We start from the raw sequence: 288358 nt of genomic DNA on the forward strand, positions 1-288358 counted from the left end.
TTCCCACTGAAGGCGGTTATGACGCCGAACTGCAGTCAGGTCAAGACCCTGGTAAAGGACGACGAGCACACACATGAGCTTCCCTGAGACGGTTTCTGACAGTTTGTGCAGACATTTTTTGGTTGTATAAACAGTTTCATCAGACGATCCCGAAGGTGAAGAAGCCGGATGTGGAGGTCCTGCGATGGCGTGATTACACGTGGTCTGCGTTTGTGAGGCCGGTTGGACGTACTGCCAAAATTCTCAAAAATTACATTTGAGGCGGCTTATGGTACAGACATTAATATTCAATTCTCTTGTAACAGCTCTGGTGGACAGTCCTGCAGGAAGCATCCATGCTCCCTCGAAACTTGAGACATCTGTGGCATTGTGTTGTGACAAAACTGCACATTTTAGAGTGGCCTTTTATTGTCCCCAGCACAAGGTGCACCTATGTAATGATCATGCTGTTTAATTCATCTTCTTGATATGTCACACCTGTCAGCCCTAATGGATTATTTGGGCAAAGGAAAAATGCTCACTAACAGGGATGTAAACAAATGTGTGCACAAAATGTGAGAGAAATACGCTTCTTGTGTGTATGGAACATTTCTGGGATCTTTAACTTCAGCTCATGAAACATGGGACTAACGCTTCACATGTTGCGTTTATATTTTTGTTCAGTGTAGATGCATTTATGGCCCATTTTACCTGGGCCCTGTCAAAAACAAATGAGGGTGCGAATCTGACAAGGGGAGGAGTCATCTACAGGCAGAACAATGATGGCCACAACCTGAAGATCCGAAAATGATGGGAGAGCAGAGCAGCAGTGGGGGAGGAGACTTGCACAGTGGTAACCTTTTCAGCTGACTATGCTACGATGTCTAAAAATACCTTGAAAACTAAGCAGGGTAGCGGTGACTTTTCAGGTTTGACCAACCAATTTGTCTTTATTTCTTGTGACACCCAATACGTTTAAACGATGGATATGTAGGCTTTTGAGTTGGTTTTATTTTCATACAGAGGAGAAAGTGAAAGGGAGAAAAGAGGAATGTCTTACCAAAAATAACAAGGTCAGTTTGGGGTTTCATCTTCTGCATCTCAATATTATAGGTAGCTATTTCACAAAATGAATCAGTTGTATCATTCAGCAGTGTCATATTTAACGTTATTTCCTAAATTATTAGTCTCTTTCATTACCATCCATTCTAAAGACTAACTTAGCGAGCACACTCCTCGATTAGACTGCATCTTCTCAGCGGAAGGTTAACAACAGTGGTCATACTTCGTTTCTCGTCAACATCTTCAAATAATGGATGGACACGGGAGAAAATAGGCCACACGTTCGTATTTTGCATTGAATCGATTGTCTACATGGATTTCATAACTAACCTAGTTAGCTAACTACTTTGGGCAAGATAGGGTTTTAGTGTAGCTTGAGCCCTACCTAGGTCGAGCACACGACTAGCTGGCTAAAAGCGCGAGCCGTTTTCTGCGTATAACAGGTGCATCTCTCGCTCGAGCGCTGTTGTCTGCTTGGAATCATTTCCAAATCCTTTATTACACATCATTTATGACATATTTGCTACCAAAAACAATCCGTTCATGTTCGGAAATGCATTTTCACTGATAAAAGGTTGCGTTGCGATTGACGTTTTGCAAGTGTTTAGCTAGCTAACGTTATAACGTTGAAGTCTAAAACGGAAGCTAGCTAGTTAGCAATGTCTAGCTTGCGAATTGTCCACGCGAATCGGGGCAAGCAGGGCCCACCTTTGTAATGACAGATTCTTTTTATTTTGGTGTATCTGGACTATTTCGAGAATTCAATGTTAAATAATCTATTCAACATTACCTAATTTATTAGCTATGTTAGCTGTTTGCCAGTTCTGTGAATATAGGGTTATTGCTAGCTTTATGAATATGAACTTATTTAAGTAACGTTAGCTACTTCTTTTTAGCGCGCATATTTTGCATACCGGGGGGCTTTATTTATTTGACCTAGACTCGTTTAGCTAGCTAGATATTTAATTTAGGACTAGTTAGCTACATTGTCTCACCCTACAGCTAATCGTTTGGCTTTCAGACCTGGGATGTATTCATTACGGTAATTCTGTTGCCAAACGCTTCATAAACGGAAGCAAATGGAACGAAACGGGGAGGGACTTGCCCTAATTTGTCCAGTAGAATCTCTCGTTTTAGTTGAACGTTTTTCAACCGTTTGGATTCATGCTTACACGCCTGATCGGCTCAAGTAACTAGCTATATTGTCTTACAATTTGAATCGCATGACACTGCTGCTTGGATTTTATTTTCACCCCTTTTAAGGTAGCTTACATACCCCCTATGTCAAGGTCAACATTGATAAGCCTACTTACTACTAGCTAGCTAAATTACTTGCAACTAGCTAGCTGTTCAATGGTTGGGGTCTGATTGGTTAACTTCTTAGAGAGGGATTTGGAACATCCAGTCATCTGAGATTGCAAGGTAAACTTGTCTAGTGGAAATATGTAATATTCAGATCATGTGTTATCCAATGGCTGCTTTGGTGGATGTGGGATATGTCAATAAAATTTGCTCTTAATGCCACTGCATTTGAGGCCCAATTATTTTTTATTGTTTTAAATTATTCCCCACTATACAGGTCAAATAACAGGCAAATAATTGTAAAGGGGAATGAAGCATAGCATTTAATGTAAACTCTTCTTCCTTAATAGGAACTGTATGGAGCAGACGCGGTCTATATGGGGATGAACAGAGCTATACTATTCTGACTGCAAATATACAGTAGGTAGGAAATCATTGGCGTGGTAATAACATTTGCTTTACCGTACACAATTATTTGCGCAGCCCCAAGGCCTTATTCAAATTATATAAATAAAAAAGCTGTTTTTAGTTTGAACCCTTTGTTTTATGTTATTGTATGAGTGGGGAGGATCTATATTCACAGTTTGGTTGTGATTTAGGCGACTGACAAACCTTCTCAAGATTACAACTTTCCCTGATTGCAACTTTGCCAAACTTGAAATCTTCAAAGTATCAATTGTATAAAGCTTCCAGAGGACGTTCTTTCTTAGGCCTATATCATCAAGGCCTATTATTGGAGGATGTGTGTTACTCTATAGTGAAAGTGCTCCTTGGCATTTTGTTGAATTTAAAGCACCTGCTGTTTAACAGATGGCCTAATTTTGGCTAACTGAGGCTTCCAACTAGGGCCTATGTCAATGATCTATGTTCTCAGGAATGGCTGTTGAAAATAGGCTACGACTGAAAAGAGATGCACTTGTTTTAGGAGAACAGACAGACACAATAGACACATGAGTTAAAATCTACTCAAGTCTTTACAATTTGGTGTAACACGTCTGACTCCTTATGAAATTCACTGCTTTTGTGTTTGTTTTGATTGCATCCTATTCCTCCTTGCTATTGCACTGTAGTTACGTATGGCGCGAACAGCAACACATAAAATACTTTTCTTGCTTGTTTAGGAAATGGGCTTTGAAATCAATCCTTGGTTTGAACACATGATTGAATCATGTTCAGGAAATGGGAACATGATAGAATCTAGGCCACAGTGACTAGAGCGCTCGCTTTGATGCATACTGTGGCACAAAGAGCTTTTTGCATGTAGAGCATTGCAAGGTGTATTTGCTAAACAAAATATAAACACATTTATGTAAAAATGACAGGCGTGTTTTACTTGCTTGTGCTCTTACATTTTAAGTAAAGGGAAGTGAATTGGATGATTGAGTCAAACAGTCCATAATGTAGGCCTAGGCCTGTTTTTTTTACATTTTATTTGGAATTAAACAGCCTCTTCGAATGTAGGCCCTACCAGTTTGCCAGCTTGGCCTTGTCTCTTTCAAGGAGGCAGCTTTAGAAACCTATAGAAAGCATGACTCAACTGTGTTTCTATTCAGACTGCTCTGAGTCAGGGGCTCCTAGCAGAAGAGAGGAGAGAGCCTCATGCGGGGAGTGTATCAGGAGAGTGCAGACTAGAATCATCTCTGATGGTTTGATTGGGATCTGTAGCCTACTTCAGCATGTCTCAACATGGTTAAGGAGTAAGGCATCAGTGGGTCAAAAAAACAAGCCATCTACTGGTCAAACAAATGGTTAACAATCTTCCCAAGTTGAAAAGCAGATGACTGACAACTCAGTCTAATAGAGATTTAAGAACTTGCCAATTGCTTCAAATTATGCTTCATCAACAAATTCATCAACAAATGGGAAATATGTATCCTTGTAGCGGTACATTTTTGAGTAAGCCATGCATTTGAGATGGTGTTGTGTCTGCATCCAGCAAGGCAGATTAGATGCAGGACAGTGCCGATCAAAGGAACCCTGTGGATGGGGCTTAATTTAACTTTCCAGTTTACCCAGCTGGTGATCTAGTCATAACAATCCCATTCTATGGCAAAAACATTCTATGGCAAAAAAAGTGCTTGCTGCTGGCAATGGTCTACCTACCTCTGTAAAGATATCCATCTCTGGGCCTCCCGAGTGGTTCGATCCCAGGCTGTGTTGCAGCAATTGGCCCAGCGTCGTCCGGGATAGGGGAGCGTTTGGCTGGCCGTGATGTCCTTGTCCCATCGCAATCTAGCGACTCCTTGTGGCGGGCCGGGCGCATGCACGCTGACTTTGGTCTCCAGCTGTATGGTGTCTCCTCCGACACATTGGTGTGACTGGCTTCCGGTTTAAGCGAGCAGTGTGACAAGAAGCAGTGCGCCTTGGCAGGGTCGTGTTTTGGAGGATGCATGGCTCTCGAGCTTCACCTCCCGAGTCCGTAAGGGAGTTGCAGCGATGGGACAAGATTGTAACTACCAATTGGATATCACAGAATTGGGAAGAAAAAGGGGTAAAATAAAAATAAGATATCCATTTATACCTACCTCTGTAAAGATATCCATCTCTACTTACCTCTGTAAAGATATACATCCATCAAAAAGTGTAGAAGTAAGATATGGTGGCCGACTGAGATTAAAGGTATGATATATTGAATGAATAAAAGCACGAAAACGTTACACTTTTCATTCCATGCTCAAATGATCGGCTCTCATCTTTGACTGTAGACTGAATCACTATGAGTGAAGGCTCCCTTGGAAGCACTTAACCCTAATTTTAGATGATTTGCTGCCTTTGCATCTAAGTTGAGGTTCTGCCATCGATCGCATCTGATAGCGAAAGCAATGTGATGACAGCGTTTGGCCTCTGAGCAGCGTTGGCCGGGCTGGCGGAGCAGAGTCAACAGACCAGGGATCTCTTAATTTCTTCACAGAAACTGAATGATGTTGACAGGTGTTTTAAAAGGGTGGAGAAAATGCTTAGATGCATTGTATCCTAATCCTCATCAGTTTCCTTTTATGAAGGGACAATGAATATTGGATCTAAGCTATATATATATATATATATATATATATATATATATATATATATATATGTCTGTGGTGCTGAACTTTCTCCTTTAATTAGCAACCAGGCAATAACATCTGTCAGAGTTGTAAAGAGTAGGTATACTTTTCCCCAATAGGCCAAGTAAATGCTCTTTTATATGCAAATGTTCCTCCTAAAGATGGTCTGTTATAGTTCTGATGAGCTGACGTCACAGCCTAGCTTGCTTAGCATTAGGATTCTAGGCGATTGGCCGACCCTGGGCTGCCTGTCTTAGCACTACAGGATTGGGGTTGGCACAGTCGAGGCTCTAATTCCCACCCCCAGGGCACCTAATTAAAACTTACAACCAAGACAAATGACCTTTGACTCTGTCTGCCATCTCACGAGAACTGCTATTCTAAAAACTCCATGACATGCGAAGAGGAGATCAGTGGGAGATCAACATACCCTCTTAGCAAATGATTATGGCACTTGAAATGTTTCGATTTTCTCAGTCAGTATCGTAATACTACTTTTGCTTGGTCTTCTGTATTTTTTTCGCACTTGCTTGTACTTAATCTATTGTTTTAGATTCTGCTTGTTCATTTAGTCAGACCTCCCATTAGATTGCTAGTTCATCACTACTATGACAAAGGCAAAAACAAACTTGTACATATGTAAATATACTCGTAAATATGTTTTAGCTCTCAGTTTTGCCCCAGTCGTTTGTTTTGTTGTCATTGATCCATTCCCCCACTTCATGGGCCATTGCATTGAAATATTGTTGGCAAAAGTTACTTTCTCACTCTCTAAAAAATCTGTAAAACCCAACCCTGAATATCTGCTGAGAATCTTCTTTGTTATTATACAGTTGAAAAAGGTCACGCTCGCACAAGCATGAGAGGTCTTTTGGAGGCAAATAATGCTTGATGAGTTTATTAATTTAAAAAACGATCAGATTCTTACACGAGTTGATTCTCTTTCTTTGCAGTGGCTGACTAACATGGCTGACTAACTACCTGCCACGGACTCTTCATGGATAATAGAGGAAAACAACAAAGGAAACACAAAATAAAACCTCATTAATTATCAACAAAGACATTAAACATCCAGAAATAACAACCCACCATCGTTCCATCACTTTGACTTCCAGTACATGTGGCCTGAAATAGTCCTAAGAGAGGAGGTGGGGAACACATAGGCCTACCACTATGCACTGTAAACAGAGAGGCTGGGACTGTGGAGGTGTAGGAAGAACCAGGCCTCCAGGCAGAACTATCCCCCTGGTGCTGGGTGTCCTGGTGGCTCTGGTCCAGGGCACTGTACCTGGGAGACGGGAAGTGGAGGGCCTGGGGGAGATGGTGTTGGTGGACCTGGAAGCCTCCATGCACTCCTCTGTCCTCTCCGACTTGAATGCTGCAGCCTCTGTCACAGAGGGACCTTCCATGGGTATCCCAGAATCCCTGGCTGTGGTCAAAGAGGTGGCCCCCGTAAGCATCCCAGACTCTTCAGCGGTGGTGGGCCAAGGGTTCCAGTTGAGGATTCCACCCAGGTTGACGAATGGCAGTTGTAATGTTCAGGTAAGCACTCATGAGTAGGATGTTACTACCAAATAGGATTACTAAGACGTTTCTATTACATTACTAGAGGGGCTATTGTTATGTAGTAGGTAGTGTAGTGTTAGCACACAGGTAGGCAACACACTATCTAGGTAACACTTCCACACTTGATCCCAGGTGGCAGCAGCCGGGTCCAGGGGTTGCCAAGGTTTGATTATAGGGATTCTTCAGGATTTTGGCAATGAGGCCCTTTATCTATTTCGCCAGAGTCCGATGCACTTGTGGATAGCATTTTTATGTGCATGCGTGCAGTTTGAAGGAAGTTGCTACACGCTAACGCTAGTTAGCATTGGCTCGCGAAACTACCTCTAACTTCCTTCATATTGGACACAGAGACATAAAAATGGTATCCACGAGTTCATCTGACTCCGGGGAAGTAGATAAACAACATAAATGGTTAAATAAAGGAAAAAGGCCCTTCTTGAACATAGGATGAGACATTCGTACCAATTTACTAGAGAACCCTTAGATTTAAGTATAACTTTTGTATGACTGATGCCTTTTTTGTGAGAAGTCTAATGCTTTAATATTTAATAATTTCTGCATATTCGTTATGTGAATAGGCCCTTTTAATTTTATCTGGCTTGCCGTTCCAAATAAAATTGAATATTTTTTGTTCATATAATTTAAATAGCAGGTCACTAGGTGTAGGCAAAACCATAAGCAAATAGTTAAACTGTGATATGACTAAAGAGTTAATCAGGGGGATTTTTCCACAAATAGACAGGTATTTTCCTTTCCATGGTAGCAAGATCTTATCTATTTTTGCTAACTTTCTATAAAAATTTATTGGAGTGAGATCATTTCTTTCTTTTGGGATTTGTATACCGAGTATGTCCCACATCTACGTCAGACCATTTAATTGGTAAACTACATGGTAATGTAAAATTAGCATTTTTTTGTGATCCAATACGTAATATAGTACACTTATCATAATTTGGTTTTAATCCAGAGAGGATAGCAAAAGTATCTAGATCCTCTATGAGTCCGTGGAGAGACTCTAATTGTGGTTTTAAAAGAAAACATGAATCATCAGCGTACAATGACACATTCGTTTTTAAGCCACGGATTTCTAATCCCTTAATATTATTGTTGGATCTAATCTTAACAGCTAACATTTCGATGGCAATAATAAATAGATATGCCGATAGTGGACAATCTTGTTTTACTCCTCTAGATAGTTTAAAACTTTCTGAGATGTAGCCATTATTTACTATTTTACACCTAGGGTTACTATACATAACTTTAACCCATTTTATAAGAGATTCCCCAATATTGAAATATTCGAGGCATTTATATATAAATTCCAGTCGTACTTTATCAAAAGCCTTTTCGAAATCAGCTATGAAAACCAGGCCTGATGTCCCCGATATTTCATAGTATTCTATTGTTTCCAGTACTATTGTTTCCAGTTCCAGTATTCTATTGTTTCCAGTCTTATATTATCTCTAATGTATCATCCATGTTAAAAACGTGTCTGATTAGGATGAATAATATCTGACAATACTTTTTTAATTCTATGCGCCAAGCATTTTGCTAGGATTTTTGCATCACAACACTGAAGTGTAAGAGGTCTCCAATTTTTTAAATGGCCTGGATCTTTATATATACTACTTGGGTGCTGTTTCAGTAATACTGATATCAGACCTTCTTGTTGCGTGTCTGATAATCTACCATTTATATAAGATTGGTTAAAACATGCTAATAATGGTCCTTTGAGTATATCAAAAAAAGTTTTGTGTACTTCCACTGGTATGCCATCCAGCCCTGGAGTTTTCCCATCCTTAAAGGCCCCAATTGCATCAAGCAGTTCCTCCTCTGTAATTTGGCCTTCACATGAGTCTTTCTGTGCAGATGTTAATTTTACATTATTATTAGGGAAAAAATCTATACAATTAGTTTCAGTTACTGGAGATGGAGGAGCCTGAAACGAAAACATATCCTTAAAGTACTTTACTTCCTCTTTCAAAATATAATTTGGTGAATCATGCGTGACTCCATCATTTGTAACAAGTTTTAATACTTTTTTTTGGTAGCATTTCTATATTGAAGATTGAAAAATAATTTGGTGCATTTTTACCCATATTCCATCCAGTTCACTTTATTTTTATAATATATTACACTGGATCTTTCTTGAAGAAGTTCCTCCATTTCTTTTTGTTTTTCCTCTAACTTATTCTGTGCCTCTATGGTACCGTTTTTATTGCCATCTAACTGTACTGTTAGTCCTTCAATTTCCTCTGTTAATATGGACTCTTTTGATCTAAATTGCTTTTGTTTTATAGATGAGTACTGAATTGCATGGCCTCTAAAGGTACACTTAAAAGTGTCCCATACCATACGGGGATCTGCTGTACCTATGTTATGTCTGAAAAAGTAAGTTATAAATTCTTCTGTCCTAGTTCTAAACAATTTATCATCTAGTAGGCTTTGTTTCAATTTCCAATATCCTCGCCCACGTGGAACTTCTGTAAGAGTAAAATATATGCCAATTATGTGATGATCCGACCGCATTCTGTCCGCTATCAACACTTTTTAAACTTTTGGTGCCAGAGAGAATGGCAAAATAAAGTAGTCAAGACGACTAGCTTGATTAAGCCTCCGCCATGTATATCTCACTAGGTCAGGGTATTTAAGTCTCCATATATCCAATAATTCCAATATTTCCATGACATTCATGATTTCCTTAAGTGCCTGAGGGTGATAGTTTGTAGTGTGATTTCCTTTCCGGTCCATAGAGGTATTTAAGACCGTATTAAAATCTCCCACCATAATAATAGAGTCTAGTGTTGCTTGTAGAGTTGATCAATTCTTATATATATTTTCAAAGAAGCTTGGATCATCATTATTCGGACCGTATAGGTTAATAAGCCATATCTGTTTATTGTCCAATAACATATTTAAAATAATCCATCTACCTTGAGGATCTGTTTGGTCAAGTTGCACATTTGGATCAAAATTATTGTTAATTAAAACCATCACCCCTTTTGAATTTCTTTGCCCATGGGAGAAATATATTTTGCCCCCCCAGTTCTTTTTCCACAAAACTTCATCTAAAACTGTTGAATGGGTTTCCTGTAAACAATAGATATTATATTCCTTCTTTTTTAGCCAGGTAAATACTGATAGTCTTTTCTTATTATCTGCTAGGCCATTACAATTGTAACTGGCTATACTTATTTCACCACTTACCATAATGAGACACAACTTTCAATTATTTTTATCAAAGTATATGTTTGTAAACGTACCATTAAAAAGTAACATGATGATTGAGTGTCTATATACCTGTACCATGATATTTGCATTGCTACTAAGTAAACCTCCAATTGGTCCCTACTATTCCACCCGCTAAAAGCCCTCATCCCGAGTTGGGTTGTCATCCCAATGCCCGGCAGACCACCCTCGACCCCCTGTATCCCATAGCCCTGAACCGACTGGGATCCATCCTTTGAAAAGAGCACTCAGTGCCATTTACCGAATTGAAGTAGATCAATTGCCAAATGCATTTCCATCGCCCTCACCTCGATTTGTATTATAGTATATAGCTGTGGGTCATCCTCTATTGTCCCTAACATATTTTACTCCTTTGCAACAGTTGTGGAATACACACATACACCCACACACACTCAATCCTTACCCCCACACAACCATAAGCTCACTTTCTCAACAATTGTACCATCCCAGAGCCCAACTCAAGATAGGAGAGACGTTCTTTGTTGGGTTGAGTGACACTGATACGCTAGGCTCTATTTGTGTTCTGAGAAATTAGTTGGTTTCCCCAAGTGATCTGTTGAAGTCAGTTTGTCAGTGAGTCTTTTGTTCCATTAGCTGACATGTGCTTTGCCACAGTAGAGGAGGTTCATCAGGTTTTGATTTAGCTGACACTTCTCTGTGTGCTATTTTATTTATTTATTTTTTATTTCACCTTTATTTAACCAGGTATGCCAGTTGAGAACAAGTTCTCATTTACAACTGCGACCTGGCCAAGATAAAGCAAAGCAGTGCGACAAAAACAACAACACAGAGTTACACATAAACAAATGTACAGTAAATAACACTATATAGAAATATATGTACAGTGTGTGCAAATGTAGAAGATTAGGAGGGTAAGGCAATAAATAGGCCATAGAGACGAAATAATGACTATTTAGCATTAACACTGGAGTGATAGATGTGCAGATGATGATTTGCAAGTAGAGATACTGGGGTGCAAAAGAGCAATAAAATAAATAACAATATGGGGATGAGGTAGTTGGGTGTGCTATTTACAGATTGGCTGTTTACAGGTACAGTGATCGGTAAGCTGTTCTGACAGCTGATGCTTAAAGTTAGAGGGAGATATAAGTGTCCAACTTCAGTGATTTTTGCAATTCGTTCCAGTCATTCCAGTGCAGCAGAGCACTGGAAGGAAAGGCGGCCAAAGGAAGTGTTGGCTTTGGGGATGACCAGTGAAATATACCTGCTGGAGTGCGTGTTATGGGTGGGTGTTGATATGGTGACCAGTGATCTGAGATAAGGCGGGGCTTTACCTAGCAAAGACTTATAGATGACCTGGAGCCAGTGGGTTTGGCGACTAATATGTAGCGAGGGCCAGCCAACGAGAGCATACAAGTCGCAGTGGTGGGTACTATATGGGGCTTTGGTGACAAAACGGATGGCACTGTGATAGACTACATCCAGTTTTCCTGAGTAGAGTGTTGAAGTCTACTTTGTAAATGACATTGTCAAAGTCAAAGATCGGTAGGATAGTCAGTTTTACGAGGGTATGTTTGGCAGCATGAGTGAAGGAGGCTTTGTTGCGGAATAGGAAGCCGATTCTAGATTTAATTTAATTTAATTGGATTGGAGATGCTTAATGTGAGTCTGGAAGGAGAGTTTTCAGTCTAACCAGACACCTAGGTATTTGTAGTTGTCCACATATTCTAAGTCAGAACCGTCCAGAGTAGTGATGCTAGTCGGGTGGACGGGTGCAGGCAGCAATCGGTTGAAGAGCATGCATTTAGTTTTACTTGCATTTAAAAGCAGTTGGAGGCCACGGAAGGAGGCGAATGGCATTGGAGCTCGTTTGGAGATTTGTTAACACAGTGTCTAAATGTAGATGTATACAGAATGGTGTCATCTGCGTAGAGGTGGATCAGAGAATCACCAGCAGCAAGAGCGACATCATTGATATATACAGAGAAAAGAGTCGGCCCGAGGATTGAACCCTGTGGCACCCCCATAGAGACTGCCAGAGGTCCGGACAAAAGGCCCTCCGATTTGACACACTGAACTCTGTCTGAGAAGTAGTTGGTGAACCAGGCGAGGCAGTCATTTGAGAAACCAAGGCTATTGAGTCTGCCGATAAGAATGGTGTGATTGACAGAGTCGAAAGCCTTGGCCAGGTCGATAAAGATGGCTGCACAGTACTGTCTTTTATCGGTGGCGGTTATTATATCGTTTAGGACCTTGAGCGTGGCTGAGGTGCACCCATGACCATCTCGGAAACCAGATTGCATAGTGGAGAAGGTGCGGTGGGATTCGAAATGGTCGGTGATCTGTTTCTTAACTTGGCTTTCGAAGTTTTTCGAAAGGTAGGGCAGGATGGATATAGGTCTATAATAGTTTGAGTCTAGAGTGTATCCCCTTTGAAGAGGGGGATGACCGCGGCAGCTTTCCAATGATACAAAAGAGAGTTCGAACAGGCTAGTAATAGGGGTTGCAACAATTTCGGCGAATCATTTTAGAAAGAGAGGGACCAGATTGCCGAGCCCAGTTGATTTTTAGGGATCCAGATTTTGCAGTGCTTTCAAAACATTAGCTGTCTAGATTTGGGTGAAGGAGAAGAGGGGGGGGGGGGTTGGGCAAGTTGCTGCAGAGGGTGCAGAGCTGTTGGCCGGGCTAGGGGTAGCCAGGTGGAAAGCATGGTCACCAGTAGAAAAATGCTTATTGAAATTATCGATTATCGTAGATTTATCGGTGGTGACTGTGTTTCCTAGCCTCAGTGCAGAGGGCAGCTGGGAGGAGGTGCTCTTATTCTCCATGGACTTTACAGTGTCCCAAATCTTTTTTAAATTAGTGCTACCAGGATGCACATTTCTGTTTGAAAAAGCTAGCCTTAGCTTTCCTAACTGACTGTGTATATTGGTTCCTGACTTCCCTGAAAAGTTGTATATCGCGGGGACTATTCGATGCTAATGCAGAACGCCACTGGATATTTTTGTGCTGGTCAAGGGCAGTCAAGTCTGGTGTGAATCAAGGGCTATATCTGTTCTTAGTTCTACATTTTTTGAATGGGGCATGCTTATTTAAGATGGTGAGGAAAGCAATTTTAAAGAGCAACCAGGCGTCCTCTACTGACGGGATAAGGTCAATATCCTTACATTTACATTTACATTTAAGTCATTTAGCAGACGCTCTTATCCAGAGCGACTTACAAATTGGTGCATTCACCTTATGACATCCAGTGGAACAGCCACTTTACAATAGTGCATCTAAATCTTTTAAGGGGGGGGGGGCAGAAGGATTGCTTTATCCTAGGTATTCCTTGAAGAGGTGGGGTTTCAGGTGTCTCCGGAAGGTGGTGATTGACTCCGCTGTCCTGGCGTCGTGAGGGAGTTTGTTCCACCATTGGGGTGCCAGAGCAGCGAACAGTTTTGACTGGGCTGAGCGGGAACTGTACTTCCTCAGTGGTAGGGAGGCGAGCAGGCCAGAGGTGGATGAACGCAGTGCCCTTGTTTGGGTGTAGGGCCTGATCAGAGCCTGAAGGTACTGAGGTGCCGTTCCCCTCACAGCTCCGTAGGCAAGCACCATGGTCTTGTAGCGGATGCGAGCTTCAACTGGAAGCCAGTGGAGAGAGCGGAGGAGCGGGGTGACGTGAGAGAACTTGGGAAGGTTGAACACCAGACGGGCTGCGGCGTTCTGGATGAGTTGTAGGGGTTTGATGGCACAGGCAGGGAGCCCAGCCAACAGCGAGTTGCAGTAATCCAGACGGGAGATGACAAGTGCCTGGATTAGGACCTGCGCCGCTTCCTGTGTGAGGCAGGGTCGTACTCTGCGGATGTTGTAGAGCATGAACCTACAGGAACGGGCCACCGCCTTGATGTTAGTTGAGAACGACAGGGTGTTGTCCAGGATCACGCCAAGGTTCTTAGCGCTCTGGGAGGAGGACACAATGGAGTTGTCAACCGTGATGGCGAGATCATGGAACGGGCAGTCCTTCCCCGGGAGGAAGAGCAGCTCCGTCTTGCCGAGGTTCAGCTTGAGGTGGTGATCCGTCATCCACACTGATATGTCTGCCAGACATGCAGAGATGCGATTCGCCACCTGGTCATCAGAAGGGGGAAAGGAGAAGATTAATTGTGTGTCGTCTGCATAGCAATGATAGGAGAGACCATGTGAGGTTATGACAGAGCCAAGTGACTTGGTGTATAGCGAGAATAGGAGAGGGTCTAGAACAGAGCCCTGGGGGACACCAGTGGTGAGAGCGCGTGGTGAGGAGACAGATTCTCGCCACGCCACCTGGTAGGAGCGACCTGTCAGGTAGGACGCAATCCAAGCGTGGGCCGCGCCGGAGATGCCCAACTCGGAGAGGGTGGAGAGGAGGATCTGATGGTTCACAGTATCGAAGGCAGCCGATAGGTCTAGAAGGATGAGAGCAGAGGAGAGAGAGTTAGCTTTAGCAGTGCGGAGCGCCTCCGTGATACAGAGAAGAGCAGTCTCAGTTGAGTGACTAGTCTTGAAACCTGACTGATTTGGATCAAGAAGGTCATTCTGAGAGAGATAGCAGGAGAGCTGGCCAAGGACGGCACGTTCAAGAGTTTTGGAGAGAAAAGAAAGAAGGGATACTGGTCTGTAGTTGTTGACATCGGAGGGATCGAGTGTAGGTTTTTTCAGAAGGGGTGCAACTCTCGCTCTCTTGAAGACGGAAGGGACGTAGCCAGCGGTCAAGGATGAGTTGATGAGCGAGGTGAGGTAAGGGAGAAGGTCTCCGGAAATCGTCTGGAGAAGAGAGGAGGGGATAGGGTCAAGCGGGCAGGTTGTTGGGCGGCCGGCCGTCACAAGACGCGAGATTTCATCTGGAGAGAGGGGAGAAAGAGGTCAAAGCACAGGGTAGGGCAGTGTGAGCAGAACCAGCGGTGTCGTTTGACTTAGCAAACGAGGATCGGATGTCGTCGACCTTCTTTTCAAAATGGTTGACGAAGTCGTCTGCAGAGAGGGAGGAGGAGGGGGAGGGGGAGGAGGATTCAGGAGGGAGGAGAAGGTGGCAAAGAGCTTCCTAGGGTTAGAGGCAGATGCTTGGAATTTAGAGTGGTAGAAAGTGGCTTTAGCAGCAGAGACAGAAGAGGAAAATGTAGAGAGGAGGGAGTGAAAGGATGCCAGGTCCGCAGGGAGGCGAGTTTTCCTCCATTTCCGCTCGGCTGCCCGGAGCCCTGGGCAGCCGAGGGGACCCGGCTGCCTGCAGGCACCCGGCCCACCACAAGGAGTTGCTAGAGCCAAGTAAAGTCCCCATGGCCAAACCCTCCCCTAACCCGGACGACACTGGGCCAATTGTGCGCCGCCCTATCGGACTCCAGATCACAGCCGGTTGTGATACAGACCAGGATCGAACACAGGTCTGTAGTGACACCTCTAGCACTGCGATGCAGTGCCTTAGACCGATGTGCCACTCGGGAGGCCCTCGGTTTTGTCACTTCTGGTTGTTGAGGAGCTGTTGACAGTTCCTGCAGCATGTAGACCTAGTGCTTCTGCTGTTAAGGTGGAGGAAGGTGATTAAAAAGGCCTGCTTGTTGAAGTGTTTTAGGGAGCATTTGACAGTGATGAGGGGTTGTCGTTTGATCGCGGACCCATTATGGACGCAGGCAATGAGGCAGTGATCGCTGAGATCCTGGTTGAAGAGAGCAGAGGTGTATTGAGGGCAAGTTGGTCAGGATGATATCTAAGAGGGTGCCCATGGTTATGGGAGGGAGGAGATTCTTCCCAGTCATGTTGCAACATTAGTGAGGATTCACAGGAAGACTGACTCTGGGGTTTTCGGGGTGACAAAGCTGTGTCTTGTGATGAGAATCAGGAGCTGGCGGAAAAGCTAGATCCACCGGTTTTGTCACTTTTTTTTATTTCACCCCTTTTTTCTCCCCAGTTTCGATCTTGTCTCATCGCTGCATCTCCCCAACGGGCTCGGTAGGTTGAAGGTCAAGTCATGCATCCTCCGAAACATGTCCCACCAAACCGCACTTCTTAACAGCCGCCTGGTTAACCCATAAGCCAGGTGCACCAATGTGTTGGAGGAAACACCGTTCAACTGACGACCGAGGTCAGCCTGCAGGCACCCGGCCCACCACAAGGAGTTGCTAGAGCCAAGTAAAGTCCCCATGGCCAAACCCTCCCCTAACCCGGACGACACTGGGCCAATTGTGCGCCGCCCTATCGGACTCCAGATCACAGCCGGTTGTGATACAGACCAGGATCGAACACAGGTCTGTAGTGACACCTCTAGCACTGCGATGCAGTGCCTTAGACCGATGTGCCACTCGGGAGGCCCTCGGTTTTGTCACTTCTGGTTGTTGAGGAGCTGTTGACAGTTCCTGCAGCATGTAGACCTAGTGCTTCTGCTGTTAAGGTGGAGGAAGGTGAGGAGAATATGGCTAACGGTTCCATTTCAGTGAGTGCTTATGGCTAAAAAAGGTTTTACCTGAGTACAGAGCTGTGATTTCGATGGTTTTGTTTTGACTGGGTTCTGGATTTGAATGGCTTTCTTGAGGGTTTTTGTTGTCTGGTTGTGTAACCGTAGCTCTAGGGATTTATAGTGTACATATTTTGTCTCTTCAGTTAAGGAAGTTTTATGGAAAGAAAGAGAAGAAAAAAAATGTATAAATGTTTGGAAAGTTAAGGGAAATAGATATGGGTGATATGGGTTTCCATCCAATTGGCGACAGATTTTATTGCAAATATTCTAAAATATATATTTTTTGTTTCCACCAAACTGACTGAAGATACAAATCAGTATGTGATGATGTAGTGCACACAATGCACCTTTTTGTTTAAGTTTTCAGGTACCGAATAAAAATGTATAGTTCAATGTTTCCATCGAATTTTCAACTCTGCTGATAGTTTTGTTACAAAAACTTTTGCGTTAAATAGCAAATGCGCCTACTCTGGTCTTGGCACATGCACTCTAGCCAACAGCTCACAGATACGATGCACGTAGGCTGTGCAGGGAGGCTAGTCTACATGAGGAGATTATTATGGATAATATTTTTCTTTGTCAAACTGCAGTCAAGCATTGATCATCATGTCACCAGAATAAGACCCTCCATATTTATTGGAAAGGAGCATAGTTTAATCAGGATTTTTCTTTTTTAATTGCATTGGGCCTTGAAAGTGTCCTGATGGACTTCATATTGAAAATACAAACAAGATCTTTAGTTTTCTCCAGAGGCGATACCGTGAACATAGAGTGCATTCGGAAAGTATTCAGACCCCTTGACTTTTTCCACATTTTGTTATGCTACAGCCTTATTCTAAAATGTATTAAATAAATGTTTTTCCTCATCAATCTACACACAATACCCCATAATGACAAAGCGAAAAAAACAGGTTTTTAGATTTTTTAGCAAATATATAAAAATTAGGGATGCACCGATATGAAACTTTCGGCCGATACCAATATCCGATATTTTCCTTGCCAAAAAACCCAGTACCGATAACCAATATAACATTTTATTCTTAAACATTGTGTTCTTAAACGCCCTTAAACATTCTAGTACAGTTAAATATTTGAAACACACACACACACACACACACACACACACACACACACACACACACACACACACACACACACACACACACACACACACACACACACACACACACACACACACACACTGACCAAAAAGTTATTTTGTTGGCATTAGCAGTAAAACATAATCAAACCTATTTCATTCATTCACTTGCTTGCTTTGCTGTTTCATTGTTCATTTGTTCAGTTGTTTCATTCTCAACCAGGATTTCATCATACATGTCAAGCCGTGAAGTTTCAGCTCTGTCTATCCGTAGGGCCTCTCTTCCTCAGTACTCACTGTCACTGTGTCTGTTTCCATTTCACGTAAACCCTGTTTCTTGTCTGCATCGAAGTATCATTTCTTGTACCTAGCATCGAGCATGGTGTCGAAACAGTAAAGAGACTCAGAGAGATTGCCACCGACTCACTTGTTCACAGCCTCTAGTAGAGTACTTTACCAAGTTAACCCCATGGTCTGCGTCGGCAGTTTTGTTGAGCAGGCGTTTCAATGCCATGACAGAGGGTATCACGTCTGCTGCAGACGCAGTTGATGAGCTTATTTCTCGAGTCAGTTGTTCGAATGGAGCTAGGAGTGTGTTCATGTTTCCAAGTTTCAAACATGTTCTCAAATGCCATTGAAACGGCAGCAGCGGTATGAGAACCAGCACATTCTTAAGCATGCAACTGTTCTGTCACACTCAGCATGCTCATGGGGCTGGCATCGCTGGTCCAAATGTCAGTCGTGAATCTAATAGCAGTGACACCCATAGCAAGTAGCTCATGGATGTGCGTTTCAACAATACTTTGTAACTCCGGTAGGGCAACATCTGAAAAATAGTGCCTACTTGGTAGTGTGTATCGGGGCTCGAGGTGCTCGACCAGTCGGAGAAATCCAACATCATCCACGACAGAGAACGGTTGATTGTCAAGGGCAATGAATACTGCTCGAGAAGTTGTGGCTCGCGGGAGCATGGTGGTGCTTGAATGAACATCCTATATCTCAAATACAAATAGCACGACATTCCCACATGTAGCCCTGAATTGTTTTCAATGGTAGATTGCGACAGGGCAGGTAAATGTTGAACTGGAAAGCAGAAATGCGCTTAGAATTTACTGGCCCGACTACGGGCCATTGTTAATGTCAGACCCTGATTCTATGTTCCTCTACCTCATTTCCGTAATTGTTTGTGCCCAACTGCTTGATCACAATACCGTACTTATTCCAGTCTTCCTGTTTATGCTGAAATACCTTTGAGGAGTTTACCTTGCACATAAGAGCCAGCTCTCAACATCTCTTTGTAATTGGGAACAACTATTACAGCCGAACAGAAAATGGCCTTCAATCTGTGTGTGGATGGAGAATGGAGAGAACCAATACTTTTTGGGAAGCATTGTAGTCCAGCTCAATAAGCTTAACTTTACGTAGCCACAACCGCTTGATTATTTCCTATTTCCCCTTCTACTTCTCCCAGCTCGTATGGCTATTTTGAACCTTACTGCAAATATTTCTGTTTGATATTTAACATACCCTAGGCCAGATCATTCTGTTGCAGCAATTTGTTTCAGCCTTAGGCTTCTCAATAACTAGCCAAATATTTACATATTTGCAATGCCATGCATAATATTATGTCTGTGTGTTTTTCTCTCTCACTGTATCACTGCTGGTTGAGGTTTACTGTAGTGCAATTTGTTCAATAAGGAGTTTATGAATGGGATAAGATTAATATTGGCTCCTTGTATTATTGGGAATGATATCCTGTCACATCGTAATGTCTCAAAATGAAGGGGTATGACTCGGGCGGCTGTCATTTTGTGAATAGGTGGTAACTGAGCCGAGCTTCCAGCTCACTTCAACAAAAGGTTGGAAAAGACAGCAATACACAGATTAAATGATTGAATGGAAAAAGTAAGACTGGGTTTTCCATCTTCAGGGCTGTATGATAAACCCTTTCATAATAATACCCTTAAGATTACTGTACAGTTGGGTAAGTTTTTATTGGCAGAATCTGCCTTTTGTGTGAAACACCCTCTCTTTTCAGAGTTTTATCTATGAGCCATAACTTTCCCCCATGTCTAAAGCTTTCTTCTCTCCTATTGCAGTTAACTGAGGTGGGAAAGGACAGCTTACCCTCCTGGCTGCACTGGAACACTGGGAGCTGCATCCTACAAGGCCTAGCCCTGGAGCAGGACAAAGGTGTCCACCATATCTCCCGCTCTGAGATAAACAGTGGCCATAGCCTGGAGGCCTTCTCTATTGAGGTGCACCTAGAAGAGCGAGCCGACACTGAGCCGGCCCTGTTGGCCCTCCAGGCTGAGAGCAACAACCTCCAGTCCTTCATCTGCGGCAACGAGGAGCCCGTCACTGTCCTCACCATCATCTTGGATGCTGACCTCACCAAGATGGACGCCCAGCAGAGGGTAGGCCTGCTGGCCAGCATGAAGAAGTTTTCCGGTGTCCCTCTGGAGCACATGAAGGTGGTCCCCGTCGTCAACAACCGCCTGTTCGACATGTCCGCCTTCATGGCCGGGCCTGGAAATGCCAAAAAGGTGGTGGAGAATGGGGCCCTGTTGTCGTGGAAGCTTGGCTGTGCCCTTGACCAGTCCAACATTCCGAATATCAACAGCGTCCAATCACCTGCCAAAGACGGGTCCATGTCGTCCAAGTTAGGCTACCCAGTGGTGGGCTGGCACATCGTCAACAAGAAGCCCCACTTGGTGAAACGGCTCAGGAGGCAGCTGGGAAACACCCCCACTCCTGTGCCCTCCCTTCTCCCCCCAACCACTCATCCCGAGCCCCCTACTCGTATCATTCCCACCCCCACATCCCCTTCCATCTCCCTAGCCACTGACAGCTCTGTCCCCCCTGTCCGTGGCCCCTTGCCCTTGCCGGTGAAGCCCACTATCAGGCTAAGAGATCAGATAGCCCACACTCCTACTATAGGGGTTCCTCAGCCCACTAGGATCCTGGGCACCACCAGCACCATCCTTATACAGCCTACTATGACCCAGCCTGCTATTCCAGAGGCTACTGCTCTGCCCACCCCACCAAGCACCACTAGAAGGCCCAAGACTTCCACCACCAAGAAAACCAAGAAGCCCAAGATCTCCACTCCAGCGCCTAAGGAACTTACAACCACGACTAAGCCACCGAGACGCACCACCCATCTGTCTCTGGTTCCTGACTACAACAACGAGAAGCCCCAGCTACGCAATCCCATCGACGAGGTGAACGCCTGGGTCGGGACCTACTTTGAGGTGAAGATTCCTCCAGATACCTTCTTCGACAAAGAGGACGGCACCACAGACAAGCTGCGCCTGACTCTGAGGAAGAACCACAACGAGGCGGTGAGCGAGACCTCCTGGATCCAGTTCAACAGCACCATCCAGCTCCTTTACGGTCTCCCAGAGAAAGAACACATGGGCAAACATGAGTACTTCATGCTGGCCACCGACAAGGCAGGCATGAGCACCATAGACGCCTTTGAGGTCCATGTCAACCGTTTGTCAGTCAACGACAAACCCTCTGTCGTTTTTGCTGCCCGTTTCTACGGCGAACCCAATACACTGACCAACGACGTCCACAAGAAGATCCTCCTTACTAAGAAGTTGGCGTATGCACTGGGTGACCGGAACACCAGCACATTGACCCTGCGGAGCATCACTAAGGGCTCCATTGTGGTGGAGTGGACCAACAACAGCCTCCAGCAGAGCCCCTGTCCCAAGGACCAGATCACCGTCCTCAGCAGAAAGATCTCAGACCCCCAGGGCAGGCCAACTCTGGCCTTCTCCAATGCCATGGAGCCAGACTTCAAACCCATCAATATCTCCGTTCGCGGCACCAACAAGTGCCATGCCTACACGTTTGTGCCCCCAGGAGAGGTGATTATCCCTGTTCCCCCTCCAGCCACTCCTTCGCCTGGCACGGGTCGTAGCACCAGTGACGATGTCTACCTGCACACGGTTATCCCGGCTGTGGTGGTGGCGGCACTACTGCTGATCGCCGGCGTCATCGCAATGGTCTGCTACCGCAAGAAGCGCAAGGGCAAGATGAGCATTGAGGAGCAGGCCACCTTTATCAAGAAAGGGGTGCCCATTATCTTTGCAGATGAGCTAGACGACTCCAAGTCCCCCCCGTCCTCTAGTATTCCCCTAATCCTGCAGGAGGAGAAGCCGCCACTGCCCCCTCCGGAGTACCCCAACATGGCTGGCCCTCACAGTACCCTGCTTAACCAGGATCTCCTGGAGTACTCCATCTACCAGGATGAGGACCCCAATGCACCCCCCTATCAGCCCCCTCCACCCTTCACTGTCCCCATTGAGGGGAAAGGGTCCCGCCCCAAGAACATGACATCATACAGGTCGCCACCTCCCTACGTTCCTCCGTAACGCTCTCAAAAGCCTGGGCTTTGGGATGGATGAGAGCAGTTGTTTGTATGAAAACAATTTACGTAGGGATTTTACACACGTACTGCAGATTAAGATGGCTTCGACATGGACGGAGTAGGCGACCACACCTGTATACGTCTACTACTGGCACAGGAAAACTGTACAGAGACAATTTGAAACTCCAGCACTCTTTCTTTTGTTGTCCATCATAGTTGTGCTTTCGACTCTTGCTTAATAATCTTATTTTTAAATCTGTTCTTGCCAAGAATAATCATTTTTATCTTTGAAGATTTACTGTTTCTATTGTATAGAAAATAATGAAAATGCGGAAGAGACTGGAGGCTGCAGAGGCCTTTGGTTCAAATGTCACCATGACAACAGACTAGGAGGCTGTCATTCACAAAGTGAATCTTTATACAAATTACAGTGTATTGCTTTTATCTTTCTTTGGGCTAGATCTACTAAGATTCTGCAGCTGTTATTTTTAGAAGGGAGTTTAAGACAAAAAGGCAAACTAAAACCATGTTTTATTTACATCATAATCGTACATTTATATTATTCTCTTCATCTCTAGCCACGTTTCCACCCACAGATTTTCTCAGAGTAAAGTCAATCTGTATAAATAAAATAAAAAAATGGCAGCTGTGATCGAAACAGGTAGTTTCGGTACAATTTTATAAATCATATCAAAGTTAACTTGGAGTCACACAATGATATGGTGTGTGTGGTCCTCCATGCAGTTTATTAGGCTACAGATTAAATAATTTCTGACGAACTTCACAGGATGGTGAAAGTGCATGGTGATCTTGATGCTCTTTTCTAATAAATATTGAGGGTCTTATTCTGATGACAATGATGATCAATGCTTGACTGCCATTTGACAAAAATATTCTTGCTCTTCTCCATAATAATCCCATAATGTAGACTATCCAACCCGCACAGCATACCAGCATTGTATCTGTACGCATACTGTACCAAGGTACGTATGCTATTTAACAGTTTTCGGGACAAAATGTTTGGTGGAGTTCAAAATACGATGGAAACACATTGAACTTAAGCGAAAAAGTACATTTTGTGTGCACTTTCTACATCACGCACTGACTTTTATCCTCAACAAGTTCGTTTGGTGGAAAAACCCCACCGATGTGAAAATGCTCATGTTTCCTTAATGCCGATTTTGTTGTTGTTGATTTGCATGAAATCTATCTCCAATTGGATGGAAACTTAGCTTATGTTACCATTTGTTTCTCCTTGTAGGTTGTATCCCCTCTTGAAAATGACAGGTGTAAGACACCTAGTAAAACTAGCCCGTTGTGTCTTGCAGAACTAAACATTTGTAACTGGTAGCCTAAAAAGGACATGATTAAAAAAAAATGTTTTCTTTAACAAATCATGTGACTGAAATATTCTCTGCTATACAGGTACTTGATCAACAAGTAAACCATAGACTCATAGTGAGTGACCCACACTTGTTCTTAATGTAATGGGATTACAAAACAGGAGTAATAATTACATTATATTCAGTGTATTAACGTGCCGCTGATCTCGTCCCTGAAACGGAGAGTAGGCTAGCTGACTTTGATTATTGCGGGGTTGCCAAGGTAGTGACAAAGCAAAGCATGGCTGGTTTGGGCCCATAATGCTGAGATTCTGTGACTAGATAACAGAGAGAACTGACGGAAGTAAAGAATTAGGCTACTAGATTGATCAACTGTTTGTTGCTGTTGTTGATGCAAGTTTTGGGGACCAGTTCTCCCTTGGACCAGAGAGGTATACTACAAAGCAGGATGAATGAGTAGGGTAGCTGACTTTGATTTAAAAAAAAATATATATATATTATATAGATTTTCTGGTTCATTAAGAAAGCTAAACATAGACATGTGTTTTTGGTTGTTGAGTCATTTAGACCATGCCCATTTCAAGCTTATCTTTCCAAAAAATAAGTTATTTCAGAATATGTTAGTTGGCTAACTCATTGATCCTGCTTTGTAGTATTACACCCCCCCCCCCCCCCCCACCCCCGGTCTCTTTAATCACAATGAGAGACTAACCATTAAGTAAATGAAATAAGAAAATTGAGGGGGAACGAACTGTAATATCCCTGCCCTCTGCCTCTATGCTGCTGCACTGTATCGTTAGTGTTCTGCCTGCCTTTGTCATTATCAGTTGAGACAAGGCATGGGGACAAAGTATATGTACATAATGGTGTGCCTATGAAACTGAAGATCTCCAAAATGTTACTGTTTTATCAGTAGAGTTGGTTTGGGAGGGTGGGTGGAAATCATTTTATATTTTGTTTGTCTAGATTTATGATCACGCTTTCATAAAACAAAAACAACTTTAATAGTTTGTGGGGGAAGGGAGATACATTTTTTGACTTTTCCATCACTGAAAATATTGCATCCTGTAAAGAATACGATGTGGGATGAAAACATGTCACCATAAGGAACAATGGTTGAAAAAATCTAATGTTTTTACAGATTTTTTGATACAGTCTCAAATTTGTTTTATGAAAATATATTAATAAAGTATATTAATAAATATATTAATAAAGATGAACTACTATTTGTAAAGCCTCAAAGACACTGTATGTTCCCTTCTCTGTTCAGTCTTTTTCCTTGGTGAAAACTGAATTTGACCACCACTGGTTTTGAATTATCATCATTATCATTATCATTTCTTCTATTTAAAAAATATATTTTACTTTTATTTAACTAGGCAAGTCAGTTAAGAACAATTTCTTATTTACAATGACAGCCTATGAAAAGTGGGTTAACTGCCTTGTTCAGTGGCAGAACGGCAGATTTTTACCTTGTCAGCTCGGGGATTTAATCTAGCAACCTTTCGGTTACTGGCCCAATGTTCTAACCACTAGGCTACCTGCCGCCCCTATTTCAAGCTTTGTAAACATTTTTCTCACATTTCATATATTAATACTTCCATGAGATTGGGTTATTAGCTATGGTTAATGTCCATACGATGTACCATGTTTACAGTATGTGTACTTAGAGACAGTATGGAGACTGAGACATTAGCTAATGACGCATTTTACACGATCACAATATCTGATGTGAATCTTGCAGTTGAATGAATCAGCAACACATTTTCTCTTCACAAACTAGCTATCAGTATTTTAAATTGTGTCTCATTACTTTTCATAATCGTAAACATATGTGAATCTACAAATGCCATGAGTTCATTTTTGTTTTGGATGAAAATGCTTGTAATGGGCCTATTGCTGCACAACCATTTTAAAGACATGCTCCGGTACTTTGGCGACTAAGGAAGTATTTTTTTAAACTCTCGTTTTGGGCTCGATGTGTCTGTGCATTTCATACATGAAAAATCTATGAGCAGAATTACTGTTTTACACCAATTAGCAACAAAATCCCTAGTTTGAAAGCGACTGTTTTCTTGAAGCCGTGCAGTGCGATTTTCCCTACATTTCCCCCCACGGGGGCCAGCCTCCTATCAATTTAGAGTTCTAGCCACTGAACTTCAGCCCCTCGCATTTGAGGCCTGCCTAGTGTTATCCAATAAGGTTGCAGGTGGGCCCAACGGCTCAGTGCAGACAGCAGAGCGAGCAATAATGTCATGGTGCCCATATCTGCACATGACGTAGTACACCCTTTTCAGGGACCACTTTTGACTCGTGAATGCTACTTTCAAAAGTAATGGAAAATCTCTTTAAGGGACATGCAGTTGCATAAGCTACAAATGTGTATAATGAATGCAAATCAGAATCTTATTTAATCATACACATTGAACATGTGTGTCATTGTGGAGCTACTGTAAGCCAGAGGAGTTGTAGCCCTTCAAAAGGCCTATATTAAGCTTGCCCTACTTTGTCAAGGTTTTAATTAAAACTGCAGGTCTTTTGTACCTTTATCACTAAATGTCGTCCTCTTGTGAGAAACCATTGAGTGGTTGTGTCTACTCTGCATTATTCATGACGATGGTTTGGAAAGGTCTTTGTGTTTTACAAGCTCCACTTTTTAAGTGCAAGAGTGATAGATTAGGGCCAGTGTTAGGGCCAACCACTATCCAGCACTGCTACACAGGCAGGACCTTGTAAGGACTAAGTACACCACTTTTCTTCTGCCTTAAGAACTACTGAGAGATGGGCTTTTACTTACTGATGTTCCTGACTGATCTGGAATTCCTGATCGTTTGACCTTAGAAAATCCGCACTGCTGTTTCGCACACCTGTATCTAACAATCAAAGTTGACCGATAGCCTTTCTACCCATGATTTTCTTTTTTATTACAATCACATTCCTGATTATATGCCTGATTACTGTAGTATAAAAGCATTATTGAACATCCCAGTTCCTAGCTGGCTACTGCAAATTGGTTTCCACATACAAGCTCCACACATTTGTAGTAGAAATTACTGTATATTTTTGTAATGTAGATCTATTTAAATTCAGTGTAGAGAGGAGCCCGAAGTATAGTATACTATATTCAGTATATATTTTTTTAACAGCAGTGCTCCCACTACGTTTTCAGGTGGCCAGATTCTCCTCCAGTGCTTTTGGCTCCTACCTCTTTCCTGGGGTTATCTATTTATAACAATGACTAATCATTGCCTTAGGATTGTAACATTAGAGAGCTTTTGTTATGATGGCTTACTCTGGAAAGGTCAGAAGCAATTCTATTAGCGGTTGGTGACGCGTTGCAGACCCATACCTCACTGACAAACAGCCGTTTTTTGACAGAACATTTCCACATTTTCTCATCTGTCCTCTTCAAACACAATACAGTGCTTGAGAGCTATTCCTCTTCCCCCCCACCCTCAGAAAGCCACAGTTGGTAGAGTATATGACTCATAATTTGCTCCATGGTATGGGAGTCTTATGTGAAAATGTCTTATACTGTAGTGTGTATACTTAGAGTGAATCATATAACGATGCTCATGTTAAGTTGTCCAATTGGTGCAACATGTATCATATTAGTGTCCTGCCATCCAGGATCTCTATACCAGGCGATGTCAGAGGAAGGCCCTAAAAATTGTCAAAGATTCCAGCCACTCTAGTCATAGACTGTTCTCACTGCTACCGCACGGCAAGCGGTACCGGAGCGCCAAGTCTAGGTCCAAGAGGCTTCTAAACAGCTTCTACCCCCAAGCCATAAGACTCCTGAATATCTAGTCAAATGGCTACCCAGACTATTTGCATTTCCCCCTCCTCCCCCTCTTTACACCACTGCTACTCTCTGTTGTCGTCTATGCATAGTCACTTTAATAACTCTACCTACATGTACTGTACAGTTGAAGTCTGAAGTTTATATACACCTTAGCCAAATACATTTAAACTCAGTTTTTCAATTTTTTTTTACATTTAATCCTCATAAATCCTCATTTAATCCCCTGTTTTATGTCAAATAGGTCAAATAAAATGGCGCCGGAAGAAATGGCAGCAGTTTTACGGGCGCCCAACCCATTGTGCTATTATGCAGGTTTTTTCGCATTATTTGTAACTTATTTTGTACATAATGTTTCTACAACCGTATCTCACGGCAAAAAAGAGCTTCTGGATATCAGGACAGCGATCACTCACCTCGGATTAGATAAAGATTTTTACTTCAACAAGCAGGACGCACAAGATATTCTCCAAACACCTGACAAGGCCAACATCCCCATTATTTGCAAGAGGAAGAAACGCAGGTACAGGGGACACAGAGCGGGATGCCACGTGAGGACCCGCAGAAGGCAGGTAGGAAAGCTGCCGTTACCGTCAATATTACTCGCCAACGTGCAATCATTGGACAATAAATTAGACGAGGTACGATCACGAATATCCTACCAATGGGACATCAAAAACTGTTAATATCCTATGTTTCACGGAATCGTGGCTGAATGACGACATGGATATTCAGCTAGCGGGATATACGCTGCACCAGCAAGATAGAACAGCACACTCGGTAAGACGAGGGGGGGTGGTCTGCATATTTGTAAACAACAGCTGGTGCACAAAATCTGAGGAATGCTAGATTTTGCTTGCCTGAAGTAGAGTATATTGTGATAAATTGCAGGCCACACTACTTGCCTAGAGAGTTTTCAGCTATACTTTTCGTGGCTGTTTATTTACCACCACAGACAGATGCTGGCACTAAAACTGTACTCAGTCAGCTGTATAAGGAAATAAGCAAACAGGAAACCACCCAACCAGAGGCGGTGCTCCTAGTGGCCGGAGACTTTAATGCAGGGAAACTTAAATCAGTTCTACCAAATTTCTATCACCAATGTTTAATGTGCAACCAGAGGGAAAAAAATTCTAGATCACCTGTACTCCACACACAGAGACGTGTACAAAGCTCTCCCTCGCCCTCCATTTGGTAAATCCAACCACATTTCTATCCTCCTGATTCCTGCTTACAAGCAAAAATTAAAGCAGGAAGCACCAGTGACGGTCTATAAAAAAGTGGTCAGATAAAGCAGATGCTAAACTACAGGACTGTTTTGCTATCACAGACGGGAACATGTTCCGGGATTCTTCCGATGGCATTGAGGAGTATACCACATCAGTCACTGGCTTTATCAATAAGTGCATCGAGGACGTCGTCACCACAGTGACTGTACGCACATACCCCAACCAGAAGCCATGGATTACAGGAAACATTCGCACTGAGCTAAAGGGCAGAGCTGCCGTTTTCAAGGTGCGGGACCCTAACCCAGAAGCTTAGAAGAAATCCTGCTATGCCCTGCGACAAACCATCAAAAAGGCAAAATATCAATACAGGGCTAAGATTGAATCATACTTCACCGGCTCCGATGCTCGTCTTATGTGGCAGGGCTTGCAAACTATTACAGACTACAAAGGGAAGCACAGCCGCGAGCTGCCCAGTGACACAAGCCTACCAGACGAGCTAAATAATTGATATGCTCGCTTCGAGGCAAGCAACACTGAGGCATGCATGAGAGCATCAACTGTTCTGTAAGACCTTTAAACAGGTCAACATACACACGTCTGCGGGGCCAGACGGATTACCAGGACGTGTGCTCCGGGCATGTGCTGACCAACTGGCAGGTGTCTTCACTGACATTTTCAACATTGAGTCTGTAATACCAACATGTTTCAAGCAGACCACCATAGTCCCTGTGCCCAAGAACACTAAGGCAACCTGCCTAAATGACTACAGACCCGTAGCACTCACGTCCGTAGCCATGAAGTGCTTTGAAAGGCTGGTAATGGCTCACATCAACACCATTATACCAGAAACCCTAGACCCACTCCTATTTACATACCGCCCAAACAGTTCAACAGATGATGCAATCTCTATTGCGCTCCACACTGCCCTTTCCCACCTGGACAAAAGGAACACTCATGTGAGAATGTTGAATGACTGGAGTCAGGTTTGTAGGCCTCCTTGCTCGCACACTCTTTTTCAGTTCTACAAATTTTCTATAGGATTGAAGTCAGGGCTTTTGGATGGGTAATTTTCTTCCTCATGATGCCATACATTTTGTGAAGTGCACCAGTCCCTCCTGCAGCAAAGCACCACCACAACATGATGCTGCCACCCCCGTGCTTCACAGTTGGGATGGTGTTCTTCAGCTTGCAAGCATCCCACTTTTTCCTCCAAACATAACAATGGTCATTATGTTCAAACAGTTCTATTTTTGTTTCATCAGACCAGAGGAAAGTGCGATCTTTGTCCACATGTGCAGTTGCAAACCGTAGTCTGGCTTTTTTTATGGCGGTTTTGGAGCAGTGGCTTCTTCCTTGCTGAGTGGCCTTTCAGGTTATGTCGATATAGGACTCGTTTTACTGTGGATATAGATACTTTTGTACCTGTTTCCTACAGCATCTTCACAAGGTCCTTTGCTGTTGTTCTGGGATTGATTTGCACTTTTCGCACCAAAGTACGTTCATCTCTAGGAGACAGAACGCGTCTCCTTCCTAAACGGTATGACGGCTGCGTGGTCCCATGGTGTTTATACCTGCATACTATTGTTTGTACAGATGAACGTGGTACCTTCAGGCGTTTGGAAATTTGCACCCAAGGATGAACCAGACTTGTGGAGGTCTACAATTTGTTTTCTGAGGTCTTGGCTGAGTTCTTTTGATTTTCCTATGATGTCAAGCAAAGAGGCACTGAGTTTCAAGGTAGGCCTTGAAATACATCCGCAGAAATACCTCCAATTGACTCAAATTCTGTAATTTTGCCTATCAGAAGCTTCTAAAGCCATGATAGAATTTTCTGGAATTTTCCGAACTGTTTAAAGGCACAGTCAACATAGTATATGTAAACCTCTGACCCACTGGAATTGTGATACAGTGAATTATAAATTAAATAATCTGTCTGTAAACAATTGTTGGAAAAATTACTTGTGTCATGCACAAAGTAGATGTCCTAACCGACTTGCCAAAACTATAGTTTGTTTTAACAAGAAATTTATGGAGTGGTTGAAAAACGATTTTTAATGACTCCAACCTAAGTGTATGTAAACTTCCGACTTCAACTGTACATACTACCTCAACTAACCGGTGCCCCCTCACATTGACTCTGTATTGGTACCCTCTGTATATAGTCTCGCTATCGTTATTTTCCTGCTGCTCTTTAATTACTTTTTACTTTTATCTCTTATTCATATCTGGTTTTTTTAAACTGCATTATTGGTTAGGGGCTCGTAAGTTAGCATTCTGCACATGTGACAAAAAATGTATTTGATTTGATGATAGGAAAGGCAAGCAAGATTTTTTTTACAGTCTAATGTAGGGTTGCAAAGGGAGGGTATATTACCAGTAAACTACCAGAATGTTGGTATCTTTCAAGAATTGTATGTATTCTATCACAGGACATCAAGTGGCCCTTTTGGGTACTTCAGATTATCACAGGCGTCTGTAATTATCTCTGGTCTTATCACGTAAAATATATACAATTATTAAATAATATAATGTAAAAAATAGAATGCCAAAGCTGTAAAACATTATACTAAATATAAACCATCAACCTTGTGAGTGCCGTTGGTGTTTAATATGAGGGTTTCAGCATGAAATATACTTATACTTTTTTACACACTTTTATTTATTTGACAATGTCAATATGTATTTGATGTCAATGTTTTGATATCAAACTGGTGGCAGTTGTGAAAAAAGTAGTTGGACGAGTTGCAGAAGTAATTGAAATAATGAAGTAATTGAAATAATGCCGTTGTTGATTACATGCTTTTTTCATTAATTTGGCCATTTTTTCTTGAACCATATGGTCTGTCTACAGTCATGGCCAAAAGTTTTGAGAATGACACAAATATACATTTTCACAAAGTCTGCTGCCTCAGTTTGTATGATGGCAATTTGCACATACTCCAGAATCTTATGAAGAGTGATCAGATGAATTGCAATTAATTGCAAAGTCCCTCTTTGCCATGCAAATCCCCCAAAAACATTTCCACTGCATTTCAGCACTGCTACAAAAGGACCAGCTAACATCATGTCAGTGATTCTCTCGTTAACACAGGTGTGAGTGTTGACGAGGACAAGGCTGGAGATCACTCTGTCATGTTGATTGAGTTCGATTAACAGACTGGAAGCTTCAAAATGAGGTTGGTGGTTGGAATCATTGTTCTTCCTCTGTCAACCATGGTTACCTGCAAGGAAACACGTGCCGTCATCATTCCTTTGCACAAAAAGGGCCTTACAGGCAAGGATATTGCTGCCAGTAAGATTGCACCTAAATCAACCATTTATCGGATCATCAAGAACTTCAAGGAGAGTGGTTCAATTGTTGTGAAGAAGGCTTCAGGGCACCCTAGAAAGTCCAGCAAGCGCCAGGACCGTCTCCTAAAGTTGATTCAGCTGCGGGATCGGGGTACCACCAGGACAGAGCTTGCTCAGGAATGGCAGCAGGCAGGTGTGAGTGCATCTGCATGCACAGTGAGGCGAAAACTTTTGGAGGAGACAAGGTGAGCGCTACCATAAGTCCTGTGTCATGCCAACAGTAAAGCATCCTGAGACCATTCATGTGTGGGGTTGCTTCTCAGCCAAGGGAGTGGGCTCACTCACAATTTTGCCTAAGAACACAGGCATGAATAAAGAATGGTACCAGCACATCCTCCGAGAGCAACTTCTCCCAACCATCCAGGAACAGTTTGGTGACGAACAATGCCTTTTCCAGCATGATTGTAACGTCTCTCGTTGGTGGTAGAAATAGTAGACCAAAGAGCAGCGTGGAAAGTGTTCATGATTCTTTTATTCAAAAAACACTCAAACAAAATAACAAAAGGGAAAACGAAAGCGCACAGTTCGGTCAGGCTAAGACACTAAACAGAAAACAAGATCCCACAAACTCAGGTGGAAAAACAGGCTGCCTAAGTATGATCCCCAATCAGAGACAACGATAGACAGCTGCCTCTGATTGGGAACCACACTCCGCCAAAAACAGAGAAACAGAAATCATAGAATTTCCCACCCGAGTCACACCCTGACCTAACCAAACATAGAGAATAATAAGGATCTCTAAGGTCAGGGCGTGACAATGATGGAGCACCTTGCCATAAGGCAAAAGTGATAACTTAGTGGCTCGGGGAACAAAACATCGATATTTTGGGTCCATGGCCAGGAAACTCCCCAGACCTTAATCCCATTGACAACTTGTGGTCAATCCTCAAGAGGCAGGTGGACAAACAAAAACCCACAAATTCTGACAAACTCCAAGCATTGATTATGCAAGAATGGGCTGCCATCAGTCAGGATGTGGCCCAGAAGTTAATTGACAGCATGCCAGGGCGGATTGCAGAGGTCTTAAAAAAAAGGGTCAACACTGCAAATATTGACTCTGCAACTTCATGTAATTGTCTGTCACGCCCTGGCCTTAGTATTATTTGTTTTATTTATTATTTTAGTTAGGTCAGGGTGTGACATGGGGTATGTGTGTATTTTGGGGTATTATATGGTAGAGGGGGTGTTTGGTGTAGTTTATGGTTTGGTGTTGAGTGTATGTGTCTAGCTGTGTCTATGTTGGGTGTAGTTCTAGGAAAGTCTATGGTGGCCGGAATGGGTTCTCAATTAGAGACAGCTGATTTCGGTTGTCTCTAATTGGGAGCCATATTTAAGGCTGCCATAGGCTTTAGCTGTTTGTGGGTCATTGTTTGTGTATCTGTATAGTTCGACGTAAGTAGTTTGTGTGTGCACTTACGTTTGAAGTTTTCACGATCGTTTGTTGTTTTCGTTAGTGTTGTATAAGTGTGTAGTGTTCATCTTCGTCGTTGCTATTAAAAAAGAAGATGTATTCAAATCATGTTGCGCCTTGGTCCTCTCGTTCATGTCAACACGATCGTGACATTGTCATTAAAAGCCTTTGACACTTAAATGCTTGTAATTATACTTCAGTATTCCATAGTAACATCTGATAAAAATATCTAAAGACAATGAAGCAGCACACTTTGTGGAAATTTATATTTGTGTCATTCTCAAAACTTTTGGCATGACTGTACTATAAAACTCATTGACAATATGGACACAGATATAAACATTTTTTTATACATTATTCAAGTATAAATTACCAAATTTCCAAAAGATTGGCATAGATTTTCTGTTAATTACAAAAAGTACTGAAGATTCTTTGGTAAATTACCGGTAGCTTTGCAACCCTAATCTAGTGTACACTTGCAGTGAGTTATATATGATGCACTTATCCACTTGTTGAATCGATTATTCAAAAGTCCAGAGGACCATTATGAGTTTATATTTATGTTGGTCCTCTTCTTAGAACCCACAGACATCCACTTCCGTGTGTTATGTCCATGCAATACACATCAGGGGCCTGCAAGAGGGTCCAGCGTCACAAATAATTCAGATAGAAATGAATTGTGCAGAACACATATGATTATATGTCATGTAGAATAGGTAATAATCATGTCAGTTTTATAAAGTTAAATTTCTGTGTTATCTGCCACCTTCTGACCTTTTCACCTCACAGTTGAACTGATTTGATCAGAATGCCATTCAAAGTAAATTAACATGATACTTTTATGAAATTGCTTCATGGAATTACTTTTGGATAATATAATAATCTGTTCTTGTAGATCATGAATTAACAGTTTGTCAGACTGACTGTGCTGGAACTAGAGTGCACATTCAGTCCACATTCAGTCCGCAGTGGTGTGTTGGGAAATTGTGTCCCAAAAATATTTTTCATGCTCTGCCACCCCTACTTCATCCAAAATGCACCCATTAATAATGTACTGGGAATGAAGGTTAATGTATGTGATGAAATATGGATGAGTTTTATGAAAACCTATGCAGAGCTGACTTTTCAGTGGTCAATGCCTCTGATGCACGGGCTCTGAACCGGTTGGGCGGTTCCTGTTTTAGTCCCTTTTTACAGTTCTGTGCACAAAACTCACCATTTCAATCTGTCGCTGTACTGTGGCATTATTGTCACCAGTCACAAGACATGAGTTCATTCAGATTCTCCCTAAGTGAACGTACAACAGCCCGAAACCTGAAGATCCACTAACAATGTTTGTGTGTTGGGTTACATAACATGAGTTGAGCCAAAACACACTTTTTCAGACTAAATTGTGATTTCTCAGCTACATACCACTTGGGAAAGGAACCGTTATAACACTATATTACACACAGAACGTACTGTATGATACTTTAATGAACTTACAAGCCTATGAGCAATGAGTTTGAACAACAAAACACACAAACTCATTCAACCACAAATGGAACTACTATATAAGAATAGCTTTACATTTTTTTTAATTTTTATTTTTTTTTACAATCGCTAGAACCCATTTCTCAATACTTAGGTCACTTTTTCAAAACTCTTCACACAGTTCTAACCAACTTTCAGCTTGGCACAGCAGTTAATTTCACATCCAAAATGCACTAAAACTACCAAAACACTTCATACATGTCTCAAATCAACTCATTCTTCCATAACACTAGCAAAGGTTGTCACCCAACAAGCACACTTTGTCACTCATAAAACAATGACCTAAAAAACACTAACAAGAAGCATTACACAATGTTTTATTTTGCAAAATGTCTTTACAAAACAAGAATGACACCTCTCTACTGTTTAGAATTCACTGCAGTATATGTTACATGAATGAATAAGACATGATGCAATATGCTTCAATATGTATTATGTAATTTTTTGGGCATTGAGTGATCCCAAAATGCTATAATTTGTATATACACACCATCTACCGATACAGATACAGTAGCAATGCTAGTCAACCCTGTCTTCTGCATTTGGCCACAGGTTCTGTGACTGCACGGGAATGGTGAAATCCCATATTGTCCCATACAATTACAAACGTTGGCCGATTTCGTCTCACTGCAACCCTTTCCTCACCTGGCACAACCCTTCCATAGAGGTCATCCAGGAATGAAATGAGACGCTCGGTGTTGTATGGCCCAATTAGAGGTTTGTGTAACAGCAATCCATCAGAGGATATTGCTGCACACATTGTGATGTTGGCACGCCTCTGGCCCGGGACATCCACTGTGGCTTTTTTCCCAATCACATTCCTTCCTCGCCGCCGTGTTTTGGCCGAGTTGAAACCAGCCTCATCCACGAAGATGAATATGTGGGGTCTTTGCCTGGCTTCAATCTCCATAACGCTCTAAAATAAATCCACAAGACAACACAAGAGTTAGGCTATTACGGTAGTTTACATTATACCTGCCTCTGCCCTGTTTGGTTTTGTTCAAAACCAGTTCTGTTTTTTTATAGTCATCTTACCTGGACATATTGGTTTCTGAGTTGCTTGACTCGTTCAGAGTTCCTCTCAAAGCGGACAGTGTACAACTGCTTCATCCTGACTTGATGTTGTTTCAGGACTCTAGAAATAGTTATGCTTACATTGTGAATATTTCCAAATGTAACGTTGTCTGTCCCGAATCTCTGTTAGCTTTCTGACATTGTTACTGATGACCATATCAACGATTGCAGTTTCCTGCACAGCAGTGAAAATCAATTACAATTACACACAAGTGGGTTTGGAGGCTTTTCTCAATTTACTTCTGTAATGTGCAGTTCAGTCAGATTCCCTTGCAGAATGCACATCTTACCTGTTCTTTTAATGGAAATCTCTCACAACGGATGCCACTGTTGAGCGTTGCAAATTTGGCTGCACTCTCAGACCAGCCTCTCTCATTGATAGACCATATTTTATTACATGATCAATTATAGTAGCCCTAATCTCATCTGAGACTACAGCTCTTGATCTTCCTCTCAGTCTTCTTCCACCACGCATACGTACTCCTCTCCCTCTCCCTCTTCTTCTTCTTCTTCCTCTATCAGCCACTTCTCTATCTCTGGCTGGGTCCATGTTTACATTACAGTACAGCATTATTCCTAAGATGTCCCCTTTTGTATAGATGGTAATGAAATTGAAAGACTAACACCTGGGTAGGTGTTCAGCTACAATTGGAATCAGGTGTGGTTGGCCTAATTGTTTTGATAGTATTTCACTTTTTAGATTTGAAATATATTTCAATACGGTATTACTATAGAAATGTAGGTAATTGCTGTCTTGTTCAATTTTGTGTTATGTTAGGTTTTGAACTTAAGTTTAATGTGCAAATTGGCCTGTAGGTACATAGAGCTTTGGTGGTGGTTGTGTCTGAGTGAGAAAAGAATTCATGAAATTTGAAAGATATAGTCATTGAATGCATTTTGTGCCAAAGCAATAAAAAATGATCCGCAGTTTAGCCCACATAGACTGCTGTAAATATGTTGTTTGTTAGCTTCACCATTTCACCATAAGAGGTTTTTTTTTCAGGGTGGGATTAGCTGATGCAAAGCAAATCTATCTTTTCAAGTGTTCGGCTGATTCTCTGGAGCCACATGGTGCAACCAGGGCAAGCTCTCCCTGCGAGAGGCTGGGTAATTATGCCACTGTAATAATGCTCTCTCTCTCCCATTGACACAAATTATTCTAAAAAGACAATTATAGCTGATCTCATAATTAACATTGCTGGTAATGCATGGCGGCCTTTGTCTCAACGACACCCTATTCTCCATTTCGTGCACTACTTTTAAATAGGGTGTAATTTGGAACAGATTATATATCATTTGGAGCTCTATTTAATCAGTATCGCAAAAGTTCAGCATTACAGCATGATTGAAATTTAAAGGCAATGTTCCCGCGTTAGCCGGAGACTGCATTCACGGTAAACCCTGCATATGTTGGCTCAATCAGAAATGTACCTTTACATTTCTAGCACGCAATCTGTAACACTTTAGAGATACAAATTGAACAGAGCACTTGGTCTAGACCATGGGTTTTTGTTGACCTTTGCCCTCCTGATGTGAGAGATGGATGTATCAGTTCCTTGCCAATAAAAGCAGCGCACTACTTGGTGATGTGGTGCACTGACTCCTCTGTGAACCAGTTGAAGTATTCTGCCATGCTGATGCAGAGATTCTTACTTACCGGGTAAACAAAAGGTGTCTGGATTGGGGTATAGTGCAGTGTTTTAACTGGGGTACATTGGCTTTCATGTTTTTATTCCTTTAAGATATTGCGTAAGGTGTTTTGTATTAAGTGCACAGTCCTTTTTCTTCCACATAATGAATAATCTTGTCAGTTATGGTCATTAGACTTCTGCTGTAAAGTTCTGAACATTGCACAGTGTTGAATATCCCCCTTGAGGTTTTCTGCTTATGAGGCATTTTTATGGCACATATTTATTAGCCCATTAATCTGGAGAACTGATAACCTTCAGGTTATGTCAAGGGAAAACAAAAATAAAGAGAGCATGGAAAGAAGAAGAAGAAAAAGAAGATAATTAATAAAATAAATAATAAATTACATTTGATCATTGACCAACTTTAATCCCATTCAAAAAAAATTGTAGCAGATATTTAAATTCTCAAGACACTTTTCTGGAGACCATTAGTAGCTGCATATCAACTATCCACCCTTTTCCCAAAATGTGCATTTAAACACTTTCTTGCATGGATTTTACAATGGTGGATGGAAACTGCCAATGCTTACACCATTCATATGGTTTTAAACCCATGTGCACACTTCTAGAAAAGGGTGGAGACTCAGAACATAACCAGAAACAAGTTTTAGATTATCTATAGTGATTGAATCATATACCACATAGGCTTGAATGATAATCAATAGTGAACATAGTGCCATCTAGTGAAAAAGTCAGTTATTACATAAATACCTCGCTCACGCCTGTATATTATTACTGAAACTCACAAACCAAAAGATGGCAGTAACACACCTTTAAAAGAGAGTGGAGAGGATTGGCCAGCAGCATACCACCATCCACCCCACTGCTGGCTTGCAAGTAAGAGGCACCCTTTTCTATGGTCTAAAAAAAATATCCCAATGCCCCAGGGCAGTGATTGGGGATGTTGCCCTGTACTGTAGGGTGCCGTCTTTCAGATCGGATGTTAAACGGGTGTCCTGAATCTCTGTGGTCACTAAAGATTCCATGGCACTTATCCAGGCTATATCAAATAAAATTTATTTATAAAGCCCTGCTTACATCAGGTTGATATCTCAAAGTGCTGTACAGAAACCCAGCCTAAAACCCACAAAAACAAGCAATGCAGGTGTAGAAGCACGGTGGCTAGGAAAAACTCCCTAGAAAGGCCAGAACCTAGGAAGAAACCTAGAGAGGAACCAGGCTATGAGGGGTGGGCAGTCCTCTTCTGGCTGTGCCGGGTGGAGATTATAACAGAAACATGGCCAAGATGTTAAAATGTTCATAGATGACCAGCATGGTTAAATAATAATAATCACAGTGGTTGTCGAGGGTGCAACAGGTCAGCACCTCAGAAGTAAATGTAAGTTGGCTTTTCATAGCCGATCATTGAGAGTATCTCTACTGCTCCTGCTGTCTCTAGAGAGTTGAAAACAGCAGGTCTGGGACAGGTAGCACGTACGATGAACAGGTCAGGGTTCCATAGCCGCAGGCATAACAGTTGAAACTGGAGCAGCAGCACGGCCAGGTGGACTGGGGACAGCAAGGAGTCATCAGAACAGGTAGTCCTGAGGCATGGTCCTAGGGCTCAGGTCCTCCGAGAGAGAGAGAGAGAGAGAGAGAAAGAAAGAAAGAAAGAAAGAAAGAAAGAAAGAGAGAATTAGAGATCATTTTTAAATTCACACAGGACACCGGATAAGACAGGAGAAGTACTTCAGATATAACAGACTGACCCTAGCCCCCCGACACATAAACTACTGCAGCATAAATACTGGAGGCTGAGACACTGTGGCCCCATCCGACGATACGCCCGGACAGGGCCAAACAGGCAGGATATAACCCCACCCACTTTGCCAAAGCACAGCCCACACATCACTAAAAGGATATCTTCAAAGACCAACTTACCATCCTGAGACAAGGCCGAGTATAGCACACAAAGATCTCCGCCACGGCACAACCCAAGGGCGGCGCCAACCCAGACAGGAAGATCACGTCAGTGACTCAACCAACTCAAGTGACACACCCCTCCTAGGGACGGCATGGAAGAGCACCAGTAAGCCAGTGACTCAGCCCCTGTAATAGGGTTAGAGGCAGAGAATCCCAGTAGAGAGAGGGGAACCAGCCAGGCAGAGACAGCAAGGGCGGTTCGTTGCTCCAGTGCCTCTCCATTCACCTTCACACTCCTGGGCCAGACTACACTCAATCATAGGACCTACTGAAGCGATGAGTCTTCAATAAAGATTTCAAGGTTGAGACCGAGTCTGCGTCTCTCACATCGGTAGGCAGACCATTCCATAAAAATGCAGCTCTATAGGAGAAAGCCCTGCCTCCAGCTGTTTGCTTAGAAATTTTAGGGACAGTTACGAGGCCTGCGTCTTGTGACCGTAGAGTACGTGTAGAAGTGACAAAAGCATCGATACATTTTTCTGCATCATTTTTGGACAGAAAGTTTCTGATTTTTGCAATGTTACATAGATGGAACAGTCTTGATATGTTCGTCAAAAGAGAGATCAGGGTCCAGAGTAACGCCGAGGTCCTTCACAGTTTTATTTGAGACGACTGTACAACCATCAAGATTAATTGTCAGATTCAACGGAAGATCTCTTTGTTTATTGGGACCTAGAACAAGCATCTCTGTTTTGTCTGAGTTTAAAAGTAGAACATTTGCAGCCATCCTCTTCCTTATGTCTGAAACACAGGCTTCCAGCCAGGGCAATTTTGGGGCTTCACCATGTTTCATCAAAATGTACAGCTGTGTGTCATCCGCTTAGCAGTGAAAGTTAACATTATGTTTCCGAATGACATCACCAAGAGGTAAAATATATAGTGAAAACAATAGTGGTCCTAAAACGGAACCTTGAGGAACACCGAAATTTACAGTTGATTTGTCAGAGGACAAACCATCCACAGAGACAAACTGATCTCTTTCTGACAGATAAGATCTAAACCAGGCCAGAACTTGTCCATGTAGACCAATTTGAGTTTCCAATCTCTCCAAAAGAATGTGGTGATCGATGGTATCAATAGTAGCAATAAGGTCTAGGAGCACGAGGACAGATGCAGAGCCTCGGTCTGACGCCATTAAAGGTAATTTACCACCTGCACAAGTGCAGTCTCAGTGCTATGATGAGGTCTAAAACCAGACTGAAGCGTTTCGTATACATTGTTTGTCTTCAGGAAGGTAGTGAGTTGCTGCGCAACAGCTTTTTCAAAACTATTTGAGAGGAATGGGAGATTCGATATGGGCCGATAGTTTTTTATATTTTCTGGGTCAAGGTTTGGCTTTTTCAAGAGAGGCTTTATTACTGCCACTTTTAGTAAGTTTGGTACACCTCCGGTGGATAGAGAGACGTTTATTATGTTCAACATAGGAGGGCCAAGCACAGGAAGCAGCTCTTTCAGTAGTTTAGTTGGGATAGGGTCCAGTATGCAGCCTGAAGATTTAGAGGCCATGATTATTTTCATCATTGTGTCAAGAGATATAGTACTAAAACACTTGAGTGTCTCCCTTGATGCTAGGTCCTGGCAGAGTTGTGCAGACTCAGGACAACTGAGCTTTGGAGGAATATGCAGATTTAAAGAGGAGTCCGTAATTTGCTTTCTAATGATCATGATCTTTTCCTCAAAGAAGTTCATGGATTTATCACTGCTGAAGTGAAAGCCATCCTCTCTTGGGGAATGCTGCTTTTTAGTTAGCTTTGCGATAGTATAAAAAAAATGCATTTTCCTCAATTAAGTTGGAAAAATAGGATGATCGAGCAGCAGTGAGGGCTCTTTGATACTGCACGGTACTGTCTTTCCAAGCTAGTCGGAAGACTTCCAGTTTGGTGTGGCGCCATTTCCTTTCCAATTTTCTAGAAGCTTACTTCAGAGCTTGGGTATTTTCTGTATTCTTATGACAAATATTTTTTGTTTTTAGGGGTGCGACTGCATCTAGGGTATTTCCCAACGTTTAATTGAGTTCCTCAGTTAGGTGGTTAACCGATTTTTGTACTCTGACGTCCTTGAGTAGGCGGAGGGAGTCTGGAAGGGCATCTAGGAATCTTTGGGTTGTCCGAGAATTTATAGCACGACCTTTGATGATCCGTGGTAGGGGTCTGAGCAGATTATTTGTTGCGATTGCAAACGTAATAAAATGTTGGCCCGATAGTCCAGGATTTTGACGAAAAACATTAAGATCCACAACATTTATTCCACGGTACAAAACTAGGTCCAGAGTATGACTGTGGCAGTGAGTAGGTCCGGAGACATGTTGGGCAAACCCACTGAGTCAATGATGGCTCCGAAAGCCTTTTGGAGTGGGTCTGTGGACTTTTCCATGTGAATATTAAAGTCACCAAAAATTTGAATATTATCTGCCATGACTACAAGGTCCGATAGGAATTCAGGGAACTCAGTGAGGAACGCTGTATATGGCCCAAGAGGCCTGTAAACAGTAGCTATAACAAGTGATTGAGTAGGCTGCATATATTTAATGACTAGAAGCTCAAAAGACGAAAACTTTGTTTCTTTTGATAAATTGAAATTTGCCATCATAAATGTTAGCAACACCTCCGCCTTTGCGGGATATGGTCACTAGTGTAACCAGGAGGTGAGGCCTCATTTAACACAGTAAATTCATCAGGCTTAAGCTATGTTTCAGTCATGCCAATCACATCATGATTATGATCAGTGATTAGTTCATTGACTATAACTGCCTTGGAAGTGAGGGATCTAACATTAAGTAGCCCTATTTTGAGATGTGAGGTATCACAATCTCTTTCAATAATGGCAGGAATGGAGGAGGTCTTTATTCCAGTGAGATTACTAAGGCGAACACCGCCATGTTTAGTTTTGCCCAACCTAGGTCGAGGCACAGAAACGGTCTCAATGGGGATAGCTGAGCTGAATACACTGACTGTGCTAGTGGCAGACTCCACTAACCTGGCAGGCTGGCTAACAGCCTGCTGCCTGGCTTGCACCCTATATCATTGTGGAGCTAGGGGAGTTAGAGCCCTGTCTATGTTTGTAGATAAGATGAGAGCACCCCTCCAGCTAGGATGGAGTCCGTCACTCCTCAACAGGCCAGGCTTAGTCCTGTTTGTAGGTGAGTCCCAGAAAGAGGGCCAATTATCTACATATTCTATCTTTTGGGAGGGGCAGGAAACAGTTTTCAACCAGCGATTGAGTTGTGAGACTGCTGTAGAACTCATCACTCCCCCTAACTGGGAGGGGGCCAGAGACAATTACTCGATGCCGACACATCTAGCTGATTTACACGCTGAAGCTATGTTGCGCTTGGTGACCTCTGACTGTTTCATCCTAACATCGTTGGTGCCGACGTGGATAACACTCGCCAGTTTTAGCTTTAGCCAGCACCATCTTCAGAGTAGCCTTAACGTCGGTAGCCTTGTCCCCTGGTAAACAGTATGATCGGCCGTGATTGGGAGTCCCATTGTGCGGCGCACAATTGGCCCAGCGTCGTCCAGGTTTGGCCGGGGTAGGCCGTCATTGTAAATAAGAATTTGTTCTTAACTCACTTGCCTAGTTAAATAAAGATTACATTTAAAATGTTTATATCGTAAGAGTAGCGGTGTTAACCCCGGTGTCCTAGCTAATTTCCAAATCTGGCCTTCATGCCATCATGGCCACCTAATCATCCCCAGCTTACAATTGGCTCATTCATACCCTGCACCTATTCCCCAGGTCATTGTTGTAAATGAGAATGTGTTCTCAGTCAATTTGCCTGGTAAAATAAGGGTTACAAAATTAAAAGCCAAACAACACTGAACATAACCCAAAACAATTGTTTGTATGACAGTCAGTCATAAAATACAATACTTCAGAAATAACATCAGAACCAGACATGCCATAAAGTCACACTAAAATGGACAGCAGTAGGAACAGGGACATGTATTAATAATGTAGATGATAATTATCCTCTACGGGATTGGTGTCCGCGGGACATAGAAGTATCTGATATGGCCAGAACGCTTAAATTCGTAATAATCTAACGGCACTGTCCAATTTACAGTAGTTTTTACAGTGAAAGAATACCATGCTATTGTTTGAGGAGAGTGCACAATTATGAACTTGAAAATGTATTAATAAACCAATTAGGCACATTTGGACATTCTTGATACAACATTTTGAACAGATATGCAATGGTTCATTGGATCAGTTTAAACTTTGCACATACACTGCTGCCATCTAGTGGCCAACATCTAAATTGCGCCTGGGCTGGAATTATACGTTATGGCCTTTCACCTGCATTTCAAAGATGATGGTACAAAAAATATATATGTTTCTTTGTATTATCTTTTACCAGATCTAATGTGTTATATTCTCCTACATTAATTTCACATGTACACAATCTTCAATGTGTTTCCTTTCAAATGGTATCAAGAATATGCATATCCTTGCATCAGGTCCTGAGCTACAGGCAGGAACAGATCCTTACAAGTTTGACTGTCAATTTCATTCAAAACAATGTGGTTGCTGACTGTTTTGGAGACTTTATTTAATTGAAAAGTAACAGGGCTGTGTTACCTAGTGGGCCTTGGTGTTCAATGATGACATTTTGTTAGGATATCACTGTTATTTTACCATTCACCTCAAAACATGTGTGCCTGAAATTAACTATTTGTTAATAATAGCCTATAAGTAATGACATGATCCTCATTTAATTCAGCACACAATAACAAGTGTAAAGTCATCTCCGGGGTGACAGTAATAATTAGACAAATGTGATAAATTGGAACAACTGTGAGACTCCCTCTGTAATTCTGTTACTGATTTAGAAAGTTTAGGCTAATTGCATTTTCCCTTATTATCTCCTAAATTGGATTCATTCCAGAGACCGGAGAGAATATTTTTTTTGTCACTCATATATGAACAGTAAAGCTCCCATTCATATGAAAGGTTTGAATTATCTGTGGAATATTCTTGGAAGGGGGCTTGGATACGATAAGCAACGGGAAGACTGACTTCTCCCCCTGATTTATAAAGCATGAGCCGCATTCCGAATGATACAATACCTTATTGGAGGCCACGGCACGAGTTTGAAGCAACAGTGCAAACTGTCATGTGGAAAGTGTTTGGGGATATTTGCTTGAGAGTAGAACAGGGGGAGGAGAACCCCAATAAAAATGACACCTGTTTAACTATCTTTAACCTTTAGAAATCATGTCCAACAAATCATCACTATTGCAACGTGTTTACTGTCTATTTACTTTTTAGATCAATTAAACCACATTTATCCCTCTAACATCGACATATTTTAGTAAGGTTGTCCTGTGCGTCTCAAAACAAAATCCTGCACATTTTCCTCTAGCAATTTTACCGTATTGAGTTTAATCTGGAATTAGTTTATCTCAGCATTAGTTACTCAACACAAAAATATTGCCCATTTTCACCTACAGTATTGTACTGTGTAAAGGTCCACCCTCCTGTGCCATGTTTGCACAGTGCTTTCATGTGTGTCCTCTCTGTTTCCCGGTGCACTGATAACCAGATGGGTATGTGTGGGTCAGTGAGTGTTGGAGATGAGGCTTCGCCAGGCCCCTTCTGTTCTCTGTGTGGGGCCACTCAGGGGACCGCAACCCTGGGGAACAGGACTTTAGAAGCTGCATCAGAGGATGGATCACAGAGAACGATACACACAAGCACACATAAATATCATTACATAAGGATATGAATTATTGCTAAATTAGAAATGCTGTACGTAGATGATCAGTGGAAGAACTAAAGACAGAGTATGGTTAGCATATACAGAATTGTCACGGCCGTCGAATGAAGTAGACCAAAGCGCAGCGTGGTGAGCGTACACATTCCTTTCATTTAGGATGACGCCGACAAAAACAATAAACAATACAAAAACGACCGTGAAGCTTAAGGCTATCATGCCACAAACAAAGACAACTTCCCACCCTGAAAGGAGGGAAAAGGGATACCTAAGTATGGTTCCCAATCAGAGACAACGATAGACACCTGTCCCTGATTGAGAACCATACCCGGCCAAAACATAGAAATACAAAATCATAGAAAACAAAAACATAGAATGCCCACCCTAGTTACACCCTGACGAAACCAAATAGAGACATAAAAAGGCTCTCTAAGGTCAGGGCGTGACAAGAATAGAGAATATGAATGAAAACTGTACTCACTCTCGTTTTTTTCACAGATGATGTGGAAGATTGCTCCATTCCAATAATTTGTTATTTAAAATGTAAAAGGCACTCGCACATCTGAGCAATCGTTGTTGCAGGTGCATGGTAACAGTTTAATAACATGAGAGAAAAAATAAGAAACCCGCACGCTGCTCTTACTAGCAAGAGCAGTGTGCAAGGTTCTTCTATTTTCTCTCAATAATTTGAAATCATGGCATGAGGAATTTTTTGTAAAATCAGCTTCAGCTACATAGCACTGTAGTCCATTACCTCCATTGTGATTATACATAATTACTGTAGCCTTTGGGAAGAGTTCATTCAAATATAGAGTGACCTTCAGAGACAACTGCAAAATGAGTCACGCTGTTATCAATTACATTTGAGTCCACAACAGAAGATAATTATTTGAATTTGGAACAGCTGTCTGTCAATTTGACAGTACAGTACATTTCATGGCCAAATACAGACTGGTATTATAAGAGCACGTAACTCAATAAATCATGCAAGGCCTCAGTGTCCAAGAGCGAGACGTATGAAAATAAAAACAAAACGCTGGACTGGTGGTTTTCACTGGACATAATTGTTTCTATTTAAAAGGTGCTTTTATTGTCTGATTGTTAAGATACACCACTTCTTTTCTTCGTCAATGTCACATTGCTCTCATTTCTCCACAGCACTCACTTTCTAGTTCCATCTAACCTTTCATTCCTTTCCACTTCGAAAAGCGGTGACCTGTGTGGGTTGGGGAAATTCATTGTTTGTGCCATGCTCCTTGAAATCAAGGGCTTAGCTCTAATCATATTTCACAGCCAGCGCGCACTTATCTCTGTCACCTCTTGTTTAGACCACAGATGTGTCTGCCTTCACCTAAACACTGTTGGCTGTTCCCTCGCCATGGCCCGGTGTTATGTTTCGCTTTTAAAATACATTCTTTTTGCATTACATGTGCAGGCTCTGGCCATGTGAACATCTTTTGCAGCATATTCACAGAAACCGTCATGTCAACATGCAGCAGTCATTTCAAATCCAATTTTATTTGTCACATGCGTCGTAAAACACGGGTGCAGACTAACAGCGAAAGGCTTACTTACGGTTCCTTTTCTAACAATGCAGAGTTCAATATAAAGATTGAAAAAATATACTGAAATAGTGACACGAGGAATAAGTACACAGTGAATAACAAATAACAATAGAAAGAAAAAAATAGCATGGCTATATAAAGGGAGTACCAGTACTGAGTCGATGTGCAGTGGTACGAGGTAATTGAGGTAGCTATGTATATATAGGTAGGGGTAAAGTGACTAGGCAACAGGATAGATAATAGCCTGAGCTATAGCAGCTGCGTATGTGGAGCAGTGTGTGTGTGTGTGTGTGTGTGTGTGTGTGTGTGTGTGTGTGTGTGTGTGTGTGTGTGTGTGTGTGTGTGTGTGTGTGTGTGTGTGTGTGTGTGTGTGTGTGTGTGTGTGTGGTGTCAGTGTGTGTGTGTGTGTGTGTGTGTGTGTGGTGTCAGTGTGTGTGTGTGTGGTGTCTGTGTGTGTGTGTGTGTGTGTGTGTGTGTGTGTGTGTGTGTGTGTGTGTGTGTGTGTGTGTGTGTGTGTGTGTGTGTGTGTGTGTGTGTGTGTGTGTGTGTGTGTGTGTGTGTGTGTGTGTGTGTGTGGTGTCAGTATGCATGCGTGCGCATGTTATGTGTGCAGTGTTTGTGTATGTGTGTTTTGGGGTGTCGTAGTAAGTATGTCTATGTGTGTGGGTAGTGTGTGGGTAGAATCCAGCGTGTGTGCACAGAGTCAGTGGAAGACAGTCAGTTAAAAAAAAGTGTCAATGCAGGTTGTCCAGGTAGCCATTTGATTAGCTATTTAGCATTCTTGTTTAGCAGTCTTACGCCTTAGGGGGTAGAAGCTGTTCAGGGTCCTGTTGGTTCCAGACTTGGATGCACTGATACCGCTTGCTGTGTGGTAGCAGAGAGAACAGTCTATTTGTTGGGTGGCTGGAATCTTAGAAAACATTTTGGGCCTTCCTCTAACATTGCCTGGTATAGAGGTCCTGTATGGCAGGGAGCTCGACCCCAGTGATGTTCTGGGCCGTACTAAAAACACTCTGTAGCATCTTCTGGTCAGATGCCTTTCAGTTGCCATACCAAGCGGTGATGCATCCAGTCAACATGCTCTCAATGGTGCAATTGTAAAACTTTTTGAGTATCTGAGGGCCCATGTCAACTCTTCTTGCCTCCTGAGGGACAAGAGGCGCTGTCGTGCCCTCTTCACAACTGTTTGGGTGTGTGTGGATTAGGGCTGTTACGGTGACCATATTACCGCCACACCGGCGGTCACGAGTGATGACGGCAGTCAAATTCCAAGTAACCATTTAGGCACAATTATTTGGTTTCTCCAAGCTCTGATGCTGCTGATGGTCATTTGTATCCTACCAAACTTGCTAACTGCCGTAGCCAAATACAGTTAAACTCATTTTTTCATAATTCCTGACATTTAATCTGAGTAAAAATTCCCTGTTTTACGTCAGTTAGGATCACCACTTTATTTTAAGAATGTGAAATGTCAGAATAATAGTAGAGAGAATGATTTATTTCAGCTTTTATTTCTTTCATCACATTCCCAGTGGGTCAGAAATTTACATACACTCAATTAGTATTTGGTAGAATTGCCTTTAAATTGTTTCACTTGGGTCAAACTTTTCGGGTAGCCTTCCACAAGCTTCCCACAATAAGTTGGGAGAATTTTCGCCCATTCTTCCTGACAGAGCTGGTGTAACTGAGTCAGGTTTGTAGGCCTCCTTGCTCGCACACGCTCGCACACACAAAGTCAGGGCTTTGTAATGGCCACTCCAATACCTTGATTTTGTTGTCCTTTAGCCATTTTGCCACAACTTTGGAAGTATGCTTAGGGTCATTGTTCATTTGGAAGACCCATTTGCGACCAAGCTTGAACTTCCTGACTGATGTCTAGAGATGTTGCTTCAATATATCCAAATAATATTCCTTTCTCATGAAGTCATCTATTTTGTGAAGTGCCTTCCTGCAGCAAAGCAACCCAACAACATGATGCTGCCACCCCCGTGCTTCACGGTTGGGATGGTGTTCTTCGGCTTGCAAGTGTCCCACTTTTTCCTCCAAACATATAATGGCAAAATAGTTCTGGTTTTGTTTCATCAGACCAGAGGACATTTCTCCAAAAAGTACGATCTTTGTACTTATGTGCAGTTGCAAACCGTAGTCTGGCTTTTTTTGTGGCAGTTTTGGAGCAGTGGCTTCTTCCTTGCTGTGCGGCCTTTCAGGTTATCCTGTTGGGGATGGGGGCGCTGTTTAGACTATTTATGCTAATTTGGCTAATTTTTTAAACGGCTTCCCACAAAATCCTTGATCGTACAATATGCATATTATTATTATTATTGGATAGAAAACGGTCTATAGTTTCTATAGGAGTTGAAATTTTGTCTCTAAGTGGAACAGAGCCCATTCTACAGCAATTTCCCTGACATGGAGTCAGATTTGAGAAATGTTGGCCACTCTTCTGAAGTCATTTAAAAGGGCACTGTCGTTGCTATGACTATACGGACACTTCTTACGTCTTCCCCTGGATGCCTTTACGTGATGACGATTCCAACGGGGTCGATTGCGCGTTCACAGGCCCTACAAATGAAAAAACCCTGAAGCTAGTCATTCTTTGGGAGCTGCGTCATGAGCCTAGAGGACACCGACGCGCACCTGTTCCAAGCGTTAGTTTAGCCTGTTATATTTCTCCGGTCATCTTTTCACTCGTTATAGGAGTTAAAAACATCATAAGGTAGTTAATTTAAAGCGTTTTATAGCAATTTATATCCGTTTAGTGCGATTTTGGGACATTTATTTTTGCAACGATGTGAAAAGTTGGGCACGCTTTTCAGTTCATCCCGAACGCAGTTGACATTTCCACATGGCAAGAGGACAGCTTTCCACCAAAAGACGATTTCTCCCAAGAAAGGATCCTTTGCCCAAGATACTGATGGAAGAACAGCTCAAGGTAGGACATTTTTATTATGATAAATCGTGTTTCTGTCTAAACATTTTAGTGGCTTAGGACGCCATGTTTTTTGACGTAGCTTCGCTTGGCGCAAACTGTATTGAAAAGTAAGGATAAATTAAAAAATGTAATAACGCAATTGTATTAAGAATTAAATTGTCTATCAATCCCTGTCCACCCTATATTTTTTAGTCACGTTTATGAGTATTTATGTATAAGAGTAGATCACTGTCTAAGTGGCGCAAGGACATTTTCTGACCAGCTGAGCTACATTTCACATTGTCTAACCATGATTTTGGTGGCTAAATATAAACATTTTCGATCAAACTCTATATGGATTGTGTAATATGATGTTACAGGAGTGTCATCTGAAGAATTCTGAGAAGGTTAGTGAAAAAATTAATATATTTTTGGCGATGTTGACGTTATCGCCCACTTTGGCTAGAATCAATGCTGGGCTGCTATGTGCTATGTGCTATGCTAATATAACGATTTATTGTGTTTTCGCTGTAAGACACTTAGAAAATCTGAAATATTGTCTGTATTCACAGGATCTGTGTCTTTCGATTCGTGTATGCTGTGTATTTTTACGAAATGTTTGATGATTAGTAGTTAGGTAAACACGTTGTTCATTGTAATTATTCTAGTCCATTTGTGATGGTGGGTGGAATTGTAAACTATGCCATCTACCTGAAATATGCACTTTTTTCTAACAAAACCTATCCCATACCATAAATATGTTATCAGACTGTCATCTAATGAGTTTTTTTGTTGGTTAGGGGCTATAAATATCTTAGTTTAGCCGAATTGGTGATGGCTACTGGTGTTGGTGGACAAATAAAAGATGGTGGATTATGCTAATGTGTTTTTAGGTAATAGATGTACATCTTTACATATTGTGTCTTCCCTGTAAAACATTTTAAAAATCGGAAATGTTGACTGGATTCACAAGATCTGTGTCTTTCATTAGCTGTATTGGACTTTAATGTGTGAAAGTTAAATATTTTAAAAAAATATTTTTTTTGAATTTCGCGGCACTGGTTTTTCAGTGGGGGGGGGGGGGGGTGTGCCGCTAGCGCCACGCTGATCCTAGACAGGTTATGGCGATATAGGACTTGTTTTACTGTGGATATAGATACATCTGTACCTGTTTCCTCCAGCATCTTCACAAGGTCCTTTGCTGTTGTTCTGGGATTGATTTGCACTTTTCGCACCAAAGTACGTTCATCTCTAGGAGAAAGAACGCGTCTCCTTTCTGAACGGAATGACGGCTACATGGTCCCATGGTGTTTATACTTGTGTACTATTGTTTGTACAGATGAACGTGGTAACCTTCAGGCGTTTGGAAATTGCTCCCAAGGATGAACCAGACTTGTGGACGTCTAAAATGTTTTTTTTGCTGAGGTCTTGGCTGATTTCTTTGGATTTTCCCATGATGTCAAGCAAAGAGGCACTGAGTTTGAAGGTAGGCCTTGAAATACATCCACAGGTACACCTCCAATTGAATCAAATTATGTCAATTAGCCTATCAGAAGTTTCTAATGCCTTGACATAATTTTCTGGAATTTTCCAAGCTGTTTAAAGGCACAGTCAACTTAGTGTATGTACTTCTGACCCACTGGAATTGTGATACAGTGAATTATAAGTGAAATAATCTGTCTGTAAACAATTGTTGGAAAAATTACTTGTGTCATGCACAAGAGAAAATGTCCTAACCAATTTGTCAAAACTATAGTTTGTTAACAGTACATTTGTGGAGTGGTTGAAAAACAAGTTTTAATGACTCCAATCTAAGTCTATGTAAACTCAACTGTACATGTGAAATGAGTAATGTAAGATATGGAAACATTATTAAAGTGGAATTATTTAAATTGGTATTGTTTAAAGTGACTAGTGATCCGTTTATTAAGTTGTCCAGTGATTAGGTCTCAATACAGTATATATATGTGATATGAGTAATATAAGATGTGTAGACATTATAAAAGTGGCATTATTTAGAGTGGCATTGATTAAAGTGGCTAGTGATCCATTTATTCAAGTATCCAGTGATCGGGTATCAATGTGGGCAGCAGCCTCTCTGAGTTAGTGATTGCTGTTTAGCAGTCTGATGGCCTTGAGTTAGAAGCTGTTTCTCAATCTCTCGGTCCCAGCTTTGATGCACCTGTACTGACCTTGCCTTCTTGGTGATAGCGGTGTGAACAGGCAGTGGCTCGGATGGTTGTTGTCTTTGATGACCTTTTTGGCCTTCCTGTGACATCGGGTGCTGTAGGTGTCATGGAGGGCAGGTAGTTTGCTCCAAGTGATGCGTTGTGCAGACCGCACAACCCTTTGGAGAGCCTTGCAGTTGAGGGCGGTGCAGTTGCCGTACCAGGCGGTGATACAGCCCGACAGGATGCTCTCGATTGTGCATCTTTAAAAATTTTTGAGTGTTTTCGGTGACAAGACAAAATTCTTCAGCCTCGTGAGGTTGAAGAGGCGCTGTTGCACCTTCTTCACCATCCTGTCTGTGTGGGTGGACCATTTCAGTTTGTCTGTGATGTGTAAGCCGAGGAACTTAAAACTTTCCACCTTCTCCTCTACTGTCCCGTCAATGTGGATAGGGGGGTGCACCCTCTGCTGTTTCCTGAATTCCACGATCATCTCCTTTGTTTTGTTGATGTTGAGTGTGAGGTTGTTTTCCTGACAACACACTCCGAGTGCCCTCACCTCCTCCCTGTAGGCTGTCTCATCGTTGTTGGTAATCAAGCCTACCACTGTAGTGTCGTCTACAAACTTGATGATTGAGTTGGAGGCGTGCATGGCCACGCTGTCATGGGTGAACAGGGAGTACAGGAGAGGGTTGAGAAAGCACCCTTGTGGGGCCCCAGTGTTGAGGATCAGCGGGATGGAGATGTTGTTTCCTGCCCTCACCACCTGGGGGTGGTTCGTCAGAAAGTCCAGGACCCAGTCGCATAGGGCGGGATCGAGACCCAGGGTTGATCTTAATGACGAGTTTGGAGGGTACTATGATGTTAAATGCTGAGCTGTAATCGGTGAACAGCATTCTTACATATATTTATATTCCTCTTGTCCAGATGGGTTAGGGCAGTGTGCAGTGTCATCTGTGGACTTATTTGGGTGGTAAGCAAATTGGAGTGGGTCTAGGGTGTCAGGTAGGGTGGAGGTGATATGATCCTTGACTAGTCTCACAAAGCACTTCATGATGACGGAAATGAGTGCTACGGGGGCGACAGTCGTTTAGCTCAGTTACCTTAGCTTTCTTGGGAACAGGAACAATGTTGGCCCTCTTGGAGCATGTGGGAACAGTAGACTGGGATAGGGATTGATTGAATATCAGACCAGAGAATCTTGTTTCTCATGGTCTGAGAGGCTTTAGGTGCCTTTTGGCAAACTCAAGTGGGCTGTCATGTGCTTTTTACTGAGGAGTTGCTTCCGTCTGGCCACTCTACCATAAAAGCCTGATTGGTGGAGTGCTGCAGAGATGGTTGCCCTTCTGGAAGGTTCTCCCATCTCCAGCAAGGAACTCTAGAGCTCTGTCAGTGACCATTGGGTTCTTAGTCACCTCTCCCTGACCAAGGTCCTGCTCCCTTGATTGCTCAGTTTGGCTGGGCGGCGGAAAGATGGAGGCCACTGTGTTCTTGGGGACCTTCAAAGCTGCAGACATTTTTTGAAACTCATAGCAAAGGGTCTGAATACAAATATAATTAAGGTATTTCTATTTTAAATTTTTTAACAAATTTGCTCAGTTCAGAAGTGCTGCAATAATTAATTGATTAGAGAGGGTGGTGGGAGCCTTGCCCCGTGCAAATACTTATACTGTATATAGATGTTTCTTGTGTTATTGACTGTACGTTTGTTTATCCCATGTGAAACTCTGTGTTTGTGTCGCACTGCTTTGCTTTATCTTGACCAGGTCGCAGTTGTAAATGAGAACTTGTTCTCAACTGGCCTACCTGTTTAAGTAAAATGTTTTTATAAAAATGTCCTCAAGGGAGAAACAATGGGAACATTCAGGCTAATGTCAGCCAACAAATGATTGTTTACAGCAGGGATTCCCAACCACTAGGCCATGGACCGGCATGCCCTTTTTATAATGTATAGCCTGGTTGATGCACAGATCTGTGATACACACAAACAGGTCGGATAACCATTCTTTCCTCCGCAATATTCAAAACACAAACATTCAAGATGAATTTAGGGCCTAATAACATGTTTAAAACATGGGTGAGGCGTTGGTCCATATGGGTCGATCTGTGTTTACTTTAGTTTCACATGGGATAAACAAACGTACAGTCAATAACACAATAGAAACATCTATATACAGTGGGTGTGCAAAGGTAGTAAGATTAGGGAGGTAAGGCAATAAACAGGTCATAGTGGCAAAATAATTACAGTTTAGCTATCAAGGCACAAGGCGAGACCCAGATGCAGACACAGGAGGCAGATGGTGGGAGTCTTACAATATTTATTAATCCAAATGGGTAGGCAAAAGAATGATCGTGGACAGGCAAAAAGGCCAAAGTCCAGAAACAGGCAAGGGTCAAACCTGTTTTCCAGTTGTATGGTAAGATAATGTCTTTAGTCTGTTTCCATATCTGTGGATTTTTGCTATCATAATTGCTGTCAAGCCAACCCAATTTGTCATTAAAGAAGAGAAGGTGGCTTATTTCACAGCCAGTCACCGATAATGACTGTAACAAATCCTCTATTGGCTGACATTAGCCTGAATGTTCTCTTTATTTCTCTGTAGTACAGTAAAGGGAGTAAGACTCTATCCCTAAGACCAAGTCCTGCCTCTTCTGTTGGTAAGTTTATTTGCATCGTTTAATGGCATCTTTAAAGTGTTGTTTTTAACTAAGGGACAGAGAACTTTCACATCCAACACGAGTGATTGTAAGTAAGATGATGACAATGATGATAGCTACAAGTTCCTCTGACCTTGTTTCCTCAGACAGGTTTTAAGAAGTCTTCCTAAGTGTCTTGGTTTTGTTCCCTCCAAATTAGGCAAATATGACTCTGTGTATGCTACTTGAACACTGCTATTCATACATGTGTCATTTCACATCAGAAAAGGGGCGGGCCCAGGTTCACAAATGCATTCATGATCCAATTTCAGCAGAAATGTGCTGCCAGTGTACACTACTGCCTGATTGGCTTGGCAGAATTCATGCAGAAAGGAAATTAGGCAATCTCATGGAGGCATTATAATAACATAACACTTATGTTATTCTGCATACAGTACTTATTAGTGTGCTTGGTGAAAGTTATTGTTCCTCTTCAGCCCACTTTCTGCTCTTCCTATCTACTGTAAAAACATTTTAAACTATTATCACCACTTGAACTGTATTCTGTCCAAGGTTACATTCTATTTCCAGCTATGACTTTTCTTCTTGATACTACTTTTACATTTGATGTTAGAGACCTTTTAATACCCCAAAATCTCCCATAGACTCCTATTCAATTTCCTCAACATTTCAAACTGGCCATTGTTAAGTCTGCTGAGTCTATTTATAGTAATTTCAAATCTTTCTTTCACTATCCTAAATCCCCCAACTGCCCCAACTACTCTAAATACCCTAACTACTAATGAATGGAATTATATGAGAGTGTTAGAGCTGTCGCTTTCCTCATCCTCGGATGAGGTGAGGAGAGAAGGATCTTCAGACCAATATGCGGAGTCAGGGAAATATGCCATCTTTATTTATTAATAACGAAAACTGATGGCAACACGAAAACAAAACAAACACTTTCAAAATTTACAAAATAACAAAACGACGTTGACGCAACCTGAACATAAACTTACATAGACAAACGTAAACTCACGAACAGGAACGGACATCGAAACATACGAACAGCCAAACAGCTCCAAAAGTGAATACATCGAACACAAACGAAGACATCACAGGAGACAATCACCCACAAACAAACAGTGAGAATGCCCTACCTAAATATGACTCTTGATTAGAGGAAAATGCAAACCACCTGCCTCTAATCAAGAGCCATACCAGGCAAACCGAAACCAACATAGAAACAGATAACATAGACTGCCCACCCAAAACACATGCCCTGACCATCAACACATAAAAACTAACATAAATAGGTCAGGACTGTTACAGTACCCCCCCCCCAAGGTGCGAACGCCGGGCGCACCAGCACAAAGTCCAGGGGAGGGTCCGGGTGGGCAGTTGACCACGGTGGTGGTTCCGGTTCAGGACGCTGTCCCCGCACCACCATAGTCACTCCCCTCTTCTTTCTACCCCTTCCACTGACCACCCTAACACTACCTTCCCCTAAATAAACAGCTAGCACCGGAACAAGGGGCAGCACCGGGACAAGGGGTAGCACCGGGACAAGGGGCAGCACAAAAACAAGGGGCAGCACCAGGATAAGGACCAGCACCGGGACAAGGGGCAGCACCGGGACAAGGGGCAGCACCGGGACAAGGGGCAGCACCGGGACAAGGGGCAGCACCGGGACAAGGGGCAGCACCGGGACAAGGGGCAGCACCGGGACAAGGGGCAACACCGGGACAAGGGGCAGATCCCGGCTGAAGGACTCTGGCAGGTCCTGTTTGGACGGCTCTGGCAGGTCCATGCAGGCTGACGGCTCTCGACGCTCATGGCAGACTGACGGCTCTCGACGCTCATGGCAGGCTGACGGCTCTCGACGCTCATGGCAGGCTGACGGCTCTCGACGCTCATGGCAGGCTGACGGCTATCGACGCTCATGGCAGGCTGACGGCTCTCGACGCTCATGGCAGGCTGACGGCTCTGGCTGCTCATGGCTCTCTGACGGCTCTGGCTGCTCATGGCTCTCTGACGGCTCTGGCTGCTCATGGCTCTCTGACGGCTCTGGCTGCTCATGGCTCTCTGACGGCTCTGGCTGCTCATGGCTCTCTGACGGCTCTGGCTGCTCATGGCTCTCTGACGGCTCTGGCTGCTCATGGCTCGCTGGCGGCTCTGGCAGATCCTGTCTGGTTGGCGGCTCTGGCAGATCCTGTCTGGTTTGCGGCTCTGGCAGATCCTGTCTGGTTGGCGGCTCTGGCAGATCCTGTCTGGTTGGCGGCTCTGGCAGATCCTGTCTGGCGGGCGGCTCTAGCGGCTCCTGTCTGGCTGACGGCTCTAGCGGCTCCTGTCTGGCGGATGGCTCTGTAGGCTCATGGCAGACGGGCGGCTTTGCAGGCTCATGGCAGACGGGCGGCTTTGCAGGCTCCTGGCAGACGGATGGCTCAGATGGCGCTGGGGAGACGGATGGCTCAGATGGCGCTGGGGAGACGGATGGCTCAGATGGCGCTGGGGAGACGGATGGCTCAGATGGCGCTGGGGAGACGGATGGCTCTGGCCGGATACGGCGCACTGTAGACCTGGTGCGTGGTGCCGGAACTGGAGGCACCGGGCTAATGATAAGCACCTTCCTACTAGTGCGTGGAGCAGGGACAGGGCACACTGAACTCTCAAAACGTACTCTATACCTGGTGCGTGGTACCGGCACTGGTAGCACCTGGCTGAGGGCACGCACCTCAGGACTAGTACGGGGAGAAGTGACAGTGTGTACAGGACTTAGGAGACGCACAGGTGGCTTAGTGCGTGGGGCCGGAACTGGAGGCACCGAACTGGATACACGCACTATAGGGAGAGTGCGTGGAGGAGGAACAGGGCTCTGGAAATGCACTGGTAGCCTAGTGCATAATATAGGCACTGTAGGTACTAGGCTGGGGCGGGGAGGTGGCGCCGGAAATACCGGACCGTGCAGGCGTACTGGCTCTCTTGAGCATTGAGCCTGCCCAACCTTACCTGGTTGAATGCTCCCGGTCGCCCGCCCAGTACGGGGAGGTGGAATAACCCGCACCGGGCTGTGTAGGCGAACCGGGGAAACCATGCGTAAGGCAGGTGCCATGTATGCCGGCCCGAGGAGACGCACTGGAGACCAGACGCGTTGAGCCGGCCTCATGACACCTTGCTCAATGCCCAATCTAGCCCTACCAGTGCGGGGAGGTGGAATAACCCGCACCGGCCTATGCACACGTACAGGAGACACCGTGCGCTCTACTGCGTAACACGGTGTCTGCCCGTACTCCCGCTCTCCACGGTTAGCCTGGGAAGTGGGCGCAGGTCTCCTACCTGCCCTTGGCCCACTACCCTTTAGCCCCCCCCCCCAAGAAATTTTTTGGGAGTTACTCACGGGCTTTTCGGGCTTCCGTGCAAGATGAGTCCCCTCATAATTCCGGTTACGAGCTTGATTCTCCGGCTTCCATCCACGTCTCCTAGCTGCCTCCTCATACCAGCGCTCCTGGGCTGTGGCTGCCTCACTCTTCTCACGAGAGCAGCGATATTCTCCAGTTTGCGCCCAGGGTCCTCTACCAGACAGGATCTCCTCCCAAGTCCAAAAGTCCTTGTTGCTCCGTCGAGCATTCCCATACCGCTTGGTCACATTTTGTTGGTGGGTGATTCTGTTAGAGCTGTCGCTTTCCTCATCCTCGGATGAGGTGAGGAGAGAAGGATCTTCAGACCAATATGCGGAGTCAGGGAAATATGCCATCTTTATTTATTAATAACGAAAACTGATGGCAACACGAAAACAAAACAAACACTTTCAAAATTTACAAAATAACAAAACGACGTTGACGCAACCTGAACATAAACTTACATAGACAAACGTAAACTCACGAACAGGAACGGACATCGAAACATACGAACAGCCAAACAGCTCCAAAAGTGAATACATCGAACACAAACGAAGACATCACAGGAGACAATCACCCACAAACAAACAGTGAGAATGCCCTACCTAAATATGACTCTTGATTAGAGGAAAATGCAAACCACCTGCCTCTAATCAAGAGCCATACCAGGCAAACCGAAACCAACATAGAAACAGATAACATAGACTGCCCACCCAAAACACATGCCCTGACCATCAACACATAAAAACTAACATAAATAGGTCAGGACTGTTACAGAGAGAAACACTTTTAAATCGTCACATGCTCATTGTTTAAGCTAGAGACTCCATTTATCTTTCCAGAGCCTTAAAGAGTCTTAATATATATAACTAATTTGGAACAATTAACAGAATCGTTGAGGAATCGGATCGTGAAGTAAATGAATCAATAAAATCGTATCAATACCAAAACATAGTGTGTGTGAGTGCCAGTGAGTGAGAAATGGAGGGATTCAATTCAATGCTATGATAGCTCAACTGTGTAATTATCTGAACACAAATCGTTTTGGGAAAAAATTACTTGTTTAACAGGTTGTGGTGGGTCATTGGGGTGCTGCATGAACCGCACAGTCAGGTTCAGCAATCTTTATCTTCATGTGTAACTGGTAAAGGTTTGTTCTGTAACGTATGACTAACTTTCACTTTGTGTCAGGGCACAACATTGACAAGATGTGTGAGTCCGACAGCAGCTCAGATTTTTCAAGCTCAGACAGCTCGTCATCCACTGACAGTGAAAAAGAAAAAAAAGAAGAAAAAAAGAAGGGACAAAACAGGAAACAGCTGCAGAGGTATGTGCCATGACACTAAACAAATTTAGATAATTTATTCATTGATATCAAAGTACCCTAGATACTTTTTATATGTTTAATGGCAAGCTAGCACAACTATTTTTCTAGTATATTCAAGATACACTCATGAAAAAAGTTTAAAATTTAAAGTTCTCTCAATACTACTATAGAGCAGAAATTCAACCATATTTGCCCACCCATGGAAAGTCCCAAGGTCATGTCAGAAAGGCACGATGAATGTAAGGGGGACGCTAATGGCACCAGCAGTCCAGTCTATGATGGGATTGTGTCGCTGGAACCAAGAGAATCCCAATGCCACGGAAACTTGAGGAAACTTAATCAGCATGAATTGGATTGCCTCGCTGTGGTTCCCTAACACTTGTAGGTTGATTGGAGTGGTATTGTGAGCGCCCTTCCAGCACTCTAACGTCCATGGGAATGGAGAGGGGCTGAGTGGGGATGCCCAGCTCGGACGCCAGGGTAGCGTCCAAAAGTACGCGGAGAGAGGACGACTGGTTCCCCCACAGCAGGATGGCATGGAAAGGGGTGTGAGTAATTAGAGAGGAAAAGTTCTCCATAAGGCCCACCAGAGTACTCGCCCCTTCTTGATGAGCCTGGTTTTTTAATTGGCAGTTAGCTATGAAATGTCCCGTAGCTCCACAATATAGACAGCTCTGCGTGTGGAGTTGGCGTAACCTCTCACCCGGAGTCAATCTAGGCCTGCTGTCACGCCCTGACCTTAGTTCCTTGTTTATGTCTCTATTTTGGTTTGGTCAGGGCGTGAGTTGGGGTGGGCATTCTATGTTTTGTTCTATGTTTTGCTTTTCTATGTGTTTGGCCTGGTATGGTTCCCAATCAGAGGCAGCTGTCAATCGTTGTCTCTGATTGAGAACCATACTTAGGTAGCCTGTTCCCACCTGTGTTTGTGGGGAGTTGTTTTCTGTTTAGTGTTTTTTCACCTTTCAGGACTGTTTCGGTTATTCCCTTTTGTTATTTTTGTATTTAGTGTTCAGTGTCAATAAACAACATGAACACGTACCACGCTGCGCTTTGGTCCTCACCTTCTTCCACCAACAGCCGTTAAACCTGCCTAGGTGCCTGGACTCCGAAGGAGGCGAGTCGGCAGCCCTCGGTGATTCCCGAGAGAACTCGGGTGACGTCAGGTTCACTCGGATATGTAGACTTCGGTGGTCTCCGGGATTCTTCGGAGGAAAGTTGGGAATCGGCGAATGAGGGCAACAGGGCACAGATTCCCTCTCCCTCCTACGTTCTCAATGACGCCCATCAATCCGGATGGTCAAGGCTATGAGGGAGTCAAGGTCCATGGGCAGCTCCACACCTCTAGACTGAGGCAGATGGCCAGGCGAGTGCCCTCCCGGACATCAGCGTTATGATGTACGCTATCCCCGAGTGGTCCGAGGGGAACGAAGCTCGAAAATGAGGGAGCACTGGGTGAGAAAATCCCTGCAGGTTCCGGAATCTCCAGCGTAGCGCTCCGGACAGAGGAGGAAAGCAGGGTTCTCAGGACAATGGGGTAGGCTAGGAGATTACGGATGTGACCCGCTGCCCAGTGATGGAATCCGCGGAATTGCTCCAACAAAGTCTCGAACGCCTGGTCATTGTGTTTTGCCAGGGTTTGGAGTCTCTTCATAAGATATTGCAGTAACTCCTCGTGTCGTCCAATGGTGGCTCCTTGCAGGTTGACAACATTGTGGAGCTGGTCTGAGTCTGCTGGGTCGGTCATGGCCAGTTCGTACTATCACGTTTAAGGGAAGACCCAGATGCAGACAGTGTCAAAGTAACAGTGTATTAATAGGGGGCAGGCAAACGTCAGGGCAAGTGCAGGCATAGGTCAGTAATCCAGATCAGAGTCCAAAAGGTACAGAACGACAGGCAGGGTCAGGGCAGGCAGAGATCAATAATCCAGTTTGGTGGGGCAAAGGTACAGGACGGCAGGCAGGCTCAGGGTCAAGGCAGGCAGAACTATAGAAAAGACAGGAGCAAGGGGAAAAACACTGCTAGGCTTGATGAACAAATCGAACTGGCAACAGACAAACAGAGAACACAGGTATAAATACACAGAGGATGTGAGGGGAAATGGGAGACACCTGGTGGGGGGTGTAAACAAGCACAAAGACAGGTGAAACAAATCAGGATGTGACAAGCTCCCTTGTAAAAATTACTACATTTTACAACTAAGGTCATACGTCTTTTGAATTGTCAGCTATTTCAACAAAGCCTGCATACATGTCAATACATACTGTACCTACTGTTTATGTCAACACATATTCCTGTTAATTTACTAAAATCAGTTTGATGTGCAGCTTGCTCACTCCTGCACAGGCATGAGTTAGCTAGAATGAGTTAGCCTTGTTCTTTCATTGCTTGGCTTACCCTCCTGTCATAAAAAGTGCATTATGGGTAGATTTCTGAAACAAGGTCCAGATGCAGTAGAAAAATATGATGGATAATTTAAATTTGACTTTTAAAACACTAAAATAAATGTTTACTTTGGGGAAATTTCAACTGCTTTGGGGTTCTGTAAGTGATCAAAGTTGTTACTTTTGTGGATTTGTTAGCATGGAACCTTGTCTTTAAAGGCAAGTTTTAGGCATAATGCACATGGGCAGTTGTCACTAAGGCTAAAACGCACCAACCGGATGGTTGGCTGACTGCCCCTTACCCCGCACAGGATAGAGCAGACCAGAGTTAACCACAAAATCATTATATAAACACAGTTTTTCTAGCTTAAGCTTTATTTGAGTTATGGCAGAAGGAAATATATATGTGTATGTTTAGAATAAATGCTATTGTGTTCAGATTTCAGTTTTATATGTTGACAGCCAAAACCCTGGACAACATAGGAAAAAGGTACAAGAAGGTCCTGGCGATCAACAAAAAGAAGGGAAGCATACAGTATCCACTGCTTCCACAGTGACCCTCTGGCAGCGATCATGCTAGTGGCACCGGAGTTCCTTCGCTCACAACCAGCGTTTGACAGGCTCTAAAGAGATGCTCAACCAATATGCAAGAAGGATCACCTAAAAATGCGACAGCAGAGGTGAGCGATGCTATAAAAGAGAAGAGTCATTATGAACTGCTCCCTATCACTTATAAGTTCAAATAAACACTGACTATGCACACTCATTTACACGCACGCACACACACACACACACACACACACATACACACACACGCATATGCTAGGTAGAGATAATGTGAGAGAAAGTAAGAGTAAGTTAAAGTGTGTTCCCGCTGTAAAAAAAGTTGTACCATTTTTTTATTTGTCTGTTTTCTGAAATGAGGCGCATGGAACTGCTCCATAACCACCCCTATTAATTTGATTTTGCACGAATTTGTTACAGCCTGTTCTGGCTGTAAATTCGAAACAAAAATAAAAAAATATTGTAAGTGGTTGACGCTTGCTCCAGATGTGCAGTGGAGAGAGCCGTCTGTACACGTTCCACAGTTAAGTTTACATTAAGTTTACATTTACATTTACATTTACATTTAAGTCATTTAGCAGACGCTCTTATCCAGAGCGACTTACAAATTGGTGCATTCACCTTATGACATCCAGTGGAACAGCCACTTTACAATAGTGCATCTAAATCTTTTAAGGGGGGGGGGCAGAAGGATTGCTTTATCCTATCCTAGGTATTCCTTGAAGAGGTGGGGTTTCAGGTGTCTCCGGAAGGTGGTGATTGACTCCGCTGTCCTGGCGTCGTGAGGGAGTTTGTTCCACCATTGGGGTGCCAGAGCAGCGAACAGTTTTGACTGGGCTGAGCGGGAACTGTACTTCCTCAGTGGTAGGGAGGCGAGCAGGCCAGAGGTGGATGAACGCAGTGCCCTTGTTTGGGTGTAGGGCCTGATCAGAGCCTGAAGGTACTGAGGTGCCGTTCCCCTCACAGCTCCGTAGGCAAGCACCATGGTCTTGTAGCGGATGCGAGCTTCAACTGGAAGCCAGTGGAGAGAGCGGAGGAGCGGGGTGACGTGAGAGAACTTGGGAAAGTTGAACACCAGACGGGCTGCGGCGTTCTGGATGAGTTGTAGGGGTTTAATGGCACAGGCAGGGAGCCCAGCCAACAGCGAGTTGCAGTAATCCAGACGGGAGATGACAAGTGCCTCGATAAGGACCTGCGCCGCTTCCTGTGTGAGGCAGGGTCGTACTCTGCGGATGTTGTAGAGCATGAACCTACAGGAACGGGCCACCGCCTTGATGTTAGTTGAGAACGACAGGGTGTTGTCCAGGATCACGCCAAGGTTCTTAGCGCTATGGGAGGAGGACACAATGGAGTTGTCAACCGTGATGGCGAGATCATGGAACGGGCAGTCCTTCCCCGGGAGGAAGAGCAGCTCCGTCTTGCCGAGGTTCAGCTTGAGGTGGTGATCCGTCATCCACACTGATATGTCTGCCAGACATGCAGAGATGCGATTCGCCACCTGGTCATCAGAAGGGGGAAAGGAGAAGATTAATTGTGTGTCGTCTGCATAGCAATGATAGGAGAGACCATGTGAGGTTATGACAGAGCCAAGTGACTTGGTGTATAGCGAGAATAGGAGAGGGCCTAGAACAGAGCCCTGGGGGACACCAGTGGTGAGAGCGCGTGGTGAGGAGACAGATTCTCGCCACGCCACCTGGTAGGAGCGACATGTCAGGTAGGACGCAATCCAAGTTGCTTGTTCCTGCGTAGAATAATTGTATTTACAATATTTTTTCTTTATAACGACATTGTAATAACTAAACTTTTGATTTACCCTGCCAAATATTTCATAATATTGAAAATACATAGCAATTACACTTTAAGGTTAACACTGTTTTTCCTAGACTGAGATGGATTCCCATTGATCATAACTAAAATTACAGTACTGGTGTCTGCCATCATTGCCACATAGTATCTGCATAGTAGTTACTTGAGTAATTTACAATGTGTTTCACTTTACATTAAGTTGCTTGTTCCTGTGTATAATTATTGTAATTACAATACTTTTCTTTATAACAACATTATAATAACTGATATCGTGATATACCTGCCAAATGTTTAATAATATTTAAATTACATAGTAATTACACTTAAAAGTGCTGTAACAACATTCTTTCTAGATTGACATGGATTGCTATTGATCACAGCTAAATGTACTGTACTGGGTGTTTGCCATCGTTGTAACTGTAATAACATGAGTAATTCATGATGCGTATAACTATCATTAAGTTGCTTGTTCTTGTATAGAAACATTGTAGTTAAGACACTTTTCTTTATTACTAGTTACCTGTCAATTTTTTTTATCAATAATGTAACTTTACTCAAAATCAGTAACGTAATTAGATTACTTTGCCCTTAAGAGGCACAGGTTAGTAGCTGGCACAGCCACAAAGTTATAAAATCAGATTTTAAACCTAATCCTAACCTTCACCTTAAAGGTGCTACACTTATATTTCTCAGAATGTCTCCCCTACGTGGAAGCTAGGTAAATTGCAACAGCAAGACTCGCGCTTGAGCCTTTTCCTTTCGGTTTTAGTAGACTAGCCTCAATCAGCTGTAAAAACAATATTTACTCTAGATGTTTCCTCTAGATAACACAGCCACAAAGTCAAAACAGCTTTCCCATTTTGACAACAGATGCTTCTCCGGCGAGAGAAATTAATTGCGAATAGCACTGCCAATCACAACACTAACAGGTAAGTAGTACTGTGAAACACTATCATTCCACTATTACTGCAGATATATTATGGACATTTTCTGAAATTACAATGCACATTTTTTTTATCCTGCGTATTTATTTATTTATTATTATTTATTTGTTCAAACTTTTATTTAGACAGGGGGTCATCACTGAGACCAGGGTGTCACGGCCGTAAAAGAAGAGGACCAAGGTGCAGCGTGGTGAGCGTACATTTTCTTTTATTAATAAAACTGACACCAAACAATAAACACTACAAAAACAAAGCGTGAAGCTAAAGGCTATGTTCCCTAAACAAAGTCAACTTCCCACAAAGACAGGTGGAAAAAAGGGATACCTAAGTATGGTTCTCAATCAGAGATAACGAGAACCACACCCGGCCAAACACAAAGAAATAGAAAACATAGAAATAAAGAAACTAGAATGCCCACCCTAGTCACACCCTGGCCTAACCAAAATAGAGAATAAAAGCCTTTCTATGGCCAGGGCGTGACCCAGGGTGTCATTCTCAAGGGAGTCCTGTGAACTTAAAAATAACAACATCAACACAATACAATAAATACAACAAGAATAATCAAAACAAACACAATTATCACATATGATCTTCTTCAAAATGGATCTAAACTGTCCAATGGAGACCAGTAAGTCCAGCTTCAAGGTGGCCTGAAGGTTATTCCATGAGCTGGGGGCATAGAAATAAAAAGCATTTTTTCCAGCTCAGTGGAGACCCGTGGAACCTCCAGAACCAGCCAGTCCAGAGAGAGGGTCTGAAAATTGCTAGATCTCCAATTAATACGTGACCTGAGGTAGTGGGGGAGTCTCTGAAGAATTGCTTTATTTACAAAAAGTAGCCAGTGCTCGGCTCTTCTGGTAGGCAGACACTCCCAGCCATCAGAACTATACAAAATGGAGTGATGCGTATGAAAATTGTCCCAGTGTTAAAAAGCAGTGTTGAATGATAGCCTGAGTCTAAAAAAGTTTTTTTAACAGAGGCTGCCACATGCATGTATGTAAATTATATCACTATAATCAAGTACTGGGAGAAGCGTTGCTTGAACACTCTTCCTTCTACTTTCCAAATTGAGGCAGAATATATTAATATAAAAGAAACCAATCATAATTCTCAGCTTTTTTGTCAGTTTTTCAATGTGTGTTTAAAAAATGTCGGCTCCCTTTAATATGCAAATACACAGGTCCTTAGGGTCAATATTACGAGACCTAGAGAACAAGATCAGTAAGTGATTTTCGAATTGAGTCCAAGCATGTTCAAGGTCATGTATGGCCTGCTGTACTGAGGGGGCACAAGAGTTAATAACTCTATCTGTGTAGAGATGAATGTTCCAGGTTTTAACAGATAAACCAGTATTATTTATAGAAATAGTGAAGAGAACTGGGCCCAGAATCGACCCCTGTGGAACACCTTTCGTAATATTAAGGAAACTACTTTTGATACCAACAGTAAGCACACATTGTGTACTTTCCAATAGATAGTTCTTGAACCAATTGCAAGATACCTGATCTAGGCCTATTTCAGACAACCTTTGAACAAGTAAGTAATGGTCAACATTTTTGCTTGGATTCCGCAAGTGCTAGCTGCCTGTACTACAGATACCTGTCGTCATCGTGGGAAAGATTTATTGCTATCTTTTCGTAAAACAACTGGTTGAGGTAAATAGCCAACCTGGATACTAAGGAGATCCTGAGGGAAATTGACGAGTACCAACAGCTTTAGGTTATGGAGGAACAACACACTCCAACATGCAAATATCCGACTACCTCACAAATAACTTTAACCCGACAAAAAAAAGAAAAACAGATTAATCTACAGACACAGATGATTACCGTTGAAGTAGAGGCTAGTGTTCTGGCTGGAATCCATGCAACACTGGACAAGTTGTGTGAGGAGGTAGCAAGGCCGAAGAGGAGTTATGATAAGTGTACAATATTACATTATGGGTCTTTAGAAAATACAACTTTTACATTACCCTGCAGTTTACCTATAAAATTGGCTGATAGTGAAGTAGACATACTTGGTATTCATATCACAAAATATATAAATAAGCTCTCCACAATGAATTCTAAAGTAAACTTCTGAAAATAGACAAGATCCTGCATCCATGGAAAGGTAAAAATCTGTCTATTTATGGAAAAATTGCCCTGATTAACTCTTTGGTCATATCTTAGTTTACTCACTTACTTATGGCGCTGCCTACTCCTGACGATTAGTTTTTCAAATCATATGAGCAAAACATATTTTACTTTATCTGGGATGCGAAACCAGACAAAATAAAGCGTGCCTATCTATATAATGAATATGAATTGGGTGGGTTGAGATTATTAAATATAAAAGCACTAAATGTCTCTCTAAAAGTTACACTTACTGAAAAGTTTTACTTGAACCCTAAATGGTTCTCAAATAGATTACTAAGAAAATCTCATCCATTAAAAATCCTACAATGTGATTTTCTGGATTTTTCCCCTCATTTTTTCTGTCATAGTTGAAGTGTACCTATGATGAAAATTACAGGCCTCATCTTTTTAAGTGGGAGAACTTGCACAATTGGTGCCTGACCAAATACTTTTTTGCCCCACTGTAATTCACTGTATCCCAATTCAAGTGGGTCAGAAGTTTACATACACTAGGTTGACTGCGCCTTTAAACAGCTTGGAAAATTAAAGAAAATTATGTTATGCCTTTAGAAGCCTCTTATAGCCTAATTGACATAATTTGAGTCAATTGGAGGTGTACCTGTGGATGTATTTCAAGGCCTACCTTCAAACTCAGTGCCTCTTTGCTTGACATCATGGGAAAATCCAAAGAAATCAGCCAAGACCTCAGCAAAAAATTGTAGACTTCCACAAGTCTGGTTCATCTTTGGGAGCAATTTCCAAATGCCTGAAGGCACTATGTTCATCTGTACAAACAATAGTACGCAAGTATAAACACTATGGGACCATGCAGCCGTCATACTGCTCAGGAAGGAGACGCGTTCTGTCTTCTAAAGATGAATGAATTTTGGTGCGAAAAGTGCAAATCAATCCCAGAACAACAGCAAAGGACCTTGTGAAGATGCTGGAGGAAACAGGTACAAAATTATCTATATCCACAGTAAAACGAGTCCTATAACAACATAACCTGAAAGGCCGCTCAGCAAAAAGAAGCCACTGCTCCAAAACCGCCATAAAAAAGCCAGACTACGGTTTGCAACTGCATATGGGGACAAAGATTGTACTTTTTGGAGAAATGTCCTCTGGTCTGATGAAACAAAAATAGAACTGTTTGGTAATAATGACCATCGTTATGTTTGGAGGAAAAAGGGGGACGCTTGCAAGCCGAAGAACACCATCCAAACCGTGAAGCACGGGGGTGGCAGTATCATGTTGTGGGGTGCTTTGCAGCAGGAGGGACTGGTGCACTTCACAAAATAGATGGCATCATGTGGGAGGAAAATTATGTGGATATATTGAAGCAACATCTTAAGACATCAGTGAGGAAGTTCAAGCTTGGTCGCAAATGGGTCTTCCAAATGGACAATGACCACTTCCAAAGTTGTTGCAAAATAGCTTAAGGACAACAATGTCAAGGTATTGGAGTGGCCATCAGAAAGCCCTGACCTCGATCCTGTAGAAAATGTGTAGGCAGAACTGAAAAAGCGTGTGCGAGCAAGGAGGCCTACAAACCTGACTCAGTTACACCAGCTCTGTCAGGAGGAATGGGCCAAAATTCACCCAACTTATTGTGGGAAGGTTGTGGAAGGCTACCCGAAAAGTTTGACCCAAGTTAAACAATTTAAAGGCAATGCTACCAAATACTAATTGAATGTATGTAAACTTCTGACCCACTGAGAATGTGATGAAATAACTAAAAGCTGAAATAAATCATTATCTCTACTATTATTCTGACATTTCACATTCTTAAAATAAAGTGGTGATCCTAACTTTTTACTAGGATTAAATTTCAGGAATTGTGAAAAACTGAGTTTAAATGTATTTGACTAAGGTGTATGTAAACTTCCGACTTCAACTGTATTACAACAAATATTATGTTCAGGAATGGCTGAAAATGCATAGCATTCATCTAAAATTGACCCTATAAATAGTACAGTTTGAAGATCTGGAGAAACCGGGTCAGTCAATTACTAATTTACTAATACTCACAATCTGTGAATTCTATTTGATTAGATTGATTGAAATTGTACGTTAAACATCATAGCATAGTTGAACGATATTAGTTGCGTAGAAATCCGAAAAGGGTTGCCAGCAGAGATAGGTGGGATGGGCTGAGGGAAGCTGAGTTTTTGGGATGTGGAATTGAAGACAAGTGGGAGTGGAGTTGCTGTGCGGGAGATAGAATGATGGTCAAAGATAATACAAATAAAATAAAAAAGTCAAAATAAAACATAATAAAAAGTATGTTTGAATGACGCTGTGTTTTTACAGCTATTACCGGTTTGCCTGAGGCTGATGCTGTGTTTTTACAGCTATTACCGGTTTGCCTGAGGCTGATGCTGTGTTTTTACAGCTATTACCGGTTTGCCTGAGGCTGACGCTGTGTTTTTACAGCTATTACCGGTTTGCCTGAGGCTGACGCTGTGTTTTTACAGCTATTACCGGTTTGCCTGAGGCTGACGCTGTGTTTTTACAGCTATTACCGGTTTGCCTGAGGCTGACGCTGTGTTTTTACAGCTATTACCGGTTTGCCTGAGGCTGACGCTGTGTTTTTACAGCTATTACCGGTTTGCCTGAGGCTGACGCTGTGTTTTTACAGCTATTACCGGTTTGCCTGAGGCTGACGCAGTGTTTTTACAGCTATTACCGGTTTGCCTGAGGCTGATGCTGTGCAGGTGTTTGTACACATGCATATACACACACTCTCATTCAAATAAATTGATACAAGAACACACACATAAATGTAATTGTGCCAGACAAACACATACATTTGGTATTGCTGTTCTGATTTTAGTTGTCCTTGATGTCCTTTCTTTTTTCTTTTCTTTTTTGCAGTTTTTTTTGCATTGTTGTTTGCTGTTTTCTTCTGTCTTTTTATTTTTTCTCTTTAGTTCAGACACTTGGTTGTTGGTGCACTGGGGGTTCTTGGGGGTGGGGAATGAATAGAATTTTTTATTTCAATTTTTCTTCTTGGGGGGACTGTGGGAGGTGTCTCGAATGGTTGAGGGACAGCTATTGGGGAAATGTGGAGGGATCTTGGAGGGATCTTGGAGGGTTTGGGTTCACGTTTTTTGGCCTGGTGGGAGATCTGTCAACGTGCCTTTGAGCAGGGCATTGACCCTGGATGCTTCTGTGTGTCGCTCTGAATGGAAGTCTGTTGGATGACTGGTATGGTGTAGTTGTTGAGCGGCTTCACTGCAAGTATATTGTATGTTTCGGATATTCAATAAAAAAGAAAAGTATATATATATATATATTTTATATAGTAAGAGTCAACTGTATCAAACGCCTTCGACAGCTCAATACATAAGGCAGCACAATGATGTTTATGGTGTTAACAATATAGCACATCATCTAAGACAAGTGTATCCGCTGAAACAGTACTGTGTCCAGGTCTAAAACCAGATTGCTGCTCATTTAGAATACAATGAGAAGTTAACAAGTTCTAAGCTGAGAATTGGCCAGAGACAAAATCTTTGGCTCGACAAGATAGCTTTGAAATTGGATGGCAGTTATCCAAGTCAGAAGGATCTCCAACTTTGTGTAGGGGGAGGATTTATGCCATTTTCAAGATTTTAGGAATTACCCCAGAAACAATAGTCAAATTTAAATTGATAGGTTAATGATTCTGTAATAGGTTGGGGCAGAAAGCTGCAGCAAAAAGGATAAAGTGAGTCAGCCCAAGCGGATTTTTTTTTTTACATTGATTTTGAATAAGAGGCTCCTGAGTGGCGCAGCAGTCTGGCACTGCATCTCAGTGCTAGAGGCGTCACTCTAGCACTGAGACACCCTGGTTCGAATCCAGGCTGTATCACAACTGGCTGTGATTGGGAGTCCCATGGGGCAGTGCACAATTGGTTAAATAAAGGTTAACATTTATTTGTATTTTTTAAATAAGCCACATAGTACATCCTAGACATCAAATGGTTGAAATGAAAATAAGGGATGTGTATCTGAGAATATATCATTCTCTGCAACCTGGCTCGAGTTGAGTAAAGGACTCCCTCTGCTGGGATCAGAGTTTTCAGAAGCTGTTCTATCAAATACGTGGCCAACTAAGGAAAAGTGGTTATTAAAAGCACCACACATTTCCAAATGATCTGTTATGGGAGCAGAGGCTATCATAACCTGCTGGGGTAATGAGGACAATGAGTTTTGTTTCAGAGATTTGACTACATTCCAGAAGGCAGCTGGATTCCCAACATCCTCAGATAAACAGTTAAAAAAGTGTTGTATGTCAATTTAGCTTTTCTAAGGAGGGATAGACACCTATTTCTCAAGCATCTGCCCATTGCATCTGGCAGTCCGCCAGTCATTCGTAGAATCAGTTAGATTTAGGCAAGCTTATTTTCTCTCCAAAAGTTTCTCTAATAGTTAGTGCGTGAGCCAGTGATTAGCTCCATGCTTTACACTTCATTTACTAAATGGTGCATGCTTATCTGCAGTAGAGTAGAGCAAATAAGTAAATACTTTTTAGGGCCGGATCCAAGTCAGAGATATCTGACACATCCACACAATCCCAAATCAGACCAGAATTGTTGTACATTAATATTCCTATAATTTCTCTTTGTAATAATGCAAGGGTGAGATTTAGGTAGCTTTGCATCTCTTACGCAGGCAATGGGACAATGCTCACTGAACTCATTATCAAACATTCCATTGGCTGCATACAGTACTTTTGAGGGGTGTTTATCAAAATAATATTTAAAATGTTAGATTTTTCAGGGTGTTCAAAGTTGGGGCGGGTTGGTTCAGTTATCAGCGGAGTTAGATTTGGCTCAATATATTTCAGCCTATCAGAAACTGGAAATGAATCCAAATTAAGATTACCCAAAATTAATAATTCAGATTTAGCATAGTTAGATGGCAAGTCAGACAATCGGCTAAGAGCACATGTTGAGGCAGAGGGAGGGCGATAAATTCCCACATCTGCCAACTCTGTCAGATCTAAAGCATTATAACCAGTCAGAGACACATCAGTATCCGGCACAGAATGATTTAACCAAGTTTCAAATATTACCAGAAAATCCACAGTGGTTTGAGAGGCCAGAGTTATAATGAAGTCCATTTCGAGATCAAATTTCTGTCATTCACATGAATCAGTCGAATGTCGCAGCAGTGGGATTTCAGATCAGACTGAGTCTCTAATACAAGCTACTATGCTCATTTGGTAACCCCTCATTTGAAAATACCAGCTTGAATTGGTATAGATTCAAGATTGTCAAGAACTGTATCACAAGCGTTAAAACAAGAGTCAATGATGGTTTCCAGTTTTCCTGACTCATCCCAACAAACATCAACCTGCTTAGGAGGCATTAGAAGCTAGACAACATGTATAAAACTAATTGAACATTTATTGCAAGATACGTCAATGTTAGAGTTTACATAGCTGGCCATAAATGGATGTTATGTTTTACTTTAAGGGTTGGCTATGTAGGCTTCTTCAAACCCATTGCTTTCTACTACAGATAGTAATATGATTAGGTTATGTCTTCACATAAAACAAACAACAGAGTCTGTCAGATTTTCAGTCATTCCAATTCATTTAATACCCATTGATCTTCAAAAATAAGACTTGGAAATATGGAAATATAGATTAGCCTAACTGTTTTACCTGAGCATAACTCAGAAATGAACTAATTAACCTACTCTGTTGTTTTTGATTCATGATTATGATGTTGTTGTCATGGACGACTGATTAGGAATAATTGGGCTCATTGCTTTGAGTTGAAAAATAAATGCTGCTCTCGGAATGGCATGCTTTGAGCTCTACCGAAAAGTGTTATTTGCATGTGAGAAATGTATTCCATTTGGTGCATTTGCTATAGGCCTATTGTTTAAATTTCTGTAGCTGTTTGTTTTTTTCAACCTTTATTTATACAGGTTTTTCTCATTGAGATAACGTCTCTTTTCCAAGAGAGACCTGGTCCAATAGCAGCTGGGGGAACAACGTTTCAGATAAAACAGCTTACATACACTAACACAGCATCAAACAAAACTATAAACACACATACAGTACAACAAAAACATTTTACGTTAAAAACACGAAAGTCTTGACTAAAAAGAGCTGGCCTAAAAACAATTACACTCTTCTATGATATATACATTGATCAAGTGTTTAAACTCCAGTGTTTAAACTGTTTAAGTCTATCAAAAGTGTGTTTTGCTCTTTTCGCTTCCATTTGGTTCTCAAATGGTTAACGGTTTCTGTAATGAATAGGCTACACCTCTGGTTGATTGATAGGCAACTTAAACATCTTCAATTAACCATTACTAGGATAATGCATACTTTGAAATTATATTATGTGAGCTAAGTAAAAAATAATAATAATAATAATACGATTTTAATTTTAAAAAATTAAATCACCGTAATTTGGACTCTTTATGGACTTTTAACCACTTTAAAAAAAACGTAGAGTCGATTGACACACCGGTGCATCAATCTAAGTAACATAATAAAAAAATCCACTTCTGCATCTGTGGTGAAAGGCGGGAGAACTAGAGCGGTGTTTGTCAGACATCCCGAAAATCGGTCTTCTCACAAAAATATCTCCAGAGTCTGAACGGTTTGCCCTAAAATCTATTATGACCACTCTCATGAACATGATGGTGTCCTCCGTTTTACTCTACGACCCCCACAAGTGTCATGGGACTCGTCTCAAGATGGTACCGTTGATGTGCCAACTTCTGTTCGTAGCATCTTGAAACTTTTGGGCTACACACGAAATGTGTACAGGACTCCTCTCAAGGTAACCAGTAACACATTTTTTTTAAATGGAAGTATGAAGGTTGTTTTGTGCCTATACAAAATAAGGGGTTAAATAAAGTATACATATATATGTATATTTCCTGAACTTTCTTATATCTCCTAGATATAGGATGAACGCTATTTTATTAATACCTGAAGGGGTCCTAGAATTCTAAATCAAATATCTAAATGATCCATAGTATGACCATCTTTAAACAATTCCATATGTCAGCTTGGAACCCGTCCCCCAACAGCTTAGACTTCTAAAAATTAAAAATGTGTTTTAGCTTAAGGTATATTATGTCAGTTCAGTTGTCCTTTGGCACATTCTCATCAATGATAGAATGACAAACTCTACTGTGGAAAGTCTAAACATCAGAGGTATCGGATTCACATGGAATTGTTGTTTAATTCAAATGTTTGAATATGAAATTATTTGTGAAGAGATGAAATGTAATTTTAGCTTCCAAATGAGAGATTTGGGTTTTCATAAGTTTGCTCAACCAGTGGCCCGCCCCTGTGAAGAGACATGGGTTATAAACTTTTCAGACACACCCCTCTCCCTCCACTATATAAGCCATTGACGAAGATTTAACTTCCTGTTCCGAGGATATGAGGGTGATGATCCCATGTCAGAATGGTTCAGGTAATAACTACAGAACGAAACCAACCTCAGCATGAGCTTTGGTTGCGACTGGTATGAACTTATGAAATGGTATGAAATCTTATTCACTACAGAAATGATACCTCCTAGCCGTTGAGTTAGCAACAGCTGCTACAAACGCAGGTTAGGAAGGACAGTCAGAGTATCCCGTCTACTACACAAAGACGTTACTACAACGTATCCAGTGACCACCAGAGACATTCTTCAAAGGACAGAGGACTCGGTTTGGCAACACGGTCTTCCATCTACCACCAACCTACTGAAGCGCAGCTCAGAGTAAATATTTATTGTATTTTCCTTTTCCAAATGGGCGGTAATTTAGAATGCATAAGATGCTGTATTTACGATAGCACAGCTCGCCTCTGTTCCAGTCTCCCACTCTTTCATTCGAACCCAGCCCCTTTTCCTTTGTGTAACAAGCTGTCATATCTGTTCCGCCCGCAAGGGACGTTTTCCTTTATGACGGCAATTTGTAATCAAGTTATGATTTAATTGTGTATGTGTGATTCTGTGTGATTAGTTAGGTATTTAGTAAATAAATAATTAAACCCAATTTTGTATTGCTGATTCAACTTGTTAGCCAGGGTTTGTGAAGATAACCAAGAATTTACAACTTTCAGATGAGACTGAAATCAGGTGACGATTAATATTGACTGCTATTGATGTAAAATATTATTAGGTCTTTAAGAGTTTATTCGGAAGATAACAGCTCTATAAATATTATTTAGTGGTGCCCCTCCTCTCTAGTTAATTACATTTACATGATTAGTTCAATCAGGTAATATTGCTTACGGAGAATGTATTTTATAGAATAGCATGTCATAACCCTTAATCCGGCATAGCCAAAGACACGACAATACCAATGAATGTCATTGAGAAAACCAAAAGGAGTAAAACATGTTTTTTTGCAAACATCCTTTCTGAATTTCAAAGTTATCCTAAAAGCAATCATCTAGCTTTCCAAAACTATCTGTAATCCGATTACAATATTTTTGTTGGTAACGTAACGTATTACAGTTACCGTTTTTGTAATTTGTTATATATAACAGATTACATGTCATCCCTTAATCCCCAACCCTGCCTACAACTATGATCTGGCATTTTTATTGGAGAAGCAGTTTTTGTCTATCTTCATAATGTACTGTCTTACTGCTATTTCTGTCTCAAATGTGTTGTGATTTTAAAGGTTTATGTTTAACCTTTATTAACAAAGTTGGAAAATGTGTTGACATTAGGCTAGCTACATTAGTGAATGATAAAAGATGGAGAAATGCTAGCAAGCTAGCTTTACCACCCTGTGTTTTTACTAGCTAAAATAGTTTTTGCTTTGAATCTGAAATTGGGAATCGAATTTGAATAGTTTAAATATTAATCTCCTGTCTCCTTATTTCTCCTGGTTACTCTATTGTCTGCAAAGGTTGTTACATTGTAACTACAACGTCATTAAAATGTCACTTCACTTTACAGTAAGTTGCTTGCTCCTGGATAAGTGCATTGTGAATACATATCTATCCCTTGTAACATTGTAATTACAGAGTTGGTGGTTAAAGATTGTTACATTGGAAGTACAATTTGTTTTCCTCTCTCCTAATCTCTCCTCGTTAAGCTAATGTCTGCAAAGGTTGTTACATTGTAAATGTATAGTAATTATAAAGGTTATACCCTACAGGGTTTCACTTTACATTAAGTTGTTTGCTCCTGGGTAGGTAGATGATAATTACAAATATATTGTACCTAACTACATTGCTGTTAACACAGTTATTACTGTGTTAGTTGCATACTAATAGGGGAAACTTAATGTAAAGTGCTATCATTTTATTTAATCTCAGCCCACTTGAATCTCCCACGCGACTGTCTACAAAACGAGCTCTTAAGCAGATACAGCAGAAACTTCTCTATGTGTCTTTAGAGTTTGGAACAAAAAAAGGAACCTGATTTCAATTGTTTTGAAGTGGCAGGAATTGCCAGAATGCCACGTTGTTTTTAACGATTGCTGACTTGTCTTGAATTTCCAAGTACTGCCATCTCTTCAAGTCTGTCTGCCCACTTGTTATTGAGAGACAGTATTTTTTGAGGTGCAGATCTTTTTTTATTTATTTGTTCTTTCATATTTTTTTCCTTCATTTCCTTTGTTTATGTGTTGTTGTTTTTGTCGCACTGCTTTGCTTTATCTTGGCCAGGTCGCAGTTGTAAATGAGAACTTGTTCTCAACTGGCCTACCTGGTTAAATAAAGGTGAATTTATTTTTTATTTTTTATTTGCTCTCTGAGTTTGCTTCATTTGTTTTGGTTTGTTTTCTTTCTCAGTGGGGTCTGTCCCCTACTGATTTCCTCAACACATGTGACACAGGTAATTAATTTGGTGGAGAAGAGGCTTGTCTTAATTGGGCATAAGTGGGATTTGTTTTGGCTGCACGCGAGAGGAATAACAGACTATGCGTTTGAGAAGTAAAGACCATCTGCTCCCAAAGGAACCTGGGAGTTGCCAGACGCAGCTAACAACAGAAACTCTGTGCTGGGATTCTCCCACTCTCTCACACACATGCAGAAGATTCAGCAGCGGCAGCAGCATCATGCCCAATCATTTGTCATGTCATGTGTCTACATCCACAGGTGTAATCGACTCCAGGGGGTCCTACATGGTAATTAAACAGGTTTCCTTCATACATGTGTTTCTCAGGGGATGTAGCTATGATGCATTGTAATCAATAAATAATCGTGTACATTTTCAGGCGCAAACAAGACGTGGACAGTGTTTAGCTTTATTTTTGAACTTGGACAAATTGTTCTGCCTTATGACATTTTCAACATACAGCACATTGATGTTCGGAGAAGGGGTGGTGGTGAGACTGGAAAGGGAAGAGAGATGTTGGAAGAGAGAGAGAGATGATGATGAATAGAGGCAGAGATGGAGAGAGGCATAGAAAGAGAGAAACAGAAACACAGAGGGGTAGTGGAACACATGGGCCGGCTAGTGGGAATCCTTTCTCTTACTCTCTCCCAGGAACCCATCTCCTCTGCATGACAGCATAGCTCAGTGAGCCTGATAATGTGGCATTCACGGGGTGAAACACAAGACAAGCAGATTACATTTCCATCAGTTTACAGGAAGCCGTAAACAAAACACTGATTTAAAGTTCTCGGTCTTTCTGTTAGACACATGCAAGCACAAACACAAACTCATGCATGCAAATGCAAGCATGCACACACACGCACACGTGCACGCGCACACGCGCACACGCGCACGCGCGCACACACACACACACACACACACACACACACACACACACACACACACACACACACACACACACACACACACACACACACACACACACACACACACACACACACACACACAAACTAACAAAGAGTCACTAATAACAACCTAAATGAAACAGGTAGGGGTTTCTAAGGTGTTCTCAAATACACTATTGGGGGTGCCCACTAAAAGTAGCAAGCCATAAGTGCCCACTACATTTGCCCAAGAAATAAAAACCCATACCGACTTTTTTATATGGAGTAAAAAGAAAGTGGAGGAAACCAAATAGGGAGACAAAATAAAAGTATTTGTTTTCACAAATTTAACAGAACCTGGTGTGGGCCTTCCCAACGGGACTGCTTCCAGTCTATTCTCCTCAGACCCTGGATCCACACCCCGTCTCCTGGTTGGATTGAGTGAATAACCTTCTCCTGTAATTCCCCTGTTGGACACAAAATCTTGGACATACGGGTTTTGTTAACAAACAGTCTTCTCATGTGTTCTGTATCTTCAACTTCTATGTCTATCTGTTCTGGTCCCTAACTTTGGAATCGTGTCCGCCAAGTAAGTTGGGAACGCTTCTACCCATTTACTATAACTATTATATATATTTTTTTTTTAAGTAGTTCATTATCCAATAGGCCACAAAGTGTGTCCTAACCTGCTCTACCACCTGCTCCACTATCCCCCCTGTTGATACATGGCTCTGCCCATGTATCAATATTGCCGCATCTCTAAACAATGACTTAGGTAAGATTAGTAAATTATCCTTATGTCTGACATTATCTTGTAGGATCGCCCCTTTCATTTTCCACATGTCCAATTCTCCCTGGGGCGTTCGTTCTTGGCTATCCTGTAACAGTTCTCTGTCAAGTGTCTTATCTTCTTTAAGATTTATCTGTGCTGCTTTGTATGGTTTTAAATGCCTATGTGCTTGTCTGTGTAAATAGTAACCTTTCTCTCCTTTCTTATTTCGCAGGCACTTGTCAATGCTACTATTTCGGCCTGTTGTGCAGAATAATTTCTGGGCAATGGTTCAGTGTCTAACGCCTTAGTTTCTGAAACCAACTAAGCTTTCATTACACTTTTTTCTCCACTCAGTAACTGTTATCTACCCATTCTGTGTCACTTATATCTTCATGCTACTCCCCAACCATCAAGGTCTCAGCAGTGCGGGGAGGGCTTCTCCGTCTGCCCTTCCTTCTATCTGGCTGTCGCTCTTTCTTATAACAGTAAGTCAGTATCAAGTATGGGTTGTTTCTAAATATTGACTAAATGTCTCACTGTCACGCCCTGGCCTTAGTATTCTTTGTTTTCTTTATTATTTTAGTTAGGTCAGGGTGTGACATGGGGAATGTTTGTGTTTTGTCATTTTGGGTGGTTATATGGTAAAGGGGGTGTTGGGTGTAGTGTATGAGTTTGTGTTGAGTGAATGTTTTTAGGTATGTCTATGGTTGAGTGAATGTGTCTAGGTATGTCTATGGTTGCCTGAGTGGTTCTCAATCAGAGACAGATGTCTTTCATTTGTCTCTGATTGGGAGCCATATTTAAGGCAGCCATGGGCATCATGCATTTGTGGGTAATTGTCTATGTCTAAGTGTTTAGTGTCAGCACTTATGTTTGAATAGCTTCACGGTCGTCTGTTTTGTTGTTTTTGTATAGTGTTCGTTTCGTTTTCGTCTTCTTTGTTAAATAAAGAAGATGTACTTTCCACACGCTGCATTTTGGTCCTCACTCTCTCCCATTGACGATCGTGACACCCTGTCTGCACTCATGGATTTTAGAAAAATCAACCTGTCTATAGTATTAATCTCAAAGATTATTACATAGTTCATTAATAACCTCTTGGCGCACGGATCCCTTTAGCGGGATAATTTTCATCAACAACCGCTGAATTGCAGAGCGCCAAATTCAAAATAAATTAATATAGCAAAACACAGTTTAGCTTGTTGTTAATCCATCTGTCGTGTCAGATTTTGAAAATATGCTTTACAGCGAAAGCAATCCAAGCGTTTGTGTGAGTTTATCGATCACTAGACAAAACATTACAAACAGCTAGCAGCAATGTAGATTGGTCACGAAAGTCACAAAAGCAATAAAATTAATCGTTTCCCCATCCCCTTGTTTACACTCATGTATCTTTGAAATATCTTTGAAAAGTCCGTATGTCTATGGTAATAGTCCCTAAGATTATTACAGAGCTGTGTCAATTTGTCTGCATAATCCCCATCTCCTGCCCATGGTAAAACCAGTTCTCCTCCTTGCCCTGGAAACCAGGCGCTCACTGCTGCCCAGTCTTTCTCCACTATCTGTCGGACAGCCCTTTCCAATTCTCCTGTATTTAGTTTAAAACTCTCGGTCATTCCCTCCATATCTCTCCTAAACCCTTCTATTCCTGTTTTTGGATGTACTATTCCCTCAACACCGCTCTTGCTACATCTCTCTGAGTCCAGGGTCGATACACTTGTAAGGTATCCGATTGGTCAGCTTCGCCTGCTCTAGGATTAGGAAGCTCTATGAGAGGACACTGATCCTCTTCCCCATCTGATTGAACCTACCTCAGCCCTGGCTTATTATACGGTGCTAATCGCTTTTTAAGGTTAGACTCTCTTGGTTCTGGCTCTTCTTTCCTCTCCGTGGCTATGGCTTGCTCTCTCTGTTCGTGTTCATATCTTTCTCTCTCTCTCTCTCTCTCTCTCTCTCTCTCTCTCTCTCTCTCTCTCTCTCTCTCTCTCTCTCTCTCTCTCTCTCTCTCTCTCTCTCTCTCTCTCTCTGTCCCTTGTTCTCAATCTATCTTTCATTGTTTCTTCCTGAATATTTTGCTATCTCTCTCGAATCCTACTTGGCTCTTCCTTCTTTTCACTTGCCCTCTTATTATTACCTTCTACTCTTTTCCGGGCCTCTGACAGCCACACCCTGGCTGTATCCAAACCTTCTGCTTGTTGTCTCTGGATGTTATTACCACAGGTTTCATGCATCTGTTCTATTAGAACCTCCAGCTTGTCCACATATAGACACCCCGTAAACCTGTATTTCTTTCTCCATTTCTTTCTCCATTTCGGACCATAATACCCATTCCTCTTCTCTTCAGACTGCATATACCTCTCGTCCCTGGTTAATTCCGGGACCTCCTTTGAGGATTTACCACCCAGGTTTATTCAGTTACTGTTATGCTTATTCTCACAATCTATTTGTGTACTTACTCAATTACTACATTTATTTTCTAATATGTATTCTCACTTTCTATGGGTGTAACCTCCTTCATCCTGTTTGGAATAATCATATCTATTTTGCGCGCCTCCGGTAGATCTCGACTATCCTCTCCAAAATGTATTTCGACAGGGGATCTATATTCATAAAAAAGTATGTCCCTGACCTACTTTCTTATAATTTTCCAGCAGATGTCAACAGTCTTTAGAAAGTTGTTTGAGGCTTCTATTGTGGAAGGGGGTCGAATAAGAGCTGTTTCAACAAGTGGACTAGGTTGAGGCCAATGAGTTGTTTACTGCGCGGTCATGCGGGCGCGCCGTTCCTTCTTTTTCCCCTGTAATGAATACGCTATTGTCCGGTTGGAATATTATTGAAGATTTATTATAAAAAGACCCTAAGGATTGATTGTAAATATCGTTTGACATGTTTCTACAAACTGTAATGGAACTCTTTTGACTTTTCGTCTGGATTTTGCGCTCGCGCATTGTGCCTTTGGAATAGTGAAGTAAACGTGTCAACAAAACGGCGGTATTTGGACATAAATATAGACGTAATCGAACAAAACAAACATTTCTTGTGGAAGTGGAAGTCCTGGGAGTGCATTCTGACGAAGATCAGCAAAGGTAAGTGAAGATTTATAATGCTATTTCTGACTTTTGTTGACTCCACAACTTGGCGGGTAACTGTATGGCTTGCTTTGGTGGCTGAACGCTGTACTCAGATTATTGAATATTGTGCTTTTGCCGTAAATCTTTTTTGAAATCTGACACAGCGGTTGCATTAACTTCTTTGGTATATAGGGGGCAGCATTTTCACTTTTGGATAAATTACGTGCCCATAGTGAACTGCCTCCTACTCTGTCCCAGATGCTAATATATGCATATTAGTATTACTATTGGATGGAAAACACTCTGAAGTTTCTAAAACTGTTTGAATGATGTCTGTGAGTATAACAGAACTCATATGGCAGGCAAAAACCTACCTGGGAAAAAATCCAAATAGGAAGTGAGAATTCTGAGAGTGGTCGATGTTAAAGTCAACGCCTATTGAATTCCCTGTAATATATGGATCTGTTTGCACTTTCTACGCCTTCCACTAGATGTCAACAGTCAGTAGGACGTGGAATGAAGCTTATGCTGTGTTGTGGGACCGGATGGGAGGTGTTTGAGTCAGTGGTCTGGCAGAGTGCCAGTTCTTGGTCACGCACTTTCCTCATGATATCGTCATGCGTTCCATTACTTATAGAGACTGAAAAGAATGCTCCGGTTGGAACGTTATTGGATATAAATGATAACAACATCCTGAAGATTGATTCTCTACTAAGTTTGACCAGTTTATTCGACTTGTAATATAACTTTTTGAAGTTTTCGTCCAACGTTTGCCTGCATCTGCGCGAGCATTTGGACACGTGTAATACACGTGCTAGCAAAATTAGCTAATTGGACATAAGTAATGGACATTATCGAACAAAACTACGATTTATTGTGGAACTAGGATTCCTGGCACTGCATTCTAATGAAGATAATCAAAGGTAAGGGAATATTTATGATGTAATTTCATATTTCTGTTGACTCCAACATGGCGGGGAAATGTTGTTAAATTTGAGCGCCGTCTCAGATTATTGCATGGTGTGCTTTTTACGTAAAGTTTTTTTTTAAATCTGACAGAGCGGTTGCATTAAGAACAAGTGTATCTTTAACTATATGTAAAACATGTATCTTTCATCAAAGTTTATGATGAGTATTTCTGTTATTTGACGTGGCTCTCTGTAATTACTCCGGATATTTTGGAGGCATTTCTGAACATGGCGCCAATGTAAACCGAGATTTGTGGAAAAACATAAATGTATTGTGTAACATGATGTCATATAAGTGTCATCTGATGAAGATGTTCAAAGGTTAGTGATTAATTTTATCTCTATTTCTGCTTTTTGTTACTACTATATTTTGCTGGGAAAATGGCTGTGTTTTTCTGTGGCTATGTACTGAGCTAACATAATTGTTTGGTGTGCTTTCCCCGTAAATCCTTTTTGAAATCAGACATGTTGGCCGGATTCACAACATGTGTAGCTTTAATTTGGTGTCTTTCATGTGTGATTTCATGAAAGATTGATTTTTATAGTAATATATTTGAATTTGGCTCGCTACATTTTTTCTGGATTTTGGCCAACACACATATCCCAGAGAAGTTAAGAACAAGTTTATCTTTAATTCTATGTAAAACATGTATCTTTCATCAAAGTTTATGATGAGTATTTTTGTTATTTGATGTGGCTCTCTGCAATTTCTCCAGATATTTTGGAGGCATTTCTGAACATGGCGCCAATGTAAACTGAGGTTTTTGGATATAAATATGAACTTTATCGAACAAAACATACATGTATTGTGTAACATTGAGTCCTGGGAGTGTCATCTGATGAAGATCGTCAAAGGTTAGTGATTCATTTTATCTATATTCCTGCTTTTTGTGACAACTCTCTTTGGTTGGAAAATGACTGAATGCTTTCTGTGACTAGGCGCTGTCCTAATGTAACAGTATAACTTTAAACCGCCCCCTCGCCCCGACACGGGCGCGAACCAGGGACCCTCTGCACACATCGACAACAGTCACCCACGAAGCAGCGTTACCCATCGCTCCACAAAAGCCACGGCCCTTGCAAAGCAAGGGGCAACACTACTTAAGTCTCAGAGCAAGTGACGTAACTGATTGAAATGCTACTAGCGCGTACCCGCTAACTAGCTAGCCATTTCACATCCGTTACACTCACCCCCCTTTCAACCTCCTCCTTTTCCGCAGCAACCAGTGATCCGGGTCAACAGCATCCATCTAACAGTATAACTTTAAACCGTCCCCTCGCCCCGACACGGGCGCGAACCAGGGACCCTCTGCACACATCAACAACGGTTGCCCACTAAGCACGGTCGTTACCCATCGCTCCACAAAGGCCGAGGCCCTTGCAAAGCAAGGGGCAACACTACTTAAGTCTCAGAGCAAGTGACGTAACTGATTGAAATGCTACTAGCTCGTACCCGCTAACTAGCTAGCCATTTCACATCCGTTACACTAACATAATGATATGTTGTGCTTTAGCCGTAAAGCCTTTTTGAAATCGGACACTGTGGTTGGATTAACGAGATGTGTATCTTTAAAATGGTGTAAAATACTTGTATGTTTGAGGAATTTTAATTATGAGATTTCTGTTGTTTGAATTTGGCGCCCTGCAATTTCACTGGCTAGGCGTGAAAGGTGGGACGTTAGCGTCCCAAACGATCCCAGAGAGGTTAATTAATTTTAGAATAAGGTTGTAACGTAACAAAATGTGGAAAAAGTCAAGGGGTCTGAATACTTTACAAATGCACTGTATGTTGCATTAACTTCTCCAATTTAACCAAAAATAAAAGTAAAACAATAGGATTAAGCCAGTTTTATCAGATGAAACTATCTCCTTTAAATGTTGATATTTGTCAACCTAACCCAATTCTAAATGACTTTAGTAATGCAGTAAATAGCCTAAAGTTAAGGCTATCTTACAAAGGAATGTACTAGTTTATATTTAACATTAAAATGAATAACTCATCCATGGCCACATTTTGAGGTTACTGTAACTATTATTATGTAATCCTAGAAAACGTGTATGTTCAAGATTGCCTCCAAAGGTCACAAAGGTCGCAGGTCTGTGGAGAACTTCGAACAGCATTGATATCTTGCACTTGTAATGTAATCTCAACAACAATCCAGGTAATTTGGTTGTGCTATTAATGTAGATGAAGCACAGTGATAACACATCAAGTTGTTGTATAAATACAAAATATCTGACATTGTATTCCCATTTGAACTTTGTTGTGCTTTTAAATGGTTGAAAGTGCAGTAATGACACATTTAGAGTGTTAGCAGTTCATGTTATTCTTCAATAACACAGACCCCAAAGCAAATCAGGGGGAGAAAAATAGGTTTATTCAAATCATAGATGTTCTATAGATGTTATACTGAAAAGTAGACATTCATTCTTCCCTGTCCTCAGTTTTCTCCACAGAACAAAGCAACAGGGTGTAATTTATAACCCCTCACCATAGCCTGTGGTTGACCAATTAAAAGTCCTTGCAGTAAAATTGGGCAAATGGCCAAATAGAAGTATCCTGCCTCAGGCTCTAAGTACAGATGATTCAGACCAATGAAAACGTGGCACACGTAGCTATGAGTCCAGGACTGACATTCCTACACAGGTTCTAAACAGATGTTGAACTGAAAACAACTATTTCCATTGATAATTCCCTATTGACCGTTAGTACTCTCTGACATTTAGTCATCTCTTGACCTTTAGTCCTCTCTTGACCTTTAGACCTCTGCGTTGTGTATTTATCTTCGAAATATTCTTACAATGACAACTAAATAAGAGTGCATAAATATCACCTGTACCAGCATGAGTGAAACTAACGTCTGACAATGGAGGTGACAGGTGCAACATGTTCTGCCCAACGAGGATGGTCCCAATCAGTATGGGTCCACATCTAAACAGAACCAAGCGAATATTGACGAACACAAACACACACGTACTCACCCGTGCACACACACAAATAATGATTGTATAATCATTGTTTGATTGTATAAAAGATAACAAAATGATTTTATTTCATGTTGATAATTGGACAGACAACATCACAGCATACTTGCATGAATGTTTCAATATGAATGTTTTTTTTCCCCCACTCCATTGATAATTAAACACAATTTACTCTGTACAAAACTATATAAATCAAACATGCTTGCAGATGCAGAGGGGTCCATTTTAATAACAGATTAAAGCCATATTCTCTTGTGAATCAGGTAATTTCTTTAAAATTACTGAATAAACTGCAGAATGATGGTTAACATCATAGTCATTTTAAGAATGAATGTATCTTTTTTTGTTTTACATCAAATAGAAAACACAAACATTGGCACATGCAATGTGAACACTTTGTGCTGCTTTTCCCTTACCATCTAAAGCCAATCAAACATAGACTGGATATATTTTTTTGTTGTCATCCAAACACGAAAATACTCTCAGATATTTACAAAGAAATATAGATACATTGCCCGTCACTCTGACATAGTTATTTGTGTTAAAATGGCTGATTTGAGTTGATTTCATAAAACAAAATGCATGTGACGGCGCTTGCTAATTAAAGTTATTCAATCAAAATTCAACATAACGTTATCTCAGAAAAAATGAAAGATCAGGCACAAGGAACTCAGAAGAAACCTCACTTAACTTAAAAACAAACCATGAGCACTGCAAGAGAATATGACTTTAATGGATATTACAAAAAATATTTTGAAAACTGTTGAAATAAACTGTTCAGACATATGCTTTTCAGCGATTACTTAGTCCCACACCTGTATCACAGAGGTTGTTCACTCACTGTTAATGGAAAACCCTACAGAGAGGTTCCAGGGTCTGGTTCTAGAACAGAACAGAACAGAATGGACCAGGGCCCAGTTACCATCTTACAGCTGTGTTTGTATCTTCATCATTCATTACCTCCTCATGTCAAATATCTCCATCCCTCCGTTTTCCCTTTCCCCCTGCCATCCTCCTCTTCAGAAGACAAAAATGATAAAGGTTGACGCCAACCACAGTCCTGGAGTGCATAGGTAGGTAGTGTCCCTGTCCCGGTATACTCTTCCTGTGATCCCTAGTCTTGGTCATCATCACAGAGTAAGGACATGGAGCATTCCCTGGGAACCCATCAGATCCTGAGGTTGTTGTAACTCACATATGTTTTCTTCGTGGCTTGACCTGAGAAGCGAGGTAGGTCAAAGATTATAATGGCATCCAACAGCGCAACAAATTACAGTACAATAAGCAATGCACAAACATACACAGACATACACATAGTAAGATATTTACATGCATAATATATAAATACCCTCCAACTCTATCATACATTCATGCAAGTGAACGTACACTGTTCACAATCATTGCACAATAGCTGCCTGGTTTAGTGCATTGTGTCCCTTCAGCAACACGACTGAGTCAAACTCTGGTTTCTATTTTCAGATACCAACCAGCAACAAAAAAAACACACACACACCACACAAGTGGTCACCTAACAAACGCTAGGGCAGGTGATGTGATCCCAGTTTCTATATTGCCATGGAAACGGGCCAGACTGTTGCCGAGAATCAAGGTACTGTGCTTGACTCCACCGATGCAGTGTTATCGCTCATGCCTAGCGGAGAAGGTCGATGCACATTGCGCTTGTTAAAGCAGAGACATACTGTAGCTTTGTAAACTCCTCTTCTTAATGCTGTAAATGTTGCCATGGTGAACTCCCATGAGATGTGCAATTAGTCTTACCACCTCCTTACAGTATTATTTTGTAGTCTTGGTCATTGACTATGATGAATAAAACATGTGTAAATGTACAATATATTTTTGCAGTTAGCCCATGAGCAGGCTTAGCTGTATGTGTGTGCGGTTGGTATAAAAAAAAGCTTGTATTTTCAAGGAGAAAGCAATGATTTTGCTGTGTGTGTGTGTGTGTGTGTGTGTGTGTGTGTGTGTGTGTGTGTGTGTGTGTGTGTGTGTGTGTGTGTGTGTGTGTGTGTGTGTGTGTGTGTGTGTGTGTGTGTGTGTGTGTGTGTGTGTGTGTGTGGCACTCATGCATACTATGCATGTGTGTGATATGCTGTATGTAGATATCTACATATCTCTTTAACCTTCCAAAATATAGTGCAGTGTATTCAGCTCACTGGAAACTACTGACTTCTTCTCCATCTCTCTCAGCCTCTCTCTTCTCGGTCTCGGTTGGGTGATAATTCCCTTTTCATGGTATTGATTGGTCATCATACCAAAATTGACATAAAAATCTTAAATTCATTCACACTGCTAATAATCACTATGGGGACATCTCCAATATCTCAAAATTACAGGGCAAATACTCACATCTCTGCAAGGGATAATCATAGAGATATTAAGACTAATATCGATAGTGCTGTACTGTAGAATCATCAGAGCTCCTAATGCTCTTACTTAATAACTCTAAATCATTATGAGTCAGATCAGTCAGAGATGATCCCTCCTGAAAGGCACTATTTGGCGCTGTGACGGTTACAGGGGCTGACGGACAGTCTCCAGGGGCCAGGGAGCTGCAGTTCAAGTTTTGGGGGGCGGTCATGCGCATACATTTGCCATTAATAAATGTAATTTCCACTGCTGCTAAAATAGAAGGGCGATGGGAGGAGAGAGATGGGGCGAGGGGAGGGGAGGCGATAAGAAGCGGGTGCAGGGGAGAGAGAAGGTGAGAGACGCACAGAGCAGATGACACAGTGTACATTTGGGAGTGCCTCTCGGAGAGGAGCTCCGTCCGTGTTCCGCCAAGCCTTGCTTGGGATGTGCTGCAACGCCAGCTGTTGGCCCCCTACACAGTGTGTTCGCTCCACGAGCCACATGTGTCACTGGCAGGGAGACGACGTTACTCTCCTGACGCAAGCTGTCTCTCTCTCACTCACACAATTACACACATACACACACACACACACTCATTACACAGATGACAATGAACATCACAGTGCATTTGGAGGAATGTCCATGGAAAGCTGTCATATCAGAGCTGTAATTGAGAGAGGGGCACACCTGTGGATACCATGTGTGGTGTGTAAGGTTGCAAAATTCCCGGAGAGATTGAAGGATTCCCGGAATCAGGAGGGAAGAAGCGGGAATTTTGCAACCCTATTGGTGTGTACCATGTGATTGGTAGAGATATAGGACCAACGGGAACTGTGCTATTACCATGGTCTGTCAATCATTTCATCATTGATTTAGTGTAGAAAAATAAGACAAGCATGGAGCTCATTTAGGGGCAATATACACTGAGTGTACAACACTAGGAACACCTGGTCTTTCCATGACATAGACTGACCAGGTAAAAGCTATCATCCCGAATTGATGTCACACTTAAATCTGTGTAGACCAGTTAAATAAGGATTTTTAAGCCTTGAGAGAATTGAGACATGGCTTGTGTACGTGGGCCATTCAGCGAGTGAATGGGAAAGACAAAGGTTTTAAATGCCTTTGAACGAGTAGTGGTAGTAGGTGCCAGGAGCACTGGTTTAAGTGTGTCAATAGCTGCAACGCTGCTGGGTTTTTCAAACTCAACAGTTTCCCGTGTGTGTGAAGATTGGTCCACCACCCAAAGGACATCCAGCCAACTTGACGAATGTAGGCTGTTCTGAGGGCAAACGGAAGTGCAAATCAATATTATTTTATACTCAGTGTAAATGAGAGATTCATGGTTTACATTAATCCTGCCCATCACAGGTATAATATCAATATCTTAATCCTCACCAGTCAAGTTGGTGAGGATTATACCACACACTCTGCATTTCGACATTATGATATTATGATAATTAACACCATCAAGCTCACTTCACCACACAAACAGTGGTGTCAATGACACACAACTGGTGTTATAGTTCATCTTTCCTCATTACTAGTCTTCAACACAGACCTCCTGTGCTCTTAGCTCCCAGCTACACTAAAGCAAAAGGCCTATTAATGTCACTCTACAGGAAAGGCACTCATATTGGTTAAGCAGTCATATACGAATGGAATCGCATGCTCCCGTGTGCACTTCCTGAACTTTTGGATGAATTTATCTCTGTCTGATAGCATATTATCTAATTATCGGCACAGTGGGCTCTGCTATGTGATTGACTCATGGTGAGCAGGGATCTCACTCCTCTCGGTATGATGTCACAAATACCATGGGGTTACATGCAAACAGCAACTAGGAATATAAATATTTAAATTGTGCTGCTACTTAAACTACTGGAGATACTATGCAGCCACATGTGGTTGTTAAAGAATAAGTTCATTGCCATTTGCATGACTCACTCATGGGGTCGGTGGGCGGGTTTTCACACAGCTCAGATTTGGCCTCTCCGTTGGGCCTCTCGCTGGGCTTCACAGAGAGACGGGAGGACATGGTGGCGGCGGTGACCACAGCCTTGAAGCTCCTCTTCCTCTTCTGCACGTTAAGCTCCGGGTGGAAGATGATGACGTACACCTTGGGCATGTAGAGCATCCCGAGAGCTACAGAGGCACTGAGGTTCATAGAGATGGTGAGGGTAGTCGTCTGGATGTACAGCTGTGGAGGAGGGGAGGGGGAAAGTTGGGTGAGAGGGGGGTGAGAGAGAGAGAGAGAGAGAGAGAGGGAGAGGAGGGAAAAAGGGGGTGAGAGAGAGAGAGAGAAGCCACACTAGTTAGAATATAGTCTCATGCAGTAAAACCCCACATAACCCTTATCAAGCACTCACCCAGCCCTGTCTACAGGTTGGTCTTGATGTATGGATGAGGGAGAGAGGCAAGAGCGAAACCTATCATAGTCATACCACAGAGATGCCTGTAGGTGGCTTGATGGATAACCACTGACGAAAAATTGGCCTTACCTAGAGTAAAGCAAAAAGCACCACACATTTCCTTATTGTTAATTTCTCCATTGGTGGTTCTATGTTTGCGTTCTGATGCTGTGGGGGAAAAGATACCACTTGTACTCCCACCATTCGTACTCCTGTAGCATTTATGAGGCACTTACTATCCATAGTGTATGTAGCAGCAGTAACTGAGCAGTTGGCTGTGTCTTAATTGGCATGATTCACTCATTGCCTCTCCACTGCAGCACACACACACACACACACACACACGATAATATACGCACTATACATACACATGGATTTAGTACGGTAGATATGTGGTAGTGGTGGAGTAGGGGCCTGAGTGTGTTGTGAAATCTGTGAATGTATTGTAATGTTTTTAAAATTGTATAAACTGCCTTAATTTTGCTGGACCCCAGGAAGAGTAGCTACTGCTTTGGCAGCAGCTAATGGGAATCCATAATAAATACAAATACAAATACACTGCGATAGCTGATGTATATTGAGCTTTTTGGCTCAAAATAGTGGGTTCTATATGCCCTTATACGACTTCCTTCCTTCACCTTACTCTTTGGAGACCATTGACCAGAAAGAACTGAATTAGCTAATTTAACTCTATCTAGCACCTTCAGATTAGTCATTGGACTGGCATAGGTCTGACTGATGTATTTAAAGCTTCTTGACACTAGGGGGGCACCATTTCGACTTTGTAATATTTAGTTCCCAATATTAAACTGCCTCGTACTCAATTCTTGCTCGTACAATATGCATATTATTATTACTATTGGATAGAAAACACTCTCTAGTTTCTAAAACCGTTTGAATTATTTCTCTGAGTGAAACAGAACTCATTCTGCAGCACATTTCCTGTCATGGAGTGAGATTTCAGAAATCGAGGTCCCTGTTCTGAGGCCAGTTTATAAGTCCCCATGTAAGCCATCGGTACATTTAAAGTCCAATGCAGCTGTTTTTATCTCAATATCCAATACCTTCTAGGTAACAATTAAGTACTTTAATGTGATTGTTTTCAATAATAATTGTCAAAAAGAAACAAAAAAAGCTTCTTAGCAAAAAGCTATTTCTCATACAATAATTTTGCTAGGACTGTCTGGGAGTGGTCTGAATGAGGGGCCTAATTGGAGGCACCTACTGGTAACCTGAAAACTAGCTGTTATTGGCAGGGAGGAGGCAAACACTATTTGTTATTGGTCTATTAACTTATACTGCCTGGTTATGTCGCCAGGCAGTCCAAAACCCCACCCATGGAAAACCTGATATTTCAGGTGGTCTTTTCATAATTTTCACAATTTGACAGTATTATTCCAACCTCAGTGTGGAAATAAACTCAGCAAAAAAGAAACGTCCTCTCACTGTCAACTGCGTTTATTTTCAGCAAACTTAACATGTGTAAGTATATAAAAAGATTCAACAACTGGCCTCTCGGCTGGGGCAGTGGTCTAAGGCACTGCAACGCAGTGCTATCTGTGCCACCAGAGACTCTGGGTTTGAGCCCAGGCTCTGTCGCAGCCGGCCGTGACCGGGAGGTCCATGGGGTGACGCACAATTGGCCTTGCGTCATCCGGGTTAGGGAGGGTTTGGCCGGTAGGGATATCCTTGTCTCATTGCGCACTAGCGACTCCTGTGGCAGACCGGGCGCAGTGCACGCTGACCAGGTCGCTAGGTGTACAGTGTTTCCTCTGACACATTGGTGCGGCTGGCTTCCGGGTTGGATGCGCGCTGTGTTAAGAAGCAGTGTGGCTTGGTTGGGTTGTGTTTCGGAGGACGCATGGCTCTCGACCTTCGTCTCTCCCGAGCCCGTACAGGAGTTGTAGCGATGAGACAAGACAGTAACTACTAAAAATTGGATACCACAAAAAAGGGGGTAGAAAAATAAAAGATTCAACAACTGAGACATAAACTGAACAAGTTCCACAGACATGTGACTAACAGAAATGGAATAATGTGTCCCTGAACAAAGGGGGGTCAAAATCAAAACTAACAGTCAGAATCTGGTGTGGCCACCAGCTGCATTAAGTACTGTAGTGCATCTCTTCCTCATGGTCTGCACCAGATTTGCCAGTTCTTACTGTGAGATGTTACCCCACTCTTCCACCAAGGCACCTGCAAGTTCCCGGACATTTCTGGGTGGGAATGGCCCTCACCCTTTGATCCAACAGGTCCCAGACGTGCTCAATGTGATTCAGATCCGGGCTATTTGCTGGCCATGGCAGAACACTGACATTTCTGTCTTGCAGGAAATCATGCACAGAATGAGCAGTATGGCTGGTGGCATTGTCATGCTGGAAGGTCATGTCAGGATGAGCCTGCAGGAAGGGTACCACATGAGGGAGGAGGATGTCTTCCCTGTAACACAGGTGCTGTGATGCTGTGACACACCGCCCCAGACCATGATGGACCCTCCAACTCCAAATCGATCCCGCTCCAGAGTACAGGCCTCGGTGTAACGCTCCTTCGAGGATAAACGTGAATCCGACCATCACCCATGGTGAAACAAAACCGCGACTTGTCAGTGAAGAGCACTTTTTGCCAGTCCTGTCTGGTCCTGCGACGGTGGGTTTGTGCCCATAGGCGACGTTGTTGCCGGTGATGTCTGGTGAGGACCTGCCTACAGGCTTACAAGCCCTAAGTCCAGCCTCTCTCAGCCTATTGCGGACAGTCTGAGCACTGATGGAGGGATTGTGCGTTCCCGGTGTAACTCAGGCAGTTGTTGTTGCCATCCTGTACCTGTCCCGCAGGTGTGATATTCAGATGTATCAATCTTGTTACACGTTTTCTGCCACTGCGAGGACAATCAGTTGTCCGTCCTGTCTCCTTATAGCGCTGTCTTAGGCGTCTCACAGTACGGACATTGCAATTTATTGCCCTGGCCACATCTGCATTCCTCATGCCTCCTTGCAGCATGCCTAAGGCACGTTCACACAGATGAGCAGGGACCCTGGGCATCTTTCTTTTGGTGTTTATCAGAGTCAGTAGAAAAGCCTCTTCAGTGTCCTAAGTTTTCATAACTGTGACCTTAATTGCCTATCGTCTGTAAGCTGTTAGTGTCTTAACGACCGTTCCACGGGTGCATGTTCAATAATTGTTTATGGTTCATTGAACAAACATGGGAAACAGTGTTTAAACCCTTTACAATGAAGATCTGTGAAGTTATTTGGATTTTTACGAATTATTTTTGAAAGAAAGGGTCCTGAAAAACGGACGTTTATATATAAAACACAGAAAAATCATGATTTTGACTGCACTGCCCCTTTAAGAAGATTAAGCTACATAAACACATATTAGGCTTGCCTTTTTCAAGCAACAGTCAAAGACCAAAGACATGTACTGTAGTGGGTGGTTCAGGATTATTTCGCAAAATCATCACGTTGCTCATGTTTGTCAGAATTGTATAAAGTTTTTTAAACTTACGTAACACCATTTATACTTAAATTTTTAAACACTCTGGGCTATATCTTGGGTTTGTTCTGAATTATGTAACCCTATTCTTAAAAGGCAATCATCCTTCAATCAGCCATGTGGTTCACAGACCCACAAGAGGTCCTTCAAGAGTCTTAGATTAGGCTGAAAAACATTAGAGGGGGTATCTCTGTGTTTGAAGTCCACCAAAAGCTACTCAAAACTGAGCTATGACACTTGAGAGTGAAATGACACTCTTGTACCTTTTCTGACTACCTGTAGCAAAGAGGATACAGTTGTAAAGGTCTGCATGGTAGGACAACTCTGAATCGGTTGGAGAGAAAATGTCACCATTTGCATAGTGTTTTCCACAGTAAATAGCACCAGCCATAGTAATGCCTTGCACACAATCTACAGAGAGACATTTACATGCCAGTCATGCCATCTGATCTCCGCAACTCATTCAAATACCAATATCATCAACATGCCAATAGCTTCTAGTATTGCCTCTCCTCTTTTGCTCTCTCTCCCTCGTTCACACTGTTTATCTCTCTCTCCTCTCTCCTTTGCACACTCTCTCCCTCTCGATCTTTCCCCTTCCTCTCTCTCCCTCTCTCTATCTCTCTGCGGAGAAACATCAGAGCAAGAGATCTGGCTCACCATGCATTAATAACCATATGAATACCATGATGCTCATATCAAGCTCTTTTCAGCGCGTGCCTTTCCGCACCATTGTAAACAGAAGAGAATGGAATTCTGGATTGCTGTCAATTTACAGCGCGTGTGATTGGTTTTATAATATCTCATCACCAGAGGATCTCCACCCCTCGCTATGCTTCCATGTTTGGTATCCATAGCAGGACCACCACCATCACCACCATATAGCTTGGTCAAAGCTACTAAAACACTGCTAAAATAAGCTTGTAATGAGATTATCTACTGCAATGCTGACCATGTCAAAATAGATTTATTGACTATGTAAGAGACTACATTTTTATACTGTACAGTAGCCCACAAGAAGTTTAAGAGTCATACACACACAGACGCATGCATGCACATGCACAAACGAGCACACACGCACATACATGCACGCACGCACGCACGCACGCACGCGCACACACACACACAAGTCACGCACGCACACATTAACACAATTTTGGTCGTTAGCTGTCCTAGCTGCTGTCACACAGACAGGGTTTTTCAGAGTGCTTCAGTGGGAGCTTGACCCAAATTCGCATTCCCTCTCACCCACCACATGAATGTTTAGCTTGTCACAGAGCATTTATAATGAATTCCTGTTGCTTTAACATAAATAAATACATGAATTCAATTTCCCAACTGCTTGGCAACTCTCTATTTATAGCTGCAGTAACGATTTATTAAGATTCAGGAATCAAATGATTGAGCCTGAGTTTTACCATCTCAATCACGAGCATCGCCAAATGCCAACATCCAGATAACAGGGAACCAAACCACCAACCGCCTTCTATCTACCCAGACGAAAAACTGATGAAAGGTTTTTAGATAATTAAATCCACTAGGGATGTACTTACAGCCCAGGCAATTTTGTCTAGTATAAAATGTGGATTATAAATGCACACAGCGATAAAGACACCATTCAGAAAAGTGACAATTAGGATGCTCTCCTGCCCTGGTGGAGAAAGCCTTCAATAATGGATCTAGGGGATTTGCATTCTCCTCTCATCTACCTGCAAGTCTCTTGTTGTTTTGGGTGGCCTACTTTCCCAGCCTGGCTCAGCTTAGCCAGTTCAGGAAGAAGTGTTGTCTGCGTGCTGCTCTGGGGATCCGCGTCTCCCGAACTGCTTATGAATGGGCTTCTCATAAACTATCTAATTGGATGTCACTCACCTGCTGCAAATGTTCATGCCTGGGCTGGGCTGGTGTAGATGTACTCAGCTTATTATATCCTTTAAGGTTACCCTCTTGGCCTGGTGCTTTCTTGTTAAAAAGATATCCCCCCTTTCAGAAGACGTTCTCAATCTCTAACCACTAAAATAAGGATGAGGCTTAACTTAATGCCCCTGGTTCCCACAGTTCTCCTTCTGTTGATTGTAAAGCTTTGATGAGCATTGCATGTTGTTTGAGGTTCCATGTGTGGAATCCCAGGCAGACACAGTCAGTAGGCATCCAGAGTATCAATTCAGGAAGGCAGAGCGCCTTTAACAAAGAAAATGTCAAGTCTAACTCTTGTCAAATAAAGTTATTTGCTGAAATACAAGCGGATTGGGAGATGCAACTGCAGAAGATGCTATTTTTCCGCCCCCTTAAAAGTTAAAGGAGGAAATGCTTCTTGCCAGACATCTTTAACCCCGGGAAATCTAACTTGGCAGCTCGACTTTAAGAAGTTCAGATAAGCACAAGTGCCATCTTACAAGACTTTAAGTGTTTGTAAGACATGTGTTGAGGTATAAAAGCTTGGTTTAACACGAGTTTCCCTTTCCGGGTGTGGTTAACTCTTGTGGAAGTTTCTATACTTTCAGGGAAAAGTTTGGTTGTGTGATGTTTGATGTCAGAAGTCAACACAGAGTTCTTCACAAAGGTGGTTTTCACTTGGTCAAATGTAATGAATGATACACAGTTAGAGATTACTTAGAGATTCTTTAAACATTCTAATAAAATAGGTAAACCTGGAACCTGAAACCTGATCACTCCAGAATGTTTTACATTTTTGTAAAAAAACAGCTGACAATGACAGTAATACCCACATTTTCCAATGTTATTTGCGTCTTTGCTTTAATTAAACACAGGTACACATGCTTATTACAGAATTATTCACAATCCCTTACATGTACAGTGCATTCAGAAGGTATTCAGACACCTTGACTTTTTCCACATTTTGTTACATTTACAGACCTATTCTACATTTTTTTACTTATCAATCTACACACAATACCCTAAAATGACAAAGGGAATACAGGTTTTTATACATTTTTGCAAATGTATTAAAAATAAAAACAGAAATACCTTATTTACTTAAGTATTCAGACCGTTTTCTATGAGACTCGAAATTGAGCTCAAGTGCATCCTGTTTCCATTGATCATCCTTGAGATGTTTCTACAACTTTTTTGGAGTCCACTTGTGGTAAATTCAATTGATTAGACATGATTTTGAAAGGCACACACTTGTCTAAATAAGATCCCAGAGTTAACATTGAATGTCAGAGCAAAAACCAAGCTAGAGATCAAAGGAATTGTCCGAAGAGCTCCGAGACAGGATTGTGTCGAGTCACAGACCTGGGGAAGGGTACCAAACATTTATGCAGCATTGACGGTCTGCAAGAAGACAGTGGCCTCATTCATAAATTGAAAAAGTTTGGAACCACCAAGGTTCTTCCTAGAGCTGCCCGCCCGGCCAAACTGAGCAATGGGGAGAGAAAGGCCTGAAGGGCAACAATCTCTGCATCACTCCACCAGTCAGGCCTTTATGGGAGAGGGGCCAGACGAAAGCACCTCCTCAGTAAAAGTCACATGACAGCCCGCTTGGTTTGCCAAAAGCCACTTAAAGGACTCACCGACCGATGAGAAACAAGATTCTCTGATCTGATGAAACCAAGATTGAACACTTTGGCCTGAATGCCAAGCGTCTCGCTTGGAGAAAACCTGGCACCATCCCTACAGTGAAGCATGGTGGTGGCAGCATCATGCTGTGGGGTTGTTTTTCAGTGGCAGAGACTGGGGGACTAGTCAGGATCGAGGGAACGATGAGCAGAGTAAAGTACAGAGAGATCCTTGATGTAAACCTGCTCCAGAGTGCTCAGGACCTTAGCCTGTTTGGGCTTCAAGGGGCAGTATTTAGTAGCCAGATAAAAGGTGCCCATTTCAAACGGCCTCGTACTCAATTCTTGCTCGTACAATATGCATATTATTATTACTATTGGATAGAAAACACTCTCTAGTTTCTAAAACCGTTTGAATTATTTCTCTGAGTGAAACAGAACTCATTCTGCAGCACACTTCCTGACCAGGAAGTGGAAAGTCTGAAATCGAGGCTCTGTTCTTCTTCCTGCCTATAAATGGGCACGAGACCTATTAGTATACATGCCGTCATACACCTTCCCCTGGGTGTCAAGAGGCTGTGAGAGAAGAAATGAGGTGATTATCTTGGTCTGAGATGGAACACATCATCTTGGAATGACGTGTCCACCATTTTCGGTATTCTGAAGAGCGCGAGGTGGACAGTGGGATTGCCTTTTGTTTAGCTGCCGTTATAGGCGACTACTATCTCCGGCTTTGATTTTATTTGATACATGTCACCATATCATCGTAAAGTATGTTTTTTCAATATAGTTTCATCAGATTATTGAACATTTTTCGGGAGTTTTGCCGTGTTCCGTTCTCTTCCATTTGTTGACATGGAGAGCGTCGTGCCACTTGGCTAGTGTGCTTGCTAAATGAAGAGGGAAAGTTGCCGTTCTAAATCCAAACAACGATTGTTCTGGACAAAGGACACCTTGTCCAACATTCTGATGGAAGATCAGCAAAAGTAAGAAACATTTTATGATGCTATTTCATATATCTGTCGTAGATGTGAACTAGTCGTCGGCGCCCAAGTGTTTCTGGCTATTGTGGTAAGCTAATATAACGCTACATTTTCTTTTCGCTGTAAAACACTTAATAAATCGGAAATATTGTCTGGAATCACAAGATGCCTGTCTTTCATTTGCTGTACACTATGCATTTTTCAGAAATGTTTTATGATGAGTAATTAGGTATTTGACGTTGGTGTCTGTAATTATTATGGCTGCTTTCGGTGCAATTTCTGATTGTAGCTGCAATGTAAACTATGATTTATACCTGAAATATGCACATTTTTCTAACAAAACATATGCTATACAATAAATATGTTATCAGACTGTCATCTGATGAAGTTGTTTCTTGGTTAGTGGCTATTTATATCTTTATTTGGTCGAATTTGTGATAGCTACTGATGGAGTAAAAAACTGGTGGAGTAAAAAAAGTGGTGTCTTTTGCTAACGTGGTTAGCTAATAGATTTACATATTGTGTCTTCCCTGTAAAACATTTTAAAAATCGGACATGTTGGCTGGATTCACAAGATGTGTTCCTTTCATATGCTGTATTGGACTTGTTAATGTGTGAAAGTTAAATATTTAAAAATATATATCTTTTGAATTTCGCGCCCTGCACTTGAAGTGGCTGTTGTCATAAGTGTACCGACGCCGGGCTGCAGCCATAAGAAGTTAAACTGGGGCGAAGGTTCACCTTCCAACAGAATAATGACCCTAAGCACACAGCCAAAACAATGCAGGAGTGGCTTCTGTACAAGTCTCTGAATGTCCTTGAGTAGCCCATCCAAAGCCCTAACATCTCTGGAGAGGCCTGAAAATAGCTGTGCAGCGACGCTCCCCATCCAACCTGACAGAGCTTTAGAGGATCTACAGAGAAGAATGGGAGAAACTCCCCAAATACAGGTGTGCCAAGCTTGTAGCTTCATACCCAAGAAGACTCTAGGCTGTAATCGCTGCCAAAGGAGCTTCAACAAATTACTGAGTAAACGGTCATGTAAATGTCATATTTCTGTTAGAATTTTTATAAATTTGCAAACATTTCTTAAAACCTGTTTATGCTTAGTCATTATGGGGTATTGTGTGCAGATTGATGAAGAAAAAAACCAATTTCATCTATTTTAGAATAAGGTTGTAACCTAACGAACTGTGGAAAAAGTCAAGGGGCCTGAATACTTTCCAAATGCACTGTAGCTCTATTCCAACAGTACTGTTGGATTATTCCGCATTCCTAGTGAGTGGAAAGCAGAGGAACATTAAGGATTTGGAAGCTGGTGATTCTCACAGTCATTAGCCTGTATGCTGACTGACGAGTGGCTGACTGAGCGACAGCAGGTGTAGATGGGGGCAAAGACCGCTGTGTGATCTTTTGTTGCCGTGTGTACATGGCTTCACACAACATGGGTTTGGGTGTGGGGTAGACACAGGTGCGAAAAACAAGGGCAGGCATCGGAGAGGCGCGGAGCTGCGGAGAATTCAGTCAACACGCAATAGAACTTTGGCTGTGCGATCAAAGCAAGATACAATAACATAAGGTCAACTGGATATCTCAATCTTAGGCTCAATATTAGGAGTTGCCTGGTATCGTATCGCCGCCATGTTGCGACACATCTTTAGATAATCGGAGTCGCTGAATGTCCAAGATAAATCTAAATCAAACGGGGGCTTTTCAGTCGAAAGCAACAAGCGCAAGGTCATTTTGAGATAAGGAGCCTGGTCAAATACAGCAATCAGTCCCTGTCCGCAAAGCAAACACACACAGATATGTACATGCGCAGATGTACACACAAACACACACAAACACAAACACTTAAGGGGTAATGGAGGAGTCCCTGTAAACACCACTCCTCCCTATCTGCTGAAGGCCACAGGAGTGGGCCTAACAATAACCTCCCATCAAGAGGCTAGCACTTTCTTTGTGGCTTAGGAGTATGTAAGACGATAGCCAGTGTTCTGTAAGAGTTAACTGCATGAAGATAGACAAACACATCACAGGTTCTCTAGTCACTGGGCGTAACATAATGAACTCCTAATCGCTTCTGAGAGTGTAATTTATCTATGAAATCAGAGGCAAATTGACGAGGAAAATAATATTGGGATCTCTCTCTTCCCGTAGCCTAGCAGGAAGGATATTGAACGGTGCGGCTCTTTAAAAAGGTTAGGAGTAACACTTTCCTGTCGATGTCGATATTCTGTCAGTGGAAAACATCCACTCAGCTACATTATGTAGCCTGCCAAGCATCACACGCAGCTCATGAATAGCTCATGAATAGAGCAGATAAATGCGTCTGTATTCTGACCAATACTGTTCAGATAAGCAACGACTAGCACAGGGAGACAGGATTCTCAATCAACTCCAGTAGCTGCTGATGTCAAGTGCATTTCTAAAGTGCACCTTGTCAAGGAAGTGAGTGTCTTGAGTCAGACGACTTATCCCCTTTCTCTTCTCCTCCTCCTCCTATTCCACCTACTCCTCCACCTCCTCCTCCACCTCCTCTTCCTCCGCAGGATGAGGCATAATAGTGTTGAGCCCCAGGCGTGAGAGCTAAGATAATTACTACCCCTCTCTTTTCCATGCTCTCCTCAGGCATCTCACAGCATTCATCTTCTTAGAATGCCCCCCTCCCCCTTTACAATGCCTATTTACGTCTCCTGCGGTCCTTGTGTGTGTGTTTTTTTTTTGTGTACATCTAAGCCATATGAATTTGAAATCAAAAGAAAATGAGCCTTGAACACACACAGCCACTGTGTGTGTGCGTTTGCTTATGTGCGTGTCTGTTTTTGCATCTCTATGCGTGTGTCAGTGTCAGTGGGTGTGTTTGTATGAGACAAAACACAGGCTGGAAGGAGCGGAAGTAGCGCAGGCGGAGAGAGGGAGAGAGGGTTGACTCACCTTCTCTGCAGATTGGGCCGTGCCAAAGAAGATGGGAATGAAGGCCAGCCACACAATACATGTGGTGTACATGGTGAAGCCGATGGGCTTGGCCTCGTTGAAGTCCTCTGGCACGTCCCGGGTTTTGATGGCGTAGATGGTACATGTGACCATCAGAAGGATGCTGTAGCCCAGCGAACAGATCATCTGCAGGTCCGTGATGTCACACTTCAGCACGCCACGCGCCAGGTTGGGGTTCATGGTCTTTTGCTCGTCGTAGTCGATGATGATGTTGGGCGGGTCCACGGCGAACCAGATGAGCACGCCCAGCAGCTGCAGGCAGATGAGGGAGGAGGTGATAGCGATCTGGGAGGTGGGGCTGATGAAACGGGGGGCGGTCACCGTCTGCTTGCCTTGCTCAAAGATCCGGTAGATGCGGTTGGTCTTGGTGAGCAGTGCGGCGTAGCTGATGCACATCCCCAGGCCCAAGAAGATTCTCCGGAAGGAGCACACGCCCACGTCGGGCTTGGCGATCATCAGGAAGGTGATGATGTAGCACAGGAAGATGCCCGTCAGCAGCACATAGCTCAGCTCGCGGCCCGATGCCCGCACAATAGGTGTGTCGTTGTAGCGTACGAACGTTGCCATGACGAAGACGGTGGCGATGATGCCCAGCATGGCGAGGAAGACGGGAATGACTGCCCAGGGGGAGTGCCACTCCAGCTTGACGACGGGGATAGGTTGGCAGGTCGTCCGGTTTGGGTCGGGCCTCATGTCGTAGGAGCACAGGCGGCACAATGTCTCATCATATTGGTACTGGTAGCCATCACACAGCTCACAGTGCCAGCAGCATGGCATGCCCTTTACCCTCTTCTTCCTCTCACCTGTCTTACAGGGCAGACTGCACACAGAGATAGGGACATCCGGCTTCCCTTCTGGCCACTGCATCTCCTCGAGCTGAGAGAAAGAGAGAGGACACAGGCCACGGGGTGAGAGGGAGATAAGCAGTGGAGGTAGCACTTCAGATAAGAGGGCTAGTCGATAGGGATGAAGCGGTTTACAGCTACCTGACAGGCAAATGGGCCTGGACTTGGTGTGTGCATACAGGATGAGGTACATGTCTTGTGTCACACCATGTCTTACTGGCTAACTCGCTACTACTGCAGCAAGCACAATGCTCTAAATGACACTTAATATAACCTCCACTGAGTTGTTGCTGCGGAGAATACAATATCTCTTTCATCAATTATTTTAAGTATTTCCAATCATAAGAACGCTAAGAATAACAAAAATAAGCCAATATACGTTCAAGTAACATTGCAAAAATCAGACATTTTCTGTCCTAAAATGATGCAGAAAAATTAATCCATGCTTTTGTTATTTCTAGGTTAGACTACTGCAATGCTCTACTTTCCGGCTACCCGGATAAAGCACTAAATAAACTTCAGTTAGTGCTAAATACGGCTGTTAGAATCCTGACTAGAACCCCAAAATTTGATCATATTACTCCAGTGCTAGCCTCCCTACACTGGCTTCCTGTTAAGGCAAGGGCTGATTTCAAGGTTTTACTGTTAACCTACAAAGTGTTACATGGGCTTGCTCCTACGAATATTTCCGAGTTGGTCCTGCCGTACATACCTACACGTACGCTATGGTCACAAGACGTAGGCCTCCTAATTGCCCCTAGAATTTCTATGCAAACAGCTGGAGGCAGGGCTTTCTCCTATAGAGCTCATTTTGTATAGGATGGTCTTGCCTACCCATGTGAGAGACGCAGACTCGGCCTCAACTTTTAAGTCTTTATTGAAGACTCATCTCTTCAGTAGGTCCTATGATTGAGTGTAGTCTGGCCCAGGAGTGTGAAGGTGAACGGATAGGCTCTGGAGCAAAGAACCGCCCTTGCTGTCTCTGTCTGGCCGGTTCCCCTCTCTCCACTGTGATTCTCTGCCTCTAACCCTATTACAGGGGCCGAGTCACTGGCTTACTGGTGCTCTTTCATGCCATCCCTAGGAGGGGTGCGTCACTTGAGTGGGTTGAGTCACTGACGTGATCTTCCTGTCTGGGTCGGCGCCCCCCCTTGGGTTGTGCCGTGGCGGAGATCTTTGTGGGCTATACTCGGCCTTGTCTCAGGATGGTAAGTTGGTGGTTGAAGGTATCCCTCTAGTGGTGTGGGGGCTGTGCCTTGGCAAAGTGGGTGGGGTTATATCCTTCCTGTTTGGCCCTGTCCGGGGGTGTCATTGGATGGGGCCACAGTGTTTCCTGACCCCTCCTGTCTCAGCCTCCAGTATTTATGCTGCATTAGTTTATGTGTCGAGGTGCTAGGGTCAGTTTGTTATATCTGGAGTACTTGTCCTGTCTTATCCGGTGTCCTGTGTGAATTTAAGTATGCTCTCTCCAATTCTCTCTTTCTTTCTCTCTCTCTCGGAGGACCTGAGCCCTAGGACCATGCCTCAGGACGACCTGACATGATGACTCCTTGCTGTCCCCAGTCCACCTGGCCGTGCTGCTGCTCCAGTTTCAACTGTTCTGCCTGCGGCTATGGAACCCTGACCTGTTCACCGGACGTACTACCTGTCCCAGACCTGCGGTTTTCAACTCTCTAGAGACAGCAGGAGCAGTAGAGATACTCTCAATGATTGGCTATGAAAGCCAACTGACATTTACTCCTGAGGTGCTGCACCCTCGACAACTATTGTGATTATTATTATTTGACCATTCTGGTCATTTATGACCATTTGAACATCTTGGCCATGTTCTGTTATGATCTCCACCTGGCACAGCCAGAAGAGGACTGGCCACCCGTCATAGCCTGGTTCCTCTCTAGGTTTCTTCCTAGGTTTTGGCCTTTCTAGGGAGTTTTTCCTAGCCACCGTGCTGCTGCTCTACACCTGCATTGCTTGCTGTTTTGGGGTTTTAGGCTGGGTTTCTGTACAGCACTTTGGAATATCAGCTGATGTACGAAGGGCTATATAAATACATTTGATTTGAAGTGTCCTATTCCGTATTTAAGAGTAATTGATATCACCATGGAGACAGCACTTGCATTTTTATTAAATACAATTAAAAGAGAGAAGCAATGAAATGCCAGACAAATGCAGTATGCTATGTGATTAATAAAGAGTGCAGAAGCCAGAGAGGTATGAAAAATAGGATTAGTTTAGGAGAATCAGATTTACCACCTTAAAAATGTCAATTCTACAACAGTTTTAAAGGGGGAATTTCTCTTCAGAATCGATATTTTGTCACAAAGATGTGGAGTCGACTACAGAGATAATTTAGAGAAGGTTACTGAATTGCTTAAAAGATACTGAGCCTCAACACTCATGTGGATTTCTTTGACGACAATGTTAGTTTAACCTTAAAGTCAGACTTGAGGTTAAACCTTAAAGTCAGTACAAGTCATCTTATCATAATGACACCGGAGGGAATGGCTGCCGTTTTATTGGCTCAACCAACTGTGCTATTTTGTTCGTTTTTTCGCATTGCTTGTACATAATGTTGCTGCTACCGTCTCTTATGACCGAAAAGAGATTCTGGACATCAGACCAGCGGTTACTCACCTCGAACTGGATGAAGAATTTTTCTTTAATGAGGTGGACGGGAAGTATATACTCCAAACACCCGAACAGGCCCTCATCCCCGTCATTCGCTGGAGAAAGAAACTGAGATTTCGATGAAAGAGATCGGGGTGCCTTGTGAGGATCAGACGACGAGTGGCTAATCTGCCTTTGCAATCAGTCCTGTAAGCTAACGTTCAATCCCTGGAAAATAAATGGGACGAACTGAAAGCACGTATATCTTACCAACGGGACATTAAAAACTTTCATATCTTATGTTTCAACGAGTCGTGGCTGAACAACGACATCAATGACATACAGCTGGCGGGTTATACACGATCGGCAGGATAGAACAGCAGCCTCTGGTAACGGGGCGAAAGCCTATGCATATTTGTAAACACCAGCTGGTGCACGATATCTAAGGAAGTCTCGAGGTTTTTCTCACCTGCGGTAGAGTATCTCATGATAAGCGGTAGACCACACTATCTACCTAGAGAGTTTTCATCTGTATTTTTTTTATAGCTGTCTATATACAACCACAGACCGATGCTGGCACTAAAACTGCACTCAATGAGCTGTATTCCGCCATTAGAAAACAAGAAACCGCTAATCCAGAGGCGGCGCTCCTAGTAGCCGGGGACTTTAATGCAGGGAAGCTTAAATCACTTTTACCTATTTTCTATCAGCACGTCAAATGTGCAACCAGAGGGGGAAAAACTCTAGACCACCTTTACTCCACACACAGAGACGCGTACAAAGCTCTCCCTCGCCCTTCATTTGGCAAATCTGACCATAAATCCTGATTACCAGCAAAAATTAAAGCAGGAAGCACCAGTGACTCGGTCAATAAAAAATGTGGTCAGATGAAGCAGATGCTAAACTACAGGACTATTTTGATAGCACAGACTGGAATATGTTCACGGGATTCAATGGAGGACCGAGCACACCCCCATTGTCTTCCACCAGGGATGTAGTGGAGCAGGTGGAGAGCTTCACGTTCCTTGGCGTCCACATCACCAATAAACTAACATGGTCCAAGCACACCAAGACAGTCGTGAAGACTGAAAAGAGACTGAAAAGATTTGGCATGGGTCCTCAGATCCTCAAAAGATTTCACAGCTGCATCATCGAGAGCATCCTAACGGGCTGCATCACTGCCTGGTATGGCAACTGCTCGGCCTCCGACCACAAGGCACTACAGAGGGTAGTGCGAACGGCCCAGTACATCACTGGGGCCAAGCTTCCTGCCGTCCAGGACCTCTATACCAGGCAGTGTCAGAGGAAGGCCCTAAAAATTGTCAAAAGTCTCAGCCACCCTAGTCATAGACTGTTCTCTCTGCTACCGCACGGCAAGGAGTACGGGAGCGCCAAGTCTATGTCAAAGAGGCTTCTAAACAGCTTCTTCCCCCAAGCCATAAGACTCCTGAACATCTAATCAAATGGCTACCCAGACTATTTGCATTGCCCCCCCCCCCCTCTTCTACGATGCTGCTACTCTGTTATTATCTATGCATAGTCACTTTAATAACTCTACTAGCATGTACATATTACCTCAATTACCTCGACACCGGTGCCCCCTCACATTGACTCTGTACTGGTACCCCCTGTATATAGCACCGATATTGTTATTTTCTGCTCTGAAATTATTTGTTACTCTTATCTCTTACTTTTTGGGGGGTATTTTCTTAAAACGGCATTGTTGGTTGAGGGCTTGTAAGTAATCATTTGACTGTAAGGTCTACACCTGTTGTATTTGTATTCAAATACTTTTTGATTTGAAGTCATCTCGAAGAACTCTTCGTCATCCCACATCACAACTTGCAGAATTTCCCCCATCTCCTGGCTCCCAAAAACCAATGATTCTGTAAATTGCTCTGATAATAATCACATTAAAGTCTGTCCTGAGGTTTTAAGATGTTACACAACCAAAAACATTTCAGCTGTCTTAAAATCTACTCCTTTTGTCTGTACAATACCTTAGTGCGAGCCAAAACCTACGACAATCACAGTGTGTGAGCATTCCTGTACATGCTGCTCCCTCATGTCCTGCAGCTCACATGCACCTGTATGACAAATGTGTTGTCTCAACGCTGTCTCAGTGGATTATGATCCGCTATCAGTTATCTGTGCAGGGGCTGTGATTTGTTATGTGGACAACGTTACTCCCTGGAACAGTTCCTGATTAAACACTGACTCTCCGGCTGGAAACAGTAATGAGCCCAACACCACTGTTGCTATGGAGACCACAAAGCAAGATTTGTCACCTTGGACTGATACGGCTAATTCATTTTTTTTGGAAGGAGGGGTGGTTTGTTGGGTTTGTTGTTTGTCAGGGTGGATTTAAGTCACTTTTAGACACACATTTTGATGCAGCTCTTCATCAGAGATGACATTGTCAATATCATCTGTCTATTTCAGTAGACAGGTGTCAGTCTCTTCCCGCTTTAGACAACTTATCGTTGTCTTGCCAAAAAGCAACAGCTTCATTCTTAGGACTATAGGCTATTACCTTAATTTGATTTGACATTGCTCTTCCTAAACAAGTTTTGTACTAATTAGTGGCCAATCATTCACCGTTTTCTCAAGTGCCTCGTTTGCACTTACATTTCTCTGATAAAAAGGAAAAAGTCTCTGCACACTTTCAGTCTGATGCAAATTGCTTTAAATAGTAGCTGAGCTTTCAGCCAGTCGACCTTCATCAAAGCCTTCATCAAAGTATGCTCTGATGAAAGTCGACTGACTGAAAGCTTTGATACTATTTAAAGAAATGTGGATTTGACTGGAAATGTGCATCGACTTTTTCCTGTTTTGCCTTCTGCCTCCAGCACCTTCACAAATCTGCTTTGTTTATGTGGTAGATTCGGCCACTTACATTTTTCTAAAATGAATGAAATGTATCTCTACAGATCATAAATATAATAAAATAAGGCCATTATAAGTATTCTAATGATTCTTGGACCATGTATCCTTGGTCCAAGCCAAGATTACAGGCCTTAAACTTACCCTGAGTTGGAGTGTCTCCACCCACTGTCCGATGGGCCTGTACTCAGGAACACTGGAGTTGGTCATCTGAAACTGGAACAGGTCGTAGCGTCCCGGAGCGTCACCGTTTTTATTAAACATAACCGACGTGCCTGCACTACCTGCAGGAAGACAGAAGGAAGGAGCAAATTGAAAATTAATGTGTTCGTTTTTATATTGAGTACATATTTGTGCAAATAAATACATTACACATGCCCTTTTTATTTTAAGATTCAACCATTAAAGGCCTGTGGTTGGTCTTCATTGGGCCAACAGTACATACACCCCTGTGAGAGAAACATTGACCTTTAACCTAGTGTCCCTTGTTCTGTCGTTTACAAGCTATAAACGGTTCTGTGGACATCGAGGGCCACAGGGTGTGCTCATGTGCTAATGGCCTATTCATAATGACCATGACTCATATCCTGTCCCCATTAGAAGGCTAGCAAGTCAGCTAACTCCCTACTGACTGAGATGATTGCTCTGCTGTGAAAGAGTGTGTACTAAGGCAATCCAACACCACACCGCAGCCCTACATTTCACATCTGAGCACTTCAGCATCAGAGCTGTGTGATACATCATTAGGTCTATACGCAGCATCAATGAAGCAGTGTTCAGCTTTAGGTTATCCCATCTGTGCATTAGGAATATCATACGGTGCCCGTTCTTCAAGACGGATGCACATTTCCTCAGTTCAAAAGTAAACCATCTCAATTACACATGCTGAACAGGAGATGAAGCAAAGTAAGATAAATAGGTCAGCCAAAGCATCATACGGTCCCCATATGGTCGCAGTTTATAGCAAGGAGAGGACCGCAGGCTAATTAACTTACTGAAGGTCCTGGACACCTGCAACACAGTATTCGAGAAATGAAGTCTGTGGCCTGATTTGTGTGTGTGTGTGTGTATGTGTTTGTGAGTGTGTGTGTGCGTGTGTGTGTGTGTATGTGTTTGTGAGTGTATGTGTGTGTGTGTGTATAGTTTTGTAGGCTATCTATGTGCATGTGTATGTGTGTATGACCTCGCCATAATGAAGATGTGCGTGAGAACTTTCCGCAAAACCAACTAAGAAGAAATGTGTGGCCCTGCTTTTTTGATGTGACATGTACATATTACCTCAATTACCTCGACTAAACAGTGCCCCCACACATTGACTCTGTACCGGTACCCCCTGTATATGGCCTCGCTACTGTTATTTTACTGCTGCTCTTTAATTATTTGTTACTTTTATTTTAGATTTTTTTTACTTGACACATATTTTTCTTAAAACTGCATTGTTGGTTAAGGGCTTGTAAGTAAGCATTTCACTGTAAGTTCTACAGCTGTTATATGTCACATGCGCTGCATACAACATGCCTCGATGCCTCTCATCCTGCCATTGTAAGACGGACTATTACTTCGTCAGTTCAACAGTGAGTTAACCTTGGCAGTGCATATAATAACTCAAAGGCATAGTATACACCATTTCTAAAATCGTACGGGGACGGGGGGGGAACACGAATCAGATGTGGCATGGGAAATGACTGCAATAATAGTCCTGACTATAAAAAGTCTAAAAGGGGAATGACCAATAACACCTGTCCAAAATGGTTGTGGGGGACATGTTGCCTTTGTGTTTTGTGTAGGCCTTTGGCTTTGTTAGGTAGAGGCTGTACCCCAATTCTGAACACCATCCCTTTTAGTTTTTGTCAAGAGGGAATTTTAGTATCCTACACGGCAGTTTTTTTCAAGGACATTTGTCATTGAACATTCTACAAAAGAGCAAGGCCAAAGTCTCCCCTCTAGCAGCAAGAAACGAGATTATGGGGAGTAAAACCTCATTTAGATGCACCATACATACAGGAAGAGACCTAAAGTATACAGAAATCTCATGGGAGAACCGAATCTGCCACTCTATCAAAGTTTGTATGACCATCAAAGTCAACGAGTTGCTTTCGTTTTCTCCTTAAGTTTCCTGCGCATTAGTCACACAGAATATTAATGTGGCCATTTCCAAAGCTGTTGAAGATACTGAGTAGTGTAAGGTGTATTAGCAGAGCTCAAATGAGCTAATTCACTGAAACCACTCTGAATGTGTGTAGAATATTTCGCCGATAAGCAGTGGTTTGTGTCAAGGAAATGTATTGTCAGTTGTCATAAGCTAACATCAGCTGTCATAAATGTTTAGGACACCAATTGTGTCAGTATTATGTCATAATTATGTAGCCCTTAATAAGACAAAAGGCTCATGTAAAGTGTTACGCTACCCATAGTTGCACTAAACATACAGTACCAGTCAAAAGTTTGGAAACACCTACTCATTTGCATTCTCTCAACCAGTTTCATGAGGTAGTCACCTGGAATGCATTTTAATTAACATGTGTGCCTTGTTAAAAGTTAATTTGTGGAATTTCTTTCCTGCTTCAAGCATTTGAGCCAATCCGTTGTGTTGTGATAAGGTATTGGTGGTACACAGAAGATAGTCCTATTTGGTAAAAGACCAAGTCCATATTATGGCAAGAACAGCTCAAATAAGCAAAGAGAAACGGCAGTCCATCTCTGTTTTAAGGCATGAAGGTCAGTCAATCTGGAAAATTTCAAGAACTTTGACAGTTTCTTTAAGTGCAGCCTAAATAAATGCTTCACAGAGTTCAAGTAACAGACACATCTCAACGTCAACTTTTCAGAGGAGACTGCGTGAATTGCTGCAAAGAAACCACTACTAAAGGACACCAATGAGAAGAAGAGACTTGCTTGGGCCAAGAAACACGAGCAATGGACCTTTGAAATCTGTCCAAATTTGAGATTTTTGGTTCCAACCGCCATCTCTTTGTGAGACATAGAATAGCTGAACGGAGGATTTCCGCATGTGTGGTTCCCACCATGAAGCATGGAGGAGGACGTGTGATGGTGTTGGGGTGCTTTACTGGTGACACTGTCTGTGATTTATTTAGAATTCAAGGCACACTTAACCAGCATGGCTCCCACAGCATTCTGCAGCGATACACCATCCCATCCGGTTTGCGCTTCGTGGGACTATCATTTGTTTTTCAACATGACAATGACCCAACACGCCTCCAGGCTGTGTAAGGGCTATTTGACCAAGAAGGAGAGTGATGGAGTGCAGATGACCTGGCCTCAACATTCCCCTGACCTTAACCCAACTGAGATGGTTTGGGATGAGTTGGACCGCATATTGAAGGAAAAGCAGTGCTCAGCATATGTGGGAACTCCTTCAAGACTGTTTGAAAAGCATTCCTTATGAAGCTGGTTGAGAGATTGCCAAGAGTGTGCAAAAATGTAATAAAGGCAAAGGGTGACTACTTTGAAGAATCTCAAATATTTACATTTACATTTTAGTCATTTAGCAGACGCTCTTATCCAGAGCAGTAGAGTGCATACAGTAGAGTGCATACATTTTATTACATTTTTATTTATTTTTTTACATACTGAGACAAGGATATCCCTACCGGCCAAACCCTCCCTAACCCGGACGACGTTATGCCATCTGTGCGTCGCCCCACGGACCTCCCGGTTGCGGCCGGCTGCGACAGAGCCTGGGCGCGAACCCAGCCCAGCCTGGGCGCGAACCCAGAGACTCTGGTGGCGCAGCTAGCACTGCGATGCAGTGCCCTAGACCACTGCGCCACCCGGGAGGGTGTATATATATAAATATATATATATATAAATATATTTTGATTTGTTTAACATTTTTTGGATTACTACATGATTCCATGTGTGTTATTTCGTAGTTTTGATGTCTTTACTATTATTCTACAATATAGAAAACAGTAAAAATAACAAGAAACCCTTGAATGTAGGTGTGTTCAAACTTTTGACTTGTACTGTACAGTATACAGTAGTTGCAGTACGACAGAATCCGCTTTAGAATGAAATTGAAACAACAGAAAACACACACAGGGGTAGTAGTCAACAATCTGTCACGTTTGCTTCCAACAGACAGAGAATAGAGTTGACATACTGCATCTATTTGTTGACAAGGTGTTGACATAGTACACTGAGAGCAGTTGGTATGTCAGGACTACAAAACTGTCTTGTTCCACGCACATTGCAGTACAAAGAATCTCCCCCCACCCCACACACACACACAGTCAGTAAGCAAATAATTAAGCAGTGTGACTCTCCTTGCAGATAGGAAGCCATTACAAATTCCATTGTATTTTACGTTTCCTGTTATTTCCAAGGGAACAAAATGATCTGTGTAGACAGCTTTGTGAGAGATGAAAGATTCATACATTCGCATGGGGCTCTGAACTAAGACATGACAAAAGTGCATTGCTGCTGTACTGTGTCGAGCAGTGTGGGTGGACTGGGGGCTCTCTTTCCTTCACTCTCTTGAGCTCTGTCTCCAGCGCAGCAGGGAGAACAACAAAGACAACTCACACAGGCACGCACACACGGCCACACAAACATGTATATTCACATACTCTAACATATACACATGTGAACATGCTCGCGTGCAGGCGTACGTGCACACACACAGCCCAGCCAGGATACAGTAAATAGCACAGAGATTTGCTGTGATGTAAAGGACTTATGTAAAAATACTACAAGTACAACTTAAGTGCCTTTTTGTGGTATCTGTATTTTACTTTACTATTTATATTTTTGACACATTTTCAAATCAAATCAAATATTATTAGTCACATGTGCCAAATACAACAGGTGTAGACCTTAGAGTGAAATGCTTACTTACAAGCCCCTAACAAACAATGCAGTTTAAAAAATATGATAAGAAATAAAGGAACAAGTAATTAAAGAGCAGCAGTAAAATATCAATAGCCACGCTATATACAGGGGGTAGCGGTACAGAGTCAATGTGTGGGGGCACCGGTTAGTCAAGGTAATTGAGGTAATATGTACATGTAGGTAGAGTTATTCAAGTGACTATAAATAGATAATAACAGAGAGTAGCACTGGCGTAAAAGAGGGGGGGGCAATGTAAATAGTCTGGGTAGAAATTTGATTAGATGTTCAGGAGTCTTATGGTTTGGGGGAAGAAGCTGTTTAGAAGCCTCTTGGACTTAGACTTGGCGCACCGGTACAGCTTGCCGTGTGGTAGCAGAGAGAACAGTCTATGACTAGGGTGGCTGGAGTCTTTGACAATTTTTAGGGCCTTCCTCTGACACCGCCTGGTATAGAGGTCCTGGATGGCAGGAAGCTTGGCCCCAGTGTTGTACTGGGCCGTTCACATTACCCTCCGTAGTTCCTTGTAGTAGGAGGCCGAGCAGTTGCCATACCAGGTAGTGATGCAGCCCGTCAGGATGCTCTCCATGGTGCAGCTGTAGAACCTTTTGAAGATCTGAGGACCAATGCCAAATCTTTTCAGTCTTCTGAGGGGGAATACGTTTTGTCGTGCACTCTTCACGGCTGTCATGTTGCGCTTGGACCATGTTAGTTTGTTGGTGATGTGGACAAGCTCTCGACCTGCTCCACTGCAGCCCCGTCGATGAGAATGGGGGTGTGCTCGGTCCTCCTTTTCCTGTAGTCCACAATCATCTCCTTTGTCTTGATCACATTGAGGGAGAGGTTGTTGCCCTGGCACCACACAGCCAGGTCTCTGACCTCCCCCCTATAGACTGTCTAATCGTTGTCGGTGATCAGGCATACCACTGTTGTGTCATTGGTAAACGTAATGATGGTGTTGGAGTCGTGCCTGGCTGGGAAGTCATGAGTGAACAAGGAATACAGGAGGGGACTGAGCACGCACGCCTGAGGGGCCCCTGTATTGAGGGTCAGCGTGGCGGATGTATTGTTACCTACCCTTACCACCTGGGGGCTGCCCATCAGGAAGTCCGGGTTCCAGTTGCAGAGGGAGGTGTTTAGTCCCAGGGTCCTTATCTTATTGATGAGCTTTGAGGGCACTATGGTGTTGAACACTGAGCTGTAGTCAATGAATAGCATTCTCACATAGGTGCTCCTTTTGTCCAGGTGGGAAAGGGCAGTGTGGAGAGCATAAGAGAATGCATCATCTGTGGATCTGTTAGGGCGGAATGCAAATTGGGGTGGGTCTAGGATTTCTGGGATAATGGTGTTGATGTGAGCCATGACCAGTCTTTCAAAGCACTTCATGGCTACAGACGAGAGTGCTACGGGTCTGTAGTCATTTAGACAGGTTACCTTAGTGTTCTTGGGCACAGGGGACTATGGTGGTCTGCTTGAAACATGTTGGTATTACAGTCTCGGACAGGGAGAGGTTGAAAATGTCAGTGAAGACATGCCAACCAGTTGGTCAGCGCATGCTCGCAGTACACGTCCTGGTAATCCGTCTGGCCCTGCGACCTGTTTAAAGATCTTACTCACAACGGCTGCGGCGAGCGTGATCACACAATCGTCCTGAACAGCTGGTGCTCTCATGCATGTTTCAGTGTTATTTGTCTCGAAGCGAGCGTAGAATTAGATTAGCTCATCTGGTAAGCTCGTTTCACCGGGCATCTCTCGGCTGTGCTTTCCTTTGTAGTCTTGAATAGTTTGCAAGCCCTGCCACATCCAACGAGCGTCGGAGCCGGTGTAGTACGATTCGATCTTAATCCTGTATTGATGCTTTGCCTGTTTGATGGTTCGTCAGAGAGCATAGCGGGATTTCTTACACGCTTCAGGGTTAGAGTCCCGCTCCTTGAAAGTGGCAGCTCTAGTCTTTAGCTCAGTGCAGATGTTGCCTGGAATCCATGGCTTCTGGTTGGGGTACATACGGTCATTGTGGGGACGACATCATCAATGCACTTATTGATGAAGCCAATGACTGATGTGGTTTACTCCTCAAAGCCATCGGAAGAATCCCGGAACATATTTCAGTCTGTGCTTGCAAAACAGTCCTATAGCTTAGCATTTGCTTCATCTGAACACTTATTTTATTGCCCAAGTCACTGGTGCTTCCTGCTTTAATTTTTGCTTGTAATCAGGAATCAGGGGGATATAATTACAGTGCCTTGCAAAAGTATTCATCCCCCTTGGCGTTTTTCCTATTTTGTTGCATTACAACCTGTAATTTCAATGGATTTTTATTTGGATTTCATGTAATGGACATACACAAAATAGTCCACATTGGTGAAGTGAAATGAAAAAATAACAGAAAAGTGGTGCGTGCATATGTATTCACCCCCTTTGCTATGAAGTCCCTAAATAAGATCTGGTGCAAACAATTACCTTCAGAAGTCACATAATTAGTTAAATAAAGTCCACCTGTAAGCAATCTAAGTGTCACATGATCTGTCATATCTTTCCATAGGACCACTTTAAGCCGTACACTCCACAGAGCTGGGCATTACGGAAGAGTGGCCAGAAAAAAGTCATTGCTTCAATAAAAAAAATAAGCAATCACGGTTGGTGTTTGCCAAAAGGCATGTGGGAGACTCCCAAACATATGGAAGAAGATACTCTGGTCAGATGAGACTAAAATTGAGCTTTTTGTCCATCAAGGAAAACTCTATGTCTGGCGCAAACCCAACACCTCTCATCACCCCAAGATGGCAGGGACTGGGAAACTGGTCAGAATTTAAGGAATGATGGATGGCGCTAATTACAGGGAAATTTTTGAGGGAAACCTGTTTCAGTCTTCCAGAAATTTGAGACTGGTATGGAGGTTCACATTCCAGCAGGACAATGACCCTAAGTGTACTGCTAAAGCAACACTCGGATGGTTTAAGGGGAAACATTTAAATGTCTTGGAATGGCCTAGTAAAATCCCAGAACTCAATCCAATTGAGAATCTTAAAGATTGCTGTACAGCAGCAGAACCCATCCAACTTGAAGGAGCTGGAGCAGTTTTGCCTTGAAAAAATGGGCAAAAATCCCAGTGGCTAGATGTGCCAAGCTTATAGAGACATACCCCAAGAGACTTGAAGCTGCAATTGCTGCAAAACGTGGCTCTACAAAGTATGGACTTTGGGGGGGGGTGAATGCACGCTCAAGTTTTCATTTTTTTGCCTTTTTTCTTGTTTGTTTCACACCCCAAACATTTTTGCATCTTCAAAGTGGTAGGCATGTTGTGTAAATAAAATGATACAACCCCCCCCCAAAAAATCTATTTTAATTCCAGGTTAAGGCAACACAATAGGATAAATGCCAAGGGGGTGAATACTTTCGCAAGCCACTGTATGGTCAGATTTGCCAAATGGAGGTGGAGGGAGAGCTTTGTACGCGTCTCTGTGTGTGGAGTAAAGGTGGTTTAGAGTTTTTTTCACTCTAGTATTGTGATACCAGATATTATGCACCAGCTGTTGTTTACAAATATACATAATTCGCCACCCATTTTCTTACCAGACGCTGATACAGTGTATTACCAGCCAGCTGTATGTAGATAATGTCGTAGTTTTTCCACGACTTCTTGATGCATAAGATATTCGTTTTTAATGTCCCGTTGGTAATTTAATCTTCCTCATAGGTCGTCTATTTTATTTTCCAATGGTTGCACGTTAGCTAGTAGAACGGAAGGAAGTGGAAGTTTATTCAATCGCCTATGAATTCTCAGAAGGTAGCCTGACCTCCGCCCTCTTTTTCTCTGTCTTCTCTTCATGCAAATGACAGGGATTTGGGCCTGTTCCCAGTAAAACAGTGTGTCCCTCACGTCAGGCTCGTCGGGAACAGTGAATCAAAAAAAAGCTTCTGCCAGTTCTTGGTGAGTAATCGCTGTTCTGACGGTAGCAGCAACATTATGTACAAAATAAGTTTACAAAATAAGTTACAAACAACGCAAAAAAACGAACAAAAACACAGTTGGATAGGAACACGTAAACGTCAGCCATCATCTCCGGCGCCATGATACAAAAGTAAAGAAAATAATGTCATGTAATGTAAATACTACATTTATTTTCCCTGTCACCAAAAAGTACTCGTTACATTTCGAATGCCTAGGACATGAAAATGGTCCAATTCACACACATATCAAGAGAACATCCCTGGTCATCCGTACTGCCTCTGATCTGGCAGATTCACTAAACACAAATGCTTCGTTTTGAAATTATTTCTGAGTGTTGGAGTGTGCCCGTAAACTTGAAAAACAAAAAAATTGTGCCGTTTGGTTTGCTTAATACAAGGAATGTGAAATTATTTCTAGTTTTACTTTTGATACATATGTATATCTGAATAACTACATTTACTTTTGATACTTAAGTATATACTTTTACTCAAGAAGTATTTTACTGAGTGACTTTCACTTTTACTTAATTATGAATATTGGGTACTTTTTCCACCACTGGAGATTTGGCTGTCATTTGGCTGATACAGGAGTACTAATGTTGGCTTACAAGTAGAAAGGTTATTGAATACTGCATCAGTGGGGGTAAACAGAGTAAAGGCACATTTTGTGAGCTGAGCATTCCTCTGTGACAGTCTTATTGCAAGTGTATTTGTCACGCCCTGACCTTAGAGATCCTTTTTATTCTCTATTTTGGTTAGGTCAGGGTATGACTAGGGTGGATAGTCTAGTTTTTTCATTTCTATGTTGGTCTGCAACCCGTAACCTCCAGCGATGGTTCGCAGTCCGGAACCTCCAGCGACGGTTCGCAGTCCGGAGCCTCCAGTGAGGATCCATGGCCCGGAGCCTCCTGTGAGGATCCACGGTCCGGTTCCATCGGCGACGATCCACGGTCCGGAGCCTCCGGCGACGATCTACGGTCCGGAGTTCCCGGTGACGACCCACGGTCCGGAGCCTACGGCGACGATCCATAGTCCGGAGCTTCTGGCGACGGTCTACGGTCCGGAGTTCCCGGCGACGATCCACGGTCCGGAGATTCCGGCGACGATCCACAGTCCGGAGATTCCGGCGACAATCCCTGCACCAGAGTCGCCAACGAAGATGGCGGGGCCGCGAGCAGAGCCGGGTCTACGTCCCGCACCGGAGCCGCCACCGAGGCTAGATTCCCACCCGGACACTCCCCTATAGAGTCAGATTTTGCGGCCAGAGTCTGCACGTTTGGCGGGGCGGGGGGGGGGGGGGGGGGGATACTGTCACACCCTGACCTTAGAGATCCTTTTTATTCTCTATTTTGGTTAGGTAAGGGTGTGACTAGGGTAGGTAGTCTAGTTTTTTCATTTCTATGTTGGCCTGGTATGGTTCCCAATCAGAGGCAGCTGTCTATCGTTGTCTCTGATTGGGGATCATATTTAGGCAGCCTTTTCCCACTGGGTTTGTGTGGGATCTTGTCTATGTATAGTTGCCTGCGAGCACTACATCAGCTTCACGTATCGTTGATCCTTTATTGTTTTTGTGAGTTTCATTATTAAAGTTGTGGAACTCTACGCACGCTGCGCCTTGATCCATTAATTCAACCAACGATCGTGACAGTATTACAGGTAATATATATGTTCAGCAACAAATTACAGAAACAGCATATCTGCTTTTTTCTGATTGCTGTGAGAAGCACTTCAGGCTAAATATTGTACTTTTGTACATATGGAAAAAAAGTGCTATCAAGAACCGAAAAGGGTTCTTTGGCTGTCCCCATAGGAAAACCGTTGAAGAACTCTTTTTGATTCTAGGTAGAATCCTTTTGGTTCCAGGTAGGACCCTTTTGGGTTCCATGTAGAACCCTTTCCACTGAGGATTCTATATGGAAACCAAAATAATTCTACCTGGAACGAAAAAGGGTTCTACCTGGAACCAAAAAGAGTTCTCCTTGGGGACAGCCAAAGAACTCTTTTGGAACCCTTTTTTGTAAGAGTGAATGAATTGTGCGGACCCATTGACAAATAGCAAGGTAACTCGTAAGGAAGACTGGGGAACAAAGTAACACAGCATCAGTAGCAACAACAAAATGTTTTTCAGTGTGTTAATTAATGCTTGGTTAGTGTATCTACACACCTATGAATTTTTGCTTAAATCCATTGATACATTTTTTTTTACTGACAACAAATTGTTTTTCAGGCAGAATTCAGAATATTCTTGCTGCCTCTCTGTTTTTATTATTGACCTGTGGAACATTCCCCATGTATCTAATTATATATAATTTTTATCAGTAAGAAAGGGTATTTTGATTGGTATAGTTGATAAGACTTAGCCCCTTACCCAAAATTCCATTATGATATACAATGGCACTTCTTTACATCAAGTTTGCCAGTACAACTAAGATAATACCTTAGAAAAATTTAAAAAGGCAAATGTAGATAATACCTTTGAAAAATGAAAAATGTATTAAATGTATACATTTTGGCTACTCCATTTTTGGTCAATATGACATGCGTAAAATATCAAATTAATAACCTGTTGAGGATGGGGGCGCTGTTGAGACTATTTATGCTAATCGGGTAATTTTTGAAACGGCTTCCCACAAAATCCTTGATCGTACAATATGCATATTATTATTATTATTGGATAGAAAACAGTCTATAGTTTCTATAGGAGTTGAAATTTTGTCTCTAAGTGGAACAGAGCCCATTCTACAGCAATTTCCCTGACATGGAGTCAGATTTCAGAAATGTTGGCCACTGTTCTGGAGTCAGTTAAAAGGGCACTGTTATTGCTATGACTATACGGACACTGCTTACGTCTTCCCCTGGATGCCTTTACGTGATGACGATTTCAATGGGGTCGATTGCGCGTTCACAGGCACTACAAATGAAAAAACCCTGTAGCTAGCAAGTCTTTTCTTGGTGCGTAACGCGCGTGGAGGACACCGACCCGCTCTTGTTCCAAGCGTTAGTTTAGCCTGTTATATTTCTCCGGTCATCTTTTTACTCGTTATAGGAGTTAAAAACATCATAAGGTAGTTAATTTAAAGCGTTTTATAGCAATTTATATCCGTTTAGTGCGATTTTGGGACATTTATTTTTGAAACGCTGTGAATAGCTGGGCACGCTTTTCAGTTCATCCCGAACGCAGTTGGCATTTCCACATGGCAAGAGGACAGCTTTCCACCAAAAGACGATTACTCCCAAGAAAGGATCCTTTGCCCAAGATACTGATGGAAGAACAGCTCAAAGTAGGACATTTTTATTATGATAAATCGTGTTTCTGTCTAAACATTTTAGTGGCTTAGGACGCCATGTTTTTTGACGTAGCTTCGCTTGGCGCAAACTGTATTGAAAAGTAAGGATAAATTAAAAAATGTAATTCCGCAATTGTATTAAGAATTAAATTGTCTATCAATCCCTGTCCACCCTATATTTTTTAGTCACGTTTATGAGTATTTATGTATAAGAGTAGATCACTGTCTAAGTGGCGCAAGGACATTTTCTGACCAGCTGAGCTACATTTCACATTGTCTAACCATGATTTTGGTGGCTAAATATAAACATTTTCGATCAAACTCTATATGGATTGTGTAATATGATGTTACAGGAGTGTCATCTGAAGAATTCTGAGAAGGTTAGTGAAAAAATTAATATATTTTTGGCGATGTTGACGTTATCGCCCACTTTGGCTAGAATCAATGCTGGGCTGCTATGTGCTATGTGCTATGCTAATATAACGATTTATTGTGTTTTCGCTGTAAGACACTTAGAAAATCTGAAATATTGTCTGTATTCACAGGATCTGTGTCTTTCGATTCGTGTATGCTGTGTATTTTTACGAAATGTTTGATGATTAGTAAGTAGGTAAACACGTTGCTCATAGTAATTATTCTAGTCCATTTGTGACGGTGGGTGCAATTGTAACCTATGCCATCTACCTGAAATATGCACTTTTTTCTAACAAAACCTATCCCATACCATAAATATGTTATCAGACTGTCATCTGATGAGTTTTTTTCTTGGTTAGGGGCTATAAATATCTTAGTTTAGCCGAATTGGTGATAGCTACTGGTGTTGGTGGACAAATAAAAGATGGTGGATTATGCTAATGTGTTTTTAGGTAATAGATGTACATCTTTACATATTGTGTCTTCCCTGTAAAACATTTTAAAAATCGGACATGTTGACTGGATTCACAAGATCTGTGTCTTTCATTAGCTGTATTGGACTTTAATGTGTGAAAGTTAAATATTTAAAAAAAATATTTTTTTTGAATTTCCCGGCACTGGCTTTTCAGTGGGGGGGGGGGGGGGGGTGTGCCGCTAGCGGCACGCTCATCCTAGACAGGTTGTTGTCAATATAGTGCATTTTCATTCAAATATCAGTTTCAAATTATAAATACACCACTGGTCAAAAAGTTGTATTTCTTTTGTATGTAGAATAATAGTGAAGACATCAAAACTATGAAATAACACATATGGAATCACGTAGTAACAAAAAAAGTGTTAAACCAATCAAAATATATTTTATTTTTGTGATTCTTTAAATCGCCACGCTTTGCCTTGATGACATCTTTGCACACTCTTGGCATTCTCTCAACCAGCTTCATGAGGAAGTCACCTGGAATGCGTTTCAATTAACAGGTGTACCTTAAAAGTTAATTTGTGGACTTTATTTCCTTCTTAATGCATTTGAACCAATCAGTTGTATAGTGACAAGGTAGGGGGTATACAGAAGATAGCCCTATTTGGTAAAAGACCAAGTCCATATTATGTCAAAAAACAGCTCAAATAAGCAAAGAAAAACGACAGTCCATCATTACTTTAAGACATGAAGGTCAGTCAATACGGAAAATTTAAGAACTTTGAAAGTTTCTTCAAGTGCAGTGGCAATAACCATCAAGTGCTCTGATGAAACTGGCTCTCATGAGGACTGCCACAGGAATGGATAACCCAGATTTACCTCTGCTGCAGAGGATTAGTTCATTAGATTTACCAGCCTCAGAAATTGCAGCCCAAATAAATGCTTCACAGAGTTCAAGTAACAGACACATCTCAACTTTATGTGTTCAAAGGAGACCGCGTGAATCAGGCCTTCATGGTTGAATTGCTGCAAAGAAACCACTACTAAAGGACACCAATAATAAGAAGAGACTTCCTTGGGCCAAAAAACACGAGCAATGGACATTAGAACGGTGGAAATTTGGGATTTTTGGTTCCTTCCAGCAAGTCTTTGTGAGACTCGGTGTGGGTGAACAGATGATCTCCACATGAGTATTTCCCATCGTAAAGCATGAAGAAGGGGGGTGTTATGGTGATGGGGTGCTTTGCCGGTGACACTGTCTGTGATTTATTTAGAATTCAAGGCACACTTAACCAGCATGGCTACCACAGCATTCTGCAGCGATACGCCATCCCAATGACTCAACACACCTCCACGCTGTGTAAGGGCTATTTTACCAAGAAGGAGAGTGATGGAGTGCTGCATCAGATGACCTGGCCTCCATAATCTCCCGACCTCAACCAAATTGAGATGGTTTGGGATGAGTTGGACCACAGAGTGAAGGAAAAGCAGCCAACAAGTGCTCAGTATATATGGGAACTCCTTCATGACAGCTGGAAAAGCATTCCAGGTGAAGCTGGAAATCAAAATATAAGATATATTTTGATTTCTTTAACATTTTTTTGGTTACTACATGATTCTTTATGTGTTATTTCATAGTTTTGATGTCTTCACTATTATTCTATAATGTAGAAAATAGTAACAATCAAGAAAAACCCTTGCATGAGTAGGTGTTCTAAAACTTTGGACCGGTAGTGTATTATTAATTAACATTTTTACAGTGTTACATTTAACCCTGCCTTTAGGGTCAATTGTAACATTTCATTTCCGCCACTTTCAGTTGAATTTTAAATGACTGGTGTACTAGAAACGTATAGTTAGTGTAATGGTAGCTGAGATATATGCATGTTGTTTGTATGAAACAACTAAACCGAGAACACACCAGGTCTGATGCGTTTTTCCCTCCACTTTTCCCCAAAAATTGCAGAACGTCTCCAACACTGCTGCGGTCATTCTCAGTGGCAATATGTTGTTCAAAGTGATTGGAGAGCACGCAGTAAGGAGAGAAAGATCATATACTAAGGAAAAAATTACTGAAAATATTAGGATAGGTTGCTCATCCAATAGGATGAATCATTAAAGGAGCTTGGCTACACTTCATTCAGTTGCACCCCATTTAATAAGAGAGGACATGCGAAACTAGCACCTGTCATGATTCCTCGCACATATGCTGACTATCATGACACTTGCTGCCTACAGTTATCTTTCTATCTGATTAAAGAGATGAAGTCCAGACAGGCTAGGCCTATTTTAGGAAACTCTCTGAATGGAGATAGATAATTAGCGAACTCATACACGCACACCCACCCTCCTAAAAGGACCCATCAATCAAAGCCGCCTGGAGCACATCTCCCTTAGGCACATAAGGGAGCGAACGGAATATACACAATTGTTACCTGGAGGGAAATGGGAGAGGGTCATGCTTTTTCAATTTCAGTTAGGATGAGGGTGTAGTATATATTCCGCCAAAGTCGGCTCCTCTCCTTGTTCGGGCGGCGGTCGACGTCACCGGTTTTCTAGCCATCGCCGCTCCATTTTTCATTGACCCAATTGTTTTGTCTTGTTCCCTGCACACCTGGTTTACATTCCCCAATCACACTGCAAGTGTTTATTCCTCTGTTCCCCCTCATGTCTTCGTGTGATATTGTTTCTGTTACGTGTTATTTGTGACGCGCCAGACTGGTGTTCTTATATTCCGTGTTGTTCACAAGGTATGTTTATTTGGTAAACATAATGTTTGTGACTGTTTGCACGGTTTTGCACTTTTGCCAATTGGCTGGAAGTTTCGACGCGGTGGCATCCGTCTGTTGGTTTCTCCTGCCTCAATAAAGTGTGCGCCTGTTCACAACCCTCTGCTATCCTGCACCTGACTTCTTTACCAGTATGCATACCCGTGACAAGGGGAGTGTCATGTAATTTGCAATCGATTAAATGTCAAACTGCTTTGGGTTTGATAATTGTAACGTCCTGACCAGAGTTCTTATGTGTTTTGCTTGTTTAGTGTTGGTCAGGACGTGAGCTGGGTGGGAATTCTATGTTGTGTGTCTAGTTCGTCTGTTTCTGTGTCCAGACTAATATGGTTCTCAATCAGAGGCAGGTGTCAATCGTTGTCCCTGATTGAGAATCATATATAGGTGGCTTGTTTTGTGTTGGGGATTGTGGGTGGTTGTTTCCTGTCTCTGTGTTTGTGTTCTGCACCAGATAGGACTGTTATCGGTTTGCCACATTTTGTTATTTTGTTGTTTGTTAAGTGTTCACTGTTTATTAGTGTTATTAAATATGTTGAGCACTGGCTACGCTGCGTGTTGGTCCGATCCCTGCTACACTCTCTCTTCTAGTGAAGAGAGGGAAGGCTGCCGTTACAATAATTAGCTTATTATATCTCAATGTTTGAGATGCCCCTCATCACTGATTCTCTGCTATCAAGTCTGGTCTCAATCAAATGATCCTAACTATAGGCCTAGGCTATAAGAAGAGCAAATATCGGAGAAGCACAGGGCAAAGTTACATTTCTAAGAAAATGTACTTCCTTCCTGAGTTTTTGTGCTGCTGGGGTTGTGTATATAAAAAAACTAGCCACATATCTACAACGCAAAATCCATGTGTACGTGTGTGTATAGTGCGTATGTTATGATGTGTGTGTGTATGTATGAATGTGTCTGTGCCTATGTTTGTGTTTCTTCAGTCCCCGCTGTTCCATAAGGTGTATTTTTCTCTATGTAGTACTGTGTGCCTCCCATCGTCTGTTCTGGACTTGGGGACTGTGAAGAGACCTCTGGTGTTAAGGCTTGTGGGGTATGCATGTGTGTCCAAGCTGTGTGCTAGTCGTTTAAACAGACAGCTCGGTACCTTCAGCTTGTCAACACCTCTTACGAAAACAAGTAATGAGGAAGTCAATCACTCTTCCACGTTGAGCCATGAGAGACTGACATGCATGTCATTAATGTTAGCTCTCCGTGTACTTTTCAGGGCCAGCCGTGCAGCCCTGTTCTGAGCCAACTGCAATTTTCCCAAGTCCCTCTTCGGTGCACCTGACCACACGACTGAACAGTAGTCCAGGTGCAACAAAACCAGGCCTGCCTTGTTTATAGTTTATAGTGTTGTAAAGAAGTCAGAAAAACATTTTATTATGGACAGACTTCTCCCCATCTTATCTACTGTTGTATCAATATGTTTTGACCATGACAGTTTACATGACAGTGCACATTTGTGGCCTGCTGGAGGTCATTTTGCAGAGCGCTGGCAGTGCACCTCCTTGCACAAAGGCGGAGGTAGCGGTCCTGCTGCTGGGTTGTTGCCCTCCTACGGCCTCCTCCACGTCTCCTGATGTACTGGCCTGTCTCCTGGTAGCGCCTGCATGCTCTGGACACTACGCTGACAGATCCGGCAAACCTTTTTGCCACAGTTCGCATTGATGTGCCATCGTGGATGAACTGCACTACCTGAGCCACTTGTGTGGGTTGTAGACTCCGTCTCATGCTACCACTAGAGTGAGAGCACCGCCAGCATTCAAAAGTGACCAAAACATCAGCCAGGAAGCATAGGAACTGAGAAGTGGTCTGTGGTCACCACCTGCAGAATCACTCCTGTTTTGGGGGGTGTCTTGCTAATTGCCTCTAATTTCCACCTTTTGTCTATTCCATTTGCACAACAGCATGTGAAATTTATTGTCAATCAGTGTTGCTTCCTAAGTGGACAGTTTGATTTTACAGAAGCGTGATTGACTTGGAGTTATATTGTGTTGTTTAAGTGTTCCCTTTATTTTTTTGAACAGTGTATTAATTCATTTCTAACTTACACATCTCTCTGCCTTCTTCACTGTTCCCTTCTGGCCCAATTCACTCATCTTCGCTGGCAACTTCACTGGCCTATCTCTTCCCCCCCTCTCTAGCTCTTAACGAGTAGCCTACACTCTTAAGAAAAAAGGTGCTATCTAGAATCTAAAAGGGTTCTTCGGCTGTCACCATAGGAGTACCCTTCTAAGAACCCTTTTTGGCTCCAGGTACAACTCTTTTGGGTTATATGTAGAACCCTTTCCACAGAGGTATCTGGAACCAAAAAGTGTTCTACCTGGAACAAAAAGGGTTCTTCTGTGGGGACAGCCGGAGAACCCGTTTGAAACCCTTTTTTTCTGAGTGCATATATAGACAACGAAGAGTAATATAGTTTGAAACTCATTTTGAGCAATTATTTTTACACTAATAGGCCTAGACTTATTCGAGGAGAGAAGCATCGATCGATCCTCTTGCTTGCTGAGTGCCTGTAAAAGAGGCTACAGCATTGGCAATGAACTGGCAGGGAAGTTAGAATGGCGAGAGCGACGTGTAGCTCTGGTGTGACGTGATCACATTGGTTAGATTGATACATTCCTGCACTGGTGGATTGCAAACATAAAAAACAGGCACAGAGAAATTCATTAATCAATTCACACAACAAAGCCACAGACCTGTCAGTGCGCGGCCTGCCAATGGCAGTGTCCTAGAAAATAATTTATATTGGTCAACAACTTATTTTCGCATGTGAAAAGATGTCAAAATCAAACCTATTTAGAATAAATAATTCACGCAGTATGATATTTTGCAATTGGTGTAAACAACATCATAGATGAATAAGACGTGTTTGAGAGTCCAGTGCCTCTGACTCTGCATGTTCATGCTTCTATCTTTTCTCCCACCTTTTCCTGTTTTTATCTGTACATAATGAATTACAATTTTATTTATTTATTTATTTTATTTTACCGTTATTTTACCAGGTAAGTTGACTGAGAACACGTTCTCATTTGCAGCAACGACCTGGGGAATAGTTACAGGGGAGAGGAGGGGGATGAATGAGCAAATTGTAAACTGGGGATTATTAGGTGACCATGATGGTTTGAGGGCCAGATTGGGAATTTAGCCAGGACACCGGGGTTAACACCCCTACTCTTACGATAAGTGTCATGGGATCTTTTAATGACCTCAGAGAGTCAGGACACCCGTTTAACGTCCCATCCGAAAGACGGCACCCTACACAGGGCAGTGTCCCCAATCACTGCCCTGGGGCATTGGGATATTTTTTAGACCAGAGGAAAGAGTGCCTCCTACTGGCCCTCCAACACCACTTCCAGCAGCATCTGGTCTCCCATCCAGGGACTGACCAGGATGTAACGGCGTTCCTCTCTCTCTTCATAAGAAGAGGAGGATTAGTGATCGAGCCAAGGCGCAGCGGGTTGTGAATACATGATGAATTTTATTTATAAGACAAAACGAAACAAACTATACTTGAATAAACTAACAAAAATAACAAAACGAAAATAGACAGACTTAGTACGACGAACTGACATAACACACGCAGAACGAACGAACAATTACTTACTACAAAAACGCACGAACAAACCGAAAAAATCCTGTATGGTGTACCATCGACACAGACACAGGAGACAATCACCCACAAAAAAACAGTGAGAACACCCTACCTAAATATGACTCTTAATTAGAGGAGAACGCAAAACACCTGCCTCTAATTAAGAGCCATACCAGGCAACCAAAACCAACATAGAAACAGATAACATAGACTGCCCACCCAAAACACATGCCCTGACCTAAACACATACAAAAAAAAACATAAAACAGGTCAGGACCGTTACAGAACCCCCCCCTCAAGGTGCGAACGCCGGGCGCACCAGCACAAAGTCCAGGGGAGGGTCTGGGTGGGCAGTTGACCACGGTGGTGGCTCCGGCTCTGGACGCTGTCCCCACACCACCATAGTCACTCCCCGCTTCTGTCTTCCCCTCCCAATGACCACCCTAAAACTCACATCCCCTAAATAAACGGCCAGCACCGGGACAAGGGGCAGCACCGGGACAAGGGGCAGCACCGGGACAAGGGGCAGCACCGGGACAAGGGGCAGCACCGGGACAAGGGGCAGCACCGGGACAAGGGGCAGCACCGGGACAAGGGACAGGTCCCGGCTGATATACCCTGGCAGATCCTGGCTGAGGGACTCTGGCAGGTCTATGCAGGCTGACGGCTCTCGACGCTCATGGCAGGCTGACGGCTCTCGACGCTCATGGCAGGCTGACGGCTCTCGACGCTCATGGCAGGCTGACGGCTCTCGACGCTCATGGCAGGCTGACGGCTCTCGACGCTCATGGCAGGCTGACGGCTCTCGACGCTCATGGCAGGCTGACGGCTCTCGACGCTCATGGCAGGCTGACGGCTCTCGACGCTCATGGCAGGCTGACGGCTCTCGACGCTCATGGCAGGCTGACGGCTCTCGACGCTCATGGCAGGCTGACGGCTCTCGACGCTCATGGCAGGCTGACGGCTCTCGACGCTCATGGCAGGCTGACGGCTCTCGACGCTCATGGCTCGCTGGCGGCTCTGGCAGATCCTGTCTGGTTGGCGGCTCTGGCAGATCCTGTCTGGTTGGCGGCTCTTGCAGATCCTGTCTGGCGGGCGGCTCTGGCAGATCCTGTCTGGCGGGCGGCTCTAGCGGCTCCTGTCTGGCGGGCGGCTCTAGCGGCTCCTGTCTGGCGGACGGCTCTGTAGGCTCATGGCAGACGGGCGGCTTTGCAGGCTCATGGCAGACGGGCGGCTTTGCAGGCTCATGGCAGACGGGCGGCTTTGCAGGCTCATGGCAGACGGATGGCTCAGACGGCGCTGGGGAGACGGATGGCTCAGATGGCGCTGGGGAGACGGATGGCTCAGATGGCGCTGGGGAGACGGATGGCTCTGGCCGGATACGGCGCACTGTAGACCTGGTGCGTGGTGCCGGAACTGGAGGCACCGGGCTAAGGATAAGCACCTTCCTACTAGTGCGGGGAGCAGGGACAGGGCACACTGTACTCTCAAAGCCCACTCTATACCTGATGCGAGGTACCGGCACTGGTGACACCGGGCTGAGGACAAGCACATCAGGATTAGTAGGGGGAGAAGATACAGTGTGTTCAGGGCTCTGGAGACGCACAGGAGGCTTTGTGCGTGGTGCCGGAACTGGAGGCACCGAACTGGATACACGCACTACAGAGAGAGTGCGTGGAGGAGGAACTGGGTTCAGGAGACGCACTGGTAGCCTAGTGCGTAGTGTAGGCACTGTAGGTACTAGGCTGGGGCGGGGAGGTGGCGCCGGAAATACCGGACCGTGGAGGCGTACTGGCACTCTTGAGCATTGAGCCTGCCCAACCTTACCTGGTTGAATGCTCCCGGTCGCCCGACCAGTGCGTGGAGGTGGAATAACCCGCACCGGCCTATGTAGGCGAACCGGGGAAACCATGCGTAAGGCCGGTGCCATGTATGCCGGCCCGAGGAGACGCACTGGAGACCAGACGCGTTGAGCCGGCCTCATGACACCTGGCTCAATACCCAATCTAGCCCTACCAGTGCGGGGAGGTGGAATAACCCGCACTGGGCTATGCACTCGTACAGAAGACACCGTGCGCTCTACTGCGTAACACGGCGCCTGCCCGTACTCCCGCTCTCCACGGTAAGCCTGGGAAGTGGGCGCAGGTCTCCTACCTGCCCTTGGCCCACTACCTCTTAGCCTCCCCCCAAGAAATTTTTGGGTGTTACTTACGGGCTTTTTGGGCTTCCGTGCCAGACGCATTCCCTCATAGCTCCGGTTCCTCTCTCCGGTAGCCTCTGCTCTCCTCAGTGCCTCCAGCTGTTCCCATGGGAGGCGATCCCTACCAGCCAGGATCTCCTCCCATGTGTAGCAACCCTTTCCGTCCAATATATCGTCCCATGTCCATTGCTCCTTCTTTTCCTGTCCCTTACTCCAATTACTCCGCTGCTTGGCTCTGGAATGGTGGGTGATTCTGTAACGGCGTTCCTCTCTCTCTTCATAAGAAGAGGAGGAGTAGTGATCGAGCCAAGGCGCAGCGGGTTGTGAATACATGATGAATTTTATTTATAAGACAAAACGAAACAAACTATACTTGAATAAACTAACAAAAATAACAAAACGAAAATAGACAGACTTAGTACGACGAACTGACATAACACACGCAGAACGAACGAACAATTACTTACTACAAAAACGCACGAACAAACCGAAACAATCCTGTATGGTGTACCATCGACACAGACACAGGAGACAATGACCCACAAACAAACAGTGAGAACACCCTACCTAAATATGACTCTTAATTAGAGGAGAACGCAAAACACCTGCCTCTAATTAAGAGCCATACCAGGCAACCAAAACCAACATAGAAACAGATAACATAGACTGCCCACCCAAAACACATGCCCTGACCTAAACACATACAAAAAAACAACATAAAACAGGTCAGGACCGTTACACAGGACCAACCCTGCTTAGCTTCAGAAGCAAGCCAGCAGTGGTATGCAGGGTGGTATGCTGCTGGCAATTACAATGTATCAGTAGTTTTTTAAATAAATACAGTATGTGCTTATCTGAGAAACGTGCTATTTCACCATGCCCATATTTTTATGAGGATACACACATGAACAGGGTCCAGGGATAACAAATGGACTGACCGTTGAAGCTGACGTTGCGTATATACTTGAGCAGGGTCTTCCCCTCGGCTGCCTCCATCCCGGGGCAAATGCCAGAGTGCTCTGGACACAGGTCTCTCTGTATATTGTGGAGGGCATGAGCCATGGCGTACACAGCATCTATTACAAACTGCACCTTCCCCTCCTGCTCATACTTCGAGTCTATCCCGATCCGCTCTTGGCCTGAGGAGAGAGGAGAGGTCAAGAAAAGGACAGAGTCAGACACTGTGAATCAGTCACCCTGTTGTGTGCGTAGCACGGCATGGGTCACATTCCTGCAGAGTTCTGTTGCAGTACCGCAAACCCAAATGCTACCCACGAAGGAGATGAGCAGGTGGAACTGAATACCATATGTACATATGCATATTTCATAGTGAAGTCAGCCCACTATAGGCCCTATAGTTGAGATTAGTATCTTTTGTCCCATTTTAGGAGTGTTCAAGGCCATGACAAGAGGCATTCTAGAGGAATCTCCTAGCATTGTCAGCAGCACCATGCTCTACTACAGTCTCTCTTCGGTGCTTCTCTTCCCTTTCACTATGGACCAGGGCTTTTCATTTCACTGGTGATGCCCTGACTAAATGTGTAATGAATGGCTTCAGGTTGGTGGGGGATTTCTTATCTCTCACTTTTTGTGGGTGGGGATCCTTTGCCTGATGTATATTGCACCTTTTTGTATGTGCTAATGTGAACAGGTTATGTCATTAAGCGTGGCATATGGACGCTGAATGTATTCATTTGAAAGACGCAAGCAGTAATTAACAAGGACGCATTAACTGGAAAGCAGCTCGTAAATCCACAGTGCAAAATAACAGATGAACTGTGGTGTGCTATACAGCACTGTGGGGGAAAAGCTGCCAGAGATCAATGTGTGATTTTCACATGTAAATACTGAATAAAGACTCCCAGTTCACGTTGCGAACTTGATCATGAGAAGAAGGAAAAAAGACAGGCTGTAAATACGACATGGCAGACTGGCAAAAGTTGAAAAAGTTCAAATGCAATAAATGTTGACATTTTCTCCAGTTTCTTCTCTCCCTTCAACATACATTTCAGCCCACAGATAACCTCTGTTGTTTTCCAGAGCAGTGAGTAGAGCGTTGATAGAAACAACCTTGAATGCAAAAAAAAAAGATCTTCCCTTCAGTACCTCACATTCATAAATATAGATCGGCTTGGTTAGATGTGAAAAAGAAAGACATGGAAGCAGCTATACGCCGACTTCACAGTTAAAAGAGAATATCTTCCTTAGCATGGCTGGAATACGTGAAGGTGAATAAGAGGCATTGTGTGTCTTTGTACAATGCTTATAAGCTTTGTTGATATTCAAAATAAAATGTTTGTGTGGTTTATGGAGAGTGCAATGATCTGTAGCATGTGGCACATAAAGAAATGATGAAAGGCGCTATATAACATATTATACCAACTAATCCTTGTCACTCCAACTGCTATAGCTACAAGGCCCTTCAGTACTTCAAGCCATATCAAATACATAAATCCCTGTCACTAGCACTGACATAGTGGTATTGTATCTTTTTTAGCTTTGCTGGCATACCTGTAGGATGGATAGATATCACAGTAAGCAATACTTCCACACTACCAATGCTCCCAAGTCCCAACACACCTCATTACAAATAATGCTTGCAGCTAGATTAAAACATTGTCAGTAATAAAGCTCTTTGGGTGCATCAATAGTGCCTTACTGTATCTGCAGAGCTTTACTTACTTGCATCATTTCTGTGTACATTGGCAATGGCAATGCCCCCACCCACAAACAAACACATTCAAATGCAAATGCCCAAGCAAACAAATGTCTGGCTACCTACCTGTGCATTTCCTGCTGGTGTCCTCTCGTTTGGAGGAGCTGAGGAGCCTGCAGTCAAAATTTTCCTCCCAGAACTCGGCGAACCACACATTTCTGCGATTATTCTCCAGGGTGAGCGAGGTGAAGTATTCATCAAACCCTGGAGAATTGAAAAAGAAAAAAGAGAATTCTGAAAGTAATTAATAAGCGAGACCTGGGAAGTGTTACTGGAGCGCTGTGCTGTACTGGCTGTTATTAGTCTCATAGCTACAGTACAACTAAACCACTTTTCATTCTATTTTGACCACTGCAGTTCCTGTGTACGACATGGATCTTTAATCTTGGAAATCACATGAACATGACAGGATGCATAATAAATAATAACAGGGTTAGTATATGAAGTCTATATGCACAGTACCTTGTAGATGTCTGCTTATATAGTGCGTGTACATAGATTTGATCCATTCACTTTGTGTAATATGCTTTATGCATTTGAATTTATTTGTGATAAATTATACTGTGGGGGTTCTATATACGCACACTCAGGGGTTCTGACCCCACCTGTACAATGTATTTTATGTTGCACTCTTTTAAAAAAAACGTATTCTACCGTGTGAAAATTAATTACTGTAATTAAAAATGAGGTCAATAGATCAGCAGTAATATTAGTTGATACCAAACACAAAGACTGGCTTGATGTATCATTTCCAGCTGTGACGCACTCATAGTCCTACGGTAATGTCTACACAGGTTTCTTCTCTCTCACATAGTCGGTTTTATCAGCTAAATCAGAGAGATGACTAATCGTGACTCGGCTGATTTTCTTTTGAAAGGGACATCAATGATGCATGCTGGTTTAATATACTCCTCTTGCCTTCTGGCTCTTACCAGACCAAGTCTTGTCCTGTCTAGACCTGTCTAATTAAACAATCTTCATGAAAACCCACACTTCACTTTTCACCTAGTCCCCAGATTGTAGTGATAAATGGCTATTATTGTAGAGACACCGAGCAGAATGTGAGTTCTACTGTCTCCTACTACTGTACATATAAGCCTGTGGTCATTATAGTGTGTATGGTCCATATAGTGTGTGTGTGTGTACCTTTAATAGACGAGCGTTTGGGCAGTATAGTGACTGCTCCCACAGCCACGTCCTCTAACTGGTTTATTGGGCTGCTCTTCAACCCCCAACTGTCCGATCCAATCCACAGGAAATGGCCCACCTGATTGGCTCTCTTGGTGGCATTGAGAACTCCCCTGCAAGGGCAGCCATGTGTGAATTAGGAGAAAGCAGAAGGGACACATGCAATCCATTAGTGCATCCACAGCAACCTATGAAGATATATATACAGTGGGGAGAACAAGTATTTGAAACACTGCCGATTTTGCAGGTTTTCCTACTTACAAAGCATGTAGAGGTCTGTAATGTTTTATCATAGGTACACTTCAACTGTGAGAGACGGAATCTAAAACAAAAATCCAGAAAATCACATTGTATGATTTTTAAGTAATTAATTTGCATTTTATTGCATGGCATAAGTATTTGATCACCTACCAACCAGTAAGAATTCCGGCTCTCACAGACCTGTTAGTTTTTCTTTAAGAAGCTCTCCTGTTCTCCACTCATTACCTGTATTAACTGCACCTGTTTGAACTCGTTACCTGTATAAAAGATACCTGTCCACACACTCAATCAACCAGACTCCAACCTCTCCACAATGGCCAAGACCAGAGAGCTGTGTAAGGACATCAGGGATAAAATTGTAGACCTGCACAAGGCTGGGATGGACTACAGGACAATAGGCAAGCAGCTTGGTGAGAAGGCAACAACTGTTGGCGCAATTATTATAAAATGGAAGAGGTTCAGGATGACGGTCAATCACCCTTGGTCTGAGGCTCCATGCAAGATCTCACCTCGTGGGGCATCAATGATCATGAGGAAGGTGAGGGATCAGCCCAGAACTACACGGCAGGACCTGGTCAATGACCTGAAGAGAGCTGGGACCACAGTCTCAAAGAAAACCATTAGTAACACACTACGCCGTCATGGATTAAAATCCTGCAGCGCACGCAAGGTCCCCCTGCTCAAGCCAGCGCATGTCCAGGCCCGTCTGAAGTTTGCCAATGACCATCTGGATGATCCAGAGGAGGAATGGGAGAAGGTCATGTGGTCTGATGAGACAAAAATAGAGCTTTTTGGTCTAAAATCCACTCGCCGTGTTTGGAGGAAGAAGAAGGATGAGTACAACCCCAAGAACACCATCCCAACCGTGAATCATGGAGGTGGATACATCATTCTTTGGGGATGCTTTTCTGCAAAGGGGACAGGATGACTGCACCGTATTGAGGGGAGGATGGATTGGGGCCATGTATTGTGAGATCTTTGCCAACAACCTCCTTCCCTCAGTAAGAGCATTGAAGATGGGTCGTGGCTGGGTCTTCCAGCATGACAACGACCCGAAACACACAGCCAGGGCAACTAAGGAGTGGCTCCGTAAGAAGCATCTCAAGGTCCTGGAGTGGCCTAGCCAGTCTCCAGACCTGAACCCAATAGAAAATCTTTGGAAGGAGCTGAAAGTCCGTATTGCCCAGCGACAACCCCGAAACCTGAAGGATCTGGAGAAGGTCTGTATGGAGGAGTGGGCCAAAATCCCTGCTGCAGTGTGTGCAAACCTGGTCAAGAACTACAGAAAACGTATGATCTCTGTAATTGCAAACAAAGGTTTCTGTACCAAATATTAAGTTCTGCTTTATCAAATAGTTATGTCATGCAATAAAATGCAAATTAATTACTTAAAAATCATACAATGTGATTTTCTGGATTTTTGTTTTAGATTCCGTCTCTCACAGTTGAAGTGTACCTATGATAACAATTACAGACCTCTACATGCTTTGTAAGTAGGAAAACCTGCAAAATCGGCAGTGTATCCAATACTTGTTCTCCCCATTGTATTTATCTCAGTACATTACAGAAGCTGGGTATCATTTATTGTATATTTTCACCATAATATGTATTTATGTTCTCTGTGTTTTAAATCCATTGATAGATATAAGATGTGAAAGCATTTTAAAGAAAAAGTTCAATACTTTCAAACTTTCAATGCGTGTGTAAGCAAGCACGTGCTTTCTGGTTCCCATTGTTTACACGAGAAACGGTAAAGCACGCGCAGGCTCGCACATAGAAAAGCATCGCTTGAGTCCAACAAAATGGAATACAACATTGCAGATAAAGTTCAGAATTATACACTCTCATGCGTACAACATCTAAAGACCTGCATCACTATATTGAGAGCTTTGCCGTTTCTAAAAGGACGTATTTGGGTCCTTTGTTCATGTTTATCCATGGCCCCCATACTGCAGAACAAGCAATGAGGACGTTTATTGCTGGTGGGGTAAGTTTCTCAAAAACCAAGTGATTTCACCAACAACAACAAAAAAACACCCCATTTACATAAAAAATAAGCTCTCTCAATCTCTCTCCCTCTTTGTCTTCCACACATTACCGAGGTCTCTCCCTTTTTCTTTCTCTCTGCTTAGTCTGTCTATCCATCCGTTCGTCTATTTCTTGTAGTGTTGAATATCCTCTCAAGAGACATTGTAAGACTCAGAGGCAGTGTCAGAGGCATATACAAAAAAAAAATATATATATAAAAAAAATATACATATATTCCAAATGGTGACATTTGCGCGATTGGTTTTCTATCGCTCATTTGCACGTCATGTCAATGATATCATGTCACCGTGTGGGCCTGTGAGTTAATTGACCTTGTCGGAGTGGGCGCCCTGATTCTAGTTGGTGAGCTAGGCAGGCTACTGCCTGGGAAGGTCTCCCACTCAGAAGATGGGGAGGGGGGCGGGGGTAGGTTGACCTCAGGTCTCCCCACTGGAAGCCCGAGGTAGGGGGAGCGAGGGAATCTATCAAATAGTACACTTCTAACTTTGTACAGTACTAATGCAATTAGTTGTGCAATTTAGTTTGTGTGTTTCTTGTTTGAAGTGCAATAGTGTAATAATCAGGTTCTCTTCTTTATAAGTGTGTTATGCTATTTGTGCATTTGTGTGATATAGGATTTGTGCAATTTAGTTTAATTTGTGTGTTTTTTGTTAGCAATAGTGTAATCGTTCAATTCTCTCTTTTAATTGTATTTATATACTGCAATTTGTTTCTATTTGTCTTTGTTATTTCTTTGTTTACTTGAGTCATATTTTTGTATATATTTTTATATCTTTTTAAATGTTATGATTATTTATTTGTGTTGTTCCAAATGTCTGAATGAAAAATACAGTTAACTAACTAACTAACTAGTGCAGAATGGTGTTTATTTGGGGGGAGAGGCAGAAGGGGAGGATCGCCCAGGGATACATACAAGCTAGAACCGCCACTGCTCAAAGGTATTGTAAATGGAATAATATCTGCTGCTTTGTTGTGATATTCCATATTCTCAGTTCTCCTCCTAGGCACGTTTCTGTTTTGTGTTATTGGAGGCATGTTTGTGTTAGACACCCAGTGTGTGCACACACACAAAGTATCTGTCTGTGCCTCCAACCTGTCTTCAAGGTTTCTGCTATGAGATTAAAGAGCTCGACTTGACATGTCATCAAAGCCCCTAAACAACAGATGCATTCGGATGCTGTGTACTGAACTACACACCGTATGTCTTCTTCACTGGCAAAGATGATGACTGCCCGGGAGTGGTGTGTTTCCAGCAGCTGTTGGATGGCTTTGTCATAATCCTCTAGCTTGGGGTTGTGGGGAATTTTTAAAGACTGTGCGATGCAGATCCCACCTTTAATTCAGAGAGAGAGAGAGAGAAAGAAGGAGAGCTGATGAGACTTCTGGGTTGTTTACCCACAGAGACACACACAGAGGCAAACACACAAACATGTACACACATATGAGAACACGTACACACGAACATGCACACACTTGAAACCCTCAAATCAAGATTGTGTTAATCCTTTCTAATGGAAATCAGATCCAAAGTGGTTCTGAAAGACACATTTTATTATTTATTCATCCTCGGAATAGGGTCTCTGTCTTTCCAAGATAGTTGAGTGAGAAAATATACATGTACTATACATCCCATTTACATTTGAGTCATAAATGCTGTGAGCTGAGTTGTTTACAGTAAGTGGTACATCACTGGGGATGAACAACAGCATAAAAATGAACAACTGAAAGAAAAACTCACAACTTAATAGTGGGATCCATTTCTTATTGGAGGGCTGTGGGCGAATAATTACAGTACAACTGAAGACCAAACCAATATGAAACTGTGTCGACAGGGTAGAAGGAACACATAAATACACTTTTCACACTTTGTGACCACAGATTAAAAAGTTGTCCCTTCCCCATTGACTTTTCATTTAACGTCATTATTAGACACACCACAATGGACAGTCAACCAATCAGATCTGGAGACAGGCTACACAAACAAGGAGGATATTGATATTGACAATGAATCATGTTCAGACAGGTCAGTGCTAATGAGTTTGTACAGGATGAAAGGTACTGATTGCTTCCGTGCGTCGCTAAATAGGTATTAGATATTTGGCGAGCCGACCGTGACAGTCACCTCAGAGATATAGCCAAAACTTAGTTGCCAATTGTCCTTGAGGGAATATTGACAAGGGCAATCATTTAGCGTAATCCATGGTTGTCTGAATCTTAAATGAAGGGCCTGTAATATGACCTAATTCACTCCTGTCAAGAGTTAAAGGTCATCTTTAAATATTGTTCCGTAGCACTGTGTTGAGCTGAGGAAAACACTGGTGCTGGAGGAGAGACTGCAGCCACCATTTTGTGAGAAGAAAAACAAACAATAAGTTTGACAGATTTTTTGTCATCCTCGGCACACATTCAACAGCTTATTATGTAAATATAAAAATCAAATCATATCTTAAACAAATACCTTAATTGCATCACTTCCGCTGGAGCAGATGTGAGGGCATGGGCCAACCTAACCTTTTCCAGCGGTTACTGTACTCATATAGAGTAAATGGACATTATTGTGCACCTGAAGACACATCATAATTAGAACTAGATGATGAGCGGCAGTCAGGCTTGGTCCTGAGTTAACGCCCAGGCTTCTCTATCCAAACCAATTAAAAAGTCTCTGACTCAAGCACTCCTAATATCAGATAACCTTTCCAACATTGGGTTGGTTTCCCTGAGTAGACAGAGAAATGGGAGGAATCTCCTAATTGGTCATCTGCTCAGGCTCATTTCTTTGATATAAACAGCTTTTGAGCTTGCAGAAGAGAAACCACACCTCCATCTGTTTACTGGGCTACATCTAAAAAGAGCTCCATCTAAAGGACTGCTTCCTAGCTCTCCCTCTCTCCTCCATACCCCTCTTACAATCCCCACAGCAGCAGCCATAGACAGAATTAGAAAATACTGCTGATTCCCAGACAATATATCTCTACAAAGACAGTTAGGATGGCTCCTGTAATCCCCCATAAGCGGACAGAACAAAAATGCTGAGCTCCTTTTGTAGCTTGTTAAATGCTTGGGGATTGGGCTCTCCTGTTCAAATGAAAAGGGCAGTCTGCTATTGTGGTGCATCTGTGGAGCAGTAGCAGCAGAGACAGAGGCAGCAGTAGCAGCAGCCGAAGGGTCTCATAGGGACACCACTACAGCTCCATTTCAGCACTGATATTCAACATGATTCTTCAGGGCTCTAGGGGTGCTTATGCCACTGCTACGAACGAGGTTTACTTTTTGGGAAACTGTCAATGTGACCGTCTGTCTGTCGCTGGGTATTACATGTAATGAGGATTAATTCACCATAAAATGCAGATCTAGATTTTAGGGGCAATACGAATATGCTTGTCACTGTCACAGTGTGTATGGGAGGAAGAGGCCACAATTGAAGCTGAAAGCTGACAGAGACATGGGTCATGGCAGACAGCCACTGATGAAGATAAGCAGCTTTATGAGTGGTTTTCCTTTCTGAGCACCAGGCTTGAACATGCTGTGAGGACTAGACTGCCCCGAAGGCTCTAGACTGGCTGTGTGCTGTGCAGCCAAGGCTAAATTATTGAATGACTGCAGAATTCCTCGTCAGTCGGCCAAGACGGGAAAACCAGGCAGAGCCATCAGAGCCAGAAGTCTACTGCCAGAACTCTGTGCTGTGGGTCTGAGTGTGGCAGAGTGTCTTATCTCTGGACATGAAAGAGAGAGCTCTCCATTCACACAGCAGCCACCTGAATAAAGAGCAGTGCAATGTCTCTCCTGGATAAAATATTTTTAAACTCAGAGATAAATGCAGGGGATATCATAGAGTGGAGTGTTTTACTCCTCACACTGCTCTATTTGGCGAATTCGAATCTTACATATAGGAGATTCTAAGTGTTTGTATTTTGTGAAATTAGAATACTATGACGTTTCAATGTGCACAACACTTAATTTCTATCATAATGGACCTACTGGTTGGTATCTACATTAAACATCCCCCTCCCCCACTCCAACTCGATGCTCCACATTTCCCAGTTTGGTTAATATATCACAGATCAAATAATGATTTAATTCATCAGGCTTCTGCTAGGTCTGGGCTAAGCTGCATTAGCAGCTTCGAGTGTTCATTCCCATATCCCAAAATGGGGGGGGGGGGGGGGGGGGGATTAGACTGTGGCGTTTCAGGAAACTCCCCTGAAATCCGGGTGGTTCCTAATGGACTCAACACCCTCCCTACCCATTTTGCTCTGACCCCACCGCCACTCCGCAGAACCACCCCACCCCCGAGGGGGATCCATAATTCTCCAATTATATTTATCACCTCCAGAGCAGAGGCAGAACTACTACAGGCTCCCTCCACTACCACTTTCCTCCCAATGCAGCTCAAGTGGGAGCCCGCAGAAGTGGAATGCCATTCCTACTCTGTACATGTGAGCCCCTTACTTCATTCCTTCCTCATACCATATTCCATTCCACTGTCATGTTCATCCTAGAAGAGAGACGGGATGGCTGCAGGAGCACACTGTTCCAGTTTAGAACGCTCATCTTACGAGAACACATCAAGCTGTTGGTCAAATACTGAGGGCAAGCCAGTGAAGTCACTTCTCATTGCAAAATATTCGGAGTGTAAATTGACAGGTTTTTCCCAGTTCAAATGAGTGATATGAAAACACGTCTGTGGCAGCATACTGCAATTAATTTAAGAGTGATGTCTGTGGGAGCATCTACTCCTCAAACATGCTTGCATGAGTCTGTTTATCAAAGAGGAAAAACAAACTCCATTGCTCCGGACCCAAGCCGAGGAAAATGCAAACTAGATGAATCTTTCCTTGCTACACTTCTAAAGAAAAGACAACTCACTCGCATAACTTAACGGAGCAGCCGTAAAAAGACATCGGAGAGGAGTCCCCGCATCCATTTTTCAGGGGGAAACGGAAGTTAAAATGAAAAAACTGTACATCGGTTACGAGGAGAGTGCATTCGCATGAAACTGAGAGGGTGGAAGACTACCCAAACAAGGGGGGAAGAGGAGAGTGGAAAACAGAAGAGATCAATACGAGCTGACCATCAATCTAGTCTCTACTCAGGGTAATGGGCGGCCATATTGCATTAGTCCGGTGGATGCTTGAAGTGGTGAAGCGAGAATGCTACTAATGCATCTGACATTTCACTCTCACCAAAAGAATAAGGAGCCCACAAAACAATCTCAAGGCCCTACAGATCAACTCAACCAATATACTGTGGGTGTATTTAGGTCTGAAAGTTGCTCTCTGAATGTTGTTATTTCTTTTGCACCACTGCTGCTTCAGTGCAGATACAGTATGTTGCTCGCTGCAAGTGATGCTGCAACTAGCCCATTCTTTGATGTTATAAATATACAGAGTTATGTCATAACGTAATCAATTATTTTATTCAAATCACAATGCCTAGAGTGTGCAGGGCTTCCATTGGGGTAAATGATTCCTATTTGATTTGTATGGGAATACAGAACATTCCCTGACTGCAGCTCTATTTTAATGGATGAGTCAACAATAACAGCAATATTCTATCATTTCTAACCCCCTTGTCTGTGATATTTTTAAATTCAAGACAATAACATCAATAACATCATTTTGCCGACTCTATGCTGAGACACAAACACCAGTGAAGGAAATACAACAGAGAGAAAACAATCTGGTCGCTGCAGACCCACCGTGTGCATTGGAGGATGTAACAAGCTGAAATATAAACCCAGCCAAAATAACCCACTAAATCATCCAGACTTTTCTTCCCAATTCCATCTCAGTGTTCTACAGAGGCTCCTCCTGCAGCTGTTCTCTCTAATGCCACAGCAGCCTCTTAAAGTTTTAAGGCGTGATCAGACTACACATGAACGTGCACAGATTAACTATTCATGTCGGCTGGACTTCTGATCATCGCTCATGGGATATCGTTAGCTCTCTCCCTTTCAGAGGTTGCCATACACTAGCATCACTCCTCGGTACCAAAGTTCGGAGATTGGTCGACAGGGATCCAGCTAGTAGGTGCAAATGACAGGAAATGGATTGGGATCTGTAGAGGTCAAGATGAGAATCAGGAATTAACCTTGGTTCCCTTGGTACAGCGCTATTGCCAGGGGAGGAGTTGTATGAATGCTGAACCGTGGATCATGGAGTGTAATTTCTTAGGCCAGATGATGAAATATGTCATCCTTTATTAAAGCAGCACCTCTGTCACTTGGATGGAAATGGAATTGAGAGTTAACCCACACAACGAATATTGCCAGCACCCACAGACCAAACTCTTATATTCTTAGAACATATTTTACCCTAGGACACTCACAGAACTGAATGTCACTCACAGTACTAGAAGTCACTATGTTAATTGTTGTCAAGCTAATTAATACCTCATTAAAAAATATAATTGTCAGCATGGCATTTACAGCAAATTGTAGGCCCATAGTGATCCCTAGATGGACAAAACAGCCTCCGCCTCATCCCCCATGCGTCTCACCCTCTCTGTGCCCCCCCCCCCCGCCCCTCCCTCCTCTCCAGTACTGCCCATCTCAAGACACTCACCTGTCTGTATGGGACCCTGGGTAAAAAAAAGTATTATAGAGGAAAAACACTGCTCTAACTGTAATTACGGCTACAGCACTTTGAGAAATACATCCAAAAACTAAAATCGTACCATAGTATCTCAGTAACATTAACAGTAACATTCCCACTACTACTTCCATAACTCACCAGCCTCCTTGGAGATGTGTTGGAAAGTTTCCACACCCTTCTCTCCGTAGCTGCCCTCAGAGGCCACGGTGGACACGTAGGTCCAGCCCAGGGCTCTGATGATGTCCACCATGGCTTGGACCTGGAATGAGTCTGGAGGAACCACCCGAGAGAAGAAGTCATAGCGCCTGTCATCACTCAGTTCCGGGGCCGTGGAGGCGTAGCTGATCTGAGGGATCTGATTGGAGGACAGAGAGCAAGTGATGTTTACTCCTCTATTGTTTAAGAGGGTGCAGCAACAGTATACATAATTCAACCCTATTCATTATATTTCTGCCTGCAACGTTCTGAATATTTTACATCACTAAATATGCCTGACTAATTACACTTATTATTGGTGGGAGATGACGTGAGTTCCAAACAGACAGACAGTGAAAGCCACTTTGAGACCTAGTAAAAAGCACTGTATAAAAGCAATTCATTGTCATCATTATTACTATTAAACTATTTATCATAATTTGAGATGTTCCCGGTTCCCTACAATTATCACAGACCTCCAGGCTCATCAAACCTCCGGTTGACTTTACAGGTGACGTGTAGCTAATTGAAATAGAATGTGAAAAGAAAGGAGATAACCCAGACACTTACCCACACTTGCGTCCTAAATACTCACGTTTAAGTATGCAAAAATTCTGTTTAATAGTATGCAACATTTAGAAAATCAAGTATACTTTATATGCCCGGATGTCATACTCTTTTCGGCTTTGACAACCGAAATCAACGAATAACAGAAAACTATGCAATCGCACATGACGCATTCTCAGTATGTGAAAATGTAGTATGTGAATTTTCAAAAATCTAGTATGGTTTAAATGCCAGGATGTTATACTCATTTAGGCTCTTCATCTAGTAGAATTTGATGCACAGATTTCCACAATGCATTGGAAGAGGTGGGCTTCGAGTGATAGGCCCTAGCTCTTTTCAAGTAGCCAAACAACAAAACTAGGCTACTAGCTTCTGCGGTGGTGTTCAAATGTAGGCTAAATAGTTCTTGTTCTCCTTAAAATGATCACGAGTATTGCATCATAGGCTACTGTACACCTTTGAAAACAGAAGTCTTTTTTTTCTCAAAGTGGATTTCTGTTTTCTCATTGAAAAGTGTTTTTTGTTTTCTTGGCCTTCGTCAGAGATTTTAAACAAAATACTACACAATCTTTTATTTCTGAATGTGTCGGCACCTGGGACTTTGGACTATTGATGTCATGTTAATCGGGCCTTTTGATTTGAACATATGGATTCTTTAGGTTTTGTAGTACAGGATACCTATTTAATTATTTCATGTATGGATCAAACCTAAGCAGTCATTCTGGTCTCGTTACCAAAGATCAGTGCTTTAGTATATTATGTACAGTAGCTATCCAGCGGTTCTGAATTTGCGATCCACTCGACTGTCCACGTGTTTCTGTGCAATAGCCTTTTGATTTGAACATTTAAAAGTTTTGGTGAGTGTACTGACTATTTGATGTAATTTATATATGTTACAGCACTTTGGTTCCACTGATAAATATTTTGAAATGTAACCAAATTATTTGTTTCTCTCTTCAGTCCATTTTAAAATGGTTAAAGTATTGGTTGAGTGTGATAGTCTGACTATAACTAGCCTATAGGCCTATAACTCCATTCCTTCTCAGAGTTTAGAGAAATGAATTGAATTGTAAATTAGCTATTATCAGGCTGGTTATTGTGGTACATGTCTGTTGATTTTTGAAAAACCCACCCGCACTCGGCCCCGCCCCACCTACTCAGGCAGTCCGGAGCCGCTACTGCGTTGCGGCCGTGGCATATTGTGTACTTTTTACTAAATGGTACGTGCTAAATAGTCTGCGACGATGAGTAGATAGTATGCACTTTAAGTATGTATACGCTAGTATGAGTATTCGGGAAATGGACACTTATCTCCTTACCTCTACTCACCCCTCCTCACCGGTCCACCGTGGAATCACAGAGATCTAAATTAGTGTTCAGGTACAGAGCGGCTAACTTGCATCAGTCAGGTGGGCTGAGAGCAACACATTGATGTGGTTGTTACCCCATCACACCATCTAACCTCAGCCACTGTATGAATGCCATCCATTCTCATTAGGCTGACCAGAAGCAGCTGGACACTGGGGAAACAGGAGAATGAGGACACAGCAGCCCACTGATTGGGATTCCACAGCCCTGCCTCACACAGCACTGAGTGTGAGATATAGTTTGATCCACAACTCAAAGGGGGTCAACTACATGAAGCAGACAAATAGGGGAACGGGAGGTCATGTTCAAGATAACTTAGTAGGTGTTGAACGGCCAAACGTACACGCAAGTACAACATCAGTTGTAGTTATAAGTTAATTACACAAATTCATAGGAAAGAATACTGTCAGATGTTAGTAGCTGAACCACTTCAGCACTCGCCAGAATTGAGTGTTCTGGGTCAAAAGGATGAGAAGGCAAAGTAATGGGAAAAGCGAACAAAAAGATTTGCATTTAAAACACACGTGGGCTCACACACACCATCTCTCTCTCTTTCACCTTATTCCTGTCTCTTTCTCTATCTGTGTCTCTCTCTCTCTCTCTCCAAAAGTATCTATTTTCAATGTTCGATAGGAGCTGTATCTCATCAATGTTGTTGTTGTTATAATGTGATGCACTCTGGCTTCCCAAAGGTCTTATATAGGTCTGATAGATTGTTGAGTCACATCCCATCTTTCAGGAACAGGGCTCGAAACAAACTAAAATGGTTTTCTCTCCTGAGCTTTTTGCTGCAGGGAACGATTTAAGAATCAGAAAGAGGATTGTGTGTTATTTCGGGAGCACAACCTTGATTTCTTCCATGTCTCTTGGCCTGTTGATATAATTATTCCACACAACTTATTCTGGGTCTAGGAATGTGTTAATCATTCCATCGCAATAATTTACTTTTCCAGAGCATGCTTTTTAATTAGCACTTTGACCTCCCTCTGAATAAAAGGGCTTGAATCAGTAAATTCATGAAAGTGAGACAAAGAGCTTCCCACATTACTACTTCTATGAGACGCAGTGGGTATAAACGGTCTGTGATTAGGATGTGAAATTTGCACCTCTCTCTGCGCCAGCTAATGGACTGCAAATTAAGCGAGATGCCTGTTTGTAATAAAAAAAGCTTTTAAAAACAATTCTTATACATGCAACAGTTGGACAATGGATGAAGAGACTTCAGACATTTTGAATTTGTAAAATCCATCAAATATTGACTGAATTATTATTAAAGCATTAAAAAAACATTTAAATGCCTTGGATAAACAATGGAGTTCAGGGATTTTGGTGTGAATTCAGGTATTACATTTACTGTAACATTTCAAATTTGTTCTTAGAATGCACTCATATATACATTTTCTAATGGTATCAGGTATTCTTTGAATATGTTGTGTTTAATTAAATTAAGAAAAGAATGTGTCCCTCATTTGCATCAGTACACTGGCTAAAATAAAGGGGTGGAACAGGGCTGCCACCACAAAACACATGCTCTGTCTTGGCTTACATGACCTGCACTGTCTAGGCTGCTTCATTAATTACTGTTGTCATGTTCTGTTGAATAATTCAACAGGTGTGTCAATAGCAGGATACCCTAAGATCAAAAATCAACACGCTTGGCTCTAGATTACACCTATCTACAGTATATATATTTTACATTGTCTGCGAGATCAGACATAATATCACTATTATCTGAGTGTTTATTTACAGAAGTTGCTTTCATTTTAGCGCATCTTTAAACATTTAAACTGTATTAAATGATAACTTTTTTCAATTTCACAAAAAACAACCACCCATCAAATTAAAGGTATCTTTCTTCTCTTTCTTGTGATGCTAGTATTGCGATTATGCGTTAAAAACGTTAAAGCTTCATCGGTGATTTACAGATGCAACAGAAAGACAATGTGTTCCATTGAGTCCATTTCAGCCATTACCGGGGTGTGTTTGACAGGTCATTACAGTATTTCTGAGGTCGTAACGTTAACGGGGGAAAAACGACAGGCACAAGCAAGAGTATAAAAGAGTTGCAAAAGTAAACTTAAAGCAATCATTTCAGCAAGATTTAAGTGACAAGATGGCTGAAAAAGAGACAGAGCTTCATATGGGCGGGGCATGCGCGTTGCTAAATTTACATCTACTGTGTGAAATTGAGGGATTCAATTACAATCATTTGGAGCATTATTTCTTCCTTCTCCATGTACCATAGGAGCAAAAGGTAAACATGTATTATGCTTGTCACTATTCTGCTTCATCAAATCAAGCAGATTTTCTTTAACAATAAGCTTTGCAACTCTCCCATTGATCAGACTGTTCTGAACACTCTTTCTATTAGAGGTGTTTTAAATAGACTTTGCATTCTCAATATTGCATCCGTCTCCAATTACCAATGAATTACCTGCACAGCCAATAGAAAATAAACAGCCTACTCGAAAATCCTCAATCCTCCTGCCCTTGCTGAAGTCTGACTGTGATAAGATGCCTCATAGGGCCTCTACAGTACAGTTGACCCTGTTGCACATAACAGTGCACGTTCACATTTCTCCATTCTCTCAGTCCCACCAGAGATAAGGTCGTGTAGAGGTTGCCGCCCTGGAGTCACACAGGTACTGCAGAAGTTTGTCACAAATCAGCACCACACGGGGCCAACTGGGCTAATTGATCAATTCAGTGATTGCCTAAATTCAACTCACCTGGTCTTCCAGGTTGGTTAGAACAAAAACATGACGTGCCTGCGACACTCTAGGTCCAGGGTTGCCTATCCCTGGTCTAAACCATAACCCAAGCACAATTAACATCTAAATGAATTGAACATGAGAATTTGAACTCAGGCCCAAAAGCGAGGAAAAAAAGAAGATTAACAATGCCCCCTTTTCAGCATCACAATTACCCCGAGCTGATGTCTGGCACCTGTCATTTGCACTATGGATCAGAGTTAGGATTGCTATGGGTAATCGCTTGGCTTGCTCTTAAATGTATCTTGGCTGACAGGATCAATGAAAGGAAAACACAGAAGTCTGTTATAGGGGAACACTTTTATTGATTTACCAACGCAAAGTGCTGCCTACCTCTCTGAATAAGAATCTAAAAAGAGAAAAGGAAGGGTGAGGAGAGAGGAAAGAGGGGGTAGCTGAAAGCGAGTGAGCTGAAAGAGAGAAAAAGTGGGAGAGAGCTGAAAGTGAAAATGAAGCAACGAGAGAAAGAGAAAAAGAGAGAGGGAGAGCTGAGAAAGGTGTGACAGGTACAGAAGAGAGGGAAATAAAGGAAGAGAGAGGTCCAATCGGCTTACTGACATTAAATGAGATTTTTCAACCGGCGTGTTTATAAGGAAAGGTGACTAAGTGGGGTTACTGTGTAAAGGTTAGACACGTTTACTTCAGAAGGAATGTGGTCTGAAGTAAATTAGTGTGGCTTGCCCTTTCCACTGTTATTTCACATACTGCTTGCAACAAAGCAACGAGGTGGACATTTCTAAAGACGTTAGCGGTAATGTTGGGAAAACATTTGTATTGACTGAATATAGAGTCACATCTAGAATTATTGGCATCCTTGTTACGTCCGTTTAGAGATGGATTGGACCAAGGTGCAGCATTGTAGGCGAACATCTTTCTTTTATTCAAATGAACACCGAAAAACAACAAAATACAAAAACCAACGTAAAGTTCTGTAGGTTACATAGCAACTATGCAAAATCAAGATCCCACAAACTAAAGGTGGAAAAAAGGCTGCCTAAGTATGATCCCCAATCAGAGACAACGATAGACAGCTGCCTCTGAATGGGAACCATACCAGGCCGAACAAAGAAATAGGAAAACTAGATTGCCCACCCTAGTCACACCCTGACATAACAAAAATAGAGAATTAAAAGGATCTCTAAGGTTAGGGCGTGACAATCCTTGATAAAGATACTGTACAGAATACTGTACAGCTGCTACAGAAACATGCTCCAATGAGCCGTTCTGGTTCGCACAAGCCAGATAAAGATAAAGATGAGCAAAGAAAACTGCATAAAACAAATCATAAAAATTCTGAACTATATTGTATGCTCTTAAAATTGGTGAATTATATTATTTTACACTAATACAATTTGCTCAGAGAAAGAGATTTTTTTGGTGTTAAAACTATTGCCACTTGCAAGGAAAACAGCACAGCCTTTTTCTAATATGTTTTATTAGATTGAAGAACACATTGGGAGGGATCTTAGAACAGATCATACAGAATCCTTTGGTCTGCTCTTATGAACTGCCCTCTTCAATTAAAACCATCAATGGAGTTCAAGTCCGGAGGCTGAGATGACCATTGCAAACGTTGATTTTTTGGGGGGCAATTAGCAATTTCTTTGTGGATTTTGATGTGGGCTTGAGGTTATTATCTTGCTTGAAGATCCACTTGTGGCCAAATTTCAGCCTCCTGGCAGAGGCAACTGTCACACCCTGGCCTTATTATTCTTTGTTTTCTTTATTATTTTAGTTAGGTCAGGGTGTGACATGGGGAATGTTTATGTTTTGTTGTTTTGGGTGTTTATTTGGTAAAGGGGTTAATGGGTGTAGTATATGGTTTTGTGTTGAGTGTAGATGTTTAGCATTGTCTATGGTGGTTAGTTATCTAGGAGAGTCTATGGTTACCTGAATGAGTTCCCAATTAGAGACAGCTGATTTCGGTTGTCTCTGATTGGGAGCCTTATTTAGGGTAGCCATAGGCTCTCATTGGTTGTGGGTAATTGTCTATGTAAAACGTTAGTAGCCTGTATGTTTGTGCACAACGTTTGTAGCTTCACTGTTGTTTTGTTATTTTGTATAGAGTTTTTGTGTCGTGTTCATCTTCGTACTGTAATAAAGAAGATGGCTTATTTTCCAAGTGCTGCGTTTTGGTCCATCAATCCGCCACACGATCGTGACAGCAACCAGTTTTTCGCTAAAATGTCCTGGGACATGGTAAAGTTCATGATACTGTTTACTATAACAAAGGCTCCAGAACCAGTGGAAGCAAAACATCCCTATTACAGTGCCTTGCAAAATTATTCATCCCCCTTGGCGTTTTTCCTTTTTTGTTGCATTACAACCTGTAATTTCAATGGATTTTCATTTGGATTTCATGTAATGGACATACAGAAAATAGTCCAAATATGGCACCACAACAAACCTGCCAAGAGAGGGCAACCCACCAAAACTCACGAACCAGGCAAGGAGGGCATTAATCAGTGAGGCAACAAAGAGACCAAAAATAACCCTGAAGGAGCTACAAAGCTCTACAGTGGAGATTGGAGTATCTGTCCATAGGACCACTTTAGCCTGTTTGGGCTGCAGGGGCAGTATTGAGTAGCCAGATAAAAGGTGCCCATTTCAAACGGCCTCATACTCAATTCTTGCTCGTACAATATGCATATTATTATTACTATTGCATAGAAAACACTCTCTAGTTTCTAAAACCATTTGAATTATATCTGTGTGTAAAACAGAACTCCTTTTGCAGCAAACTTCCTGACAGGAAGTGGAAAATCGGAAATCGATGCTCTATTCTAGGGGCTGCCTATTAAAGTCCTTGATATTTATTTGTTTAGATGCACTTCATACGTCTTCCACTAGATGTCGACAAGGAGTGAGAGAAAAAATGGAGTGAATAACTTGATCTGGGCTCGTATAATAGCTCTTTGTATGACATGTCACCAGTTTCCTGTTTTCTGGAGAGCGCGTCAAGGGACCTGGATTTGCCTTCTGATAAGCTGTCGTTATGGACGACTAATATCTCCGGCTTTGATTTTATTTGATACATGTGACAATATCATCGTAAAGTATGTTTTTTCAATATAGTTTAACGTGTTGAGGCTAGGGGGTGCTGTTGTCACTATTTATGGAAATCGTGTAATTTTTGAAACGGCTTCCTACTAAATTCTTGATCGTACAATATGCATATTATTATTATTATTGGATAGAAAACAGTCTCTAGTTTCTATAGCCGTTGAAATTTTGTCTCTGAGTGGAACAGAACTCATTCTACAGCAATTTCCCTGACATGGAGTCAGATTTCACACATTTTGGCCCCTGATCTGGAGTCAGTTAAAAGGCCACTGTTATTGCTATGAGTATACAGACACTGCTTACGTCTTCCCCTGGATGCCTTTACGTGATGACGATTTGAATGGTATCGATTGCGCAATCACAGCCCCTATAAAACAAAAACACGTGTAGGTAGGAACTCTTTTCCAGGTGCATGAGGCGCGCGGAGGACACCGACCTACTCTTTTTCCAAGCATTAGTGTAGCCAGTTATATTTCTCCGGTCATGTTTCTACTCGTTATAGGAGTTAAAAACATCATAAGGTAGTTAATTTAAACCGTTTTATAGCAATTTATATCCGTTTAGTGCGATTTTGGGACATTTATTTCTGAGACACTGTGAATCTCTGGGCACGGTTCCAGTTCATGCCGAACGCAATGGGCATTTCTACATGGCAAGAGGACAGCTTTCGACCAAAAGACGATTAGACCCAAGAAAGGATTCTTTGCCCAAGATTCTGATGGAAGAACAGCTCAAAGTAGGAACAATTTATTATGATAAATCGTGTTTCTGTCGAGAAATGTTAATCGCTTATGAATTGCTGGGCACGCTTCCAGTTCATCCCGAACGCAGTTGGCATTTCCACATGGCAAGAGGACAGCTTTTCACCAAAAGACGATTAGACCCAAGAAAGGATCCTTTGCCCAAGATACTGATGGAAGAACAGCTCAAAGTAGGACATTTTTATTATGATAAATCGTGTTTCTGTCGAAAAATGTTAGTGGCTTAGGACGCCATGTTTTTTGACGTAGCTTCGCTTGGCGCAAACTGTATTGAAAAGTAAGGATAATTTAAAAAATGTAATTCCGCGATTGTATTAAGAATTAAATTGTCTATCAATCCCTGTCCACCCTATATTTTTTAGTCACGTTTATGAGTATTTATGTATAAGAGTAGATCACTGTCTAATATGGCGCACGGACATTTGCTCACCAGCTGGGCTACATTTCACATTGTCTAACCATGATTTTGGTGGCTAAATATAAACATTTTCGATCAAACTCTATATGGATTGTGTAATATGATGTTACAGGAGTGTCATCTGAAGAATTCTGAGAAGGTTAGTGAAAAAATTAATATATTTTGGCGATGTTGACGTTATCGCTCACTTTGGCTAGAATTAATGCTGGGCTGCTATGTGCTATGTGCTATGCTAATATAACGATTTATTGTGTTTTCGCTGTAAGACACTTAGAAAATCTGAAATATTGTCTGTATTCACAGGATCTGTGTCTTTCGATTAGTGTATGCTGTGTATTTTTACGAAATGTTTGATGATTAGTAAGTAGGTAAACACGTTGCTCTATGTAGTTATTCTAGTCCATTTGTGACGGTGGGTGCAATTGTAACCTATGCCATCTACCTGAAATATGCACTTTTTTCTAACAAAACCTATCCCATACCATAAATATGTTATCAGACTGTCATCTGATGAGTTTTTTTCTTGGTTAGGGGCTATAAATATCTTAGTTTAGCCGAATTGGTGATAGCTACTGGTGTTGGTGGACAAATAAAAGATGGTGGATTATGCTAATGTGTTTTTAGGTAATAGATGTACATCTTTACATATTGTGTCTTCCCTGTAAAACATTTTAAAAATCGGACATGTTGGCTGGATTCACAAGATCTGTGTCTTTCATTAGCTGTATTGGACTTTAATGTGTGAAAGTTAAATATTAAAAAAAATTTTTTTTTTGAATTTCGCGGCACTGGTTTTTCAGTGGGGGTGGGGGGGGAGTGCCGCTAGCGGCACCCTCATCCTAGACAGGTTAAAAACATCCTAAAGATTGATTCTATACATCGTTTGACATGTTTCTACGAACTGTAAGGGAATTTTTGGACTTTGTCTGGCCTGCATGTCATGAATTTGGATTTTTGAACTAAACGCGCAAACAAAAAGAAGGTATTTGGACATAAATGATGGAATTTATCGATGAAAACAAACATTTATTGTGGAACTGGGATTCTTGGGAGTGCATTCTGATGAAGATCATCAAAGGTAAGTGAATATTTATAATGCTATTTCTGACTTCTGTTGACTCCACAACATGGCGGGTACCTGTATGGTTTGTTTTTGTGTCTGAGCGCCATACTCAGATTATTGCAATGTTTGCTTTTTCGGTAAAGTTTTTTTGAAATCTGACACAGTGGTTGCATTAAGGAGAAGTTTATCTAAAGTTCCATGTACAACACGTGTATCTTTTATCAATGTTTATTATGAGTATTTCTGTAAATTGATGTGGTTCTCCTCAAAATCACCGGATGTTTTGGAGGCAAAACATTACTGAACATACCGCGGCAATGTAAACTAAGGTTTTTGGATATAAATATGAACTTTATCGAACAAAACATACATGTATTGTGTAACATGAAGTCCTATGAGTGTCATCTGATGAAGCTCATCAAAGGTTAGTTAGGCTTCGTGCCATGGATCATCACTGGAGGCTTCGTGCCATGGATCATCACTGGAGGCTTCGTGCCATGTATCATCACTGGAGACTTCGTGCCATGGATCACCACTGGAGGCTTTGTGCCGTGGATCACCACTGGAGGCTTTGTGCCGTGGATCATCACTGGAGGCTTCATGCCATGGATCATCACTGTAGGCTTCGTGCCATGGATCATCACTGGAGTGAGGAGACGTATGGACAGCCTGGTGCGTGGAGCTGCCACAGGGCTTAACAGGCTGGGGAGACATATAGGAGGCCTGGTTCTGGGAGCAGGCACATGACTCACCAGGCTGGGGAGACATACAGGAGGCCTGGTTCTGGGAGCAGGCACCAGATACACTGGGCCGTGGAGGCGCACTGGAGGTCTCGAGCGTAGAGCCTGCACATCCCGTCCTGGCTGGATGGTTACCTTCGCCCGGCAAAGGCGGGGCGCTGGCACAGGGCCGTAGAGGCGCACTGGCGGCCAGAGACGCACTGGCGGCCGGCACCATCCGTCCTGGCTAGATGCCCACTCTAGCCCGGCCGATGCAGGGAGCTGGAATGTAGAGTACCGGGCTGTGAATGCGCATTGGAGACACCGTACAATTGGCCCAGCGTCATCCAGGTTGTCATTGTAAATAAGAATTTGTTCTTACCTGACTTGCCTAGTTCAATTAAAGGTTAAATAAGATGAAACAAAGTTCTGTATTTCTCCAACTTTGGCAGTTGGATTTTTCTTCAACTCCTTAATTGCTGCCCTGATAGTGGTATTCCAGGTTTTTTAAAACATTTTTGTATTCATTGCCTGATTTATGAAGATAAATAAGATTTGAAGATTTGTCTCTTTGTTTGTGAGTTCTTTGCCTTTTCCCATGGTGATGGATGACAAATGGATTTTATAGGAAGCCATGGCAGGCCACAATACAGTTCCTTAAGCTGAGGTTAACTTTAAAAGGTAGAACGCTCATGCAGATGTAATTTTATTTTTAAGAATCTTTTGACACCTATCTTTTTGAGAGAAAAAACAATATTACTTTATTGTATATTACAAAATCTATTTTTCTGCGCAACTTTTTTCTCATCTTTATGAAGGGTACAAATCATTTTGGATGTCTGTATAGATAAGAACATTCATTTTGAGCGAGGGGAGGGATATTTATTTTCTATTTAAAAAAATGTCTCAATTATTGCACTTGACTTGTGTGTCTTCAATATGCATATTGCTCATTCTCTCATGCCTATTGCTCATTCTCTCTCAAGCCTATTGCTCATTCTCTCTCATGCCTATTGCTCATTTTCTCTCTTGCCTATCGCTCATTCTCTCTTGCCTATTGCTCATTCTCTCATGCCTATTTCTCATTCTCTCTCATGCCTAGTGCTCATTCTCTCATGCCTATTGCTCATTTTCTCTCAAGCCTATTGCTCATTCTCTCATACCTAGTGCTTATTCTCTCATGCCTATTGCTCATTCTCTCATGCCTATTGCTCATTCTCTCTTGCCTATTGCTCATTCTCTCATGCCTATTGCTCATTTTCTCTCAAGCCTATTGCTCATTCTCTCTCATGCCTAGTGCTCATTCTCTCATGCCGATTGCTCATTCTCTCTCATGCATATGGCTCATTCTCTCATAGCTATTGCTCATTCTCTCTCATGAAGGATGAACCATGCATGGCCCAATGAAAAAGGATTTGTAAAACATGGGTAGCATATGCTACACAGCTACAGTATGATTCTCTGAGTAATGGCAACCATCTATCTCTGCTATCACACAAGTGAATATGTTATTGTCTCCAGAGATACAATGCACAACAGACCAACTCAATGGATACCAGAGTGGGCAGTGCATACTCTCAGGGACTCTTAATCAAACCCGGTCCTGTATGTAAACCAAAGCCCATCATTCAGATGGAGAATCATGATCTCAGATAGAGAGCCACCCTTAGTGTTAAAACCATTGAGATCTGTCACCATAACTCAAGACTTAGCCACAGAAACTTGGGCCGTGTCCAGTTGGGATTTAGTCTGCATTTCTCACAGAGTTACTCATAGGAAAAACTCAGAACACAAAAACTCCAAACTTCCTGTGACAGGAACTGAAATGTTTCCCCTAAATAGAGCTCGCCAGCTTGTAGTCCTAAAAAACTGAAATTAGTTACCTCTGGTTCGTTCAGCCATTCCTAGATGTGTGAAGGTTAGTGTCTTTTCGATAGGGAAGCTAATTGTCCATCATTTATGACATTTCTGGGAGTGTGTAAACTTATATTTTTAATACAATATTATTTTTGTATGTTCTCTATAGATATGTACAACTAACCAATTTGGCACATTTGGGAAGACTTGATACAACATTTTGAACAGTAATGCAATGGTTCATTGAATCAGTCTAAAACTGTGCACTTAGACTCCTAAGTAGGGTTGCAAAGGGTCGGAAACCTTCCGGAAATTTTCCATGGGAGTTTAAGCCCGGGAATTTGGGTAATTTTGCTTAAATTCATCAAAAAATCTGGCTTATAACAGTTAACCTTTAATGTGGGATACACATAAGGAAATTCTAGGTCTTGTGGCATATTTTGGTTAAATTATCCCCAATTCAATGGAATTGCAACCCTCTGCATGCACAGTGCATTCTTCCATCACATGTGCAGTGCACTCTTCCATCACATGTACAGCTGATTCTCAAGATCTTGCACACTACTGAGATGCTATTGAGACCACACTACTACACTGTGTGAGCCAAAGACTACATGCCTTCTGGTAAGTTTTGATTACAATACTTCATATATTTCATATGACATACATGATTTTTTGTTAACTACTAAATAGTAGCCTACAGCAAAGTGTGTTTAAATAATGTATAACTTGTTAGCAATTTCTGCTAGTTAGTTTTTGCTACCATGTGGATTTTCGCTTGCTTGAGCCTGCTGACTGAGGAGTGTTATTTCACCTGTTTCCGTACATGTTTCATTTTAAAACATGTATCTTACAAATTAGTTGATTAATGTAACTGCTTAACTATTTATCTGTACATGGAATTGTATTATTATTTTTTTTACTCATTTTTTCTCATCTTTACAGGAAAATTCCACAGGCACTCTGATGTGTGGGGACATTTCACTGCAGATAATATAGAAGGACATTTGCAAATACTGTGCCAAATCACATGTGAAGAATGCAATAAAGATGCATAATCATCAGGCCAAGTGCATAAAGTTCCCTCAGTGCTCAGAACAAGCAACCTCTGACAAAAGTCCCTCTACTTCTTATTCGATTCGTGAAAATGATGAATCAGCTCATGGTCATCAGCTCAGCTCATGGTCCTCCAGGAATCAGACGTTTTTTTGACTCAATGGAGGAACGTAGTCAGAGAAATGCTGATGAATGTTTTGCTCGAGCTGTGTATCCAACTGGTTCACCTCTGATGCTCACAGGCAATGTGTATTGGAAGAGATTTCTGAATTTTCTTCACCCAGTCAACACCCCTCCCACCAGACATGCTTTATCTATTAATTTGCTGGATGCAGATTTTAACAGAGTTCAAGTGAAAGTCAAGCAAATCCAATGTCTGTGGGTAAGGAATAATTAACTACATCATCTCCACCCCTCAACCAGTATTCTACAAGATCACAGACACAAGGGACAGACACACCGGTCTCTACATTGCAGATGAGCTGACGGCAGTCATCAATGACCTTGGACCACAGAAGGTATTTGCACTGGTGACAGACAATTCTGCAAACGTGAATGCTGCTTGGTCTAAAGTGGAGGGGTCCTACCCTCACATCACACCCATTGGCTGCGCTGCTCATGCATTGAATCTGCTCGTCAAGGACATCATGGCACTGGAAACAATGGATACACTCTGCAAGAGAGCCAAGCAAAGTGAGAAGAATAAGAGCACCACATTGAAGCTGCCCAGCAACACCCATTGGGGTGGTGTTGTCATCATGTTTGACAGTCTCCTGGAGGGGAATGAGTCTCTCCAAGAAATGGCTATATCACAGTCTGTTGATATGGACAGCCCCATCAAGAGGATCCTCCTGGATGATGTATTTTGGGAGAGAGTGGTTGCATGGATTGAGGATGCATGGTTGCATGGATTGAGGGAGACAATGCCATCCTGTCTGATGTTCAGACTCTGCTTTCAGATGTAAGAGAAGAAATCCATTATGCCCTGCCCACATCACTGTTGCTCCAAGCAGAGGAAACTGCAGTTCTGAAATACATCAAAAAGCCTGAAGACTTCTGCCTGAAGCCCATACACGCCGCAGAATACATGTTGGACCACAAATATGCTCGCAAAAGCATCCTGTCTGGTGCAGAGATCAACAAGGCCTATGGTGTCACCACTACTGTGTCTCGCCACCTTGGCAAGGTTCTTGGCAGTCTTGTGAAGTACACTTCCAAGCAAGGGCTTTGGGATGGAGATGCAATATGTCAGACGTGCCAACATATCTCATCAGCCACCTGGTGGAAGGGACTTTGTGGATCTGAGGCTCTTTCCCCTGATGTCTCAATCATCCTCCAAATCCCACCAACATCAGCCGCCTCAGAGCGCAACTGGTCCTTGTTTGGGAACACACACACCAAAGCACGCAACAGGCTGACCAATACAAGGGTTGAAAAATTGGTGGCCATCCGGGCAAATTTGAGGCTTTTTGAGCCTGACAAGAAGCCATCCTCAACAAGGTTGGAAAGTAACCGTGAAGATGAGGCCTCAGAGTCTGATGTTCAAGAGGTGGACATTGAGGAGGTCCAGGGAGAAGACATGGAAGCCTGAGATGAAAGCAACCAAAGCTTTAGTTTCTAGACTATCACTATGTTAAAAACGTTTTTGGGAGATGCGATGGAACGTTGGGGATCATTCAATATTCCCTTCCTTTTGTTGTTCAGTGAAATTATCCCATGTGAAGAGTCAACTCATTTAATTAAAGTTAAATTCGTAACTAAATAGTTTTAATTATTTCTACTCGAAGGATTTAATCATTTGCAATTATGTCTACTTATGATAAAAGGTAAAATGTTTATGTTTCTGACTCCATATGATATGGTAATTCAATGCAAAAAACATATACATTTAAATGGTATGACTATTAATTTGCGTATATTTCCGTAAATTCCCATATATTCCCGTTAATTCCCATGGAAATTTTCCACCTCTGAATATTCCCCAAAATGTGCAACCCTACTCCTAGGTGATTTATTGGCCTTTCTCTTGCATTTCAAAGATGATTGTATTATCTTTTACCAGATCTAATGTGTTATATTCGCCTACATTAATTTCACATTTCCACAAACTTCAAAGTGCTTTCTTTCAAACGTTAACAAGAATATGCATATCCTTGCTTCAGGTCCTGAGCTACAGGCAGTTAGATTTAGATTGTCATTGTAGACCATTGCCTGTGTGTGAACATTTCAGCCAAAAATGTTTAAAAAAAGGGTCCAATCCTTAATTAACGTGACCTTTATGAATTATGTAGCATGTATGTGCTTTATGTGCTTTTTTTGCTTACATAAACGCTTAACCCCTTAGTTCAAACTTGTGCCCCCTCAGTTTTAGCCAAAAAGTTAAAATAATTGAGCAACATATCTCCGCTGCGTTTTATCAGCACAATGGACAGAGTTAGCCGCACTGTGTGTAGGGGGGCTATGGAAAGCCACTGGGGCGGTTAGGTATGACGAGTTTCCATAAAATGTGTGAAAAAATATTCTAATTTCTGTGGTAGGCTAAGTGTCTGTAGTAGGCTAAGGCTAAGTGTTGTCTGTAGCTTGTGAGGTGTGGAAACACTTAGTTGCTTTTATGAATTTAGTCTTGCTGCTTTTTGTTTTATGTTGCTCTGTCTGTATGCTACGTCTTGCTTGTCCTTTGTTGCTCTGTCTGTATGCTACGTCTTGCTTGTCCTATGTTGCTCTGCGTGTGATCACTGCTGATTGTCTATATTGTCATTGTTTTTAATAACCTGCCAAGGGACTGCGGTTGAAAATTAGCCGGCTGGCTAAAATCGGCAATTTACTGAAACGTTGATTAATGTGCACTGTCCCTTTAAAAAATAAAATAAACTCAAACTCAATAATGTGATATGCCTCCACCTGTAATATTTGATTTTGATTTATAAGGGCGGGGTTGGGCTCTGGTGAAGATGTCGTGTTGGATGCCGAACTGTCTCCTTCCTGCTCCTCTGCTGTTCTGAAGAGGGGGGCTCTGCAGGAGTGTTTGCCCCATGATGGGATGTGTGAGGTTTTCATCCCGACACGGACCGACTCTGAATTGTCTCTGCTAGGTAAAGCCCCGCCTTATCTCAGCTCACTGGTCACCATAGCAGCACCCACCCGTAGCATGCGCTCCAGCAGGTATATCTCACTGGTCACCCCCAAAGCCAATTCTTCCTTTGGCCGTCTCTCCTTCCAGTTCTCTGCTGCCAATGACTGTAACGAACTGCAAAAATCACTAACGCTGGAGAATCTTACCTCCCTCACTAGCTTTCAGCACCAGCTGTCAGAGCAGCACCTGTAAATAGCCCATCCAATCTACCTCATCACCATACTGTATTTATTTATCTTGCTCCTTTGCACCCCAGTATCTCTACTTGCACATTCTTCTTTTGCACAGTCAAAAGAAGAATTGTAATTACTTTGCCACCATGGCCTATTTATTGCCTTACCTCTCTTATTTATTGCCCTACCTCATTTGCACATGCTTTATATAGATTTTTCTACTGTATTCTTGATTGTAGTTTGTTTATTCCATTATTTATACCTTTATTTAATTAGGCAAGTCAGTTAAAAGAACAAATTCTTATTTTCAATGACAGCCTTAACTGCCTTGTTCAGGGGCAGAACGACAGATTTGTAGCTTGTCAGCTCAGGGATTCGAAATTGCAACCTTCCGGTTACTAACCTAACGCGCTAACCACTAGGCTACCCTGCCGCCCCAATGTGTAACTCTGTGTTCTTGTATGTGTTGTTGTATGTGTCAACTGCTTTGCTTTATCTTGGCCAGGTCGCAGTTGCAAATGAGAACTTGTTCTCAACTAGCCTACCTGGTTAAATAAAGGTGAAATATATATATATTTTTATGTGTAATTTAAAATGTAAAGACCAGAATAAGGGGAGGGGTGGGTGATGAAGACGTGCTATAGGCACATCTCTCTCCACCATTGCTCACTGGCTCCAGCCAATAAGTGCACACTATTTGTTTCATTGTCTCAATTGTTTCTTCAATGTTAATCAATTCTCTGTAAAATATACACTCACTGGCCAGTTTATTAGATACAATCATTATGCATTCTACAATTTGTTGGAAACGTTCCACAGGGATGTTAGTCCATGCTGACGCAAAGGCATCATGTAGTTGCTGTAGAGAGGACGGCGGTACATTCATGTTGCTAACAGCCCGTTCCATTTCATCCAAAATATGCTCTATTGGGTTGAGGTCTGGGGACTGTGCAGGCCACTCAAGTAAACTTAACTCACTGCCATGTTCTAGGTGATACTTTTCCACAACTCAATTGTCCAGTGTTGGTGATCGCGTGCCCATTGGAGCCGCTTCTTCTTCTTATAAGCTGATAGGAGTGGAACACTGGTGGTCGTCTGCTGCAATAGACCATCCATGACAAGCATCGACGAGTTGTGAGTTCTGAGATGCTGTTCTGCCCATCACTGTTGCACTGCGCCATTAGTTGCCTGTTTGTGGTCCCCCTGTTTGCTTGTACGATTCTTGCGATTCTCATTCTCATCAACAAGCTTTTTTCGCCCACAGGACTGCAGCTGACTAGATATTTTTTGTTTGTCGCACCATTCTCGGTAAACCCTAGGCACTTTCATGCGTGAAAAGATCAGGAGGGAGGCCGTTTCTGAGATTCTGGATCCAGCACGCCTTGCAGCGACGATTATACCATGCTCAAAATCGCTTAGGTCTCTCGTTCAATCGAACAGTAAATGAATGCCTCGATGCCTGTGAAGTTATTGTTACTCCCAATATATTTACCCCATTTATTTAGAATAATTGGTTGCGTACATTTTGATAATTGAATAAATATAATATACATTCATACCATTCTCATTCTCCAAATGGAAACATTGTTTAGAGAGCTCACAAACTGTGCAAAACACTTGTGATAAAGAACTTTTGGTTAATTTAATGACATTTTCAAGTTCACTGTCAATTTCTTTGTTGTCTTTGTTTGGAGAGCATATTCAGTTTCCCCGTCATGTTTTATGCTATATGAACACGCGCTCTTTAGTGTGCATAAATATACACTGCATGACCAAAAGTAAGTGAACACCTGCTCGTCAAACATCTCATTCCAAAATCATGGGCATTAATATGGAGTTGGTCCCCCTTTTGCTGCTGTAACAGCCTCCACTCTTCTGGGAAGGCTCTCCACTAGATGTTGGAACATTGCTACAGGGACTTGCTTCCATTCAGCGACAAGAGCATTAGGGAGGTTGGGCGATTAGGTCTGGCTCGCAGTCGGCATTCCAATTCATCCCAGAGGTGTTCGATTGGGTTAAGGTCAAGGCTCTGTGCAGGCCAGTCAAGTTCTTCCACATCAATCTCGACAAACCACTTCTGTATGCACCTCACTTTGTGCATGGGGCCTCCCCAAACTGTTGCCACAAAGTTGGAAGCCAAGAATCGTCTAGAATGTCATTGTATGCTGTAGCGTTAAGATTTCCCTTCACTGGAACTAAGTGGCCTAGCCCTCATCATGAAAAACAGTCCCAGACCATTATTCCTCCTCCATCAAACTTTACAGTTGGCACTATGCATTGGGGCAGGTAGTGTTCTCATGGCATCTGCCAAACATAGATTTCTCCATTTGGATTACCAGATGGTGAAGCGTGATTCATCACTCCAGAGACCGCGTTTCCACTGCTCCAGAGTCCAATGGCGGCGAGCTTAACATCACTCCAGCCAATGTTTGGTATTGTGCATGGTGATCTTAGGCTTGTGCGCAGCTGTTCGACCATGGAAGCCCATTCCATAAAGCTCCCAACAAACAGTTTTTGTGCTGACATTGCTTCCAGAGGCAGTTTGTAACTCGGTAGTGAGTGGTGCAACCGAGGACAGAACATTTTTATGCTCTACACGCTTCAGCACTCGGTGGTCCCTTTGTGAGCTTCTGTGGCCTAACACTTTGTGGCTGAGCCGTTCTTGCTCCTAGATGTTTCCACATCACAATAACAGTACTTACAGTTGACCGGGGCATCTATGTTAATTGTGATATAGTGTTATATATGCAGAATTCTATATAATACCAATGCAAAAACCCCCCCAAAAATTTGCTCCCTCGGCAATTTCAATTGTCCCCTTAGTCACTTTATCTTGCCGCCGGGTCTGCGTTAGCTGATGAAGATTACTTCATAGAACAAAACATATAAGATCTCCTAAGCCTGTGTTTACCACAAACCATATTTATGGCATTTATACAAAAAAACATTTATTTCCCCATAGGCTTTGTCCAACGAACCATGGCAGAGTTAGTGCATACCAAAAGACGCCATTCCTATTGCTCTCTATACATTTAACTAGAGAGATGACCGTTTCTATTTATTGCATGTTTAGTTCTCTTCAGTCAGCCTGGCTGCGCTGTTAGGGTGACAGTCTCTGTGGCGATAGCAGAACCGACAGAGGGTTCTCTGACAGAGCGAACTCTGGCATGCTGTTTGTGGCCAAATGCCAGGGCACACACTTCACCACACTGCAGCGGCACACTGGGCACGGGGTATAGGATATGGACAAGAAAGCATCTGGGACCACATTCATCATATAATTAGCAAAACAAGAACAATAAATTAATTAGCATTTTTATTTAGAACATATTGTTATGATGTTGACAGTGATATGAAGTCATGGCAGCTGAAGAATTGCAAAGTTAATGTAAAATGCAAATTACATAGGACCTCTACAGCGTAACACAACTGTACAGTATAGAACTGTACAGTATGTCTGCAGTGTAAAATATAATATGCACCTACAAAGATATTTAGCTGTTATCATATTTAATTTAATGTACTTCCTGATAGATCAAAGGGACAGCTGAAAACAAAAGGCTACTAGCAAAGCGGGATTGGGCAGCAGGAGATGTGTATTCTGGTAACATTGCCATTTATCAGCAGGCCAAAGGTAACGACTGTGGCCGTACACGGCTCCCCGGGCTGGGCTTGGGTAATCTCTCCACACCAGGACCTGCTACTGCCAAACAAAAGCGGGAGGAGCGGAGCTCTCGTTCCGACTGTTGAATCCCTTGTTCTCTCTCTCTTGCACTCTGTCTGTCTGTCTGTCTGTCTGTCTGTCTGTCTGTTTGTCCGTCCATCACTCTAGGCTCTTTCTCTTCCATCCATCCATCCCACCCATCCCTCCCCATCCCCCACCAGACTGTCTGTCTGTCTGTCTGTCCGTCCATCACTCTAGGCTCTTTCTCTTCCATCCATCCCATCCCTTCCCCTCCACCCTCTCTCTCTCTCTGCATGCAGACACTCCCACACAGATGATGAACAGACACTTCCTGCCCAGGGAGGTCCTGGGGCCGCCAGTTTTCCTGAGCAAAGCCACTCTGCCCCTAGCCATTCAGTCTAAAGCCTGCCAGTCTTGTCTCTCCCTGCTCCCTCCCTTCATCCTCCCCTGCTCTCCCTGCTCCCTCCCTCACACATTCTCCCTTCAACCACTCTCAATCGAACCAGTCTCTCTTTCTCTATTAATCCCTGGTCTTTTTCCTTTGTACTCCCCATTCTCACAAACCAGTCTCTCTTTTTTGGTTGTTCTCTCTCCCCCATCCCTCTCCCATTCTCCCCTCAGCCATTCTGACATGAGAGCTCCCCCAGCTCCCCCTGGCAACCAGTTCCCAGCCAAAACATACAGCCAACTAGGAAGCTAGTTAGTCTCTTCTCCATTATCTCCCTCCCCCATTCTCCCATCTGCCACTCAAACATTTCCCTTTCTCTCCCTTACTCTAGTTTGCCTCCCCCATTCCCCCTTAGCCATTCTCACATGTGTCAATCTCTCTCCCCATCCCCCCAGCCAGTTTCTCAGCTAGCGAGCTAGTTTCCCCCCCCCCTTCTCTCCATTATCTCCTCTAGTGAGACTCCCCATCAGTTCTTCTAAACACTCTACCCTCCTGTCTCCACCAATCATTATCCTCCTGTCCTAGTAAACCTCCTACGTTTTCAGCCTCTACTTCGTTTCCTTTCCCATGCTCTCCCTATCCTTCTTCCGTGTCTCTCCTCTATACCCATCTCTATACCCTCCATACCAGTCCCCTGGTGTGTGCTGGGCCTCAGATGTGCCATGCTTGCCCTGCCAGAGTGTATTTTACCCCTCAAGTCTCTCCCTCCCCCGTACCCCTCCCCTCCCCTGTCTCCCCCTCTAGTCCCCCTGGGTGTGGTGTATGTGTTCTAGGCTGGCCGCTGAGCCTCAGGTCAGCCATGCTTGCCCTGCCAGAATGTATTTTAAGATGCCCAGCATGTCTCTCTCCACAGGGACAGAGGCCAGGTATGACTCACAAATCAGATATTTGACCAGAAGAGGAGAGCAGTACACAGAAGTGTATGGCAGCTAGTCACTGTGTGTGGGAGGAGAGTATGGATCACTCACCAAAGGGAACCTAAGCGACCCCCATCTTCCCATCTGGTAAACAACCTGCTATTTCCACCATGTTACTGTTCAGACTGTTAGGAGCAAAGAATCTGTTTCTTAACTGCAGCTTGAGCTCTCAGATAGACACAGAGTCCTTTATTAAAATTGCCTGAGGGACGGGAGAAAATCACATTCTATTGTGTTGTTCATGTATTGTATGTACTGCGCTGATAATAATTGCATGCCTGAAGGGATATGTTTATACACATTATGCTTGATTTTATTGTGACCTCTCCCTGACCCAGTCCGTAATACCTGCAACTTTCAAGCAGACCTTCATAGTCCCTGTGTCCAAGAACGCCATAACCTGTCTAAATGACTATTGCCCCGTAGCACTCATATTTGTAGCCATGAAATGCTTTGAAAGGCTGGTCATTGCTCACATCAACACCATCATCCCAGACACCCTGGACCCACTCCAATTTGCACACCGCACAAACAGATCCACTGATGACGCAATCTCTGTTGCATTCCACACTGCACTCTCCCACCTGGACAAGAGGAACACCTACATGAGAAGGCTGTTCATTGACTATAACTCAGTGTTTAACACCATAGTGCCCTCCAAGCACATCACAAAACACCTTCTTCTGCAACTGGATCCTGGACAACCGGACGGGCCGCCCCCAGATGGTGAAGCTAGGCCACAACACATCCGCCACACTGACTCTCAACACGGGGCACCTCAGGAGTGCGTGCTTCGTCCCCTCCTGTACTCTCTATTCACCCACGACTGTGTTGCCGCTCACGACTCCAACACCATCATTAAGTTTGCTAATGACACGACGGTGGATGGCCTGATCACCGACAACGATGAGACAGCCTATAGGGAGGTGGTCAGTGACCTGGCAGTGTGGTGCCAGGACAACAACTTCTCCCTCAACATCAGCTAGACAAAGGAGTTGATCGTGGACTACAGGAAATGGTGGCCCGAGCACGGCCCCATCCACATTGACGGGGCTGTAGAGGAGCGGGTCGAGAGCTTCAAGTTCCTCTATGTCCACATCACTAAAGAATTATCATGGTCCACACACACCAACACAGTCATGAAGAATGCATCTTCCCCCGCTTGGTATGGCAACTATTTGGCACCCAACCGCAAACCACTACAGCGGGTAGTGCGTACAGCCAAGGACATCACTGGGGACCTCTATACCAGGTGGTGTCAGAGGAAGGCCCTAAAAATTGTCAAAGGCTCCAGTAACCCAAGTCATAGCATGTTTTCTCTGCTACCACATGGCAAGCAGTACCAATGCACCAAGTCTGGTTAACAACAGCACACGTGGTCCCGTGTGGCTCAGTTGGTAGAGCATGGCGCTTGCAACGCCAGGGTTGTGGGTTCAATTCCCACGGGGGACCAGGGTTCAATTCCCACGGGGGGACCAGGATGAATATGTATGAACTTTCCAATTTGTAAGTCGCTCTGGATAAGAGCGTCTGCTAAATGACTTAAATGTAAATGTAATGAACAGCTCAAGCCATAAGACTGATGAGTAAATAGTTAACCAATAGCTACCCGGACTATCTGCATTGACCCTTTTCGCAACTCTTTTGATTCAACACATCAAATCAAACTATATTGGTAACATACACATGGTTAGCAGATATTAATGTGAGTGTAGCAAAATGCTTGTGTTTCTAGTTCCGACAGTGCAGTGATATCCAACAAATTATCTAACAATTCAACAACAACTACCTAATACACACAAATCTAGACGGATGGAATAAGAATATGTACATATAAATATGTGACCCGATTCAGGAAACTGGGCGTATGTCACAAGTCACGACTTCACAGGAGAGCAGTTTGAAAGTAAAAAATGTTTTTAATCAAAATGCGTTTTTTGGGCAGAAATGCCTTCTCGAACATGTGAACTTTCATGTGCCTTAATAACAAACTTGTATGCCATCTGTAAATGACGAGCCTTGTTGGTTAAGCCACAGAAAAGGATTGCAACCTTCCCACTAGCCATGATTGGCTGAGATAATGAGTGGGCGGAACATACCGAGAGAGGAGTTCGGATTGGTCTGCCATTGTGAAGGCATGTCTATTTGAGCTCGTCAGTCTGTGTTGGTAATCTGGTCGAACGCGGCTTTAAAAAAAATTTATTGTGTAGTGGAGCTGCATAAGTGTTGCTCTCCACTTTCTGGAGGTTCAAGTTTTGAAATCAGTGGAATTAGAGTATGATAACTAAAGAGATAAAGAAAACACCTGTCTCCGGATTACATCTTCAAACTAAGGGCAACCGTGGTATGGCATTCCTGACAGGGAGATGCATGAAAAGCATTAAACAGTTATGTAAATGTAGCTAGCTAGCTTGCTGTTGCTAGTTAATTTGTCCTTGGATATAAACATTGGATTGTTATTTTACCTGAAATGCACAAGATCCTCTACTCCGGCAATTAACCAACAGATAAAACGTTAAACCAAGTTCAGTTTTAGTAATCTCTCCTCCTTCCTTCAGGCTTCTTCTTCTTCGGACTTTATATGGCGGTTGGCAACCAACTTTAAGGTGCATTACCACCACCGACTGGAGTGTGGACATCAGTTCATCTTTCAATCACCCACGTGGGTACGTGCTCCTAAAACCCATTGAGGAGATGGCACCTGGGTATTTGCTCCTAAAAACCAATGAGGAGATAGGAGAGGCAGGACTTGCAGTGCATCGAGCGTCACAAATAGAACAAAGTTCTTTTTTAGCACCTGGCTCTGCAGACGCTCGCTGACGAGCGCAAGCAGTGTGGGTGCAATGATTGAATAACGTGTGTGTAAATGTATTTTGCAACACTAACGCGCACGCTACACATCCGGTCTGGTCCGCATGTTAATCTACTGTTGTTGTTAACTAAGCATCTGACTTATAATACAATTGGATTTGATGCTCGTTTTAAGCAATCAACTTAAATGTGTACACAATCCTTACATTACTTTAAGTGATTCAGTCTGACAAATGACTCAAATAAAGGGAGATTTAACTTTTTAAAAAACAGAGAAATGCTATAAGGAGAAGGGTAAAACAGTCTACATTGTGTTGGTAGTAGCACTATATTTGATGGTCTTGCCAGGTGCTGTAGAACCTGAACTGACAGTAAGAATAAACCATAGCCTAAAGCTTTATGACTAAGTGTTAGTCAATGTATTTCTCTCTATCCACCTTCTATCACATTACACGTAGTCTTATTGATTTCCTCCATCCAACAGCTGAAAAGTGCACTGGACCTTACTGTAATCTTTTGCACTGTTCTCTACAGCCTTGTTTTGATAACTTTACTTTATCTCCAAAACAACATGAAATATAGTATGCATAAATATGCATGAAAACATTGAACAGCCCAACAGGCCCTTTAGACGCAAGAACACAACCGTTTTCAAATGAGAGAAAATAAATAAAAAAGACTTATCATAATTGACTACATCATTTATATAACTTTCTTTGTGTGTACTTTCTTTGTGTGCCCTTGCGCGGATGCGTGAGTGTTTGAGAGATCCTACATCAGGGCCAGAGGAGGGTGACATGGCGTAACGCCCGCTCTGCCTCATTTTTCCCATTGGTCTTTGTCTGTCTCTGACAGGTTATTTACGAGGGAGCAGGGATAGGTGCTTGTTTTTTTTGTAGCTACACCTGAAGCATGGATAGGCTTGACACATTTATTGTCTGTCTCCAGTGTTGTGCCTGGAACAACCTGCCCTGCATCCCAATGACTCCCACTCGCTCCCCTCTCTCTCCTTCTTTCCCTCGTTCTCTTCCCCCCCTCCCGCACCATCTCTCTTATTTTTTTGTACTTTATAAATCTTTTACATACAACACAAAATCACAAAAACAAAACACCTACTGTACAAAACATTCTCTAAGATAGAATTTGAAAATCATATTTTGACTGTCACGTCTGATTTTTTGTTGTTGCAGCAATTAGATCTAGATTACAAAGCGTTCTCTGATATGAATCACCAATATTTACATTTCCCAACAAACATATTTGTGGAGATGGATGGATATAAATTCCTAGACAAAATGAAATGATAAAAAATGGTGTCAGTTTGTCACAGGACCATAGCATATGGAATAGGGTTCATTTGTGCTTTCTGCATCTCCAACAGAGATGTGACATTTCTGGGTGCATTACATATATTCTGCCAGGAGTGTAGTAAGTCCTATGAATGATTTTAAATTGCAGTAGTTTATGGCTTAGGTTGTATGAGCAGGTATGAACATTTTCACATTCTGTATCTGTGACTAATGGTTCCTATCAGTTTCTTCCTTTAGATCTGTTTCCCATTTTCTTCCTTATAGGTTCTGAACCATCAGGTAGATGTTCAATCAACCCTTGCTATAACTTGGAATTTAACTTCTTTGGCATAACAGTTTCTTTCAGTATTTTTTCGAAGCTAGATTTCTTGGTTCATACAGATTCTGCTGAAGCGATCGAATACGATTTTTTGTTGTTGTAACCATTTAAAGAAATCTATCTTTCTTGTAATTGATTGAATGATAGTAGAGATCCATCATAGTACACATGTTCAAAATTCTAAATTCATGATGCCACTTTGGAACAAGGACTTAAAGGTGTTGTCATTAAACACTGGAGGTAAAGTGGGGTTATTCCAATTATTGGATATTTCTAACTCATAAATGTATGTACATCATCCCCAATACGAATGGAATTGAGAATTGGATTGTCTGTTTTTTTTATTCGAAGAATGCAAAGATGTACAGTACATTGAAGGAAATCAGTCAATTGAAAAAAATGTATTAGGCCCTAATTTAGGGATTTCACATGACTGGGCCGGGGCACAGCCACTTGGGAGCCAGTCCCACCCACTGAGGAGCCAGGCCCAGTCAATCAGAATTAGTTTCTATCTGACAAAAATGCTTTATTACAGACAGAAATACTCCTCAGCACCACCTCACACGATCCCGCAGGTGAAGAAGTCGGATGTGGAGGTCCTGCGCTGGCGTAGTTACACGTGGTCTGCGGTTGTGAGGTCGGTTGGACGTACTGCCAAATTCTCTAAAACGACATTGTAGGCTGCTTATGGTAGAGAAATTAACATTACTTTTTCTGGCAACAACTCTGTTGGCCATTCCTGCAGTCAGCATGCCAATTGCACACTCCCTCAAAACTTGAGACATCTGTGGCATTGTGTTGTGTGACAAAACTCAGTGGCCTTTTATTGTCCCCAACACAAGGTGAACCTGTGTAATGATCATTCTGTTTAATCAGCTTCTTGATATGCCACACCTGTCAGGTGGATTAATTATCTTGGCAAAGGAGTAATGCTCACTAACAGGGATGTAAGCAAATGTGTGCACAACTTTTGAGAGAAATAAGCTTTTTGTGCGTATGGAAAACTTCTGGGATCTTTTATTTCAGCTCATAAAACATGAGACCAACACTTAACATGTTTTTATTTTATTTTTTTCAGTATAGTAATGATATTATAAATCATAAGGTGTTACATTTCTGGCTTCGATACTTCTCCATGCTCAATGATAGTCTGCTGTCCATTGTTTAAATGAACACAGTTGTGCAGCCCACGGGGTAGTCCAAGACCTCCAGCTTCATAGGGAAAGTGTAAAACAGTCAATTTTACTCGAGGTCCTTCTATTCCAATAAAGTTGGAGAGCAGGCCATTTATTTTATTTAAAACGTTGGATGGAATTGAAACTGGCAAGGCCTGGAATAAATACATCAAACCTTAGTAAAATTTACATTTTGATTATCTTGACCCAATCTAACATAGAAATAGGGAGACATCTCCATCTCTAAAAGTCAATCTTATCTATTAAAGGAGAGTCAGTCATTGCTTTTATATACCTCCTCCAGATTGCATTGTATCAGTACATGGTATCAGGGTATTTCATATGTCTTTGTGCATTTCCACTTAAATGTATGTTCTAAGCTTGAAAATTGATAATTAGAAATGGGGATTATTTCAGTTTTCTTCCAATTCACTTTGACTCATGATACAGCACCATGTGTCCAACAGTAGTAAAACAGAATGTTCTGGGTCAGATAAAGTAAAATGTATTCTGCATACAGTGATATCACGTTGATCTCCACCAATCTCTACGTCCTGGATTGAGACATGAGTCCTAATTATCGATGCTTGGGGTTCTGTGTCTCGAGAAAATAAATAACTAGACAAAGGGTATCCCTCTCTCTTTGGATAATTTAAATGATTCAAAGATCTGTCCATTTCTTCATATATGTTCATATATATGTGTTTCAATGTGAAAAGCCAATACCTTAGCAATGATTTGTAATCCACATTCAAAAGTGATACTGGGCAGAAGAATCCACACGACAATGAATCCTTTTCTTTCTTTTTAAGAAAAGTAATTGTAGCCAAACATAGTGACTGAGGAAGTAAATTTTTCTCTAGAGCTACTGTGAGCATAAGTAATTTGTGATGAAAATGTCTAAATTCCATTAGGAATCCATCCTTACCAGGAGATGTCAAAATTTGTAGATTATTGATGGCCTCCAACAGGTCACCTGAGGTAATATTTCTATCCATATACATTTTCAAATCGTGGATTTTCTGTTCTAGTATTTTAAATTGTTAATGGGTCTTCTTTTTCTTATATTATAATATTATATTAGAAATACAAGTTCAATCTCTACTTCAATGCACAAATGGTATGCATTATAAAAAAAAAGAGGAAGAAAGATGAGGTGGGGAGATAGGTGTAGAAGACAAAAGGGAAGAGGTAAAACAGAGGAGCAGGGAAGACAGCATATGATTAATGAATTACAGTGCTACCCTAATATTCTCTCAGTTCATCACAATTACATAGTGTCTCTAGCGGTGTCTCCTAACCAGCCTTGGGCTCCCAGACGGCCCGAAGGTTATCTTAAGAGTGGGTGAGGTGGCGATGACGGGACTGGCTTCCTCTCTCACATCAAAACATACTTGCAGACAAGAGAGATGGATAGAGAGAGAGAGCATAATTAAGCTTTTTTTTTTTTTTTTTCTCTAACAGTCAGTCCTCATAATCATCAGAAGGTGAAATGCAAAACTGACCTTGGATCATTAACTCTGGGACTATTATATCTCTATCTGTATTTGGCTGTTGTTTACAGCGTCATTCTAGTCACATAATCGCATATTGAGCAACAACTGTCCTGACACCAATCCCGTCTATAAAAGGTCCCACAGTTGACAGTGCAAGTCACAGCGAATACCTTCTAACCCCCCCCCCCCCCCCCCTTAAAAGATTTAGACGCACTATTGTAAAGTGGCTGTTCCACTGGATATCATAAGGTGAATGCACCAATTTGTAAGTCGCTCTGGATAAGAGCGTCTGCTAAATGACTTAAATGTAAATGTAAATGAATACCAAGCCATGAGGTCAAAGGAATTGTCCGTAGAGCTCCGAGACAGGATTGTGTCGAGGCACAGATCTTGGGGAGGGTACCAAAACATTTCTGCAGCATTGAAGGTCCCCAAGAACACAGTGGCCTCCATCACTCTTAAATGGAAGAAGTTTGGAACCACCAAGACTCTTCCTAGAGCGGGCCGCCCGGCTAAACTGAGCAATCGGGCAAGAAGGGCCTTGGTCAGGGAGGTGACCTAGAACCAGATGGTCACTCTGACAGAGCTCAAGAGATCCTCTGTGGAGATGGGAGAACCTTCCAGAAGCACAACCATCTCTGCAGCACTCCACCAATCAGGCCTTTATGGTAGAGTGGCCAGACGGAAGCCCTCTCCTCAGTAAAAGGCACTTGACAGCCCGCTTGGAGTAGACATGTGTCATGACTCTCCTGTGAGGATACCAAAGGATCAGGTTACAGTGAGTCTGCTCTACAGCTCTCTCTCTCTCCCGGAGAGGGGGAAAGGGTGAAGTTGGCCGTTTTATGACGTCGTAAATACCTTGTAGAAACTCTGCCGTTGGGCACTGCAGGAGGGAGGGGAAAGGAGATTGCTCCCGCCAAAACTACAACATAAAACGTTTGAATAATGAAACAATATTTCTGTAATCCAAACAGTTGGAAGGGTCCGTAGGTACTTAAAGAACAATTATGTCAGATCAGTTGTTGTTTTAGGATCTCATTAAGGATGGTATAAACAGCATAACTGTATCTCTGAATGTGTATATTTCCCAGTTGTCAGCTTTACATCTTGTGGAACTTATTTGATTAAATATTAAACTATTTGTGAGAAGATGAAATGTGATCTTGGCCTTTGTAACGGTTCTCTTCATCGTCTGAGGAGGAGTAGCAAGGATCGGACCAAAGTGCAGCGTGATAAGTGTTCGTCATTTTATTAAACTGAACTGAACACTACAATACAAAGTAAACAAAAAAGAACAACCAAAACAGTTCCTTCTGGTAACTAATACTAAGACAGAAAACAACTACCCACAAATCATAGTAGGAAAACAGGCTACCTAAGTATGATTCTCAATCAGAGACAACGATCGACAGCTGCCTCTGATTGAGAACCATACCAGGCCAAACACAGAAATACAACAACATAGAAAAATAACATACACTGCCCACCCCAACTCACGCCCTGACCAAACTAAAATAGAGACATAAAAAAGGAACTAAGGTCAGGACGTGACAGCCTTCTAAATGAGAAAATGTTTTTTCATGTAAAGTTTATCCAGTCAGTAACCACGCCCACGTGAGCACAGCATTATGCCAAACGTAATGGAACTCCCTTTTTCACAAAGTGTTTAAAAGGACAAAGAACTCTCTATAGATCAGTTACATGCAGCGCCAGCTGAATATGTTACAAATGGTTAAGAAAACGACATGACTAAAGACCAAGCAGGCAGACAGTTTTGAACCGGACTTCACGAATGGTTAGACTCTATGAGACAAAATGGTAGGAATTTAAATCTCTAAAGACCAGAACATTGCCGGGCTGCTACGGGCGTGTTAAATAGTTCTGGCTCTACATTAGACCAGCGTGAGCTGAAAAGTATGGTTTGTAATGGTTAGAAACTCTGAAACTCTACACAGGAACATTCAGTCTGCAGCTGTTTAAATACTTTAGTCTAGTAAACTTGACCGAAGATGAGAAGACAAAGAACAACATACTCTCACCACTATATATACATCTAATCTAATGAACAGAGTCCGCTGAACAATGCGGGGTAGACCTATGGAAGATCCGTTCTCACAGACACTCCGAAACCAAGAAGCTATGACTACACAGGACATGGTGATCTCCGGTGGACAACCAGACTTACACAACCAGAGATTTTCTGTAGAATTACTCCCCGTAAATGGATCTAATGTTTTCAACAGAGAGACAGCAAAGACTTACACACATAGATATGTACATTGTAATTATTTTGAATGAGTGGCCGTTCATATGCAAAGTAGTCACATTTCTATGAGCACAGTTATCAGCTGTATGTACGTTAGTGGAATTCCTTTGTATCCCCCTTTCACTCTCTATTGAATCCGCCATGTTGTGTAACAAGCCGTCATATCGGTTTAGTCCACTAGGAACTTTTCATTGCATTGTGTAGTAATCAATGTGTAAGCTATCCTGTTCGTGTGTTTATGTAATTCTGTGTGATTATTTAGTTAGTTAGTTAATAAATAATTAAGCAAATTTGTATATTGCTGATTCATCATTTATGCTAGGGTTTGTACAGATATCCAAGAGTTTTGCGACACTCAGAATGAGACTGATAAGGTAAATAAGAATTAATGTATTGACTGTGACTGATGTAAGAGATATTTCTATCTTTAGAGTTTAGTCAGGAGATAGTAACTCATTAAATGTGGTCCCGTGTGGCTCAGTTAGTAGAGCATGGTGCTTGCAACGCCAGAGTTGTGGGTTCATTTCCCACGGGGGGACCAGGGTTCAATTCCCACGGGGGGACCAGGATGAATATGTATGAACTTTCCAATTTGTAAGTCGCTCTGGATAAGAGTGTCTGCTAAATGATGTAAATGTATAATTTTTCATGTGGTGCCCCAGATTACTACTTAATTAATTGTTATATTATTAATTTAATTGCGTAATAATTGAATGTGGTATGTAATTATTTTATAAAATAACAGTCAAGGTGTTGAAAGCGTTGCACAGGGATGCTGGCCCATGTTGACTCCAATGCTTCCCACAGTTGTGTCAAGTTGGCCGGATGTCCTTTGGGTGGTGGACCATTCTTGATACACACAGGAAACTGTTGAGTGTGAAAATCCCAGCAGCGTTGCAGTTCTTGACACACTCAAACCAGTGCGCAAACTACCATACCTTGTTCAAAGCCACTTAAATATGTTGTCTTGCCTATTCACCCTCTGAATGGCAAACATACACAATCCATGTCTCAGTTGTCTCAAGACTTAAAAATCATTATTTAAAAAACAATGAAATGTAAATAAATGTAATCGAAAATGTAATCTACATAATCCCCAGAAATAATGATTTATCATGAGGGCCAAAAACAATAAACTAGTGATGCTGCATACTCAAAGAAAGGTTAAAATCTCACCTTTTTGCTAAAATAGTTAAAAGGGACTACACCTCAGCAATTTCTAAGGACACAAGCTCAAGTACACAGTACAACTATGACATATTTAATCTATTTAAGTGATGTATTTCCTATTCAACAAACGTTATGAATAAGGATATAACTTATATGCTTTCTAACTATAGTATAATCAAATTATAAATGAGCAACTATAAGATTTCACCTTCGTAAAGATACATATTTGTATGTTTAGTGAAACAGAAAATGTGCATATTTTGTAAAGTTGTCTCGATCAAAATATCTGCCCCCATCACTGTGAACGTCTCACAGAGTTCTAGCTTGGCTTCCTGAACTCGTTGGGAAATTGCTTTTATCTCATATTAATCGTGTCCGTCTATGACGTGTTTTTTGTTGAAACTCTATGAATTATTTTAGATTAGTGGCTATACATCGATCTCTGAATGTGCTACCAACATGAAACCACTCTCTCTTGCTGTGCTACAATGTAACAACTGCAGGTGTGTGCTTTGTCAGTGGCTGTGATGTAGGGCAGTGAAGATTTTAGCTTGTAAATCTTAGTGGTGCAAACTCCCCACATTTTCTTTAGATGAATGCCAGCAAAGCCACAACACAACACTAAACAATACAGTAATTTCACTATAACGGTGACAAACGGTGCCCAAAAACAGTTAGAGCCTACATGAAAGATGTCTCAACAGCAGAGCTTTTCAGCACAATGGAATGAATCCTTACCACCGCTACACCTGGCTATCAGCGGAGCCTTGTCTGGCAGCAAAATAGTTCATTCAGCCTCATTTACTGCCTTTTAAAAAACATAGCTGATATGGCTGACTTGCTTTCTACTGACAATTGAGATGTACAAACTTTGGCATAAGGAAATGACGAGCGGATAAGAGGCCATCTGTAATTTGATTAAAACATTAATGAGTGAGCTAGGATGGACGTAGTGAATGTGACTATTTGATCAGCACTTTTGAAATGTGCAGTGACAGAATTCAGAACATGGGCCGCTCTTACAGTATTCTCCCTGTACAACAAGTCATAACCGTAGGATAAACAAAGGAGGCATATAAGCAGATAATGAAAGCTCTTACAATATTGGATGATTACATTTCTCTACAACAGGCTATAGGATACCTGGCAACCACCAAGTCAGAATAGTAGGTAAGTTAATAGGGGGAAAGGGACCAAATTATTAGGGTGAAGAACTTGGGCTACTAACAGCTTACTACACAACAAACACTTAGTATTACTGTATTAGCTACAGTGTACATATCTCCCTGGCATATTACATTATTATGCAGCAGCATACAAGACATTTGGACTCATCTTGTTGTTCTGTGATCACTTTAACAGGAAGGGAGTGTGGCAGTCCTTCTCGTGGGCAAACTTTGTCATCAAAGTCTGGCATTCTCTGGATATATGATGCTTTCAAGACAACTGGGAACTGAAAAAAACAAGGTTGAATCATGACATCAGTGATCTTCAGGTCGGATCTCTAGAAAGAGGCCAGAGTTCCCGACTTGGAATTTCGAGTTGGATGACCGCTCAAAACATATTTTCCCAATCAGAGCTTGTTTCTTTCAGAATTACCAGTTGTCTTGAAGTCACTGAAGTCTGAGATTTCCGAGTTCCGAGTTTCCAGTTGTTTTGAACGTGACAGAAGTCATGTTGGATTGACAGCATGGCCAATGTATTCAACCTTTTCTGGCCCACAGTGTTGTATGTGAATGTTTATCCTTTGATGCTTGGAAAAGAGACCCTTAATAAACCCAGACTTGGACCACACACCCACTCCAGTGAATAGCAGCCTAGTAATTGCTTTGGAACGCTTGCAGTTAGTCACTGATTCCTTCCAAACCAATTTGTTGTGTATAGTTTATGTTCAATGGCCAATATGTTTTGTCTATAATTTCTCTTCATATGACATATGAAAAGGATTTGCCAGTAGATTGTCGATTTAGGTATCCATCATTGTACAATCAAATTTGTTCTTAACTGACTAGCCTAGTTAAATAAAGGGTAAATAATAAATGTAAATGTAATTCATGACGATGACTGCTTGTCTAGCTTGCTAGCTAAGATTTTGACAGTATGATGTTGACATGATCAGTCCAACCAAAGCTACGGTAGCTATAACGTGATTTAAAGTCATTTTACCTGTGGCCAATTACCGTGGGCCTTCTTAGCCTGTTGAGGATGGGGGCGCTGTTGAGGCTATTTATGCTAATTGGGTAATTTTTGAAACGGCTTCCCACAAAATCCTTGATCGTACAATATGCATATTATTATTATTATTGGATAGAAAACAGTCTATAGTTTCTATAGGAGTTGAAATTTTGTCTCTAAGTGGAACAGAGCCCATTCTACAGCAATTTCCCTGACATGGAGTCAGATTTCAGAAATGTTGGCCACTGTTCTGAAGTCAGTTAAAAGGGCACTATTATTGCTATGACTATACGGACACTTCTTACGTCTTCCCCTGGATGCCTTTACGTGATGACGATTCCAATGGGGTCGATTGCGCGTTCACAGGCACTACAAATGAAAAAACCCTGAGGCTAGCAAGTCTTTTCTTGGTGCGTAACGCGCGTGGAGGACTCCGACCCGCTCCTGTTCCAAGCGTTAGTTTAGCCTGTTATATTTCTCCGGTCATCTTTTCACTCGTTATAGGAGTTAAAAACATCATAAGGTAGTTAATTTAAAGCGTTTTATAGCAATTTATATCCGTTTAGTGCGATTTTGGGACATTTATTTTTGAAACGATGTGAATAACTGGGCACGCTTTTCAGTTCATCCCGAACGCAGTTGGCATTTCCACATGGCAAGAGGACAGCTTTCCACCAAAAGACGATTACTCCCAAGAAAGGATCCTTTGCCCAAGATACTGATGGAAGAACAGCTCAAAGTAGGACATTTTTATTATGATAAATCGTGTTTCTGTCGAAACATTTTAGTGGCTTAGGACGCCATGTTTTTTGACGTAGCTTCGCTTGGCGCAAACTGTATTGAAAAGTAAGGATAAATTAAAAAATGTAATTCCGCAATTGTATTAAGAATTAAATTGTCTATCAATCCCTGTCCACCCTATATTTTTTAGTCACGTTTATGAGTATTTATGTATAAGAGTAGATCACTGTCTAAGTGGCGCAAGGACATTTTCTGACCAGCTGAGTTACATTTCACATTGTCTAACCATGATTTTGGTGGCTAAATATAAACGTTTTCGATCAACTCTATATGTATTGTGTAATATGATGTTACAGGAGTGTCATCTGAAGAATTCTGAGAAGGTTAGTGAAAAAATTAATATATTTTTGGCGATGTTGACGTTATCGCTCACTTTGGCTAGAATCAATGCTGGGCTGCTATGTGCTATGTGCTATGCTAATATAACGATTTATTGTGTTTTCGCTGTAAGACACTTAGAAAATCTGAAATATTGTCTGTATTCACAGGATCTGTGTCTTTCGATTCGTGTATGCTGTGTATTTTTACGAAATGTTTGATGATTAGTAAGTAGGTAAACACGTTGCTCTAAGTAGTTTTTCTATTCCATTTGTGACGGTGGGTGCAATTGTAACCTATGCCATCTACCTGAAATATGCACTTTTTTCTAACAAAACCTATCCCATACCATAAATATGTTATCAGACTGTCATCTGATGAGTTTTTTTGTTGGTTAGGGGCTATAAATATCTTAGTTTAGCCGAATTGGTGATGGCTACTGGTGTTGGTGGACAAATAAAAGATGGTGGATTATGCTAATGTGTTTTTAGGTAATAGATGTACATCTTTACATATTGTGTCTTCCCTGTAAAACATTTTAAAAATCGGACATGTTGACTGGATTCACAAGATCTGTGTCTTTCATTAGCTGTATTGGACTTTAATGTGTGAAAGTTAAATATTTAAAAAAAATATTTTTTTTGAATTTCGCGGCACTGGTTTTTCAGTGGGGGGGGGGGGGGGGTGTGCCGCTAGCGCCACGCTGATCCTAGACAGGTTAAATGGTCACTTCAAATGTAAATCTATGACTGCAAGTGGCTTGAATTTTCGAGCTATCCCCATAAATTATGCAGTGATGTAGTGTCCGCATGAGTGACAGAACACTGAGCCAATCATGGCGCAACTAGAGAACATTACCAATCCCTACGCTCTGTATTTTCCCGCTGGCTGCCCCATCACCACAAAATGCACTGAGCATGGCTGAAACATCTACATTTTAGAGCTGCCTTACTCAAGAAAGCAAAAAAGAGACCATGTTTGTATGTGGCTTTATTAACTCAATTAAAACGTTTTTACTTTGTTTGCAAACTGATATGTGACAAGTATCAATGCCAAAATAACAAGCAAAACAGGCACACAAAACAAATACATATATAAGGTACCAGTCAAAAGTTTGCACACCTAGACATTCAAGGGTTTTTCTTTATTTTTACTATTTTACATTGTAGAACAATAGTGAATACATCAAAACTATGAAATAATACATATGGAATCATTTAGTAACAAAAGAAAGTGTTAAATAAATGCAAAATGTATTTTAGAAAGTAGCCACCCTTTGCCTTGATGACAGCTTTGCACACTCTTGGCATCCGACTGCAAAGCACTACAGAGGGTAGTGCGTACGGCCCAGGACATCACTGGGGACCTCTATACCAGGCGGTGTCAGAGGAAAGCCCAAGAAATGGTCAGACTCCAGCCACCCAAGTCATAGAATGTTCTCTCTGCTACCCCACTGCAAGGGGTACCGGAGCAGCAAGTCTAGGTCCAAAAGGCTCCTTAACAGCTTCTACACCCAAGCCATTTGACTGCTGAACAATTAATCAAATGGCTACCAGGACTATTTGCACTAGCCTGTACCCCTGCACATTGACTCGGTACCAGGACCCTCTGTTTATAGCCTTGTTATTGCTATTTTATTGTGATACTGTTTTTTACTTTAGTTTATTTAGTAAATATAACTCTTATTTTCTTAAAACTGCATTGTTGGTTAAGGGCTTGTAAGTAGGAATTTCACGGTATTCGGCGCATGTTGTATTCGGCGCATGTGACAAATACATTTGATTTGAACATGCAGTTGCCAACATAACATTTATGTTATTTCTTGACTTTAGAGTCGAGTTCTTTCCTATTAAAGAGGCATATTTCCGTAAAGAAAGGGAATGCCAAACAGATCACCTTCACCTGACTACCTCTCTCGCTCTATGTCTCTCCGCAGAGCAGACAGAGCCCCATCACCGGCCTCATTTCTCCCCTAATAGTGCAGACAAAGCGGTTGAGCCTCTGCGATCTTATCTCTGCCTCTCTGTCTGCTGCTCACAGAGCATTCTCCTCTAAGGGCCTGTAATTACATAGTGATCGCAGCAGCATCACAAAATACAACAGATACAGTATGCCCACTCTTTTCTGTGTCCCCCTTTGTCGTCCCTCTCTCGTTTATCTCTTTGTACTTCATCCCCCTCTCTCAGTATTCTCTCTCTCTGTGTCCTATTCCCTATATTTCTGTGTATTCTCTCTGTATTCCCTCTCTCTACCTCTCTCCCTGGGCCTGGGTAGGTACCCCGCACTACTCCAGATGTATGTAACGATCAGAACAAAAGAGTTGAATAGACACTTATCAGCTCTGGAGGGTGTGCCTGCAGTTACACCTTCAACCTGGTCTGTCAGAGAGATGATTACACTATCTCCTCTCATCAGCCTGATCTGGACCATTACCTGGGAATTATTCACTATTCTTTACTCCAATGCCGTCTGTGTGACACCTGACGGATCTACTGTATATGTTGGGCTGTAGATGTGGAAAGATGCAAGATAAGATGTTTCCCTGCACACTGTTTGTTTGGATGCAGAGTTTACATTCTGGATTGGAAATACTAATGTTTAGTATTCAACATCACTGGCTAGAGGCATACTATTTTTGTACTTTTTTCTCCCCAATTGGTAGTTACAGTTTTGTCCCATCGCTAAAACTCCTGTACGTACTCGGGAGAGGCGAAGGTCAAGAGCCATGCGTCCTCCGAAACAACCCCACCAAGCCGCACTGCTTCTTGACACACTGCTCACTTAACCCGGAAGCCAGCCCAACAATGTGTCGAAGGAAACACTGTACAGCTGGCGACCAAAGCCAGCGTGCATGCGCCCGGCCCGCCACAAGGAGTCGCTAGAGAGCAATGGGACAAGGACATTCCGGCCGCCCAAACCCTTCCCTAACCCGGACAACGCTGGGCCAATTGTGCGCCGCCTCATGGTTCTCCCAGTCGCGGCCAGCTGCAACATAGCCTGGGATCAAACCTGGGTCTGTAGTGATGCCTCTAGCACTGCGATGCAGTGCCTTAGAGCGCTGCGCAACTCAGGAGGCTAGTCTTTAATACATTTTACCAGCCAGCTGTTATTTCAATAAAAAGCTTGCAAAAGTCTGTTCTGTGGCACCTCTTGCGAGGGCAGCTCTGTCTCTCTCCAGTTCTGTCAGGGATGAGAATGATCCTGTCTTTAGCCGTGGCCTACTCTGGCCCCCTTGCTCCTGTCTGGTGGTAGCGACTGATGGGTTCTGCCCTAACACCCATCACAGACCTGATACTTCCACATGCAGTGTCCAGTAATTGTCTTTTGAGAATATGTATAGGATTGGGGGTTTTAGGTTTTCCCTAAGATTTGTAGTAGTGGACTAGGCCTCATCAGATATACTGTACCTTTCATGATTCCAGTTTCGTCAAAAGAAGCACACTGATTGGCTATGCATACACCTGGTTTACCAATAAAAAAAACAGTACCTACAGTGGGGCAAAAAAGTATTTAGTCAGCCACCAATTGTGCAAGTTCTCCCACTTAAAAAGATGAGAGAGGCCTGTAATTTTCATCATAGGTACACTTCAACTATGACAGACAAAATGAGAAAAAAAATCCAGAAAATCACATTGTAGGATTTTTAATGAATTTATTTGAAAATTATGGTGGAAAATAAGTATTTGGTCAATAACAAAAGTTTATCTCAATACTTTGAGTTTTCACACACTGTTGCTGGTATTTTGGCCCATTCCTCCATGCAGATCTCCTCTAGAGCAGTGATGTTTTGGGGCTGTTGCTGGGCAACACAGACTTTCAACTCCCTCCAAAAAATTTCTATGGGGTTGAGATCTGGAGACTGGCTAGGCCACTCCAGGACCTTGAAATGCTTCTTACGAAGCCACTCCTTCGTTGCCCGGGCGGTGTGTTTGGGATCGTTGTCATGCTGAAAGACCCAGCCACGTTTCATCTTCAATGCCCTTGCTGATGGAAGGAGGTTTTCACTCAAAATCTCACGATACATGGCCCCATTCATTCTTCCCTTTACACGGATCAGTCGTCCTGGTCCCTTTGCAGAAAAACAGCCCCAAAGCATAATGTTTCCACCCCCATGCTTCACAGTAGGTATGGTGTTCTTTGGATGCAACTCAGCATTCTTTGTCCTCCAAACACGACGAGTTGAGTTTTTACCAAAAAGTTATATTTTGGTTTCATCTGACCATATGACATTCTCCCAATCTTCTTCTGGATCATCCAAATGCTCTCTAGGAAACTTCAGACGGGCCTGGACATGTACTGGCTTAAGCAGGGGGACACGTCTGGCACTGCAGGATTTGAGTCCCTGGCGGCGTAGTGTGTTACTGATGGTAGGCTTTGTTACTTTGGTCCCAGCTCTCTGCAGGTCATTCACTAGGTCCCCCCGTGTGGTTCTGGGATTTTTGCTCACTATTCTTGTGATCATTTTGACCCCACGGGGTGAGATCTTTCGTGGAGCCCCAGATCGAGGGAGATTATCAGTGGTCTTGTATGTCTTCCATTTCCTAATAATTGCTCCCACAGTTGATTTCTTCAAACAAGCTGCTTACCTATTGCAGATTCAGTCTTCCCAGCCTGGTGCAGGTCTACAATTTTGACAGCTCTTTGGTCTTGGCCATAGTGGAGTTTGGAGTGTGACTGTTTGAGGTTGTGGACAGGTGTCTTTTATACTGATAACAAGTTCAAACAGGTGCCATTAATACAGGTAACGAGTGGAGGACAGAGGAGCCTCTTAAAGAAGAAGTTACAGGTCTGTGAGAGCCAGAAATCTTGCTTGTTTGTAGGTCAACATACAGGTGGCTGGTTAGAGAGAGACAGAGAGAGAGTCTAGATAGAGACTGTCTGAAAACACCAAAAGGGCGGGGTCCAGAACCATATTTCGGTAATCCAACCAGTTGAACATATGCATTGGTACTTAAAGAATATGATCAGATCAGATCAGTTGTCATCTGAGACATTATTACTGATGATAGGATGACAAACTGTATCTTGGAAAGTCTACACATTCTAGTTATCAGATTCACATGGAATTGTTGTGCAATTTAAATGTTTAAATATGAAACTATTTGTGAAAAGATTAAATGTAATTTTAGCTTCTAAATGAGAGAATTGTTTCCATAAGGTAAACTCTGTTCACTCAGTGGCCCCGCCCAAGTGAACAGGCATTGGTTGTGAACTATGAAACACGCCCTTCTCTCCCCTACTACATAAGCCCTTTACGAAAATGTAACATTTGTGTTCCCGAGGACGTGAGGACGGCTGTCCAGACGTTAAAAGGGCTAATATCAACTATAGAACTAAGCCAACCTCAGCGTGAGCTCAAAGTATGGCAACTTGGTATGAACTTTGAACTCTTATTCACTAAAGAAGTGATACCTCCTAGCCGTTGAGTTAGCAGCAGCAGCTGTAAACGTGGGCTAGGAAAGGACAGACAAAGTATCTGTCCTACCACACGATGACGGTACTACAACGTATCCATTTTACCACCAGACATTCTTCAGAGGACAAGAGATCCCTGCTGGGCAACCCGGCCTTCCATCTACGACCAACCTATTGAAGCGCAGCTTAGAGTAAATATTTCTTGCATTTTCCTTTTCCAAATGGGCAGATATTTAGAATGCATAAGATTCTGTTTTTACGATAGCATAGCAATCTTTTGTTTCTCAGTCTTCCCGCGCTTTCTTTTCACCCAACCCCCTTTCTTTGTGTAACCAGAACAAATATGACATTTGTTCCGTCCGCCAGGGACGTTTTCTTTTATGACATAATTAGTAATCAATGTATGACCCATCCTGTGTATATGTAATTCTGTGTGATTGTTTAGGTAAATAATTAAACCAAATTTTGTATTGCTGATTCAACTTGTTAGCCAGGGTTCGTGAAGATAACCAAGAGTTTACGATGTTCAGATGAGACTGAATAAGGTGACGAATAATAATTGACTGCTATTGATGTAAAAGATTACCAGGTCTTTAAGAGTTTATTCGGAAGATAACAGCTCTATAAAAAATGTTTTGTGGTGCCCCGACTTTCTAGTTAATTACATTTACATGATTAGTTTAATCAGGTAATATTAATTACAGTAGTAATGATTTTATAGAATAGCATGTCATATCACTTAATCCAGGATAGCAAAGACACGACACCACACTTGCCGCACTTCCCTGTTGCCAGAGTTCTATCATCAGTATAGGGCCTGCCATGGCTGTCAGAGGGCTATAGACTGACATGTATTCCAGAGCTGGAGTCAGAGCAGAACGCCATGGCAGCAGACACCATATCCGACTATTACCCCCATAGAGCTTAACCAGAGAACACCACTTATGTTTACTGCCTACTTCCTGCAGAATGAGAGCGAGAGAGAGCAGAGCACGGGCTGTGGGGAGATAGCACAACCAAAACACAGAGACAGAGTAGAAGAGAACATGACAAGATTGGTATTAATGACGACGATTATGATCGCCAAGAAGAAGAAGAAGATTTTAAAATGGTTCTGTTGCAGAGGGAACAGCAGATCCACTAGAATGTTCAATTTAGGATGGAATGATTGTTTGTGGGTTTCAGTTTCATAGAAACGGACAGATTGTCATTTGATTTGCCTTCAATCCCCACTGGAGGCATTATCCATTGATAAATAACAGAGACTATTGACTGAGGAATGTACATTCAGCCAGCTTGGGTGTTAAAACCCCCTAAATTCTCATCAATGGCCAATATCCAGAGGTCACTTGATGTTTAAGCAACTCCATTTACAAGGGAATGAATATGGTTATTTTCTAAACAGGTTGTTCCATTTGATTTTGAAAAAAACGTTCTATACATAGTTGCCCATCATAGAAATGGTCAGAAAGTAACTTTTTTTGACCTAAATGCCTAAAACATTTGACCCATTTTGCATACCCCACCCTACAATGAGACATCCACGTCTTCATCACTGGAAAATATACATTTAAAAGCTTACGAACGGGGTTGATAGTGTCATAACTTGCCAGTCCTGAGATGAAGATCGGGGGTGCTGGCTAGGCAAAGGACTGAAGACCCCCCCCCCCCCTCTCCCGGAGCTGTTGACCAGCTTTATGATGGTCGTAAATACCTTCACATTGCCGAGCAGTATGGATGGAGAGACCTTAGTAGAACAAAGGACCTTCTCCCGCCAAAACTCCTATCTCCCCAAAATTGGAGAATTTAAAAGGATGCGCTGAAAAATGAACATATTAGACCAGAAAGCATGGAGCTGTAGCGATATGTTGAAATGGTTGAGAAATCTACCACTCTTTAGACCAAGCAGACTAAGGCGTGAGCTGGATGTTGTTAAATGGTTCTAAACTCTGAAACTATCGATCACTGCAGAAGAAGCAAATCCTAGACGTCGCGTTATCAGTCTGCAGCTGGAAACGTACGTAGCCTAGGACGAGAACATCGACAACCTCTGAAGCATTCTAAGGAGATCAACTCTGAGAACTAGTGTACAGGGTACGTTGAAGTATCCATTCTTACCACCACCACGACCAGGAGCTCTACCTAAGGACATGGTGATCTCTGATGGCCGAACCAGAGTCGTACACCCAACATCTCCGTGACCAAAGGATTTGGACGATCAAGGACAGCTCAATCGTATATACATAAATTCCATTCTACAATTAGTGGTTATTAGAGTGCTTAAGATTTTGTATTTCCGTGAGCGTAGCTTCCCAATGTCCGATAGAGTAACTCCTTTGTCTCCCTTCCTCCCCCCTGCTCACTCTGAATTGGCCACCGTGCTATAATCAAACTGTCCTGTTTTGTTAGTCTTCTAGAGACTATTTACTGTTTAATGTTAGTGTGTATTTGTGTATTCTGTAATTGTTTAATTATTTAGTAAATAAATAATTGAGCCAATTTTTGTATCGCTGATTCATCAATTAAGTAGGGTTCATGAAGACTACAAGAAAATACGACGTTCAGAATGACTGATGAGGTAATAATACATTAACAAGTGACTGTAATCAATAAGATATGAAAATATCTGAAGAGAGTTCAATTCGGGAAATATTAACTCTTTAAACAACATTTTTCCGTGGTGCCCCAACTACTTGGCTAATTAATGTTACATGATTAGTTTAATCACGTTATAATAATTACACAGAATTGATTTCATATAACAGTCTTCACATTAATGAAAAGTTATGTCACAACAATAGTTTTCACATATGTTGTAGCTTAGACCCTAATTCACATAATCTGAGATGTTTGTTTTGTACCTGCCATCGGTTGAGATAGCATACTCTTGAATACACATGGTGGGTGTTGTGTTTTGGCTGATAAATGTACTAAAATGGGAATAAAATCTAAACGTCAACTTTCAAATGGTAGCACAAAGATAATTGGAGGTCCACACAGCAGAGAATGTTGACTTGGTTGGGAATATCATTTGTTTTAAACTATACTGTCAATCTGCCATAGGAAACCTATTGAAATCATTGAAATATAGATAGTAGAATAGCCATTCCTATTTAAGTGGACCTTTGACGCCGGGTGGACGAGTAGACATCTTTGTAGTAGTATTTGGAAGTAAAAACGTCTATTAAATGTACATTTCAATGATGTACCAGCTAAATTGCAGTGCTCTGAAAGGATATGTCCATTCTATGAATTATATTTCTATTATTGAAATGACACCAACCCTGTATTCAAGAGTATGCTGTGTCTCAACCAATTGCGGGCCTAACATGGCAGGTATCCTAACAGTTAGAGCATTGGGCCAGTAACCAACATGTTGCTGGATTGAATCCCTGAGCTGACAAGGTAAAAATCTGTCGTTCTGCCCCTGAACAAGGCAGTTAACTGACTTGCCTAGTTAAATAAAGTTTTTTTTTTTATAACACAAAACACCTCAGGTGATGTAAAATAGGGTCTAAGATACAATACAGCATGTGAAAAGGAAAATGAATATGAGTTAGAGTTTTTAGATCATTAATGTGAAAAGGTTTTTTTTTTTTAAATACTTTTTTCAAGAAATTATCAAATAGTTCAACCGTTTATCTTATTCCAGTGATGAATACATGGATGTCTCATGGTAGAGTGGGTTATGCAAAATGGGCCAACTTTGAGCACCTCGATTTCCTAAATATTGCGTCATTCAGGTCCAAAAAGTAACTTTCTGATCACTTCTACCATGGGCAAATATGTATGGAAAGTTTTGCTCAAGTCAAAAAGGGGTGCAGTCAAAAAGTGATTGAAATCAAATGGACCAACTCAATTGTCAATTGTGATCCAGTTCTTCCCCTAATGAATGTAACTGTCAGTTGGAGATGGACTTTGAAATCCTCCGGGATTTGCATCTGAAAACAGCAATCCTGTCATCTTAATTCCATTGTTGGCAATTCCACGATAATGAATTACGCTTTGACTCAGATTTTTCACTTTAAAATGTATGCCAAACAAAAACCAGTGATTAACAAGTTTAACAAACCATACAACTCTATGCACAAGGACTACATCTGGATTTACATATGGTAACGGAATTATGGTAACAGAATTACATCATGGGTCCCTTCATGGTGATGCATCTTGAATTGGTAAACAAAGGTAGAAATATGCAATATCCTTCTTTAGCATATATATATATCTAATTGTATTAGTCACATGCGCCGAATACAACAGGTGTAGGTAGACCTTACATTGAAATGCTTTCCTTAGAGCCCCTATCCAACAATGCAATTAAAAAAAATAAGAATAAGAAATAAAAATAACAAGTAATTAAAGAGCAGCAGTAAAATAACAATATATACTATATACAGGGGGTACCGGAACAGAGTCAATGTGCGGGGGCACCGGTTAGTTGAGGTAATATGTACATGTAGGTAGAGTTATTAAAGTGACTATGCATAGATGATAACAACAGAGAGAGGCAATGGTGTAAAAGTCTGGGTAGACATTTGATTAGATATTCAGGAGTCTTATGGCTTGGAGGTAGAAGCTGTTTAGAAGCCTCTTGGACCTAAACTTGGCATCCCGGTACCGCTTGCCGTGCGGTAGCAGAGTGAATAGTCTATGACTAGGGTGGCTGAGACTTTGACAATTTTTAGGACCTTCCTCTGACACCGCCTGGCAGAGGTCCTGGATGGCAGGAAGCTTTGCCCCAGTGAAGTACTGGGCCGTTCGCACTACCCTCTGTGGTGCCTTGCGGTCAGAGGCTGAGCAGTTGCCATACCAGGCAGTGATGCAACCAGTCAGGATGCTCTCGATGGTGCAGCTGTAGAACCTTTTGAGGATCTTAGGACCCATGCCAAATCTTTTCAGTCTCCTGAGGGGGAATACGTTTGGTCGTGCCCTCTTCACGACTGTCTTGGTGTGCTTGGACCATGATAGTTTGTTGGTGATGTGGACACCAAGGAACTTGAAGCTCTCAACCTGCTCCACTGTAGTCCCGTGCTCAGGGGCGTGCTCGGTGTTCTTTTTCCTGTAGCCAACAATCATCTCCTTTGTCTTGATCACGTTGAGGGAGAGGCTGTCGTCCTGGCACCACATAGCCAGGTCTCTGACCTCGTCCATATATGCTATCTTGTCATTGATCAGGTCTACCACTTGTGTCATCGGCAAACTTAATGATGGTGTTGGAGTCGTGCCTGGCTGTGCAGTCATGAGTGAACAGGGAATACAGGAGGGGACTGAGCACGCACCCCTGAGGGGCCTCTGTGTTGAGGGTCAGCGTGGCGGATGTGTTGTTACCTACCCTTACCACCTGGGGGCGGCACGTCAGGAAGTCCAGGTGTTTAGTCCCAGGGTCCTTAGCTTAGTGATGAGCTTTGAGGGCACTATGGTGTTGAACGCTGAGCTGTAGTCAATGGATAGCATTCTCACATAGGTGTACCTTTTGTCCAGGTGGGAAAGGGCAGTGTGGAGCGCAATAGAGATTGCATCATCTGTGGATCTGTTGGGGCGGTATGCAAATTGGGGTGGGTCTCGGGTTTCTGGGATAATGGTGTTGATGTGAGCCATGACCAGCCTTTCAAAGCACTTCATGGCTATAGACGTGAGTGCTACGAGTCAGTAGTCATTTAGGCAGGTTACCTTAGTGTCTTTGGGCACAGGCACTATTACAAACTTGGACAGGGAGAGGTTTAAAATGTCAGTGAAGACACTTGCTACTTGGTCAGCACATGCTTGCAGTATGCGTCCTGGTAATCCGTCTGGCCTTGCGGCCTTGTGAATGTTGACCTATTAAAAGGTCGTACTCACATCAGCTGCGGAGAGCATGATCACACAGTCTTCCGGAACAGCTGGTGCTCTCATACATGTTTCAGTGTTATTTGGCTCGAAGCGAGCATAGAAGTAGTTTAGCTCATCTGGTAGGCTCGTGTCACTGGGCAGCTCTCGGCTGTGCTTCTCTTTGTAGTCTGTAATGGTTTGCAAGCCCTGCCACATCCGACGAGCGTCAGAGCCGGTGTAGTACGATTGGGGTATGTACGTACGGTCACTGTGGGGACGATGTCATGTTTGCACTTATTGATGAAGCCAATGACTGATGTGGTGTACTTCGCAATGCCATTGGAGGAATCCCAGAACATATTCCAGTCTGTGCTAGCAAAACAGTCCTGTAGCCTAGCATCTGCTTCATCTGACCACTTTTTTATTGGTCTAGTCACTGGTGCTTCCTGCTTTAATTTTGCTTGTAGGCAGGAATCAGGAGGATAGAATTATGATCAGATTTACCAAATGTAGGGCGAGGGAGAGCTTTGTATGCATCGCTGTGTGTGAAGTAAAGGTGGTCCAGAGTTTTTTTCCCCCTCTGGTTGAACATTTAACATGCTGATAGCCATTTGGTAAAACGTAGTAGTCCCCAGCTACTAGGAACGCTGCCTCTGGGTGATAGTTTTCTTGTTTGCTTATGGCGGAATACAGCTCATTCAATGCTGTCTTAGTGCCAGCCTCAGTCTGTGATGGTACGTAAAACAGCTACGAAAAATACAGATCTAAACTCTCTAGGTAGATAGTGTGGTCTACAGTTTATCATGAGATATTCTACCTCAGACGAGCAATAGCTCAAGACTTCCTTTGATATCGTGCACCAGCTGTTATTTACAAAAATACATAGTCCGCCGCCCCTCGTCTTACCAGACGCTGCTAATCTATCCTGCCGGTACAGCGTATAACCAGCCACCTGTATGTTGACAGTGTTGTCGTTCAGCCATGACTCCGTGAAGCATAAGATATTGCAGTTTTGAATGTCCTGTTGGTAGTTTAATCTTCCGTGTAGGTCATCAATATTTTTCTCCAAAGATTGCACGTTTGCTAGCAGAATGGAAGGAAGTGGGGGGTTATTCGATCGCCTATGAATTCTCAGAAGGCAGCTGCCCCTGGCCCCTTTTTCTCTGCCTCCTCTTCATGAAAATCACGGGAATCATTTATTCTGAATAACGGATGTGGGGACTCCGCTCAGACGTCTTTTTATGCCTGCTATGTGAGGTTAGTCCAGACCAGACCAAATTTGAAACAATCATTGACATCGATGTTTCACAAGTTTGGACATCACAGTACAGCACAGTAGAGAATAGTAACGTACAGTATAGCACAGCACGGTAGAGTAGAATACCGTACTCCAAGCGGGCTGTACAGAACAGTAAAATATATATACTCAGTACACTACAGTAGAGTACAGTACAATACATTATACTGTACTCTACTCTAGTGTGCTTTACTGTATAGTACTTAACTCTACTGTACTGTACAGTGCTGTCCAAACTTGTGAAACATAGACGTCTATGATCGGTTCAAAGTTGGTTCGGCCAGGGCGGACCGACCAAATGTTAACTCTTTTCAACATCCATGTACGTCCGGTGTCGGTCTTTGTTCAGTGGGTGAGAATGCGTGTTAGGTGTCAGTAAGAGCAGGGAGAGGTGACTTTAACTGGAGAGAGAGAGAGAGAAGATAGAGCGGTAGAACTAGCAAGTGGGAGAGAGGAAACGGTTGTCCAGACTGTTTTTACAGTCTTGCTTTGACTTCGAGACGACAGTAAGATAAATAAAATATCACTATGCCAGTGGAAGGGAAGACAGTAGCAGGTGACCCAACTGTGATTTGTGACTACTATGTAATCCCTTAATAAATAATAAACAAACTTGATATCAGTAAAAAACACTCAAATTAATTGGCAAGTCTAACTTTACTTTTTACTTCTGTGAACTATCATTATTTTCCCTCCTCATGAGGGAGAGAAATTAGAAAATGTTTAAAATATGTGGGTTTTTGGTAATGGCACAAGGCAAGTGCCAGAAGGCAAATAATTTCTCCAAAACTAAATATACAGTGCACTCGGAAAGTATTCAGACAAGTTAACTATTTCCACATTTTGTTAAGTTAGCCTTATTCTAAAAATGTATTAAATTACATTTTTTCCTCATCAATCTACACACAATAACCCATAATGACAAAGCATAAATAGGTTTTATAATTTTTTGTAAAAGTATTATTTCTTTTTGTTGAAATATTACATTTCCATAATTATTCATACCCTTAACTCAGTACTTTGTTGAAGCACCTTTGGCAGTGATTACAGCCTCAAGCCTTTTTGGATATGACGCTACAAGCTTGGCACACCTGTATTTGGGGAGATTCTCCTATGTTCTCCGCAGATCAAGCTCTGTCAGCTATTTTCAAGTCTCTCCAGAGATGTTCGATTAGGTTCATGTCCAGGCCCTGGCTGGGCCATTCAAGGACATTCAGGGACTTGTACCGAAGCCACTCCTGTGTTGTCTTGGCTGTGTGCTTAGGTTCAGTGTCCTGATGGAAGGTGAACCGTCGCCCCAGTCTGAGGTCCTGAGCACTCTGGTGCAGGTTTTCATAAAGTATCTCTCTGTACTTTGCTCTGTTCATCTTTCCCTCAATCTTGACTAGTCTCCCTGTCCCTGCTGCTGAAAAACACCCCCACAGCATGATGCTGCCACCATCATGCTTCACTGTAGGGATGGTGCCAGATTTCCTCCAGGTGTGACGCTTGGCATTCAGGCAAAAGTGTTCAATTGTGGTTTCATCAGACTAGAGAATATTGTTTCCCATGGTCTGATTGTCCTTTAGGTGCCTCTTGGCAAACTCCAAGCGGGCTGTCATGTGCCTTTTACTGAGGAGTGGATTCTTTTACTGAGGAGTGGATCTGTCTGACCACTCTACAATGAAGGCCTGATTGGTGGATTGCTGCAGAGATAGTTGTCCTTCTGAATGTTTCTCCCATCTCCACAGAGGAACTCTAGAGCTCTGTCAGAGTGACCATTGGGTTCTTGGTCACCTCCCTGACCAAGGCCCTTGTCCCCTGATTGCTCAGTTTGGCATGGAGGCCAGCTCTAGGAAGTGTCTTGGTGGTTCCAATCTTCTTCCATTTAAAAATAATGTATCTGTGCTTCGACGCAATCCTGTCTCGGAGCTCTACGGACAATTCCTTCGACTTCGTGGTTTTTGCTCTGACATGCTCTGTCAACTGTGGGACGTTATATAGACTGGTGTGTGCCTTTCCAAATCATGTCAAATCAATTGAATTTACCACAGGTGGACTCCAATCAAGTTGTAGAAACATCTCAAGGATGATCAATGGAAACAGGATGCACCTTAACTCAATTTCGGTCTCATAGCAAAGGGTCTAAATACCTATGTAAATAAGGTATTTCTGTTTTTTACTTTGAATAAATTTGCACACAAAAATCAAAAAATCAGTTTTTGCTTTGACAACCAATTTGACATGCTCCTATGAACTTCACGTTGGTGCTTAATGGTCCTTTTAGATTGAAATGCTCATGTACTGTATGCTTTTGCTGCAGCACCATGGCATACTTTCCAAGCCCAGAGGACCACACACACACACACACACACCACTGCAAAGCTTAGGCTGAGAGAAAGAAAGGGAGAGAAAACGGAACACTCACTAACCACCATCCCCAGAGAAATATAGCCAAGAGCAAATTTCAGATGATTAAATTCTAAAGCGATAATCTTATACATTTCCAAGGTATGAAATCAACAGGTCTTTAAGCACCTGTGGTCTTAGTTTGTCCTATTATAATCATTTCCTCTCCTTAAATATACACCGTCATTCTGTTGTTTGATGCAGTGCCGGTTTATGACTATCCATTGACAGCAGACATTTTTAGATGGCTGTAGGGCTTTCTGTAATAAGATAACTGAAGGACAACCAATGAATCCTAATGAAGGCTTATTGTGTATAATGTGAGAGGATACACACCACGGGTCCCTGCCATCTCCTTATCACACACGTGTGCAGTACATGCGCACACACTTATACACACGCAAAAGCTCTACACACAACTTGTCCGCAAGACGCTTTTAGCAGTCTGCTAGGCTTTTCTTTCAGTGATGCAGAGCTCAGGTCGTGGTACGTTAGCTATCTTCACATCTCCTGTCAGTCAGTCTTCAGTGTGCATGCCTGTCCGCATTAGTCTCCTCACAGAGACATCCAGCAGTCTCAACATAACAGTCAACATAACAGAGCCGGCCCAGTGCAGTGCCCCCAACCTCTGGGGACACCAGGCAGGCCTTGTGAGCAGTGCACTTTCCACTTAGTTAGGCTGCCATTAGACTACAAAAAGTATCTTGTGGAATGTGACTCTGTGTCTCTGTGTGTGTGTGACTGAGTCTCTGTGTGTGTGTAAGATAGGGGGTAGGAGGAGGTAAATTGAGGCGAAGGGGTGAGTGGCGGTGGAGATTGGGGTTGGGAGGAGGATGAGGTTTTTTTGGCTCCTCTGCATTTCTTCAATTGCAACATCTTTCATGCGTTGAGAGAGAATTTTCCCTGACAAGCAGTTCCACAGGATTAGGCTTTGTGGAATAGGACTTCTGAAGCACCATGTATGAAGGAAGAGTAGGAAGAGGGGAGGAAGGGAAGAGGCATCAGTAATGCTATCAGAATGGGAGAGGTGATTTGAAAGTGATTTGCCTCATATTGTATCTATTGAATAAGAGATTAGCTTTAAGGTCATGTACAGGTGTTTGGTAATTCAACTACAGCAGAAGGAGAAGAAGTAAAAATAGATAGCCAAAACATATATGTATTTATTCTACTACATGCTGTATAACTGTAGTATTTGGATTAGGACTTTTCTGTAAAAAAAAAAAAATTCTAGTAAGCCTGGATACCCAAGGCCAAATATGATAGACTATTCATATACTATTTTGTTCACTGAGAACCCAGTAGTCATATTTTAGGTCAGGTTAACTGTTTCAACCCTTACATTCTGCATCGATCGAAGATCATCTACCTAAAAACAAAAAATAAACCACATGTTTATATTTTTAGTGAAGACCGGCGACCAAATGACAAGTGACAGGGGCATCCTTACTCAAGGAACAAATGTGTTCAAGACACAGCACTCCTCCCCATTTATCCTCCCAAAACAACAGCGTCCACCCCATCCCTCATCTTCCCAACACAACAGCGTCCACGCCATCCCTCATCTTCCCAACACAACAGCGTCCACCCCATCCCTCATCTTCCCAACACAACAGAGTCCACCCCATCCCTCTCTCCACTCATCCCCGTAAAAGGATTGGACGTAATGGGGTTCCCTACTATAACTCATTCTACTGGCCAGATCAACTGTACAGAACTTGAACTCCATCCTCAGTCACATTTTACGGTCAACCTGACAATACTTTTTCAAAGCACTTTTTCCCCCCAATGTGAGGGGAGTTAAGCTGTTAAGTAGGTCCCCTGTTTTCTCCAGAGTTGAGAGAGGCTGGGTGGTAATTCCTGGCTGGCTGGGAGAGTCAACACTGGCCTGCCCTCCACCCACTGCAGCCTGGAAAAGACCATTTCATTCTCTCCTTTATACCTTGGATTGGTTCCTACGGGCTGGGCGAGGAACGAGGTATTTGAGGTTGTTGAAGTCTGAGATGTGGTGTTATACAGAGAAATATGGGGGAAATGTAGTTAAGACATGCCTGAGGGATGCACTGAAAATATTTATAGGATCAGCTGGAGATGTCTTTATGTGTGGATGTGCATGATGTGTACCGGTATTCGGGTGGAACTATACATGTAACATACATGACTCCACATCCATACATTCTGATGTAAAGTGAATAAGGGAGTCAATTTCCCCCATCCCCCATCCATATCCAGGACCAACTAATGGGCAAACAAAGATTCCCAATCTCTCCCTGACATGAAATCTCTGACCTCAGGAACCCCCATGTAAGCCAGTTTGACAGCTGGTTTGAATGAGGAATGTTTTATTTATTACATTAGTCACCTACATTGTACATGTAGGCATGCAAAAGTATTCACCACCCTTGGCATTTTTCCTATTTTGTTGCCTTACAACCTGGAATTAAAATTCATTTTTTTTGGGGGGGGGGGGTTGTATCATTTGATTTACACATGCCTACCACTTTGAAGATGCAAATATTTTTTAGTGTAAAACAAGAAATAAGAAAAAAAAAACACTAAAAACTTGAGCGTGCATAACTATTCACCCCTCCAAAGTCAATACTTTGTAGACCCACCTTTTGCAGCAATTACAGCTGCAAGTCTCTTGGAGTATGTTTCTATAAGCCTGGCACATCGAGTCACTGGGATTTTTGCCCATTCTTCAAGGCAAAACTGCTCCAGCTCCTTCAAGTTGGATGGGTTCTGCTGGTGTACATGTAACAGTTTAACTTTACGTCCGTCCCCTCGCCCCGACTCGGGCGCGAACCAGGGACCCTCTGCACACATCAACAACAGTCACCCACGAGGCATCATTACCCATCGCTCCTTGCAGAGCAAGGGGAACCACTACTTCAAGGTCTCAAAGCGAGTGACGTAACCGATTGAAGCGCACCACCGCTAACTAGCCACCGTTAGCGCACCACCGCTAACTAGCTAGCCATTTCACATCCGTTACATACAGCAATCTTCAAGTTATACCACAGATTCTCAATTGGATTGAGGTCTGGGCTTTGACTAGGCCATTCCAAGACATTTAAATGTTTCCCCTTAAACCACTTGAGTATTGCTTTAGCAGCATGCTTAGGGTCATTGTCCTGCTGGAAAGTGAACCTTGGACCCAGTCTCAAATCTTTGGAAGACTGAAACAGGTTTCCATCAACAATTTCCCTGTGTTTAGCGCCATCTATCATTCCTTCAATTCTGACCAGTTTCCCAGTCCCTGCCGATGATAAACATCCCCACAGCATGATTCTGCCACCACCACGCCTCACTGGGGATGGTGTTCTCGAGGTGATGAGAGGTGTTGGATTTGCGCCAGACATAGCGTTTTGCTTGATGGCCAAAAATCTGAATTTTAGTCTCATCTGACCAGAGTACCTTCTTCCATATGTTTGGGGAGTCTCCCATGTTTGCTTATTTTTTTCTTTAAGCAATGGCTTTTTTCTGGCCACTCTTTCGTTAAGCCCAACTCTGTGGAGTGTACGGCTTAAAGTGGTCCTATGGATAGATACTCCAATCTCCACTATGGAGCTTTGCAGCTCCTTCAGGGTTATCTTTGGTCTCTTTGGTGTCTCTGATTTATACCCTCTTTGCCTGGAGTTTTGGTGGGCGGTCTTCTCTTGGCAGGATTGTTGTGGTGCCATATTCTTTCCATTATTTTTATAAGTGATTTTAAATGGTGCTCCGTGGGATGTTCAACGTTTTGAATATTTTTTTATAACCCAAACCTGATCTGTACTTCTCCTCAACTTTGTCTCTGACCTGTTTGGAGACCTCATTGGTCTTCATGGTGCCGCTTGCTTGGTGGTGCCGCTTGCTTAGTGGTGCCCCTTGCTTAGTGGTGTTGCAGACTCTAGGGACTTTCAGAACAGGTGTATTTATACTGAGATCATGTGACAGATCATGTGACACTTAAATAAAGTCCACCTTTGTGCAATCAAACTAATTATGTGACTTATGAAGGTAATTGGTTGCACCAGATCTTATTTAGGGGCTTCATAGCAAAGGGGGTGAATAAATATGCACGCACCACTTTTTCATTTCACTTCACCAATTGAGTATTTTGTCTATGTCCATTACATGAAATCCAAATAAAAATCAATTTAAATTAATTTGTAATGCAAGGAAATAGGAAAAACGCCAAAATGGTTGAATACTTTTGCAAAGCACTGTATGTGCATACACAAGGAGGCTGGTGTGAGGATCTATAGGAGGATGGGCTCATTGTAATGACTGAATCGAATCAATGGAACAGAGTGAAACACTTTGTTTATATGTGTTTGATGTGTTTGGTACCATTCCATGTATCTCATTACAGCCATTAAAATGAGCCCGTCCTCCTAGATCTCCTCCCAGCAGCCTCCTCTGGCGCATAAATGTCCGATGGGCTGAGCATGAGTATAAAACAGGGTTTGTTTACAAAGCTGGGGCTCTAAAAGGCCATTGAGGGGCCAAGCGTGTTTGCTTAATAATGCCAATCACTCTTCACCTTTTTGTTAACTAACAGGACTCCATTTTCAGCATAATAACTGCTCCTGGGGGGTCTGAATAAATTATCATTCTTATCAGCGTTTTCCTGTATCTGGGAGAAAAAACTCACTCTCTGAGACCTCTTTGTATCACACTCAGAGTGAAATGAAAGAAATAAAAGCTGAAATAAATTATTCTCTCTACCATTATTCTGACATTTCACATTCTTAAAATAAAGTGGTGTTCCTAACCGACCTAAAACAGGGAATTTTTACTAGGATTAAATGTCAGGAATTGTGAAAAACAGATTAAATGTATTTGGCTAAGGTGGATGTAAACTTCCGACTTCAACTGTATATATATATATATACACTGTCACGTTCCTGACTTGTTTTCTCTTCTTTTTGTATGTGTTAAGTTGGTCAGGGCGTGAGTTGGGGTGGGCATTCTATGTTATGTGTTTCTATGTTTAGGTCGTTTGTAATTAGCCTTATATGGTTCTCAATCAGGGACAGGTGTTTGACGTTTCCTCTGATTGAGAACCATATAAAGGTAGGCTGTTCACACTGTTTGTTTGTGGGTGGTTGTCTTCCGTGTCTGTGTATGTTGCACCATACGGGACTGTTTCGGTTTGTTCGTTCGTTTGCTGTAGTCTGTACCTGTTCGTGCGTTCTTCGTGTTATATGTAAGTTCTCATAGTTCAGGTCTGTCTACATTCGTTTGTAGTTTGTTGAAGTGTTTTCGGTTTTCGTCTTTACTTTAATAAACTTCATTATGTCCACATTCCACGCTGCGCTTTGGTACAATCCCTACTCCTCCTCTTCTTCTTCCGAAGAGGAGGAGGACAACCGTTACAGAACCACCCACCAAACAAGGATCAAGCAGCGTGAGAGGAACCAGCAACAGCGGCCAAAAAAACAGGACTCGTGGACTTGGGAGGAAATATTGAACGGAGAAGTACCCTGGGCTAAGGTGGGAGAGAATCGCCGCTCTCGGGAGGCGATGGAGTCAGCGAAAGCCCAGGATCGGTGGTATGAGGAGGCAGCAAGGAGACGTGGCTGGAGAACCGAAAGTAAACCCCAAACATTTCTTGGGGGGGGGAGGCTAAAAGGGAGAGTGGTGAAGTCAGGTAGGAGACCTGCGCCTACTCCCTGTACTTACCATGGAGAGCGAGAGTACGGGCAGACACCGTGTTACGCAGTAGAGCGCATGGTGTCTCCTATATGTGTGCATAGCCCAGTGCGGTACATACCAGCTCCTCGTATCGGCCGGGCCAGATTGAGCATTGAGCCAAGTGCCATGAAGCCGGCTCTACACATCTGGCCACCAGTGCGTCTCCTCGGGCCGGCTTACATGGCACCAGCCTTACGCATGGTGTCCCCGGTTCGCATACATAGCCCGGTGCGGGTTATTCCACCTCCCCGCACTGGTCGGGCGACGGGGAGCATACAACCAGGTAAGGTTGGGCAGGCTCAGTGCTAAAGGGAGCCAGTACGCCTGCACGGTCCAGTATTTCCGGCGCCACCTCCCAGCCCAGTACCACCAGTGCCAACACCACGCACCAGGCTTCCAGTGCGTCTCCAGAGCCCTGTTCCTCCTCCACGCACTCTCCCTGTGGTGCGTGTCTCCAGCCCAGTGCCTCCAGTTCCGGCACCACGCATCAATTCTCCTGTGCGTCTCCAAAGCCCTGTACGCACTGTTCCTTCTCCCCGTACTCGCCCTGATGTGCGTGCCCTCAGCCCGGTACCACCAGTGCCGGTACCACGCACCAGGCCTATAGTACGCCTTGAGAGTCCAGTGAGCCCTGTTGCCGCTCCCCGCACTAGCCTGAAGGTGCGTGTCTTTAGCCCGGTACCTCCAGTTTCGGTACCACGCACCAGGCCTACAGTGCGTCTCAGCCGGCAAGAATCTGCCGTCTGCCCAGCGGCGCCTGAACTGCCCGTCTGCCAAGCGGCGCCTGAACTGCCCGTCTGCCCAACGCCGTCTGAACTGTCCGTCTGCCAAGCGCCGCATGAACTGCCCGTCGGTACTGAGCCTTCAAAGCCGCCCGTCTGCCATGAGCCTGCAAAGCCGCCCGTCTGCCATGAGCCTGCAAAGCCGCCCGTCTGCCATGAGCCTGCAAAGCCGCCCGTCTGCCATGAGCCTGCAAAGCCGCCCGTCTGCCATGAGCCTGCAAAGCCGCCCGCCAGACAGGATCAGCCAGAGCCTTCCGCCAGACAGGATCAGCCAGAGCCTTCGCCAGATAGGATCAGCCAGAGCCTTCCGCCAGACAGGTTCAGCCGGAGCTTTCCGCCAGACAGGATCAGCCGGAGCCTTCCGCCAGACAGGATCAGCCGGAGCCTTCCGCCAGACATGACCAGCCGGAGCCGTCAGCGAGCCATGACCAGCCAGAGCCGTCAGCGAGCCATGACCAGCCAGAGCCGTCATCCAGCCATGACCAGCCGGAGCCGTCAGCGAGCCATGACCAGCCGGAGCCGTCAGCGAGCCATGACCAGCCGGAGCCGTCAGCGAGCCATGACCAGCCGGAGCCGTCATCCAGCCATGACCAGCCACAGCCGTCATCCAGCCATGGCCAGCCAGAGCCGTCATCCAGCCATGGCCAGCCAGAGCCGTCATCCAGCCATGACCAGCCAGAGCCGTCATCCAGCCATGACCAGCCAGAGCCGTCATCCAGCCATGACCAGCCAGAGCCGTCATCCAGCCATTACCAGCCAGAGCCGTCATCCAGCCATGACCAGCCAGAGCCGTCATCCAGCCAGGACCAGCCAGAGCCGTCATCCAGCCAGGACCAGCCAGAGCCGTCATCCAGCCAGGACCAGCCAGAGCCGTCATCCAGCCATGACCAGCCAGAGCCGTCATCCAGCCATGACCCGCCAGAGCCGTCATCCAGCCGGGATCCGCCAGAGCCAGCCAGCCGGGATCCGCCAGAGCCAGCCAGTCAGGATCCGCCATCCAGTCCGGTGCTGCCGTCCCTCAGTCCGGTGCTGCCGTCCCTCAGTCCGGTGCTGCCGTCCCTCAGTCCGGTGCTGCCGTCCCTCAGTCCGGAGCTGCCGTCCCTCAGTCCGGTGCTGCCGTCCCTCAGTCCGGTGCTGCCGTCCCTCAGTCCGGTGCTGCCGTCCCTCAGTCCGGAGCTGCCGTCCCTCAGTCCGGAGCTGCCGTCCCTCAGTCCGGAGCTGCCGTCCCTCAGTCCGGAGCTGCCGTCCCTCAGTCCGGAGCTGCCGTCCCTCAGTCCGGAGCTGCCGTCCCTCAGTCCGGAGCTGCCCCTTATCCCGGTACTGCTCCTTATCCCGGTGATGCCCCTTAATTTAGGTGGGGTTATTTGGAGGGTGGTCATTGAGAGGGGGATACAGAAGCAGGGAGTGACTATGGTTGTGTGGGGACCACGCCCAGAGCCTGAGCCGCCACTGTGGACAGATGCCCACCCAGACCCTCCCCTAGACTTTTGGTGGAGCGTCCGGAGTTCGCACCTTGGGGGGGGGGGTTATGTCACGTTCCTGACTTGTTTTCTCTTGTTTTTGTATGTGTTTAGTTGGTCAGGGCGTGAGTTGGGGTGGGCATTCTATGTTATGTGTTTCTATGTTTAGGTCATTTGTAATTAGCCTTATATGGTTCTCAATCAGGGACAGGTGTTTGACGTTTCCTCTGATTGAGAACCATATAAAGGTAGGCTGTTCACACTGTTTGTTTGTGGGTGGTTGTCTTCCGTGTCTGTGTATGTTGCACCATGGGACTGTTTCGGTTTGTTCGTTCGTTTGCTGTAGTCTGTACCTGTTCGTGCGTTCTTTGTGTTATATGTAAGTTCTCATAGTTCAGGTCTGTCTATGTTCGTTTGTAGTTTGTTGAAGTGTTTTCGGTTTTCGTCTTTACTTTAATAAACTTTATTATGTCCACATTCCACGCTGCGCTTTGGTCCAATCCCTACTCCTCCTCTTCTTCTTCCGAAGAGGAGGAGGACAACCGTTACATACACAGTTGATGTCGGAAGTTTACATACACCTTAGCCAAAAACATTTAAACTTATTTTTTCACAATTCCTGACATTTAATCCTAGTACAAAATCCCATGTCTTATGTCAGTTAGGATCACCACTTTATTTTAAGACTGTGAAATGTCAGAATAATGGTAGAGAGAATGATTTATTTCAGCTTTTATTTCTTTCATCACATTCCCAGTGGGTCAGAAATGTACATACACACAATTAGTATTTGGTAGCATTGCCTTTAAATTGTTTAACTTGGGTCAAACATTTCTAGTAGCCTTCCACAAGCTTCCCACAATAAATTGGGTGAATTTAGGCCCATTCTTCCTGACAGAGCTGCTGTAACTGAGTCAGGTTTGTAGGCCTCCTTGCTCGCACACGCTTTTTCAGTTCTGCCCACAATTTTTTTATAGGAATGAGGTCAGGGCTTTGTGATGGCCACTCCAATACCTTGACTTTGTTGTCCTTAAGCTATTTTGCCACAACTTTGGAAGTATGCTTGGGGTCATAGTCCATTTGCAAGACCCATTTGCGACCAAGCTTTAACTTCCTGACTGATGTCTTGAGATGTTGCATCAATATATCCACACAATTTTCCTCCTCATAATGCCATCTATTTTGTGAAGTGCACCAGTCCCTCCTGCTGCAAAGAACCGACAATGCTGCCAACCCCGTGCTTCGCGGTTGGGATGATGTTCTCGGCTTGCAAGCTTCCCCTTTATCCTCTTAACATAACGATGGTCATTATGGCCAAACAGTTCTATTTTTGTTTCATCAGACGAGAGGACATTTCTCCAAAAGGTAAGATCTTTGTTCCCATGTGCAGTTGCAAACCGTAGTCTGGCTTTTTTATGCCGGTTTTGGAACGGTGGCTTCTTCCTTGCTGAGTGGCCTTTCAGGTTATGTCGATATAGGACTCGTTTTACTGTGGATATGGATACTTTTGTACCTGTTTCCTCCAGCATCTTCACAAGGTCCTTTGCTGTTGTTCTGGGATTGATTCGCACTTTTCGCAATAAAGTACGTTCTTCTCTAGGAGACAGAACGCGTCTCCTTCCTGAGTTGTATGGCGGCTGCGTGGTCCCATGGTGTTTATACTTGCTTACTATTGTTTGTACAGATGAACGTGGTACCTTCAGGCATTTGGAAATTGCTCCCAAGGATGAACCAGACTTGGAGGGATTCGATTTTTTTCTGAGGTCTTGGCTGATTTATTTTGATTTTCCCATGATGTCAAGCAAAGAGGCACTGAGTTTGAAGGTAGGCCTTGAAATACATACACATGTACACCTCCAATTGACTCAAAATTTGCCTATCAGAAGATTCTAAATGCATAACATCATTTTCTGGAATTTTCCAAGCTGTTTAAAAGGCACAGTCAACTTAGTGTATGTAAACTTCTGACACACTGGAATTGTGAATTATAAGTGAAATTATCTGTCTGTAAATAATTGTTGGAAAAATTACTTGTGTCATGCACAAAGTAGATGACCTAGCCGACGTGCCAAAACTATTGTTTGTTAACCAGACATTTGTGGAGTGGTTGAAAAATGAGTTTTAATGACTCCAGCCTAAGTGTATGTAAACGTCTTACTTTAACTGTGTGTGTGTGTGTGTGTATATATATATACAGTGGGGAGAACAAGTATTTGATACACTGCCGATTTTGCAGGTTTTCCTACTTACAAAGCATGTAGAGGTCTGTAATGTTTATCATAGGTCAACTGTGAGAGACGGAATCTAAAACAAAAATCCAGAAAATCACATTGTATGATTTTTAAGTAATTAATTTGCATTTTATTGCATGACATAAGTATTTGATACATCAGAAAAGCAGAACTTAATATTTGGTACAGAAACCTTTGTTTGCAATTACAGAGATCATACGTTTCCTGTAGTTCTTGACCAGGTTTGCACACACTGCAGCAGGGATTTTGGCCCAGTCCTCCATACAGACCTTCTCCAGATCCTTCAGGTTTCGGGGCTGTCCCTGGGAAATACGGACTTTCAGCTCCCTCCAAAGATGTTCTATTGGGTTCAGGTCTGGAGACTGGCTAGGCCACTCCAGGACCTTGAGATGCTTCTTACGGAGCCACTCCTTAGTTGCCCTGGCTGTGTGTTTCGGGTCGTTGTCATGCTGGAAGACCCAGCCACAACCCATCTTCAATGCTCTTAATGAGGGAAGGAGGTTGTTGGCAAAGATCTCGTGATACATGGCCCCATCCATCCTCCCCTCAATACGGTGCAGTCGTCCTGTCCCCTTTGCAGAAAAGCATCCCCAAAGAATGATGTTTCCACCTCCATGCTTCACGGTTGGGATGGTGTCTTGGGGTTGTACTCATCCTTCTTCTTCCTCCAAACACGGCGAGTGGAGTTTAGACCAAAAAGCTCTATTTTTGTCTTTTTGTCACATGACCTTCTCCCATTCCTCCTCTGGAGGTATGTAAGAAGTGTGCCTCTTCACCTGCATTGCTTGCTGTTTGGGGTTTAGGCTGGGTTTCTGTACAGCACTTTGAGATATCAGCTGATGTACAAATGGCTATATAAATACATTTGATTTGATTTGGATCATCCAGATGGTCATTGGCAAACTTCAGACGGGCCTGGACATGCACTGGCTTGAGCAGGGGACCTTGCGTGCGCTGCAGGATTTTAATCCATGACGGCGTAGTGTGTTACTAATGGTTTTCTTTGAGACTGTGGTCCAAGCTCTCTTCAGGTCATTGACCAGGTCCTGTAGTGTAGTTCTGGGCTGATCCCTCACCTTCCTCATGATCATTGATGCCCCACGAGGTGAGATCTTGCATGGAGCCCCAGACCGAGAGTGATTGACCGTCATCTTGAACTTCTTCCATTTTCTAATAATTGTGCCAACAGTTGTTGCCTTCTCACCAAGCTGCTTGCCTATTGTCCTGTAGCCCATCCCAACCTTGTGCAGGTCTACAATTTTATCCCTGATGTCCTTACACAGCACTCTGGTCTTGGCCATTGTGGAGAGGTTGGAGTCTGTTTGATTGAGTGTGTGGACAGGTGTCGTTTATACAGGTAACGAGTTCAAACAGGAGGGCTTCTTAACTTCTCTAGGATAGGGGGCAGCATTTTCACGTTTGGATGAACAGCATACCCAAATTAAACTGCCAGCTACTCATCCACAGAAGATAAGGTATGCATATTATTAGTAGATTTGGATAGAAAACACTCTGAAGTTTATAAAACTGTTTGAATAATGTCTGTGAGTATAACAGAACTTAATTAGCAGGCGAAACCCCGAGGACAAACCATTCAGATTTTTTTTTTTGAGGTCATTCTCTTTTCAACGAGTTTCATTGGGAAACCAGATTTCTAAGCGACCTGCTTGCAGTTCCTACGGCTTCTACTGGATGTCAACAGTCTAGAGAAATTGGTTGAGGTTATTCCTTTGTGTAATGAAGAAATACGGCCATCTTGAAGTCGAGTCACTCTAGGTGTCCTGTTTGATTGAAATGCATGACCAGAAGGCATGCTACGGTTGGTTTTAATCCTGTATTGAACACAGATCATCCCATCATCAACTTTATCAATTATTAACGTCAAAAAATACCTAAAGTTGTATTTCAAAAGTAGTTTGACATTTTTTGGCAAAGTTTACAGGTAACCTTTGATATATTTTGTCGTCACGTTTGAGCAAGTTGGAACCTGTGTTTTTCTGGATCAAACGCGCCAAATAAATTGACATTTTGGATATATATATCGCCGGAATTAATCGAACAAAAGGACCATTTGTGATGTTTAAGGGACATATTGGAGTGCCAACAACCGAATCTCGTTAAAGTTAAGGCATGAATTATATTTTTATTTCTGCGTTTTGTGTCATGCATGCAGGGTTGGAATATGCTTATCTCTCTTTGTTTAAAATGGTGCTATCCTCAGAAAATAGCATTGTATGCTTTCGCCAAAAAGCCTATTTGAATTCTGACATGTTGGCTGGATTCACAACCAAAGTAGCTCTAATTTGGTATCTTTCATGTGTGATTTAATGAAAGTTAGATTTTATAGTAATTTTCATAGTAATTAATCTGAATATGGCGCTCTGCATTTTCTCAGGCTTTTTGCCAAGTGAGACAGTAGCATCCCGCCTAAACTCAGATTTTGGATATAAATATGAGCTTTACCGAACAAAACATACATGTATTGTGTAACATGAAGTCCTAGGAGTGTCATCTGACGAAGATCATCAAAGGTTAGTGATTAATTTTACCACTATTTCTGCTTTTTGTTACTGCTCTCTCTGGCTGGAAAAATGGCTGTCTTTTTCTGTGACTTGGCTCATACCTAACATAATTGTTTGGTGTGCTTTCGTCGTAAAACCTTTTTGAAATCGGACACTGGCTGGATTTACAACATTTACATTTAAGTCATTTAGCAGACGCTCTTATCCAGAGCGACTTACAAATTGGTGCATTCACCATATGATATCCAGTGGAACAACCACTTTACAATAGTGCATCTAAATCTTTTAACCTGTCTAGGACTGGGGTGCCGCCCCCCCCAACATTCCACTGAAAAGGCAGAGCCGCGAAATTCCAAAATTTTTTTTTTTTAAATATTTAACTTTCACACATTAAAGTCCAATACAGCTAATGAAAGACACAGATCGTGTGAATCCAGCCAACATGTCCGATTTTTAAATTTTTTTACAGGGAAGACACAATATGTAAAGATAAAAATCTATTAGCTAAACTCATTAGCATAAGACACCATCTTTTATTTGTCCACCAACACCAGTAGCTATCACCAATTCGGCTAAACTAAGATATTGATAGCCACTAACCAAGAAAAAAACTCATCAGATGACAGTCTGATAACACAATTTATGGTATAGGATAGGTTTTGTTAGAAAAATGTGCATATTTCAGGTAGATGTCATAGTTTACAATTGCACCCACCGTCACAAATGGACTAGAATAAATATATAGAGCAACGTGTTTACCTAATTACTAATCATCAAACATTTCGTAAAAATACACAGCATACACTAATCGAAAGACACAGATCCTGTGAATACAGACAATATTTCAGATTTTCTAAGTGTCTTACAGCGAAAACACAATAAATCGTTATATTAGCATACCACATATGCAAACGTTACCAGAGCATTGATTCTAGCCAAAGAGAGCGATAACGTAAACATCGCCAAAATATATTAATTTTTTCACTAACCTTCTCAGAATTCTTCAGATGACACTCCTGTAACATCACATTACAACATGCATATACAGTTTGTTCGAAAATGTGCATATTTAGCCACCAAAATCATGGTTAGACAATGACAAAAGTTGCCCAGCTGGTCAGACAATGTCGTGCGCCATATTAGACAGTGATCTAGTCGTATACATAAATACTCATAAACGTGACAAAAAAATATAGGGTGGACAGCGATTGATAGACAATTTAATTCTTAATACAATCGCTGATTTACTTTTTTAAAATTATCCTTACTTTTCAATACAGTTTGCGCCAAGCGAAGCTACGTCTAGCAAGATGGCGTCATAAGCGATTAACATTTCTCGACAGAAACACAATTTATCATAATAAATTGTTCCTACTTTGAGCTGTTCTTCCATCAGAATCTTGGGCAAAGAATCCTTTCTTGGGTCTAATCGTCTTTTGGTCGAAAGCTGTCCTCTTGCCATGTAGAAATGCCCATTGCGTTCGGCATGAACTGGAACCGTGCCCAGAGATTCACAGTGTCTCAGAAATAAATGTCCCAAAATCGCACTAAACGGATATAAATTGCTATAAAACGCTTTAAAAAATTACACGATTTACATAAATAGTGACAACAGCACCCCCTAGCCTCAACAGGTTAAATTAACTACCTTATGATGTTTTTAACTCCTATAACGAGTAGAAACATGACCGGAGAAATATAACTGGCTACACTAATGCTTGGAAAAAGAACGGGGTCGGTGTCCACCGTGCGTCCGACGCAGCTGGAAAGGAGTGCCTACCTACACGTGTTTTTGTTTTATAGGGGCTGTGATTGCGCAATCGATACCATTCAAATCGTCATCACGTAAAGGCATCCAGGGGAAGACGTAAGCAGTGTCTGTATACTCATAGCAATAACAGTGGCCTTTTAACTGACTCCAGATCAGGGGCCAAAATGTGTGAAATCTGACTCCATGTCAGGGAAATTGCTGTAGAATGAGTTCTGTTCCACTCAGAGACAAAATTTCAACGGCTATAGAAACTAGAGACTGTTTTCTATCCAATAATAATAATAATATGCATATTGTACGATCAAGAATTTAGTAGGAAGCCGTTTCAAAAATTACACGGTTTCCATAAATAGTGACAACAGCACCCCCTAGCCTCAACAGGTTAAGAGGGGGGGGGGGGGGGGGTTAGAAGGATTACTTTATCCTATCCTAGGTATTCCTTAAAGAGGTGGGGCCTCCCGGGTGGCGCAGTGGTCTAGGGCACTGCATCGCAGTGCTAACTGCGCCACCAGAGTCTCTGGGTTCGCCCCCAGGCTCTGTCGCAGCCGGCCGCGACCGGGAGGTCCGTGGGGCGACGCACAATTGGGCTAGCGTCGTCCGGGTTAGGGAGGGTTTGGCCGGTAGGGATTTCCTTGTCTCATCGCGCTCCAGCGACTCCTGTGGCGGGCTGGGCGCAGTGCGCGCTAACCAAGGGGGCCAGGTGCACGGTGTTTCCTCCGACACATTGGTGCGGCTGGCTTCCGGGTTGGAGGCGCGCTGTGTTAAAGAAGCAGTGCGGCTTGGTTGGCTTGTGCCTCGGAGGACGCATGGCTTTCGACCTTCGTCTCTCCCGAACCCGTACGGGAGTTGTAGCGATGAGACAAGATAGTAATTACTAGCGATTGGATACCACGAAAATTGGGGGGAAAAGGGGATAAAATAAAAATAAAAATATTAAAAAAAGAGGCGGGGTTTCAGGTGTCTCCGGAAGGTGGTGATTGACGCCGCTGACCTGGCGTCGTGAGGGAGCTTGTTCCACCATTGGGGTGCCAGAGCAGCGAACAGTTTTGACTGGGCTGAGCGGGAACTGTACTTCCTCAGAGGTAGGGAGGCGAGCAGTGTAGCTTTAAAATTGTGTAAAATACTTGTATGTTTGAGGAATTTAAATGATGGGATTTCTGTTGTTTTGAATTTGGCGCCCTGCAGTTTCACTGGCTGTTGACGAGGTGGGACGCTACCGTCCCACATACCCTAGAGAAGTTAAAGAAAAACTAACAGGTCTGTGAGAGCCGGAATTCTTACTGATTGGTAGGTGATCAAATACTTATGTCATGCAATAAAAGGCTAATTAATTACTTAGATCATACAATGTGATTTTCTGGATTTTTGTTTCAGATTCCGTCTCTCACAGTTGAAGTGTACCTATGATAAAAATTACAGACCTCTACATGCTTTGTAAGTTGGAAAACCTGCAAAATCGGCAGTGTGTCAAATACTTGTTCTCCCCACTGTATATATATATGGGGTTGTTTGTCTGACCATATGCTTGACAGTTGACATGTACTCGCTGGAGGCATAAATAAAGGTGCTCTAGATGGGACTAATTGACCTGGGCTGTCACAAACATGAATGTGCAAATGGCATACTGTGTTTGAACAAGCAGACACATTTAACCTAAGAAATTTGGTGACAGCTTTGTGTGCCAGTTACGCAAGCCATCTCGCCTACATGTCTGTCAGAGCTTCCGGCTCTCAGTTGAATAGATCAGTCTGTCTGTCAGGCTTCAATCTACCTCGCCTGGATTGTATTGATTATTCTTTGGGAAAGGGCGAGAGATAAAAACAGTACCTTGCCTGTCAGGCAAGGACATCAATGCTTCACCTAGACAGCTAGTCCGCAGGGGCCCAGTCCCCTGACAGAAGGACAAGAAAGAGTTCACCTGCATTCAAAACAAGTAACGCCTCTCTCTTTGGGAAAGAGAGGAAGAAAATAGCAGGCAGCCCTCCTCTGATATAAAATGTCAGCCGGATAAAAAAAATGAGTTCACCAGTCATTCCACAGGCCAAGAGTTGCAAATGGACACTGACACTAAGGATTTTGGGCTGAGGCAGAGGCTTTTCTCATAGCGTGGGAGAATGTCTCGAAAACAGAGAGCGATGAAAAACAATTAAGATCATCTCTCAAAGGTTGAGAATAACAAGTCCTTCGTTTGAACATCGCGCCATAATTCAAAAGTTTTATGCAATTATTTGTATTTTTTATATTTTGGCTGAAATTGTTTGTTTCTCATTTCCGGGGCTCTGTGGAAGAACAGGAAAATAAAAACATCTTCAGAGCAAATCGGCCTTACCATGGCAACAGTATTGATCAACTCTCCTGGGTCCTCAGAAAAATCTATCCCTCGTCAATTTCCCAGCATTAACAGTTCAACGGCCACTCACACCTTAAATAGACAACAGCGATATTTAGTGTCTGGCAATAAAACCTACAATCTGTATTTAACTTCCCTGATGTTCCATTTATCACAGGGGGGAGATTAACACAATGGTAACTTTCACTGAAATCCTCACTGAAGGATCACAACACTGATCCACTGCTCTATGAAGATCATCGATCCCTCTGAGACTCTGTCCATACAGTTTCACTGCAGACAAAGAGAATATTCCACCACATTCCACGATTTATGGGATTGTGCACTGACTGGATTTGAAGAGATTATGACAACGATCATGGTTGACCGATACATCCCAATGGTTTAACCGTCATCTAAATAAATAATTGTACTTTTATATGAAGAGTATTTGACTTTGTTGGTATGTATTGTTTACTTAGTTTACATTGCACAGCTACAGTTGTTCAAGCACAGACTACTTCACACTCTTTATCCCTGACAATGTACAGAAAATGACATCAGGCGCAGCTTGTCTGATAGAACGAGATGTAATTCATGAAGTAGGGAGCTTTTTCCTCCCAATTTTAAAAGCAGAAATTGCACTTGCTTTCTCAGTCAGGCTTGAACAGGTGTTTCATCCTGTTTTCGAGAAAACGTATTCTCATCTTGATGGATTGGAGTTGAAAACAATCTGTGAAACTTCTAATTGCTATCAGAAATTAATCAGTTGCAGTGAGAATGATGAGTGTAAATGGGCAGGGAGCTGTCATTCCCAGATTATATTGATTACCGCTGGGACTCATAGCCAATTCCTCTTGATGAATGTTTACTATCAATATGATCATCATGACTAGAACATGAAAGGGAGAGAAAGAGCAAAAAAATTAAAGGAGACCACATTGTCTCAATATTGAAATCTGTTGAAAATCGAGACTTTTAATCAAATCTACTGTATCCTCCCCGGGATTTGTGTAGAATTTGACTGTGGGGATCAACACAGCCAGTGACAGCTATACGACAGCAGCCAGAGCGGTGCAGTGGTGGAAATTAACATAAATGCAGAGTGACTGCCTGAGCAAATGCAGGAAGGAGATTTGTGACAGCGCCTGTCAACCCACTGATTCCCCGAGCCTGATTACTACGCCGACGCTCCGGTGCCACTGCAAACACCCCACCTACGCTACTGCTGCAGCCTGACACACAGACAGACACTGGAGCACCTGGAGACGCCAGGATTAGGGGCTTAGTATCCCCCCCCCCCCCCCCCTCCAAGGAATCGTATATGATCTCCAAGTCCCCTGACACCCCCATATCTTTTCTGTGATGTGGATGAGTTCTAATGCTATACTCAAGGAACATCTTTTAGACATAATCACTTGCATTTGGGAAAGACACAAACAAGTATTGTCCTTCAGGTGCTTTCACTCTAACAAACAATCCTGATTCCAACCTTGCAGAGATAATGGTAGAGGGACTTTAACCCCATCACCCAGCATATCCACCCAACAGAGCCACAAAGCCCTTGAGACCAGCATAACTGGATTGGTCTGGTAAAGATTGGTATTAAGAGAGAGAGGGTAATAGTGTGTGTGCGTGTGTGTGTGTCTGTGGCTTTCATAAAGCAACTAAACGGATGTCAAGTACCTTGATGGCTTCAGTCTCTTTTAAACAGCTACTTAGTCCTGTGCTGTGCTTGGTTTAATTGATCTGGGAAAACACAATTATGGCATTGACTGTAAGTCACAATCTGTTACCACAAGACAAACACTAACGCTCTTGTTTTCTTGGCCTTCTGAACAGCACATCTTATATCTTCAGACAAGAGAACTTGCTTACATTTACATGTAAGTCATTTAGCAGACGCTCTTATCCAGAGCGACTTACATGTTGGCTTGTACAGTGGCACATTAATGCACACTATTTCAAGTAATTGCATATTTTGGTCTAAACATGTGTTTTTAATAATTCATTTGCTGTATTTGAGCTCTGCTGGGTGCCTCATTCCACTCCAGTACTAAGAGTGGGCAGACTGTCTGTATGTCTGTTCTCTTCTGACTCTCAACAAGGCTAAAGGACAGGTATGCAGGCCTGTGTGAAGATAACAGGGAGTACTTAAACCTTCTACTGAGGTCACTGTGTCTCCTTATAAACTAAAACATTACAGATTCTGGAATTAGCCAAGTCAACATGGTGACATTGACAAACATCTCGAAAAAAAAAAAAACGAAATAATCATGGGCCACAAAATCATCGTAGGCTACGTAAAAAGACAGCTTGGGGAGACCTCATTTTCACTCAAGAAATTGAATAAATTGAAAGTTCAAATTGTTATCCTGTGCTACGATGTCAGAACCACAACAGTTGTCAAAAATGCCTGAAATAACTTAACAACCGCTGGTGATACGTGTGTAGCCTTCGTCATTCGTTTCCAATAGTTTTTTTTTTACTAGCGCATGGGTGTGAGTGTGTCAGTCTGTCGAAGCCCCTTCACAGCGCATTCAACCCACCATGGAGAAAGGGAAAGGCAGACTGAGGGAGAGGGAGGGATAGGGAGGCAGCCGGGTAACGGGGGCTTTTCTTTCAGCACCACCAGGGAAGCGCAACAGCCCACCACTCAAACTCTCTCAACCTTTTCTCATTCTCCTCAATGTAACTAAGAGAGCACTTGAGAAGTATGTAGAACCAAGGATTTGGTTGGATTTGTAGAGGCTAGGATTCTCTCATTTTCATTTTCTTTTAGAGAAAATAGGGGATCAAAATATAACCTAATAGATTGTCAAATAAAAGTAGGCTAGACAAACAACATAATAAAATAGGACTAGTTTGCACATGTTGTTTCAAACACATTGAGCTAAACTTAAAACTACATTTCATCCACAGATAGGCCTACGGGGGAAGTCCCAGAGGTGAACTCACCTGAAAGAGGCGCAAAATGTTGGCGACCATAATCGATACAGAACTTGCCGAGGCTCCAATGACTCCGACCACTTTCTCGGGCTTGACGAACACGGGCGGTTCTCCATTGGTGCACCTCACATCTGAAGTGTCCTTCTGTGTCAATGCCTGAACGAAAGTTAATGACTGTTCAAGCGCATATGTATCCCTCGAACAAGTGTCTAGCACCCGGACGCCTAGGGTGATGTTGGGTAAAAGTTGATCGTCGAGGTTAATTTGATCCAGAGCATACAGCATGGCCTCCAGCCGATGGATCCCGTTCTCCTTTTTGATATCTCCACAAGGCGTGCTTTCGGCCCCTCTGGTGTGCACAGGGAAGAGGCCACCGAGGGTGAAATGTCCCTCAATCCGGATAGAATGGGGTGCGTAAACCTCCTGCGACAGCGCCAAATCCACCAACGTTCTCGTCAACCAAAACACTCTCCATAGAAAGCGAGGGTGTTGCTTCGTTCCGAGAGCGTAACGAGCCATGATGCTCCGACGGTTGAGTTAGTTCTAGCGAAAGGGGAGGCTGCAATCCGCATATATTACTACCTAAATGGCAGTAAAGTGTGTTAATACGAGCCAATTCCTATTACCAAGGAGGAGATTCAACAAGCTGGATGAAAAAATCGAGACGCCTTCGGTTCCTACTCAGGCAAACTGCGCCCATCGCTTGGCTGCCAGGAGTGCTTGGCGTAGCTTGTTGAATCGAAAAACACCCTTTGACGAGGATTCAACATTGATCAGGTTAACGAGGCAATTGACATCATTTTTGTCTTAGAAAACATCAATAATATAGACTTTACTAAGGGTTCCAGTGTCACAAAACTATTTATGACTGTAGGCTAACCAAAGCACTGAAATAAACACCTATCACAGTAAAAGTAACAACAATCTGAGGAAAAAGCATACGGTAAAATGTATTTCACAGAACTAATAGATCAACAAGATCGAACAGCCTTTTTAAAAATTAGGTCCAGCAGAACTGGGTGACATTATTTTTGCCGAGGCCAACTTCACATGAGCGCAGTGACGGATCTGGCGTGTCCGCTATGATCTGCCTGCTGCGTCTCGGTCGACCAGGAGTCTATATCATCACAAAAAATCTCCACGAATAAAACTACGATCGTTGGATCGACATATAGAAGTGAACAAAAACGCAAACATGCTATTCTTCTTTCTTTATCGTCAAAAAAATCGTATATTCATAAAACAAATGAATGACTCACAGAATAACTCACGACGCGCGATTAGTTTTCACCCGCTATCATTGAGAGGCGTCATTCAATCTGCTTGAAAAACCCTGAGGTGAATAGCCTACTTCTCAAGATGGGTTCCAAATGTTCTACCTGTAGAAAGTCATCTTTAGGAGGTTTGGGCAAGTCTTTAAATCCTCTCTGACAGTGCGTCGTCTTTAGGCTACATTACTCAGTCAAGGCAAAACATTGTAAACCACAAGTTTTTAATCCATTCCTTCCTTTCCTGCCTTCACATTATCGACGTCGGCGCGCACTGAGCCTTTTGCCTCACGCAGTCGTTTGGGGGTCCGTTGAAATCCCGAATCTCTCTCTCTCTCTCGCACTCACTCACTCACCCACCCACCTAATTATACATTTGTGGAAACAAATATCTGAAATGGCCACCATAATAATCAGCTCATCTGGGATAATTTTTTATCATTTGACAGTGCTGATTATGTAGACGTTTCACGAGTACAATACATGAAAGGAAGTCCAACTGTGTTGAGAATACTGCCTACTTGTTCAACTTCAAGAGAGATATGAATATTTTACAATGATCCTTAGCTGTGGATTGTATATCACTTTCATAAAATGATACTCAGGTATATAGGCCCAATTTCTTTGAAGTTAATTGGTAAAATTAACAATGTATTCTTATTTTATTGGGGTGGGGGGGTAGTATTATACAATAATTATAATATATACACTGAATAGAAATATAAAAGCAACATGCAAAAATGTCAATAACTTTACTGAGTTCATATAAGGAAATCAATCAATTGAAACAAATTCATTATTCCTTAGGCCCTAATTGTTACGGCTGATTTCCTCCTCCTTGTCTGAAGAGTAGGGACGGATCGGACCAAGACGCAGAGTGGAAAGTGTCCCTGTTTTATCATCAATAAACTGAACACTACACGAAACAAAAGAGAATCTAACCGACAAACATTCCCGTGTGGCACAACTACTGACACGGAAAACAAACACCCACAAGAAACCCCGGCTGCCTAAGTATGATTCTCAATCAGGGACAACGATTGACAGCTGCCTCTGATTGAGAATCATACCAGGCCGAACACAAAATCCCAACATAGAAAACACATAGAAAACAACACATAGACAACCCACCCAACTCACGCCCTGACCATACTAAATAAATACAAAACAAGGGAAAACAGGTCAGGAACGTGACACTAATCTATGGATTTCACATTACTGGGAATTCTGTTGGTCACGGATACCTTAAAAAAAGGTAGGGGTGTGGATCAGAAAACCAGTCAGTATCTGGTGCAACACATTTCCTTTGCATAGAGTTAATGAGGATGTTGATTGTGGCCTGTGGAATATTGTCCTACTCCACTTCAATGGCTGTGTGAAGTTGCTGGATAGTGGTGGCAACTGGAACACGCTGTTGTACACACTGATCCAAGCATCCCAAACATGCTCAACGGGTAACATGTCTGGTGAGTATGCTGGCCATGGAAGAACTGGGACATTTTTAGCTTCCAGTAATTGCGACATGGGGGTGTTCACTATCATGCTGAAACATGAGGTGATGGCGGATGAATGGCACGACAATGGGCCTCAGGATCTCGTCACGGTACATCTGTGCTTTCAAATTGCCATTGATAAAATGCAATTGTGTTTGTTGTCAGTAGCTTGTGCCTGCTCATACTATAACTCCACCGCCACAATGGGGAACTCTGCTCACAATGTTGACATCAGCAAACTGCTTGCCCACACGACCCCATACTCCAGGGATAATGAACTTGATTCAGCCACGGGACGATTCTTTCTTGAGCAGATGGTCGGCGGGCTGAAACATACACTGAACAAAAATATAAAACACAACATGTAAAGTGTTGGTCCCATGATTCATGAGGTAAAATAAAAAATCACAGAAATGTTCTATACACACAAAAAGCTTATTTCTCTTAAGTCTTTGCACAAATGTGTTTACATCCCTGTTAGGAGCATTTCAAAGTATTTCTCCTTTGCCAAGACAATCCATCCACCTGACAGGTGTGGCATATCAAGAAGCTGATTAAAAAGCATGATCACTACACAGGTGCACCTTGTGCTGGAGACAATAAAAGGTCACACTAAAATGTGTCACACAACACAATGCAAGAGATTTCTCAAGTCTGGAGGGAGCATGCAATTTGTATGCTGACTGCAGGAATGTCCACCACAGCTTTTGCCAGAGAATTTAAACTTCTTTCTCTACCATAATCCGCATCCAACATCGTTTTAGAGATTTTGGAAGTACGTCCAATCGGCCTCAGAACCGCATGTCACTTGTAACCACGCCAGCCCAGGACTTCCACATCCGCCTTTTTCACCTGCAGGATCTTCTGAGACCAGCCATCCGGACAGCTGATGAAACTGTGGTTTTTACACAACCGAAGAATTTCTGCACAAACTGTCACAAACAGTCTCAGGTAAGCGAATCTGATAGCTTGTCATTCTCACCAGGGCCTTGACCTGACTGCAGTTCGGCGTCGTAACAGACTTCAGTGGCCTTCAATGGCCACTGGCACGCTGGAGAATTGTGCACTTCACGGATGAATCCCGATTTCATCTGTACCAGGCAGATGGCAGACAGCATGTACGACGTTGTGTGGGCGAACAGTTTGCTGATGTCGACGTTGTGAACAGAGTGCCCCGTGGTGGCTGTGGGGTTGAGGTATGGGCAGGCATAAGCTACAGACAACGAACAAAATTACATTTTATCAGTAGCAATTTGAATGCACAGAGATACCATGACGAGATCCTGAGGGCCATTGTCCTGCCAATCATCTGCCGCCATCACCTCATGTTTCAGCATGATAATGCATGGCCCCATACAGCAAGGATCTGTACACAATTCCTGGAAGCTGAAAATGTCTCAGTTCTCCCATGGCCTGCATACTCACCAGACATGTCACCCATTGAGCAAGTTTGGGATGCGAAAGGGTGTTCTAGTTCCCAACAATATTCATAAACTTTGCACAGCCATTGAAGAGGAGTGGGACAACATTCCACAGGCTACAACCAACAGCCTGATCAATGCTATGCGAAGGAAATGTGTCTCGCTGCATAAGGAAAATGGTGGTCACAACAGATACTGACTGGTTTTCTGATCCACGCCCGTACCTTTCTCATAAATGTATCTGTGAGCAACAGCTGCATATCTGTTTTCCCAGTCATGTCAACTCCATAGATTAGGGCATAAGGAATTTATTTCAAATTACTGATGTTCTCATATGAACTGTAACGCAGTAAAATCTTAGAAATTGTTCCATGTTGCATTTATATTTCTGCCCAGTGTAATTACAAATTATTTGTAGACTGCAATTTGACCGCAAGAATCCCAAACATATAATTTCAAACCTTGCTTACATGTGTATACAATCACTTGGCTACCCAGACTATTGGCATTGCCCCCCCTCCCTCTTTTACGCTGCTTCTACTCTCTGTTATTATCTATGAATAGTCACTTTAATAACTCTACCTACATGTACACTACCGTTCAAAAGTTTGGGGTCACTTAGAAATGTTCTTGTTTTTGAAAGAAAACCACATTTTTTGTCCATTAAAACATCATCAAATTGATCAGAAGTACAGTGTAGACATTGTTAATGTTGTAAATGACTATTGTAGCTGGAAATGGCTGATTTTTAATGGAATACCTACATAGGCGTACAGAGGCCAATTATCAGCAACCATCACTCCTGTGTTCCAATGGCACGTTGTGTTAGCTAATCCAAGTTTATCAGGCTATTCCATGTGAGAAATTGCCAAGAAACTGAAGATCTCGTACAACACTGTGTACTACTCCCTTCACAGAACAGCACAAACTGGCTCTAACAAGAATAGAAAGAGGAGTGGGAAGCCCCGGTGCACAACTGAGCAAGAGGACAAGTACATTAGAGTGTCTAGTTTGAGAAACAGATGCCTCACAAGTCCTCAACCGGCAGCTCCATTAAATAGTACCCACAATACACAAGTCTCAAAGTCAACAGTGAAGAGGCGACAAGTCTCAAATTATAGTTCCACTAAGCACAAACAACATGGGATGGCGTATCGCTGCAGAATGCATTTATTTGGCTGCAATCTGAGGTGCAGTTATCTCTAACGTCCTGACCTTAGTTCCTTTGTTATGTCTCTATTTTGGTTTGGTCAGGGCGTGAGTTGGGGTGGGCATTCTGTGTTTTTTTCTATGTTTTCTATTTCTATGTGTTTGGCCTGGTATGGTTCCCAATCAGAGGCAGCTGTCTATCGTTGTCTCTGATTGAGCACCATACTTAGGTAGCCTTTTCCCACCTGGTGTTTGTGGGTAGTTTTCTGTTTTGTGTCTGCACCAGGACTGTTTCATTTTGTTCACTCTCTTTGTTGTTTTTTTGTTGTTTCAGTGTTCAGTTTATTTATAAAATTTTAAATGAACACTTACCACGCTGCGTTTTGGTCTCCTCCTTTAGACGATCGTTACAGCTTGATGGTTTTTGTGAATGCACTTGAAGAAACGTTCAAATTCTTGACATTTTCCGGATTGACTGACCATCGTGTTTAAAGTAATGATGAACTGTCGTTTCTCTTTGCTTATTTGAGCTGTTATTGCCATAATATGGACTTGGTCATTTACCAAATAGAGCCATCTTCTGTATACCACCCCTAGCCTTGTTACAACACAACTGATTGGCTCAAATGCATTAAGGTAAGAAATTCCACAAATTAATTTAACAAGACACACCTGTTAACTGAAATGCATCCCAGGTGAATTCCTCGTGAAGCTGGTTGAGAGAATGCCAAGAGTTTGGGCTCCTGAGTGGCGCAGCGGTCTAAGGCACTGCATCTCAGTGCTAGGGCCATCACTACAGACCCTGGTTCAATTCCAGGCTGTATCACAACTGGCCATGATTGGGAGTCCCATTGGGCAGCGCACAATTGGTCCAGCATCATCTGGGTTAGGGTTTGGCCGGGGTAAAATAATTATTTTTCTTTACTCTCTTAACTAGTTAAATAAAGGTGAAAAAAAATCAGGAGTGTGCAAAGCTGTCATCAAGGCAAAGGGTGACTACTTTGAAGAATCTCAAATATAAAATATATTTAGATTTTTTTAACAATTTTTAGGTTACTAAATTATTCCAAATGTGTTATTTAATAGTTTTGATTTCTTCACTATTATTCTACAATGTAGTAAATTGTAAAAATAAAGAAACTCTAGAATGAGTAGGTGTGTCCAAACGTTTGACTGGTACTGTACACACATTCTACCAGGGGCATCTCCGAGTGGTCGGGTAGGCTGTTTGGAGTGTTTAACTGACTGGATTTAAGACCATGTGGACACCACCGAGCGGGCTGACAGGCTGTGTGAAAGCAAAGCTTCTGGAAGGCTGGCTAGACCAGCACGGGAGAGTTGAGCATAGTTCAGTGTAGACGTTGCCCTCTTTCATCAAGTCATAAAAGGAACAGAAACTGGACAGTCTTCAGTTGACTGATGTAGCTGGCAAGGTAACTGCTGTTTAATTTCAAAGAAAAAAACTAAACTAGTGTTAATTTGTAGTGCTGAGCTAGTAATGTAACTGACATGTAACATTAGCTAATGTTTCATCCCCTCTAGACTGAGGTGAATGAATAAGCTACGCTAGTGAATAGCTACAACACCCAGGTCAGCTCTAGCATCTAGTTATCTGTCAGAAAGTAATAATAGCATCCGCATATCTGTCACGATCGTCATAAGAACATTCGGACCAAAGCACAGCGTGATATGGGTTCCAAATATTTATTGACGTGAAACGCACAAAACAATAAAAAGCAAACGATACGTGAAGCTATGGAGTGCTCGCAGGCAACTACACATAAACAAGATCCCACAAAAAAACTGTGGGGAAATGGCTGCCTAAATATGATCCCCAATCAGAGACAACGCTAAACAGCTGCCTCTGATTGGGAACCATACCAGGCCAACATAGAAATAAAAACAACCTAGATTACTCACCCTAGTCACACCCCGACCTAACCAAAATAGAGAATAAAAAGGCTCTCTATGGTCAGGGCGTGACAATATCGCTATTTAAAAGCAGTTGTTTGTACAGTGGTTCCTTCTTTAAAGTTGCGTCATACTGCAGCACACCTGTGTGTTGGAAGGCTCCCTCTCAGAGGAGAAGCTGAGTGCTAGCTGCATGACGCCAGGTCTAATGGCATCTGGGAACTGGGAGAGGAGATTGAGCCCACGCATTCTGTGGCACGTCATTTAATTGTGAGACATTTTTCTGTTACTGCAAGTTATTGCTAGTTTGACCACCAGAGGGCATCTTTGAGAAGCATTTGAAAGTCTTCCATATTGGCATTGCCAGACATGGAGGGCACGCGGGAGACCGGGGTTCAAGTCCCCAATGGAGAGGAATGAGTAGGCTGTCCTTGTAAATAAGAATTTGTTCTTGACTGATTCCAAATGTGTTATTTTATAGTTGTTATGTATTCACTATTATTCTACATTGTAGAAAATAGTAAAACATAAAGAATAATCCTGGAATGAGTAGGTGTGTCCAAACGTTTGACTGGTACTTGATTAATTAATTTGAAAAATATTATGGTGTTTCTATTCCATGAAAAATGAAAAACCCTCTGGGTTTCTGTTTCGGATGGAACGGAAAATATGGCACTGTACAAGGTGACGCTCATAAATTCAGAGTGTTGTCAGATTGTCAGTTTGTAAATTCAGACGTTTCACTCTCACGTTGTTGGGTTGATTTGAGCGTTCTGCCTCTACAACGGCAGTCAAGCATCCAAGCAAACATTGGCTAGTTTGCTAGCTACTTCCAGACACAAATGAGACCACTCTGACCATTTTACTCGCGCTAGCAGAGCTGGTTAGGCAGTTTTTGTGTTAACCAGAGTGTTGGTGACTGTAACTGTGCTTCTGGAAACAATTTACTTACGCTTTTTTGCCGTCATTTACTGACACCGGCCGTATTAAATGGTTGTTGTGCGCTCGTAAATTCATTATTCTTTGCTCTGGTAGTCAGATGAGAGTGCTCTGACATGCAGTAGATAGCGTGTGAGAGTGAATTTACGAAAGCACCCGAATGTCCATTGAGAACGCACAATGACTATACCATTGGGCTAAGATAAGAATGACTGGAGTAATCAAGTCAATAAACGTTGGGTAGTTAGATATCCTATAACTAATATACTGTCAAGTTTGATGTATAACTACTAACGTTAGGTAGATAGCTAACATACCGGTACATACTGCTTTAATGATACGCTATGTGGTTCGTAAGGACAGCGTAGCTAACAAATTGTCAGCCAACATAACGTGTAAGGTAACTTATTTGATAAGTTATTACTTTATTGCATTGAGTAGCAAGCTACCGCGAGAACGCTCTCTATCAACTCTGCGGCTTGAGCATGCTTTTGGTACACAGTCGATAGCACGCTGGACTTCGGGGAAGAAGTTCGAGGGTTCGAAACCTGCTGCCTGCTTGTTTCATTTGAAGTCGTGCACAATTATCAGTTTATTATTTGGTTTATATTGCCCATTCATTGTCAGTTAGAGACACACTAGCGCATTGTGACCCAAAAGCATAATCAGTGCTCTAACTCCCAGTTTGTAGTTAGGGGAAATCTGGTCTGTGATAGGACGGGGGGTTTTCACACCTAGCTCGGTTATTAGACTATTCTTCAGTAAAGGTTGAATAGTCTATTGTTCAGTTATTAGCCCCCCTCCCCAACTTGCAACAAATGGATGTCTTTTTGTTGAGAGCAAACTTTTTTATTCTTAATCCAAACTAATTGTTCTGAAAGCAGTTGGCTTTCAGCAGTTTGGCTACAACCAATACAGTTCAGCCTTTCTTTCCGACACAACAGAAGTCATAGTGGACACCTACGAAGAAGGACTGTGTGATGATGTCATCTCAGGTAAGCAGCACTGGGCGTTCTTCCGTCCAACTTTTACATAGCTAGTAATTAGCTCCTACGATTCAGTGTCGGTTCATAACATTCTACTATATTACATACATACATACATACCGTAGAATGATAAATCATGTCATTATTATTCTCAAGCTAACCAAAAGCATTTAGCTATGAACGCCTGTGCTTACCATTTTCAGTTGAATGAATCTAACTTTCTGTCATGGCAACTCATAAGCAGGCCAGGTCTTATTTGTTTCATAGTTGATATATAATCATTTTTCTTGACAGTGTAACAGTTAGCTTTTTTTTACAGAAGGATGAAAGAACACAACATGCTATTCAGGGAATGCTATTCTTGTCACAACTCTGACCGAGGCAGGCTCCCCTTCCCGTTCGGGTGGCGCTCGGCGGTCGTCGTCACCGGCCTATTAGCTGCCACTGATCCTTTTCTCCCCCTCCTTATGTGTTTATTGGTTACACCTGTTTTGTATTTGTTTGTAATTAGTTGGGCTTATCAGTCAGCCGGCCCGCCCGTTTCTTTGTGCGGGATTGTTAGCTGGTAAGCGCGGTGTTTGTGTCAAACTACGTGTGTACGTTGGTACTGGACTGTTTTCGTTCCCCCCCCGTGTCTGGGGTAGTGTTATGAGAGCACCCAGTGTATTTTATTTATTTATTTATTTAACCTTTATTTAACCAGGTAGGCAAATTGAGAACACGTTCTCATTTACAATTGCGACCTGGCCAAGATAAAGCAAAGCAGTTCGACACATACAACAACACATAGTTACACATGGAGTAAAAACAAACATATAGTCAATAATACAGTGAAAAAAAAAAGTCTATATACAATGTGAGCAAGTGAGGTGAGATAAGGGAGGTGAAGGCAAACAGATATATGTATAAATAAATAAAATATAAAAAGGCCATGGAAGCGAAGTGAGTACAACACAGCAAGTAAAATAAAAACTAAAAAACACTGGAATGGTTGGTTTGCATTGGAAGAAAGTGCAAAGTAGAGACAGAAATAATGGGGTGCAAAGGAGCAAAATAAATTAATAAATAAATACAGTAGGTAAAGAGGTAGTTGTTTGGGCTAAATTGTAGATGGGTTATGTACAGGTGCAGTAATCTATGAGCTGCTCTGACAGCTGGTGCTTAAAGCTAGTGAGGGAGATAGGTGTTTCCAGTTTCAGAGATTTTTGTAGTTCGTTCCAGTCATTGGCAGCAGAGAACTGGAAGGAGAGGCGTCCAAAGGAAGAATTGGTTTTGGGGGTGACTAGAGAGATATACCTGCTGGAGCGCGTGCTACAGGTAGGTGCTGCTATGGTGACCAGCGAGCTGAGATAAGGGGGGACTTTACCTAGCAGGGTCTTGTAGATGACCTGGAACCAGTGGGTTTGGCGACGAGTATGAAGCGAGGGCCAGCCAACGAGAGTGTACAGGTCGCAGTGGTGGGTAGTATATGGGGCTTTGGTGACAAAACGGATGGCACTGTGATAGACTGCATCCAATTTATTGAGTAGGGTTTTGGAGGCTATTTTGTAAATGACATCACCGAAGTCGAGGATTGGTAGGATGGTCAGTTTTACAAGGGTATGTTTGGCAGCATGAGTAAAGGATGCTTTGTTGCGGAATAGGAAGCCAATTCTAGATTTGACTTTGGATTGGAGATGTTTGATGTGGGTCTGGAAGGAGAGTTTACAGTCTAACCAGACACCTAGGTATTTGTAGTTGTCCACATATTCTAAGTCAGAGCCGTCCAAAGTAGTGATGTTGGACAGGCGGGCAGGAGCAGGCAGCGATCGGTTGAAGAGCATGCATTTGGTTTTACTTGTATTTAAGAGCAGTTGGAGGCCACGGAAGGAGAGTTGTATGGCATTGAAGCTCGCCTGGAGGGTTGTTAACACAGAGTCAAAAGAAGGGCCAGAAGTATACAGAATAGTGTCGTCTGCGTAGAGGTGGATCAGAGAATCACCAGCAGCAAGAGCGACATCATTGATGTAAACAGAGAAGAGAGTCGGTCCAAGAATTGAACCCTGTGGCACCCCCATAGAGACTGCCAGAGGCCCGGACAACAGACCCTCCGATTTGACACACTGAACTCTATCAGAGAAGTAGTTGGTGAACCAGGCGAGGCAATCATTAGAGAAACCAAGGCTGTCGAGTCTGCCAATGAGGATGTGGTGATTGACAGAGTCAAAAGCCTTGGCCAGGTCAATGAATACGGCTGCACAGTATTGTTTCCTATCGATGGCGGTTACGATATCGTTTATGACCTTGAGCGTGGCTGAGGTGCACCCATGACCAGCTCTGAAACCAGATTGCATAGCGGAGAAGGTGTGGTGTGATTCGAAATGGTCGGTAATCTGTTTGTTGACTTGGCTTTCGAAGACCTTAGAAAGGCAGGGTAGGATAGATATAGGTCTGTAGCAGTTAGGGTCAAGGGTATCCCCCCCTTTGAAGAGGGGGATAACCGCAGCTGCTTTCCAATCTTTGGGGATCTCAGACGACACGAAAGAGAGGTTGAAGAGGCTAGTAATAGGGGTGGCAACAATTTCAGCAGATAGTTTTAGAAAGAAAGGGTCCAGATTATCTAGCCCGGCTGATTTGTAAGGGTCCAGATTTTGCAGCTCATTAAGAACATCAGCTGACTGTATTTGGGAGAAAGAGAAATGGGGAAGGCTTGGGCGAGTAGCAGAGGGGAGGGCAGTGCTGTTGTCCGGGGTAGGGGTAGCCAGGTGGAAAGCATGGCCAGCCGTAGAAAAATGCTTATTGAAATTCTCAGTTATAGTGGATTTGTCGGTGGTGACAGTGTTTCCTATCTTCAGAGCGGTTGGAAGCTGGGAGGAGGTGTTCTTATTCTCCATGGACTTTACGGTGTCCCAGAACTTTTTTGAATTTGTGTTGCAGGAAGCAAATTTCTGCTTGAAAAAGCTAGCCTTGGCTGTTCTAACTGCCTGTGTATATTGGTTTCTGGCTTCCCTGAAAAGTTGCATATCACGGGGGCTGTTCGATGCTAATGCAGAACGCCATAGGATGTTTTTCTGATGGTTAAGGGCAGTCAGGTCAGGAGAGAACCAAGGGCTATATCTGTTCCTGGTTCTAAATTTCTTGAATGGGGCATGCTTATTCAAGATGGTGTCATTTAAAAAATGACCAGGCATCCTCTACTGACGGGATGAGATCAATATCCTTCCAGGATATGCCGGCCAGGTCGATTAGGAAGGCCTGCTCGCTGAAGTGTTTCAGGGAGCATTTGACAGTGATGAGTGGAGGTCGTTTGACCGCTGACCCATTACGGATGCAGGCAATGAGGCAGTGATCGCTGAGATCTTGGTTGAAAACAGCAGAGGTGTATTTGGAGGGCAAGTTTGTTAGGATGATATCTATGAGGGTACCCGTGTTTACGGAATTGGGGTGGTACCTGGTAGGTTCATTGATAATTTGTGTGAGATTGAGGGCATCAAGCTTAGATTGTAGGGTGGCTGGGGTGTTGAGCATGTTCAAATTTAGGTCGCCTAGCAGCACGAGCTCTGAAGATAGATGGGGGGCAATCAGTTCACATATAGTGTCCAGAGCACAGCTGGGGGCAGAGGGTGGTCTATAGCAGGCGGCAACGGTGAGAGACTTGTTTTTAGAGAGGTGGATTTTTAAAAGTAGAAGTTCAAATTGTTTGGGAACAGACCTGGATAGTATAACAGAACTCTGCAGGCAGTCTTTGCAGTAGATTGCAACACCGCCCCCTTTGGCCGTTCTATCTTGTCTGAAAATATTGTAATTGGGGATAAAAATGTCTGAATTTTTGGTGGTCTTTCTAAGCCAGGATTCAGACACGGCTAAAACATCCGGGTTGGTAGAGTGTGCTAAAGCAGTGAACAAAACAAACTTAGGGAGGAGGCTTCTAATGTTAACATGCATGAAGCCAAGGCTATTACGGTTACAGAAGTCATCAAAAGAGAGCGCCTGGGGAATAGGAGTGGAGCCAGGTACTGCAGGGCCTGGGTTCACCTCTACATCACCAGAGGAACAGAGGAGAAGTAGGATAATGGTACGGCTAAAAGCTATGAGAATTGGTCGCCTAGAGCTACTAGAGCAGAGAGTAAAAGGAAGTTTCTGGGGGCGATAAAATAGTTTAAAGGAATAATGTACAGACAAAGGTATGGTAGGATGTGAATACAGTGGAGGTAAACCTAGGTATTGAGTGATGATGAGAGAGATCTTGTCTCTAGAAACATCATTGAAACCAGGTGATGTCATCGCATATGTGGGTGGTGGAACTGAGAGGTTGGATATGGTATAGAGAGCAGGGCTAGAATCTCTACAGTGAAATAAGCCAATAAACACTAACCAGAACAGCAATGGACAAGGCATATTTACATTAAGGAGAGGCATGCTTAATCGAGTGATCAGTAAGGGTCCAGTGAGTAGAGGTTGGTTGGGGTCGTGGCGATCCAGACAGCTGGCCGGGTATATGGCTATCGGTAGCAGCATAGGATGGAGGTCTGTTTGTAGATACCTCGTGCGTTTCCGTCGGTAGGTTCCGTGTAGTGGGGTTTTGTTCAGATAGCAGCCGATAGGACAGCTAACGATTAGCGGGCCTCAGGTGAGCGTTCAGGTAACGTCGGGACGGATTTGCCGGTTGGATAAATCCCTCGGGCAGATAACGTCGGCAGTCAGTCGTGAAGGCCCGGTGGGGTTCCGTATCTGCAGCAGCAACAAAAGAAACGGGTCCGGATGGTGATGGAACTCCTCAGCTGGCTAGCTCCAGCATGATTTGAGTTTGCTCCGGGGTTGACGTAAGCCAATAGTCACACGGTATGCAGCTAGCTAGCTGCGAAATCAAGGTGCAAGTGTCCAGAGCCTGCGGTTGGAATCCGGGGAAACTGAGAGAAAAAAAGTCCCGGAATGCTCCGGTCCGAGTCGCGTTGCACAAAAGTGCCGGTAGATTATCGAGCTAAAGGAATAGCTGATGACCGCAAAACGTGGGCAGCTGAAACACCAACGCTAGCTAGCAAACCGGCTAATTTCGGGGCAGCTACAGATTAGCTTCTGGCTAGCTATCGGAGTAGCTTCTGGTTAGCTTTCAGGCTAGCTTCTGAATTAGCCCCTGGCTATCTTCCACGATGGATTTTCAGATTGAGGTAAATAATACTTATTGTAATTGGTGAAGCGGGTTGCAGGAAAGCTTTTGCAGGAAAGCTTTTGTAGTTGAGTTCTTGGATAATAAAATAAATAAAAGATATGTGAAGAAAAGGTGTAAATATATATATATACAGGACACGACAAGACAATACGGAAAAGACGTCTGAACTGCTAAGCCACCTTGGAATACCTTGAAGGGTATAGAAGGGTGGCCTAAGATTCACAGTGTTCATTAAAAAAAACATTTGTTATTGCACCCTCTGTTTCCTGCGCTTGACTTCGCACTCCGACACCCAGTCCTTACAGAATCTCGCACCGGAAATGGAGTCAGCAGGAGCAGCGGCCAACCCTCTCCCATCGATGGAGGAACGGGAACGGGTGCTCCATCATACCACCGTTCTCCACCGTATCGGATCGGCGATGGATTCAATGATGGAGCGAATGGACCGATGGGAGAGGAGTGGTCTCCTCTCTCCACCTTCGGCTCTTCCAGCCCAGGACTCTCCATCACCCGGGTCCAGCGCTCTCCGTCTGACACTCCCGAGGGATTATGATGGAGCGGCGGCGGGGTGCCAGGGGTTCCTACTCCAACTGGAGCTGTACCTTGCCACCGTAAGACCCACTCCCTCGGGAGCGGAGAGGGTGAGTGTCCTCGTCTCCTGCCTCACGGGTCGTGCTCTGGAGTGGGCGAACGCAGTCTGGAATGGCCCAGACTCAGCGAAGGAGCACTACCCAGAGTTTACCCGCCGTTTTCGTGCCGTGTTTGACCACCCTCCAGAGGGCCGAGCGGCGGGAGAACGACTATTCCATCTCAGGCAGGAGAAGAGGAGCGTCCAGGATTACGCGCTGGAGTTCCGGACCCTGGCTGCAGGATCTGGGTGGAACGACAGGGCCCTTATTGACCATTACCGGTGTAGTCTCCGGGAGGACGTCCGCAGGGAGCTAGCATGTCGGGACACCGCTCTTTCCCTGGATGAGCTGATTGACATGTCCATCCGACTGGACAATCTACTGGCTGCCCGCGGGCGTTCTGAGAGGGCCCTGTACGTTCCACCACCCAACACCTCCGCTCCCATTCCGATGGAGTTGGGAGGGGCCGTGCCGAGGGGTACCGGAGGAGGAGGCTCCCCCTGCACCAGCTGTGGTCGGAGAGGACACACGGCCGATCGGTGCTGGGGGGGTCCGTCTGGGAGTAGAGATGGCAGGCGGAACGCTTCTCGATCACCCCAGGTGAGTCAGCACCAAACTCACCCAGAACCCCCTGTTGGTCACATGTTTGTCTTAATTTTTTCCTTAACCTGTCTAGGACTAGGGTGCCGCTAGCGGCACACCCCCCCCACCCCCACTGAAAAGGCAGAGCCGCGAAATTCAAAAAAAAATAATTTTTTAAATATTTAACTTTCACACATTAAAGTCCAATACAGCTAATGAAAGACACAGATCTTGTGAATCCAGCCAACATGTCCGATTTTTAAAATGTTTTACAGGGAAGACACAATATGTAAAGATGTAAATCTATTACCTAAAAACACATTAGCATAATCCACCATCTTTTATTTGTCCACCAACACCAGTAGCTATCACCAATTCGGCTAAACTAAGATATTTATAGCCCCTAACCAAGAAAAAAACTCATCAGATGACAGTCTGATAACATATTTATGGTATGGGATAGGTTTTGTTAGAAAAATGTGCATATTTCAGGTAGATGGTATTGTTTACAATTGCACCCACCGTCACAAATGGACTAGAATAATTACAATGAGCAACGTGTTTACCTAACTACTAATCATCAAACATTTCGTAAAAATACACAGCATACACTAATCGAAAGACACAGATCCTGTGAATACAGACAATATTTCAGATTTTCTAAGTGTCTTACAGCGAAAACACAATAAATCGTTATATTAGCATAGCACATGTGCAAACATTACCCCAGCATTGATTCTAGCCTAAGAGAGCGATAACGTAAACATCGCCAAAATATATTATTTTTTTCACTAACCTTCTCAGAATTCTTCAGATGACACCCCTGTAACATCACATTACAACATACATATACAGTTTGTTGGAAAATGTGCATATTTAGCCACCAAAATCATGGTTGGGTGGCGCAGTGGTCTAGGGCACTGCATCGCAGTGCTAGCTGCGCCACCAGAGTCTCTGGGTTCGCGCCCAGGCTGGGCTGGGTTCGCGCCCAGGCTCTGTCGCAGCCGGCCGCAACCGGGAGGTCCGTGGGGCGACGCACAATTGGCATAGCGTCGTCCGGGTTAGGGAGGGTTTGGCCGGTAGGAATATCCTTGTCCCAGCATGTAAAATGTATGCACTCTACTGTAAGTCGCTCTGGATAAGAGCGTCTGCTAAATGACTAAAATGTAAAATGTAAATGTTAGACAATGGGAAATGTAGCCCAGCTGGTGAGAAAATGTCCGTGCGCCATATTAGACAGTGATCTACTCGTATACATAAATACTCATAAACGTGACTAAAAAATATAGGGTGGACAGCGATTGATAGACAATTTAATTCTTAATACAATCGCGGAATTACATTTTTTAAATTATCCTTACTTTTCAATACAGTTTGCGCCAAGCGAAGCTAAGTCAAAAAAAATGGCGTCCTAAGCCACTAACATTTTTCGACAGAAACACGATTTATCATAATAAAAATTTCCTACTTTGAGCTGTTCTTCCATCAGTATCTTGGGCAAAGGATCCTTTCTTGGGTCTAATCGTCTTTTGGTGGAAAGCTGTCCTCTTGCCATGTGGAAATGCCAACTGCGTTCGGGATGAACTGGAAAGCGTGCCCAACTATTCACATCGTTTCAAAAATAAATGTCCCAAAATCGCACTAAACGGATATAAATTGCTATAAAACGCTTTAAATTAACTACCTTATGATGTTTTTAACTCCTATAACGAGTGAAAAGATGACCGGAGAAATATAACAGGCTAAACTAACGCTTGGAACAGGTGCGGGCCGGTGTCCTCTAGGCGCATGACGCAGCTCCAAAAGAATGACTAGCCTCAGGGTTTTTTCATTTGTAGTGCCTGTGAACGCGCAATCGACCCCATTGGAATCGTCATCACGTAAAGGCATCCAGGGGAAGACGTAAGAAGTGTCCGTATAGTCATAGCAATAACAGTGCCCTTTTAACTGACTTCAGAACAGTGGCCAACATTTCTCAAATCTGACTCCATGTCAGGGAAATTGCTGTAGAATGGGCTCTGTTCCACTTAGAGACAAAATTTCAACTCCTATAGAAACTATAGACTGTTTTCTATCCAATAATAATAATAATATGCATATTGTACGATCAAGGATTTTGTGGGAAGCCGTTTCAAAAATTACCCAATTAGCATAAATAGTCTAAACAGCGCCCCCATCCCCAACAGGTTAAATGTTTTCCCTCTTCCCAGCATAGGGCGCTAGTCGATTCAGGCGCAGCTGGGAACTTTATGGATCGCGGACTCGCTCTTAAGTTAGGTGTTTTGCTTGTGCCGATAGATTCTCCCTTTCCCGTGCACTCCCTAGATAGCCGGCCATTAGGGTCAGGGGTGGTCAGGGAGACCACGGTTCCCCTGGACATGGTGACGCAGGGGAATCATAAGGAGCGTATCAGTCTTTATATTATTGATTCGCCTGCGTTTCCAGTGGTGCTAGGGATTCCCTGGCTGGCCCGGCACAATCCTAAAATTGAGTGGAGACAGGGGGTTCTCCAGGGGTGGTCAAAGGAGTGTTCTGGAAGGTGTTTGGGAGTTTCCGTCGGTGGAAAGTCCAGACCGGGGTCCCACGGTGTGCATTCCCCCCGAGTATGCCGATTTGGCAATCGCTTTCAGTAAAACGAATGGAATCATTTCACGGAGCGCAGTTCTTCACAAAATTGGATCTCAGGAGCGCGTATAGTCTGGTGGTATTCGGAAAGGAGAGGAGTGGAAAACCGCATTTAGTACCACATCGGGCCATTATGAGTACTGCGTCATGCCGTATGGGTTAAAGAATGCTCCAGCCATTTTCCAATCCTTTGTAGACGACATTCTCAGGGACCTGCACGGGCAGGGAGTGGTTGTTTATATCGATGACATTCTGATCTACTCAGCCACTCACACCGCGCATGTGTCTCTGGTACGCAAGGTGCTTGGTAGACTGCTGGAGCATGACCTATATGTCAAGGCTGAGAAGTGTGTGTTATCCAAACCAGCTGTCTATTTTCTGGGTTATCGCATTTCCACCTCGGGGGTTGGTGGTGGAGGGTGACCGTATTAAGGCCGTGTGTAATTGGCCGACTTCGACCACGGTAAAAGAGGTGCAGCGGTTTTTGGGTGTTGCCAACTACTACCGGGGGTTTATCCGGGGTTGCGGGGCGCTGTCCTCAGATAATCGTATGGTCTGCTTTCGCCGTAAAGCCTTTTTGAAATCTGACACAGAGGCTGGATTAACAAGAAGTTAAGCTTTATTTTGATGTATTACACATATATTTTCGTGAATGTTGAATTTTGATATTCCTGTAGTTTGAATTTGGCACGCTGCCATTTCCCTGGATGTTGTCAAACCGATCCCGCTACAGGGATTGGCGCGTGAAGGGATCACTAAGAGGTTAAACTTTCTGTGCTGTATTGATGTATCCTGAAAATGACATCTGCTGCTTTAGATTGAACGGTCATATCTCAGTTATTGTTTTCATATCTACAAAAAAATAAGCTATTTTCTTTACTTTCAATGTGTGAGTTGATCAAGTGGTCGCAAATGTAGGTATTGCCAGATGTCCCCAGTCCGAGGAACAGACCGTGGAAGCTTAATTGCTGACTAAAGTGTCCATAACCAAAGGTAATTAAACTGTTCTGTGTTGTTTTTCTCTCTTCCTCTCTGCCTGTATTGTTGTAAATGGAACCTGTCTCACATGCACAGTTTGGAGGAAGAAGGATACCTTGACCTGTCGAATTCTATCCACCTCTTCTGTGTGGGATATGTGTTCCTACCTCGCCTGCGGACAGATCTGCAGCATTTCACAGAGAGTTGGAATAATCACACTAATTACAAACCTGACACCTCACCAGCTGTGGCATATCGGAATGCTCCAAACACCCGTGGACATTTTTGTTTTTGCCTTAACACTACACAGCTGATTCAAATGATCAAATCATCATCACACTTCAAGTGGTATTTATGTCTAATAATGACATTATCTTCTATTGTTTGTCCTTATGTGTCTGTTTTTCAGCACAAAGTACTCTGTAGTCACTTAGTGTGGACACCAGGTGAGACCACACACACACAATAACAGCCTCTCTCCTTCACGTCATCCCTCTCCCCCTTCTCCCTAAATCCTCTAGGCTATATCAGCTGTGTTGGTGAACCCCTCCCGCATCTTAACTTTTTAGGAATAGGGGGCAGCACTTTGAACTGCCTCCTACTCTGTCCCAGATGCTAATATATGCATATTATTATTACTATTGGATAGAAAACACTCTGAAGTTTCTAAAACTGTTTGAATTTGTCACGTTCTGACCTTAGTTTCTTTTTTATGTCTTTGTTAGGTTGGTCAGGGCGTGAGTTGGGGTGGGCAGTCTATGTTCTTTTTTCTATGTTTTTCTATGTGTTCTATACGTTATATTTCTATGTGTTTGGCCTAGTATGGTTCTCAATTAGAGGTAGGTGTCAATCGTTGTCTCTGATTGAGAATCATACTTAGGTAGGCTGTTTTCCCACTATGGGTTGTGGGTAGTTATTTGCCGTTTCCGTGTTTGCACCATTCGGGACCGTGTCGGTTTTCATTTATTCTCTTGTTCTTTTTGTATTTTGTATTCATTCTCGATTAAACAATATTATGGATACGTACCACGCTGCATTTTGGTCCTCCTCTCCTTCCACCAATGAAAGCCGTTACAGAATTATGTCTGTGAGTATAACATAACTCATATGGCAGGCAAACTTCCAAACAGGAAGTGGACATTTTGGGGCCGGTTGTTTTTTAACTCATCGTCTATTCACATCCCAGTAAGATATGGATCTGTTCGCACTTCCTGCGCCTTCCACTAGATGTCAACAGTCAGTAGAACGTTGAATTAAGCCTCTAGTGTGATGTGGGGCCGGATGGCAGCTGTTTGAGTCAGTGGTCTGGCAGAATGCAAGTTCCTGGTCATGCGCATTACTCATGATATCGCCATGCGTTCCATTACTATGTAGACAAAAAGGAAATCTCCGGTTGGAACGTTATTTGATATATATGATAACAACATCCTGAAGATTGATTCTCTACTTAATTTGACCTGTTTATTCGACCTGGAATAACTTTTTCAAGTTTTCGTCCGAGTTTGCCTGGACCGGCGCCAGCGTTTGGACATGTGAATTAAACATGCTAGCAAAAGTATCTACTTGGACATAAATAATTGACATTATCGAACAAAACAACAATTTATGGTCGAACTAGGATTCCTGGAAGTGCATTCTGATGAATATAATCAAAGGTAAGGGAATATTTATGATGTAATTCCGTATTTCTGTTGACTCCAACATGGCGGAGAAATGTTATTGATATCTGAGCGCCGTCTCAGATTATTGCATGGTGTGCTGTTTCCTTAAAGTTTTTTTGAAATCTGACACAGCAGTTGCATTAAGGAGAGGTATATCTATAATTCCATGTGTATATGATTGTATTATGATCTACATGTATGATGAGTATTTCTGTTGAAACGATGTGGCTATGCAAAATCACTTGATGTTTTTGGAACTAGTGAATGTAACGCGCCAATGTAAACTCAGATTTTTTTATATAAATATGAAAACATGCATGTATTGTGTAACATGAAGTCCTATGAGTGTCATCTGATGAAGATAATCAAAGGTTAGTGATTAATTTTATCTCTATTCTACTTTTTGTGAAAGTACATTTTTCGCTGGAAAAATGGCTGTGCTTATTGTGGTTTTGTGGTTACCTAACATAATCGTTTGCAGTGCTTTCGCTGAAAAGCATATTTGAAATCGGACACTTTTGTGGGATTAATAACAAGATTACCTTTAAAATGATATAAGACACATGAATGTCTGAGGAATTTTAATTATGAGATTTCTGGTTTTTGAATTTGGCGCCCTGGACTTTCACTGGCTGTTGTCATATCGGTCCCGTTACTGGGACTGCAGCTATAAGAAGGACAACAAAGTCAAGGTATTGGAGTGGCTATCGCAAAGCCCTGACCTCAATCCTATAGAAAAGTTGTTGGCAGAACTGAAAAAGTGTGTGCGAGCAAGGAGGCCTTACAACCTGACTCAGTTACACCAGCTCTGTCAGGAGGAATGGGCCAACATTCACCCAACTATTGTGGGAAGCTTGTGGAAGGCTACCAGAAATGTTTGACCCAAGTTAAACAATTTAAAGGCAATGCTACCAAATACTAATTGAGTGTATGTAAACTTCTGACCCACTGGGAATGTGATGAAAGAAATAAAAGCTGAAATAAATCATTCTCTCTACTATTATTCTTCCATTTCACAGTCTTAAAATAAAGTGGTGATCCTAACTGACCTAAATCAGGGAATTTTTACTAGGATTAAATGTCAGGAATTATGAAACTGAGTTTAAATGTATTTGGGTAAGGTGTATGTAAACTTCCGACTGTAACTACTGAAAATCATTTAACCTTTCAGCTATGAATGCATTGCGGTTCTCAGGGTTGTTGAATGTAGTGGTTATATTCAGAGTAACATTTTGTGTCAATGTTGAACACATATCAATTCTGGTCAATTAAGAGATTAGATGGCAGCATCATGTCGCTGTAATTGAAACATGGCCTATTGACATTACAGGCATGAACGGACACATTTCTAATGAATTATCTCGAAATAGAGATTTTTTAAATAACAGATAATCAATTTACCTACTCTGCGTCTCACAAAGACACGGGTGTTGGAACCAGAAATATCACATTTTGACTCCAAAGGACTGATTTTCACCAGTCTAATGTCCATTGCTCATGTTTCATTCAACATGTTTCATTCAACATTAAATGTAATGTTAAATGTAATGTTAAATGTAATGTAATGTTTCTTGGCCCAAAAAATTCTCTTCTTATTATTGGTCACTTTCAGTAGTGGTTGCTTGCAGCAATTCGACCATGAAGGCCCGATTCACGCAGTCTCCTCTGAACAGTTGTTGTTGAGATGTGTCTGTTACCTGAACTCTGAAAAATTTATTTGGGCTGCAATCTGAGATGCAGTTAACTCTGAACTCTGCAGCAGAGGTAACTCTGGTTCTTCCTTTCCTGTGGCGGTCCTCAAGATCTGGCTTCATCATAGCGCTTGATGGTTTTTGCGACTGCACTTGAATAAACATTCAAAGTTCTTGAAATGTTCTGGATTGGCTGACCTTCATGTCTTAAAGTAATGATGGACTGTCATTTATTTTTGCTTATTTGAGCTGTTCTTACCATAATATGTACTTGGTCTTTTACCAAATATGGTTATCTTCTGTATATCATCCCTACCTTGTCACAACACAATTGATTGGCTAAAAAGCATTAAGATGGAAAGAAATTTCCCAAATTAACTTTAGCAAGTTAATTGTTACCTGTTACCTGTTAATTGACATGCATTCCAGGTGACTACCTCATGAAGCTGGTTGTATCACGTTTTAAGGTATGACCCAGGTGCAGACAGTGTAGAAAATACAAAAGTTTATTCTTTAATTAAACAGGCAGGCAAACGACAAGTCATGGCAGGCAGGGGTCAATAATCCAGAGAGGGTGTAAGGCCAGAACAGCAGGCGGGCTCTGGGTCAGGTCAGGCAGAGGTTGGTAATCCAGAGTATTGGGGCAAAGGTACAGGACGACCGGCAGGCAGGACAGTCAGAATCGGGAAAACAGGAGTAAGGAACAGGCGGGAGCAAGGAAACAAAAACGCTGGTAGGTTCTATGAACAAAACGTCCTGGCAGATAAACAGAGAACACAGGTATAAATACACAGGGGAAGATGGGCAACACCTGGAGGGGGGTGGAGACAAGCACAAAGACAGGTGAAACAGATCAGGTTGTGACAGGTTGAAAGAATGCCAAAAGTGTGCAAAGCTGTCATCAAGGCAAAGGGAGGCTACTTTGAATTATCTCAAATATAAAATATATATTTTGATTGAACACTTTTTTGGTTACTACATGACTCCATATGTGATATTTCATAGTTGTGGTGTTTTCACTAATATTCTACAACAAAAATAAAGAAAAACCCTTGAATGAGTAGGTGTTTCCAAACTTTTGACTGATACTGTATGTATTTTTAATAGCTATATATAAAGCAATATGAGTTGAGAACATTGGAAACACTTTTAGCGATTGATCTACTTCTGTTTCGTGGGTGGCACTGTGTGCTCTTTTCGGAGGATGGGTCCTGGCCTCTCGGAAACCTAGGGGTCCGGGGGGATGGGGGTGGTCTGCTGGTTACTGCTGCTGGTTACTGGGATGACAACCCAACTAGGGATGGGGAGGGGCTTTAGCAGATGGAATAATGGAGAACAATTGGAGGGTTACTTGGTAGCAATGCAAATATCATGGAACAGCTATACTGACACTCAATCACGATGGTACTTTTTAGTGGTACATTTCCAAACATAGATTTGAAACTTGTATCTCATTATGGTAAATTATGAAATACAGTGGGCTCCAAAATTACTGGCACACCTGACTGGCAATGCACAAACAATACTTAAAAAAATATAAACAATATAATTATGGAGATGTGCGGGGGGGTTTATACTAACGTTACTATCTGTACTTACTGGTGGCACAGACGCTGTTTCTCCCTTTCCTACACTGAAATTACCCTTGCCTAACGATTGCGTCTGAAGCTGGGCTTGCAGCACAGCTATTCTCGCCGTAAGGCGATCGTTCTCCTGTATATTATGAGTACAGCGACTGCAATTAGAAGACATCATGTTAATGTTACTACTTAGCTTCGGCTGTTGAAGGTGCTGACGAACCATGTCCAGATAAAGCGTCCGGAGTGAAAAAGTTGAATGAGGGAAAAAAAGTTGCGATGGAAAAACTAAAAATATAAACGGTAATTAAAAACAAAAACAAAAACAAAACGTAAAGTTGTCAGCTAGCAAAGTAAAGTTGGCAGCAAAACGCACAGCAACAAAACGCACAGCAACAAAACGCACAGCAGACACATTTGCAAATTCACGTCTGCAAATTCAGGTTCAGGAGCCAGGGAGCTCTCAGAGTTCGGAATCTTAACCAGTGCTTCTGGACCTCTGGAATTTTAACATTAAATTAAGTAATTTAAAAAAGTAATATTAAAAACAAAAACAAAAACAAAACGTAAAGTTGTCAGCTAGCAAAGTAAAGTTGGCAGCAAAACGCACAGCAACAAAACGCACAGCAGACACGTCTGCAAATTCACGTCTGCAAATTCAGGTTCAGGAGCCAGGGAGCTCTCAGAGTTTGGAATCTTAACCAGTACTTCTGGACCTCTGGAATTTAAACAGCCCCAAAACATCACTGACCCACCACCATATTTCACCGTGGGTATGAGGTGCCTCTCCTTGTATGCATCTCTGTTTCGACGCCAAACATGCTGATGCTGTATCTGACCAAAACTTTCAATTTTGGTCTCATCTGACCAGAGCACCTTCTTCCAATCATATTTTAAATGACGTTTGGCAAACTCCAAGCGCTTGCGTCTGTGTCTTGGGGTCATTAAGAGCTTTCTTCTGGCAACCCTTCCAAAGAGCCTGTGGTTGTGGAGGTGGCGTCTGATGGTGCTTTTTTAAACCTACTGACCCCAAGACGCCACCAAGGCCTACAATTCTTTCACAGTGATTATTGAGGATTTTGTTGCTTCTCTCACGACTTTTCCATATCTTTTGATTTTTTTTATAATTGCCCTGAGAGTGCTCAGTGGTAAATTCAATTGTTTGTGGATCTTCTTGTAGCCATTACCAGATTTATGAAGGTCTATGACCATCTGTCCATTTTGAACTGCCAGTTCTTTTGTTTTCTTCATGGTGTTGGATGACAAAGGGATATTGCATGCGTGTTACCTCTTTTTTATACCCTAGTGAAAAAGGAAGTGAAGGAACTATATTGAGCCATTACATAACACTTAGATAAACTTAAATAAGTGGAATATAATTCCTTGTTTCATTTTGGTAGATGTTATTTACAATAACATTTAAGGGTGCCAATAATTGTGAAACCTTGATTTGGAAGACATTGATTTTTAATTAAATCAATAAATTATTTTGGTGGGTTCCATTGAAACATTAATAAAGTACAGTATTTTTCACATGTTGGTATTTTGAGTTTGTCTCTATAATTATATATATATTTTTTTTTTTAAGTATTGTTTGTGCATTGCCAGTCAGGGGTGCCAGTAATTTTGGATCCTATTGTAAGTAAAAGCCAGTTATAATTTTAATGGCTTAGCTAATAAAAATAAAAGAACATCAATATTTTTCCTGGCTCAAAGAGAAGGAATATAATATCTATTGTTTACAGGAAACTCATTCAACAGTTTCAGATGAAGTTGCGTGGGAAAAGGACTGGGGGGGCGGGTGAAATACACTCCTCCCATGGGCAAAGAAACTCAAAAGGGGTGTGTATATTAATTAACAGTAATTTTGATCCGAATGTGCAAATTGTCCAACAGATCCGCAAGTTAAATGGATGATTTTAAATATGTTATTGAACCATAAACAGATATGGCTCATTAACCTTTACGGACCAAATAATGATGATCCACGCATCTTACAGCAGGCCCATAAAACAGATAAGGACTTCTCTTTAGTGTATGGGTCGCTCAGGTGGGTGTCTAGGGTATAGGGTTGGGGAGCGTTCCATCATGATAGGACAATAAATAAATATAATAGATGTATATTTTATTTTTAAATGTATATCCCTCATCTGCACAAAATTGAAAGCTCTCTCACAACCCCTGCTCACAGACACACATTGGATCTGGGATATGCAACCATTTCCTTCTCACTCACTAATCGCCACACTTTTCCAAACACAAAAACACACACCACACCTTCATCACAATACATCCACCGATACCCACATACTGTGCCTTGTATGTCTTATGTTTGCTGTGTTTTTATCTCCACCATGTTGGTTGAGTACTCTGTGTTCCAATTAGTTATATTTGAATATGTAAAATATATTTATTATTACAATCCCTACCATGGCTAGTATTGGGTGTTCTATTATTCGACTCCTCTGAGAACTTTGTAATTAGAATAGCCATGGAGTAGTCTTTGTGTCTCGGAACATTTGGTTGTCAATATACACTTTATTGAGTACAAGAGCAACACACTTACCTTTTCATCTATTCTCCTTGAAGATTGGGTACAGAACTTTGCGCCATTCTGCAATCTCTCCCGGGAACTGATCATTCATGCCTATTTTCGTGCCAGCTTTTAACCATTACTTTATCCTTAAAGAAAGCAAATTTGGAGATCAAATCTGTGTCTTCTTTGTCCGAAACGGTGGATACATTCGAGTTGGATTTTATTGACATCATCGAGTGGGATTTGAAGCGCTGTAAGAAAGAATTCCTTCACTAACTTTTCGGGAACTTCTCCTTCTCTTTCTTGGATACCTGTAAGTACTATATTTTCTCTAATAAATCTAGTCTGTATGTCTAGTAAGGCTTCACTCAAAGATCTTCTCACTTTTAGCTTGTTTGTTTATTTCTCCAATATCACAGCTTTTTCGTCACTCATTTCGAGGCTCGCCTTCAACTCCTTTATATCCTTACTGACTAATTCAAGTATGCCCAGTTTGTCATTTATCGACTTTAACAGATCACTTTCCACCCTTACCAGTCCCGGTGGTGAAAAGCATAAATCGTTTCTATCCGTCAAGAAGTCACGTTTTCTTTTGCAGATTGATCCTAATTTACTCAGCCATGTTTGAGTGTTGCTTGTTTTCATAATATTTGTTAACAATTTTCTCTATGTTTTGTGTTGTTATCCATATTGCATGTTATTACCCACAAGTATATGAAGTGTTAATATTTAGTCTAACTTACTGATATTGAATATTATATATTGATTTGTTCAGTCCATCATCTTAGCCCCGCCTCTACTGTGTTAACAGAGGAAGAAAAAAGGTACTAGGAACTAGAACTTAATAATCAGGACCAGTGCCTGCTCTTAGGCCCCTTTTTTTCAATGTTCACTTCAAATGACATACCCAAATCTAAGTGCCTGCAGCTCAGGCTCTAAAGCAAGGATATGCATATTCTTGGTATCATTTGAAAAGAAACACTGAAGTTTATGGAAATGTGAAAGGAATGTAGTAGAATATAACATTAGATCTGGTAAAAAAAGATAATACAAAAAAAAAAACATTATTTTGTATTTTTTTTATACCATCATCTTTGAAATGCAAGATCAAGGCCATACTGTATTATTCCAGCCTAGGTGCAATTTAGATGTTGGCCACTAGATCGCATCAGCGTATGTGCAAAGTTTTAGACTGATGCAATGAACCATTGTATTTATTTTCAAAATATTGTATCAAGACTGCACCAAATGTGCCTAATTTGTTTATTAATAACTAACCATGTTCAAAATTGTGCACTCTCCTCAAACAATAGCATGGTATTCTTTCACTGTAATAGCTACTGTAAATTGGACAGTGCAGTTAGATTAACAAGAATTTAAGCTTTCTGCCAGTAACAGATATGTCTATGTCCTGGAACATTTTATTGTTACTTACAACCTCATGCTAATCGCATTAGCCTACATTAGCTAAGGACCCACAAAGTGTGCAAGACTTAATAGAGATTAATTATACCTGTAACGGTCGTTCTCCTCCTCTTCGTCCGAAGAGGAGGAGTAGGGATTGGACCAAAGCGCAGCGTTGTAATATGACATAATGAATTTTATTAAAGTAAAGACGAAACATGAAAACACTACAACAAACTACAAAACAAATAAACGATGTAGACAGACCTGACTTGAGAACTTACAAACTATGAAGAACGCACGAACAGGAACAGACTACATATACGAAACGACAAACGAAACAGTCCCGTGTGGTAGACATACAGACACAGAAGACAACCACCCACAAACAAACAGTGTGAACAACCTACCTTAATATTGTTCTCAATCAGAGGAAACGTAAAACACCTGTCCCTGATTGAGAACCATATCAGGCTAAATGACAATGAACCTAAACATAGAAACACATAACATAGAATGCCTACCCCAACTCACGCCCTGACCAACTAAACACATACAAAAACAAGAGAAAACAGGTCAGGGACGTGACAATACCCCACTCTACTATGTTTAGTATTTATCTCAGTTTTGTATTTGTATTTATTATGGATCCCCATTACACTTACTGGGGTCCAGCAAAATTAAGGTAGTCATTAAAAATAGAAAAACGTTACAATACATTCACAGATTTTACAACACACGGAGTGCCCTCAGGCCCCTACTCCACCACTGCCACATATCTACAGTACTAAATCCATGTGTATGTGTGTGTATAGTACAAATGTCATCATGTGTGTATGTGTGTGTGTGTATGCATGTGTCTGTGCCCATATTTGTGTTGCTTCACAGTCCCCGCTGTTCCATAATGCGTTTTTTAATCTGTTTTTGAAATCTAATTTTACTGCTTGTATCAGTTACTTGGTGTGGAATAAAGTTCCATGTAGTCATGGCTCTATGTAGTACTGTGTGCCTCCCATAGTCTGTTCTGGACTTGGGGACTGTGAAGAGACCTCTTGTGGAATGTCTTGTGGGTTATGCATGGGTGTCCGAGCTGTGTGCCAGTAGTTCAGATGGACAGCTCAGATGGACAGCCAATTGCAATTTTCCTATGTCCTTTTTTGTGGCACCTGACCACATGACTGAATAGCAGTCAAGGTGTGACAAAACTAGGTCTGTAGGACCTGCCTTGTTGATAGTGTTGTTAAGATGGCAAAGCAGCACTTTATTATGGACAGACTTCTCCCCATTTTAGCTACTGTTGTATCAATATGTTTTGACCATGACAGTCTACAATCCAGGGGTACTCCAAGCAGTTTAGTCAAATCAACTTGCTCAATTTCCACATTATTTATTACAAGATTATGTTTAGGTTCAGGGTTTAGTGAATGATCTATCCCATATACAAATGTTTTGGTAATATTTAGCTCTAACTTATTCCTTGCCACCGACTCAAACTAACTGCAGCTCTTTGTTAAGTGTTGCAGTCAATGCAGTCGCAGTAGTAGCTGATGTGTATAGTGTTGAGTCATCCGCATACATAGGCACTCTGGCTTTACTCAAAGTCAGTGGCATGTCATTAGTAAAGATTGAAAAAAGCAAGGGGCCTAAACAGCTACCTTGGGGAATTCCTGATTCTACCTGAATTATGTTTGAGAGGCTTCCATTGAAGAACACTCTCTGTGTTCTATTAGACAAGTAACTCTTTATCCACATTATAGCAGGCATTGTGGACAGGGATGCCAGACGAGCGTAAGCATCTGCCTCTGATTCCAAGTGGTTGCAAGTTTGAATCCAGCGTTAGAAAATAGTTTTTTATATTTTTGTTTCAAGCCTATTCCAAACCTTAACCATTCAGAGTTAATGCTTAACCTTAAGATTTCGGGGTTAATGCCTATACCTTAAACACTTAAAAATGTAAAGTTTGCAACAACTTCGAAATGACATTTGAGAAACATGAATGAATGTCTAATTCTGACATGAAACTGGGAGAAATACTGAAGCCGAAAGCATCACCATTTAGCCCAGAGACCAGAGTGTAAGAGCTGCTAAGGACACATTGCTGGAGAGAGGAGAGGGAAGAAAGACAGGGAGGAGGCTAGAGGGAAGAGAGAAGAAAGGCAGATGGTCTATTCCACTATGAACACACTGCGACAGGCAGGACTGTGAGAAATGCAGCAACAGCCTGTACAAATGACACCCTGGGAGACTGCCATCTACGCACAACACTAATTCCACTGCTCAGACCATGTGGAAGGAGCCTGACTCACACTTACACTGTCAACGGAAAGGTTACTTTTGAAAAATGGGTCCCACATTGTGATTTAATTCACTGACTAACCCCAGGAAGAGGAGCCCCTTCCCATGGGGACACGCTGTGATTTAGACTCAGATTACACTTAGGTTTGGATCCTCTCTCCTTCCCTCTCTCTCTCTCTCACCCACACACACAGACCCACATACACTCATGTGTCATTTCAATTTCACCAAGAACAGGGGGTGAAGTACAAGGTGCCAAGTGATGAGGTAATGTATCTGCCAGGGGAAGAGGGTATGTATAATGTATAAGTGATTACACACGCACATAGACAGACAAGCACCGACAGAAAAGCACACACGCACACTTGTCACAGGCGTGACAAATACCTTTAACTACTGTGCATGCTTTAGCCCTAATTGAGTGTTCCTAATTGATTGATTCATGGAGCAATGTAATTGGCTCTGTTTATAACTCTTGTTTGAGGTGTGGCTGCCCACTGGAAGGTGCAGGTGAGAAGGAAGTGATGTATTGTCTTGATTAAAAATGTGTAAGTTAAAGATAATGTCCCTGCACTGAAACCTGTTATTGTTTGTATTTGTGCTAAAGTGGGTATGGAAACTGAACTTAGGAGATTAAACAAACTGTGAATTGTGACATACCTCTGATCCCCAATTCATGTTCTTCCACTCAACCTCCAACTGGAAGAAAATGTGTATGCAATGATAGTGTTATTCAGAGCTCCCTCTAAACCTAGGGTGGTGTAGTTGGCTCTATGGTACTGAACTGTGTTTAGTACTGCCCCTCTCAGCCAGGATCTGGGCCATTGAGTGGGCAGTTGTGGAGCAGGGACCAGTTTTCCTTTGACTGTCGTGTTTCTTCGTTCTGCAGTGTCTCCTGTGGGTGGTTCTGGCGGTAGCCGGGGCAGAAGAGGAAGCCATCCCCTGCAGTTATGAGACTGACCTAACTGGCCTGGGGTGTGTTAAGGTGCACTAGGGGTGAAGGCTGAGTAGCTCTAAGGATGTGGCTGAAGGTGTAGCACGGTGAGGTTGAGGGATGCGTCAGCCAGGTGGACAGGTCAACACTGATGTGGGGGCTGCCAACACCTGGACCGAGTAGTCCACTCAAAGTGGGTGAGCGAAGGGGCTGAGGTGACCTGGATGGGCAGGTGCTGGATGTCACACCCATCGTTACCTGACAGTCAGGATGCCAGGCAGTGGCAGTCTGGGGCTACCACAAACCTGAACCAGGTGAAGAGGCAGGGGATGGCAAAAGCCAAAATGGCCCTGGCTGCCCCAGGACAGCATGTGGGAGAGCTGTAAAAAGGTATTGGAGCACTGTATTTGTATGCAGTTTGTGACACATTTGCTATTTCTAACTGTGAAATCTATTATGGCATGTGTGTTTATGCACTATCAAGTATGAGGATGTACTCCTTAAGTGGGTGAGTGTCACAGGTGTGACCTAGTTGCATGCAAGCCAGATAATTGAGTCATGTGATTTGGATTCTGTGTATTTAAACCAATTTGTTTTCTAGGTGTCCGCCCTCAGGAAGTGAATGCAGTCTGGAGGCGTGGTGGATCCCATGTTTTGCTAGTGATGGAAACTGAGGCTTTTTGAAGCTTTTGCCGCTTTCACCAAACTGTGCTGAAAAATGGTTAATTACTCTGAGCTTTTAACACAATGCACATTAGGGACATCTGCTGGTAAGGAATGAAAAGCAGCGTTTATTGTGGAAAGACTGAACATCAATCATTACATCTCCATAGTGCAGTGGTTAATCGTGGGTCTTAGTAGACTACTATCAGTTACAGGTTTGCACCTTCTATCATGCTACCCTTTGCTGTCAATCCCTCTCTTTGTTGCTGTCAAACTGAATCTATGGTATTATTCAAGATAGAAGCTTATACTTCACGAACAATGTGCAGAAAGTGTGATATAACAATTTTTAATATACATTGCATTTGGAAAGTATTCAGGCCCTTGACGTTTTCCACATATTGTTATGTTACAGCTTCATTCTAAAATTGATTTGACAGTCTATACACAATACCCCATACTGACAAAGCAAAACAGGTTTTTAGAGATGTTGAAAGTTTTTCATATTTTTATATGTATATAGAAATTTGTAATGATGTTTGCATAAGTATTCAGACCCTTTACTTAGTACTTTGAAGCACCTTTGGTAGCGATTACAACCTTGTGTCTTCTTGGGTATGATGCCACAAGCTTGGCACATTAAGCTTGGCACCCTTTTTTTCTCTGCAGAGCATCTCAAGCTCTGTCAGGTTGGATGGGGAGTGTCGGTGCACAACTATTTTCAGGTCTCTCCTGAGAAGCATCCGAAAGTCTTCCATATTGCAGGCACGTGGGAGACCGGGGTTCAATTCCCCGACCGGGAGGAAGGAGTAGGCTGTCCTTGTAAATAACACATTTGTAATCAGTTAACTTCTTTGGGTAGGTGGGACGGTAGTGTCCCACCTGGCCAAAATCCGGTGAAATGGCAGAGCGCCAAATTCAAATAAATTACTATAAATATTAAACTTTTATGAAATCACAAGTGCAATACATCAAAATAAAACTTAACTTGTTGGAAATCCAGCCGCCGTGTCAGATTTCAAAAAGGCTTTACGGCGAAAGCAAACCATGCGATTATCTGAGGACAGCGTCCAGCCCACAAATGCATAACAAATAATTTTCAACCAGGGAGTTGCACCACGAAATTCAGAAATAGCGATATAATGTATGCCTTACCTTTGAAGATCTTCTTCTGTTGGCACTCCAAAAGGTCTGTTACATTACAAATGGTCATTTTGTTCGATACATTTCTTTATATCCATAAAAACTCAGTTTAGCTGGCGTGCTTCAGTCAATAATCCCCTCGGTTTCCATCGGTCAAAATGCATACAAAATGAATCCCAAGCGTTACCAATAAACTTATCCAAACAAGTCAATCAATGTTTATAATCAATCCTTAGGTACCCTAATACGCAAATAAACAATACAATTTAAGACGGAGAATTGTTATTGTCTTTACCGGAGATAAAGAAAACAAAAAGAACGTGCTATCTCGGCCATGTGCATGGAAACACTACAGCCAAAATGGGAGCCCTTAGAAAAAGTACTACTTCTCCCTCATTTTTCCAAAAACCAGCCTGAAACTCTTTCTAAAGACTGACATACAGTGGAAGCCCTAGGAACTGCAATCGGGCATGATTTCAGCCATTGAAATAGAAATACATATGTGAATATAACAGAACTGAACAGAACTGAAATGGCAGGCGAAACCCCGAGGACAAACCTTTCCCCAAAAAGTTTTTTTTCATCCTACCACTGATTTTCAAAACACAATATAGAATAATATTAGCTTACCACAATAGACAAATGCATTTATTCACTGCAAAAGGTAGCTATCGCAAAAACCAGAAAAAGATATAAAATTAATCACTAACCTTGAACAACTTCATCAGATGACAGTCTTATAACATCAGGTTATACAATACACTTATGTTTTGTTTGAAAATGTGCATATTTAGAGCTGCAAACCGTGGTTATACATTGTGAATATGTAGCAACATTTCCCCAGAATGTCCGGAGCTATTTTGGACACTCACCTAATCTGACCAAAGAACTCATCATAAACTTTACATAAAAATACTTGTTGTATGGCAAATGAAAGATACACTGGTTCTTAATGCAACCGCCATGTTAGATTTTTAAAAATAACTTTACCATAACAAACAGCTTGCGTTATTGCGAGACAGCGCTCGCCAAAACGGCGGAGAATAGGAATCAACATTTTCCACAGAAATACGAAATAACATCATAAATTATTCTTACTTTTGCTGAGCTTCCATCAGAATCTTGTACAAGGAGTCCTTGGTCCAGAATAAATCGTTGTTTGGTTTTAGAATGTCCTTTTCTTCTGTCGAATTCGCGCCACAATGCTAGCCAATGTTGATAACGTTCCCATTTTCTTTCGACGCAAAGAACGGAAAACTCCAAAAGTCCCAATAAACGTTGAATAATCTGATAAATCTCGGTTGAAAAAACCTACTTTACGATGTTATTATCACATGTATCAAATAAAATCAGAGCCGGAGATATTCGCCGTGTAAACCGAACACTTATCAGAAGACAATATCGAGGTACTTTGCGCGCCTTGGTAGACAAAGGAAATTCCTGACCTGCCACTCCAAAAGCTCTTGTTCGACCTCAGATCAAGCTAGACACCCCATTCCACCTTCCACTGCCTGTTGACATCTAGTGGAAGGCGTATGAAGTGCATGCATATCGATAAATATAAGGCAATTGAATAGGCAGGCCCTGAAACAGAGCCTCGTTTTCAGATTTTTCACTTCCTGCATGGAAGTTTGCTGCAAAATGAGTTCTGTTTTACTCACAGACATAATTCAAACAGTTTTAGAAACGTATGAGTGTTTTCTACCCAATAGTAATAATAATATGCATATTGTATGATCTAGAAAAGAGTACGAGGCCATTTCATTTGGGCACGATTTTTTCTAAAGTGAAAACAGCGCCCCCCTATTGACAAGAAGTGAATTAATTTTATTAATATTATTGTGTTTCTATACCATGAATACCGAAAACCCTCTGGCTAAATTCAGACCGTTTCGCTCTCGGGGCGCACACTAGACGTTCGGGCCGAGGAGTAGGGTTGATTTGAGCGCTCTGGCCTTACAACGTCAGTCAAGCACCCAAGCTAACGTTGGATAGCTTGCTAGCTACTTCCAGGCACAAATGAGACCACTCTGACCATTTACTCGCCCTAGAAGAGCGAGTTAGGCAGTTTTCGTGTTAACCAGAGTGTTGGTGACTGTAACTGTGCTGCTGGAAACAATTTAATTACACTTTTTTGCTGACATTTACTGACACCGGCCATATTCAACGGGTGTTGAGCGCTCATAAATTCATTATTCTGCGCTCTGCTACACTCAGACGAGTGCTCTGAAATCGGAGTAGATAGCCAGAGTGAATTTACGAAAGAACCAAAATGACGATTTGAGAACGAACGAATACTATACCATTTAGCTAAGCTAAGAATGACGAGAATAATCAAGTCAAAAAACGTTGGGTAGTTAGATATCCTATAACTAATATACTGTCAGGTTTGATGTATAACTACTAACGTTAGGTAGATAGCTAACATACTGGTACATACTGCTGTAATGATATGCTATGTGGATCGTAAGGACAGCGTAGCTAACAAATTGTCAGCCAACATAACGTGTAAGGTAACTTATTTGAAAAGTAATTACTTTTACGTTGAGTTGCAAGCTACCGCGAGAACGCGCTCTATCGACTCTATGGTTTGAGCATGCTTTTGGTACACAGTCGATAGCACGCTGGACGTAGGGGAAGAAGGTTGAGGGTTCGATTCATTTGAAGTCGTGCACAAATATCCATTTATCATTTGGTTTATATTTCCCATTCATTGTCAATTAGAGACACAGTAGTGCATTGGGATCCAAAAGCATAATCTGTGCTCTAACTACCCTTTGGTTGTTAAGGAAAATCTGGTCTGTTTTTTTTCACACCTAATATATTATTCTTTAGTAAAGGTTGAATAGTCTATTGTTCAGCTACTAGCCCCCCTCCCCAACATGCAACAAATGGATGGTCTTCTGTTCGAGAGCAAATTTTATTTTATTTTTTCAATCAAAAATAATTGTTCTGAAAGCAAAAACGAGGCTTCAAGGTAAAAAAAAATGTTTTGCAATGAAATATTTTGCAGTAGTGCGCAAAACCTTATCCATTTTATTCCCCAAAAATATTTTGAAGACCTTGTGCTATCAACCACCCTCCATTTTGGCAATTTTTTGAGTGTCAGTTTGGCTACAACCAATACTGTTAACCCTTTCTTTCCGACACAACAGAAGTCATAGTGGACACCTACGAAGAAGGACTGTGTGATGATGTCATCTCAGGTAAGCAGCACTGGGCGTTCTTCCGTCCAACTTTTACATAGCTAGTAATTAGCTCCTACGATTCAGTGTCGGTTCATAACATTCTACTATATTACATACATACATGCATACCGTAGAATAATAAATTATTATTCTCAAGATAAACAAAAGCATATAGCTACGAACACCTGTTCTCACCATTTTCAGCTGAAATAATCAAATTTTCTTTCATGGCAACTCACAAGCAGGCCATGTCCTATTTGTTTCAGAGTTGATATAGAATCATAAACTCAGCAAAAAAAGAAATGTCCCTTTTTCAGGACCATGTCTTTCAAAAATAAAAAATAAATAAAAAAATAACTTCACAGATCTTCATTGTAAAGAATTTAAACACTGTTACCCATGCTTGTTCAATGAACCATAAACATTAACATTAACAGTTTACAAACGGTAGGCAATTAAGTTCACAGTTCTGAAAAGTTAGGACACTAAAGAGGCCTTTCTACTGACTCTGAAAAACACCAAAAGCAAGATGCCCAGGGTTCCTGCTCATCTGTGTGAAAGTGCCTTAGGCATGCTGCAAGGATGCATGAGGACCGCAGATGTGGCCAGGGCAATACATTGCAATGTTTGTACTGTGAGACGCCTAAGACAGCGCTACAGGGAGACAGGACGGACAGCTGATCATCCTCGCAGTGGCAGACCACGTGTAACAACACCTGCACAGGATCGGTACATCTGATCATCACACCTGCGGGACAGGTACAGGATGGCAACAACAACTGCCCGAGTTACACCAGGAACGCATAATGCCTCCATCAGTGCTCAGATTGTTCGCAATAGGCTAAGAGAGGCTGGACTGACGGCTTGTAGGCCTGTTGTAAGGCAGGTCCTCACGAGACATCATCGGAATGAGCGTTACACAGAGGCCTGTAATCTGGAGCGTGATCGATTTGGAGGTGGAAGATCCGTCATGGTCTGTGGCGGTGTGTCACAGCATCATCGGACTGAGCATGTTGTCATTGCAGGCAATCTCAACGCTGTGCGTTACAGGGAACACATCCTCCTCCCTCATGTGGTACCCTTCCTGCAGGCTCATCCTGACATGATCCTCCAGCAATGCAATGCCACCAGCCATACTGCTCGTTCTGTGTGTGATTTCCTGAAAGACAGGAATGTCAGTGTTCTGCCATGGCCAGCAAAGAGCCCGGATCTCAATCCCATTGAGCACGTCTGGGACCTGTTGGATCGGAGGGTGAGGGCTAGGGCCATTCCCCCCAGAAATGTCTGGGAACTTGCAGGTGCATTGTTTGAAGAGTGGGGTAACATCTCATAGCAAGAACTGGCAAATCTGGTGCAGTCCATGAGGAGATGCACTGCAGGACCTAATGCAGCTGGTTGCCACACCAGACACTGACTGTTACTTTTGATTTTGAACCCCCCTTTGTTCAGGTACAGATTATTCAATTTCTGTTAGTCACATGTCTGTGGAATTTGTTCAGTTTGTTCAGTTTGTTTCATTTGTTGAATCTTGTTATGTTCATACAAATATTTACACATGTTAAGTTTGCTGAAAATAAACGCAGTTGACAGTGAAAGGACGTTTCTTTTTGTGTAACGGTTAGCTTTTTTATACAGCAGGATGAAAGAACACAATATGTCTGTCAGGGAATGCTATTCTGATATGTCAGATGAAGAGTTAGACCAGATAGTCAGCGCCATTAATGCAAGGATGCCCCATGCGGGCTTTAGAATGATCAAAGGAAGTCTCCTAGCAATGGGCCATCGTGTACAATGGCGACGAGTTAGGGAATCTTTGCAGCGTGTAGATGGTGCAGGTATCATTGCCAGAATTATCCAGCTTCATTGCTTTGATCGGCAAAAATACTCTGTTCCTGCTCCCTTCTCTCGTCCACATTGACACAAATCATCAATTGATAAGGTACTAAGATGTATAATGTCTCCATTAAATCTAAAAAGTTATTTAAACTTTTTTATTCTTACTTATTCGTGGACAAATTTTCAATGATGTGTGAAATTAGAGTTGTTCTTCATCAACTGGTAATACATAAATAATGAAGCAGGTTAATAGGTTAAACATTTCACTTTTAATTCAAATGCTTTTTTTCAAGATACAACATTATCATCTTTGACGATATATATGGATTTTCAAGGAAGGTAAGTATTGCGTATTTCCCGATTTTTCTAATGAGCAACCACAATACCAGTCTGGTGTTATTAAGCTTTCTGTGCTGTAATGACGTATCCTCAAAATGACATCTGCTGCTTTAGGTTGAACGGTCATATCTCAGATATTGTTTTCATATCTACAAAAAATAAGCAATTTTCTATACTTTCAGAGTGCGAGCTGATCAAGGGGTCAAAAATGTAGATATTCCCAGATATTCACTGTCCGAGGAACAGGCCGTGGAAGCTTTATTGATGGCAAAAGTGTCCATAACCAGAAGTAATTAAACTGTAGTGTTCTTTTTCTCTCTTTCCTCTCTCACTGTCTTGTTGTACATGGAACCTGTCTCCCATGCACAGTTTGGAGGAAGAAGGATACCTTGACCTGTCGAATTCTATCCACCTCTTCTGTGTGGGATATGTGTTCCTACCTCGTCTGCGGGCAGATCTGCAGCATTTCAAAGGGTTGGAATAATCACACTTTAAGTACAGAGGGAAACTTCATCAGCTGTGGCATATCGGAATGCTCCAAACACCTGTGAACATTTTTTGTTTTTGCCTTAAAACAATACACAGCTGATTTAAATGATCAAGTCATCAAGCTTAAAGTGGTATTTATGTCTAATAATGACATTATCTTCTATTGTTTGTCCTTATGTGCCTGTTTTTCAGCATAACGTACCCTGTAGTCACTTAGTGTGGACACCAGGTGAGACCACACACACACAATAACAGTCTCCTTCACTTCATCCCTCTCCCCCTTCTCCCTATATCCTCAAGCTTATATCAGCTGTGTTGGTGAACACCTCCCGCTCTTAACTGGCTGACACAGAGGGCACAGCATGAGAGTGAGAGGTCACTTGGTCGGTTCAACAGGAGGTATTATTAAAGAGATGCTTTACATTGAAATACAGATAGAGATGTATAGTTGGAGTCGGAAGGTTACATACACATTACCCAAATACATTTAAACTCAGTTTTCACAATTCCTGACATTTAATCCTAGTAAAACTTCCTTGTCTTAGGTCAGTTAGGATCACCACTTTATGTTAAGAACGTGAAATGTCAGAATAATAGTAGAGAGAATCATTTGTTTCAGCTTTTATTTCTTTCATCACATTCCCAGTTGGTCAGATGTTTACATACACTCAATTAGTATTTGGTAGCATTGCCTTTAAATTGTTTAACTTGGGTCAAACGTTTCGTGTAGCCTTCCACAAGCTTCCCACAATAAGTTGGGTGAATTGTAGCCCATTCCTCTTGACAGAGCTGGTGTAACTGAGTCAGGTTTGTAGGCCTCCTTGCTCGCACACGCTTTTTCAGTTATGCCCACAAATTTTTTATAGGACTGAGGTCAGGCCTTTGTGATGGCCACTCCAATGCCTTGGCTTTGTTGTCCTTAAGCCATTTGGCCACAACTTTTGAAATATGCTTGGGGTCATTGTCCATTTGAAAGAATCATTTGCGCCCAAGCTTTAACTTCCTGACTGATGTCTTGAGATGTTGCTTCAATATATCCACATCGTTTTCCTACCTCATGATAACATCTATTTTGTGAAGTGCACCAGTCCCTCCTGCAGCAAAGCACCCCCACAACATGATGATGCACGGGGGTGGCCAAACAGTTCTATTTTTGTTTTATCAGACCAGAGGACATGTCTCCAAAAAGTACAATATTTTTCCCCATGTGCAGTTGCAAACCGTAGTCTGGCTTTTTTATGGCGGTTTTTGAGCAGTGGATTCTGTGCTGAGCGGCCTTTCAAGTTATGTCGATATAGGACTCGTTTTACTGTGGATATAGATACTTTTGTACCCGTTTCCTCCAGCATCTTCACAAGGTTCTTTGCTGTTGTTCTGGGATTGATTTGCACTTTTCGCACCAAAGTATGTTCATCTCTAGGAGAGAGAACGCGTCTCCTTCCTGAGCAGTATGATGGCTGCATGATCCCATGGTGTTTATACTTGCGTACTACTGTTTGTTAACCTCTTTGGGCTCAAGGGGCAGTATTGAGTAGCCAGATAAAAGGTGCCCATTTTAAAAAGGCCTCGTACTCAATTCTTGCTCGTACAATATGCATATTATTATTACTATTGGATAGAAAACACTCTCTAGTTTCTAAAACCGTTTGAATTATATCTGTGGGTGAAACGGAACTGGACTTAGAGCAATTTTCCTATGTGTATGTCAGAATGCAGAATTTTGCTGGCTGTTCTGAGACCTGTGTATTAATTTGCCTGTCCTCTATTGGTTGAGATGCACTGCATACGCCTTCCACTGGGTGTCAGCGAATAGGGAGAGTTGAAATGGAGTTTCTACGTAGGTCCCAAAGGTTATAAATTGCTTGGAAGCGAAGTGTCCCATCTTTCCACTCTTCGCTCTGACGCAGGAAGGGTCTTGGCATGTCATTTTAGAAGCTCCCGTATTAGATCCTAGATATATCCGGGTCTGTTTTTATTCGATATAGGTGTTGAAGACATCGTAATGTTGTTATTTTAAACCGAATTATATCAGTTTATGTCAGTATATTGCGATTTTCGGGTATTTATTTTCGTGACGTTTTGGAAGTTGGATATCTCTGGCCCACATGGCTATTGTTTACAGCTAATTGCAACGTTGAAGACGACGTTCTCCAACCTTGCAACGATTCTTTTGGACAAAGGACACGTTTCCCAAGATTCTGATGGGAGTTCATCTAAAAGTAAGAACTATTTATGCTGATAATTCATTGTTCTGTTGAAAAATGTCAAATGCATAAGACGCCATTTCCTGCAGTGTAGCCTTGCGTTATCGCAGCCTGTATTGCGCAGTAAGGTTAATTTTAAAAATGTAATTTAGCGATTGCATTAAGAACTAATTTGTCTTTCAATTGCTGTCCAACCTGTATTTTTTTAGTCAAGTTTATGAATAGTATTCGATAAGAAAAGGTGCATTTACAAGATGGCGCCGGACAGATTGCTTGACGTCATGGACACTATTCTCATTGTCTAAGCACGATTTGTGCCGCTAAATATGCACATTTTCGAACAAACTCTATATGCATTGTGTAATATGATGTTACAGGACTGTCATCTGAAGAATTCTGAGAAGGTTAGTGAAACAATTAATATATTTTGGTGGTTTATACGTTATAGCTATTTTTGACTTGAATCAATGCTGTTGTTATGTTTGCTATTGTGCTAAGCTAATATAACGCTATATTTTGTTTTCGCTGTAAAACACTTGATAAATCGGAAATATTGTATGGAATCACAAGATGCCTGTCTTTCAATTGCTGTACACTATGTATTTTTCAGAAATGTTTTATGATGAGTATTTAGTTATTTGGCGTTGGTGTCTGTAATTTTTCTGTCTGCTTTCGGTGCAATTTGACTGTAGCTGCAATGTAAACTATGATTTATACCTGAAATATGCACATTTTTCTAAGAAAACATATGCTATACAATAAATATGTTATCAGACTGTCATCTGATGAAGTTGTTTCTTGGTTAGTGGCTATTTATATCTTTATTTGGTCGAATTTGTGATAGCTACTGATGTAGTAAAAAACTGATGGAGTAAAAATAGTGGTGTCTTTTGCTAACGTGGTTAGCTAATAGATTTACATAGTGTCTTCCCTGTAAAACATTTTAAAAATCGGACATGTTGGCTTGATTCACAAGATGTGTACCTTTCATCTGGTGTCTTGGACTTGTTAATGTGTGAAAGTTAAATATTAAAAAAAAATCTCTTGAATTTCGCGCCCTGCACTTTGAGCTGGCTGTTGTCATAAGTGTACCGACGTCGGGCTTGCACGCCAAACAGGTTAGATGAACATGGTACTTTCAGGCGTTTGGAAATTGCTCCCAAGGATGAGCCAGACTTGTGGAGCTCTACAATTTTTTTTCGGAGGTCTTGGCCGATTTCTTTTGATTTTCCCATGATGTCAAGCCGGCACTGAGTTTGAAGGTAGGCCTTCAGGAGGAGGGCGGGACTGAGATAGGTAATGGCGAACTGAACGTAGTTATGTAGAGCACCTCATGATAAAAACGTAATATTCAATATCGGCAAGTTAGACTAAATATTAGCACTACACAATTTCGTGCAAATATTACGAAAACAAGCAACACCCAAACATGGCGAGAGTAAGACAGGGGAACCGTTTTTAATACAAAAACGTGACTCTTCTACAGACACAGACTATTTCATATTTTCACCACTGGAAATGGTAAAGGTCGAAACCGATCTGTTAAAATCAATAAATGACGAACTAGGTTTTCTTGAATTGGTCAGGAAGAATATAAAAGAGTTGACGGCAAGCCTCGATGAATGATGAAAAAGCTGCGACGTTGGAAAAGGAAACAAACAAGTAGGAGTGACAGTCGTCAAGATTGAAACCGAAGTGAATGAACTTAAAAAGGAGAACACCGTTCTGAGAGAAGCCTTACTTGACGTACAGACTAGATCCATGAGAGGGAATCTGGTACTTACAGGTATCCAAGAGAGAAAGGAGAAGTTCCTGAATCCGTGGAAAGAATTCCTCCTTACAGCTCTTCAGATTCCACGCGAAGCTATCGACAAACTCGAACGTGTACACAGCTTCTGACAGAGAGGGCAAAGGTATGAACGCCCAATTGTTGCCACATTTTGATTTAAAGATAAAATAATGATTAAAAGACTTGCTGGGACCAAAATTGTCATGAATGACCAGTTCCCAAAGGAAATTACAGAACGTCGTAAAGTTCTGTATCCAATTTAAGGAAAATAGATTAAAAGGGAAACGAGTAGCTCTCGTCGTCGATAAACTATATATTGATAACCAGTTGTTCAGAGACACAAAGACTACTCCATGGCTATTTTAAAAATTACAACATTTTTATAGACGAGGAAAATAATGAAACACAATTCTAGCCCGGTTATGGATTGTAATAATACAATCAAAAAATATAGCTTTTCTATACATCTTCAAATATAACTAATTGGAACACAAAAGCACTAATTCAACATGTCGAAGATAAAAACTCAGTAAACAAATCCACAGTATGTGTGGATGGTGGGGTTTTTTTATGCTTGGGAAAGTGTGGCGTTGAGTGAGAAAGGAAATGGTTGCATATCCCAGAACCAATGTATTGCTGTGAGCGGGGGTGTGAGAGAGCATTCAATGTTGTTCAGATGATGGATATACTTTTTATAATGAATTATACGTCTTTATTTAATTTATTTATTGTCCTATCATGGTGGAACAATGTTTTACAATAAATTATACATTTCATTTATTTATTGTCCTATCATGGGGAACTACATTATTTAAATAAATTATATATCTAATTTATTTATTTATGATCCTATATTGATGGAATGGTCCATAACCCTATACCTTAGACACCCACCTGAATGACCCAGATACTAAGAAGAAGTCCCTAACTCTTTTATGGGCCTGCTGTAAGCGGTCTGTACGCAGCCAAAATGCGGTGAGAGACCGAGAGCAGCACTGCCCCCTCAAGATTCTGAGCCTGCTTGGCAGGGTTGGTCCTGCAAAGACAAAGCCTCCTAAAGGGAGAGCATACTATACAAGAACATTCTCAAGCTGCTAATGAGAACTTTGACGACCTTGTACCTAACCGGTGGGGTGCCCCCACCCAGGCAGTGGCAGTGCTGGCAACACTAGCTGCAGTAACCCATGGGGGGGGGGGGTCACACTCGGACATTCGGTGAGGGGGTATGTTATTGTGGCCCTGTTGGCACAAAATCAAAAGTCTGACTGCATGGAGTTGCTTGTGTTTCAGGGAAAAGGTGTACATTTGACCTCCATCTAGGACGTGACAATGGTTAATAAAATCTCTCCATTTCTGCCCTTTTTCTTTCTTTTTTTTGCACAGTCTTGCAGGCCTTCTCATACAGCTGCAACAGTATATGCATTCGTAAATCAAGACCTTTCTTGAGTTGGGCTCTGGGATGGTGCAACTGTTGAGAATGTGAGCCTATGTTTGTGTGGGGGGGGAAAGGGTTGAGTGTGTATGTGCGTATCCCACAACTGTTGCGAAGGAGTAAAAGATGTTAGGGACAATATAGAATGAATCACAATAATTGCTTGCAATTTAATTTTAGTAATGGCGAGACGACTGGGGAGGTAAAATCCTTTGCATAAATTGCCTATATTACTACAAACATTAATAGCTAATTATGGAAATTAAGAAACAGGATTTAAAAAATATATTTATATTTTTTGATTGCTATATATAATACAAATCGAGGTGAGGATGATGAATGCATTTGGCGGTTGATCTATTTCTGTTCTGTAAATTGCACTGTGTGCTCTTTTCGAAGGATGGATCCCAGTCTTTTCAGGGCTATGGGATACGGGGGGTCGGGGGTGGTCTGTCAGGCATTGGGATGACAACCCAACTCGGGATGAGGAGGGCTTTCAGCGGGTGAATAGTGGGGACCAATTGGAGGTTTACTTAGTAGCATTGCAAATATCATGGTACAGCTATATAGACACTCAATCATCATGTTATTTTTAATGGTACATTTACAAACATATATTTTGATAAATAGAATTGAAAGTTGTGTCTCATTATGGTAAGTGGTGAAATAAGTATAGCCAGTTACAACTGTAATGGCTTAGCAGATAATAAGAAAAGACGATCAGTATTTACCTGGCTAAAAGAAGGACTATAATATATATTGTTTACAGGAAACTCAATCAACAATTTTAGATGAAGTTTTGTGGAAAAAGGACTGGTGGGCGAAATATATTTCTTCCATGGGCAAAGAAATTCAAAAGGAGTAATTTTGATCCAAATGTGCAAATTGTCCAAACAGGTCATCAAGGTAGATGGATGATTTTAAATATGTTATTGGACAATAAACAGATATGGCTTATTAACCTATACGGTCTGAATAATGATGAGCCAAGCTTCTTTGAAAATATATAAGAATATATCAACTCTACAAGCAACACTAGACTCTTATGTTGGGAGATTTTAATACGGTCTAAAATACCTCTATGGACTGGAAAGGAAATCACACTACAAACTATCACCCTCATGCACTTAAGGAGCTCATGAATGCCATGGATATATTGGCATTAGTGGATATATGGAGACTTAAATACACTGACCTAGTGAGATATATATGGCGGAGGCTTAATCAAGCTAGTCCTCTTGGTTACTTTCTTATGCCATTCTCTCTGGCACCAAAAGTTAGTGTTGATAGGGGACAGAATGCGGTCGGATCCTCACATAATTGGCATATATATTACTCTTACAGAATTTCAACGTGGGTGAGGATATTGGAAATTTAATCAAAGCCTACTAGATGATAAATTGTTTAGAACTAGGACAGAAAAATGTATAACTGACTTTTTCAGACGTAACATAGGTACAGCAGATCCCCTTATTGCATGGGACACTTTTAAATGTACCTTTAGAGGCCATACAATTCAGTACTCATCTATAAAACAAAAGCGATTTAGATCAGTGCTCATATTAACAAGGGAAATTGAAGGACTAACAGTACAGTTAGATAGCAATAAAAACGATACCATAGAGGCACAGAATATGTTAGAGGAAAACCAAAAAGAAATGGAGGAATTTATTCAAGAAAGATTCAGTGTAATATATTATGAAAAATAAAGCAAACTGGATGGATTATGGGGAAAAATGCACCAAATCATTTTTCAATCTTCAACATAGAAATGCTACCAAAAAATTTATTGAAACTTGTTACAAATGATGGAGTCAAGCATTATTCACCGAATGATATTTTGAAAGAGGAAGTAAAGTACTTTAAAACCTGTCTAGGATGAGGGTGCCGCTAGCGGCACTCCCCCCCCACCCCCACTGAAAAACCAGTGCCGCGAAATTCCAAATTTTTTTTTTTTTTAAATATTTAACTTTCACACATTAAAGACCAATACAGCTAATGAAAGACACAGATCTTGTGAATCCAGCCAACATGTCCGATTTTTAAAATGTTTTACAGGGAAGACACAATATGTAAAGATGTACATCTATTACCTAAAAACACATTAGCATAATCCACCATCTTTTATTTGTCCACCAACACCAGTAGCTATCACCAATTCGGCTAAACTAAGATATTTATAGCCCCTAACCAAGAAAAAAACTCATCAGATGACAGTCTGATAACATATTTATGGTATGGGATAGGTTTTGTTAGAAAAAAGTGCATATTTCAGGTAGATGGCATAGGTTACAATTGCACCCACCGTCACAAATGGACTAGAAAAACTACATTGAGCAACGTGTTTACCTACTTACTAATCATCAAACATTTCGTAAAAATACACAGCATACACTAATCGAAAGACACAGATCCTGTGAATACAGACAATATTTCAGATTTTCTAAGTGTCTTACAGCGAAAACACAATAAATTGTTATATTAGCATAGCACATAGCACATAGCAGCCCAGCATTGATTCTAGCCAAAGTGAGCGATAAAAGTCAACATCGCCAAAATATATTAATTTTTTCACTAACCTTCTCAGAATTCTTCAGATGACACTCCTGTAACATCATATTACACAATCCATATAGAGTTTGATCGAAAATGTTTATATTTAGCCACCAAAATCATGGTTAGACAATGTGAAATGTAGCCCAGCTGGTGAGAAAATGTCCGTGCGCCACTTAGACAGTGATCTACTCTTATACATAAATACTCATAAACGTGACTAAAAAATATAGGGTGGACAGGGATTGATAGACAATTTAATTTTTAATACAATCGCGGAATTACATTTTTTAAATTATCCTTACTTTTCAATACAGTTTGCGCCAAGCGAAGCTACGTCAAAAAACATGGCGTCCTAAGCCACTAACATTTTTCGACAGAAACACGATTTATCATAATAAAAATGTCCTACTTTGAGCTGTTCTTCCATCAGTATCTTGGGCAAAGGATCCTTTCTTGGGTCCAATCGTCTTTTGGTGGAAAGCTGTCCTCTTGCCATGTGGAAATGCCAACTGCGTTCGGGATGAACTGGAAGCGTGCCCAGCAATTCACAGCGTTTCAGAAATAAATGTCCCAAAATCGCACTAAACGGATATAAATTGCTATAAAACGCTTTAAATTAACTACCTTATGATGTTTTTAACTCCCATAACGAGTAGAAACATGACCAGAGTAATATTACTCCCTCCACTAATGCTTGGAACAGGTGCGGGTCGGTGTCCTCTAGGCGCATGACGCAGCTCCAAAAGAGTGACTAGCCTCAGGGTTTTTTAATTTGTAGTGCCTGTGAACGCGCAATCGACCCCATTCAAATCGTCATCACGTAAAGGCATCCAGGGGAAGACGTAAGCAGTGTCCGTATACTCATAGCAATAACAGTGCCCTTTTAACTGACTCCAGATCAGGGGCCAAAATTTCTGAAATCTGACTCCATGTCAGGGAAATTGCTGTAGAATGACTTCTGTTCCACTTAGAGACAAAATTTCAACTCCTATAGAAACTATAGACTGTTTTCTATCCAATAATAATAATACTATGCATATTGTACGATCAAGAATTTTGTGGGAAGCCGTTTCAAAAATAACACGATTAGCATAAATAGTGACAACAGCGCCCCCATCCTCAACAGGTTAAGAATATCTTTCAGTTCTTCATCTCCACTAACTGAAACTAATTGTATGTATTTTTTTCCTAATAATAATGTAAAATTAACATCTGTACAGAAAGACTCATGTGAAGGCAAAATTACAGAGAAGTTACTTCTTGATGCATTTAAAGCCTTTAAGGCTGGATGGCATACCAGTGGAAGTATACAAAACATTTTTTTATATACTCAGAGGACCATTATTAGTATGTTTTAACCACTCCTATGTAAATGGTAGATTATCAAACATGCAACAAGAAGGTCTGATATCATTATTATTGAAACAGGACCCAAGTGGTATATATAAAGATCCAGTCCATTTAAAAAAATAGGAGACCTCTTACACTTCAGTGTTGTGATGCAAAAATCCTAGCAAAATGCTTGGCGCATAAAATTTAAAAAGTATTGTCAGATATTATTCATCCTAATCAGACAGGTTTTTACATGGACGAAACATTGGAGATAATATAAGACAAGTACTGGAAACAATAGAATACTATGAAACATCGGGGACACCAGGCCTGGTTCTCATAGCTGATTTTGAAAAGGCTTTTGATAAAGGACGACTGGAGTTTATATATAAATGCCTAGAATATTACATTTTGCGGAATCTCTTATAAAATGTGTTTAAAGTTTTGTATAGTAACCCTATGTGTAAAATAGTAAATAATGGCTACATCTCAGAAAGTTTAAAACTATCTAGAGGATTAAAACAAGGTTGTCCACTATCGGCATATTTATTATTGCCATCGAAATGATTGCTGTTAAAATTAGATCCAACAATAATATTAAGGGTTTAGATATCCGTAGCTTACAAACAAAGGTGTCATTGTACGCTGATGAATCATGTTTTCTTTTATAACCACAATTAGAATATCTCCAAGGCGTCATAGAGAATCTAGATACGTTTGCTATCCTCTCTGGATTAAAACCAAATTATGATATTACGTATTGAATCCCCCCAAAAATGCTAATTTTACATTAGTGAAGTTTACCAATTAAATTGTCTGACAGATGTGGACATACTCGGTATACAAATCCCAAAAGAAAGAAATTATCTCACTCCAATAAATGTTTATAGAAAGTTAGCAAAAATAGATAAGATCTTGCTACCATGGAAATGAAAATACCTGTATTTGTGGAAAAATCACCCTGATTAACTCTAGTCATGTCACAGTTTACCTATTTGCTTATGGTTATGCCTACACCTATTGACCTGCTTTTAAAATTATATGAACAAAAAATATTCAATTGTATTTGGAATGGCAGGCCAGACAAAATTAAAAAGGGCCTAATGATATAACGAATATGAATTCGGAGGGCAGAAATTATTAAATATTAAAGCATTAGACCTCTCACTAAAGGCATCAGTCATACAAAAGTTATACTTAAATCCAAACTGGTTCTCTAGTAAATTGGTAGGAATGTATCATCTTATGTTCAAGAATGGCCTTTTCCTTTTATTCAGATTACACCTAATCACTTTCGGTTGTTTGAAAAGGAAATAATCTCAAATATCGTTAATTTTTTAAACAAGCCTTAGAAAGTTGGTTGCAACTTCAGTTTAATCCAACTGAAAAGACAGAAGAAATAATTCAACAAATATTGTGGTTAAACTCATATATACTATACTATTGATTAAAAAAAACATATTTTCAAGGAAATTTTATTTTTTTTAATAAATTTAGTGAATGATATCATAAATAGGACTGGTGGAGTTATGTCATACATGCAGCTAACACTCAATACTCAATACTCAAAATTACAACCAACTAATGGCAGCATTACCACAAAAATGGAAGAGGCATGTAGAAGGGAAAAAAGTCAGGAACTTTTATTTTGGCCCTGTATTAAAGAACATAAATGGTTAAAGAAAAGTGTGATAAATAAAAACATATACCAATTTCATTTAAGAACCAAAAACCTGACAACTGTGCCATTATAAATTGCTAAATAGTTGGGAAGAGATTTTCGATATACCCATTTCATAACACATGGTTTATGAATTGATACGCAAAACAACGCCGGCTTCAAAACGTCAAATTTTTCAATTTAAATTACTATGCAAAATTCTTGCAACCAATAGAATGTTATTTATATATATATCTGGGGGATTCAATCTTACCCAGTTCTGAAGTTTTTGCTGTGAGGAGGCAGTCATTAGATCGCTTATTTTGGTATTGTCCATATGTAGCTCGTTTTTGGTCACAGGTCCAGGAATGGCTGAAGAATTACAACATTTGCCTAGCAGATAGCAATACTGGGTGATTTGAAAAGCCATAGTCAATCAATCAATAATATAATAATTATTATAGCAAAAATGTTAAGGCTGTCGCTTTCCTCATCCTCAGATGAGGTGAGGAGAGAAGGATCTTCAGACCAAAATGCGGAGTCAGGGAAATAAGCCATCTTTATTACAAATACGACGGCCACTAAACAAAACAAACACTTTCAAAACTTACAAAAAACAAAACGTAACGAACGGAACCTGAACATAAACTTACATCGACAAACGTAAACTCACGAACAGGAACGTTACATCGAAACGTACGGACAGCCAAACAGCCCCGAGAGTGAATAACATCGAACACAACGAAGACATCACAGGAGACAATCACCCACAAACAAACAGTGAGAATGCCCTACCTAAATATGACTCTTGATTAGAGGAAAACGCAAACCACCTGCCTCTAATCAAGAGCCATACCAGGCAAACCAAAACCAACATAGAAACAAATAACATAGACTGCCCACCCAAAACTAACGCCCTGACCATAAACACATAAAAAACAACATAAAACAGGTCAGGACTGTTACAGTACCCCCCCCTCAAGGTGCGAACGCCGGGCGCACCAGCACAAAGTCCAGGGGAGGGTCCGGGTGGGCAGTTGACCACGGTGGTGGTTCCGGCTCAGGACGCTGTCCCCACACCACCATAGTCACTCCCCTCTTCTGTCTACCCCTTCCACTGACCACCCTAAAACTACTTTCCCCTAAATAAACAGCCAGCACCGGAACAAGGGGCAGCACCGGGACAAGGGGCAGCACCGGGACAAGGGGTAGCACCGGGACAAGGGGCAGCACCGGAACAAGGGGCAGCACCAGGATAAGGACCAGCACCGGAATAAGGGGCAGCACCGGGACAAGGGGCAGCACCGGGACAAGGGGCAGCACCGGGACAAGGGGCAGCACCGGGACAAGGGGCAGCACCGGGACAAGGGGCAGCACCGGGACAAGGGGCAGATCCCGGCTGAAGGACTCTGGCAGGTCCTGTTTAGACGGCTCTGGCAGGTCCTGACTGGACGGCTCTGGCAGGTCCATGCAGGCTGACGGCTCTCGACGCTCATGGCAGACTGACGGCTCTCTACGCTCATGACAGGCTGACGGCTCTCTACGCTCATGGCAGGCTGACGGCTCTCGACGCTCATGGTAGACTGACGGCTCTCGACGCTCATGGCAGGCTGACGGCTCTGGACGCTCATGGCTCTCTGACGGCTCTGGCTGCTCATGGCTCTCTGACGGCTCTGGCTGCTCATGGCTCTCTGACGGCTCTGGCTGCTCATGGCTCTCTGACGGCTCTGGCTGCTCATGGCTCTCTGACGGCTCTGGCTGCTCATGGCTCTCTGACGGCTCTGGCTGCTCATGGCTCGCTGGCGGCTCTGGCAGATCCTGTCTGGTTGGCGGCTCTGGCAGATCCTGTCTGGTTGGCGGCTCTGGCAGATCCTGTCTGGTTGGCGGCTCTGGCAGATCCTGTCTGGTTGGCGGCTCTGGCAGATCCTGTCTGGTTGGCGGCTCTGGCAGATCCTGTCTGGCTGACGGCTCTAGCGGCTCCTGTCTGGCTGACGGCTCTAGCGGCTCCTGTCTGGCGGATGGCTCTGTAGGCTCATGGCAGACGGGCGGCTTTGCAGGCTCATGGCAGACGGGCGGCTTTGCAGGCTCATGGCAGACGGATGGCTCAGACGGCGCTGGGGAGACGGATGGCTCAGATGGCGCTGGAGAGACGGATGGCTCAGATGGCGCTGGGGAGACGGATGGCTCAGATGGCGCTGGGGAGACGGATGGCTCAGATGGCGCTGGGGAGACGGATGGCTCAGATGGCGCTGGGGAGACGGATGGCTCAGATGGCGCTGGGGAGACAGATAGCTCTGTAGGGAGGAGAAGGAGAGACAGCCTGGTGCGTGGTCTAGGCACCGGCTGCGCTGGAGAGGAGGAAACAGCAGGAGAGAGAACCCGGAGAGACAGCCTGGTACGGGGGGCTGCCACCGGAGGACTGGTACATGGAGGTGGCACCGGGTCTACCGGACCGTGAAGGAGGACACGTGCTCTTGAGCACCGAGCCTCCCCAACCCTACCAGGTTGAATGGACCCCGTAGCCCTGCCAGTGCGGCGAGGTGGAGTAGCCCGCACTGGGCTATGCAGGCGAACCGGGGACACCACCTGTAAGGCTGGTGCCATGTACACCGGCCCGAGGAGACGTACTGGAGACCAGATACGTTGGGCCGGCTTCATGGCACTCGGCTCGATGCCCAACCTAGCCCTCCCAGTGCGGCAAGGTGGAATAGCCCGCACTGGGCTAAGCACACGTACTGGGGACACCGTGCGCTCTACCGCATAACACGGTCTCTTACCAGTACGACGCCTTCTACCTCCACGGTAAGCACGGGGAGTTTGCTCGGGTATCTTACCCGGCTTTGCCACACTCCTCGTGTGCCCCCCCCCAAGAAATTTTTTGGTCTGACTCACGGGCTCCCAACCGCGTCGTCGCGCTGCCTCCTCATACCAGCGCCGCTCAGCCTTCGCTGCTTCCAATTCCTCCTTTGGACGGCGATATTCCCCTGGTTGAGCCCAAGGTCCTCTACCGTCCAAGATCTCCTCCCAAGTCCAGAAGTTCCTGTTGCTCCGTCGAGCATTCCCATACCGCTTGGTCACATTCTGTTGGTGGGTGATTCTGTTAAGGCTGTCGCTCTCCTCATCCTCGGACGAGGTGAGGAGAGAAGGATCTTCAGACCAAAATGCGGAGTCAGGGAAATAAGCCATCTTTATTACAAATACGACGTCGACTAAACAAAAACAAAACACTTTCAAAACTTACAAAATAACAAAACGTAACGAACGGAACCTGAACATAAACTTACATCGACAAACGTAAACTCACGAACAGGAACGTTACATCGAAACGTACGAACAGCCAAACAGTCCCGATAGTGAATAACATCGAACACAACGAAGACATCACAGGAGACAATCACCCACCAACAAACAGTGAGAATGCCCTACCTAAATATGACTCTTGATTAGAGGAAAACGCAAACCACCTGCCTCTAATCAAGAGCCATACCAGGCAAACCAAAACCAACATAGAAACAAATAACATAGACTGCCCACCCAAAACTAACGCCCTGACCATAAACACATAAAAAACAACATAAAACAGGTCAGGACTGTTACAAAAAAATGTTTATTTTTAATTTACAATCTGTAGAAGCTATGAGAATAGAAAGGTTCTGTACTTTTGTCAAGCGTCACAGCACAGTTGAAAAATATATGGCAAATAGAAATCCAAAATGGATGGTGTTGAGAGATAGATGGGAGAGGTTGAATGGAGCTGAAGGATGGTAGTAATAACAAGATAACCAAAGTAAAACATTCGGGGTCTGTCAAATGTATATAGGTTGAGAAATTTTGTGAAATAGCACAGTTACAAATAGAAATCAAACTGGATGGACATAAGAAATAGAGGAAGGACTAAAAACAATCAAAATCTAACTATTGTAAAATAGATTTTGTCTTTAAAATGTTTATAAGATGTATAAACTGAAGGTAGAAGCCTAGTGTTATTGTTTATTAGTTTACTCCAATTGGGGGAAGGGTGGTAGGGTTTGCGGGGAATGATAAAAGGTATTTTCTAAACAAAGTATGTATGTCTATATAGGTATGTGTATGTATATATGTGTATAAGTATGTGTATGATTATATACACTGCTCAAAAAAATAAAGGGAACACTTAAACAACACAATGTAACTCCAAGTCAATCACACTTCTGTGAAATCAAACTGTCCACTTAGGAAGCAACACTGATTGACAATAAATTTCACATGCTGTTGTGCAAATGGAATAGACAAAAGGTGGAAATTATAGGCAATTAACAAGACACCCCCAAAAAAGGAGTGATTCTGCAGGTGGTGACCACAGACCACTTCTCAGTTCCTATGCTTACTGGCTGATGTTTTGGTCACTTTTGAATGCTGGCGGTGATCTCACTCTAGTGGTAGCATGAGACGGAGTCTACAACCCACACAAGTGGCTCAGGTAGTGCAGTTCATCCAGGATGGCACATCAATGCGAGCTGTGGCAAAAAGGTTTGCTGTGTCTGTCAGTGTAGTGTCTAGAGCATGGAGGCGCTACCAGGAGACAGGCCAGTACATCAGGAGACGTGGAGGAGGCCGTAGGAGGGCAACAACCCAGCAGCAGGACCGCTACCTCCGCCTTTGTGCAAGGAGGTGCACTGCCAGTGCCCTGCAAAATGACCTCCAGCAGGCCACAAATGTGCATGTGTCTGCTCAAACGGTCAGAAACAGACTCCATGAGGGTGGTATGAGGGTCCGACGTCCACAGGTGGGGGTTGTGCTTACAGCCCAACACCGTGCAGGACGTTTGGCATTTGCCAGAGAACACCAAGATTGGCAAATTCGCCACTGGTGCCCTGTGCTCTTCACAGATGAAAGCAGGTTCACACTGAGCACATGAGCACATGTGAGAGAGTCTGGAGACGCCGTGGAGAACGTTCTGCTGCCTGCAACATCCTCCAGGATGACCGGTTTGGCGATGGGTCAGTCATGGTGTGGGGTGGCATTTCTTTGTTGGGCCGCACAGCCTCCATGTGCTCGCCAGAGGTAGCCTGACTGCCATTAGGTACCGAGATGAGATCCTCAGACCCCTTGTGAGACCATATGCTGACACATGCACATTTGTGGCCTGCTGGAGGTCATTTTGCAGGGCTCTGGCAGTGCACCTCCTTGCACAAAGGCGGAGGTAGCGGTCCTGCTGCTGGGTTGCTGCCCTCCTACGGCCTCCTCCACGTCTCCTGATGTACTGGCATGTCTCCTGGTAGCGCCTCCATGCTCTGGACACTACGCTGAAAGACACAGCAAACCTTTTTGCCACAGCTCGCATTGATGTGCCATCCTGGATGAACTGCACTACCTGAGCCACTTGTGTGGGTTGTAGACTTCGTCTCATGCTACCACTAGAGTGAGAGCACCGCCAGCATTCAAAAGTGACCAAAACATCAGCCAGGAAGCATAGGAACTGAGAAGTGGTCTGTGGTCACCACCTGCAGAATCACTCCTTTTTTGGGGGTGTCTTGCTAATTGCCTATAATTTCCACCTTTTGTCTATTCCATTTGCACAACAGCATGTGAAATTTATTGTCAATCAGTGTTGCTTCCTAAGTGGACAGTTTGATTTCACAGAAGTGTGATTGACTTGGAGTTACATTGTGTTGTTTAAGTGTTCCCTTTATTGTTTTGAGCAGTGTATATTCACCCCAAAAATATGGGGGATTGGAAATGATGCAGATAATTACATTGATGGAAGCAACAAACTTTCCGCAATATTAAGCTGATCCTCCCCTTAAAATTAAAATAAAGGCAGGCCTTGAAATACATCCACAGGTACACCTCCAATTGACTCAAAGTATGTCAATTAGGCTATCAGAAGCTTCTAAAGCAGTGACATCATTTTCTGGAATTGTCCAAAGGCACAGTCAACTTAGTGGATGCAAACTTCTGACCCACTGGAATTGTGAAACAGTGAGTTATAAGTGAAATAAGCTGTCGGTAAACAGTTGTTGGAAAAATGACTTGTGTCATGCACAAAGTAGATGCCCTAACCGATTTGTAAAAACTATAGTTTGTTAACAAGAAATTTGCGGATTGGTTGAAAAACTAGTTTTAATGACTCAAACCTAAGTGTATGTAAACTTCTGACTTCAACTGTACTTATTTTTTTACCTTTATTTAACTAGGCAAGTCGGCATGTGCAATGTGTAATCCTCACAACGTATCCTCTTGCACATCAAGACCCACTGCAGGGTTTGTATTCCTATAACAATTCGAATATTTTCAATAGAAATGCCATATTCCCTTTACAATCCATTCCAGTGCAATCCATCCCTTTGCAATCCATTCCAGTGGTTTTTGTTTATTTACGCAACCAGTGTTATTTCCAGCTGGTGATCCCGGTTTTCTCCAGAAACTGTTCAGATCTATTTCCTGTCTGACAGAGGAGGGGCGGAGAGAGTGTGAGATGAACAGTGAAAGCTGTCTTATTAGTGCTAACTCCAGAGCTTATAGGCTGCTAGATTGACAGAGAAAAGCTGAGGCACAAACAGGCGGGCAGTGAAATATCTGCTGTCAGTTCCAACATGAATCACTTATCTGAGTCTCTGCATTACAGAGAAGACAAAGGGGGTTAGCTATACAGCACACTGATCATTATCAGATTGCAGATAATAGTTGCAGTCCATTGAAGTGTATACATTATACACTTATTATAAAATATCCTGATACTCTATGCTGGTATACAGTGCTGTTAAATCATGATCTGATTACAGATAGATTTACTCCAAATAAAGATTACCCCCTACACAACAATACTGAATAATGTACTTGTGTTGGGAAAGTGGAGTACATTGATGTGTAAAACACAAAGCCTATTTTATTAGACATTTTACTGGAATTGTGCAACAACACAAATCCTAAAAATCTCAGTAAAACTCTCCAAGTACTCTCTTCAGTGTATGGGGCTGTTTTACCAGTCTCCTTCCATTCGTACCTTTGCCCTTCTCTTTATAAATGACCACTCCACATTATCATCACCGGAACCATAGGGGACTGTGTCTAGCCTACAGCAGGACATCGTTTAGTATGGATGATAGTAGCACAGTGCAGGTCAGAGAGGGAATAACTGCAGTGAGACCAGCTCTAGGTCATTTTCTACGCTTCCAAACCATATATCCCATATTGTCTATGCCTGTAACATGCAGGGAATTCAGCTGGTATTCAATCAAACCCGTATTTGGTGCAATTGATTATGCCTCGTTTTGTTATACACTCCATGTGCTCGCCGGAGGTAGCCTGACTGCCATTAGGTACCGAGATGAGATCCTCAGACCCCTTGTGAGACCATATGCTGGGACATGCACATTTGTGGCCTGCTGGAGGTCATTTTGCAGGGCGCTGGCAGTGCTCCTCCTTGCACAAAGGCGGAGGTAGCGGTCCTGCTGCTGGGTTGTTGCCCTCCTACGGCCTCCTCCACGTCTCCTGATGTACTGGCCTGTCTCCTGGTAGCGCCTCCATGCTCTGGACACTACGCTGACAGACACAGCAAACCTTCTTGCCACAGCTCGCATTGATGTGCCATCCTGGATGAGCTGCACCACCTGAGCCACTTGTGTGGGTTGTAGACTCCGTCTCATGCTACCACTAGAGTGAAAGCACCGCCAGCATTCAAAAGTGACCAAAACATCAGCCAGTAAGCATAGGAACTGAGAAGTGGTCTGTGGTCACCACCTGCAGAACCACTCCTTTATTGAGGGTGTCTTGCTAATTGCCTATAATTTCCACCTTTTGTCTATTCCATTTGCACAACAGCATGTGAAATGTATTGTCAATTAGTGTTGCTTCCTAAGTGGACAGTTTGATTTCACAGAAGTGTGATTGACTTGGAGTTACATTGTGTTGTTTAAGTGTTCCCTTTATTTTTTGAGGAGTGTATTTATTTTATTTGAACTTTTTTTAACTAGGCAAGTCAGTTAACAACAAATTCTTATTTTCAATGATGGCCTAGGAACAGTGGGTTAACTGCCTTGTTCAGGGGCAGAACGACATATTTCTACCTTCTCAGCTCGGAGAGTCAATCTTGCAAACTTTCGGTTACAAGTCCAATGCTTTAACCTCTAGGCTAACCTGGCGCCCCTCCTGTATGTTAGTAGTTACGACAGATCTGCTTCTAGGCAATGAGTCAACTTTGGGTTTGAGTAAAGTGCTATAAAAATGAAAATCATAATCCTCACAACAGAGTTTGAAACCTACTTTTTAGCTATTGCATTTCTGTCAGAATAAGTTTTGGCTGTGAAGACAGACTCCTAGCTTTTCACATTGTTTATACCTGGAGCGTAGCAGATGCTCCGGCAGGAATGATAATTGAGATGTTCTACACTCTCCAATTATGTCTCTGTAGTCTGCTGGTGTGTTCCCAGCTATAGGCTCACAAGGTGACATTGAAATGTTGGATTCAACCATAGAAATCTATAGAGATCATTACTTGGGAATAACCTGTTTGTTTTTTCATGGACATTGCCATTGAGGGCTTTCACCATTTTAAAGAAGTCAACTAGGTGGGGATTCCTATGGGTTGGAAACGATCAGCCAATTTTAAGAGCATTGTCTTCTTCAAATTGGTTTGCTTAGTTTGGAAATGGCTTTAAGCTATATCACTCTCCATGTACTGGCTACAATAAACTAATTCCCCACAAGATTTGGTTCAAAACTAAACTTGTTGTAATCATGGCAAATGACCGACCGGGCACACAGGGAAAGTGCCCCTGACATACAGGGGGGCCTCATTGATTTTGTTAGGCACTCTCACTCAGAGATCGTATTAACCTGGCATAAGTCATGGCAAAAATGTATAGAATTGCAGGAAATTACTGTAGCTTTGAAATGGCAAAAATCTCCCTCCACCCTATGGCAAAATCTGTTGTACTGCACAAAATATGCTATAAAACTGCAACAACAAAAAAGTTCTGTAAGCAAACTTACTTATTTACCATTTGTTAATAAAATACGTTTTCTGCCTACAGATCCCACAGTATGTATTAAATTATAGATTTTAATCCGGTGCTGAGTTGTGCAGCAGCTAATTGTATAGCTAATAGCCTATGTGTTTAGATGGACTGAGGTGTATGAAGCTACAGAAACCAATGTAAAAATGGCTGGTGATTGGTACGTTATATGCACAGTACAGCATGCCAGTGAAAATACCTAGAAACAAAATCTCTGCTGTTTCCTTTCATCATTGACATGGCATTTCCAGCCTGTTCTGAATAGGGAAAAGGAGAGTGTATTGTGTTAACAACCGGCAACGTATAATGATTGACAGTAGAACAATCTGGAGGTTCTGACCTTCAGCAGATTCAGTTCTGTAATCTTCCGGGGATTCTATTAGTGAGTGACTGGGCCTTTGTTACGATGACTAACCTGCGTGACCCAGCACAGCGGGCTCAATGGTAAGCTGTGTCTGCCATGTTTTTTAGTGAGCGAGACAATAGCCACACATTTGATTGCGATAGCGAACCCCCTTGTATTGTGTTGGTTAATTACTTGACCTTCTAAGTAGCTGTGGTCCTGAGTGTGAGTTATTTTATAAGGATGTGTTTATAGAATATTTGAATATTGAATAATTCATAATCATCCCTTTATTTCGTATAATGACAAGTGTGTGTGTGTGTGTGTTTGTGGGTTAGTAGAGGTAGTGGCACAACTGTTGTCACCTATATAAACGAGAACGTATTTTTAGCTCCACTTATTCAGTTATTCTGTCTAATAATATGACCGTGTTAAGACTGACGCATGCTTCAGTCTAAAGAGTTTGCGCATATGCAGTGAGCTCCAAAAGTATTGGGACAGTGACATTTATTGTTGTTGTTTTGTCTCTATACTCCAGCACTTTGAATATGAAATGATACAATGACTGTGGGGTTTAAGTGCAGACTGTCAGCTTTAATTTGAGGGTATTTTTTATCTATGTTGAGAGAACCGTTTAGGAATTACAGCACTTTTTGTAGATAGTACCCCCATTTTAGGGACCAAAAGTATTGGGACAAATTGACTTATACACTGAGTATACCAAACATCAGGAACACTTTCCTTATATTGAGTTGGGTCTGTAACTTTCTCACTCATCATTATTCACAATTCATTCAGGATTATCCGTAATCATGATAGCATCCACATTAATGTAGAAATGTTTAGAAATAGCCCAAAATCTTCCTTGAGTAGTCTATGTTGATGCTACAGTGGCTCAAGAAGGTCAAACAAATATTTGTACTATTTTCTCCTTTTTCAAACAAAGGTCTTTAGAGAGTATACCAGCACAGATGTTCGTTTCGCTTAGCCGAGTTCTGCTAGGAGAAAATATAACCTACAGTATGTATGCGGACGCCTTTAATGGTGCTATTGTAATGTTGTTTTGAGTAAGTAGGAGCATAAGTATTATTAGTGTATTAGTGAGAGTGAGCTATGTATCTAAAGATAATAAAAACAGTACAGACAAGGGCATTCATCATTCACTTCAGTGTCTGCAATTGAAAATATTTTTCTTGTCTTTTCTTCTCTGAGATAATTGTTATTATCATTCCACAATGGATAGGTTTGAAGCAGCTCTATGCGTTTAACAAAGGCAGGTTTCCAATAACATTGGCTGTTCTATATCCTCTTATTTTTACGTGAAATCATCCTCTCTTACACAACTCATGTTTTGCTAGAGTGTGCGTGAGTATCAATGACTGTGCAGAATATGCACTATTTCACATTGACCTGTGAATCTGCATAATTCAATATTTTACATTGCTTAACACTCATTTGTATGAGAAAGAGTGAGTGTGCAGAATAGGCACATTTTCACATTTTCAGACTGTGAATATATCTGCATTCAACATCCATATATATATAAATTATTCTGATGTAATGATTAATTATTGAATTGCGGTGGCAAATGCTGTCCTATAACTTTGGCACCATGTAAAACATTTTTAAATGACAAAAAGATGATAAATAATACATTTTCCATTTTATTGAAATGTTATTTCATAAGAAAACATATGTAAGTCCTTTATACTGCAAAACATATATTTGTAAATGTTGTAGAAACCACTGGGTGCTGGCGAATGGGCTTGTCCCACTGGTAATGTGTTGAGGTGTAGTGACATTTTGGCGATATCTATCTATTATTTTGAATGCTAGACAGTGAACAAAATTGTATAGATCAATAAAAACAAAAATAACGCTATTAAAATAAAAATAAAATGTATAATGTGTGCCTCGGTTTTATGTAATTGATGTTACCGCCTTGAAAATCATTGATTTACAAAGATACAGTTCCTTCAGAAATGATTAATACCCCTTGACTTATTTCATATTTTGTTGTTACAGCCTGGATTCAAAATGGATTAAATAGATTTTTTTTCTCACGCATCCCATCTACATAAAATATCCCATAATAACAAAGTGAAAACATGTTTTTTAGAAATGTTGGCAAATGAATTGAAAATTAAATACAGAAATAGCTCATTTACATAAGTGTTCACACCCCTGAGTCAATACTTTGTAGAAACACCTTTGACAGTGATTACAGCTTTGAGTCTTTCTGCCTTAGTCTCTAAGTGCTTTCCACACCTGGATTGTGCAACATTTGTCCATTATTCTTTAAAAAATTATTCAAGCTCTGTCAAATTGGCTGTTTATCATTGCTAAACCAGGCAGTATTTGGTTATGTTTCCTTGTCAGGCGTTTCTCTTTTGTATTGGTCATTATTATTAAACTCACTAACTGCACCTGCTTCCTGACTCCCTACGTCAACGTTACTATAACAAAGGGGTTGAAATCTTATTGACTCAAGACATTTCAGCTTTTAATTTGTCAAATTAATTCCACTTTTACATTATGGGGCATTGTGTGTAGGCCAGTGATAAATCTCCATTTAATACATTTTAAATTCAGGCTGTAACACAACAAATGTGGAAAATGTCAAGGGGTGTGAATACTTTCTGAAAACCACTTGATACAATGACCTTGTTTTCTCTCCAGTGGCAAACTGTCATGAGGGGAGTGGTCTATATTAAAGAAAATTCTTAGTTAATCCCTCCCTTGTTGTATGTCCTAAATTTGAGAATTCCATTGATAATTAAGTGTGTCTAACTCCAAAGTGTTACATGGTGTTCATTTACATTTTGGAAAATAACATTGTGAGCAAAATTATGATTCATAGCACGTTAATAAAACAAAATTAAAGTGTTGATTTTTAAACTGTAGATTTGAACATTTGTGGCCTCCTTTTCAGAAAATCCTCATTTACCTCAAATATGTAACTCTTTCAATCATTGGTGTTACTAGTCGTACTAGTGGCACAATTATCATGGTGGTAAAAATAATTTAAAATCCTTAAGCTAATATATTGGTTGATTTTAAAATGGGATGATGTATCTAAATACATTTAAATATGATTTTTTTTATTTTTAAATGGAGGTAGTTTTGTGTGTGTTAAATAGCATATCATTCTCAAATAGCTCATTAACATACAGAGGGTGGAAGTTGAGGGTAGACCTACTTATTCCAGCTAAGTGCCCCTGGTGTAGTCTTTCCCCACAGACTCCCACAGGCACCGCTTTGCTTGGGTTGGCATCCTGCTGATGAACCATTCATCATGCACATGAATTAATCGGTCATACTCATTAGAAGGAAATGAACTCTGCTACAAATTATCTCAGAGATATTGCATAAGGTTGGACAATAAATCACCAGATTTTTGCTCCCGAGTGGCACAGCAATCTAAGGCACTGCATTTCAGTGCAAGAGGTGACACCACAATCCCTGGTTCAAATCCAGGTGGTTTCACATCCATTCACATCCATGATTGGAAGTCCCACATGTAAAGGAACATGTGCATAGACTGTCATTGTAAACAAGAATATGTTCTTAAGTGACTTGCCTAGTTAAATAAAGATTAAACTACAAAAAATATATAGTAATTATGTATGGATGAGTACCGTCCACTAAAATCCGCAATTATGGCGACTGCCTTACAGTTGAGGTCAGAAGTTTACATACACCTTAGCCAAAAACATTTAAAAAAAATCACAATTCCTGACATTTAATCCTAGAAAAAATTCCCTGTTTTAGGTCAGTTAGGATTACCACTTTATTTTAAGAATATGACATGTCAGAATAACAGTAGAGAGAATTATTCATTTCAGCTTTTATTTCTTTCATCACATTCCCAGTGGGTCTGAAGTTTACATAATACAAACTGAGTTTTGGTAGCATTGCCTTTAAATTGTTTAACTTGGGTCGAACGTTTCGGGTAGCCTTCCACAAGCTTCCTAAAATAGTTGGGTGAATTCTGGCCCATTCCACCTGACAGAGCTGGTGTAACTGAGTCAGGTTTGTAGGCTTCCTTGCTCGCACCAGATTTTTCAGTTCTGCACACAAATTTTCTATAGGATTGAGGTCAGGGGTTTGTGATGGCCACTCCAATACCTTGACTTTGTTGTCCTTAAGTCATTTTGCCACAACTTTGGAAGTATGCTTGGCATCATTGTCCATTTGGAAGACCCATTTGCGACTAAGCTTTAACTTCCTGACTACGATCTTTGTCCCCATGTGCAGTTGCAAACTGTAGTCTTGCTTTTTATGACGGTTTTGGAGCAGTGGCTTCTTCCTTGCTGAGCGGCCTTTCAGGTTATGTCGACACAGGACTCATTTTACTGTGGATATAGATACTCTTGTACCTGTTTCCTCCAGCATTTGCACAAGGTCCTTTGCTGTTGTTCTGGTTTTGATTTTCACTTTTCGCACCAAAGCACGTTCATCTCTAGGAGACAGAACGTGTCTCCTTCCTGAGCGGTATGATGGCTGCGTGGTCCCATGGTGTTTATACTTGCGTTCTATTGTTTGTACAGATGAACGTGGTACCTTCAGGCGTTTGGAAATTGCTCAAGGTCTACAATTTCCCCATGATGTCAAGCAAATGTAACCGGGTTGGTTATGTGTCCACTTGTCTCTAAAGGAAGGTGTATTTAATGTTCAAGCATTCTTATTGGTTGGTTAAATTCCGATGACAATAAGGCGTGTTGTTATTGGCCCCGCTTGCAGATAGGGGGAGATCACGAACTTCAGGTCTCCCCAGTATGAAAATGTGATGCAAAGGGTAGGTCACGTTCTGAATACTATTTTCTATATTTCTATTTTACAATGTGTACAAGTTTGCTGTACATTGCTGATTTATACATGTGTGGGTATAAGGTACCTGTTAGGGATTGAGGGGCTTTCTGGGATGTGCTTTGGTATATGATTGCTGTATATAAGTGTGTTAGCTAGCAAGCACCAATGTAATAAGCTCACTGCTAACACAGTTGTTTCCATGCTACAGATTTGACCATTGACAGCCATCAACATCGTTAAGCCCTGCACAACTAACGTGCTGTTTCCGATTTAACAACAGATAATAATGTTCAACTGGGACCACTGGCAAGGGTGCTTTATTTGGACAAAACACAACGCAAGGAGAGTACGATTAACATCTGTTACACAGAGGCACTGAGTTTGAAGGTAGGCCTTGAAATACAGCCATAGGTACTCCTCCAATTGACTCAAATTATGTCAATTAGCCTATCAGAAGCTTCTAAAGCTATGACATCATTTTCTGGAATTTTCCAAGCTGTTTAAAGGCACAGTCAACTTAGTGGACGCAAACTTCTGACCCACTGGAATTGTGATACAGTGCGTTGTAAGTGAAATAATATGTCTGTAAACAATTGTTGGAAAAGTTACTTGTGTCATGCACAAAGTAGATGTTCTAACCAACTTGCCAAAACAATAGTTTGTTAACAAGAAATTTGTGGAGGGGTTGAAAAACGAGTTTTAATGACTCCAACCTAAGTGTATGTACATTTCCGACTTCAACTGTATATACTATACATCACAGCTGATACCTTAGTGCAGGATTTTCTACTCCTACACCTGGAGAGTAGATCCACAAGGTTTCCCATTTTTCTTCTATCCCACCTGATGTAACTAATCAAGGTTGGAAATAATCAAGGGCGTTGGGGATTGGTTGATTATTATGAATTGGGCGTGTTAGTGCTGAGTGAGAACAAAAACATGCACCCCTGTGAGTGACCAATAAGAATCTGCATTGATGCATCACACCATTACAGAGACCCAAGTTGTTCCATGCTTAAACAGAGCGTAGCTGTTCAGGCCAGTGTAACAGTAGAACTTTACGTCGTCCCCTCGCCCCGACACGGGCGCGAACCAGGGACCCTCTGCACACATCAACAACAGTCACCCACGAAGCGTCGTTACCCATCGCTCCACAAAAGCCGCGGCCCTTGCAGAGCAAGGGGCAACCCTACTTAAAGTCTCAGAGCAAGTGACGTAACTGATTGAAATGCTACTAGCGCGTACCCGCTAACTAGCTAGCCATTTCACATCCGTTACACTCACCCCCCTTTCAACCTCCTTCTTTTCCGCAGCAACCAGTAATCCGGGTCAACAGCATCAATGTAACAGTATAACTTTACGGCGTCCCCTCGCCCCGACACGGGCACGAACCAGGGACCCTCTGCACACATCAACAACGGTTGCCCACGAAGCGTCGTTACCCATCGCTCCACAAAGGCCGCGGCTCTTGCAGAGCAAGGGGCAACCCTACTTAAAGTCTCAGAGCAAGTGACGTAACTGATTGAAATGCTACTAGCGCGTACCCGCTAACTAGCTAGCCATTTCACATCCGTTACACCAGCAGGGGACAGATCTGGTCTGAGGCTGAGTTATTCCGAGGGTCTGTCTGTTCAATAAGCGCAACGCTTCAGTGTTCCCCATCTCCCCTTGTCTCCCCTCTCCCTTTGCTCAATATGTCCCATGAGAGCACAGGCATAATATTCCCAAGCGACATTCCAGTTCCACTACCTGCACACACAATGGATATCTGAGCCATTCCAGATGATCATCCCTCATGAGATAAATATGAGGCGGAGGGTGGTACTACGTGTTCATTATCCAACTCACTGCGGATTAAAATATGCATATATTCCTTTAGAGGTGATGTCAGAGAGATGAGAGAGGTCATGGTAAGGTCAGGGTTTCTGATTCCCTGGTGATTTCTCATGAATACTCCCACAGCCTTATATTATCATGTCTCATTGACTCATACCACAACACAGGCAAGGAAACAGAAAGATGCATAGAGATGCAGGGACACGCTGGAAAATTGTCATTTGTGTTTACAAGGTTGCCAGAGAAATCTGAGCAAGGCAAATGATTGTAGACTGTAGAATTGTATGCCTGTCTGACTGTGTGTAAGAGAATTAAACTGCTTTCTATACACAGGGCACAGTAGAGACGGGGACTTGTAGGGTTGCTCTGGGTTTGAATAAAGCCTAATTCATTAGCTAAATATCACATTTTGTTACATGGATTCAGACAATCCTTCATATTTCATCAGTGGACCCGAATGGGAGTTTCATATCCTGCCTATTTTTTCCACCTTTCAGCTCGCTTTAAGCTCCTCCGTGTCATATGGCAGTTTTGTCTCAGTTTAGAATCTCTCCCTTTTTGCTTTCAAGCTGACAATAAAATCTCTGAATCAAATGCAATGGGAGAAAGAGACGAGGAGTGAAGGACATTAAAATCCGCTCCCAGTTTCCATAGCTTCAGAGGGTGAAATAAACAGGAAATTAAAATAAAATGTATAACCAAGGTGACATAATGCAGGTTCCTTTCAGAAAATTGCAGGCAAGTGCCTTTCTTGCTGCTGATTCCTTATTTATATTCTATTTGGAATGGATTCTATTATCTCTTATTCATTTCACTGGGAAGTGGCAGACAATTTTTTTTTTTACCTCTTTGGGCTGCAGGGGCAGTATTGAGTAGCCTGGATAAAAGGTGCCCATTTCAAACGGCCTCGTACTCAATTCTTGCTCGTACAATATGCATATTATTATTACTATTGGATAGAAAACACTCTCTAGTTTTACAACCGTTTGAATTATATCTGTGAGTAAAACAGAACTCATTTTGCAGCAAACTTCCTGACATGAAGTGGAAAATCTGAAATCGATGCTCTGTTCTAGGGCTTGCCTATAAATGTCCTTGATATATATCAGTATACATGCACTTCATACGTCTTCCACTAGATGTCGACAGGCAGTGAGAGAAGAAATGGAGTGTATAACTTGATCTGGGGTTGAATAAAAGCTCTTTGTATGACGTTTAGTTATTTGACGTTGGTGTCTGTAATTACTCTGGCTGCTTCGGTCCTATTTGTGACGGTAGCTGTGATGGTAGCTGCAATGTAAAACTGATTTATACCTCAAATATGCAAATTTTTCGAACAAAACAGATTTATTGTATAACATGTTATAAGACTGTCATCTGATGAAGTTGTTTCTTGGTTAGTTTGGTTGGTTCTTGGTTAGTTAGGTTGGCTTTGTGCATGCTACCTGTGCTGTGAAAAATCTCTGTCCTTTTTTGTATTTGGTGGTGAGCTAACATAAATATATGTGGTGTTTTCGCTGTAAAACATTTTAAAAATCGGACATGTTGGCTGGATTCACAAGATGTTTATCTTTCATATGCTGTATTGGACTTGTTAATGTGTAAAAGTTAAATATTTCTAAAAAATATATTTTGAATTTCGCGCCCTGCACTTGAAGTGGCTGTTGTCATATTGTTCCCGGCTTCGGGCTTGCAGCCCAAAGAAGTTAAGAAATGGCAGAAATGCCAAGTGTTTAGAATGGCTTTCATTCAGTTATAATTCCTTGAGACAGAGAGAATAATTACAGGCTTGAGCTTATTTTTGATAAATGTTGAGGAATACCAAAAGTCAGGAAAACCAATGAACAATACAGGATTTTAAGCTACAAAAAAAACGTTCAAGTAGTATTTACAAAAGTAGGCACCAAAAGGCTCAGCTGGAAGCCATATTAAAGAAATGGCTATATATTCGGAAATTACCTTTACATTTCTATCGTGGAATCTGTAATGCTTCAGCTAATCAATGAGACAATCTTAAGTGCACTTGATTATAATAAGAACCCTGTCGCTTGCATCTAAGCTAATCAAATCAAGGTGTTGATTCAGAGTCTTGATCAAACAGACAATGAGCGGTTCTATGAACATAAAAGCATAAATGAAAAATGTTCAGATGATGTTAGACAAATCATAGACCTTCTCTCTCTTCAAGATGTTAATGGTAGGAGAGGGGAAATTCCACTGTAACGGAATTACGATGAGACTCAGTGTCTTCACTTTAAATGTATGCCAAACAACATAAATCATTGATTTCCATACAACTCTATGCACAAGGACTACCTTGATCAATTTACACAGAAAATGTAAACTCATTTACTGGAATAACTGTTCAGATGCAAAGTTTGGTAAAAAGAAAATCCACCTCAGCTTTATATGTGACCACGTTTTCCAGAAACCTGTTGAATATATGCTCCGTGTCAAGATTCAAAGATGTCTGCAGAAAGAATGGGGTATCAGCTATGACATGACATCTTGAGTTTGAAATAATCTATTTTGGTTGTTGAACAACAGTAAGTCAAGAGGATTTACACCTGGTATCATAATTACAGTAACGGAAATAGATCATGGGTCCCTGATCTGTTCTACACAGAAATATATAATTTTGCATATGAATGTCCGGTCATCAATCATGGACGTCTTTGTTTGGGACAAATCAAGGCCAGTCCAGACCGGCCCGAAAAACGACATCTGTGGACCTTTCAACTACTTTTCAACATCCATGGACGTTCAGTGTCGGACAGTGCTCAGTGAGTGTGAATGCTGGTTGTAGGAAATTGAAAGAGAGGAGGCTCATCGGTAGATGTCCATTAAGAGCCAGGAGAATTACATTTAATTGGAGAGAGAGAGAGAGAGAGAGAGAATGAGAGGTTGTCCAGACTGTTTTCACACTCTCGCTTTGACCACCAGACGACAGAAAGAGAAAGAAAACAACTGTATGCCAGTGGAACAGAGGGCAGTAGTAGGTGACCCAACTGTGGTTTGTGACGACTATGATTTCCCAATGGAGCCAATTCAATTGCAGTAATTCCGTTACTGATGTCTGGTAAGATAATTAAGGGGTTTTAGTCACTTAATCATTCATAAACAAAAATGTATATCAGGAAAAGCACTAACTAATTGGTAGGTCTACCTTGTTACTTCTGTGAACTTTCATTACCCTCCCTTCTGATGAGGTAGAGACATTTGAAAATATCTTAAAGACATATTGGTTTTTGGTAATGTCACGCCCTGGCCATAGAGAGGTTTTTATTCTCTATTTTGGTTAGGCCAGGGTGTGACTAGGGTGGGCATTCTAGTTTCTTTATTTCTATGTTTTCTATTTCTTTGTTTTTGGCCGAGTGTGGTTCCCAATCAGAGGCAGCTGTCTATCGTTGTCACTGATTGGGAATCATACTTAGGCAGTCCTTTTTCCCCTCCTTATGTGTGGGATCTTGTCTTTGTTTTGAGTGCATGTAGTTTGCATGTCGAAGCTGGTCAGTCGTTGTATTGTTTATTGATTTTTGGTGTACGTTTAAATTAAAGAAGAATGTACGCCTACCATGCTGCACCTTGGTCTCATTCGAATGACAAACATGATAGGTAATGGAATTATCCTTATTAACGATCAAGGCAATGTTTCTTAAACTTACCGAAGGCAAATCATTTCTCCAAAATGAAATATAAGAGTTGATATTACTTGTCAGGGGTCATTACTTCAACATTATTGTGTTTTGATGTATTTATAATACCTTTTAAGACTTTTTCTGGTATATGTTTTCTAATATCTCTTTACCACTTGTTTGACCAGAAATCAAAGCCATTACTTATGCCTGCATAGGTATTGTTCTGACCTCCTGGGATGAATTGTGTCACGGATCCCTCTGGAACTTTCCTTGCGCACACCTGGCCCCTATTCCCACTGACTGCATTTGTATACATGTGCCCTTTGTTCACCATGGTGCTGTCGATTTATTGTTACTATGTGCGTGTGAGAACCTGTTGTCGTGGTCATTTCCTGTATTACTAAATTAGGAGAGTTTACAAACCACACACAACTCAGAGGTATATTTAAACCTCATCTTTAATCAAGTGAACTTCACCATAGCCCTTTGACTCTCAGATTAATTCAGTATCTATAAATGAATTCTCTGAGTGCCTATAAGAGAATACAAATATATTTTATAGCCAAGATACACCCCTCAACTTACATGACGAACCACAGATCTCAGAAACTTCACAAAGGGCCTTTTACTTGAGAGAGGCGTATCCCATAGCCAGATAGCATTAGCTATAAATTATCGTTCAGTTTGCTCTCTAAGATGAGGTTCTAATCTCGTTCTTGGTACTTCATAGTACCAAAACATTACCTCATCCAATGGCATATAATAATTGTCAATTCTAGATACTCCCATCTCAAATGCACCCCCTCTTCTCTCCCCTCCTGGACAAGCTCACTGAGGGGAGTGACTTCTAGGTCATATACTATCTCAAGATTAGTGCAACATAAGACGGGTAATACAATGGTTCCAGACACTGCCATACTCCTCCCCCCAATGGGAAAATGAGGGAGTGACTGGCGTACAGACATTGTGGAGCCCTTCACATGGTTTAACAGATACATTCACATATGAAGACAATGTTCAATTCTGACTTCTCCCTTTCTGATATTCTGCATATTACCAGACATGTAAAAGACAAGCCTGACCTTTCCCCTCTCTGGGCCCCAAGTGACTTTTCCCTAGAGAAGAAAGGAAAAATGCAACTGCCGACAGTATAGTCCAAAAAGAGACATTTTAATGACAAGTATCTCACATAGGCATATTATGAAAGTTAAATAAAACATCTTGTTTATCTATGTTACCTAACTAATTCTGATTTAGCTACGACACTGTGATGTGTGTTTTGGGCTTTCGTGCCCTTGTGGATTGTGCAGATGATTACGGGTCTCGTCCCGTGGGATACTCATTGTGCGCTAGTGTAATTTATTCGAGGGACTCCTCACTCTTTTGTTTGGGTTTCAACCCTGTGTTTTTGTTATGTGTTTGTTTGGTCTTCATGCCCTTACACAGCACGCTGTAATTTGGGGTATACTAAAAAATAATATTACGCATTCCTGCGCCTGTCTCCCAATACTTCATGCCAACGTCACAGAATAATCAACCATTAAGGGAGACAGCAGCAACGGCCCGTCCGACGATGCCGCGACTGGTCTGTCCGGCGCCGCCGCAACTTCGGCAGCTACAACTGGCCCATACGACGCTGCCACAACCAGTCCGTCCGACGCCATTGGTACGTTTGACGCCGCCGCAACTTCGGCAGCGGCAACTGGCCCGTCCGACAACTTCCGCAGCAGCAACGGGTTCTGATCGACCCGTACTGCCTTCCTGTGATCGTCCTCGAGGCTGGTGTCGTTGCGCTGCTTATGCAGCGTGTCAGGGGAGGGGTACTGTCACGGATCCCTCTGGAACTTTCCTTGCGCACACCTGGCCCCTATTCCCACTGATCGCATGTGTATATATGTGCCCTTTGTTCACCATGGTGCTGTCGTTTATTGTTACTATGTCCGTTGGTGCGTGTGAGTACCAGTGCTTTGTGTTTTGGGCTTTCGTGCCCTTGTGGATTGCGCAGATTGGGGGTCTCGTCTCGTGTGATAATCATTGTGCGCTTACTCCTCGCTCTTTTGTTTGGGTTTCAACTGTGTGTTTTTGTTACGTGTTTGTTTGGTCTTAGTCCCCACACGGCACGTCGTAATTTGGGGTATGATTGGGGTATGATTTTTTGGGGTATGATTTCTTTTTACTATTACGAATTCCTGCGCCTGTTTGCCGATCCTTCATGCCAACATGACAACTTGGATCTTCTCAATTTTGAATCATGTTGCGCTCCTTCATGTCTGACTTATCTAAAGGCCACTTAGGAGTAATGCAAATATTTAAAAGAGAAGTTATTGTGTGAGGCATATGTTCTTAGATTTTGTGTAAATTTAAGATGTATTTGAGATGCATAGAGAATTTAAGGAGATCTTATTACTATATTTTCAAGAGCTAAATCAGCGCAATAGGATAAACAATTGAGATTCATAGTAATCATCTTAACTGAAATGTGTCTTTCACATTTTACCCAACCTCTGAATCAGAGAGGTGCTGGTGGCATCCTTAATGGACATCATTTGCGTTCAGGGAGCAGTTGTTGTTGGGGGTTAACTGCCTTGCTCGGGGACAGAACAACACTGTGGATTCGATCTAGCAACCTTTCAGATCCTGGCCCAATGCTCCTACCCGTCAGGTTACTTGCTCTAACGCAATTTAGAGAACTCCTATTTCGATCACACTGAGATAGATCCTATATTATGTATGGTGATACTTGTCTGTGAAAGTGAAGCACGTTTGAGATGGATTCTAATTATTTTGAGTCAGATATAAATTTTGAGCTCTTGTTATTCTTTTCTTTTTTTGCATGAATTAAGGTAGTTGAAATGAGACATTTAGGAGAATTTAGAGAACTCATACAATGCTCAATGTGTGAGCAATACATGGTTATTTCTCAGGAGCAACATTTTAGATATTTGAGAAAATACTCTGCCTCTCTTTTTCTCAGTTTTGTCTAGGAGACATAAAGGTGATAAAGACATATTATCCTTTCCTGTGTGTAATTTTTTAGATGGCAATTTTTTGCAAAATCTATGCCTTTATTTCCCCAAAATATAAACTCTAAACTTTAAATTGACACCCAATTTGAATATGCTATTATCTACTTGGTGCTCATTGGTCCTTACACACAGTGTAGGCTTACTGCCCATATAATAGCTTATTGATCAATATACTGTATCACTTTCCATTTTTAATGCTGAATACATTCAGTGTAGATAATATCTTTAAAGATGGGAATTGTTTCAGAAATGGTATTGAGAGTATTACATTTCTGGTCTTCACTTTTCTCTTGAATCTTTAATGATAGTTTGAAGGCCATCAAAGTGAAGTTATAAATCAAGGCACTGTCTCCATACGGAGAAACACAGTGGGTGAAAATAATGCTTTCCTTTTAAGCCGATGCTTACAATTGAACCTCAGGCACTACAGTCCATAAATCGCACCATCAATTATTAACCCAAATCTCTTAAAATGTGCCAAAATAAATCTCGGAGGACAAACTAATGCAACAAGCAGGAAACGAGAAGAAACAATAAAATGAATAGTGTGGCCAGTTGGGCCCGTTAACATTCACGCTGAAGACTAAAGTCCAGGAAAGGATTAAACACAGAGGCCATCCTCAGACTGCAGGCCTCCATCAGAGGGGAGGAGCAGTATGAATGGCTAAATTAGACACTATTCCACTCAGGGTGGAAATAAGCTGGCCGACAGAGCCCTGTAGACATGATTGATAGATACTTTAAAATATAGCAGGACACAAACAACAGCGATCAGGCCAATCTAACCAAAGTCGTTTTCGGGAATGCTTTTAGAAGTATGTGTTGTGTTTTCTATTGCAGCTGAAGTACAGAAGGTGATAAAAGTAATTTTAAAAGAGCACTAAAAGAAATATTGGCAGCAATCTTAACATTACTGCAGGGATATGTTTCCATAATTACACATTGTTTTGAGACAAAAGGCAAATAGGAAAGCTTGGTTCAGGGTCACAGATTTTTCACCCTTCATCTTGTTGATGAGAATGTTTTGCAGCTATTTTCCAAAGCTTTTTATATAGCTCAGGTAACAAAGTCAGCAGCAATTCCATCTCTCGGCATGTGCAATGTGTAATGTTATTTCACAACGTATCCTCTTGCACATCAAGACCCACTGTAAGGTTCGTATTCCTATAACAATTCAAATATTTTCAATAGAGATACCATATCCCCTTTACAAAACCTGTGATTTTACAGCACGTGACATAAATCCCATATTCATAGTGAACGTGTGATAACTGCTAAGAGGGAGGCCATGCTAGCCAAAGAATACTGTATTTCTCCTCTATACATGATGCAAAACTTGTAGGAAGTCGTGACTATTTGAATTTCACAGATGAAAACATTGGAGCCCAGAGCCAATTATGCATATGCAGCACCGGCATCCACAGTGGCAATCCATTCCAGTGGTTTTTGTTTATTTACGCAACCAGTGTTATTTCCAGCTGGTGATCCCGGTTTTCTCCAGAACCTGTTCAGATCTATTTCCTGTCTGACAGAGGAGGGGCGGAGAGAGTGTGAGATGAACAGTGAAAGCTGTCTTATTAGTGCTAACTCCAATGCTTATAAGCTGCTAGATTGACAGAGAAAAGCTGAGGCACAAACAGGCGGGCAGTGAAATATCTTCTGTCAGTTCCAACATGAATCACTTATCTGAGTCTCTGCATTACAGAGAAGACAAAGGGGGTTAGCTATACAGCACACTGATCATTATCAGATTGCAGATAATAGTTGCAGTCCATTGAAGTGTATACATTATACACTTATTATAAAATATCCTGATACTCTATGCTGGTATACAGTGCTGTTAAAACATGATCTGATTACAGGTAATAGATTTACTCCAAATAAAGATTACCCCTTACACAATAATACTGAATAATGTACTTGTGTTGGGAAAGTGGAGTACATTGATGTGTAAAACACAAAGACTGTTTTATTAGACATTTTACTGGAATTGTGCAACAACACAAATCCTAAAAATCTCAGTAAAACTCTCCAAGTACTCTCTTCAGTGTATGGGGCTGTTTTACCAGTCTCCTTCCATTCGTACCTTTGCCCTTCTCTTATAAATGACCACTCCATATTATCATCACCGGAACCATAGGGGACTGTGTCTAGCCTACTGCAGGACATCGTTTAGTATCGATGATAGTAAAGCAGTGCAGGTCAGAGAGGGAATAACTGCAGTGAGACCAGCTATAGGTCATTTTCTAACCTTCCAAACAATATATCCCATGTTGTATCCCAGCCTGTAAGGAAAGGAATTCAGCTGGTATTCAATCAAACCCGTATTTCAGAAAAGTATTGTTATTGCCCACCCCCCCAAAAAATGTCAGTGGTGCAATTGATTATGCCTCGTTTTTTATTTATTTTTATTTTACCTTTATTTAACTAGGCAAGTCAGTTAAGAACAAATTCTTATTTTCAGTGACGGCCTAGGAACAGTGGGTTAACTGCCTTGTTCAGGGGCAGGACGACAGATTTTTAGCTTCTCAGCTCGGATTTGTTCTTGCAACCTCTTTTGTTTACTTGTCAAACGCTCTAACCACTAGGCTGCCTGCCTTTAAAACTTCTTATGGATAGGGGGCAGCATTTTCACGTTTGGATGAAAAGCGTGCCCAGAGTAAACGGCCTGCTACTCAGTCCCAGTTGCTAATATATGCATATTATTAGTAGATTTGGATAGAAAACACTCTGAAGTTTCTAGAACTGTTTGAATTATGTCTGTCAGTATAACAGAACTCTTATGGCAGGCGAAAACCTGAAAAAAATCCAACCAGGTGGTGGGAAATCTGATGTTTGTAGTTTTTCAAAGATTGGCCTATCGCATACACGGTGTCTATGGGGTCATTTTGCACTTCCTAAGGCTTCCACTAGATGTTAACCTGTTGAGGCTGAGGGCGCTGTTGTCACTATTTATGGTAATCGTGTAATTTTTGAAACGGCTTCCTACAAAATTCTTGATCGTACAATATGCATATTATTATTATTATTGGATAGAAAACAGTCTATAGTTTCTATAGGAGTTGAAATTTTGTCTCTAAGTGGAACAGAACCCATTCTACAGCAATTTCCCTGACACGGAGTCAGATTTCAGAAATTTTGGCCACTGTTCTGGAGTCAGTTTTAAAGCCAATGTTATTCCTATGAGTATACGGACACTGCTTACGTCTTCCCCTGGATGCCTTTACGTGATGACGATTTGAATGGGGTCGATTGCGCGT

The 288358-nt window shown here is 42.4% G+C and overlaps 2 protein-coding genes across 16 annotated transcripts; one reads left to right on the forward strand and one right to left on the reverse strand.

Annotated features, from left to right (window-relative positions):
• The first annotated feature begins 731 nt into the window (after positions 1-731).
• LOC129830462 (dystroglycan 1-like) lies at positions 732-24132 on the forward strand. 12 transcript variants are annotated; one of them, XM_055893054.1, is made up of 4 exons: positions 747-1052; positions 2694-2767; positions 6341-6929; positions 19831-24132. In XM_055893054.1, exons 3-4 carry the CDS (start codon positions 6561-6563, stop codon positions 22114-22116), a joined length of 2655 nt encoding a protein of 884 aa, XP_055749029.1. In that variant the 5' UTR covers positions 747-1052; positions 2694-2767; positions 6341-6560; the 3' UTR covers positions 22117-24132. The 12 variants fall into 12 exon arrangements, with proteins under 12 accessions (XP_055749039.1, XP_055749029.1, XP_055749030.1 ...); XM_055893055.1 differs by having other exon boundaries at positions 2694-2763; XM_055893062.1 differs by having other exon boundaries at positions 759-832.
• Positions 24133-84857: 60725 nt separating this feature from the next.
• Positions 84858-214184, reverse strand: LOC129830464 (metabotropic glutamate receptor 7-like). 4 transcript variants are annotated; one of them, XM_055893069.1, is made up of 11 exons: positions 212598-212687; positions 211326-211388; positions 142034-142250; positions 136500-136635; positions 132951-133105; positions 131871-132008; positions 130027-130227; positions 107737-107876; positions 101198-102133; positions 89804-90056; positions 84858-86704 (listed from the first exon to the last, which is right to left on the reverse strand). In XM_055893069.1, exons 3-11 carry the CDS (start codon positions 142143-142145, stop codon positions 86655-86657), a joined length of 2121 nt encoding a protein of 706 aa, XP_055749044.1. In that variant the 5' UTR covers positions 142146-142250; positions 211326-211388; positions 212598-212687; the 3' UTR covers positions 84858-86654. The 4 variants fall into 4 exon arrangements, with proteins under 4 accessions (XP_055749044.1, XP_055749043.1, XP_055749042.1 ...); XM_055893068.1 differs by lacking the exon at positions 211326-211388 and having other exon boundaries at positions 89804-90044; positions 212598-214184; XM_055893067.1 differs by lacking the exon at positions 211326-211388 and having other exon boundaries at positions 212598-214183.
• Positions 214185-288358: the final 74174 nt, after the last annotated feature.

Source organism: Salvelinus fontinalis, chromosome 31, assembly GCF_029448725.1.
Source record: "Salvelinus fontinalis isolate EN_2023a chromosome 31, ASM2944872v1, whole genome shotgun sequence".
Classification (NCBI taxonomy): domain Eukaryota; kingdom Metazoa; phylum Chordata; class Actinopteri; order Salmoniformes; family Salmonidae; genus Salvelinus; species Salvelinus fontinalis.

Excerpts from the sequence above, each read along its gene's own strand:
- LOC129830462 (XM_055893064.1), top strand. The coding sequence starts at position 6,561 with ATGCACTGTAAACAGAGAGGCTGGGACTGTGGAGGTGTAGGAAGAACC. Across the intron at positions 6,930-19,830 it reads ATGGCAGTTGTAATGTTCAG|TTAACTGAGGTGGGAAAGGA; the intron begins GTAAGCACTCAT and ends CTCCTATTGCAG.
- LOC129830464 (XM_055893067.1), bottom strand. The coding sequence starts at position 213,107 with ATGGCTCGTTACGCTCTCGGAACGAAGCAACACCCTCGCTTTCTATGG. Across the intron at positions 132,009-132,950 it reads CAAACGCTCGTCTATTAAAG|GGTTTGATGAATACTTCACC; the intron begins GTACACACACAC and ends TCAATTCTCCAG. Across the intron at positions 130,228-131,870 it reads CACCAGCAGGAAATGCACAG|GCCAAGAGCGGATCGGGATA; the intron begins GTAGGTAGCCAG and ends CTCTCTCCTCAG.